The 288358-nt window shown below is 39.8% G+C and overlaps 9 protein-coding genes across 16 annotated transcripts in view; 7 read left to right on the plus strand and 2 right to left on the minus strand.

Annotated features, from left to right (window-relative positions):
* Positions 1–8515: 8515 nt before the first annotated feature.
* LOC116698194 (multidrug resistance-associated protein 4) lies at positions 8516–47090 on the minus strand. Of its 3 annotated transcripts, XM_032529993.1 has the most exons (31): positions 46817–47089; positions 46029–46139; positions 42371–42491; positions 42062–42286; positions 41884–41973; positions 41600–41763; positions 41357–41482; positions 40919–41168; positions 40728–40832; positions 40464–40553; positions 39575–39766; positions 39343–39437; positions 39176–39262; positions 38932–39028; positions 37380–37610; positions 37034–37165; positions 36848–36885; positions 36448–36542; positions 35867–36013; positions 30223–30302; positions 23920–24070; positions 22624–22743; positions 22360–22470; positions 22137–22237; positions 20645–20836; positions 17629–17784; positions 14731–14820; positions 14100–14272; positions 13348–13453; positions 10785–10919; positions 8516–9411 (listed from the first exon to the last, which is right to left on the minus strand). In XM_032529993.1, the coding sequence occupies exons 1-31, from the start codon at positions 46888–46890 to the stop codon at positions 9334–9336; spliced, it is 3963 nt and encodes a 1320-aa protein (XP_032385884.1). In that variant the 5' UTR covers positions 46891–47089; the 3' UTR covers positions 8516–9333. The 3 variants fall into 3 exon arrangements, with proteins under 3 accessions (XP_032385884.1, XP_032385885.1, XP_032385886.1); XM_032529994.1 differs by lacking the exons at positions 42371–42491; positions 46029–46139; positions 46817–47089 and having other exon boundaries at positions 41884–41956; positions 42062–42116; XM_032529995.1 differs by lacking the exons at positions 8516–9411; positions 10785–10919; positions 13348–13453; ... (1 more) ...; positions 14731–14820; positions 17629–17784 and adding an exon at positions 19305–19436 and having other exon boundaries at positions 46817–47090.
* A 5492-nt stretch (positions 47091–52582) lies between these two features.
* LOC116697912 (claudin-10) lies at positions 52583–54628 on the plus strand. Of its 2 annotated transcripts, XM_032529534.1 has the most exons (5): positions 52583–53093; positions 53805–53966; positions 54051–54132; positions 54226–54330; positions 54452–54628. In XM_032529534.1, exons 1-5 carry the CDS (start codon positions 52874–52876, stop codon positions 54606–54608), a joined length of 726 nt encoding a protein of 241 aa, XP_032385425.1. In that variant the 5' UTR covers positions 52583–52873; the 3' UTR covers positions 54609–54628. The 2 variants fall into 2 exon arrangements, with proteins under 2 accessions (XP_032385425.1, XP_032385426.1); XM_032529535.1 differs by lacking the exon at positions 53805–53966.
* A 989-nt stretch (positions 54629–55617) lies between these two features.
* cldn10l2 (claudin 10-like 2) lies at positions 55618–57483 on the plus strand. Its single transcript, XM_032529533.1, has 5 exons — positions 55618–55996; positions 56516–56677; positions 56771–56858; positions 56976–57083; positions 57173–57483. The coding sequence occupies exons 1-5, from the start codon at positions 55765–55767 to the stop codon at positions 57363–57365; spliced, it is 783 nt and encodes a 260-aa protein (XP_032385424.1). The 5' UTR covers positions 55618–55764; the 3' UTR covers positions 57366–57483.
* Positions 57484–66217: 8734 nt separating this feature from the next.
* On the plus strand, positions 66218–78227 carry dnajc3a (DnaJ (Hsp40) homolog, subfamily C, member 3a). The gene is made up of 12 exons (XM_032529536.1): positions 66218–66487; positions 66954–67064; positions 67186–67310; positions 67579–67653; positions 69737–69889; positions 70031–70212; positions 71132–71255; positions 71600–71704; positions 71803–71923; positions 76202–76334; positions 76783–76931; positions 77672–78227. Exons 1-12 carry the CDS (start codon positions 66406–66408, stop codon positions 77824–77826), a joined length of 1515 nt encoding a protein of 504 aa, XP_032385427.1. The 5' UTR covers positions 66218–66405; the 3' UTR covers positions 77827–78227.
* Positions 78228–78517: 290 nt separating this feature from the next.
* uggt2 (UDP-glucose glycoprotein glucosyltransferase 2) lies at positions 78518–120773 on the minus strand. Its single transcript, XM_032530328.1, is given in 42 exon segments — positions 78518–80639; positions 80805–80967; positions 81972–82088; positions 82178–82292; positions 87617–87777; positions 88331–88513; positions 90668–90752; positions 90862–90966; positions 95374–95397; positions 95712–95794; positions 95951–96035; positions 101167–101252; positions 101440–101598; positions 101726–101915; positions 103349–103428; positions 104175–104277; positions 104483–104578; positions 104993–105123; positions 105751–105882; positions 108168–108292; positions 108295–108373; positions 109271–109365; positions 109963–110061; positions 110843–111017; positions 111139–111270; positions 111537–111672; positions 111804–111889; positions 112216–112335; positions 113913–114063; positions 114190–114281; positions 114564–114624; positions 115018–115117; positions 115378–115478; positions 115634–115706; positions 115788–115884; positions 117487–117664; positions 117861–117973; positions 118948–119078; positions 119184–119266; positions 119670–119821; positions 120437–120567; positions 120688–120773. Coding segments are annotated over 40 exon segments (4476 nt in total). The 5' UTR covers positions 119795–119821; positions 120437–120567; positions 120688–120773; the 3' UTR covers positions 78518–80613.
* Positions 120774–123305: 2532 nt separating this feature from the next.
* Positions 123306–190993, plus strand: hs6st3b (heparan sulfate 6-O-sulfotransferase 3b). Its single transcript, XM_032530177.1, has 2 exons — positions 123306–124651; positions 185711–190993. Exons 1-2 carry the CDS (start codon positions 124107–124109, stop codon positions 186477–186479), a joined length of 1314 nt encoding a protein of 437 aa, XP_032386068.1. The 5' UTR covers positions 123306–124106; the 3' UTR covers positions 186480–190993.
* Positions 190994–199867: 8874 nt separating this feature from the next.
* LOC116698317 (muscleblind-like protein 2a) lies at positions 199868–217440 on the plus strand. Of its 5 annotated transcripts, XM_032530181.1 has the most exons (10): positions 199868–200127; positions 201613–202250; positions 207604–207768; positions 207859–208080; positions 208205–208453; positions 210753–210806; positions 211165–211315; positions 211628–211663; positions 212389–212483; positions 214078–217440. In XM_032530181.1, the coding sequence occupies exons 2-10, from the start codon at positions 202077–202079 to the stop codon at positions 214090–214092; spliced, it is 1161 nt and encodes a 386-aa protein (XP_032386072.1). In that variant the 5' UTR covers positions 199868–200127; positions 201613–202076; the 3' UTR covers positions 214093–217440. The 5 variants fall into 5 exon arrangements, with proteins under 5 accessions (XP_032386072.1, XP_032386071.1, XP_032386075.1 ...); XM_032530180.1 differs by lacking the exon at positions 212389–212483; XM_032530184.1 differs by lacking the exon at positions 210753–210806.
* A 1146-nt stretch (positions 217441–218586) lies between these two features.
* On the plus strand, positions 218587–230025 carry rap2aa (RAP2A, member of RAS oncogene family a). The gene is made up of 2 exons (XM_032530185.1): positions 218587–219558; positions 228330–230025. Exons 1-2 carry the CDS (start codon positions 219245–219247, stop codon positions 228565–228567), a joined length of 552 nt encoding a protein of 183 aa, XP_032386076.1. The 5' UTR covers positions 218587–219244; the 3' UTR covers positions 228568–230025.
* A 7955-nt stretch (positions 230026–237980) lies between these two features.
* The window catches only part of LOC116698316 (FERM, ARHGEF and pleckstrin domain-containing protein 1), a 53753-nt gene continuing 3375 nt past the window's right edge, over positions 237981–288358 (plus strand). Inside the window, 25 exon segments of the mRNA XM_032530179.1 lie at positions 237981–238247; positions 241851–242062; positions 267106–267210; positions 267325–267367; positions 267742–267820; positions 268711–268808; positions 269345–269459; positions 271189–271336; positions 271493–271588; positions 271666–271829; positions 271967–272035; positions 272123–272198; positions 273355–273568; positions 279262–279303; positions 279306–279448; positions 279736–279825; positions 281302–281435; positions 282344–282425; positions 282512–282749; positions 282854–282984; positions 283093–283161; positions 283593–283682; positions 283985–284067; positions 285102–285214; positions 285457–285620. Of these exon segments, the coding sequence (XP_032386070.1) occupies positions 241883–242062; positions 267106–267210; positions 267325–267367; positions 267742–267820; positions 268711–268808; positions 269345–269459; positions 271189–271336; positions 271493–271588; positions 271666–271829; positions 271967–272035; positions 272123–272198; positions 273355–273568; positions 279262–279303; positions 279306–279448; positions 279736–279825; positions 281302–281435; positions 282344–282425; positions 282512–282749; positions 282854–282984; positions 283093–283161; positions 283593–283682; positions 283985–284067; positions 285102–285214; positions 285457–285620 (2766 nt within the window). The 5' untranslated portion in view covers positions 237981–238247; positions 241851–241882.

Raw genomic sequence — 288358 nt, forward strand, 5'->3', positions numbered from 1 at the left:
ATCTAATGAATATAAAGAGAGGAGAAGGGAGGGCGGGAGAAAGGGATGGAGGCGAATACATTTCAACCACGCTGTGTTGCTTTTACTTGACGATTTGTGACCCTCAACAATGGGACAATGGCGAGTGTTTTTGTACCCTTAATTTGCCTTTGTGTTTCAGCTTCATCTCTTTCACCGCCAAGCATTGAAAGTCGTCAGTTGAAGAATAACTGCTGACTCCAAAGTCTGTCAGACAAAGGGGAGGTTTTAAGAAGAATCCCTAACTATCAGCCAGCCAGAGGAGCAGAAAGGGAAAGGGGCTCAAAGACAACAACAGACAAGTTAAAAGTTAGAATTAACCGGGAGCCCCAAACAGCCCTGAAGCACTTCCTCTCTCTTCCAACACGACCCAAAAACAGCGTTTCCACCTCCTAAAAGCTGCTGAACATTTGTATTCGCCTTCAGAGAGGTGTTTGGCACATGAATTAAAGTGGCTCATCTGATAAGGCAAAGGCTAGTGAAGGTAGAAGCCCAGTGGAGCTGTGGCGGTGCTGTTAAAGCTGGCATGTTTCTGATTTCACAGGCCCCTCAGGTGGCAGGATCATATTAACAGTCTTGTTGTTCTCAACTCCAACCCACACTCAGGTCAGGACAAGTTGGAGGGACTTTTACAAATGTTCCCTAACACTTGGATCTGTTCAACAAGCAAATATAAAGAAAATAAAAACACAAATAAAGAATCAAATATAGTGCAAAATGACCACAACTCAACTAATGCCATACTAAACATTTCAGCACATGAACTTTAAGTGCTGTAGTGAACACCAGTTAGATGATAAAAAAGTTCTGTGTCACTGGTCCATGTCGGTATGCTCCCTAGTCCCTGTAATGATTTCTATTCATAAACATGCAGTGTGCTATCCTCCACCTGGCAGCTGCCTCTGTGCATATGAGATTACTATTATGCATCTTCCAATCCCAAGGATAAACATCTCTCCACTTTTGAAGTTTGCAAGCATGAGGCATATTTTAGTGCCATACGACTTAAGCATCCCTTCAGGTATCACTTGCAATCTATTCTCATTCTATATACATTGTTCAACTTTAATGGGTATCTAATTTGTGTTATCAGCTAACAGGGCAGTAAGTAATAATTTGCATGGCTGCCCTAAGCAAATATGCTTCCATAAGCATCCCATAGTATAGACACTAGAATGGATTAACCTCCATATTGGCTATGCCCCGATGGTCAATGCTTTTTTAGAAATAAGTAAAACAGATAGTTTGGTGGCAATTGTGCAGATTGCCACCAAACTAACAATTAGATATGATTTTCCACAAAACCCTTCTACCTTCAGATGTCATGTTGGATATAATCCTTGAACCCATGACAATGGTGAAATGACATCCATGGATTGACATTTCCAGCAAAGTCAAGGATGGTTAAGACCCCTTACTGGAACAAACACATACTATGGGTTTGTACTTGAATTATTTTATCTCCTCTGGTGACATACGGAGTGTACTGTCATAAGTGGGCCCTTTTTTCCTCTTGTAAATCTAGTTGGCCTCTAACCTGACACAAAATAAGAATGACTGAATGTCGTATGCCTGGCCTTTCTTTGCTACTATCTATGAGTCTTTGTAGGTATTCAGGCATTTTCAAGCTATTTTGTTCTTGCCCAAGCAGTGATAACAAGCTTGAGCAGTGTGAAGGTCATAACTATGTTAGCATATTCGCTGTACACAGTTTCATTCACTACTAACAGTCCTTAAAACATAAAAAAGCTCAGATAAGCCCTATTGAATTAGTCTGACAGGCTCTTTTTCCCGTGACAAGGTCTCACTAGTCCCTGACGCAACAGCTCTCTATCCCTAGTGAATTTCAAATGCCAGTAGCACTCCCAAAGTAAACCCGGTATCGATACTGGCGAGAGTAAAGATCCTCAGAAAGGCAACTTAATCAACATCTGAAATTAGCCTGCACATATGTACTGCTTGTTCACAGCAGCACCACAGGGTAAACGGGGATACATCTAGGAGCTTGATATTCTACTGGCTTGCATCAGGCATGTGTGTTACGCTTGTTAGCTTAGTAGACAGTTAATTGCCATGGTGGGTGGTTAGAGTGCTAGGAGCCTGATTTTAGGAATATGTCATATTTGTTAATCGGACATGCAGATGCAAATAATGTGTGACAGACTGTGACCAACACTACCGGAACATAAATACTGTTAACTTCAGAAATGTTCTTGGCTCAGAAATATCACTGCATAAAGGCTATAAAGACAACCCACTGTTTATCTATTTATTTATTTTGTTTAGCTATATCTGGTCATGGGCCAATGTGACAAAAGAAGTGTGAGGACAAAAAAAAATCCTACTGGAATAGTAGAGTGCCAGATTATGCTTTGTTGTGGGCTCTGTGTACTACAATCCCACGCTTGTTGGGAATTGTTGGCCTGATTACATTAGCTGGGGCTAAGAATTCTTGTAAAGTGAAATCTGAACTGTGTGTGCCATGAATGGAAGGAACACTTGGAGTTGCACAACCTAATTCATATTCGTAGGATTTGTAATTTGCAAAACGTATCAGACATCTGACAGGAGGGCACAGCCTCTTTAAAACTATGCTATTCAAACTTATACAGTTTGAAAAGCTCGTCCATAAAGATTGATTAAAGTTGTAAAGATTTTGCATCAAAAGGGGTACTGATTAAAGCGCTCTGCCACTGAGCGCTTTAATCTGATGCTACTCTTTTGCATCAGCCCCGTTATCTCTCTTACTTGGTGAAATTGTTGTTAATGCAGAAATAATATCAATGCAAACTATATTAATAACCATGGTGTGAGAAGCTGAAGCAATGTCACTTAATCAATGAAAACAAATCATGTACACCTTGCTATGATTATTTGGAGGAGTGTGAATATTAATGTCTTGGTCTGAATCAATGTTGGGGTTGCATATATTGCCTCCTGTGTTTACTCATGGTTAAGACATTTCTTTCTTTTATATTTCTGCTTGGTCCCTGAGAGTGATCAATGAAATACTAAATAGTGATATGATACCAGCTATTACAGTAATTCAACAACAGCAACAAAACACTAGCAATTGGATTATTGTAAACTATAAAGATGGGATGTTCAAATTTCAATTAACATAGGTTTGTATTTGCTGATATTAATTAAGAGGGCTTGTGGAAGGACACAAAAGAGACAGGTTTATTGTCTCAGATTATTCTCATGAAAGCAGCATAAGTATGTAGCACAACGCTACCTAATTAACTGGCATGGGAGGCAAGACATTACACTGGAAACCTTTTGATTTGTGGGAGGTAATAGCATTGGGCAAGAAACAGATTCTTTATTTCATTATTTGATAAGAGGGCCTTTAATGAAAATATCAGCCCAGGAGCAACGCAAGTCAACATCACTACTTTGGTGTGAGAGAGGAAAAAAAAAACTTGCTTCATGGATATTGTTGCAGGCAATGATTTACCTCATGACTACAGTTCATTAAATAAAATGTGAAACACACCTGGTGGGCTAATGGAGGTCAAATGCATAAGCAGCCGCATGAGCATATGAGGGGATGTAGCAATCAGAGACAAAAGCAACATCTAGCCTCTCTCCGACAGGTTAATGAAACATCTGCTGCTAAGTGTTGTTGTAGTCAGACTAGTCTCAGTCACAGTGAAGGCTCTCCTGTATCTGGAGTCAGAGATGTGGCAATGTTGTATCAGTGTTACTGAGAGCAATCATAACATTCCTTTCCTCCGAGTCCAAAGGTTGTTTTAAATTCCCATGGCAGCAGAATGCTTTAGGGGGTCAAACACACCAAATCTCCTAACAATAATGGGCCAACTATCAGTTACATCACTCACCTGTAATCATTGGCCAACATTAAAAGCATCTTTTTTTCTGTTCTGCATACTTGACTGTGAATGCTTTTGAAATGAGAATAATGTAATCTGTGCCGCAGATATCTTCTGCTTTTGTGCATCTATCCAAGAAGTGAATGGTTAGGCCTATCAGTTACTCTCTGGAGGTGATGTATACGCTTTCTAGAACAATGCCACAAACAGATGAAGGCTATAATATGCTGCCCATTCCTGCTCTCTCAATTTTCAGGGTTATTTTGTTTTCTTTTGGAAAAACATTTTAGGTGTCGCCAACTTTTTTTTTTCCTTCTAGGGAAAAAGCTTGTTTTTTTGTGTTTTAAAAAAAAATCAAACTTAACTTCTTTTATTTCCGAAGTTCTCTGGCAGCAACCTCAAGCTAACTGAACAGTTAGGATGTAGAACAGGAACTACTAAAACAGATGAGCCACAAACTATAGCCCTAGGCTATAGTGGGCCAGAAAATATAGCTATCCTAGCATGAAGCCAAATGTACATAAATTGAACCAAATGCACAATGTGGTTTGCTTCTTATCTTTTTTCCAAATAAGCTTAATCAAATAAAGTTGTGATACAAACACACAGAAATCCATCTTAAAGTAACTGAACAGAGTCACAAAACAGAAAATTCCCATTACAAGACATATCGTTTTGACATTATCTTTCAGATTTAAAAGTTTTTATTCTTTGACTGTGATGTGTGTCAGATTATCCACCTGGCTGTCTATCTGTATTACCCTTTCATTTTCACACTGATAGTTTGAAGAATAAAGACACAGGGTTTAAATACATCTCCCCACATTCTTCACCAGATGTGCAACAGATAGTGTCAGTCTAATCTTTCAAAGCAACTGTATCAACTTTACTATGTATTTATTACAAAAAAAAGAAGAATAATCCTCAATTCGGATTATGATTTAAAATCAGCTTTAAGGTTAAATTTGACCTTTTTCCAAACTTTCTTTTGAATTATTACATTTCAGAGGGTGGGAAAGACAAAAAATGCCTTTAAATCCTGAAAATTAAATTAGAGAGGTGTGACCTTTTCAGACAGAACAACAAATTTGAAAGCCGATATTTACTCAGCAGAGGAAGAAGCCATTTGAGTAATTATAGAGGGACATTTAGTATACTCTTTCCCAGTTTATCAGGCATCTTTAGCATTGTCCATAGGGAGATAACTTTTAGACTGTTTACTGGCTGAAAGGCCAGGCATGCATCTGAAGCCACACAGGCAAGATAATGTATCCCAGGCTACAAAAGCAGGCAAATCACTGTGCATTAAGACTGGGCACACAATAGACAACAATGGCTTGCATAAACACTATTTAGAACTATTCACATGGCATTGAAGAGATGGGCGTCGACTCACTATTGCTGCAAAGCCGGCGCATTGTGCGGAGGTGAAAAGAAGTCTAATGAACAGGAAGCCTTATTTGAGAGAGCTGACAGTAACCATACAACAGCCGCATTGTGCGCTTGCCACCAACCCTGTGGGTCTCTACATTAGGAGAAATGATGAGAAAGTAACTCGAAAAGACACAGTGGGCCCTTGGACCCACGTAAATGCAACCAGACAATAATGGGGGACACAAGCTGTCCCCACCTTTACCCAAAGCTGCACGTTTACATGCACAGAACATCAACCGCTCTCATGGCCAAGGATAAAAGCCCCCTGGCCAGATGGAACTTTGAAGTACATTTGGGTTAGTTTACCTCCAAAGACGGCAATTTTAGTGCAGCAGCAGTTAAAATATGTCATACATTTTAAATCAAACTGCAGGGGAAAGTTACAAACTCTCGAGTGTGGTGCACTAGGCCTCCTCCTCCACACTTATGCACATTCACACTCACATTATGTCCCCTGCTTCAAGCTTCATCAATCTTCCACAAAGGGATGACATCACCAATAAGCATAGCCTTTTATAGCTTTAAGCAATAAGCCTTATTTACTGATGAGAAAAGCCCTCTGCTATTGTCTCGCCATCCACTTTGCTGCTTTCTCTCACAGTTAAGAATCAAACAGCACTTTTGGAAGGTGACAGAGCATGCCCAGGATTTAAGGTAAATCTTTGTTTGGTTTCTCTTAATTTTCTTTTCCATTAAGGTTACTCTTTATGCTTTAAAATATAATTAGAATCACTCTTGTGTTTTGTGCACAAACTGTGTACTCCACACAGCTTGAAATAAACCACAGCCTGGGGAGTTTACAAAGCACAATCATCCATTACACATGTGACCTATAATTACAGTTTGTAGCAGTATTAGTCAGCCGGTCCGGTGTGGTCACTAAACTGCTGAGGCACCGTGATACAGTGGGGCTAATTAAACCTCACGTGAGCATGCGCGGAAGAACTACTTGCAGTTAGTTCTAGTTGCATGTTCGCAACGTTTTTTTAGTTTTGCATGATCAAACACAAAATGCTAGTTTTAAGCCCTCTAATAAGTTGAAAATCAACATGGTAGTTTCTACTTTCACAAAGTCTGCCATGGTAGAAACTAGGTCTAACTAGGTTGCTGCCACAATCTAAAAAATATGGCATCAACTGATTCCGAATTGAGAACCTATTTTTAATAAGATAAAAAGCCACTTTCTAACACAGTGCATCCAGTGTCACCACATGTATCTTAAAAAACGTGCCATTTGTTGTTTGTTTTTCTTAGCTCCACACAGAGTCATGTCAGGCCTTGGGAACTTGTCAGATATTCAGTTTGTAGTCACTTTAGAAAGGCTGAGCGCAGTCTCTGGGGAATTGCTCCAGTCTCCCCATCTCCCCCACCCCATGTCACCAGCCAGGAACAAAGCCGCCATAGTCAATTCTCCTAATTTCACTGCAGCCTGTCGAAATCCTGTTCTCCTTTTCTCCTTCTCTTCAACAAGTACTTTATGCTGGGATCAGTCAGGTCTGAGTCGCCCACAAAAACCTGAGGCTCTTGCTTCATCGTCTTTCAGCACTGAGTTTGACACTCCCCAACTCCCTGCCATTCAGGCGCTTGCACCATGCAATTTGTTTCCATTTGTCAAACAGCAGTATCTATCACAAAAGAAAATGCTGGCACAACAAAATTTGTGAAAAACATTGTCTCCTCAACCCAAAATGGCCTTGAGACTACTTATTTATTGGCCTGTAACAAAACAACCTTTAACAATTTACACCACTTCCGTGGAAGATACTAGTTATATTATTTTTCTCTCAACTGACAGTGAAACAGCTTTAACTGAATAGGATGTTATCTCATCCTCAAATCAGCACCAACGTATCACTCCTCTCTTAACGTGTGGATGGGCTAAATGCTATGGTGTGAATGCACCATTTCATTCACTACCTCTACATTGTGCTGACTCTTATTTAGCGTTTTATTTCATTGGCATTAAACGTCATTGTGTGGACAGGAAGGTTTCTCAGACATTTATTTATTAAAGCTACATCAGCACTATGTTGACGGCATTGCTATTTGCACACCTATTCAGATATGTCTTAAAATGGATCCATTATTGGGCAACATAGGAATGTATCTGGTTAATAATACTTATTGTGCAAACTTTTTTGTCGCCATTCTTGTGTTGGCTGTTATCGAGGGGAGAGCAGAGAGGATATATGCTGACTGATGTAGATAGTGCCATGAGTATTCCTATTGTGGCAGTTGCCGTGTGGTGCAGTCCCTGATAGGGTTTCGAATGCTGTCAATGATGTGTCAGGTGCATTAGCACCTTGGAGACCCCTCCAGCTGCTGTGTGCCTGTGTCTCTCTGGGCCCTGGCCGCCAGCCTGACACCCGACACAAAGTAATCACAGATCACAGCGTTTAATCACTGAAACAAGCACTCCAGAGGACCTCTCTGTCAATATCCAACTCTCTCATTATCTGTTTGGATTGCACATCCACACTGTCAGATAAACAGAGTGGAAAATTAAGATTAAAAATATGGTAATTTCATTTCAGGCAGCAGGCTCCTCTCACTGGCCCATTATGCTATTGATTACCTCTGAATTCAATTTCTCTTTTCAATGTAAACTTTAATCTATTTGCAGGCCAACAATTCAACTCCCAAGGGGCTATTTGAGAGTAAGTAACCATTTAATATGATGCTGGCTGAAGATTCACTGGCTTTAATGAATTGTGTAAATCACTCAGCTTTTAAAGGAACTGATGTCCTGCAGTTCACAACCCAAATCTGTGCCTGGTTAAATACAGCCTTTTATAGCAAGCTAAATGTTTGGTGACAGACATCTCTCAATGTGTAATCACCAGCTTTTCTCTTTTCTGTATGAAGGCGAATTAGAGTTATTTTCTAATTGAGCTGGTGATGACACAATTACATTTTAAATGGGACTTAATCATCAATATTGCACTATGAGAATGCCAAAATGAGAGTAAATAGCTACACCACATGACTACTCCACCATGAAAATGAATTTAAAAATCACTTGACTCAACAAGATAATCACTAGGTTGTTCTCCTTAACCACATACTAATTTGTAGCATCTTGGTCAAGACCAGTTGTGACCACTGCCCTAAAGCAAACACACCATTCAAACATCTGATGAGCAACAGCGGGAGGAATTGGTTAGTGAGTCAATGTAATATCAGACAAGACAGTGTTTTAAACGCAAAATGAAGACAGTACTGAAACATTCAAGAAATACTGTTTTATTATATATAGTAATTAGAATTTTTACTTCATCTACATTATAAGTGATCATTTGTCTTACTTATTTATGACTAAACAACTACAAAGTGCATCTCCCTAAAATATTACCTATAAAAAAAACTACACAAAGATTTAGACAATGTAAATAAATATAGAGCTATTACAAGTCATCCAAATTGCATGTCAGTTCTGCTTTTAAAGCCACAACAACCCATTTATCAAAAATAAAGAGAGAATGTTGATATTACTGGGAATCATTTTTCAGAAGCAATACATGTTTCTTGGTGTTTGTCATTATCATTGCCAGTACATGACATGTTACCTTTAAACTTTACTGTTCTTTCCAGACAAGAGCTGAGGTAGACATAAAACCACTATCGTCAAAGTGCTAGGAGACTACTTAATTAAAACAGTGCAATTACAAAAAAACATCAATAGTCTGATTAAGGCACAATAATTATTGAAAACATCGCTCCCTGTCTCCTGTGGTTCTCCTTGTCTTTTCAAGCATTTTCCAAATAATGAAAAGATCTTAGTCCAACCAAACAATGTTTGCTTTAAAGGAATATTTTAAGCCACCAATAATTCCTTGCACCAGGATAAACACATCCAATATCTGCAGTTTTTTTTAGTACTAGTGCAAACTGAAGCTACCCAAGAGGCCAGAACATGCATACATAAACATAACACGATGTAATCAATTAACAGCCATGCAGTAATATGATGTCAATAAAGGCACACCCTGGTGAAAGATTTGGTCAGTGATGATGAACGTGACGGCCACAGCAAATTTCCAAACTGTCAAAGAGACGTCTCAAAGACAGCACAGATGTCCTTGGCACAGTGCATGTCTGTCACTCGCTTTTTGTTCATGTAAACCTGGAAGTGCATCAGGGAAACAGTGTCACAGAACACAAGCACACAGTACAATCTAAGCAACAATCTGTTAAGGTGTGATTCATGACAGATCCAGTCAGAGCTGGGTGAAGGGATTTGTCACTTGCTGAAGCATGCAAAAGTGGCTTATTTAGCTCTGTGAAATTCACAGGAAAAATATTGGAGATAGTGATTGAAATGACTTGTTTCAATTGAATTTATTTTTACCTGTGTGTTTACTTAAACACTACAATACAGTGTCTTCAAAATACTTGATTTCTTAACACAAAGAGGCTTGACAGACTATTTCAATAACAGTAAGTTTGAGAAAGAGGCAAAACAGGTGAAAACAAGTTGGCCTCAGCCAGAAATATACCTCTACTCTGGAATTCTCTTTCAACATGGACAAAGGTACCAGAGGTTGATATCAGATTATTGAATGTATTTAAACCTTGACTGACAACTATAGAAACCTGACACACAACATGTGGACCATCTCAGTATTTAATAAGTGGTGCTAGACAGTTATGGATGCTGCAGTAATCTGATCTAAGGAGAGCATCCTACAATAAAGAAAGGAAAATGTAAGGGCTTGAACAATGTCACTACCAATCCGCCAGTGTGCAGGGTAAGACGATACCAAATAATACCACAGTGTGCTGAGTCTTTGAAATCAGTATTTTACTCATTTCACTCCTCTGGCTGAGGAGATACAGTTCTGCTGATAAATTTGTGCGAGGGACAGAGAGAAAATAAAATGATGCCCACTTTTTCTTATTTCACAAAGACCTGTTTGAAGTTGCAATATGGTATCTGTAGTCCCAGACAGATGCACATAAAATGGAATTGAACAATGAATAGCCGGCTCTTATCTGTTCAGTGTCTGAAGGGGAAATACATCACAAATGAATTTCACAGGGGAAAAATATGGACATTCTCTATTACAGTAATCCCCATAGAAAGTTTATCCCAAATCACGATGAAGTTAAACCCAATATTTCCAAATAGATATAGCGCAAAGAAAGCTGCTTTTCTAGAATCATCTCTAAAATGATCTCAACATTACATTATGAGAAAAAAGATTATATGGAGAGTTTTTTTTGATAAAATCAGTGGATGTAAATCTATCAAAGGGGACAATTTCTCTCTTAAAATTAATGTTATGGTGTTGCAATGCTCAAAGTAAGCACTTTAGATTAAAATGGTAATCAAGTGTCTTTGCATTGTCAGGGTAATGCACATCTTCTTTTGCTTAAGTGTATCATTTTAGGGGTGAGCAATGAAGTCTGGAGTTAAAGGGAGAGTCTGGGATTAGTGTGCCACGGCTGGACTCTATTTAGTGATAGCCCCTTACTAGGACAAAGATGGGTGTTTACCTGTTTGGCTGCATACAGCAGTGAGGTGGCCTCGGCTCTGCCTGTCTGTTGGACCATCTGGTAAAAGAGCCCTTCCTGGTTCTGGAGCAGCACATATGGCTCGTCGTATTCCTGGATCCTGCCAGCATCCAAAACCTGCAATCACACATACAATGCTGGGTGTGTGTGTGTGTCAGCGCCTGTATACTTTACTTTAGGGAAAACTGACATTTCAGCTGTTTCGCTGCTGAGTGATGCATGCAGACAGTGCAGTATGAATGGAGAAACAGTAGTTCTCTGCACATAGGAACCATCCATTTATTGTGACTCATGCAACAGCAAACACTGGTGTTTGTTTGTGCTCGACAGGGCCATGGACAATGAGCGTAGCCTGTTAGCAGTGTGACAGTCTAGCGCGCTGACTCTGACAGACTGAAGATCAGTGATTTATCCATGTATTTATCCTGGCATTTCAGCGGCTTAAGGGTGGTCCTCAGTAAAATCCAACAATCACACCATTAAGACATTTTAGAAAATTACCATCATTTCTGTGTCATCACATGCCATAGAAACCACACAAAGAACAGTGCCAATTCAAGCAGTTTGGAAAAGACAAAAATTATATCACAGACAAATTTTAACAAGCTCAGTCCCCTTGCAGGTGTAATTAGCAGTTTGTTATGGCTAAAGGCCACTTTCAGCGATGGTTTAGTAGGAAAGGGAGACTTCTGCTGTTGCTGTCATAATCGACAAGATACTAGGAGATGGAGTTTGTATGAAAAATAGTCTGCATCTCAATATGGCACAGCTTAATATTTTGAAGAGACAATTCAGGTGGGCCAAAATCTAGTTCCCTTTGAGTGTGCAACAATCTGGGGGCTTTTAACACAAGTGTAGGTGTGAAACAGTCCCCGCTGTGTGATTTTTGGCTTTTCTCAGCAACCCTCTCAGTGTCTGGGCAGCCACCAGGTCATGCCCTGTCCTCCATAGACGCTTAACAAATGCTGCCACAAATGGCACTAATTGGCACCTCTGCAGGCAGTAGCAAGAAAGGGCCAAAGATCAAGTGGCCCGGGTGCAAGCTCAATGAGAAAGAATGCTGTGAGGGAGAAATCAGGCCAGCTGTTGCAAAATCAAGCGAGTGAATAAAAACTGTAAAGATTGTGAAGCAGGCTCACTGCAAAGAATGAAAGAGGTGTTCGTAAGCTTTGAACCTCAGGTGTGTTTGACGCACCACAGCAGAAGTGAATATGAGATGCATGTTTCTGCGGGTTGTGGGAAGCAAAGTTTTTCGATTTAAGTATTCAATATTTAGATTTGGGAGCAGTGATCACTGGCCTATCTGCACCCAGCGCAACACGTGCAAAGCCCGACGCATGTGCCTTGCTATTTTAAGACCGTCCAGCGCCCACGTTGTTTAAATAGCAAATGCACCTGCGCCATGGCCGTGATGGTCTTACGTGGAGGTGTGTTCAGTGAATCTTGCGTATTGTTATCTGAGGTAGCGAGAAGAGATTGCGCCATTGACCAACAAAACCTGGTCTAAAGTCAATAGTGCAGCATTCCGCTGTTATTTTAACAGTGCATCATTAAAATAGTTCTAAACTCGTGGACAGCGCAACCCTAGGTGCACACACAGCAGCATACAAACATGCAAAAAAAATAAAAATAGAAATAAAATGACATTTTGAAATAGTATTATCATATGATCTGCCTGTGCGCACTCTCCTTACGCACAAGCAGATCAGTCTCTTCTCTCCTTCCGGCTCAGCAAATCCGCCATCATAATAGCAATGCGTCAAGATACAAACGAGCCTGACTTTTAAAGGGAATGTGAGATGACACTCTGATTGGTTTATTGCATGTTACGCCCAAAACACACCTATGATTAATTAAGCCAAAAAGTACGATCCTTTTGAACCACGCGGCCAGACCTATTTTTTTCCCGCCATCAAAATAGCAAAAGTGGATTTGGACACGCCCTAAACGCACTTAGATCGTTAAATAGGGTCCTCTGTGCGTGAATTGGTCAAATTAGAGTCTGTTGACCATCACCCATCAAGAGTCCATCACCAAAAAGACTCTTGTCCTGAAGGATTGCAGAAGTATGTTAACGTTAAAAGGACAATAGCTCTCAGGGCTCAGGTACTGTATGTGGTTAATGTCTGACTGAATCACCTCTATCATGAGGTCAGGTACTACCGACTACTACTCTGCAAAATCAGAGAACACCAGTCCAGGTCTTCCCTCCAAGCTACACGAAGTAATGAAATTTGATTCATCACAACATCTACTATGTAATTGTTAAGAGAACTAGATACATTTCTATGGCAGGGTTACTTCACGGTATACTACATATTCTGTACACAATGGAAGCTCAGTTTATTATTGTTGATAAGAAAGAACAAGCTTGTGAAGGAATATCACAAAATGTTAAGACTAAAAGCACCAAACATCTTGCTGGTTATTTGTAGTTTAACCCCATTCTTCTCTCTGTAACTAATAACTGATTACAGAAGGATAGGGGTCTCATTTCAAATACTGACTAAAGTGCTGGGCAATGTAAATTTACTGCATTACTTACCAGTATTCTGTCACTGTCAATGATGGTGTTGAGCCTGTGAGCAATGGTGAGGACGGTACACTCTTGAAACTTGTCCCGGATAGTCTTCTGGATGAGGCTGTCAGTTCTAAAAAGAAGCAGGGAACACAACACCTCAGCACCACAAAAAACCTCTTCCTTTAGACCCTTGGGCAGGGATTTTTACCAGTGAACAATGGCTCATCAGCAGCAAGGTATGTGCAGCAAGGCATAAGGCATAAAAAGGGATAGCAGAGCTCTTTAAGATAACAAAGACAAGTATTATTTGCATTTAAAAGTCATGCTAAAGGTGTCATTCTTACACCGTATTATTAGTTAATATTTTTATGTTAATAGTTTTTTATATTCATTGGCTGTTTACTGCAGTGAGGCTCTGATCAATCCACTCCTGTGAATAGTAGACTAATGATAAGCAGACTGCAATAGGTCTGCTCTAATGCACCCCCCTACAGTGTGCAGTATAGACGACAAGTGTAAAAACTGTGCATCTTTTCATGAGGCTTCACTTACACATACGCGCTATTGATTTATTTGCAAAATGGCTTGAACAGAAGTATTGTTTAAGGAATGATTTCAGTTTGTATAACAATTGTGGTGCTACAATTTCATTAAACCTAGCTTAAAGATACCCATCTAAAAGGAACACTTGTTCACAGTTAACGCACTACATGTGGAAAGGACTGTTCAAACATTGTTGTAAAATCTTTTACTTGTAGACTTGAGTGTCCCCTGACCTTGGGTCCACATTGGCTGTGGCTTCATCAATGATCAGGATGTGGTTTTTCCGAAGGATGGCCCTGGCCAGACACACCAGCTGCCTCTGGCCCACACTGAAGTTAGAGCCGGACTCAGTCAGCATAGTCTCCAGCTTATTGGGCAGGTCCTCCACCACGGCCTTCATCTGCACCTGCAGAGAGGGAGAGCAGAGTCCAACCCTTCATTACCCCTTCATAAAGCCTTCCTGCAGGGATGCCTTTAAAGAGCTATCCAAACACACCCATTAACCGCCTGGCACAATGCAGGGCCAGGTCCACTGATGACCTTGGCCAGTGCTCTCTTGTGGCCAGCCTCTAGCTTTAATCCAGGCCACCAAACCCATTCAGAGGCAGGACCAGGAGCTGAAGCCCTTCACTGTGGGGGGAGCCTTCATCCTGGTTGGCCTGACTGTCCAAACACATCTCCCCCAGCACTTTCAATGGTTCCCAGTTACAAGCCGCACATTGAGCTGGGCCCCATGGCCCTAATGGGATTTCCCCCCATGACTTGTGGCGAGCAGGGAGGCTGAATGGCAGCATTGTACAGAGGGACAGAGGGATCCCCCCCTGGGTTGGCGAGGGGGAATCATTCAGAGCCACGCTGGAGTACCTCTTGGAGTGCATTCCACAGGTCCTCATCTGTGTGCTGCCTGAAAGGGTCCAGATTCTTCCTCATGGTGCCAGTGAAGAGAACTGGGTCCTGTGGATAGATGGATATAGAAAGAGAAGGCCGTGGCCAGTTAAGATAATGACAAAGGGAAGATGTATGAAAGGGTTAAGACAAGCTTTATAAAGCGCCGTTAGGCAATGTTTGAGGGGAAGATGTTCACAAAGGGCTTGCTCCACTCAGAATCACTATTCAATGCTCTGGCCAGCTATGCTTCAATAACTTGATCTTTTTACTTTGAAAACCAGAGCTTGTGCGCTGGTAATGGTGGATAATAACTGTATGACATTGTCTGAATATATAATATGGCACAAAAACATCTAGTCACTGTTACCATCCAAGACTTTTAATACAGTAGCTGTATTAGAAATGATAATCCATAAATGTAAGTAACAGCTTTCCTCTGTCAAACGCACAGGCATCTGTCATGAGGGGTTATCGCATCAGTTGACTACCCTCATGAAAAGGACAGCCTCAGATCTCAGACAGCTAGTATGTCCAAGAGATATGTATTTATGGTGAGCCACACACCTGGATATAGGTTCAGCCGCACAGCCATCTTTAAGAGAGTAAATAAAGCTCTTTATAATAATGCCAATGTACGAGCCAACAAGTCCACAGGCACTGTTCCAACATGCCACTCAGTTTGTGGTAAACCTAATAAACAGGAGAAAGCCGCCATCTCATCGTGTCAGGTCAGATATGTATTCATAAATTCTGCTCCAATGTTGAAGTGATTTACTGAACACTTGCTAGGACTCTCCCAGGTTGCCATACAGAGACTGTACAGAGCTGCTGTAGATAAGCATTTTATATGGCTTTTTTTCTATACCAGTGAACAAATACAGCTGTGCTTTCCTTTGAAACATAACACTGAATTTAAGACACTTAAAACTATCACAGCAACAGAGGTGACGCAGAGCAGCAAGCAACTGCCCAAAACAAAAACTGATAGACTTTATCTGTATCCTCATCACAGTCCAAGCAATTTCATAAATCTAGTTTACTCAAGATATGAATCTAATCCAAATCGAGATAGGAATTGTTCACCTGGCAAATGTAAGATTAGACCAGGAGCAAGAGTAAAGTACACAATGGGCTTAAAAGGCTAAGTGTCCTGCATTAAGGTTACAGTACTTTGTGTATGTGACTCACTGTCCACGCCTTCATCTTTGCTCACTTACAGGTCAGCTTCACAGTGATGGAACAGCATGCACTCAGGTATGTAAGCACAGAGATGTGTGCAGTGTACACACATACAACACATACTCCTGAAATACAAAATTATGTCTCAACAAACCTCCATCTAGGTCAGAAGGCTCAGGACTAACTGCTCAATTTTCATCCAGAAGAAATAGAGCTTTCAGGACTTCATCCCTGCTGCTACCTGTTTCTTAGAAAATGTTCCATCTCTTTATTTCCAATGAGCTTTTCCTTCTGTCACCAAAAATCCCGCCTTGTCATTAAGCCAGCTGAAGTCCCAATTCAAACTAGTTTTGTGACACACTTTAATTGAGGATTCAATGTTAGGTCGGAAAAACTGCTTTCAAGCACAGCTTTCCATAGACCGATTATGTGCTCCACCAATTCTAAGCCCTCTGTTTGCTACAGAAATCATTTTTTTACTAAGTAATTCCTGAGAATTCAATAGAAACAGAAATGGATCCTTTTTTTAATGCCATATGCTAATAAAAGCTTATCATAATCAAATCGGGGGGGGGCAATAATGAAACTCCTCACTGGCAATGTATAGTATACATATCAAACTCAAAATTACACATGAAAAAAAATGGCAACTAGCAATTTTTCCATGTGAAAGGCTGACTTTATCACTGTATCTCTTACGTCTAGCAGGAGAATAAAAAGGCTTTCAGATGGATTTGTGTAAATCCAAGATTCACTCTATATACGATTGTAAAACTAAGAGAATGCCACAGAAACTCTACTGGTAAGACATTATAAAAATGCCATCCAGTATGTGACACAGATGGGCGCGCAGTTAAAGTTCTAACTCGTAACCTGCCACTTTGTGCAAGTCTCTCCCTCTAGGAGAGAAAGAGTAAACAAAATCACATCAAACACACATCACATCCATCTTAAACTAGTTTGGATGAGGGAGTAAAACTTTATCTAAAGTAGTAGCAATGCCAGAAACCTATCAAATCCACAGAAAAGCATTAATGAAACTGTTTTTGGGCATCTTGGCTGCACCCTAGAAATGTTTGAGTCTTGGGCTAAGTGACGGTGTACAAGGGGACTCTGACTGTGAGGATGGGGGAAGACTTCTTCTAAGCAGCTTTCCCATGTTTGGGGGGTAGAGGGCTAATCCTCTGTCAGGGATGGGGAACTGCTCTCTTCACAGTACAGGCCGTGGGAGTCTTCTCCCCTCCCTCCACTCTGCTGACACTCACCCGCAGGCTGGCATTTTCTTAATGCCGTATCAGTTTCAACAAGCGGAAATAAAGTTAAACTGTCTCAAGGCATCTGTTTGTCTCACTTTCAGAAATCCCCTGAGAGACGACTGTAAATTTCCTGACTTGTTTTAGTTTTTTAAAAGCTAGTATTTTTTTAAAAGCACCAAGGTGTCTGTTATCAATGTTCATCTACCATTTCTCATTATTGAGAAATCAAAAGAAGTACAGAAGAAGTCAAAGCAAAAGTTCAGCAGTTTTAGAAAAGGACAACATCATTACCCACAACATCCTGTAATATGTTGAAACTTGAGTGCTGTTCTAATTTATGATGATACCTAATATTTTAATTAGATTTACACATTAGTTACTGTATGCAGTTTTAGGTAGAGAGACAACAGCTGAGACTTAGGACAATTTAAAAGGGCACCTGTGGGATGATGGACATTTTCTGACGCAGGGTGTGCAGACCGATCTCAGAAGTCAGAAATCCATCAATCGTTATTCGTCCCTCAGGTTCTGCCAGTCGGAACAAGGCAGAGATCAGCGAGCTTTTACCAGCACCAGTGCGTCCAACAATGCCAACCTACAGTTGAGAAATGAGAACTATTTTAAGATGTGTAAAGATAATATATTTCCATGCTCCTTCAGGCTATTATTAATTCCTGTGCCTATCGTGTCATGTTATCAAGGGAACGTAAGTACAGTGTATTGTGTGGCGACAAAAAGAGATTGACGTCAAACGTTATATTCTACAACAAGCAGGTATAACAAATCTCTTTTTTGACAGTAATCACATGGTTTTGGCAGATAGTGGAGAAAATACCGGATTATTAAAGAATGTTTAAACGTTTTAATGTTTGAAGCCTCTGTTGAACATTTATTAGTCACATTTCAAATTAAACCTGTATCTTGGATGTATAATTATATAAGCTTATTCACATGGCATCGGGGGAACTCATCTTGTTGCCCTCACCTGCATAATTTTGTGTTGGACCTTATGCTTGTTTAGGATTCATGACAGCTATTTTAAAGTGTGCTATATTCTATAAAAGTGATCATTTCATAGTCCGACAGTTACACGCATTGCATATGCCAACATCACCTTTACGCATTTGCTACATAGTCAAGGAGGACACGGAGGATTAAAAAAAAACATGATGGATGCTTCAGAAAAGGTAATTATCTTCACTCAAGGTTCTGCGCACGAAAGTCGCCGAACAACAACAATATCTAAACACAGCCATGCTGAGAAATACAGTGTTTGTTAAACTGATAGTCTTAAGCTTTATATCAACTAATTTGGCAATGGCTTGAATGTAAGGGATGTTAATTAATATACAAAAGTTATGCACTAAAGCTTTAACTACCCATCTTTTTGTATTTGTGTATTATATGTACTGTACAAGCCACCAAATAAGGATGTTAGAGTACAAAGGCTGCTTTCAGACTGACAGTAGCTACAGCTACAGCTTACCTTCCCAGTTGTATAATGTTTTGAGTATTATAAACCACCACCTGTGTTGCTTTGGGCAGCTGCCTTCAAATTAACAGATCTGTTACTCAAACAGGTCTCCAAGATGGTATTGAATGTCTCACTAATAGCCTACTTTAATTACAAAACTACAATTACAACATTTACAGACTGATGTTTATAGGTTATAATGTTTACCTTTTTACCCTAAACTGTCTTATTTTAGCATGTTAGCATGCTAATATTTGCTCATTTGCGCTAAACACAAAGTACATCTGTGGCTGATGGGAATATCAATAGTGTTGCAGGTATTTGGTTATAAACTAAATCTTGGACGTATATGACCTGAAAATGGTACTAGATGTAGATGAACTACTAAACTTCATCCTCTGTGTCTAGTCGAAAAGCGGGGTCACCTACTTGCAGGTAGATAGCCAAATGCTGCTAATGGAATTAATTTTAAAGTACTTAAATGCTGACAGCAGTGTGCTCTGCATCAGCAGATTGAGCAGGTTGAGGACCTTTTGCTTATCCCTTTGTTAGTAATATGCAACTTGTATTTTTTTGTCTACAGTATATTTGCATAACATCTTTTCATACATTCTGTGCAATGTCTCCACACCCAAAAACTACAAACAATATGTATTCCAGATAAACGAAGACTTTCATTTCATGATCCCTTTCCATTATGCTGCCTTGTTCTTCAATAGTAATGATCCATACTCATATTAGCGATAGACCCATTTCATGGCAGACATCTTGACCTGTCAATTCAGAAATAGCACAGGTTTAAATAACATGATGGCTCCATTCCATTTAGTGGCCCTATAGCCATGTCAGTGAGGGAGCATGCACAATATTGGAGCCCTGGAGCTGGCTCCCCTAAATGGGTCAATATGAAAGGATGTTGACTGCTATTACGTCACTATACGAACCCAGAGATTTAACTGTCCATCCACCTTCTTTGCATTATAAGAACACCACACTAGCTACTTCCTGATTGGCAGTAAATGGAAACAAAAAGGTAATTTTAAGCTATTGAAACTAATGACCAAAAATGTCTGTTTTTCTTGAATGCATTTGAAACAGCGTTTAGTATGGATCAGTCAGACTTTCCTTGACTTTCCTTAAAAAAAGCTGTCACATTACCTTTCCATCTTATTTCAGACAAAAGATTGTCAACGTTAATTTTAGAAACCATCATGTGCAGTTGGTATTTAGCATAATTAAATGTAAAAGTGAGGACTGTGCATCATTGATTTTGTCTTGTAGACGAGTAATATGCTCTTACTAAGCTATTTCTCTCTAGACAATGGGTGTTATTCTTGTAGTGAGTTGTAAGTGATTATATGTTTATGTACAGTATGTGACTGTAGTGAAGGCCAGAGTGAAAGGACTGTGTACTGTAGGTGGTTGGTGTCCTTGTGAAAGGGTGTCAGGGGAACTGTCAGGATGCACAAAGCCTTTCCCCCCCCATGGCATGTGGCAGAAATCCCTCCCATGGGCTGTCAGAGCCAGGGCCTCCACACTTATCAACCCATCCATTGTGAAATCAGCCGCCCTGGCCAACCATAGCCATGCAAAATACACCCCCTGCATTAAACACAATTTCAATCATCCTCAACCATCTTCCTCTGCTTCCCTCACTCACCTCCCTCACCCCTCTCACTCGGCCTCTCCTCTCTCTTATAGCGAATAAACAGTTGTTACCGTCAGGTAGCTCAAAATGCAAATTGGGAACAAATGGATCCACTTGAACAGTCTTAATTACATGATATGTATTCCATGAATCACAAATGGTATAGTCCTGAAGATTCAGCAGTACAATATGGTGTCCCTTTAATAATTGATTTGAAAATAATGCCACATAAAAAAAGAATCACATCACGCCTTCTACACTAGCTGCATATCAACCTAAGTCACAGGCTGTGCACACCAGTAAGCATGCACAGGTGGGAATGAAGACAAGAACCTTTTCTCTGGATGTGAAGCCGACAGTCAGATTCTTTAGGACCAAGCGCTCACTGGCACTGTAAGAGAAGTTGACTCTGTCAAAAGTGATGGAGCCTGCCTCGGGCCAATCATGCGGAGGCTGTTTGTCCGTCTCCCAGGGTGCTTCACTCTCCAGCTCGGCATACTCAACCACTCTCTCCACTGATGTCATCTACAGGCAGTGTTTTCCGCAGAACATGTAAAAGTACAGAATACTAATGCTGTGACAGATTTCAGATTTATACATTTTGCTCTTTTGATCACTTTTGAACACATTTGAAAATGACATAACTTCAGCTTTAGTAAACCTAAAGTTATTTTGAACATAAAACAGCAAACATGACACGTCCTACTAGTATTTCTAATTTGACCATCGCAAACAATAATCTAACCAGTGAATTAACAGTCAATTTGTGTTTTAACCACTATACATTACACCCCCAACCGGCGCGTCAGACACCGCCTACCAAGAGCCTGGGTCTGTCCAAGGTTTCTTCCTAAAAGGGAGTTTTTCCTTGCCACTGTTGCACCAAATACTTGCCTCTTGCGGAAATTAATAGAATTGTTGGGTCCTTGTAAATTATATTGTTTTCTATACCTACTCTATCTGTAAAGTGTCTTAAGATAACTCTAGTTATGAATTGATACTATAAATAAAATTGAATTGAACTTCCATAAAGTTGGCGGACCACAGACAGCACGTAAAAACAAAGCAGCGGATGCAGAAATGTCCACTTTTAGTCTAAAGAATGAGTCAAAAAACACTGGATCTTAAATTTCCCACAATGCAACTCAATAGTGTCTTTCATTAGACCCTCGGTGACGGTCGCACATGCTGCCACACAATTGATTTCAATGTCAGTAATTCTCTTGCACGCACCTTAGTGTTCCAAGTTGACACATACGTTAATTTTCTCCTCACTGAGTTTGTTGACCTTACGCACATATATCAGCAAACAGATAAATAATGACACATAGATTTTGTTTATTACATAATAGTATTGTTGGCAGTAAATTCATTTCTATGTGTAATGCACGCATTTAGTTAACTTCTGTACAGTCACACTTTAGTTTGACTTTAAATAACATGCCCTTGAGTCATTCTAATTTCTGTTTCTATTTCTTTCAGCTACCAGTGCTGAGGTGGCGTGCTGCTGCTGGTTATTGGAACATCTCGACAGGCCTGGGAAAAAGATGTGCCCACCAATGCAGAGTTATTAAATACAGGAAGTGGCCAATCAGATTGTACCCACCACATCATGGGGCTATGGGATTTCTAGTTTTAGAGATTTTGTTTATTTTTTTATAAGACTCTATTAGTGTGTTGATGCTGAGTTAAGTTCTGTTAGTTGACCTATTTTATGTGCACAGAACTTTGTTAAATATTTTGTGAATTGTTTGTTTCATTTTTGGTAAATAAAAGCCTCTTTCATGAATAGGTTTAGTAAGTGTTCAAATGTAAATGTTCTCACCATGTTCTCGATCTCTGCACTCTGTCGGACTCCCCACTGGAACATGCCTGTCAGTGTCATTGAATAAGATAAAGCCAGACCCACTGCCCCTGGTTCCAGTCCTGTAATATCAGAAAAAAGTAAACATACGGTGACGCAGTCATGAGTTTATTGCATGGTTTCACTAATAAAGTCTTTGATGTCAATAATGTGTCACATGTTTTATCCAAATCCCATACAGTACCATCCCCCAGGTAAAGGCAGCCAAAAGCAGTGATGGTGACAAAAATCGAGCAGATTCCATCAAGACGTACAGCAAACCAGCGAGAAGTAGTCAGGAATAGGAACCAAGCCTCTGTTAACAAACACACAGATACGATAACACATGTAATCTCTACTGTCTAAATATAACTAATATTAACAAGATAACATTAGTCTAAATGGCTTTGAATGTGAGTGATATAAAGTTAATATCTGTAACTAAAAAAAAAATCTTTTTAAAGCTCACCTGAGTGAAGATCTTGATATCCATCAAACATTTGCTGAAACCTCTGCTGAACCTTGAAGGCACGGATGGTGCTCAAGCCTTGGAGAGAGGAAGAAAGGTGGGAGAAAACGGGACTCCGAGCTAAACGAAAAAAAATGCACCACATCTATTAGCAAACGTGCATCTGTAAAATCAGCTATCCATACATTCAACAATGACATTTTTCAACACAAATGCATTCCTTATAGTATACTTTGGACAGTTTTGAAAAGTTTTTACCCCAACATGTTTGCTTTTATGTATAATACTGTTTTAAGGCCGTGACACACTCACCCGATAACCGGCCGTCAGACAGTCTGGCGAGATCAGTGACACCCGTCTGTTTGCCGTGTTCCGTGTTGTCATCCGTCGGAGGGGCTGGCGGCCCTCATTTTGGCTGACCTGACATGCTCGGTCGGAAGGCAGCCACTGCCGGCAGTCGGACTAAAATGACCAATGGGATTGGTGGAGTGCTAACCCGGAAATGACGAGCGGGATGTGCGTGAATAGAGCCTCTCAAATTCTGACAAAAATCTTTTAAACTGACCTTTTTCGATCTGAAATGAAGACAGATTCAGCAACTGCATGGCCTATTTCTCGCTTTAAATGTTTTCAGAAACATGTTTCGGTGAACTATTCTAGTAAAATATGACATCATATTTGGAAAAGCCGCCATGACAGTCTGGCTTTAAATTTTCTGGAATTTCCGGAGAAACCAGACCCACGTAACACGTTCGTTCAATCAGCTGTCGTTGGCAGTCGGCATCGCTTCGGTGTGTTCTGAGGCATTTTTTGGGCCAACAATCAGCCATCGGGTTAGTGTGTCAGGGCCCTTAAACTTTTAGATTATATATTTTTAAATACACTTTTTTTAAGTAAGTCATAATCTACTTGACTATTTGTTAGGCTTACAAAACCAGAGACAAAACCTAAATGTTTCCTCTGGCCTTTTTACTACAACATTTGTTCTTTAAGATGATGGAACCTGTTCAATGTGCATTTGGGCGCTCAGCCCAGAATAAAAAAAAAAAGAGGAACTAAAGCCTTCAGTGGCCTAGTCAGGCCCACTTGGCATTTTTCCCCATTGTATGTGATGTCATGAACTCCCGTCTTGTAAGGAAACTGCGTGTGGCCGAGCAATAGGCCACGGCCACCTTTAGCCTTTATGATTATGACCATGGCTTTTTTCAATCGTCTATTAGCATTTCTGTGGTCTGCTTTTGTCTCTCACCACAAATGGACATGCCCACCCCACCACCCAAATAAAATAAAAATTACTGGTAGACTCCAGGCGTTTTATGTCTCTGGAGGTCTGCAGGAAGTAGCATCGCAGAAACAGGAAGACAGCAAGAAGTGGAGCAACAGGAATAAGGATCCAGGGGATGATGACGGCAGCTACTGCAATCACTCCAATGACTTGGAGAAATACCTGGGACAGAAAGAGAAATAGAAAGGGGCACAATATTAAGCAAACAGCAACATAGTTGAAAGCTTCACTGCTACTGTGTGGGCTACCACCAGGGCAGTGAGGCCTATTTCTTGAGGCTAAACAAGAGGAACTATTTCAGCTGTATTTGTGTGAGACCATTACAGACCTACAGAAAGGTAACAGCAGGTTGTGGGACTTAGGTTATGTGACTCACAGTGTGAAAGGAAACCGACCACAGTGCTAATTCTCACTTAGTAGCAGGTGAGAATTTACCACTTGGCCACTGCAGCTCATATCCCTGGCTCCCCTGGGCTTTCCCTTCAACACTTCTGGCCGGTAAGCTGCCCTGGCAGAGCAGCCAGCCAACAGGCATAGCCACAGTGACTGGCAGAGGGCTCTGGGAACCACACTGTGGGTTTATGATACATCACACTCAGACCACACAACCCTCAACAACACTGTGACTCATCACCCGTGTTAATGGCTCTGTGACACATCTAGACCAGGATACCAGAGCTGCCTAAACAGGATTGGAGGCAATGAGTCTGACGACACCAACGCACCCACCACAGTGTTTAGAATCTGGTAGAGTATCATTGTGGTTAAATAAAATGCTTTCACCATTTCACATCTGTGGTAGTTGTTATGTATTCATATTATGCATTTTATACTTCTCCACTGCCTTCGATTTTTAAATTTTTTTATTTCTACTTTTATTTAAATAGAGTGCAGTGGTACAATTTTACATTTTATGTTGAACTTTTTACGTTGAACGTTTTATACTGCTTTATACTTCTACTTTACTAGAATTCAGAGGGAACAATTGTACTTTTTTAATTCCACAACATTTGACAGTTACTTTTCAGACAAACTTTATTAAAAAAACATATGGACAACTTTATTAGATACAATACATTGCTAAAGACTAAAGCAGTGGTTCCAAACTTAGTTTGTAACTCCTGACAAAAAAGCAGTTGAAATGTTTCAGATGTCTATGAGGAGACACATGTCCCTCCCAACATTTTGAGTGCTTTCATTTAAATAACTGCTTGGGGTTCACAGAAAAGTCACAAAAAAAAGAATTAAAATGCATGCAGCAGATCTTAGTTTTTTCTTCTTTCCTACACCTGTTATCTCATGATCCCTAAGCTAACTTTTAATGGAGTGTGCGGCAAAATATTGATACTTTCAATCAAGTAAATAGTGTGAATACTTCTTCCACCACTGAATCCTGTTTCTTCTTCTGAAAGGTATACTGTGTTACATATTTCATATTTGATTGATAGATGATAAAACTGAAATCTTAAACCCTGAAATTAGACACATCCTAAGAAATGATTCCTATGACGTGGAGATTAGGATCGTACTGTTACCTTCAGTGGTCTCAGACTAGCCCAGAGAGATGAAAATTTAATTTAGCACCTTAATTACGGATGTTATCTGCCACTTAAGCACACATTTAAGCATGATCACTTTTAGTGTAGTTTCATGATGAAAAGCTACACAATTCCATTTGCAGTTCAGATAAGAGGGTATTACTAGTCTAACCATTGCTGTAGTGGAGCCCACGCAATCAAACAGTGAGTGGAAGCTACTGAGCACAACTGATCCCAAGAATTTCACAGTACATAAGTTTCAATCTTAGCCTTGATGGAAGGCTACCAGACTGCAAAGTGAGATGGTGGCACACAAGCCATTACTGCATGTTATCCAGCCTTCCCCTAAGGGGATCAAGCTTTAACTGAACAAATGTCTTATCAAATATACTGTTTTTCTTTCACCCTCCTGCTGCTGATTGGAGACACAGCGACAACGCTCATTCATGTCTGCCGATTGGTTTATTTAAATTCTAATTGGGCCCATTTTAGTCAGGGGCCACGAAGGTCCAGGACAGACTTATCTGACAGTGGGGTCATCAGAAGCAACAGAGGAGGAACAGGAACAATTAGATAGGAGTCTTGCCTCCTCCTGCTCCCTAGGGCCCGCTGTCGCCAAGGCAATGTTTGATGTGATCCATTTGCGTGGTCTGGCGCTTATCATGTCAGCATCAGGAACACCGTGGCCCCCCACCCACACTACACACAGATGACTCAGATAAGTGATCCTACAAGCACACACCTCACCCCCTCGGACCACATCCATATCTCCTATGAAACCACACAGGAACAGAAAACTCCCAAAGCCACATCCCGCTGCACATAAAAGTGGATAAAAGGATGAAAGGTTTTGTAAACAAACAGTTTAAATAAAGAATTACCGCTAATTGCTCTTTAGCAAGAAAAGAAAGCTACCGCACGCATGTGATTCAGTCATTCAGGCAAACTGGGCGCACTGCTGTGTCCAAAGACCATTGAGATCTCTGCTGACCCTTATTGCTTTATTTTCTCAATGATTCTATCAGCTCTTTGATGTCTAAATAAATGCAGAAAATTGAAGTTAATTGCTGTATTTGTGCTCAGCAATGATAGTGACTGTTGTTCCGCAGCAGAATATAAACACTTGCCTTTAATTAAATATCCCTCCGGACATAAGGAATCAGTATGCTTTTTACAACCCCCTTTTCATCCTCCCTTTATTTACTGACAGTGTGCAATATTTGCCACTGGGAAAAAAAGTGCAAACAAAACAGGAAATGAGTGGAAAGCATGGCAAACAAATTTCCTCAAAAGAAGTCCTCTGTCATTGCTGGAATTTTTTTTCACTCCACACTTTTCCTTGACAGAGGGCCACAATAAGTTGCAAGGGTCAGTGGTACTGAAACAAAACAGGGCTGTTCCACTCAGGATCTGGAACAATAGAAGTGACCCAATCCATTCTACTCTGTCTTTGGATTTATTTTAGCATTAAATGCCCAGATGCTATGGCCTTTCTTTGGGAGAAATGACTATGGACACCTCTTTCACATTTTCCCTTTCGGGGCCATTTTCACTTCATAAAGCTGCAGTCAATGTGTTTTGTGTGTGGTGAGGAGGGTCTGACACATACTATGGTGGTCTCAGTCACTGTCTACATTGGAGGCTCAAGTAGTCCTAGGATTAGGCCTTTGTGTGTTGTGAAAAGGTAAAAGAAGTCACTTATTTGGGCTCAGTCAAGCTGCAGATTTCCAAGCCCATTTTGGAAATAAGAGAAAGGCTTTGAAATGCGGTCTCGCTCACTCACTCTCTCTCTCCCTCTCTCTCTCTACTATAAATCACTTGTGTCCAGCAAATTCATTCACTCAGTCATTGCTTCTTTCACTTTCACTTGAAAACAATACAAAACATTTTCAAATGTGTAAGAAAACAGCAATTCACAAATACAAAAGTAACTCACAGAAAGCACAAGAATGCATTATCTTTCGTCATATTGACTCTTTGTTATGTAAGTTCCCAGACTCAAAGGACCCCGGGCCTGGCTTGTATGTCTGAGTCAGAGCAGCTAAGGTGCTGGACCGCATCATCATGGGAGACCACACATACACACACTGAAATAAAAGCTTTTGCTGGCCAATGCTCGCCATCGAATGACTATGTGTGGTATTGCTAAGTGGCCAGTTAGGCACACCAATAAGCACACACACAATGCTGTTTTCTGGTTTATTTATAAATTCATCTGACAAACCTTTAGGCACTTTACTGTGTCACTGGTATTTTTTTTTCAACTTGTGCAAGAAGACAATGGCACTGTCATAAAACAATGCTCAAGAGGGATTTATGGCGCAGCCTTAATATTTCCACACAGGACCATCTCTTGTATTTCTCAGTATAACCTGTGGAACGCCTGGAGCCAGTGCATTCTTCACTTCTTCTGTCACCAGTGTGGTAAAGAAGGAGAGAAAGCCGGTGAAATCCCATCCTTTAGCACTCACGGTTACGTCAGCAGTTCTTATATACCACAAAGCCACTGAGAGGCCTGACACACAATGTGCCACAATATACAGACTCCCAAAACGATCCACCCTCCAGTGTTTTTAGACAATAGCCATCTTTGCTATGTGTTTGTATGTGTATTCTGTGCTGGGTTTCTGTATGCTTACCACACACATGCACCCTTTTCTCACACCCATGCACCCTTTTATCACACTGACTCCAAACTACTTTCTCTCCCTCCATGTTTTACTGCCGTAATCTACAATTCATGAGCCAGTGTTTATGCGTGTTTATATGCCATTACAATTGGTGAGACCAGGCTAAGACACCTATGAATGAGACCTATGAATGTAGCTATGGACCCGACAGTTAGTGGTGTGATTTGGTCAAGAGCCTTCACACAAAATCTTCCACTGAAAGACCCCTGTACTCACCCCTCATTGTCTTGCCCTCCTCCTCTGCCCCCTCTGTGAAAATAGAGGCAACCCAGGATTTAAAGGTCAAGTCTACACAAAAGCAGACAGTCACCGAAGCCTGAGGTGTTTTTAATTGACATTTCTGTCTTTGTCCCCTGACCATAAAGAGAGAAGAGAAAGAGCCTTTTCCCAAATACACTAAATTACTACTTGATGAGACCTGCAAAGAAAAATAGGGGTCTGGGGTATAACCAGGTTTCCCCAGCTTGAGGGAATCCCCTTGTTAGGTGGGTATGGGGGCAGTGCAGAGGGGCTGTGAAGTGCTTACTCCACCATAAAGGCAGAGGCTCTGGTGCAAATCCCCGCACAGAAGCGGCCTCTCCCCATAGAAAGAGATAAACCAGTTAGGGCATTGTTTATGAAGTTTCACTTTATTCCCTACTGACAACCATTTAAACAATGACTATGGGGAAATGTCCCTCCACGAATGAACAACAATAGTCAGGATCAGCAGCTTTTCTGCATGGCTAATACTTTCATAAAAAGAGTGAAAAACGTCCTTCCTGAAAGCATTAAAGACTGCTTCATGAATGACACCTGCAAACAAGAGCAGAAAGTAGCACAAACAAAAGTGTTCTGTCCAAAGGATGCCACCTTTGTCCACTATCACAATCACATCCCACTTTCTCCTGCAGCGAACAACCATCAGAAATCATGTGCACATAATACAGCCAGTCTATGCTATAGCTAGTCTTATTTTGACAGTTTGCTCTTGAGTTATTAAAAGATATTGTTCACTACAATACAGACACATGGTTTAAATAGTATTGTTTCTTGTATTCCATGATAGTACAGGTAATAACTAATATGGTGGAATAAATAAGTCATACATCGAGTATATATGTGCAATATAAGACTGTTGTTAGTTATGACCTCCACTTTCACTGGTTTCAGTTGGACCTATGTGCCTTCTACAAACTTATTATTTTACTCCAGCCATTATTCACCTTATTATCAAAATGAGGGAAACTATGGCAGACAAAAAGGCTTTGTGCATATGATCCTTTGTGCTTTCAGCATTTAAGATGGCTTTTGTCTACTGTGAGATGGGTATCTGCCACAAACATCACTCAGGCATTGTGGAGGGGGGATTCGTTTTCAGCATGGCTTTGTTCCATTCTTTAACCCTAACCAAAGAGCCACGCCTGCTCCTCTACCTCAAATTGTGCAGTGAACATTCCCTTCTTTGTGGTGCTAGGTGCATGAGCTGGCTCATCTCTGCAGGCTTTCGTGGGAGATGGCTGTCATGGTGGCATGGTGGCATTTGGTAACCTAACCTGGTTATGCACCAGGGTGGCCCTTGGCTACCAGGCCTAAGACTGTAAAGCATTAGGTGAATCACCTTAAGAGGGGCAAATCCCGCTCTGGATCTGTTCCAACTGACCTGTCCCCTTTTCCTCTCTACCACGCTTCCGGCTCCACTTCTTTAACACATCGTACGCATGCTGCTCACACTTCTTCTCTTTGCCACTCAGCAAATTGTCCTCGTCACCCCCTCCTCGCCTCCCTACTGTTTTCCTCCAAATCATCCCCATCATCCTGTGGCCTTTATTTCCTCTTTGGTACCTTTCTCTCTTTCCCAATCACTTGTTACAAACACATTCTCTGAAGATGCCGCTTCTGTTGTGTCACACAGAGGGAGCCACGCCCTCAGCCTATGTGCACACTTTTATTAAATCTCTGCAGGCGCTGGGCCGCGCTGGCGGGTAATCCTACAGTAATTGTTTCCAGATTAAGGGACCCGGACCACAAAGCAGGTTTAGCCAGGCATGAAATGGCCTTCCCATGCTGCAGCGCCAGCAACCAAACCTGCCGAGGTGAGACTCACCTGGATAAAGTCCACAAACGTCCATGGGAGCAGAGAGTCCAGGTAACCTATGTCCTTCGAAAACCTGTTGAGGATTCTTCCTGGGAAACAACAACAAAAGAAAATATTAGATTAAATTAGAGTCGATATACTGTATCATGCTAGAATCACGCAATTGAAAGCAAAATGTATTCTTATTGGTTAGAAAGGTGTCAAGTGTATTATTTGTCCGATCAAAAGTAATATAGTAAAATTAAAGGAAACAAGATTATATAATGTGTAATTGTATAGTGCAAGAGAACACCTGGAGTATTAATATGTATATGCAATACATATTCTTTATCCATTAGCTAATCTGAATCCATAAAATCAATATTTAGTTTGTTTCAATTTCCTTCAGTCTCGCTAGACTATTGAGCAACTGTTACCAAAGTCCCCTCCAATTAAATAGAAAAGAACTTATACACTGTCTGATGCAAAACACAGGCTTATCTAGATTAAACAATGAATCATTATTTGTCTAGCATTTCATAAAGACTGCCCTACTCTTGTCTGAATACATGAGGGAAGCTTTTGTTTGGAAACAAAAGGGCAACAGAAGCTGCGTACCTGCCTTTATGCTCTGACTGGCAGTGTCAGTGACGTTAATTGAGTTGCCTCCAATCTGCTCAGGTGTTCATTATTTTTGGCTGATGCTCTGCGCAGGTGATGTGGCAGTCCTTTTATGTGATTCTTTAGTAACTTTGCTCCCCTATTCTGATCCCACAACACATAAGATTACACTCCAGCTGCTTTCACACATGGTTTACTGCAGGGTCAGTGATAGCAAATTCCCACACTTCACTACCTAAAGGCAGACAAGACAGAAAGGATTTCTCTATTTCTATCCTTGAATGAAACCCTCTGACTCTCAGAGGCAGACAAAAAAGTACCAGAGCAGTGCCAGCATTGCCAATACATGAACTGGGCTCAAGTCAAAAGACACAAACAAGCTGTAGTGTAGATCTTTTGTGAGTAGTCTATAGTGTATATTCCCTGTCAAAGCGTCTCCAAATTGGTGTCATAGTATTTAATACTGTACTTAAGCAACCCATTGTCTCTCACGGTGACACTAAGCGAAAAATAATATCTGTCAGAGGCGAATGTAAATAAAGCAGCACACACAGTATTTAGGGTGCAACACCTGATAGAGTGAAACTAACCTTGCAAGCATGCAGATGAGTTCATTTGAGCTCATAGAACAGGCCATAAATAAGGGTGGGACTTGGTACGGGATTGAGAGGAAACAGCTGAGCGGCACATTAGCAGAATGTGGCAGTATGGCACTCAGAGGCGTGGCGGAGCCATGGCACTGACCTAAAAGTTGCCTCCCAGTCAGTCCTACGGAGGTGGGCCCTGTAATCACCTCTCCACGGCAATAAGCAGCTTACAGCTTTATCCAAAATGCCGCTTGCGCCTAAAACATGCATGCAGACGAGGCCGGGCTCCCCATAACAGCCATTGCATAAACCCAGCCAGAGCATTATTCCCCGCAACAATCCAGCAATGCTCCAAATCAGTACTGATTCAAAGTCAAGTGGCGTAAGCATGTTGTACACTTGGAGGCAGACTAATCTTATTCACAGTGTGAGTGCCCCTTTAGCATACAGACATCCCGAGGGGAGGGTTCATGCAAGGGGGTAGAGCTGCTACTATACTAGTGTAGAATATAGCTGCTTGAGTCTGGGAATGGGGGGAGTTCTTGTCAAACTGTGTTTGCAGAAGATCCAATAATATTTTATGTAATTTTACTGTCTAAGCCATAGATGACCTAAATTCATGCATATCTGACAAACAATGCCAATGAGAAAAGGGTAGGTTTCTCTTGGTTACATCATACCATGGTTAGAGGGTGTTAGAGCAGAGAACATCAGCCAGATATCAGCTGTTTGACAAGCAGCTCAGTCAACAGAGAGTTTCAGAGGGGATGAAGTAAAGACCCTTCGCGATCCTGCGCAGACTATAGAGGGGATACATTACAGTGGAGCAGTTACACAAAGACATTCACTGCATGGAAATGCCTATGAGGTAAGATCGGCATGGGACAATGACTTCAATCACTATGGGTGGTTGTCAACAATATCACCTATTGTGTAGAGAGGGGTATAGACATTTCAGGATATCAGCAGCATTAGTATCAAACAATTTCTCATGGATTAAGACTCCAGGGGTGATTTGCACTATTTTTAAGGCTCAGGAAATATCAAGCCCTTCCAACTAAGGTGGCCCCTTAGGTGGAGATATAAGTTGAGCAAGCCCCCCAATCACACTTAAAGAAGTGGAACAGTGGGGTCCGGCTAGAGCAGGGCGTGTGGCAAATCGCTGTTCCCTGTAAACATCAAGATAAGGGGACGACTCAGAGACGCTCCATGTGTGGGCCCCAGTGCAGTTGGAGGGGCCTTTCAGTCAGGGAAGTGAGATAATGAAGGAATATTGGGGAGGGGGCTGCCAAGGCTGGAGGTGGCACAGCTCACCTGCACTTCCATGAAGGGCCTCGGGGCCTGGGGCAGCCTCCCACCGCTGGCGCCTTGCTGCCAATACTAATACATTCTAAATCCATTCTCTTCGCTCACACCGACAGGCTCCTGCAATCTCCTCTGCTTCCCTTTCATGCAATTAAATAGTGGAAGTGCCGAGCGAGGGGGAGCCCTATCAGTCATACTGCACACACACACACGGCTCCATCTCCACATTCAATTTACACACCTCGATATCATCATCCTCTCTGCAGTATTTCCTCCACTTTGCTCTTAACACTCTTGCATCCCAGACCTGAAATACAGACATTCAAAACATTGCCTCTGTAGACACAATTAGAATCTCACATCACTGACTACAGAAGATCCAATGTTCCCTGCGTCAACAGCAACTGAGTGACACCTAGCACTGAGATGGCCCACTATGCCGATGTAAAAGGAGGAAGGTAGAAGTGTGTGTGTGTGGGTGTGTGTTGTGTGTGTGTTTTGACTGAAACTCCACTTCTTGACTGTGCTGATGAGCTGAAGCCCTGGCCTGCAGTCTCTGAGGGGATTAGCCCACTCAATGACACTAAATTACAGGGATCAACATCAGCTCAACACATCCACTGCTGTCTGTGCTGCTCTAACTGGATCACATTTGGATGAACAGCTGTAATAAGACTGTACATACTGCTGAAATTGAGCAATATGAATATATTAAGTTATATAAATAAATTTATTTAAGGAAATAGCAGTCTGTAGTGTTATCAACATCATCTGTATTTCTTCTTATCAAATAGTATTGTTACAAAATATAAAAGGTTTTCATCACCAAAAGCCCCAACTTGGAAATCAACTATTTCCACACAGCACAAAAGATAACACAGGCACATGATACAAATGGCACATTCAGTGACTGATACAGAAGAGTAACAATGCCTCTCCATCAAAAATAATTCACCACTGCTGACTCAATTGTTATAAACCACATTCACAGAATAACAAATAGGACCTTTGTGCGGTGACGCTTGAAATGGTAACCTTTAACTCCGTGGACAGCTATCAAACACTTGGGCCGGTTCAGCAGCAGCGTACCTATCACTTACACATGTAAACACTTGTCAAATCCTTAACAACACATCAGCACACAGTTACAAATTACTCACACTTATTGCATGAGAGTAGTGGATGTGTGGAAGCAGTTGTGGTGAAAGTGGCAGTTATTGTATAAAGGGGAGGGGGGGGGAGCAAAACATTAAGAAAGAGAAGAGTGTAAGACAAAACCAACAGAGCTGACAGCAGTTTTTGTCCTGGTCTTTTCTGTTTGGTTTCACTCAAGTGAATGAATCAATAAAATACAGACCAGCTGAAGAAAATTTGAAAAAAATGTAAATGGGTGAAACTTATTTTTATTGTTAAAAAATGTCATGGTCATGCTTAATTTACTGTTGACTGGACTAAGAACAAAAAAAACTCACTCTATGGGACAGTTGTCTGTAAATCCAGTCAGAAACACTGTTGTTTGCCAGCCTAAATGCCAAGCTGCAATGACTGGACTGGTCCTACAATCGTTACTGATAGCAGCACAACAGCAATCAGATAGCAGTGTCTGTTAAGCCTCTCCTTTGCTGCGCTATTAAACAGATTATTACATTATTCAAAGTGTTTGTCCTCCTCCCCTGTGTAGATTACCAAGCAAGGCACACCCAGATAAGCTGTCAGGTAGTCCAATACGTAACAGCAGCAGTAGAAACAAAAGACAAAGATTAAGACCTGTGGTGTTTGCTCCAAACACAGCTTTGCAAAGGAAAAGCTTTGTCGCTGCACCCACTTCTAATACCAGACGAAACCGCAAGCTCCTAAACACCCTCAAATCATATTTAGACTTGTGTTATTAGCTTATTATGACTCATTATACAGATACAAGTTTCCTTCTTAGTGAGAATTCCCACCCGAGCTGATTGTGCTGTACATGCGTGTCACTATGAAGAGATTAGGCTGAGTAATTCTCTGCTGACAGGTGAACAATTAAAGTTATCAAAGTGGGCCACTCGACTGTTGACTTTGGATATAAATGAAACATTTTAGTGACATTATTTCACCTAATTAAAAAAGGTTTTTGAATGAATACCACAAAGTCATAGAGATAAAATAACAAGAAGAGCAAAACATTTTGCAAATGATTTAAACAAATATTTAAATACTAAAATATTAATAGTAAAAGGTGGTGCAAAACACGCATAAAGAAAAAACCAGCAGCCCTCCCTGAGTAAAGTCAAACGAATTTGGAGTGTTTGCACACTTTTTTTTTTAAAATCGTGTCCATCTGCCCACTCCATTGACCCATGAGATACACCCTATAAAGCTAATGAAATAATCAAAAATTTCTGATACAGCGCACAAGATAAATATGTCTGTATTTACAAAGCTCTATAGTCCAAACAACACTGTCCAAGATCTAGTGCAAACAACATTTATTCAATATGATTGTTTGCTTTTTGTTCAAACTCACAATAAAAAAGATAGGACTCTCTTTACTAATTTTTTAAATACATCATGGCTAAATGTTAAGCCATATCACAAGGCTTTTTGACTGAATTGGCCTCTTGGTTACACAGGCTTTACTTCCCAGCAGCGACTTTTGTGATCAGATATTAGACCCAATACAGCCCACAAAAAGAAAACCATCTTTGATTTTGTATGACTGAAAGTACAGTTTTTTACATTACAATAAATATTAGATCTTCTGGTTTATTAATTATCAATTCTATTTGAGAAATTACATAAACATTTCCATTATATGATTATAATATGAAATCCTTGAATACAAATATTTACAGTTTTATATGAAAAACGGTAGCATTTGAAAATATAAGTTATTATAAATGCTTATATTTTATATAACTTACTAACTAATAACTGACTGATGGAGTTTAAAGGCAAGCATTTGGCTGTTTGTAAAGTGGCTTGAAACATGACTAAGTAAGTAACAGTCTGCTCTCTAGTGGTGAGATATTGCATCTCACCCACTAGAGCTTCTACAGCCGGTCCCACTGGATGTTAACATCTCAAAATCCCCATTCATCATTCTTTTACCACCTCGGTCATGTTATGAATACATTAGTAGTTATCTAAATGAGAATTTGAGAAGGAGGTGAGCCACTTACCAATTGGATTGATATTGAAAAAGTGTACAGGGGTCCGGAGGATGGCATCAAACATGCTGTTGTGTAGAGTTTGGGCTGAGCTCACCAGGACATTGAAGAAGACCAAGCTGCGAAGGAAGCCAAACACTACTGAAGATGCTGTTAAACCTGACCAAAGCAGATAGAAAAAAAATCAATCAGCACAATACAATGCTATCCTTGTAGTCAGCTATGCATTTAAGGTTTCAATATTAAGCATGCTGAATGTCACAAAAAAGCAGATGTGTTCTACTTATGTTTTTCCTTTAATTATGATTTTTTTTTTGTCTTGAATGCTGATCTATCACTGTGAATACAAAAGCCTGAAAGAGGAAAGAGGCTGGGAGTCACCGGGAGAGAGCAATCAGAGCAATCCAACAGCAGAGAACAAGAAAGGCACTGCTATCTCCCTGTACAGCTGAGGCCCTTGTACACATACAGTACACTGGGCCTTGAAGGCCTTGGGCCACAGCCAGAGAACTGTGGATCTGTTCATTGAATGGCTGGCGTATTCAGAGCCTCAACAGTACACAAAAAAGCAATGTGCGCGTAGTGAGCTTCACCTGCGTAAACACCTAGGTACAGGTCAAGGTCCAGCTGCCGAGGGAAGCTGCCATTGAGGTGCTCTGTCACATTGATGTGCTTCTGTTCAGAGGCCCTGCAAGTCAGTGACAAAAGAACCAAAAATCCACAAGGACAAATAAACACAACAAAGAAAGAACGCTGCAACACAAAGGCACTACACAGAACACAATCTTCCTTTCCTGAAACACAAGGTCAGTTTCAACAAGTGACAGATAATGCCAAAAAAAACAGTTTGGTTCAGTCGTCTTCTATTAAATAATCAACCATTTCCTCTCTCAGAAAATTAGTCAGTCTGGCTTATAACACTTGCTATTCGCTATATAATTTTTTGCAAGCATTCATGCTTTTTTACAGGAAATGAGAGAAGCAAAATCTTACCAGCAAGCAAGCCACCAGTCTTGTAGAACAAAGGTGATCTAAACAAGCAAACACACAAACAAATTAAATATAAACAAGTCAATTCATTACATCTTTCAATTTTGTCTCAAATTCACTTGAGATGAATATTTTGTATTTTTCCAAAATTGAAAGAAAACACACACCATATTAATTAAGGTGACTCACATGTGCTAGGGCATTGAGTAAAATGAGGACCAAGAGGACCAGGAAGTTGGCGCCTGCCTTGAAATATTTCACATACAAACGCAGGCCCACGTTTCCTACTGAGCGGCTTTCCTCCTCCATTGGTTGCACTGCCTACAAATAGACACTAGTGTCAATGCCAGCCAGCCACCAACACTTCAGATCAGGCAGAAAGAGCAGCAGGGAAAATCTGAGTACCTTCTGCCCTCTAGTGGCTTGTAGAATAAACACAAGCCTTTCCCCACGCACATATGCTTAAAGCTGGATGAAAACCACTTTTTCCAATTATAGCCAAGTTGTAGTAATTTGATGTTTGAAATATACCTACCATTGTAAGTGGCTCTGCTCCATCAGTCAAAGAGTACAGAGAAGAGGACAGGGAGGACATAGAGGACATTGCGTTGTCAGAGTGTGTATGAGGGAAGTGGGAGACAGTCCCAGGGAAGGGGGTCGCGCCCTGCCTCTCGCCCTCCTGGCCCTCCTCCTCCTTAAGCAGGGTGGTGAAGTCAAGTCCAGAGCTCTGCAACTCACTGTAGGTCCCCCGTGCCATCATCTGACCCTGGCAATGACAGCAAAGAGATGCAGTTAAGAGCACAAGAAGTCACACACAGTCCTGGAAATTTCAGCATTGTAAATGAAATGATGTATGAGCCCCTGTTAATATTACTAATACAAAACAAACATGTACTGTAAGTTTGCCTATGAATGTAACTTTTAAACTCTTACAGAAAGGAACGCACACCCAGATTCCTCAAATGTGTTACCACTGCACAATATAACGGTATGCATATTTATTTTGTTGTTACTGATTGAAGCCGTGGCAAAAGTTGCTAATCAATAATATTATTCTATTTTATATTAACATTGATTTAAATAACTATGTGGAGTTTGGAAGCGATTGATTGTAATGACAAATCCACAGAGAATATTTCTGTGGAACATCATCATTGTTTTCATTTTACAACCCAAACATATTGTATGGTTGAGAAGCTGTTCTCATCAAGCCCGTTTGTACGTTATTTTTTTTGTAAACAAGCTGTAAAAACAACAGACAAAGTTAGTGACCAGCAGGTGCAGAAATGCAAACATCTAGAGAGACAAAAATGCCAATGTTTTCCTCAAGAGTCAAAAAAGACCAAACCAGAGCTAAAATTAACTTTAATCATCAAGCAGTTAGACACTCTGTTCCAACGGGATGATAATGAGCCAAGAGTTTAAGCACTGTATGCATTAGCAATACCACCCAATTGTCAGCTTGTTCTTTAATTATTCTGCCACCTATTGGCCACAAATCAGTTAGTGAGGCTTCATTGCTAATCTGGTTGGGGACTGCTCTGTCATTGCCATGGTCCTAAGTCACTTAGTGCTGTTAAGCATGACTCCGCATGTCCTATACAAAACAGTCTGATCAATAAAAGGAGCAGGAGACAGGCACGGTTTTCTTTTGGCCATGAAAATGAGTTGTCGTTGGAATTTACTTAAATCGCTGTGAATCCAAGCTGACGGCTGACGTCCTCAGGTAACTAAAAACTTTTTAAAGCAACCTTGAAGTCTACAGGGGGTGACTGTTTGATACTAAAAAGATACATTTTGGGTGTAGTGTCCCTCAAAGTTACTGAGCTGAGAAACACAATGAAATTAGACATAGACCTAAGTGATACTATAGGACAGCAAATGCCATTTTTACACCATATAACGCATGTGATCATAATTAAAACTTTTTGAATAGCAAATACACATATATTACATGGATGTCATGGATCATCATAAACAGTAAGAGCTCTTGGGTTGGCTTATTTGATGCACTTACATTCTGTTTAATTAACACCTGAGGAGTTTTCTTTATATGTAAACTAACACACAAAGACATAAACACACACCTGTTTTAAGACAACAATTTGATCTGCAGCCTTCAGATATTGGATTTGATGAGTAACCAGGATACGAGGCTTCTTCCTCAAAAGTCCACAAATACACCTGAAGGAAACACTTTTTTTTTAAATACAGAAATAAAACTTCTAACATGTTTTCACCACCTGATCATAACACCTGATTAACTGATATGTACTTTCCTCTGGGGTTCTCCATTGACAAAAATGGGGATATGTTAGTAACAAAACTTACTCTTCAAAGAGGTGCCTTCCCACCTCGGCATCCACAGCACTGAGAGGGTCATCCAGCAAGTAGATATCTGCATCCTGATACACTGCTCTAAAAGATACAAAAATATGGAGGTTATCTTGGTCACTGACACCAAAAGAAATGTGCATTGATGTAGTTATCTATCACACCTTGCTAAGCTGACCCTTGCCTTCTGTCCTCCACTGAGGTTGGCCCCTTTGTCCCCAACTATTGCCAAGTCACCACCTTGCAATAGGTCCATGTCCTGAATAGGGTCCAAATGCAACCCTTACCAATCATTCACATTTAAACTAGACTCACTACAGGCTAAACATTTCTAATACCTAGACTACATAAAATGTAAATGCAGAGGGGCATGTCATAATCAATAGTGATTCTCACTCTCTTGAGGGCGCAGGCTCTCAGAACTCTATCATACTTTTGGGGGTTGAGCTCTTTGCCAAAAAGGATGTTGCTCCGAATGGTACCAGGTAAAATCCAGGGCAGCTGAGAAGCATATGTCAGCTGTCCTTTGACCTTGACCACACCACTTTCCTGACTCAGTTCTCCCAGGATGGCACTGAGGAGCGAGGACTGGCATGCACAAACACAGGACAAAAACAAGATTTATAGAACAAATTTGGCATTGTTGGAGGCTTAAAATCACTTTCTTGTCAAGTTAGACCACTGGAACTGGAGGTAGCCTTATTAGCTAGCATAAAGTTCATCACAAAGAGATATTAACGGGCTAGCACATAACTCCCAGTAAAACGCACATTGTCATTTCTGTTTGTGAATGAATTAAAAAAAGAACTTAATTAGGAAGCTTTGGAGGCGCTAGTAAGGTGTATTTTTGAATGTATGAGAGCCAGGGTAGCTGTTTCCCCCTGCTTCCAGTCTTTATGCTAAGCTAAGATAGACTAAGCTAATTGTCTCCCAACTCTAGCTCCATACCTATCAGACAACCAAGAAAGAGATATTTATCTTCTTACCTAACTCTTGGTAAGAAAGTATTTAAGTATATTTTCCAAAAGACAATAAGTAATGGCATTTCAGCTAACTATTTTAAAATAACAGTGTAATACAATACTGTATAGCAAAAATAAGCAATCTTTGTAAAACCAGTGACTTTTCATATGGCATTCAAAACTAAAAACTCAGGACAAACTTAACACTTTACTGCTAATACAATTGATGATATTATATTATTATTTTTGAGTTACATAACATGTCCCAAGTTTATCATTGTGTGTGCATGACTATAAATCCAAGACTTCAAAATAGACCTGACCTTTCCAGCCCCAACAGGTCCAATTACTACCAGGAGCTGCTCTGGCCTCACTGTAAAAGACACGTTCTGTAAAGTTGGAGCCTCTAGCATCTGTAAGACAAAGTAAATGAACTGAAACCCTGTCATGTAGTAACTATTCAGAAAGTCTGTTCATGTCCTCTTTACTTAAATAGCTCAAAATCAAATGTTTGTCCACGAGGCTTCACAATCTCTATAGCGACATGCTCTATAAGGAGAAAGACAATGTCCACAAATAATTCTCACCTTATCCCAGTAGCATATTAAGTCCTGAATTTTCACCATACAGTCCTTCTCCGCCACAGGAAGCCCCAAATGCTGAGGAGCAACTTCATCCAGCAAAAGAAAATTCTTAGAAGGAGAATTACATTCAGAGTTTTAATTTCCAGAGACAGTAATCAACACACACAAATATGGCCTGCCTGTGGGGTATTTACTTGAATCCTTCTAATGCTGATGAGAGACTCAGAGATCTTCTCTATGGCAAAGGGAAAGAAGAGTGTGATGGTGAGTCTGACCGCCCCATAGAGGGAAACAGCCATAAACACTCGGCTAGCGGACAACTGGTTTCCTGTCAGCACATAGACACAGACGGTGATGAAGACGATAATCTTGTTGGCCACAAAAAATGATGCCATGTTCAGACCACGCAGGAAGGAGCTTTTCATGATCTTGGAGATTTCCATTCTGTACAATAACAAGACATGTTGTCAGTAAACACTGTAGGCTTACGTGTACATTATTCTCATATGTATTGCAGCAAACAGGGGCATTTGTTTTTTACATGCTTGTTAATTAAGAGGACATGACACAAATGTGTTAATAGATTTCAACAAAATTTGGTAAAAGTAAAGGTAGGTTAGTCATTGGTGTACCTTCTGACCTCATCCACCAATGCAGCAAAGGGCTTTTCCCACCCATACATCTTTATAACGCGGATCCCAGAAATGACGTCATTCATTGTGCGTATCCTGTCATCTGTTAAGACTGCTGTTTCAGCCCTACAACAACAGGCACACATTGAAGCAATGGCCTGGCACCAGTGCAACACACAAAATAAACTTAGAGTAAAGAAAATTGTTTTCTATATTTGATCAATCTGGCAAATGACTACAAACCTGAGACTAGAGAACAGCTGTCCAAACATAGTCTGTACTGGCATCAGGATGAAGAAGATAGCCATTCCCGCAAGGCATGATGGGCCAATCGCATACATCAACAAAAATATTACAATTGCTGCTTGTAGAGGACCAATCCACAAAAAGTGCAAGTATAAGGTTACCTGTTACAAAACAATGAAGAGGAAAGAATTACTGAGGTATGGTCTGTATTATTGAATGAGTGAGTCACATGCGATATAAGAATTTAAAGATACACACATGAAATACTTTCATATGATTACCTCATCAAATTTGTTGACATCATTGGATAAGAGGTTCACAATTTGTCCTGTAGTTGTTTTGGCAAATGCTTTGCTGTTAAGACAAAGAGCCTTTGCAGAACCAAGATGTTAAATGAAGACATACAAACATACAGACATTTATACATAGATATTTATAACCCATGTAGTAATGACTGACCTTCTGATAAATCATGTGGCACATGGCCACGCGAATCTTCATGCCTGCCCGCTGGACGTGGTAGAAATAGAGATGATGAAGGACAGCCAGAACAACGGTTAACAAGGAGAAACCTCCAGCATAGCTGTAGGCCTCATAGACTGCAGCTGTGTTGGTGGGGTCAGAACTCTCAAAGTACTCAATTATCTTCCCAAGTAGCAACGGCTGAATGACTTTGATAACTTCCTGATAAAAAAAATGAAAATATGAATTGTTAATACAGCATTGTTGTCTGTAGACATTTGGTTTCGCTGTGAGATTGCACTGTACCTCTATAAAGATGTATATTCCAATGAGTGCGTATGATCTCCAATAGCACTGAACAAGAACTTTGGCAAGTCTGGGTGGGCACAGATCTTTTTCCGCCTGTTGAACCTCCCTGTTCCAGTACCTTTGAAAAGCGAAAAGAAAAGCAATGGTTAATCCCAGTCAGTAATGTATAATAATGCACTGTTACACTAATCACAACAATGAACTGTTGCACTGCAGAATGTTTCTTGAAAGAAGTCACAAGAAATTCAGCTCCACATATTTCAAGCAAAATCATTCACTATTGTTATAATAATGTGTTGCTTGTGTGGCTGTTAACTGACTGAGTGTAATTCTTACCTTTCTACAAATTTTAGTGTGTAGCTGTCTACATAAACATTTCTACATGATATAATATTTTAGAAGAAAAATAGTCTGGAGTGTTCAGAAGATCAAACAAATCATGAACGTGCTCTTTGGAAGGGGAACACAAATGCTCAAAAGATGGGAAAAAAAGAAAAGAAAAGAAAGTTTCAAGGCACACTTCTTCCAAAAAAATTAAAAAGCCAGGCCACAACTTATCCAGGACTCATGGAAGACATTGATCACAGTCCTTTTTGTAGTTCTCATTTATATGGTCTGATGCTTTTGCAAAAAAGTACTTTATTCATATTTCTTTTTGTTTTCTTTTTTTCTGTTTTGCACATCCATGTAGTTTCTACTTTTATTTTTTTGCTTCCTTGTATATATTTTGTGGAGCCATCTGGTGGTTAAACTTTACATTTGTAACCTTTAATATCACTGGCTGTTTGCTCAGGTGTCTACAATTATCAGGTGTTAATAAATCCGACGTACATCTCATTTTGCTTAAATTTCATCCCTGACTCCTCCACTTGCCTCCCTTCCTCGTGTCTTACTCCGTCCCACCAAGGAAGCACAAGAGAGACGCGAGGACAGTATAGGAGGAGAGAGGAAACAAGGAAATGTGTTTTAGAGGGATGAGAAGTCCTTTCCTCTGAAGCGTCACATGAATGTGTCAGCTGTATGGGGGAAGTTAGCAACCCTATGAGCTGCACCACTTCTGGGAAGGCTGCTCTGGTGTATCCTCGCTCATAGATCCTCACTGATCCCTCCTCGATGCTCACTCCTTTTAGTCAGGGCAGGAATAAGAGCTTTGAGATGGCTTTCAGGAAGGAGGGACAGAACAACTTCCGGCTCAGCAGAGGAGTGAGGAGCTATCAAATAGGGAACTGAGATGCTCCTATGGTATCTACTAAAGAGAAAATTGTGTTGAGGGCTACACCCCAATTTTAACAATTTCTGTCACTAGGTGTGGGTTTCCGGACAGTTCTATTATTTAATATACTGAGATTATGATATGAAATAGGCATTTAAAGAAAGTTTTTTTTTTAAATTGTTTGCAAGAAGAATGCCTTGGACCTTTTTTTCCTCTTATGATAGAATATTTACCGAGGTACTATAGTCAATTATTTGTAGCACTGCATCGCAATGAGAAAATAATAACAAGACTATCTATATTGGGCTTTTGCATTGGATTGAATTTTAACTGGATCTGAATTATAAAGAGCTTTGCTTTGTTGCTTAGCACTTCACTGCCACAATTGAATACAAACCCCTCATTACTGCAGCTGCTGTATCTAACTATTGGTATGGGTCATCATCATTCATCAATAGCCTTAGCTGTGAAGAACTACTTGCATTATGCTCTTCCATTTTGACCATTGATCATGCCTCAACTGGATGGCACAAGCCACTTCTTTTTAGGTCTCTCCCACCCTGGCCTTATGCGGGGGTGGTATTGACATTTTGACCACCAAACACATAGCTGGAAATGACTCCAGTACGTACTGTAACGGCGATAATTATTCAGTAAGCTCTCATGCGACAGTTTGAGAAGTACTGTCTATATAAAGGTGGGCTCTCCTCCAAGCACATGTGGGTAGTGGGTAGTCTGTCCCCTATGAAGAAGGCTGACAGGTGCCAGGCAGTGGTGGGGACATCCCTGAGTCTCTGGCTGGCTACTAAAAACACTAAACAGTGGAGAAGGGGGTATGTCCAATATGTCTGTTGCTTAGTATGTGAATAAAGCTCTAATTGTTGTTTGAATATAGTAGTTTTAAGTAGTATGCTTTTGCTGTAGTGGTGGACTGGGTCTTGGACAATGCCCCAATCTACCATTTACTATTTCTCTTCAGGGGGATTTCAATGTCATTGACTATACACCTTAAAGTCACAATGATGTCAAGAACAAGAATCTGATCTAAACCTGAGCAGTGTGTTAGTGGACATCTGTGGTAGACAATGGATAGCCAATAAGAAATTGTATAAATTAATATAAGGAGATTCACAGGTGTGCATAGTACCAGACCCCCTCACAGTAATGGTTGATGTTCAGCTGTGTTTCAGCGGTTCAGATGCCACATAATCTGGACGCTAATGAAGAGAAATGGAGGTGTCAACTAATATATGATGAGAATTGGATTCCTGTGCCTCAAAAACGATTGGGTAGAGGGTAGACACTTTTCAAAATTGCTATCATAGAAACTGATGCAAGGAGTTGTGATCAGAAGGTGGTGTGTGTCTTTCCTCTAAAGGCAAGGCAGCTTTATTTGTAGTACATTTCAGTAACAAGGCAGTTTATAGTGTTTTACATGAAAAACATCAAAGAGCAGTTAAAACAACTGAAAACATTTGTTAGAGATAATATAAAAACAGCTAAAATAGAATAAGACAGGTATGAAAATACAAGAATAAAAGTTACAGTGCAGTGTAAGAAATTACCAGGCTAAAACCTCTACAACGGAAAAGGGGGGGCTAATCAATCAAGCTAAAGAGGTCTTTGTGGCATTCTACCCGGTTTCCTACAATCTAAGCCTATTTATAGGTTTAGCTACTTGGGAGAATTAAATAGAAATAAGTGAAACCTGTGACATTTGGCTTGGAAAAAAGGAACAAAATGCAGGTAGGCAGGAGAGAGCAAGACAAATTTATTGTGCAACAAAAAAAATCCAAACGGGTCTAGAGTGAAAAAAGACAGCAAGCAAAGACAGGGAAAACTCACAGGGAATAAAGGCCGCAGGAACGGGAACACACAGCAGGACGATGTAATGACAGGCAGGCGACTAAGAGCAATCTGACAACAGGCTAGGGAAGCACAGACAGTAAATACACAAGATAACGAGAGACAGACGACAAGAGGGCAGGGAAGCAGGTGGAAAACATCAGGTAATCACAAGAATGGAAGGACACAGGAAGTAAAACTCAACACAGGACGAGACAAAAACCAGACTTTCAAATAAAACAGGAAACATTACCTACAAACACTCAGGGGAACACAAGACCGGGGAGGAACAAGGAGAAGGTAAAGAAAACAGGATTTAAAAAAAAAAACAGAACAGAAACCAACACAATGGTAGAGGGAAATGAACATTAATTCCTCCTTTTCATTTACCTTTTTTCTTGTATTTCATACCCGTGTTTGTATAGACAATTTTTTTTTTTTTTTTTACTCACTGTTATTTTTCTATTTGACCCTTCCCCCCGTAACAAATACTGTTTAACACCATTTACCGTAAAATGCTCTGAATACCACCAACACAATGATAGAGGGAAAGGACTAATGAACTTAATTACTAAAATACTTTATTCATTGTCTTACCATTGTAACTCCTCTCCAAGTTTATCTGATGCATCTTCTGGGAGAACTTTATACATGTCATCTTCCTCCAACTTCCTCTTGTACCCGATACTGAACAAGGGATTCAGCCAACTAGAGAGAAGGTACATCAAAAGTATGTTCAGTAGTTGAAAATAGTTATTAGTGTTAGTGTAGAAATTATGAAAACCTAGTTTGGCTTAATGAGAAAGCATAAAAATAAAATGAGATTACAAGGCTTTCACCAGAAGACATGAATATTACTGTATAGAAGTAGGCCTCATACAGGCATGTAAAGTATACTTAAAGTGAAATGGTCCATTCTTCAGAATAATATGTCCATTTACACTACTGTAGCACACTTCCAAAACTTGTGTACTTTATAATTCATAAGTTTAGGCCTATTACTGTCTTGTTTTTTACTTTAGCACTTTGTCTTTCTAACTGCTAAGAAAAGTGCCACACAAATTAAGTTATTATAGTGCGTTTACTCCACTATAAACAGCCCACTTTTTCATGCTCCATGTTACTCTAGAATTCCTCTGCATGAAGGTCTGTTGAGATTTCAGAGTGCGGGAATAAACGTTAAACTTCCGAGGAGCCTGAGCTCTCTCCTCCGTATGGGAACAGTGTTGTTTATGTTGAAGCATAGGCGGATGCTCAGCAGCTATACCTGCTATCACATCAAGGGGGACACCCTGTCTTTTGAGTGGCCACAAACTGTCACACAGTAGGAGCTCTCCATTCAATCAATGTCAAACACGGCTGTCACTATGGGCCGCTTTTCTTACCAGAAGAAAATCTTGGAGAGAAGATTAGCTGAAGCCGACGGATTATCCTTCGCCTTCTTCCACAGTGGATCCATGCCCCCCTAACAGTAAAAGCAACCTGAGGACTTTTCTCTGCAGTCTATGTGGCAGGGGGCTATCGACAAAAGGCTCAATGGAGGAAAACTCTGAGAGCACAGCTGCTGTGAAGTCCAATGTCTGTCAATATCACAACTACCGTACAGACATTGAGGACAGGATTACTACAGGACGCACAGCCGGTTTGGCTGTCAGGTGAGCGGGGCGCTTCTTAACCCCGCCCACCCCCACCACCTGGGGATTGGCTGACGGTGGACTCAATCACTTCTTAGTTCTTAGTTCCGTTCATTCACATACAAATATGTATATGTGTGCAGTATGTAAAAATAAAGTGAAACGTGTATAAATCTCTCTCTCTCTCTCTCTATACATATATATATGTACACTGTGTGCAGTATTTAAAAATAAAGTGAAATGTATACATAATTGGGCTTTACATGTGTAAATGTACATAGTTACATTTACATCATGTGGCAAAGTGGGTGATGCGCTCACTACTTGTTTCTTGTGCTTATGTACATTTGTCCATTTCTATTTTACACATTGCTCTAGTTATTGTATATAGTATTCATTTTAAACACAACCACTGTAGCCTCAGTTGGATTTATTAAGTTGCAGGTTTGAACAGTTAATTGTTGTTTCTTCTAACTCATCTCTTCTTTGTCCCTATGTTTAGTCCAGCATGCAGAACAGTTTGGAGAGGAGCCTCCCAGCAGCATGGTGTATTTATGTATTAATGGTAATGATGATGTCATCACTGACATCATTAGACAGAACCAAGTCATGGGGGTTTTCTTCCTGTAATTAATTGTCATGTGTTTGGTTAATTTGAGGGGTAATTGATATGAGTTACATCCTTCATACAGTTTTCTCTATTGTGTAAATGAGTGCAAACTGTGTCTAGCTTTGTCCAGATTTTGGAAAAGTCAGATATGTTTGGCATAGTCACCGCTGAAAGATAGTGGTGCAGTCCAGGGCTGATTGAGAGTCCTAATAGAATAGAATAGAATGCCTTTATTGTCATTATACAGAAGTACACGGTACTTGTGCAACGAGATTAAAGCAATCCCTTTGCAGTGTTGACACAAAAAAATATAAGAATATATATATATATATATATAATATATATATATATATATATATATATATAAGGCAGTAGCCATTCACTCCTCAGGGAGAGGGAAGCTGCATTGATACTAGCCTGTGCTTGAATTACTTTTTGTTATAACTTATATAGACAAGAAGTTGTGTTGTCACAAACGCATGCTTTGTCTCATTTTGTCAAGCAGGTTTGTGATTTCTTTTGTCAGTTTCAAGTTTTGTATTTTTTTTATTTATATCTGTTTGACATTCTGCAAATAAACTTGCACTGTTTTGAATTCAAGAACTCTGTTTCTTGTGTGGCTATGCTACACAACACATCACTTTGGAAAAATGTATTATTTGGATTTATAGAATAGGAGTTCTTGCTCTCAATTTTACCCAATCAATTCAATTATTAGTAATACATTAGTTATTTTAGTTAGTATAAATCAAAATGTTCCAAACCTTTCTGATATACTGATTACTGTATCCATTTCAAACCACTAGTTATAAGATATAGTTTAATCTATAATTGAATAAGCTAATGGGAAGTTGTTTACACTTCACATTTCATTGACCTTTCTTCTTGTATTTTATACCTGTGTTTGTGTAGAAACATTGATTTATTATAGTTATATTTATATTTGACCTTTTCCCCTGTAAGAAACACTGCTTAACATCATTTTATATAAATGCTCTGAATTCCACTTCTGCTTGATTTTCTATCAAGATATTGTAAAAAATGTTCATGCATATTTATTCTAAAAAGATTCCACATACTCCAAATCCAGCCCTAACACGTTTGAACATCTTCTGTGTTACGCAAACACATTTTTTTGGTTTGGTTTTCCCATTCTGTAACAGAAAAGAAATATTTCTTTAATATTTAAAAATAATACTAACAAGTCAACTATTGCAAGATTTGTAATCTTTCTGACAAGGTCTTAGTTTTCCTAATGATTTCCTATGTAACTTATTGTGGTTCACATTACAGCTGATGAAGTTCTGATGCTGCCTTCTCTTTTGTAGTTTTAGATGAAAATTGTTATACTCTTCAAACTCTCTTACAAGTGTGAATGTTAAAAAGCAACATATGTGTTCACACACGAGCTGACAGTCATTCAGTTGCTGATGATGTGTCCTAGATGGACCAGTAACTGGACATTGTCACTTTGTCATTCTTCTTATTTTGAGATTTACTGAGTACTCTGTATTTATTAGTTTATGTTAATATGGTACTTGAACTTGTTTGTATAGACCCAAACGTGCATTTTGAATACTGTTGCCAAATTTGTAAAATTTGTGAAACGTTAGATTAGATTAGATTAGATTCATCTTTACTGTCATTACACAGGTACAGGTACAAGGCAACGAAATGCAGTTTAGGTTTAACCAGAAGTGCAACAGCAGTAGGTGCAGGATACACAATGGTTTCATAAGTGCAGGACATGGATATGTACTGAATAATTATAGAAATAAATGCTATTAGAAACAGAATTTTACAGATATGTTTGTCCTATGAATATAATATATAGATAACAAGTATTGTGAGCAAGATTTAAAGCTGGATATGTATTGAATATAATATGCAGGTGGATATTACTGTAAATAGAATTTTTACAGATATGTGTCCACAGTGGAATTTGCCCGCCTTGGGTCTTGTTATTATTTCTCATTTTCTTGAATCTGCTAAAAGACAGTATCTTAAAACTCAAAATAGTCATGCTTGCAGAATCTTTCTCAGCGGCCTGGCAGGGCCGGGTGCCACTATTGGTGCCACAGTGTCCAATGAATGGAGGGCCACCAGCCGGGCACCCCTGGTCATGTCAGCCACTACGTTCCAGGGTCTGTGGAACAACTGGGCTGGTAATGCCCTTGGAGTTCTATCCTTCAGCTGGAAGGTTAGCTAAAAGGATCTGAGTTTCACAGTGACCACATAACAATATCCGTCTGTTCTTACACTGCTGCATATTGCATTTGTCTCTCGTAGTTGGAAACACATCTAGTTTGTGAAGACCTAAGACCAGCATGGTATTGTATGTAGATACTGTGGATGTGCTTTATGAAATATTTCTAACGTGTAATACAGTGTAACCTAAATATTCTTCACCACAGCTTTCTGCGGTGAATCAATAACTTTTAAGATGTTGTCAAACCTCTATCAAAACCGAAACAAAACATTCAGTGCACATTTTTGCATTGGGTTTAATGTTGAGTAGATACTCAGACAGTTGTTCCTAGAGGGCCATTACCACTCATGCAATTAAGTTGTCATTGGAATTGCTATTGAAGGTTATTGGGAAGTAAAATGTCATGAAAGATGTAATTTTTCAATGATTTGTTTTGCAAAGAAATCTTTATTTTAGGTTTGTCGTTAAGTATCTCTGGTAGAGGATACAGTCTGACAGTGTGCTGTCAATTTGTCAGTGAAAGAGTCAGATTATCTTTGTTTCAAAATTGACCCACATTTTCGTCTTGAATTTCAGATTGTCTTACTTTTCATCTATTTTTCTTTTCAAATAAAAACTCTTAAAGGTTCCCTGCCACCCATATTTCATTACTTTGAGGTAGGCCTGATGTTTGAAGTTCTACCATGGACACATTTTGTGGAAAAATGCCTTGGTTACCATGTTCTAAGCTATTCTAGCACGGTATGGAAGCCTGCAGGAAGACTCAGCTCGATTTGTGCAGTTCTCATTAATATTCAACGAGCTAAGCTGCTTGACTCTGATTGGCTAACAGCTATCCAATGAGAGCCTGGCTGTCAGCATCCTTTACCCAGCGCAACTGGGCAAGCTCAAATAGCAATGAGCTCAGGCAACATGACGTCAGACTGACTAGCTTTTTCAATTGGCCCGATTACTCCGCTTATTTTTTTTCAGCGGCCAGAGCTGACAGAGGAGGTAGCAGTTCATTTTCACATTCATTTACACATCACATTCACGACATAACACAAACACATATGGACCTAACATATTTAAAAAAACGCAAGTAAAAACAGCTTTATGTGGCAGGGCACCTTTAAGTTATACCTGTTTCCATAATGAAATGTTGCAGATAATACTTTACTATGATCATTGCTGCTATAATCACAAATGACTTGTTACCTTAATATTAGTTTCAGATTTATAGCAGAAATGAAACACCAAAAATCAGAAACCATTCAATTCAAAGCCTTAAGATTTTGTCAACCAATTAACCCATTTTTTATGTATTGTATTGCATTAATCACTTGATATTGAAGGAGTTTTGCTGTTATTGTCCAAAATTAGAGATTATTGGATATGCACAATGTTGTCCAGTGTTACTCTTTTATCAATGTGTATTATGTGTTGACAAGTTACTATATACATGGCTAGTTGTCTGGTAGAAATAAATTGTGTCTTCCATTAACTCTTGTTATTTTGTTTCGTCTTCTAGTCATTTTTTTCATTTGCTAAACATATTTCAGCTTACCATAGTCTTTATAACAGAACGGGAAGATGTAATCCAATTCATTTAATTTTTTTTATAAACGTACACAATCCAGGAACATGTAGTTATATACTGTATAAACAATTTTCTTTTTAGAACAATTGTAGAGTGGTTTGAGATTCCCAGCTCCATCTGTTGGTGGCAAGTGTGTTTGCAGTAACAGTAGTAGTTATGTCCACCAGATGGGGCTCTATTTCAAATTATGAAAGCTTCATGAAATATTTATATGGGTGATTTTTCCCTTATTGTTGTTTGCTTTTTATATGTCTCACTTATATTTTTAGTTGTCCTTTTCTAAGTGTATCAACACATTTCTCTGCAATGTAATAGCACTTTTTTTCCGTCCCATGCTGTTAGATCAAAGTGACAAGCTGTTAATAAGTTATCTAAATCCTGCTATTTTAGGTCTTTGAGGAAGTTACTGCACTCTTGTTAGTGCAAGGTGAAAGGTAGAAGGTGACATATTCACTGCACTTTCCTCTCTTAAATGCGTATGTGGTTTCTCAAGGCTGCTTTTTAACTCATAAATAAATCCAAAGATGTGATTTAAATGTTCTGTGTAAAGGCAGTGAGAAAAAATAATGAGACATGTAGAATAAAAGAGACTTTTGTGAAGCTCAATGTTGTTTTTGTTGAGGCTGTCAGAAAGGTGCTGGTTCCCCTTACACATAGTTTATGGTGTGAATGGACAAATTAACAGGTACCCCTTACAATTTGTCATTGGCTAATGCTGTACATCCATTAAATAATGTATGAAGCATTGTTAGTTTAACCCTACCGTGAAGTAGGAATGGTTTGACCACTGACAACATTTTACAAGTTAATACATTAAATATGTAACACACCTCAAAAAGAATACTATGTGTTTGATGCCTATGTGCATTTACTTTTACTTCAGTAAACATTTTACTGTAAACATTCTGTTTTTAACAAAGTATTTTTCCGTAATAGTATCAATACTTTTATTTTTGAGTAAATCAATACTTTTGAGTATTGGACTGCATGCCAGTCACAGTGATAGGCCCACTCAAAATATGTCCACACATAGCAAAGAATTCATTTTGCAAGCCTACATTTCTTTTTATTTTAAACTACGTTACTGATGTCATCATGATACTACAACCGAAACTTTCAATCCCCATGATCTATGACAGTGAGTCACAGTGACGTGTACTAGATGAGGGGTTGGAAGGAGCAATAATAGACCATTGGCCCCTTGTTGATATTTAGGGACAAACTCCTCCCTTCAAAATAAACCAATCCAGAACACATTAACTATCAATCACAGCCTATCCATTGAACTTAGGACAGTGCAGAACATAGCTACATTTTCAACAAGCCTTACTAGCAAGGGAATCATTATCAATTCCAGGTCTCACAAACGTATTTGCCCGTCACACAGTGTGGAGGAGTCCTCTTTGCAGAATGAGCAGCATGTCTCAGGAGATCTTGGCCTTTTTACTAAGCACTTCGGGATGGGTGCTGGTGTCTTCCACCTTGCCGATGGAATATTGGGAGGTATCTTCAAATGATGGATCAGTAATCACCACAGCTACATTCTATTCCAACCTTTGGAAGACCTGCGTCATCGATTCAACTGGAGTCTCTAACTGCAAAGACTTTCCCTCGTTGCTGGCACTGAATGGTCAGCTTGTTATTCCCTTCTCATTGAATGCTAGGTTTTTCTTTTTTGGTCAATCATGTTGGATTCATGGGGTTTTCTGTGTGTTTTTTCCGTTAAAGAGTGTATGTTAATGCCTCAAATGCTTGTTGTAATTTTTCTAATGTTTTTCGAGTCTAATTTTCTAATTTTTCTAGTGTGTTCATTCTCAGTTACCAATTGCCATATAAGTGCTCCACCTTAGCTCTTTCTCTGTCTAATTTTTCTTTTCAATTATTTTTTTTTAGAAAATTCAAGATGATATTTAGGATTAATAGAAATCCTAACGCCTAAGTCTTAAAGAACCAACTCATTTACCTCCAAATATGTCAATGTTTAGCCTTTCTTCTCTGAGCTTGAAAGCTATAAAGGAAATTTACTGGGAACCTCGGGCGGTTTCTCCCATGGCTGACTAGTTTCACAGGTTAACTTCCAAGGTAATATTTGCCTCGAAATCACATCTGAATAGGACGTTTCATACTAAGTCACGCTCCGCATTACCACAAAGTGGCTGAAAACAATTAGGGAAATTCATGACAAATTGTATTTGTTGCTTAATGTGCAAGTTAGTCCCTTGCCCAATGACCTTGCAATGTGCAGATGTGAGTACAGGGAATGCAAAACCATAGAATGGAGCCCTCAAAGTAACACTCTTTTGATTTCAAATACTGTAAGTTGACTTCTATCTGTTTGCAGGCTACATCCAAGCATGCAGGGGATTGATGATTGCAGCCGTCTGTCTGGGTTTTTTTGCTTCTATATTTGCCCTTGTTGGAATGAAATGCACCAAACTTGGAGGAACTGACAACAAAAAAGCTAGTATTGCCTGCTTGGCAGGTGTAATTTTCCTTCTAAGTGGTAAGTATAGTGAAATTGCCTGGATGATATCTGTAAATATCTGTGTGGTCTAATACAATTCCCTGTTTTTCTTGTTCTTCTCAGGCCTCTGCTCACTTTCAGCGTGCTCCCTCTATGCACACCGGATAACAACAGAGTTTTTTGACCCAATGTTTTATGACCAGAAGTGAGAACCATCTGACTGTACAGCCAGTGTTTGAATGCAACCTCAACCAATTAAGAAAAATATCATTAAATAGGCTATTGGGTTTGTCTGTAGGTATGAACTGGGAGCTGCGCTTTTTATTGGCTGGGCAGGTTCAATCCTCTGTATCCTCGGAGGCAGCATCTTCTGCTTCTCCATAACAGGATCTTTTAACACAAGGTTGGTTTGAGTAACATATACTAGGTTTACATTATACAGAGGATACATGGATGAATCAATTATGTTGAGCCATATATCTGTTTGATTAATGAAGATGAGACTGTGTTCTGTTTCTTTACAGCCATAGTCGAGCAAACTATGTCTACAAAGGTGCTGTCTCACGTTCTCATATCTCCTCCCACCCAAGAGGGCGGGCACAGTCCGTGAACCAGAGGCCGCCTCCTGACTGCAGCAACTCCTCCAGGATTCAGCACTTTGATAAGAATGTGTATGTGTGAGGTATGTAAATATAAAACATGTTTAGCCAACGACACTGGTGAGTCTTAAAAGTTACAGCACACTGTATGAAAGTTGGTGGTTCTGTCTAACAGCAGCAGAATATCCTGATATTAATCTGTGGCTCACCAAGAATTAAATTTGGAATACTTTAATTTTTTTTTTTCCTGGGGTTTGAATTTAAAGTTGTGTAATGCAATTTACTCTCTAATTACTGGGGACTTTTATTTGCAGACAACTTCTGTATTTGGCATTTCTACATATTACTGTGCACTGAATTATTATGTATTATGATTAAAAAGCTCTATTAAAAACATGTCCAAACTGGGCTCTTCTGATCCAATTTTTCCATAATTTCCCTTTTTTTATGTAAGTGGCAATTAAGTGTGTAATATTTTGTAAGACATTTCCTTTGTTGATTGAATCTTTAACTGTAAGCAACCGGTACATGTTGTTAATCTTTGATGACAATATTTCAAAATTTCATAAATAGAATCTCTTGTTTTCCGTGGCATAACCAGTAATTATGACTTTGTAGTAAGCAATTTCAAGAAGATTAGAAAGGACTGCATCTTATCATTGTCTGATTGACATGTGTGGTAAATGATAAGAAGGCTCTGTTTTTTAGTTTAAGAGTGTATGGTATGAGTAGAAATAAATAATGGTTAAAAATGGTTCCAGCTGAATATAAAGTGTTTTTTGTTTGTCACATCTGCTCGTCAGTGATTGCTGCAGGTCTGAACAGGGCAGCAGTTTTGCACGTTGTGCTTTGTTCTTCAAGAAGATTAGTGTCAGTAAACCATTTTATCCTTATATTATCTGGCCCACAAGCGTGGGCTTTTACAATGTAAATGCATATTAAATGTATTAATGCTAAATGCCAGGGGCTGCAAAAAGATGTGCAGTTGAAAAAGTAGCTAGCATTGGTTTGAATGCTTTCAAGTGGGTGGCACACTCCAGAAAGTTTACAGTAAACATCTCACACAATTATACATAGCCCTCATCAACACTAATGACATATGGCACATGCACAATGTCATTCTGTTCTGACACAGGAAAGAACTCATGATCCTGTTTACCACCGAGTAGACTTGTAATGTGTGTGTGCTTCTACCCAACCGAGTGGACACTACCTGGTTTAATTTAGTGATTTCAGAAATGAGGAAACGTCTCATCCAAATATTTGGCTTCTTACTTTCATCACTGGGATGGCTGTTTGTGCTGTGCACCATTGGAATGAACTTTTGGAAGATATCTCCAATAGGAGGACAAGGAGGCTCATTTGTCATCAAAGTGGCCTGGTATTCTTCCAGCCTGTGGAAGGATTGTTACACAGATTCCACGTCTGTCATGACCTGTAGAGACTTCCCTGTGCTCTGGGATTTCACACGTAAGTGCTTCACATTTTGCATATGCCTCAGTAGTAATGTTTCCAATGTTTCCAATTACCAGTCTTTTACTTTGAATGAATAGACCAATTTGCAGACCAGTAATTCAACAAGTGTTCACAGTGGCACTGAGTTTACACAAGTGCTATGTCAGACTGTGTGACCTTTGAAAAAAGAAATAGCATACTTCTTGACTTAGAAATGAAAAGTTGAATACATAAACAATAAAATCCCACTTTGTTATTTTGCCACTGTCTCTTTATTGGTCTGGTACGACCAGTAGGTTTGGTTGCTAATTTTGTCGAAACTTTAGTTATTGCTACTGTATGCATATTAACATCACTGGGTCAGGCAACTGGCTTCATGGTTCTTCTCTATGTGTCTACTAACTGTAGTGAATATAAAGAGCTTTTGATGTTCTCCCAAGAGTTTTTTTTAAAACGCAAATCAGCTTCTTTTTTTTTGGTTTTGGAATTGAACGCTGTTTTAAAAATGTAACTTTTTCTTTTTGTTTCTCCCAGCTTTTATACACGGAGTACAAGGATTGCTGATGTGCGGGTTAGTTGTTGGACTAATTGCTGTAGTACTTTGCTTTGTTGGGATGGAGTGCACTTATATTGGTGGAGCTGATAATACCAAGGACAAACTGCTTTTTGCCGGAGCAGTGTTTCATATTGTTGGAGGTGAGTACAAAACATGCACATGTTTGTCTCTGTAAATGACAGAAGTGTTTTGCCCTCATCATTTCTTAATATCAACAAAACCTCTGCATGCAGGTGTGTCAGATGTTTCTGCCTACTGCTTATACATCAACAGGATTGCCAGAAAACCCTATGCTGCCAACATTGCGTCCGGAGACATGAAGTACACTAATTTACATTACCATGTTGTTAATAGTAAAATATTAACAAAATGTGATGTAGAATATTTACAGTATGTACAATGTAACATTACTTTTTTCTTACATTCATCTTAATCCAGGTTTGACCTAGGAATTCCCATATTTCTAGGATTGGTGGGATGTTTGTTTATCCTTTTAGGGGCTGTGGTATACGCTGTTACAGTCTACCGAGTACTTTGCCCTGAAAGGTATTTAAATTTATCTTTCTTTAGCCTTTTTCCAGTGACTGTTGAGTTCATACCACATTATTAACTTCAACAATGTTTTGATATTACAGTAAAGTGGATTATGCCTATGGAGGAGGAGAGTACATGGCCCCCCGCTCCAGAGAAAGAACCCTGTACACCGGATACTACAAATCCAGGCAGAATGGATCTTATATGGGCTCAGGGCCATCCACCAGCTCCAAAATCTCAAAACTCTCTCAGACAAGACCCACAAAAATTTCAGAAAGAGATGCATTTGTGTAGTAACTTAAACTCTTTTTTTCACATGTAGTTTTGTTTTAACAAAAACTGACAAATACAATTTGATAAAGTAGCTCCAAGTCTGATTAACTATTAATTGGCATATACTGTAGATAGGATGAAAAAAACCTTCACTGCTTCAGTGCACCATGTACAATTATAATTTGTTTTTGTTGTTGTGGTTTCCATGCTCTTGTCATGTTTATTTGTTTGTTGGTAAAACAGGTCATAAAATACATGTCTACATGTCTTGCATTTTCTCATTAACTTTGTCACTGGAATATCTATTTGATATATGATGAAATACACTTTATACCTTATTGTGTCGATCCAATTATTCATCCAACCATTAATACATTTCAGGTCTTACAAACTTCATTGACCTCTCTGCAGCATGAGCAGAATGTTTCTGGAGATCTTGGCCTTTATTTTTACTTATTTGAGGTGGGTGCTAGTGTCTACCACCTTGCCGACAGACTAAAAGATATCTACATTTAATGGAAAAGTCATCACCATTCCAATCTTTAAAAGATCTGTGTCACTGATTTTATTGGAGTCTCTGATGGCAAAGACTTTCCCTCGATGCTGGCACTGGTTGCTCAGCTCTTTTTTTCTTACCTTTTTTAAAAAGTCAAGTTGAAGTTCATTGCCACTAATGCTATGGCCTAATGCAAGTCTTGAAAGAACAACTTATTTACCTCCAAATATGTCAATGTTTAGCCTTTGTTCTTGAAACTTGCACAGCTACAAAGGACATTTAGTGGGCCTCAGGCGGTTTCTCCCGCAGTTGACTAGTTCCAGGGAAAAACTTTTAAGGTTTTTTTTGGTAGATTATTTTTCTGGGCATTTTGGGTCTGTATTTAATAGGACAGCTGAAGACATGTAAGGGGAGAGAGATGGGTATAACATTCAAAAAAGGGGTGCAGGTCAGAATCAAACCTTGGCTAATGCGGCAAGGACAGAAACTCTGAACATGGAAAATAGCTTTGAATGTAATGTTTACATACATGGAATGGCATGACGTAATGAGGATACAAAAACAGAAACTGTAGTTCATTAAAAGTGCAGGAAAAAAATGTAATCAAATAAACAATACTTTTAGTAAAAATGGGGATTATTAGCACGATTAAAGGATACATCTAAGCATGCAGAAGACTGATGATTGCAGTTGTCTTTCCGGGTTTGTATGGTTTTGCATTTTCACTTGTTGGAAGGAAATACACCATAATTGGGGGAAATGAGCGTTAAAACCCTTTAACAGACACCTACTTAGTAGCTTGGGGAAACTGTGTGTTCACCTACAGTATCTAAATTGACGCATCTCTGATTACAATATATTGCAACACGTTAACAAGCTAAGATCTCCCTTACAACACTGAGAGAAGAGAAATGGGAGGTGAAAAAGGGGTTTGTGGGTTTTAAAATATATAATGTATTACATCTTGACAGTCTTTGACATTTTGCACCAGCATATTTTCAGTTCAAACTATTTACATAAATACCTATGAGTGTATTTTTCTTCTGTCAACATCATCAATGTGTAACAAAATCGTCATAATTTAGAAATATTTCAATTCAAGTGTTTCTTGTGTGTGCAAATGCCTTGTTCACCTTTTTAGAGTTTGACCCTGTAGTAAGAGCAATATGGTACATGAAACTGACACCATGCTTGTACAAAGTAGTTTCCATGTAAATATTACCAACACATTACCAAATTGACCATCATAAAACAGTGGAGTGTCAATTCACGGCAAAACGTAATGGTTTGTGATGTATACAAACTTGTGTGTGCTTAAGTGTGTGTTTTTGGCATAACACACGACACAAGTGCCCTGCAGTTTGTGTTCAGAAGCTGTTGTGCCATTGCTTGGATTTGCCTTTCTCTGTCTAGAGGCTCAACTTCCACGCAAGCATGAGTTACAGGACTGTGGTGATGTACATGGAGATCGGCTGCTTTGTTGCCTGTGTGTCTGGATGGATCCTGGTGTGTTCCACAATGCCCACAGATATCTGGACATGGTCTCAGATAGACAGCCGAGTATTGACTACTTCACACTACTTCTCCAACCTGTGGAAGGATTGTATATCTGATTCAACTGGAGTTATTGACTGCAAGAACATTCCATCACTGCTTGCACTGAATTGTAAGTAAAATGTATTTTAGCACAAGGCATGATGATGAATAAAAAGGAGACCCGCCGTCTTTGTTAACCCAATGTTTGTATAACATTGTGTTGCTGTTCTTGGACAGGGACATTCTGGCCGGCCTCCCATTCATCTTATTTTGGGCTTTCTTTGGTCAGTTTGGGTTTTAGGGAAAAAAGGGGTACTAAGTTTGGAGGATCGGAGTTTGAATGAAAAAACAAACCCCTTTGTGGGGGAATGAATACCTTATTGGAGGTAAAAAAATAAAACTTTTTAAAAAGAAGTCACTTTGCAAAAAACTACTGATTCTCTTTAATAAATATGGCCTTTTCAGGACTCGGGTTTCTAGGCCTTTCTCCTTTTAGGAAACAAATTTAGAGCAAAATTTTCGGCCCCTACCTAAAAAGTAAAAGAAATGACAGGGATAAAAACACTCAACTCTCTTTTTTTCATGAACAACATTTCATAAAGGGAAAAATTTTAAATTACTATTATTTTTTTTATTGCAGATTTGAATAGGCGTTGGTGTCTTTATCGGGGGGAGGCCCCTTATTTGTTTTTGGGGCCTTTATTTACGTATTTTTGGGGAAAAGGGGAAGGGTTCCACTAAAGGTAAAAATGCCCTCTGATATTTTGTTATCTCCACCCTTTGTATTCTTTTCTTTTTTATTTTTTTATTTTTTTTTGTTTTAAAATTTTATTAAGAAAAACTTTTTAATCTGAACCTCACAACAAAAAAATTCCAACTACTTTCCCTGATCCTAAGAGTTTTCCCCAAAAAAAAAAAAGGAATTCCTTTTTTGGTTACAGAGATAGTGGAAGCAAAAAACCCGGACCACCAGTAGCAGCAAAAGGGCGCAGTTCTAGGACAAACCACCCCAAATGCCGCTATAAATCAAGGGGCCTTTCCCAAAGGGGAAAATATTTGTCTTTGTCCTTCTGAATATGTGTCTGTCTTTTCCCAAAATTTTTTTAAAATCTAAGCCATATTTGATTTTTAAAATATTGTTTTTAGAATGGGTTTATTTACAAAAGACATTTAGCTTAAAAGGTTCTCAAGTGCCCCAAAACTTTTTTTAAAATTTATGATTTTTGGGTTGTTGGCCTAAAAAAGTTTAATAGTAAGGAATAAAACAGATATTCAAAAAGAAAAAAGAAAATTAAACTGGATTAAATGTTGAATGTATGCTACCCTTCAGATTCTTTTTTAAATGGTGGTCAAAACTATTTCAAAAACATTGTTTCCCCAGGATAAACAATGGCCAACTTAAAAAAAATGTAGCCCCACCCCTTTTAAAAAAAATAACTTGTAAAAAAAACCAAACATGGTCTAATCCCCAGATGAAAAGGGTTAAGAAAGTTCAATTTTTTTTTTTTTAAATTAAAAAAAACCAAAATTTGAATGTTTAATATGCTAACATGTGGATTGAGTTGTAGATTTTGAAAATTTGCAATAAAAAAAATGTTAAAAGGATATAGAAATTACCCCAATTTCCCCCCAATCATCAGGATTAAAATGTGTTTTTGGCAGGGGGGAAAGTAATAAGTTTTTAAAAATCAAGCACTGTACGTACAAAGTTTTGAATCTTGCACTTTACTTTTTTCTTTCCATTTTAATACTTTATTACTTTTACTTTACAAAATTTTAGAAAAAAAAAAAAGTTTCTACCTCTTCAATACATTTATTGACATTTTTAAAAAACCATACTTTCAGATTAGTTGCACATACAAACTTGATAAGGGGTATGGTTTTAATAAAATATGTAAACAGGGAAAGAGCTCACCCGATAAAACATTAATTCTGCTTTTTTGTTAAGCATCAATAACGTCTTCTTCTGGGGTGGGTTTGGGTTGGGGAGGTTAGGGGGTTTTTGGGTTAGGGGGTTAGGGTTAGGGTTAGGGGTTTGGTTAGGGTTAGGGGTTAGGTTGGGTTTGGGGTTTGGTTAGGGTTAGGGGGGAGGGTTAGGGGGTTAGGGGTAGGGTTAGGGTTGGATAGGGGTAAACACCCAAGTCTTGAGAAAAAAATTGAATAACAAAAACGAAAGGAGAAAAGGGGGGGAAACCAAGCTCCGCCCCCATTTTGGGGGGGCCCTTTCACGCCAAAAAGTGTCCGCAAAAGTCTCCCCAACGACTTCGGTTCTCGAGATATTAAAAAATTTTCAAATTTGACAAAAAGAAAAGTTCATAGTCCCTTTGGAAAGTCCAGCAGTCAACTTGGGGTTTTTTAACCTCTTTCCCCCAACCGGAGTCTAGACACCCCCCAAAGGCCTACTTTTCGTGACTTTTTTTTTTTTATTTTGTTTTTGGGGTTGGGGGTTTGGGTTTGGGGTTAGGGTTGGGTTGGGTTTGGGGGAGGGTTAGGGGGGTTGGGTTAGGGGTAGGGTTAGGGGTTAGGTTGGGTGGGGGTATTGGGTTAGGGGGTTGGGTAGGGGGTTTGGGGGTTGGGTTTTGGGTTAAGGGGAGGGTTTGGGTTGGGGTTAGGGTTGGGTTTGGGGGGGGTAGGGTGGATAGGGGGGAAACACCACGTTTACGAAAAAAAAATTGAATAACAAAAAACGGAAAGGAGATAGAGGGGTAAACCAAGGGCCCCCCCCCCTTTTGGGGGTTCTGGACCGCCGAAGTGCCGCAGTCTACACTTACGGTTTTGGTTGAAAAAATTGTCAAAAATTTACAAAAAGAAAGTTCAAAACCCTTTTGGAAAGGCGCAGCCTAAGCTGGTTTTGTAACCTTCCTCAAGCCGGAGTCAGAACCCCAAAATGGCCTATTTTTGTGATTTTTTTTTTCATTTTTTTTAGGGAGGGTGGGGGTTTTGGGGGGTTGGGTTGGGGTAGGGTTGGGGGCTAGGGTTAGGGGTTTTGGTTAGGGTTAGGGGTTAGGGGTTAGGGTTAGGGGTTAGGTTAGGGTTAGGGTTAGGGTTAGGGTAGGGTTAGGGTTAGGGGGTTAGGGTTAGGGTTAGGGGGTTAGGGTTAGGGTTAGGATAGGGGTAAACACCACGTCTTGACGAAAAAAATTGAATAGACAAAAAACGAAAGGAGATAGAGGGATGAAACCAAGCTCCGCCTCCCCATTTTGGGGGTCTCTGGACACGCCAGAAGTGTCCGCATGTCTCTACGACTTACGGTTCTCGAGATATGAAAAAATTGTCAAAATTTGACAAAAAGAAAGTTCATAAGTCCTTGTAGGAAGGTCGCAGCCAGCTCAAGCTTGGTTCTTTGTAATCCTCTCCTCAAGCCGGAGTCTTAGACACCCAACATGGCCTACTTTCGTGACTTTTTTTTTTTCATTTTGTCTAGGGTTAGGGTTAGGGTAGGGTTAGGGTTAGGGTTAGGGTTAGGGTTAGGGGTTAGGGTTAGGGGCTAGGGTTAGGGTTAGGGGGTTAGGGTTAGGGTTAGGGGTTAGGGTTGGGTTAGGGGTTAGGGTTAGGGTTAGGGTTAGGGGGTTTGGGTTAGGGGTTAGGGTAGGGTTAGGGTTGGGTTAGGGTTAGGGGGTTAGGGTTAGGGTTAGGGGGTTAGGGTTAGGGTTAGGATAGGGGGTAAACACCACGTCTTGACGAAAAAAATTGAATAGACAAAAAACGAAAGGAGATAGAGGGATGAAACCAAGCTCCGCCTCCCCATTTTGGGGGTCTCTGGACACGCCAGAAGTGTCCGCATGTCTCTACGCTTACGGTTCTCGAGATATGAAAAATTGTCAAAAATTTGACAAAAGAAAGTTCATAAGTCCTTGTAGGAAGGTCGCAGCCAGCTCAAGCTTGGTTCTTTTATCTACTCTCAAGCCGGAGTCTTAGACACCAACATGGCCTACTTTCGTGACTTTTTTTTTTTCATTTTGCTAGGGTTAGGGTTAGGGTTGTAGGGTTAGGGTTAGGGGTTGGGTTAGGGTTAGGGGTAGGGGTTAGGGTTAGGGGTTAGGGTTAGGGTTAGGGTTAGGGTTTAGGTTAGGGTTAGGTTAGGGTTAGGTGTAGGGGGTTAGGTTAGGTTAGGGGGTTAGAGTTAGGGTTAGGGGTTAGGGTTGGGTTAGGGTTAGGTTAGGTTAGGGTTAGGGTTTGGATAGGGGTAAAACCAAGTCTTGGGGAAAAAATTGAATAGACAAAAAACGACAGGAGATAGAGGGAAAGAAACCAAGCTCCGCCTCCCCAATTTTTGGGGTCTTGGCACGCCAGAAGTGTCCCCATGTCTCTACGACTTACGGTTCCGAGATATGAAAAATTGTCAAAATTTGACAAAAGAAAGTTCATAAGTCCTTGTAGGAAGGTCGCAGCCAGCTCAAACTTGGTTCTTTGTAATCCTCTCCTCAAGCGGAGTCTTAGACACCAAAATGGCCTACTTTTGTGACTTTTTTTTTCATTTTTTTTGGGTTTGGGGTTTGGGTTAGGGGGGTTAGGTTAGGGTTAGGGGGTTTGGGGGGGTAGGAATGGGGGTTTGGGGTTTGGGTTAGGTAGGTTATGGGGGTTTGGGTTTTGGGTTTTGGGTTTGGGTTTTGGGGGTTAGGGTTTGGGTTTGGAGGGGGAAATTACTCGAGATCCCCCCCTTCGTCCCGATGGCATTGAAGGGGCAAAGGTAATCAGGTCGGGCACGCGTAAGGGGTTTGGGTTAGGGGGAGGGGGTTGGGTTGGGGTTGGATTTGTTCCAAATTGTCAGGACTTGCTCTGAGTCCCCGCACCCGGCAAAGTAATCTCACGGGGGCAAAGGGGGGCCGCAGTTCTGGACCAGGCACGATTTTCTTTTTCCCCAATGAAAAAAACCCGCGACCCAACATCTGGGAAAGGGCTGGCCTCTCCTATGGTTAAATCAATCAAAAATGAGACATTTTTATAAACTTTTTATTGTTTTTTAATAAGGGGTTTTAAAAGCTTTTGTCTATTTAAAGTCCATTCTGTACGACATGGTGGGAGAAACCTTAAAATCGAAAGACAAATCCTTCAAACACGACCATTACGTCTGTTAATTTTTTCAACCACGCAGAAGCTTTTGAAGACTCTTCATAATTAAACAACTAAAAATGCGTCAAACTTATGTGGGTTATAACCTTTCTGAAAACTGATCCCCCACGGTGTTTTCGTCATTTCCTGTTCACCCGCTCTGCCTGTCTCCCACTTTCGGGAAGGTTTCAGTTCATCCAAAAAGGGCCCACTCCAAAAAAAGAAAAAGAAAAAAACAACTCATATATATATAATATAATAATACAAAAACGCAAACCCACATAAAAAAAACTGGGTGGTATTTCCTCCTCTCAACACGTCGAAATCTAGGAGTTTTTTTATCGGTATTCTTGAACCCCTCAAAACAAACCTCAAGAACAGCCTTTTTTCATCTTCGTAACATTGCCAAAATTAGGAACATCCTTTCTCAAAATGATGCTGAAAAAATGGTCCATGCATTTACTTCCAGGCTGGACCACTGTAATTCTTATCAGGATGCTCAAATAAGTCCCTTAAGACTCTCCAGCTGATCCAGAATGCCGCAGCTCGTGTTTTGACAAGAACTAAAAAAAGTTTCTCCTGTATTAGCTTATCTGCACTGGCTTCCTGTAAAATCCAGGATTGAATTTAAAATTCTTCTCCTGACCTGCAAAGCTCTAAATCTTATCTTGAAGAGCTCTTAGTGCCTTATTGTCCCATTAGAGCACTACGTTTAGAGTTACTTGTGGTTCCTAGAGTCTCTAAAAGTAGAATAGGAGCCAGAGCCTTCAGCTATCAGGCTCCTCTACTTAGGAATCCGCTTCAGTCTGGGTTTGGGGGGCAGACACCATCACCACATTTCTTAAAACTCTCTTTGATAAAGCTTATAGTTAGGAAGTGATGAATTGCAGCCACCTGCTTCTCGTCATAGTCGTCAGATTCATCTACCATATAATCAATAATATAAAACTAGACTGAGGCAGGGCAGTACAACCCGACCAGGCTCCTCGCTTTACCCTGTCTCTCTTAGTCATGCTGTAATAGTTTTAGACTGCCGGGGGACTTCCTTTGACACACTGAGCTCCTCTCTCCTTTATCTTTCCATTTGTGTGCATCCATATTCGAGAAATGCTTGTTAGTCCTTATGTTCCTTTCCCCCAGCATTCCTTGGATCAGGGAGGCTCAAAGATCATGGTTGCAGCTGTCACCGTTGTCCTGCTACACATCCTGCGATGCCCTGTTACATCCTGCTACGCCCTGTTGTGCCTTGTAATGCCGTGCAGTGCCCTGCTATGCCAAGAACTACTACAAACTATATGTAGTCACTGTTCCATTATCTTTTACTGTGACTATTATTGCCACTATTCATGTCAACCCCAACCGGCCCGTCAGACATCACCTACCTAGAGCCTGGGCCTGTCCGAGGTTTCTTTCTAAAAGGGAGTTTTTCCTCTCCACTGTTGCTTACTCTGGAGGGAACTACTAGAACTGTTGGCTCCTTGTAAATTAGAGAGTGTGGTCTAGACCTACTCTATCGGTAAAGTGTCTTATGAATTTATACTGTGAACAAAATTGAATTGAATTGTAATGTTGTACATAACTAGAGGAAGTAAATACTCTCTCCAACACACACACACACACACACACACACACGCACACGCACACGCACACGCACGCACACACACACACACACACACACACACACACACACACACACACACACACACACACACACACACAACACATACATAGCGTGTACACAGATGACAGGTCTTGTGCTGCCGTGGCTATTCTCTGTTGAACCAAGAGAAGTGGGCGGTGTTTTCCAAAGAATCCAGCCAATCACAGTCACCCACGACCGGTCGCTTGGGTTCGCTGTGACTGGGGAAAGAGAAGCTATGCTGAACACATGGGACTGTTGAGAATTAGGCGAAACATAGTTAGAATAACATCGGCCGGGACATAACGAGATTGGACCTGTCTGATGCAAATCTAATCATGGTTTCCATCGACCATGTCGCTAGCAAAATACTGACTTACATCCCATATGTTCTTGTGTTGATTGATATGAGATATGAAGGTAAGAACCTGACTATACTTTACTTAAATTTGTGACAAGCTAACGCTAGTAGCTAAGTAGCTGCTGAACGTCACCATAACTAGCATACAACTTTGACCACGGTTCAGACAGCCTACCTGTAGTCAAAGTAACGTGGTATGGCTAATGTCAGTTATGGATAGCTGTTTGCTAACATAAACGTTAATCATTTATGGTAATTTATATCAAAGCAAACAGATGTTGGCTTAGTTAAAGGAACCAGTTAGAGCCTCCATGTGTAACGAACGTATGACAGCTAACGTTAATGTTAGCTGACCTAACGTTACGTGTCAAAGTAAATCTCTCTCATATTCAACGTTACTGACTTGATTAGCCAGCTATGCTACCGCATGTGAATGCATTAATATTGGAGATACTGTGACGTTACTGTAGTTTGTGGCCACTCCGTATTGTGGTGCAGGATGTCATTATTGTGCATGTTTTTCAGGAGTGAAATGTGGCAGGGACGGGAGTGTGGACAATCATATGGAGATGGGGAAGAAACTGCTAGCCGCTGGCCAGCTAGCCGATGCCCTCTCTCATTTCCATGCTGCTGTGGGTAAGTGACAGAAGCATGACAAGTTTTATATATATATACATATACATGTTTAACTTAATTTTTACACCAGGAAATATAATCCAAAACTAATACAGTCATGTTTACTTTGTCCTTTTGTCAGATGGAGATCCCAAGAACTACATGGCCTACTACAGGAGAGCTACAGTCTTTTTGGCAATGGGGAAGTCAAAGTCTGCACTGCCAGATTTGAGCAAAGTTATTGAACTAAAACCAGACTTCACATCTGTGAGTTTCTGTTTTTACATCAGTTTGTCTGAAGTCATTTGTTTCACGTAGTTGTGCACAGTTTGTCATACTGCAGGCTTACATTGCAGGTCTGACAGAACTGTGTGAGAAACACATCTATTGTGCATAAATAATTGGTACATTTGTATATGTAATGTATGTTCAAGTTTTATATTAGCCCCAGGCACAACTACTGTATGTTGAGAAACTGGTCAGCTGTGTTGATAGGTCTGCAGTCTTATGCAAAAGACGTCCTCTCTTCATACAGGCACGCCTTCAGAGAGGAAATCTCCTTCTGAAGCAGGGGAGACTAGATGAAGCAGAGAGTGACTTTAAGAAAGTGGTAAGTAAAGTAACATCCAGTTTAAACTCCATGTTAACAAGACTTAGAAGTCACTATTTGGTTCAATTAGCAGATAACACCAGGAGTTGTCAGAAGGCTGCACGACCATGGTCAAAATGATAATCACGATTATTTTGATCAAAATTTAGATCACAAATAATTATCACGATTTGTTGATTTTAACCAAAACAAGTTTTATTGTCACATAGTTTATTTATAACTGCTTTGACATCTATATTGTGCTACATTTCTCTTATGTTGAAGGTGTATGTTGTACAAACATTCAGCTGCAACACATGTAAATGAAAATTATCTAAAATTAATAGCCTAGGATATATATAAAAAAAGAAAGAAGTTATGTATGTAAAAATACAGGTTTGCCTCTCATGCTTAACAATATACAGCTGTGTTAATAACAATTAAAACTGTGGCCATATGTCAGAAGTGTGGACCGGCGCTGTGCCTCTCTGTGTTGCTGGGAGCAGTGTGTGAGTGAATGGGGGCGGGGCTGCGAGGAGAGGAGTAGAGGAGAGAGTACTAACACAGGCACAGCTTTACAGATGAAATGGGTCATGTAACGCAAAATTAAACCATATTGTTTTAACAACATTGCTTCGTTTGTGGAGAGGCAACAGATGCGAGGACATTAGGTGCACCGGTGCGACCTAGAGGAAAGATGTTAGTCGCACCCTAGAGCCCTGTGAGTTAAAAGACACTAACTAGCACGGGTCACTGCTGTTGTCTTAAAAAAACAAAACACAGATGGGGCAAAATGTTGCGTTTACTGGTAAACCTTGTGAGGTATAACCGACTGCTATCTGAATTTTCCTCACGTTACTCTTTCCTCTGTGATTGTCTACATCTAGAAACTAAGCTGCGCGGTGCAGGGAACAACTCTGACTATTTTGCTATTCTGTTCAGTTATACTATAAGGTTGACAACATGAGAGGTTTTGTTGTTCTTTCTTATCTTTGAAACCAAGTAGCAAAGAAGTTAAAAATGAATGACCTAGGCCACATAAGACCTAAGTGAAAAGGTATACCATGCATCCATAAGCCATCTTAAAAGATGTAGATAATAATTAAATTAGCAGTGAACTCTAATTAGGGCTTTCAGGGAACCTTTTTTAATGAACTCGTTAAGGATTACAACTGGAGGTTGCTAATGTATTTTCCGTCAGAATTAACAATTACTATTTTAAAGAGAAGTTACACAACACTCCCCAAAGACATACATGCCCTTGTTATATCTACTATTAATTCTTAGATTCCATTTAAAGCTGCTGTATTCTCAGGTGAGGTAATCATGCAGGCAACAATTTAGTCCCCTTCCTAAGTGGGAATAGGATGTGAATGCGGCAGACCTGCAGCCTTATAAACCGGTTCTGTTTTGTTTCTTGCCATTACGTTTCCTAATATTAAACACAGAGAAAGCCAGTCAACTTTTGATGAACTTTATTATATGTAGTTTGAAGCTCAGTGGTTAGTCATGTATTCCTGTGTCACTTTCTGGGAGTGTAATATTGTATGTAATAGAAACTATATAATAATTGCAATCAAGTGTGATGCCTCCTCCTTCATGCAAGCTAGGAGCCCTCCTTACTCTGCAGAGGCCAACAAGCATCTGGGCTTATACAGTTCTAAGTAGGCAACATTTTGCTGGTATAATGTCAAGAGATCTGGCCAGAATTGCATGCTGTCTACATTGTTGGCCAAGCTTAATGCATCCCATTTATGCATTATGCTTTTTCCTAAGCTGAGCTAGCAGGAAACATGTTCAAGGTACCCAGGTCTGTTTGTAAAGGATGTGTTGTTAGCTGAGATTGTGAATATGACCTCTATGATGAGGATGATTATATTGTAATTGGTTTAGGGAATGGTAAGCACTGCAAATGCTGTGATAGGCAATGCTTTGAAGAGGCAAAGTTGACACAAAGAACCTCTTCAGAATTAGGAGAGCTCTTGGAATGTGTTGGTGAAGGACTGAATACAATTTTCTTAAGTCACTCTAACTTTTTCCAGTTACATTACTTTTATCATGACCATAAGCATGCAATGTAATGTATTGCCTTGCAATGTTCCAGCTGAAGTCCAACCCTAGTGACAAAGAGGAGAGTGAAGCCCAGAGTCTGCTGACAAAGTCGGATGAAATTCAGCGGCTGGTGGCTCAGGCACGCAGCAGCTTCGACAGGCAGGATTATGTGACAGCTGCTGTCCAGCTTGACACTATCATTGAGGTAAGACACCTACCTTGTCAGCATTGCCTACTTTTCCTGCAAGCATGATGTTGCTCATGTTATCTTTACCGCAGAGTCTACAGAGCATTTGTATAGTAACTAGTACTGCAGTTTGTAAGAGATAATGTCTGCCTGTTACAGACTTGCGTTTGGGATGTGACCTCTCGTGAGATTCGAGCTGAGTGTTTTATTCAAATGGGAGAAAATGGAAAGGCCATCAGTGACCTCAAAGCTGCATCCAAGTTAAAGAGTGACAATACCCAAGCTTTTTACAAACTCAGCACCATCTACTATAATCTTGGAGACCATGAGATGTCCCTCACGTAAGACCCACTTGCAGACTGCTTTCTTGAGGAAGCTACCACACAGTATCAGTATCAGACATTGTGACCAGGTACCAGAATTGTCACTATGAGACAACTTCCTAATTACTAAGGTGTTTCTCTCAGAATTAAATATGGCACAATCATATCTCTAAAAATTATTTTGTACTTTGACATTATCTGTCAAAAGATACTTTTGTGCTGTACTGGGCTACTAGCAAGTGACATTTATGAATAAGTATTTCTTGCATTTGTTTTTATGTGATAGGTAGGTAGTAAAAATAAGTTATCTCACAATAAAATGCAGTTGCCGTGCAGTAAATGGCTCATAACGTGTGTTCATAGTTGAGATTTTTCTCTAACCTTGATGGTCATTTGTGTGATAATGACACCTTAAAGTGTAAATATAATTCTATCATGAAAATTTCCACTTTATTATTGTGAATATTTGCACAAACATACATACATGCACAAACAGTGCCTAGCTTTCCATTTTGTACCTCTGTAAGTTGTCTCATTTTGCCTTAAAGTAAAATGAAAATGATTATTTTCAGATTTGTAATAGCTGGCACATACCATTAATTGGTATTGATCTTTTAAATACTGTCCAACAAAAGGTCTAGAGGACACATGCTTAATACAGAAAAACTACAGTACATAAACACATGAGGAGCAATGATCACAAGTAGACGCACAGCAACAATTACTTACACTGTAAGACTCATAATGGGATATGTGTTTAATCACAATGCAAACTATAGTGTAAAAATTACCACATAGTCTCTTACCACAAATCTCTTGTGCTGTTTTAAAGTGTTCCTGTTATTTTCTCCACCATCCTATAAATTGGTAATATAGCATGTCCATCGGGTAAAAAAATGTGCTTGTTCTGACCTTCCTCCTCTCGTTTGATTTGCAGTGAGGTGCGTGAGTGCCTGAAGCTTGATCCTGATCACAAACAGTGTTACAGCCATTACAAGCAGGTCAGGAAGCTCAACAAACAGATCCAGTCTGCAGAGGAACTCATCCAAGAGCAGAGGTGTGTGTGTGTGTGTGTGTGTGTGGTGTGTGTGTGGTGTGTGTGTGTGTGTGTGTGTGTGTGTGTGTGTGTGTGTGTGTGTGTGTGTGTGTGTGTGTGTGGTGTGTGTGTGTGTGTAGTGTGGTGTGTGTGTGTGTGTGTGTGTGTGTGTGTGTGTGTGTGTGTGTGTGTGTGTGTGGTGTGTGTGTGTGTGTGGGTGTGTGGTGTGTGTTGGTGTGTGTAGGGTGTGTAGGTGTGTAGGTGTGTGTGGTGGTGTAGTGGGTGGGTGTGTGGGTGTGTGTGGGTGTGTAGGTTGTGGGGTGGTGGTTGGTGTGTGAGGGTGTGTGAAAACCCACTGCCTGCTCTTAGGTAGAAGAGGCAGTGGGCAAATATGAGGCAGTGATGAAGACCGAGCCCAACGTGCTCCATTTCTCTCTCCTTGCCAAAGAGCGGATGTGCCATGCGTTGGCACAGGTAAGACCCCTTACTGCTCCCATGAGATGCATTAACTCGCTCTTTAACTTAATTAAACAATATATCTACCCAACATGCCTTCCTTGCAATATGAGCAGGGCCAGCAGGCTAGCAGAGCCATCTCAGTGTGTGGCGAAGTCCTCCAGTCGGACCCAGAGAACGTTAACGTGCTGAAGGACAGAGCTGAGGCCTATGTCCAAGAGGAAGAGTATGAGGAAGGTAAGCCTGTCAGATGTAGCTGCATTTAGTTACAATCTATTTATTTAATGGAGTCGGTCCGTTAGATTTCCAGTTGTTTATATAGATTTATTTACATTACATTTGATTCTTTCTTCTAAATAGCTCTATTCTTCTCACAGCATTTTACCTGTTTTCATTACTCACGTTTTGGTTTGATTAAGTTGCTGAAATCTACACTTGGTTTCCAGTTTATTAGGTACACCTAGCTAAAATGAATGCTATCTAAATACAACAGTCCTGCAATGAATCCTACTTTTATAAAGGTTTTAGCTGGGTGTACCTGGGGAAAAAAACTGGCAACCAAGTGTATGTTGTAATAATCCTAACTGTACCACACAATGCACACTACTGTCATGGCAGAAGTCTAACACAGGGGGTCATTGTAACACTACTAAATATACACAGGGAGATGAATTTAATATATCAATGACACATCATTTAAGCATCTTCCCAGCTGATCATTTTATTTTTTGTAATTTGGGTGTTTACAGAAAAGTAATGGGATTTTATTATAAAACACCCACATTAAATCTATAGTCATCTGAAACCCAGAAAGGACAAACGTCATCTGTTAGTTTATTTTCACACAGTATAATTCAAATTAGATGTGAAGCCTAGTGGGTTAGGAGTAAGCGTAGTCTGTAAGATATAGAGCTGCCTTGCACTGTTGGCTAAAATTTAGCAGAATGTCTTGCTAATCAAGCCAAAAGCCACTCTTCAGTAGCAGTGCCAAAACACACACACACATCACACACACACACACACACACACACACACACACACACACGTAAAAAGTCCAGTGATGGCAGATGGTGAAATCACCAGAAATAGTTTGTGTCCTAGGCATCATTGCATGTTGCCTGATGTTCCAATACCGTTGTGCAAACAACCAATGGATATTGTTGTCATAATCCCTGCCTATATTTTGTGTTTATCTGTCAGTTAAGTTTAAAATGTAAAATGCCATCCCACCCATCTTAGTGTCTTTGTGCACAGATGCCAATGCCATGTCCAAACCCCGGTTCCCATACAATCATTTTCCACCCAGCTGCTCCTCACTAATGACATTCAGTCTGAAACCAGCCAAAAACATGGATCAAGTATTGGAAACATGGATCAAGTATTGGAAATAAGTTATAGAAAATATATATATATATATATATATATATATATATATATATATATATATATATATATATATATATATATATATATATATATATATATAAGGTGAGCAAGGCGGTTGTTATAGCGAATATAAACCGCCTCGCTCTACATTATCCCTCACATATATACCCTGAAACATCTAGTAATGGTATGTAGCAGGTGAGGGAGAGCAGCTACCTGCCAGACAAAAAAAGCAAAGGTTTTCTGTAGCATGTCTAAAACAACTGTTGAACGTGCATTTTCCACCAAAAGAAGTTCCTTCCCGAGGCTATTTTGCAGAGGCATTGCCAATGTGCCAGACCTTCCTTAACAGCGCTGTGGAGGAGGGTCTGGAAATGCAAGACTACTGGAATACTAGTATTTAACATGTATACTGGTATATGAATAACCGTATTTCTTCGTCTTGCTTGTAAACTTCATATCCTGGATATAATCCAAACCGGGATAAGCCCCATAACAAGGATACTCATTTCCATGTGAACACACTAAATTTTTTACTTCACTTTTTTTTTTTACTGTTTCCAATGTGTCAGGCTCCAACACTCTAATCGATTTGTACTACATGTTCTACAGTAAAAGACTCTGGTGATAAGTAATGACTCCTAACCAACCAGTGTGTTGCACACAAGAGTAGATATTTTCTGTAGTTGTTTTACAACAGCTAGTTTAAGCTTGAAATTGATGTAAATACAGTGGATCTGTTGTGTGTCAGTCATCCAAATTAGTGCAGAAAAACATTTGTCCCTAATACCTGAGACTGTCATATGGCTGTGTTGGCAGTTAACAAAGGCATACAGTCCTTGTAAGAGTCAAACAGTATTTTTACTCATTGTTGCCATAATAAGCAGACATTACTTTTGATAGTAGCTAGTAAAGCGATTAAATCAATGATGGGAGAAAGGGATGGCGCCTTGACTGGATTTGAACATATGAAGGGGAGAGAGAGGGTGAAGACATACAGGAAATCCTCACAGGTCGGAATCAAACCCTGGATCTGTCGAGGCATAAGCCTCAAAGTATATATGCACCTGCTCTACCCACTGAGCCAGCCCGGCCACTACATGGGCCATCTTAACATCCCGCGAAACGATTTTTATTTCTTTTGGTGAAGCAAATTTTGTCTTAATAGTTACACAGTGCATAATAAAGTGAAACAGGCAGGCAATAAACATGAAAAAAAAGACATTTGTGAGATTTTGGAAACAATTATGTGCACGTGCCTCAACTAATTACAGTGACAAACATCATAGAACACAGGAATATAATCACCAGAAGAGCAAACTGGTACAAGCGAGGAAAGAACCTCAATGTGCATCAAGAAACGCCACTTTGCCAGCGCAGAGCTACGCTTTGGGCAAGCTCTGACAGTGAAGCCGTCGGGCTCACTTGTCACTTGTATAGTGTTTGGAAAAGCAACATTTTTAATCCCAAGTTGATCGATTTCTAGAAATGGAAATATATAATGCATTCATTTACTACATCATCAAAAGCTAACACGTGGTGCATTACAGGCACAAGCTGAAATGTTTTTTTGTTCGTATCCACTTGAGGTTAGTGTGACACAGTGATGTTTTATTTACCTTGTATCTCAGTGCGTTCAATGTAAAAGTGAACATGCACGCAAAGAAAATAGCAGCAATATTTAAAAAAAAAAAAGATAAAGGAGACGGATTAAAGCTCCCCCTTTTCATTTAGTTCAGCAATCGGCCAACTGTTTTCACTTTTTCCATAATGCTTCATGGTGTACATCCCAAAATATAATTTTAGCTTTTGTTTTAAGTGAGAGGACAAAACAAGTCCCTAACATGTCATATTTGATTTTAAAAAAGTATACACTTAGTCAAATTAGACCCACAATTATCACCATCCCTTCAGGGAAGCCCGCCTCAGATTAATAACTTGCCAAGGCTGTGTAAATTGTCATTAATGTGCAATGAACACATCAGCAGGTGGGAATCCCAGTCCTCATGTGGGCTTTTAAACTGTCAGGACCCATGGGTGTTAAATTCACCTCAGTACGCCTCACAGGGTAAACAAGCCTCAAAGCACCAAAACGTGCGCACACAAACAGCCCGGAGCTGCTGCAACATGATCTCAAGGTGATGCTGAATAAAGTGGTTTATATAACTGCATGAGATCAATCTTTTTCAGAGATGTGATTACTAAGGACTGAGGACCAGTGTTGGAAGTAATGAGTTACAAAAGTAATGCAATTACAGTAACGTGTTGCTATTTGCTGTAACAAAGTAATAAAAGGCATTAGTATATTTCGGTCATATTATACCCGTTACAACAGTTGATTAATCAATGTTCTTTCAGTGAAATACTTAAGTGCAATTATTTGTTTTTTTTAACACTATCATTAGGTTAAAATTTACATTAGATATTTTATTCTGTTTTACAAAGTCAAGAAGGAAAATTAAGTCCTGTAATCTCTCCGCAGTGTCATCTGCCATGTCATTTTGTAAATTCAGATGGATTTTGATTGGCTGTCAGTTTTTCTATTGTTAATTGAATCGCTCTGAAAGTGATCCCAACAATGTTGTTTGCGACTGTTTTTGAAACTATATATTTATTGTTCTAGGTGTGGACATTCTTTTTAGTTTTTTTGTGGGATGCTCACACAACAGCTCTCCTGTGTTGAATTCACTTTAGATCAGGCTTTTAGTGAGTCATCATAGGGTTTCAATGTTACTGTAAGTCATAGATGCAACATCATTTGTATAACGGACCGGATGTAGACTTGTGCTACAGTAATGTTTGTGTCACAATCGCTAAATTGAGGAAATTAAGCCACAAATTGAAAAATAATGCAATTATTCTCCGCTGATCCATGTACATTGTCTTTTGTTTGGTTCATCATCTTATTAGAGGCTCAGACACATACAGTAACAATACCTCGTGACTAAGAAGGATTCTGTGCCTTGCTCAAAGACACTAACGTTTTAGGTGGATGCTTGCGACAACAAGGTCTTAAGATCCTGTTTCCCTCCGTTGAAGAAATGTCTTTAAATAATGTACTTCACTTCCCATTAGCTGCTTTGGATTAGTAAGCAATACTGATTTTGTCCTCTTTTTTTTCCCTTCCAGCTATTAAGGACTATGAGACTGCTGCGAAACACAGCGAGAATGACCGCCAGATAAAAGAAGGTCTAGAGAAAGCTCAACGACTTCTCAAACAGTCTCAGAAGAGGGATTATTATAAGATCCTGGGAGTGAAGAGGTGGGCACGGATCGCTGGAGTTTGGGATATTTCTTACCATCCTTATAGGTGTCTTCCAGATGGGATTTTTATCAGGAAAGTTGAGAATTGGGGTATTATTTTGACAAATGGGTTACAAAATGCATCAGAAAGTAATTTGTTTCTGTTTTTAGACTGCCTTTAACAACCACTGCTCTACAAAGGAGGCATGCTACACTGGAAACCACATCATTTATTGGAACAATTTTGTGTTCAAAAGCACTTTGACAAGATTGATTACATTTTAAGGCAATGAAAGAACTCTTGGGGAGGGGGGAGGGAGGGGGAGAAGAAGTAATGATTTACATGAGAGCCAGTGCGGTAACCCTGACTCTTGGACTATTAGGTCTGGCTTGTGTAGAAAAGAAGGAAAGGGAAGCTGTTTTAATCTTTAATAAATGTGCTGATAATGCGCTCCCCACTGTCACAGAACTGCCCAGAAAAAGGAGATTATCAAAGCCTACAGGAAACTGGCACAACAGTGGCATCCAGACAACTTCCAGGATCCAGAGGAAAAGAAGAAGGCTGAGAAGAAGTTTATAGACATTGCTCAGGCTAAAGAGGTTCTCACTGACCCAGGTAAATGGTTTTGTGGTCAGGGGAAAGTTGTCTCCCAGCAAAAGCCAGACCTCCCAGGGGCTGCTGTGAACAGCTTACTACTTGCTATTTTAAGCAGCTTGAGACCTTCATTATTTTACTGGGCATTATCTTTATTTCAGCAAAATCACAGATTTCAATGATTAAAAAAACATTATCCAAGTAGTGCATTACTTCTCTGAGCTTGCAGTTTTGCAACAATAACTGCTGAAATCAGGCCAAACTGAAGAATTCTCACAATCCTCACATTTTCCACCACAAATTCAGTTGTCTGTTAAGGAGCCCCGGTTAAAAAAAAAAGGTCAAATCTTATGATCCAACTACACTAGATGTCCTTGGAGACTTCCACAAGAGTTTCTTATTAAGCATCGCTGATTCTCTAGCTCCAACATTTCAAATCTCAGCAAACCTCTTCTAAATTCTACTTCTATTGAACCACCTGCAACCTAATAGCTTAAACTAAATGTTTTATTTAAAGTATAGAGCTCATTGGTCATCAGCTGATCTAAAATGTTGGAAGATTATTTAACTCTTACTTATTACAGAATGGTTGTCAGTTATTTAAAATTTGTTAGCCTTACTGAAAAATAAATAGTAAGATTTACATAATATATTTTAATAAGAAGAAAACATTACTGGAAGAATTGATTTCTAATTAAAAAGCTATTGAGTATGTTTTATTTTCTGTACTGACATGTTTTTTATTTATTATTATTATATAGAGATGAGAACCAAGTTCGACCAAGGAGATGACCCCATGGATCCGGAGAGCCAGCAGGGTCGTCATCATCAGCACTTCCACGGAGGCTACCAGGGCTTCCAGGGTTTCAATCCATTTGGCTCTGGACCCTTTAACTTTAAATTCAACTTCAACTAAGAAAACTCATGTCCAGCACAGCTGGAGCGGATTTTCGTCTTTTCCTCCCTATTTAAAAGGGAGATCACTGGCATAAGGAATGTCATCAGTCACACAAAATGTGGAGCAAATTGTGACTTTGAATTCAGTGACCTTAAATTAAATATGCATCTTTGTTGTTGTTGATGATACAACTTTGAATTTCATTTGGGGAAGGTCTGTTGCTATGCTAACAAATATGTTCCGTGTGTGAACCAGCTTTTATCTTTAAGTATAAGTGGTTAATTCTGACACTCGCATCTTTTCCACATCTTTACACTTCACATCCATTCTTAAGAGTCAATTTGCACAGGTACAGTACTATTTTTATATGAATGGAGTTTTTCAGAACTGTAAATAAAGACCTATTTATGTACCTTAAATTGAACTGAGGCACAAGGGTATTGCTGTATGGAAAGTTTAGAGAATTACTTTGCTACATTCATGGTCTGGAGCTACAGTTTCAGAAATGGTACTTAGCAGTGTCACTTCATCAATACATCTAACTTCTTCCTAATTCCAAGTATCTTAAATGCTTTCTTCCCCATAAATAGATTTTCACATGGTGTAATGGTTTATGAGGAACAAATGTGTAAGAAACTCCCTTCACTGTAGACCTTGCAGAGCAGGAATCGCATCACATCCACTGACCACACAAGGGGACAAAAGAATGCACAAATAGATTTTGTAATGGTGGTTTTGTAGCAAAGACTTTTTTTTCATCTTCCACAAGACAATATAAACATTTCTATTTGACACAGCACAGTAAAATATGGGTGTACTAAGACCAAATATCCTGCACCCACTTTTTTTTTTTAAACTTTTAAGACCGAAAAAAAAGACTTGTCTTCGGTTGAGCAGCAACACCCATGTTATTCCTGAGACAAAAACACTGGTTCTTTGTGAAATTAAAATATTGAAAAATTATTTCTTAAAATGCAATGCTGAATGTAGTAAGATGTAAACACTAGTTAAAATCTTATATCCTACCCCTAAACCAGGGCTTTTAGTGTGCAAATGAGGATTCTTTGATCCACAACTTGGCAATGATTGCCTGGTGTCATCTAATATAACGTCACATGACTTTACGGGGATGGACAGATGACTGCTGCTAACCCCCTGAGTTACTAAGGTGGCCACACTACAGTTGGTTAGCAAATAGTAAATTGCCTGTGCTAACTTCTGTTCTAAGGGTAGGATAATTGGGGTAGGAACATGGATGTATCTTTAGCATTTTATAAAAAGGTGAGAAACTCCCCAGCTTATTTATATTTTCATTGGACCCACCACTTGACATTGTAAAAACAAATGTTATACCCTCCCCCCCAAGATATGAAAACATTGATGGCAAGCAAAGATGAGAAAATACAGCCACCATTATTCAGCTGCCAAATTTGCAAACCATGAAGTGCTTGAACTGCAATAATTTCACCCCAACCAATAGCCTAACGTAAATATGAATATTTTAGCCTGTATGAGATCAGATTTAAAAAGAACAGTAATTATCTTATAGCAGGGATTCTGCTGATTGGTGTAACCGAGGGATAGTTGTACATCTCCTACCTTATGGGGGCCACAAAATCAGCACCATGGACAGTGATCATGACAATGTGCACAATGTTATTAACCCTTGTGTTGTCTTCCCGTCAAAATTGAAAATTAGTACTTTTGACACTTTTTAATCAATGTTTTTAACTTTTTACCGTCAATAAACTGCATTTTTAGGAAATCATACCTAATGTTTGAGTTAGAAAAGCAGAAATTAGGAATTATTTAGACTAAAATTAAAGGAAAGTATGTTGATGGATAATCACAGACTGCAATATGTCAACTTTTACTCAATACTATTTCACAAACACTTTTTATGCTATAAAATTGAAGAAGACGCCCCAAAATTAATGAAAGCAGAGATTTGTGCTAGCCAAAGAACAGTTGTGTGGAATCAATCATGTTATTTTGGGTAATTAAAAAGAACATTGATATAGGAAAACATATCAATTTGACCCGAGGACAACATGAGGGTTAAAGGTACACCTGTAAAGCAGGAGTCAAAACTGTAAATAAGAACTTTCTCATAAATAAAATAGACTTGGAGTAAGAAAAACCAAGGTACGAAAAATACCCTTTCCGACCCTCACAAAAAAAGTCAGACTACCCTCCCTTTAGCAAAACTAAAAAAATTACACCCATTATTGTACGGCCCCCAAGTTCTAATGTAACAACTTTGCAGTAAGGTATCGCCTTTGAAAACAGATCAGCTTCATGTCAGCCACAGCTTTGGTTTGGGCATTAGCTTTTTGAAACAGTTTTCCATATTAATATCAATAATAATACACTTTGAAATCAGATTCATAAAGATGTGCCTTCTCTATTTGATTCTTTGCATACATTATCAGTGCAATATACGCCAACTAATTATTCTCAAACACACACATGCATATAATAGAGTGCTTTGACTGATCTCACCCCATTATTCTTACTGTGTACCTACCCTTCATTCTCCGGTAACAACATACTAACTAAGACCTGATGCAGTGCTATTAGCACTCTACAAGTTCACAGTTGGCAGTTAACACTTACATCACATGTTCAGTTTGTACAGCATATTTGACTGCAGTAGCAGATATGGTATCTCTGAAAATATCACATCTTTCTCTGGCTGAGGATGCATGGCTATGTTTAGATGGAATTGTCTGTCTTCAAGCTTCACAGGTGGCCTGTTAGAAAAAGGTGCTGCCTTCTTCCTCTTCAGCATGGTGCTGGCAGGCACTAAAGTTCATCACGCTGGTTGTCTACTGTGCAGAGGGTGGGGTGGAGGTTGGAAATAAATAAGGAAAATGAGCACAGTGGTGACAGAGACAACGATCTGACCAAGAAAAAGCTTCATTCATCATTCATCATTCATCATTCAAGAGTAGAATAGATAATTTGTCTTATAAATAGTGTTCTCATTTTCTAACCTTTTTTATGTTGTGAGGGAAAGGGAGTCTGTTTCTGCGTTGCTGTGTCCTGTTCCTGGACCCGACTCAGTAGCTGTTTTATCTCACTGTCATATTCAACCCACTCAGGCACAATCCTCGCTGCAGCCGTTAGCTTGGGCTCCTTGGTTTTTGGGTTATTGCACTGCAGCAGATAAAGCAGACAAAACATCACTCACGCCACCAGTGCCACTTTTTCCCAACAAGTCATATTGTCATTCCCAGCACTGTCTGTGGCAGGCATTTGAACCTAATTTGATTTCCAATTCTGTTAAAAGGACATTAGCCAATGTCTTGTGTCTGAATTACCAAGTGGTGCCCTAAACCACAATGAGACAATGCATCCTTTTCCAGTCGACTGGAGCCCCGCCAGTAATTCTCTAAATTAGTTTAGGAGACTACAGGATTGCTCCTCAGTTTTCTCCTAAATGCCAAGTGCCTCATGGACATTAGTGGCTGGGGAAAATGCTTCTGCCTTTCAGTGTTGCAGCAGCTGCAGTTCACTGTAACTAAAAAAACTGCAACAATGCTGTATAAAAAGGAGCAAATACTTTTTCAATCATCAGCATGTTTTAACACAAAAGAAGGAATGAAATGACAAAGTTGATTTCAATATCTAAATAAAAAGAACGATGATAAAATTGATGATGAATTATGTAGTATGTTCCTGGTATGCCAGTTAGCTTTTGCCACATTACTAATTAGTGTAGATCGATTTGCTCTGGGACTAGTCTTGCTTTGGCAGACCTTCATCCACAGCACAGCGGAGGAGGGTCTGGCTAATCCACGGAGCACTCCAGGATGGGAGAAAAAACTTGCTCTGGTTTATTGGCATTTCTTTGAACCAATCACAAAGCCCCGGTGATGCAGCAAAAAAGCTTCGGGAAGGAAACATGTACATTCAAAAGTTGTTTTAGTCGTGCAACAGAAAACTCAAATTGGACAGATAGTCTACCTAGCTGTCTCGATTTACCCCGCAGAGAACTGAGCAGTAGTTAACCATAGTCCTCATAAATCAATTAGAGTTTAAAATTCCAACACAAACAAAACGGAAAGCAATGGGCATCCGGCTGAAAAGAGTGAAATCCAACGGCAAAGGAGCAATCCCGGAAGTAGAACGTCGTGTATATAGACTAATCTGAGACTCACCAGGTCTATAGTCTTAGCTGTGACTTTAGAAGTGTCATCACACCAGGTCTCACACCACAACCACTCTTGTGGAAGAGACTTGATGGATACTTGGTGGATCATGTTGTTAGGAAGGTCCTAAAGAGATCAGAAAACAAATATTAAGGTGCATTATAACAATCATTAATGTATAGTAGGTGCAATGATGTCATCTGTGAGTTACATACCTGGTCCAGGTTGGACAGACTGTTGGGGTCTTGGCTCAGGGCTTGATACTGGCCTCGTAATCTGTCCCCAGCTGCAATCTTCCTAAACTTCTTTAAATCCACTACATACAGAGCGCTGGTTGAATAAAGTAGGAGAGAAAGCAATGTGTGAGAAAACTTATTTCCTGAAAGGGAATGCCCAAGCAAAATAATGACTCAATCAAGTTAAATACCCCAAGCGCATTGAGATAATTGTGGCCAACATGGTACATTAATAAATCCAACAGTGTAGCCTATGTAGTTTCACTCATCACTTATTAGATGTACGTCAGCCAAAGGACATTTACTGCCTTGTGTTCCCCCTCGCTGCTTTTGTCGTGCCCCATAGAGCTAAGCAGCACTGTTTTATTTCATACCAAGTGCTTGATTTGATATGTACCTTGGCTGTAAACAAAAGTCTGATACTAAAATATAGTCACAAGAACTGCAACTATAGTATTGGGTGGGGCCTAATCACTATTGAAAATGGATGAACACAATACTGTAGTGTAGCCACAATTTCTCTTTTATAAAAGAAATAAAATAAAATAATTTGGAATATATACACAAACACACACATATATATGTACTGCTCATATAATTAGAATATCAGGAAAAGTTGATTTATGTCAGTAATTCCATTCAAAAATTGAAATGTGCACATTATATTCATTCATTACACACAGAGTGATATAGTTAAAATGTTCATTTCTTTTAATTGTGATGATCATAACTGACAACTAATGAAAATCCCAAATTCAGTATATCCGAAAATTAAAATATTACTTAACACCATACAAAAAAAAAAAAAAAAAAAAAAAAAAAAAAAAAACTCGCGCTGGGACTGCACGGCGTATGAGGCGCGTCCCCCCAGGTGGCGGATGGGGGGGTTTCACCGTATGGTGTCGTGGACCAACGCAGTCTAAGGGAAGGACACCCTGACAGAAAACCACTGGCCCTCCAAGCTTGGGGGTTGGGCAGAAGGCTAACAACCTACTCCCGGAAAACAACATTGTTACAGAAACAACGGACATCATATTGCAAGACAACCAGGGTGGAGCGGGGATCGCCGACATCGGCAGTATGACGGCGATGGGTCAAAGCCTTAGGGAAGCCCAGCGCCCGACGAGATCTCTAGTGACACCCAAAAACATTTTCACCATCGGACATTGGAATGTGAGAACTATGTATAGAGGAGGAGCAGCAGCACAGATCGCGAGAGAGATAGGAAGGTACCAACTGGACGTACTTGGGATCAGCGAGTGCAGATGGACAGGAGCCGGCAGGATGAAGATGGCTACGGGACAGACTCTGATTTATAGTGGGGATGAAGAACTGCATGAGGGTGGTGTTGCCATCCTGATAAGACAGCAAACAGAAAAGTCACTCATGGAATGGACCCCCATTAACAAGCGGATAATAACAGCAAGATTCTACTCGAGATACAGGAAAGTGACTGTTATTCAAGTGTACGCCCCTCACAATGAGAAGGAAGAAGAGGAGAAAGAACAATTCTACCAGCAGCTACAGGAAACATTGGATGGATGTAACAAGAACGACATCGTCATCATCATGGGGGACCTCAATGCTAAAGTTGGAAGTGACAACAGCGGGTACGAGAGGACAATGGGAGTGCACGGGTTAGGGACACAGAATGATAACGGAGAAAGACTGTGCGAGTTCTGCCAGCTGAATGGACTTGTGATAACAGGAACATTATTTCCCCAAAAGGACATCCACAAGGCAACATGGGTATCAGCCGATGGAAAAGTGAAGAATCAGATCGACCATCTTCTGATCAGAGGACAGTGGAGATCTTCTGTCATGGACTCCCGAGTACAAAGAGGAGCTGATGCAAACAGCGACCACTACCTGGTGAGGACGCGCATCAAACTACGTCTTAGTACCCACAGAAACAGCAACAAGGTCAAGCCGAGGATAGACGTGGAACGACTGAGAGATGAAGATACGAGGAAGAATACTGCGAGGCAGTCATGAGCAAGTTGGAAAAGACCAGGAACGAGAGTGAAGACGTAGAAGAGGTATGGGAACAGCAGAGAAACGCCTACGTCAAGTCAGGCAGAAGAGGTGCTCGGCTTCAGAAGAGGAAGAACAAACCGTGGATCAGCAATCACCTGGAGACTGATCGACGAAAGAAAAGCCACCAAGATAGGATTGAAAGTACCCGCTCAGAAAGAATTAAAAACCAAAATCAGAGAAGAGTACAGGGACAAGGACGGGAAGTGAAAAAGAGCGTGAGAGAAGACAAGAGGAGGTGGATGTCAGAGAAAGCAGAGAGAGCACAGAAAGCAGCGGAAAAACGGAAGACAGAAAGAATATACAGTATTGTGAACAGTTGACAGGACAGAGTACCAGACAACAGCAGCAGTGAAGAGTAAGAACGGGGAGCTGCTGAAGAGCAAAGAGGCCAGGACTAGTGAGGTGGAAGGAACATTTCCAGGAAGTTCTCAACAGGGAAGCACCCGAAGAACCACCACAGGAGGAAGAGGAGGGAAAGGAGGAGATAGATATTCCAATCGAGGCGCCAGATGTTGAAGAAATCAAGATCGCACTGAAGGCCCTCAAGAAAGGAAAGGCCCTGGAGTAGACCAATCTCAGCCGAAATGCTTAAAGTGACACAAACAGACCAGCTTAGAACTAAAACGGATTTTTGGCCTCATTTGGGACCAAGAGACAGTTCCAGCGCAATGGACCAAAGGACTCATTTGCAAAATTCCAAAGCGAGGAAACCTTCAGAGTTGTGGAAACTGGAGGGGGGTTACTTTGTTGCCTCTGGCCAGCAAGGTGCTCAGCAAGATACTCATTAACAGGGTACAAACTGGAGTAGATTCATCGCTCCGGAAAGAACAAACCGGCTTCAGGACAGGCAGAGGAACTGTCGACCAGAATTCATCCTTAGGAATATCCTGGAACAAGTCAACGAATGGAATGCTACACTGTACGTCCACTTCGTCGACTTTGAAAAAGCGTTCGATTCCATACACCGAGACAGCCTTTGGACCATCATGCGTCAGTATGGAATCCCTCGGAAGCTGATCCAGATGGTAAAGACCCTTTATGAAGACTTTCAATGCTCCGTTATGGACGAGAACGACACAACAGACTGGTTCCCAGTGACGACAGGAGTGAAGCAGGGGTGCTGCATGTCAGGATTTTTGTTCCTCCTGGTAATCGACTGGGTAATGCGGAGAACTGTGGAGGGTGAAAGAACTGGAATCCGATGGGACTTCACTACCATGCTGGAAGACCTTGACTTTGCAGATGACCTTGCCCTTCTATCTTCAACAATGGATCACCTTCAGCACAAAACAACAAGATTAGAGGACAATGCAGCCAAGGTTGGCCTAAAACTGAACGACAAGAAGTGCAAGATAATGAAGGCCAACAGCAAGAGCGACAGAAAGCTGAAGGTTGGAGAAAGCGAGATAGAGGAGGTAGGGAGCTTCACGTACCTGGGTGCAAACGTCACTAAGGATGGTGGAGGCACAGCGGATGTCAAGAAAAGAGTGGCACTGGCAAGCGCACAGTTCAAAAGGCTATCAAACATATGGCAAGCCAGCAATATCAGCAGGAAGACCAAAACCTCCCTTTTCAAGAGCTTGGTCCTTTCGGTTCTGCTTTATGGATGCGAGACCTGGAAACTAACCAAGGGAGAAGAGAAGAAGATAGACATCTTCCAGACCAAATGCTTAAGGAAGATTTTCAAGATTCAATGGCAACAACACGTCTCCAACAAGTCAGTTCTTGAGATGGCAGAAACAAAGAAAATCAGTGAGGAGGTAAGGAGACGGAGATGGAACTGGATCGGCCATGTGCTGAGGAAGGACAGAACGGACGACTGTGCTGTGGCCCTCGGGTGGATACCTGAAGGAAGAAGGAAAAGAGGCCGCCCAAAAACAACTTGGCGGCGAATGGTGGAACTGGAACGTAACGGTGCAGGCTGGAACACGTGGAATACAGCACGACGTGCAGCTGCAAACCGAACCCAGTGGAGGAGTGATGTCCAAGCCTTGTGTGCCTCCTGGCACGGAGAGAAATGATGAATACAAAAAAAAAGGATTTTTCAAAATGTTGGTCAACTGAAAAGTATGAACATGAAAAGTATGAACATGTACCGCACTCAATACTTAGTTAGGGCTTCTTTTGCCTAAATTAGTGCATGCTGCATGACATGGAGTTCCAATCTGTGGCACTGCTCAGGTGTTAGGAGAAAGATTTTCTATAGGGTTAACGTCAGGCAAGTTTGCTGGCCAATTAAGAACAGGGTTACCACGGTCCTTAAACCAGGTACTGGTAGCTTTGGCACTGTGTGGTCAGCAGCAGGAACAATGAAGTGCTCTAAAACATTCTGGTAGAGTGCTGCTTTGACCCTGGACCTCAGAAAACACAGAGGACCAACACCAGCAGATAACATGGCACCCCACACTATCACTGACTGTGGAAACTTTACACTGGACTTCAAGCGACGTGGATTATGTGCCTCTCCTCTCGTCCTCCAGACTCTGGGACCTTGATTTCCAAAGGAAATGCAAGATTTACTTTTATCAGAGAACATAACTTTGGACCACTCAGCAGCAGTCCAGTCCTTTTTGTCTTTAGCCCAGGCGAGATGCTTCCGACGCTGTGTCTTGTTCAAGAGTGGCTTGACACAAGGAACGCGACAGCTGAAGCCCATGTCTTGCATGTCTGTGCGTGGTGGTTCTTGAAGCACTGACTCCAGCTGCATCCACTCTTTGTGAATCTCCGACACATTTTTGAATGGGTTTTGTTTCACAATCCTCTCCAGGTTGTAGTTATCCCTATTACTTATACATATATATTTGCCTCTCTATTAATGTGCTTGGACACAGAGCTCTATGAACAGCAAGCCTTTTTAGCAGTGACCTTTTGTGTCTTGCCCTCCTTGTGGAAGGTGTCAATGGTCGTCTTTTGGACAGCTGTCAAGTCAGCAGTCTTCCCCATGATTGTGTATCCTGGAGAACTAGACTGAGAGACCATTTAAAGGCCTTTGCAGGTGTTTTGAGTTAATTAGCTGATTAGAGTGTGGCACCAGGTGTCTTCAATATTGAACCTTGTCACAATATTCTATTTTTCTGAGATACTGAATTTGGGGTTTTCATTCGTTAGTCAGTTATTAGTTAGTCAGTTATAATCACCACAATTAAAAGAAATTAACATTTGAAATGTATTACTCTGTGTGTGATGAATGAATATAATATACAAATTCCACTTTTTGAATGGAATTACTGACATAAATCAACTTTTTCACGATATTCTAATTATTTGACCAGTGTGTGTGTGTGTGTGTGTGTGTGTGTGTGTGTGTGTGTGTGTGTGTGTGTGTGTGTGTGTGTATACTGTATATTCCATTTGATAGCTTTTTAAGTAAGTCCAGTATACCTGATGTGGTATCTCCTGCTCCCTAGATGCGAGGCCCAGTAGCCGGTTTTCCAGAAGCGATAGCCTTCCATCTCTCTGCGGCTATCACAAAACGGAGTGTAGCCATAAGGAGCACCCTCCAGTTCAAAATCCCTCAAATCCTTCAGATCAGCACGAACTATCTGAGAGAAAGTAAGAACATTAGTAAGTACAAAGAGGACTGACGCCACAGCAGTTTTGCCATCCAATCTTTACACCGGCGCCAGGAGTGATATTTAGATGAGTCTAGGGCTGGGCAATATACCAATGTTGTATCAATATCGTGATATGTGACTAGATATCATCTTAGACTTTGGATATACTGTAATAACGTAATATGGTAAGTGTTGTCTTTACCTGGTTTTACAGGCTGCATTACAGTAAAGTGATGCCATTTTCTAAACTTACAAGACTGTTCTAGCTGTTTTATTATGTATTATATAACTTTACCCACAAAGTCATTAAAATAATTTCTGGAGAATATTTATCAAAAATCTCATTGTGTAAATAACATTTTGTGAAAGCACCATTAGCCAACCATACAATATCGTCGCAATGTCAACATTGAGGTATTTGGTCAAGAATATTATAGGATATCTGATTTTCTCTATATTGCCCAGCCCTAGATGAGTCTCTCACTTTCAAACACACACTTACACATAGCTCTTTCCTATGTGACTTCAATTTGCTACTTACCTGATCGGCGTCCACAAAGATGATCTTGTCCACAGCCAGGGGGAAGAGAACATCCAGGAAGAGGATCTTGTATCCCCAGATAATGCGCTGCTTCTCAGTCTGTTGGTGGAGCCAACGGGGCCACTTGTACTGTACCAATTCAAACTGAAAGCCATACGAGTCTGCCATGTGAGAGATGGTCTCCTAACCACACCAAAAAAAACACCAGGGGTTAAATAAATCAGATAGAACAGAACATTTTTGAAGTAACTAAACATTTAAGAACTATGAAAAGTTCAATTAACCGTACGTTTGGGAGCCTCAAATACATCAATAAGAAGAGAGAGTACAACACTGTGGAATATTAGCAGCGGTGTGCTGTGATCATAGGCACAAGGTTTCATTACAGACACTTATCGATAGCTTTTGAGGCAACTACATTATCTCACAAACCAAATTAGTGTAAGGGTATATTTGGATTCTGTGAAAAAAATAATTCTGTAGAACATGTACAGTGGGGCTCAAAAGTTTGGGCACCCCAGGTAAAAAAGTTTTATTAATGTGCATAAAGAAGCCAAGAAAAGATGGAAAAATCTCCAAAAGGCATCAAATGACATATCAGACGTTCATATAATTAATAATAATAGTTAGATTTTGTTTCCATCATTTACACTTTCAAAATAACAGAAAACAAAAAAATTGCGTCTGCAAAAGTTTGGGCACCCTGCAGAGTTTCTAGCATGCACCGCCCCCTTTGGAAAGCTGAGTCCTGACAGCGTCATGGATTGTTCTCAATCATCGTCTGGAAAGACCAGGTGATGTCCATCTTAAGGTTTTAAATGCCCAGACTCATTTGACCTTGCCCCAACAATCAGCACCATGGGTTCTTCTAAGCAGTTGTCTAGAAAACTGAAACTGAAAATAGTTGACGCTCACAAAGCAGGAGAAGGCTAGAAGAAGATAGCAAAGCGTTTTCAGATGCCAATATCCTCTGTTCGGAATGTAATTAAGAAAAGGCAGTCATCAGGAACAGTGGAAGTTAAAGCAAGATCTGGAAGACCAAGAAAACTATCAGACAGAACAGCTCGCAGGATTGTGAGAAAAGCAAGTCAAAACCCACGTTTGACTGCACAATCCGTCCAGAAAGACCTGGAGACACTGGAGTTGTGGTACACCATTCCACTATAAAGAGATGCTTGTACAAACGTGGTCTTCATGGAAGAGTCATCAGAAGAAAACCTCTTCTACATCCTCACCCAAAAATCTGCGTTTGAAGTTTGCAAATGAATATATAGACAAGCCTGATGCATTGATTAAATAAAATTTTAGCACATTTTGGACACTAACTTGATGCCATGAAGTTAAAGAGAGGATGGCTTCTACAAATGGATAATGATCCTAAACACACCTCAAAATCCACGGTGGATTACACCAAGAGGCCTAAACTGAAGGTTTTGCCATGGCCTTCACAATCTCCTGACCTCAACATAATGGAAAATCTATGTATAGACCTTAAAAAGAGCCGTGCGTGACAGAAATCTCAAAGAACTGGAAGACTTGTGTAAGGACGAATGGGTAAAGATACCTCAAACAAGATTTGAAAGACTCTTGGCTGGCTACAAGAAGCATTTACAAGCTGTAATACTTGCCAAAGGGGGAAGTGCAAGGTATTAACTCTGCAGGGTGCCCAAACTTTTGCAGACACCATTTTTTGGTTTTCTGTTATTTTGAAAGTGTAAATGATGGAAATAAAAAACTTTTTGTGACATACACGAATGTCTAATCTGTCATGTGATGCCTTTTGGAGATATTTCCATCTTTTCTTGGCTTCTTTATGCACATTAATACAAATTTTTACCCGGGGTACCCAAACCTTCGAGCCCCACTGTATATTCCATAAAGTGACAGATAAAATATTGCCTAGTAGAAAACAGATAATGCTGGTTAGTTTGTGTGGTCTTGCTGAGGGCCAGCCATTGATAAGTGGCTGTGTTACAAGCACAAAAAAGCAGATAAGGCAGAGTAATTTCATTAGAGATGCAGTTTTCAGAGACATTGGCACTCTTGGCATAAAAAAGCCACATCATAATGCAGGGCTGAAATTCATAGTGCAAGACATCTGAACATGCTATATAAATAACTGTTTTTGCAACTCAACATGTGTCACAGAGGACACTGAATGTAGATCATCCTCTATAGAAAATATAAGATTAAACACAGACCATTACAAAGAAGAGAACAACCCACATATACCGCTTTTGCTTTGTATCAGTAAAGCTCTAAAGAACTGTGATCCAGTTATTTTGAACAAGCAGGTAAAAAGAATGCTCTCATGGAGTCATGAAGTGAGGGAAGTACCTTGAAAGATGGGGAGAGGTAATTCTTGAGGAACCAGAACTTGACAGGTGTTTTTGTATGCCGAAGGACAGATAGCATCATTATTCTGAAGTAGACAAAAAGAGTGAAGGATCAGTTAAAAGATCAAGGCTAAAAGGAATGTAACATGTAGGGCCTAAACAAGTAAGTGTGTGAGTGAACTGAAAGTGACCCACCTCAGAAAGCGCTCATACAGATGGCCTGAGGCCACAGAAAATACGTTTAGAACATCCTCTTTCTTCTTCTCTCCATCATCTTTCTTGGAGCCACCACCTGTGATGCTGTAAATAAGACCATAATTCATAATTTCGTTCCTTCGTTCGTCCGTCCGTCCATTCGTGTTTATTGTCCCCATGGGGAAATTATGTTGCAGCAGAAATCACATCACATGACATTTTAAACAATATTAGGACAGACAAGACAAAGAAAACCATAACATGTAGAAATTGCAACTTAAAACATAGACCAGAGCACTCAGGCATATGGGGGGATAGCTGGAAAAAAATAAAAAAATAAAAAATAAAATTATATAAAATTCATATATTATATAGAGTCTCTTGTTTTTTTTCATATAGTGACAATCAATTGGAACTAAGCCTATAGCCACCATGCTTTCGTTTTGAACCAATAACAATTATAACATCCAGCAGAAAACATCTTTATACAAACCATGCAATCCTGTGTGTTTTCTTTAAATGAAACAATGATAAAGGAAAGCCATGATTGTGACGTGATTTGAACAGCAGTTCAGTTCTCCTGCTGGAACTCCTCTAGAAAACTTACATAATGAATGACTTGGAACAGCCATTTTTAACCACTTGTTATTCTTAAATTCCCACATAGTTTATAGAGAGCCCATAATATAAAGAAAACAATCTAAAATGATTTATTTGTATCAAATCACTTCAAAGCTGACTAGAGATGCACTGTTAAGCTTTAAGAGGGAGCCTTATATTGTGGACATCTAAGCTTCTGGTAACAGTAGAGGTCAAATCATTATCAGAAACACATCAAGCAACATTTTGTGAATCAAGCTGCAGAGCTCAAGTGCAGTCAAATGCACAAGACTGTGTAACTTTGCCATATACTTTTCATTAGCTGAATGTATGTGCTGCACCAGGAGTACATATGGTTGCAAAATGCACTGCTATATAATAGAGTTAATTGTGTTAAGGGTTGGTACCAATCATGCCCAATCACAATAGCTTCTCTCATCCCCTTTGAAAACAGTGCTCCTCCAACCATGGCATATGTTTGGATAATTATTTTCTTTGTTTAAGTAATTTATCAAGCTAAAATGCCAAGTTGCTACCTCCTTTTTCTCAAATGGGCAGACAGGCAAGGAAAACATTTAAAAAACCTTAGTGGAAAAATAGCCAAAAGCATAACTTTACACAACGTGCCTGCTAAAAGACAGCGCCCATCAAATCAGTCCATTAACTCCAGACAGAATTAAACTATCGCTGACATTTAGGTAAGTAAGTGTTAGCAACAATTTAATCAACATTAGAAAATTTAGTTCACCAAACTAGAGTCATTAAAATGTTTTATGTTAAGATACCAGCACAGATGACACTAACATCTAAAGGACACGCTTTACACCCTGATCGCTATTGAAGAGCAGTGGCACATGAAGCAAGGCAGATAGAAATCTGGACCTGGGCTGGAGGGTTAGATGTGTCTGCAGTCAAGCTGTGTGTCCTTGTCTGTAACAGACTGCTGACGAGGGAAGAAGTGTCTCTCACACACTCAATCACAACTGCAGCTTCAGCCCAGAGGCCACAGGAAGACACCAGTGAGTGAGACAGAGGTGGGAAGAGAGATGAGAGAGCATACTGTTTGTCTCTACACGTCCTCCAAAACCAACTTTGACACACGTACAAGCGACAGGCTGTCATGTAAGTCACATCCATATAACACAAACTCAATGATGGCCAAGGATGCTGCGCACATATTTTTGTGTTTTTTATCATGATCATTTGTGGAAGGTGTTTTAAGCCCCCAACGCCTCCTTCCAGGCAGTACGGCAACTGCTGACTTTAAGGCACCTAGCCCTAACCTTAACCTGAACCCTAACCCTAACTATTGCCTAATCCTAGTGACATTGGGGGGTTAAAACACTGATAAACCCTCTGGGGGATCCACAATGCTATGGGTAAATCCTGAGCAGTGGACAACACTAACGGGACAAAACGCTACTTCTGTTTTTTCTCCAACTCCGTAGATTGAGCAGTTGATCATTCTCCAACATCTGTGTCGAGATCATTCAAAGACATAAACAGGATGTGTGCCAATGAACTGACAAAAAGACAGTTGATGTAATGTATAGTACACAAATGTACTGTAAAGCATAACTCTAATTTGTATTTTAGTTTTCCTGTTCATGTTCTTTAGTATTTATAGGGCTATCTGCTTGCTGTTTACCTGGGTGTGGGTCCCTCACAGACAAAATCAAATCACAAACCATTCAAAACCATAACAAAGCAAAAAAAGACTACCATAGTAAACACAAAGTCTGGGTACTGTACTGGTCATGGCATCCAGTCTACAGTGTTAAGATGTAAAAAACAAAAACAAATTTGAGTCATAAAGACAGGTCATAAATAGTTAGGTTATACAGGGTTCGAGATATTGTTGATTAATATTTTGCCAAGAAAGCAAAAGGGAAACATGTCCACGAAGATAAACAGCTACACTGCATGTACCTAAAAAACAAGCTCAACCCTTTTTACCTTTCCCACACGGTAACCACCAACACAATTACATGCCTTACATTTTACCCACACGGCACACCATGACAGACAAAACCACTACCAGATTCTCTAACATGGAAAGCATTCTCATTACAACTATCTTCTACTCTACAATTCAGTTCATCTTCTGAGCTACAGTATATGGTCTGTAACACATTTTGCTTTTGACAAAAAGCCACAGAAAGAACCTTTCTATCTTTTCTCAAATCTCAAACAGCAAATACATGTTACAGAAAAACCCTGCCTGGATTCAGGCGGGAAAAACAATGACCAAGGCCTCATCTAACACTCTCCAAGGTCTTGTGACTACTGGGGAAGAGGTGGCTTTTACAGCACCATCCACCTAAAACCTGAATAAGCCATTGATGCTCTCTCACACCCTGTGTGTCCCTGAAGTTATTGATCTCTAAGAGCAGCATGAAGGACATTAAAGCTCCCCAGGCTCAGAGTAGCGGAAGGGAAAAACTTTCACTTTTCTTCTTCCCAGCCATAGACAATAAAGAGAGCAAGAGAGGAATCACAAAAGAAAAAGAAAGAAAAAGAAAGAAAAAAAATCACAAAACTAGGATGGAAAGCATGTTAGACAGAAAGCAAGGAAACCTAAAAATGTATTTTGACTCAGGCTCAATATTACTCTACAGAGATAACATTCTCTTTAAAGATGAGAGAATTTGTAACAACTCTGTTATTTATACTTATTGGTGCATGGGTCCACCTCCCTAATACTTCAGATGTGTTAGATCAATACATGGCCTTCAGTCCCGCCCTTACAACAAATCCCTAAAAGCATACTGTAGATACAAATGAAGTAATGGGTATAAAGACATATTTACTCTGGAACCAACACTATTTTGTGAGATCACTGGTATACACAATGTTAAATATTTAGACACTTTTACTCTTGCAAACCTGGCGTTGTGATTATGTTGTGCAGTCATCTTAAAATGTCCTTTTTTTGAAACTATAATTACGAGTCTTATGAAAAACCCATCTATCAATGAGAAAACCATTATTTTCTTGTCTGGGGTTTAGCTGACAAACAAGCAAATATCTTTTCAACATTTTGCATCATCTCTTACTCAGACTAAATTGTATTTGCTGGTTTTTAGTCTTTTATTTTTGTCTGTCTTTTAATAGCAATCATTTCCAACATTCACTGGATGTAAGAATGGAGTGGGAACTTTATTGTTCTGTAAGTTGGACACTATATTTAAGGACATGGTGGGATGTACTGTATGGTTAGACTTTTTTTTTTAATCTGCCATTATAAAATGCTGATATCAATAGTTCTGAAAATATCGGGATAATATTGGCCCGCCAATATATTGGTCGGGCTCTACTGGGGAGTCGTGTCCTGCGTTGACACAAGCATAAATGTAGCTAATACGTATTGTTTTCTGCTTTAGTTCCGGCTCCTTTCCCATAACACAGGTGACAATCTACGTTCTATGAACCAGTTTTTGTAGCCAGCGAAACGCACACTAAGGCCCCCCTTTGTTACCTGTTGCCTTCAGTAACACATCGCGGCTGACGATAAATTCAAGAGCACAGTTCTTTGAGAAATATGAATTTAAAAAATGTGTCTGTATTTTCATGTGTACAGTACACCATGTTTGTGTACATAGTTTTATGCACTTATGCATGCCATGGACACATACATGTATGCAGGCTACAACACTAACTGTAGTGTTAATATTCAAAAAATGACTACATAAATGTATGAATATATGCAAAAGAAAATATGAAAATGTAAAAATATGTAAACACAGCTCTACAATATTACCATATCCTGTGAGAATATCTCTTTAAGTCATTCTCATTCATTTCAAACTTAGGAGAGTAGTGCAGCATTTAAAAAGCAACAATTAACCACTGCATGCTTATAAATATGAAGTATTAGGTGTTAAAATAATGGGTTGCAGCAGTACTGCCTACCTTTTCTCAAAAGTGCTCCAAACACTTCACACAGCAAGCATTAAGTGAGAAGACAGGATCACACAGTTAAGAAGTGTTGGGGGAAACACGCAAACGCATGTGCGTGCACGTGCACACGCACAAACACACACATACCTACAGAAGCACATATTTTTTCCAAGACTAGATCTTACAGCATAATATTGCAGTCTTGGTCGAGGGGAGGAATAATATTTCCTGAAACCACAATGTATAATTGACAAACACATCAGCAAACCCACCAATCAAAAAGTTGTTACTGCCCATCAGCTGGGTGAGGGTTTAAAAGTTTTAACTATATGTGAGAATAGATTACACACCTTGCTATGGAGTCCCATAAGCCTTTGCTTTCACTATTTTCACTTAAAAGATCTTCATTAATCTTCTCTGCCTTTTTCTGCACCTATGACCAGAAAGGAAACACAACACAATAATTTTATCAGTGAATTCATTATAAACTGTGTAAAATTATTCCAGCAGCTTCACTGTAAGCTGAATAATGCCCAGTGCCATGACAAATCTTATATAATTCACACAATTTTCAAAGAAATACACTCACTCTGACTTTGATGATCTTACTGTGGAAACTGTTCAGCACAACAATGACATCACCAGCATCTGCAGGGGAATCAGTTCCATCATGCCTGAAAACATGGACAAAGAGTAAGAAAGTGCTTACTGTCACCGAGAGTGGAAATCAATAATTGTGAAATCTGAACAATGGATCTGCAGCCAGTTAGTCTAACAATAGTCTTGCTTGCTAGAACTATCTCCACGCGCTGCAAAGTAAGGTCTAGCCTCTCTACACATACACTTCTGGATAGGAGAAATTTCATTCTAATTTCTTCAAATCCATAATAACCGTCTTGGGTGGTGCAAAGCTTTGGTCGCAGGAACAGTGTATCTGCAAATTGGTCTAGGGAAGAAACTTGTTTTGGTGGAAAGCAAAAGAAAATGCCACAAAAAATATTAAAGTTAACTGTTCACAGAATACAGTAACGTGAGCTATTATGTTGTAAACATATTCTTTGTCAATTTTAACAATCATCCCCTGAAAGACCAAGCAGGCCTGCCTCGTTGCACAATCCAAATTTTCTTTGAAAATTTCCATTTTCAGCGAATAGCTTGCTAGCTTGAAGTTTGTTGAGGTTTGCCAAAACCAACGGAGTTTTTCATGGCAAGGGACATGCAGCGGAAGGTCAGGCGGCATGGATGTTCAGGCAAGTCAAGATCAAGACTAGTCTGACACAGGTGAAGCCGCATTTGAAGACTGAAACTTATCCACAGACTAGAAAATAAAATGTACAAATTTGCATCAAAATTGCATAATTTTAAAATTATCGCAATTCAACTTCAATGGGATTCTCCAAAACATGCAATACAGTTTACACTGATCATCTTTAATCCCTCACTGATCATGACCATTTTCAGCATTCTACACATTTTAATACTGCCTTGATGATTCAGCCTTATTAATATGTAAGATAGACACAAAGATAGGTACCAATTAGCCCATAGTCTTCATACCCAATCCAAATATAAAGGTTAAGCCACAGACATGATTTATATGAGACAAAATAATTTCTAGTTCTTGAAGAATCTTTACAAATCAATAGTAGATTAAATCAAGCAAATTAACTGGCCATGGATAGGTCAAAAAAAAGGTCAACTGACTGTACTATCAAACATCATATAACTTTAAGTTTTATTGGTTAGTCAAAAAGTGTTTTGTAATGGATTATCTTAAAGTCCAACTGTAACCACAAGTTATCAAATTTTGTAGTAGATTAGTATTGTCAACTTGATTTTCAAATTTACAAGTAATATTTTCTATTAATAATAAAAAAAAAAAAAGAATCTTTGGAAATCATGAATGACTCGGTAATGACTTCACATGCCAAGGGCAGACAACGTTTAACAGTGGTAGTAAAGAGTAAGGATCAGGTTCTAAAAACAACCAATCCTGATATGTTTTTGACATTTCAATGTGACTACCTAACAGCAGTATTCACTGCTGTATTTACATTGATCATTGTTTGTTTCTGCAAATAATTATATTACCACTTTTAGTATGAATGTTTCTAAATATATACAGGGTGGTACAGGTATTAACAAGTTAAATTTAAGACTTTTTAAGACTTTTTAATACCAATTCTAAATGAAATTTAAGACCAAATTTACGATGGAAAAACAAAGTGGAAATATACAGTAATCTTTCCAAGTAAACACAAAATTAACAGTTGGTAAAATGACAATAATCGGTTGAGTTAAGAACATTGACTTAATGTGTGTAATTTGAAAGCATAACACAAACATGTAATTTGCTGTCCTAATTTATATTATTACAATATTTCAGAACATTTGGGGCCCTTGAACAAATGGTTATAACATCAAGTGAAATAAAAAGTGAATTTTAAAAAAAAACACTGTTCCTTTGAACAAAAAAATAATTAAATGCCAATTCCAGCTGCTTTTAAAATGCAAACTCTTATATGATTTGTGCCTAACAGACACAGAGAGAGAGAGAGAGAGAGAGAGACTCAGATGAATGGGTTGCAGTTTGTGGAGTACTCATCATGGACAGAGAGTAGACAGCAGTGTGTAAGAGTGTTTTGCGGTGTAGGAATGTGTGTGGTGTGTGTGTGTGTGTGTGTGTGGTGTGTGTGTGTGTTGTGTGTGTGTGTGTGGTGTGTGTTTTCAGGTCTCCAAGTGACCAATTTTGTTCAAGTTTTGATGTCTGCTCATGAGCTTTTGTGAATATACTTGGAAAACAATTCATATTCTATAATAAACAAAACAGTGACTTGGCACTAGAGAAAGCCTTCCCAAAAGAGTGACCTTACCAATTTATAACGATACACGTACATGCAAGTCCAGCTGTTTGCTTTCTGGTTGTCTGGTTCGTCGAACATAATTACAAACGCACCGCATTTCTGGACTTCTGTGATGAGGTCTTTTTTGATATATGGCGCCAATCCAAATTTAGCCACGTATCTGGTCTTGTCTTTCCCACAGGTAAATGACTGTACAAGCCTTGAATCTGGAAGCATTGCTTGGAACACTTCAGTCCCGTCATTTGACCTGTATGAATTGTGTCTTGTCACGGTCCTCAGCCCCCCCCCGTCCCCTCTGCTCCGAGTGTTGGCGTAGAGCCACAAACTGCTCGTAGGTCAGCTGGCATCGTTGGCTGTAGATTTCCCATCGTAACATCTAGCGTTGTAGCGTTGACATCGTTGCTAGCGGTGGAGCAGAAACTAGCGATGGCGGGTTGCTGGCGTACCTTTACGTAGTCTCTGTGTTTTTTGCTTTATACGTGTTATTCCACCGCTCTGATCCCCATTGGCCCAAGTTTGAAAATCTTCCGCCACATAACGCAGTTCGCTTCATAAGCATTTTCAGGCACCGACCTTAACCAAGGATACTCGTTGTTTTCAAGCCATTTGTCACTGACCTTGCATTTCCCCATGTTTCTAGACGGCTATCAACAATTACTGTATTACCTGCATGCTGCTATATTACGACTCCCGCAAAATTACAAATCTCACTGACTACGGCCACGCCAACACCCGCCCACGAAGCAGCATGATTGGTCGGAGTGGTTAAGGTTAGGATAGCCGATTGGTCAGGGGATAGGACCTGTACAAATGGGCTTATGTTACCGAGACAACGCAGCGCAAAGCCTAACGGGAAAATATATTCGACAACAGATTGCCTGCATTTTCGCCGTGACATGACACAAACATATTTAAGACCTACTCAATCTGAATTTAAGACAATTTAATTCTTTTTAAGGCCTTAATTTTAGGAAACGTGATTTAAGACTTTTTAAGACTTTTTAAGGACCCGCGGCCACCCTGTATATAGGTACTTACAGTAGTACTTTACCAATCAGTCGGTCTTAGATTAATAGTGTACTTGAGTGAAAGACATTTTTTGTGTCATTGACTGAGGTTGGTTCAAATGTTTTAGCCATGGCAGCACTAAAGTAAAACATATACAGTAAAAAAAATACAGTAAAGGCTCCTCTCATGAAGGAGACAACTGCAGCTAATGGACAAACCACTGATGGACATTAAGAGCATGCACTTAAAAGTGGATTCTGAGAGAGCTGCCAGGGTCACACTCTGATCACATTCATTACCCTCCATCATCATTAAGAATCACCATACCATTATTTTATCCACCACTACTTACCAGTCAAGCTGTATGTATATACTGGTAGACTTAATGAGAAAGTCTGTACAGTATTGATTGCGTAACACTGGCCTTTCACTGTAATTGTTTTAGGACTGATTTGCCCAGTGGACAATGTGTTTTGGCAGGCAGGATCTGCAGGGTCTCATGGAAAACCCCAGAGAAAAAACTTCAGAAAGAGATGAGCAATAGGCTATGATGCACAGCAAGCCATTATGACCCCAGTGCTTACTAAAGGCAACAAAACTAACCTTATCACTATGATAAATGCTCCCTCCTCATTGGGCCCAAAGTGCTGCTTGTGTTTTGCCCCCTCTTCTGTCACTGATGCAACTCAGCCTGTAGGGCTTGTGCTAGAAAGCACCAGAGATCAATCTGTATCCCTGCTCTGAGGAGAGGAGAGCTGGCCATCTCATTCATCGCTGTCAGGCCGAGACGCAGTGGCAGCACAGGGTGGAAGAGGAAACTGCAGGCTCTGGGAATGGAGAACGCAGACACTCCCACTAGACTCTGATCGGCCACCTAACCAGAGCAGAGTGCCGCTAACCACAAGAATAATGACACTGCCAAGGTGAAAAATGACATCACCTCTTAGCTTCACCTGGAGGATTGGGAAATAAATCTTGGTTGTCTGATATGATTCCAGAGGAACCGAGGGCTGTATGTGTCCTAAATATTATGTGAGGATAGCCAGAGAGGACAATATCTGTGATTATAGGGACATCTAGCATAATGCACTACAGCTGACTGTGCAGATTCCAAGGTTATAATCGTTAATGAAAACAAACGAAATAACTAGGTGGGAAAAAACATTGTCGTAAACTGAAAAAAAAATAAAAATGAGGCATTACAAAAAACGATAACTAACTAAAACTGTAAACTGTCTGTTTGCAAAACTAACTAAATAAAAAACTAAAATGATCGAGTAAATGTCCTTAGTTTTCGTCTTTGTAAATGTCTTGAGCAATTAACGGTAGATCTTTCACTGAAAAATGAGATTTTGGTTTGTTTTACATCAAAGGAGGAAGTAAAACAGTATATTTTAATTAAAGTAAATAAAAAAAAGTATTTTGTTCAAAATTGCATCAAAGCACAATACTGTTCTATCCGTCCGAGAAAATTAGACAACGCCAACGCACTGTCTAGCATATGTACCCTTTGACACCTACGCCGTCCTAACTAGAACACATTCTGCTGGAGATAGTTTGCTGTCTGAGGTAGATGGCATGGCAGGTGACCAGCTGAATCATCCCTCCACTCTGTCTTCTCTTTAATAGAACTTCTCTCCTCCTATTTGTCTCTCTTCCCTCTGTAGTGAGCAGAATTCCCTGCACTCATCAAAACCTTGAGCTGCTACAGTGTCAGCAGCTCTCTATGTTACCATAGTGATAGGTTTCAAGCTACCGGTATGAAATGGAGAGGTAGCTAAAATAAACCTTCATGCTGAGCTACTGATGAAGCTGCCTAATTAACATCATTAACTAACTTTTTTTTTTTACAAAATACATTAATGTCTGTAAGGAATGACATGGGAAAAACAACAATAATAAAAATAGCCCGAAGACACTGGTGAATGCTCACGTGAGAATCTGATAGATATCCTCAGATCTCCCTTTACGTAACCTCAGGATCCAGGCACCAGGATTGGCTTTCAACTGGAAATATCCCTGTAGTGGTTGAAGCAGCAGAGTATTTATTGTAAGCATTAAATTCACACTTGTTATCAAAGTTTCTGTTCCAAACTTACTACAGTAGTTAACTACTATGTTATCCATGTCATAATGTACAGTATATCTAAGAGCAAGAAAACTGTCTTAGTAATTCTAGTAGGGTTGAGTAGAGAAGGCTACTAACCAGGTTTGCCATGACAATAGTGTCATACATCAGCGGGTGCCGACTCATGCCCAGGGTAAACTGCAGTCCGCGGGGAGGCTGGCCGGTTGACAGGTCAAAGCAGTGGCCCTCCAGCAAGAGGTGCTCCAGCTCATATTCTGCTGTCACAACCGCGCTCACCTGAAGTGAAACCACACATTAAAGAAGACAAAAAATAATGGGGAAATGATTAATAAAATGCACCATGGCTCTAATTGGGAAAGAGGTGAGCATGATTGCTGGTTGCAATGACTAAGGAGCAGGATACCTCCTGCAGGTGGATGTTATCCAAGTCATGGGGGCTGCGGACAGCTTGCACCATCCAGCTCTCTGGTGTGATCATATTAAGGGTGAGAAGGGGAGATTCTGGGAGCTCCATGAAGCGGGCAACTGGTCCTGGGGACACTGTGTCGTTGGCCAAGAAATTCACATCAAACTCCAAGACAAAGCGATAGAAGCTGTAAAGACAGACAAACAGAGATGATCAAAATGTAAGTGCTTGACCTGCACATAACTGCAATTAACATCATATCTAACAATATAGTAGAGAATTGAAAGCCTTAAAAAGGTGGATATCCTGCAGGACGTTTAACCACCGGACTGAGTAAACAATTCCATCCAACCAACGCACTGTCCTCTTCAGCAAGCACTAAAATTATGACAAGCAATAGCCTCCTTTCTAGGATGGGAGAGGTGGGCTCTGTTGTGACAGCTGGGTATATACAATCTCCTCCTGAGGAATCTAAGACTATTACTGCCATTGTCCCTGCTTTGCCAATAACAGTAATATGTGCGGTAGTCTGTGCACCAGAAATGTTTCCTTTCTTCGGTATTACTCTTAGAATTGCCACAGAGTCTATCGCCAAGCTAAGCTTTATGCTATTTGCTTTTCTCCATTGCGCCCTTTGACACGGAAGAGTCAGAATCAGTGAGTGTAGATAAGATGGCAGATGATAAACACTACCAATGCTAATTAATTTTTATTTTGAATGTCTTATGTCTCTTATTTCCAAAAGTAGATTATCACATTTTTTATTTACAGGGAGATTTGTTAAAAAGTGAATTGCCGCCACAGCAGCCATGTTTCTGTGGACCAGGACAGAGCAGTTACAGAGGGGCTCCTGACACCAGGGTGAGATGGGAGCTGCTAGCACAGCATAGGAAAAGTGTGGAGGGAAAGGTTGTAGTAGGAGAAACCCAGTACACCTGGGAAAAACACAGTATTCACTGAACTGCTTCCAATTTGTGAAATGACCAATTTTCCACAAAAGGGAAAGACGAGCAGTCTCTGCAGCAGTTTTACCTCTATGAGAAGTATACCAGCAAACAAAATGAACCCACTGACGTATGTATGTACATATTACAGGCAATTGTCCCTCAGTAGGACAGGAAGTGTAATGGGTGGGGGGGAGACTTGTGAGTGAATTGTGTGGTCTCTGACAAAAAAGCTAAACTTCCTGGAAATATTCTTTATTTTGGTATTAAAAAACAACAACATTAGAGGTATTTCAGTATACTACGACTACAAATGACTCAACCCATTATAGAACTAATTAAAAAAGAAACACCCCAGATTACATAATGACTAGCATTCACTCAGCAGTGTGAATGTTAATGTAGGCAATTTAAACCTTTCAATTGTTTGTTTTTTTATCATTGTGCGGTTTTTTACTGCATATCTTGAACCGCAACAGTTCAAGCTGTAAGCAATTTGCCCAGAGATGCAAGGGGAGGCCCAAAGCAATAAGGTGGTGTTATTAAGCAGATTGCATCTGTCAGTGTAATCTTACAAAGGGAAGAAGCGAGGCAGAGATGCTAAGTCTGCAGTGGTCAGAGGATACACAAACACGTCAAACAGGAAAATGTAATTACTGTTAGAGCTGGAGTTTACCTCTTGAGGGGCATCTCGGACAACTTGGCCCTGCAATTCATAAACACCTGCAGTCTGACATTGACCACTTGACTGAGCACCTGCAAGAGTCACAGAAGACCCAGTTATGAAAAACAGGAGCAAGGTAGAGCCCAGCCCAGCAGAGAGGTACAAGACACACTTCATAAAACAAAAGGGCTGAAGGCCACTACTTTTACTACACTCATTTTTTAAGAGGTTCTCAAATGACAAGGCACATATATCCTTAAATAAGATATTTCTTGGCATACCAGTGGTAAAAAAATAGTGATTATTCCTTAAAGTCAGCTAAGATTATCATAAGCATGAGAAATTAGCATCATTTCTACTGCCTACTGCAGTACACTACTGCAGGGTGTGCACTGCCAACAACAGCTACTGAAGGTGGCTGTCTGACTGGCTGCCTGTGAAGGCATGGTGAGTCATATTTTCATATTCACCCATTCACCAATCAAATTTTTCACCACAGCAAGGCTCTGGCAAAATGCAGCAGACAGCTAACAGGCTTCAGTGAAACTAAGCCCCCTAAGGAAACTGTTTCTAAACAACCCTGTACAGATAAGCATACCTCTTTTAGCTTAAGAATGGGACTTTTTTCAATCTATTTTACTGACTATAACCATGAAAAGTGTTCATAGTATCATGTGAGGATAGAAGAAAGAAAAACTATATCTGAAATGTTGCACCTTGGCAATCCTTGTGTTTCTGGACCCTTGCTTTCAGTGAGAGGAATTTTAACGTGTCCCTGCTGTATTAGGAATCGATGGGGGAAAAAAGAAGAAGAATACAAGAGAAGTATACCACTTACAATCAGTAGAGAAGACATCTTCTGTGCCTCCCTAGTGAGGGGGTCAACAATGGCCACAACATCATAGAACACCTCATTTTCACGTGGGGAGAGATGGAGCACACTGAGGAGGAGAACACAACACCAAAGCGGATTCAGCAACACAAGGTTATACAATTCAGCAGAACTGCAAATCAAAACATTTGCCTTTCTGCACTGCTTGAAATGACGGTGTTGCAATTTTCAGGTCCATTATAACAAAAGGAGAGTAAACACTTTTCTGAGACTGCAGTGCAATAAGACAGTAAATAGAGGAAAATGTTGCCTACCTGTAGCTGTCTTTGATAAAATCGACATCCCTCCTGACTTCTCCTTTGGGGGCTGCAGTTAAGAGGGCATCAACTTTCATGACTAAGTCACTGGCGCTAAGGAAAAGGAGGTGTAACAGGGTCAGTCCATCATTTATTAATGCTACGTTTTAGGAGAGATGTCAAACAGAGCTCACATAATGTGATGTCAAGGCGTTAACAACTATCCTCATAAATCAATTAAGGGTACTTTTTCCTTAGAGTGAGAAACTGATATTTTGTGCATTCCAGAACTTTTTTATAGCTGAAGATTAATGATTTTTTTCAGAGGAAGATATGAGTACTGTTTCTTTATAGAACCTTTCAGACAAGACTAAAATGGCACAAAGAGAAAAGTGCTAAAAGTATTTCACATTATAACAACTATTGCCATTATCCTCTAATGATGGGATGGTTCACATGTTTATCAAAGGCAGTTAAAGAAATAGGCTGTTTCTCTCACAAACCAAGACAGAAAAGTATAAAACATACTGTTTTGGCTTCATCCCCATCAGTTTAACTTTGGCTTTGACTTTCTCTGCAGAACTGCTCAGTGTAATCTTCTCCAGCAAGTGGAAATCGTCTACAGTGAATTCTTCCTGCTCTTCAAATGGACCGAGGATCTAACAAAGACAGTAATGCAGTCAGAACACGACTTTTCCAATTCTTATCTCAGCATGTATTATTTACTACGAGCCAAGGGGGTGTTAACTGTAATGTGATGTTGTGTTGTGTGCCTGCCGTGTGAAGTCATGGTATTCAGTGACTGCTGGTGCCTGTGTTTTCCTCCTTTCTATTTCAGGAGTCTTGCCACTGCAGCAGAGGAATGTAAAATGATATTAATTGTTACTGCCATCTCATTGGCTGGCGTCTTCATCCATGGCTGTCATCATCACTGCTGCTGAGACATCAATCATCAGCTCTGTACATACAAATAGTCAGCACATACAGACACTCACACAGACACATGCACAGTGCAGTTTGTGCCACCTGTGACCTTTGAGAAACATCCATGCTGATATTAACAGTACTAAGGAAGCACTCTGAAAACACAAGAGGGAAAATCCTCCAAAGTGCAGCGGCTTAGTTTCCTACTCCATTGTTACCAAACAACAGCAGCAACATTTACACAATGTTTTACTGTACAACAACTAATGTAGTCTAATCAACTTTTTATGCAGAAATTGATGGATTCATATTCTGAAAAAAGTGAGAAGATGCTAATTAAGCTGGGGTTAAAGTCCACTCACTCTGCCGTTGCTGATCACTGCCTGATGTCCAGGGCTCAGTTTCAGGACGTCTCGACAAAACAGCTGCTGACTACGAATAAAATCCACTTCCAGTGTGTTGAACTTTTTCTCAAAGGAATCTCTGTCCATGCCCTAGAGCAGAATAACAAATGTTAGTTCAGTATGTTAGATAAATTGATTGTATGTTTGGCTCACATTTGAATTTGCTATGTACTGCAAGATCGAATAGACTAGCTTAAGGACCTTTTTCCCTTTACAGCCTGTCCAAAACAAAATCTGAGTGATGCATTGGTGTGAGGAAAAATGTATGCGAGGCAAATTCAAAAAGATAATTCATCAGCACAATCACTACAGTTTTCAAACATGAAATATTTCAGCCAGAGGACCGAGCTGTCAGAAATGCATACATGAAAATGAGATTAATCAATTTGTAATTAATATAACAAACTCTTAATTAAGCCTCTGCAATTTCTGTCTGTAACAAATTAGATGTGGGAGTGTGGAGGTTTTGTGGATTCAGGTTATTAGTTTCTCCAACATCTCTCCTCAGGAGAACAGGTAAAATACCAATAATGTCAGTACAATGCAGTCAGCAAGTCTGTCTGGCAGCCAATAATAAACTTATATCCCTTGACTCTGGGTCTCAACTCACACAGCCACTTCCTACCCATCTTTCCATTGCTATTTACAGCCCATCCTCTCCCCATTGTTTAAGGCTGGTATAATTGAAGGGCAGTTTGTTATGATTGGTCCCAAATGTAACCTGTGCTGTCTGACTTATTCCTGGTGGGAGCTCTCTTGTCAGTTGAGTTGTTGATAAGTGCCTGAGAATTTGTTTTCTTGTATGCGATGCTGTGTGGGTGGATATTGCACACACTACAGCATAGAAAACACTAGTGGCTATAGACTGCTTACAGCAGCAGAGTGATGGTTAGGCTTGGCTGAACACATGTGGCTCACACAACCGTGAACAGTGAGCACAAGCTTGGCTATTCATCAGGTACTGGAGACCAGGTATCCACTAGCACTTTAAAGCTAAAAGATTCAGCATGTGGGTCCCACCTTGTGCTAGCTTCTGTGACAGATCAAGTGGAACTGACAGTGAGTAGGCCGCTTGCCTTGGCATCCACAGGCTGTGGAGCATCATGCGTGCTCTAAATGTATTTTGTTAGCTGGTGTTCAGGAGGGGAATGAGAAGATGGGCTCATCAATCACCATTTTCCTTGACTGTGCACTTGAATCAGTAGCAGACAAATCTTTATAAGTGATTTATTTATAAGTGATCCAAACCTTTGTTTTTGTCATTTTTGCCATTGTGCTCATCAAATCTGGCAAAAAATGTTATCAATTATATCAGTGTTAAATAACATCCCTCCCGTTTTTCACACATACACCCTTCACTGACACAATCAAGGAGAGCAACCTAAAATCTCCAAATCCAACATTCAAACCCAAACTACTTAAATTCTTACTTTTAACACAGTAACACTTGCACTGTAGTCCTGCACATCTTTTAGGGTTAGATGATATGACCCTATATCATGACACAATATAAATGTATCAGCTGTTAGAGATTTTATGATACTGTTTAGATTTAGGTAACTATCCCTTTTATACCTCTGGTTGTATTAGTCCATGGCAGGCAGTGTTGCAAATCAGTGAGCAGGACAGTTTTATGACAGCATTAGATTTATAGGATTTTGCAGCAATGTGATGTACAGTACCTCAGATCTTGTACTTCTTACACTGGCTTAGCCTAAAACAGACATTTCCATTTGGTTATTTTATGTCTAAATAGCTTATAGCGGGGCAGCATATCTGACCTGTGTCCTTATAGATTTAAGACAGCATTAGGGAAAGGAACCTTTGCCTATATAGGGGCAGTTCAGTGGAACAAGTTAGATCGGCAATTTAAAGTAATTTCCTCAAAAAGACAGTCAAGGCCTGGTTATTAGATAGGGTTCCAGAATAGAACAAAAGGCCAATTACCGTTTTTATTTTTATTTATTAAGTAAAATGTTATATCTTGTCAATGTTTATTACGCATTTTGTAACTGTCTTGTCTTGCCCTGATGTTATGAGTTGAGGACCACAAGGGAAATAAGTCCTGGACTTTATTGTGTTTTTATCCTCAATTGTATTGGATGCATTTTCCTGTGTAAGGAATTATTAAAGCAATTAATAAATCAAATTGAATCAAAAATCGATTAAATTTACAGAAAATTAACTACATCACCATATATATCGATATTGTAATAAAGAATGTCACATACCATGAAAGAAGTGTTTATCCATCACCCACCCCTAACATTAATAAATAACTATATTGGCAATGAGAAAAAGTAAATCCCTGGTTTGAAATCTGATTATCTCTAATCTGACAAAACAAAAAAACAGAACTAAATCCCCTTTATTACCTGAATTAGTAAGTCTTTCATCTTGGTCCCTTGTTGGAGGAGCTGGCTGCTCTCTTCTTTCAGGAGTTTTTGTACAAACTCTGCGGCAGCCTTATTCTTCTGAGTGAGGAGAGAGGCCCAGATAGCCTGTACAGCACAGTGTTATCTTCACTGGGCTTTCCACTGGGGTTATCTATCACCCCCACACGCACTCCAGGGCTGGCTTTCTGCACACGCACGCACACACACACACACACACACCACACACACACACACACACACACACACACACACACACACACACACACACACACACACACACACACACACACACACACACACACACACACACACACACACACACACACACACACACACACACACACACACACACACACACACACACTATTTCACACAAATATCCCACTCTGTCATATTTCCACAGTCTGCAGGTCTCACTGAGAGAGAGCACTGGGAGAAGAGAATGTTGATAGCTTAAAGTAACAGTAAAGGTTTGTACTATTCTGGTTATTATACCAGCAAGGAATCTTTTTTTCATAAACAAAATGCCTGCTTGCTGTATCACACTCAACTCATCTGTAGTGCATCAACAGTGAATATTTCATTTTAGAGGCATCTGTACTGATGATTTTTTGGAGGGCACACAAGCAGATGCATTTATATTTTCAGAGTAAACTTACTTAATTTTAGGTCATGCAGGCCTGCCCTTACTTTTTAGTCTATGGACCTGCCTTAATAATCAGTAAGAAGGTATCTCAATGTACTTCTCATCTCTTCTGCTTCATAATGAGGTAGAGATTTAGTTTCGTAGATACAGGAACACCAGCTGCACAATTAGTGTCAAAGACAGGCCAATGTAAAAAAGATGTATTGACTGAGTCAACATTCATTACTTCTAAGAATTGAAGGCTTGTGATATATTGTCAACAATACATTCTAGATGAATTTTACTAAAATAAAATCAGCATTTATGCTTTTAACGCATAATAAACAACACACATAAACCCATGATCATTCTTTTCTAATTCTTTACATATAGAAAGTTAATGATGGGATAAAAGAATGAAGAGAGGTGAACACGACAGAGAGTAGATGGTACGCACCATATGTTTCAGAGCATTGAACAACAGTTTTCTTCCTGAGACCTTCTCAAAATCTCCAGCTACCCATATGGTCACAGCACTCATCCCATCCTCATCTAAGGTAGAAGAGCAACATACACACTGTATCACAAGGCCTTTCAATGTAAGCATTATTTTAAAATACATTACATTATTTTAAACTGACCAGTTCGCCCTCCCATCCACTGCAATTACCTGACGTTTGTTCAATAAACTGGTATATAGATAGTAACTCAGTCACTTAGTCAGTCAGAAAAGCAGGCAGTCAGCTGGTCAGCTAGTTCACAAAGGGAGGATGGCAATCAGCCTCCTCAACCTCACTGAGACAACTACTCTCCAGGCCTGAGCAGAGAAATGCAGCTCTGACAACCATTTAAACTGTTGGCCGAAAGCCAGTCAGCAGACCCAGCAATTATCTTGCTTTAGGCAAAGCCTGTCTTCTTTAACAAAGGTCAATTTCACACTTTCATACATCAGTAAAGCAGTGCAGGATTCATTTTGTTCCAATACTGCTCATTTTACATAAGTAAATGTAGTTGTTCCACAAGATGGGGATGCTTGAATAAGGGATTTATATTGCAAGTCATTGTGTTATTGAACATGAAATGGTGTGTATTCATCTGAAATCGTGTTAATTAGGAAACCAAGGAATAAAATAAAAAGTGACTTCTTACCACTGTTTGTAAAGTACTTCATTCTCTTAGCCATCACAGCTGTTTTGTCTCTGGAGTCATAGTATAAAAACATAGTTGCATCCTCCCAGTCATCTACAACTGCAAAGCAAGAAAGAAAAAATTTAAAAAATTGAGGAATATAGACAGTAACTTTGTTTCCATGCACACAATTTTACACATGTCTTAAAAAGAGTTGTCTCGCAGCGGTGCCGGAGAAAAGAAAAAAAAGGCAAGTTGCAGCTGCATCATCATAGCAATATGTAGCTATCAGCTGGCACATAAGCACTACAACTTGTGCAATATTGATAATGTGTTGGTAGACGGCGCGATCCATTTTGTCTAGAAAAACTTTGTTCGCAAAGTTTTCTTGAATGTAGTGCATTCAGTGCAAAAATGAATGGAAACCAACATGTCCTAAATCAATTCGATATGCCCAATCTGATCGCGTACTTAGCAAGGACAGACATACGCACAGGTTTAGTGGATGGAAATGACTGTGTATGATATGTGATGTTAAAGATGAGTATGCAAGGTTAACATGGCATCAGTGAAGCAGGTACTTCCGGTCAGATTGCAAATAAAAGGGTTACACCCTGGAAGCAATTGGCGCTATCCATAGATAGTCACCTGCATCTAATACTCAGTTCACTGACCCTAGCTAGAACAACACGATGACTGGTCTCCTGAAATACAAGAACTACATCAGTATGTTTAATAACTGTTGTAGCAAAAGTGGTCTAATACTTGAGCAATTTCAGGGTTCCTTGACAATACTTCAATTCACTCATATATGTGTATTTGTATATTAATCTAAACGTTCTATTCCTGGCCCAAAAAAGAGGTAGGTTTGGCAGGTTGAATATGAAGCATGAGTACAGACAATGTCGTACCATAAAGACAGCTCTCTGGAAGGCGGTGGTGGTGTCCATTATGCGCTGCAGGATGATGGTTTCCAGCTCGTCTGGGTCCATCTCATCAGGGCTCAGAGGGACTCCATTAAATAAAGCCAGTGGTAGTGCACCTAGGCCACTCTTTTTATAGAAGAGGGCACCGTGCTGGAACAAACAAGACATGGATTGAATCCTTGCTCCTACTTAATTAATTAAAATAATGTATTTATTATTCTTACTTCCAATAAACGGAAAGAAACAGGAGAGAGTTATTTTATCTCCTTACCTTTCTTTTGTCGTCATACTCGGATTCTATACCAAGAATCCTTTCAGCATTGGCTTTAGGGAATTTTCTCTTCAGGTAAGCAGAAATTGTATCAGCAGACAGTATCTTCCCGGCATCTACTTTGTTGTACAACTGCAAGAGAGTGGCAAGTCAGATCCGATTTGATCACTGCCTTCAGATCTCGGCAACTGTCAATTCCCAACTCTATGTGAAGAAATAATACCAGAGGCAAAATCCCACTGACTTATCTAGTCCAATAATGTCTTAAACCATGGGAACATACGACACAATAAAACAACTGACTTCAGAGGCACGAAGAGATGAGCTGGCGAGAAGTGTACTTTAGTTCAAGAAATGCTTGCTAAAACAACAGAGATTTATACAAGTGACATACTTACTGAGACCATGGACAACAGAGCCTGGGATACATCGTACTCGTCTGCAATGTAATTCAGCACTCTGTAAAATCCAACCCCTGGATCTGAGAAGCCATCAATCTCATCCTTGGTGTTGACAACAAACACAAATCCAATTCTAAAGAAAGGGGGCAAAAATAAGTATTGAATTTGCAAGTAAAATGAGAATCACTACGTGGTTAAGATTATAAATGCCAAGAGTGGACCATATAAACAGCCTACGGAGGCGAGAGAAATAACAGCACCAACCTCAGGGGGATCTTGTGCTTGTAGAAAAGCTCTGCTAGTTTCATAAGCTCAACACTTTCTTCCTGTATTGGATCTAGGAACAGCACCTAACGACAAAGGTATCAGCATCAAATCTGAATCATAATATATTTACAAATACACATTATCTGACTTGGATCATGGATATATCAGAGTTTAGCAGATACAACAATACACCCAGTCCCAGACTGTTCTGATGATCATTGAGGCTCTCTTTTGTAACAGTGTGTCTGACTGTACTAACTGAAATGCTTTGAACAGCCCACAATTTGACACAAAACTATTTAATGTAGTCCAGCAGAAAAGAGAATTTAAAGTTTCACTGAAATTACAACCTTTTTCAATTTCATTCTCTTTATCACCACTACCCTGCATCATCCTTCAGGAGACTCACCAGGTTGAAGAAATTGCGTCGGATCTGCCGGATGACTCCAGGAAAAGTGGCTCTGAGGAGCTCCTGTACCCCTGTTGGCCAGCTGCGGTATACTGGGTCATTCTCTATGTCATTTATCCACTGGAAAGTGCATGACAAAAGATGGCAAGAAGTTGAACATCAACAACTTCTCAGTCCCTCCACACACCACACACCACACAACACACACACACACACCCACACACACACACACACACATATGCCACACACACACACACGTGACATACAACAACACAACACGACATATACACACCAACGATATGTGGCATGCAAGGATTGATACGCATGGCCCGATGGAGTCTGAACAAGACAAGATTTTGCAAATTGCACTACAGGCTGTAGATGCTTTATTTTTAAATTACCTGCTTTATGTAGTTCTACTCAGACATGGGGTCAGGAAATATGACAGAAGACTTATAAAATGTCTTACCTACTGCATCTTTAAGTACAATTAACAAAACAGCAACCACACCACACAAATACAAATTTGGGTATCCAATGCTAGAATCACTTAATTTCCAACAGCAACTACACCTTGTACTTGACATGAATGAGTATGGTGATAAGTGCATCCTGTTATTTATCAAAAGCACTAAGACATTGCAGTTGCGGTGTATCCACCCTTAAAAATCTATTAAAAATCAGAATCAGACGTACCTGTTTACACAGGCGTCGGTTGAACGATTCACGCTTTAATAATATTGTGTTATACCTACTGATTGTGATTCATTTTCTCACTCTGTATTTTTGCCCCTTTAAAGCACTTTATGACCTATGTCTGTGGAAAGTGCTTTATAAATACATTTTATTAGTAAGAGTGTTACATTAAGTAACTTTAAATTACAATTTTTTTTCCTGTTAACTGCCCTCCTTTATCCCTGAAATATTTAATCACAAGGTGTAAAATGAATATAAAGTAAACTTAAACGGCTTTAACTAGAGTAATCTAACCAATAAACAGATAATTACATGCATGTAAATGATTAAAGCTGTTGCACAGAACATTAACATGAACTCTTCTGTGTACAGAAATATGCTGGATCTGATCTACATAACATTTAATATGTATACTTGTCATAAAGCTTAACTGCCCATCATCAGTAAGCTGTAAGATATGACTTTTTATGATTAATGACCATAATCATTGTTGCAAAACTATAAATTGAGAAATCATTGCTGGCCTATCTGGCCCCAACTTTGGTCTTTCTCTTTCTCACGGTTCAAGCCTCCCCACAGCGCAAACCTTCCCCTTTGCTGCCACAATATCATTATCTGTGTGTGTGTGTGTGTGTGTGTGTGTGTGTGTGTGTGTGTGTGTCTGACACACATACTGCACATACTCTCTGTATCTAGAAGGGGAGAGGCAAGCTGAAATGACAGATCTCTTGTTGAATGTGGAAAGGCTTAAATTCTTCATTTTTTGGCATTTTTATAGAACCTAGAATATTAAAATGGCCAGAGGGGCCAAAATGAAAACTTTGTTAATTTGATAGCTATTCTTGGCTGAATTCCCAATTACTGCCTGGAATCTTCTGGCAGGCTCATGACTGTTGCAATCGCCTGATGACTGATTCACTAATTCAAATCCGGGTACACAAACAAGAAAAACACCTGCAGCGTTGATCTGGGCCAGATTAATGCTTTTGGACAGGACTCACCATTATTGCTGGATGTCTGATATCTAAGGCATAGCTGTCCTCCACAGCATTCACAGGCAACTTCAGCAGCTTCCCCTGATGTTCTCCTTTTATGCCTAGGTTATGAAGCCCCTCTAAGACCCTGGCCTCTCCTCTGAGGATTTCTAAAATGCTGTAAATACAAAATCACAGGCTAGTTTTTCATACACATTAGCTGTTTGGCAGTGGTTTTGCAGTGCACCAACATCCCTGTGGAGAGCCACTGGCAGACCACTGCTCCTTCCTGATGGGTTCCTACCTGAAAGGGTTGTGAATGTCCAGATCAATGTGCAGGCCGTTGATGAAGAGCTCCCCGTCTCCTGGGTGAAGACCAATGGTCTCACTGAGACGCTGAAAGAACAAGCTCAAAGTGTTAGCTGAATGCCGAAACCCCTAAATGAGCAGTTCTACCTTTTTTTGATGTGAACAGAGCCTACAACATCAAGTAGAAAGGATAAAGAGTGCACAGAGAACAGAAGGAAATAAAGTGTCACATTTGAGGCTGTTCTGGAAAATATTTCAAATACAGATAAGAAACTCATTGTCTAAAATAAAACCTGTGCATTGACTAAGTATGTTATCAAAGAAAACCTCCAGCACTATCATGTGGAAACGCTGCTCATTATATCGCACCTTTTGGTTCTCCTCAATTTCTTTTCTCATTTCCTGCTTTACAGCCACTCTTGTCAGTGATCTGTGGGAACAGTAAATCATGTACATACACCATCAGCTTTCAACACATCCCAAACCGGCAATAAAATGCCACTTTTAATCCCCAAAAACCTGCGGGCCATCAAGATTGTAAGTTCAGTCAATTCCCTATAATCACTGACTCTTACTCGGCACTTTCTGGTGACATTACAAGTTGCTTGAGCCAAAATAAGCAAACAACAAAAAATCTGATTAGATCTCTGTATTAAAGTTGTATTTATTGTGGATAATGCACAAACTAATGCATTTATAAAAGATATTTCATGTGCACTTTACACATTGCCACACAGAGTAGGTCTTCTAAAATATAGATTTTGAAATGGACTCAAATATGTTAGCCAGTCGGTCAGATAATAATAAAATGTAATTTTCTGACCTGGCTTTGCTAGGAAAGTTCTGACTGAGGTCTTGCATGAGCTTCAAGCCATCAAACTTTGGCACGGACATGATTTTGGCAGCTGCCTGGACACTAAGATCTGTGGAGATCAAATCATCAACATTTATCTATCTAGACAAATTAAATACATGTAAAGCAATCACAGGAGATTAGATTCAGAATGCTGTGTTAAGATTATTAACTGTTAGCCAAAGACAACGATACAGAAAAACAGCATCTCCATAAATGGTATATTACTTGAAAGCTAAAACAACAAAAATCCACATTGCAGTAATTGTACATTCCTATATTGACTTTTTTTCTAGTAGTCATTGAACAACTGAAATAGAACGTCAATACCTTGCACTTCCCACACTTTGAGAGGGACCATGTCATCGGTACTCTCCAGGAGATGTTTGCGAAACTCGACAAGTTCCTCTTGGAGTTCAGAGTGAGATTTCCTTAAGAGAAGTAAAAGAAAAAGAGGAAGATACAAATACAATCCAAAGACTTATCAGGTCACACAAAGCCTAGGATGTCCGCAGCAATAACAGAAAATACAATAGAGACAAAAAAATTCTAAATGACAATATTAAGTTACATTTAATCTACTTACTTTAATGTTCCAAAAATGAACCCTTGGACTTCATCATTGTTATCATCCTCAGCATTTATAACGGTCTTTGAATCTAAAGAACACAAGATTTGTGTTTTATTGCTGTGGACACAGCGTAGTCCAGCATAGAATGTTTAATAAGTCACAAACTGACCTTTTACTTTGGTGTCATCCACAGCTTTGTATTCTGTGCTTTTGATAGCCAGCTCAACACCGTAGCCAGATAAAAGCATCTTTTGAGGCTTTGGATTCTGCAAGCAGCCAGAAGCAGAGTAATGGCTTAAATAAAAAACAGTGTTTACATGTATATTTCTGTTAACAGCACTGTGACAATAGTCATCAAGACTGCAGATCCATTCCATGGGGGATGCTTTCTGCCAAAACCTATACACAATCTATGGCCACTTGGCCAATTAGGGTGGACATGCGTTGAAACTGGTAGATTTAGCTGCCTTAGCCACACTTATTGCTAGCAGGCAAATAAAATCAAGCATGCAAACATTCCATTGTAATCTCCATTCACATACATTGGAAGTAAAGTGGGTGACAAGAGATGTTCAACAAGGTACTGGGATAGGATGCCATCTTTCCAATAAATTAATCAGATTTCTGGGCTGCTAGATATTGCCAGAGTATGCTGTAAGTGCTGTTATTGTAAAACGGAACCGCCTGGGAGCAACAACAGCTTAGTTGTACAGCAGTAGGCTGAATGCTGACTCCCGGGAGATTGTCTTCACTTGCAAGTTGCAGCAGTCACTACTTAGTACCAAAATGCCTCAGGAAGCGACGTCAGCACATGATCTACTGTATGTTTTTGGAACTTCATGATATGGGTCTCTGTGACTGAACACAAACCACACACATGCAAAACATCACCATGTGCAAAGCCAAGAGTAGGCTAAAGTGGTGTAAAACACATATACATTTTGACTCTGAAGCAAAGGAAATGTATTGGTCTGAACAATACCACCAGCACAACTTGGTAGAGAGGAGTGGTCTGGGCTTGCTTTTCATTGTTTGGGCTTGGTTCCTTCCAATTAAGAAAAGCGTTAACACCTGACTGACTTGCAGAGAGTCCTGACCTGAACCCCATCAAGCACTTTTGGTTAAGTCAGAATTCCGTTTGCATTTCAGACATTTTTAGCCAACTTTAGTGCCACAGTGTCCGCATTCTTTGCACCATGTTGTCCAACTGGTTGATGTGTACATCCCTTGTTTACAAGAAGGGATTTTTCAATACTAGACAGTCAGTGAAAGTTATGATCTAAGAAGAATAAGCACATACGGCAGCCGATTCACTGACATTCAACCTTGACACTCATGTCACTCAGATTCAAAGCACTGCCTTGTGCTTTCACAGGCACAATTGGAAGTCTTTTACACCCACACTCTCATTTTCTTCAACACACACACCCTAAAGAAAATCACCTTTTGGTCTATCAAAGACATCTGTATCATGGTTAGTTTTAGAATTTTCAAATACAAAATATGTCATTGTTTTATCAATGCAATAGTACCATCATCTAAAGTAAAGATGAAGCAATAGAGGCCCATTGCACAGAGGAATAAAATTATATATATTAGGCTTTACCAGCACAGGCAATACTTGTTTAGTTTAATGTTGGTTCTGATCTTTTTATGGAGTTTGTTGAAAATAAGAAAAAATGTGAATAGCACAAGCCTTATCATTTAAAATCTAACATAGTTCTTCTGTGTAAAAACCAAAAGATAAAAGCACAAGTTAGATAACTAGATAACTTTTCACTGAGACTAACAGGAAACCACATTATTTATTAAAACATTTAATCAGTGGAACATCACTTTAAAATGGCTGCAAGAGCATTGCTACTCACCGCTACAAAATGCCGCAGCACATATATAAGTGTGCCCTCTCCAGCCTTCTCTGACAGCACCTTATGAAACAAGGTGAACTCCTTGGTTCCAATCTCAGCATAGAGGATCACAACTGGCACATCTGTTTTATTGACCCCTGGATATGTGTGATCATTCCTAAATAAATATGGTTTGGGCCTGAAAACAGTTAGAGATGTTATTAAAGAGATTTCTGAAATCCAATGATTTGTGTCAAAAACATTTCTATGTTGATTACAGGCAAAATGTAGTCAGCAAAAGCAACATTTCAATGAAAACAATACTGTAAACCTATCAGGTTGTTCTGCTGTACAGATTGAATTTCTTCACAGAAGACGGTGCTATTCTGTGTTACCTGCCTGCAGCTGCTTTCAGGAGTTTCTTGATGTCCTTGGTACTGCAGCTATGTTGACCATGGATGGACACAAAGGCAGGGCAAGCCTCAGGTGGAGGCTCATCACTGGCTATCTGTTAAATGCATAGAGGAGTGAAAGAATGTTCTATACAACTCTGGTCACAACACTATGCTATCACTGCCAGGATCTAGTGAAGAACCATCACTTTTTAACATAGGCCTAAATTGATTATAGATAATTTAGTTACGTGAGTGTTTTTTTCTTAGTATTCTCCAGCAATCACAACAATTTATACTGTGCAGCAAAACACTTCATTTCAGCTGCAAAAGTCCATTATTCATTTTAATGTTTAACACATTAAAAAATTAGAGAACTTCATCAATGGTGTATCACTGTCACCAAAATGTAATTCCTCCTTATCATATCAAAGATTTGTGTACACAGAGTGCACTGACTTTGCACAGTATTAAAGTTAAATTTAGTTCAAAGCCAACTGTAGTATCCATTTATAATTCATGTCATGTGAAACATTTTTTATTGAAACTGGGGTTCATACGTCTCTCAGTTGATGGTCTCGCATTGCCAGACCTTCCTCCACAGCGCCGCGAAGGAGGGTCTGCTGGTCCACATATCCTTACAAAATCTTAACCAGTGAAACTCACTTACTGCACATGCAGCCAAATTAGCTTGTTCTCAAGCATATAAGAACATGCACAATGTGCATATTGATAAATGCATCAGAGTTATATAAAAAGCAGTCTTATTGATTTTAATAACCAACGCCAACTCTGTCACTGGATCAATTACAGCTCATTAACCTTACACATTTGAATTCTGTGAGAAACCACAGAGAAAAAATACTGTTGTGAAATATTTGTTTTATTGATTGTGTAGTATTTTACAGTTTGAGAATAATTGAAATTGAAAAAGAAATGTAAGAAAGGCCTGCAGAGCAACTTGAGTCAAGAATAGGGTGAACAAAAACCTGTAATAGGAAATGGGCTGGCTGTCTTGCATTCTGTACTATTCCAACATTGATCTTGAGAGGATTTTTTAAATAGTTATACTATTTTGACCACAACATACCTGCTGGGATGCATGAACAGCTGGTGAGTACGAGCGTAGGGCCAGAGCAAATTTGAGGAGATTAACTTGAAGATCTGTGAGGAACTGGCCAGCCTTCTTCAAGATCAAGTTGTAGTACGAGCGCACAGACTCTGTGAGACACATCAACATTAGTAATAACAAGGTTTCTTTGAAGAGAAGCACACCTGTTAAGGTGCAAAAGTATTTCAAACGTATTTTGGATTCAAACAACATACCTCCTTGCTTGTATACAGTGAGCTCTTTCACAGTGTCAACAAACTGCCAGAATCTCTCATTCCCATCTTCTCCAATAAACTCACTGCACAAGAGAAAATGAAAGTATTAGTCAGCATCAGTCAGTTCCCACAGGACCCAAGCAACCTTTTTCTTAATGCCCAACAGTTAAAGCTACAGTCCACCAAATAATTTTATATTTTCTGGTAACGAGATTCATAAGTCCATTATGTATGATTACTAAAGTTATGATCCACTAAAGGGCACATATTTGCAGAATTGTTATGACTTGAGGATCAAATCTGTCAATTTAAGAATCATTTCCCTCAATGAATATACAATCTTGACAGTCTTCAGTTGTTCCCAGACACTTCAATATGAGGCAACTAACAAGAAACCATTATGTTCAAACACTCTGAACGTCTGTATTGACAATTGGGGGCTGGACTAATGACCTCGACATTAATATCCAGGGGTGATATGGTTACCTTGTCTCAAGGAGGAAAGGCGTCATGCTCCACTTTGCTTTCAGACTGGCAGTGACGCCTTTGGGTGCCGATATGACATGATGTATGTTTAGCAGCAGCAGTGACAGCACAATAACGTTCCTCATTATCTCCGGCAAAACCTAACATGAACCTACAGTGGCAGAGAGCAAACACCGTCAGTAACGTTAGAGTACTGCACCTTTGCTTTATGAGAAGTGCCAGTCAGTGCCACGTAGCTAGCTAGCTATACTCTAACGCTAACCTATTAGCTAACTAAACCACAACGGTGGTGCAAACCTCATAAATTTAGAGTAACGACACCGTTGCAGGAGATGCTAGCTAACGTTACATGAAGAAACCACGTTGACCTGTTTAGCTAGACCTCAGAATCAGAAGATTTTATATTGTACAAAAATGAACAACGAACTTCTTAACAGCCGTTCAGCCAGTAAACATAAACCTAAATCTAAAAAGACAAGAAATAGTAGGCTACAACAATAGCCTACAATCATAAATAGAAAGAAATATACACACTAAAGGTAGCTACTATTGTACTTTTGCACATGGTGCCTAACGTTAGGAATAAAAATAACTAGCTAACGTTTAAACGGGTCAGACAGAAATTAACTTAGCTGTAGCATAAAGGTAAACAGCCCAGAATTAAAACGGTACACTAGCTTGAATTAGCGTTAACGAACGAACAAGTAACAGTGTAGCGTTACATTATGAATAACGTTACATTGATCACTGTGTTGCCAATATTACATCCGTTAGTGATGCTGACCGCTTCCATACAAAGCAAAGGGTTTCTTCGGGTAGGTATTTTGGGCAACTAGCGTAAAAGCAAGTTGCCGGGGTAGCCACGTATTGTGGTGAATCGCGCTGACCGTTATCGTGTCTGAAACAACCGTTAAATAAAAAATAAATCATGGCGTATTAGTTATGTTTTTGGGCACAATTTGTAACATTCTTCGCATGGACACACATTAGTGACAGTGAGTGTAAAGTTTAAACAAACCTGGTGGTAAAGTTGTAATTTAATCTGGCACGGCGGTAGACAGCTAAAAAGGCAGCGGCTGGAGCTCAAACACTTGTCCCACCAAACACTGGAGCATGTTGCAGCTACAGCACTGTGTAGGCCCACTGAGCATTGACTGTTAATATGCAGTCTATGGTACTGAGCTATGGTAATGAGTGAGTAACGTTATGTGTGTCAGTGTGAAACTGTGTAGCCAAACAGTTGCAGCTGTATAAGAGGCTACAAGACATATCAAGGAATATTTAATAATTACAAAGTTACATTATGTTTATGGTGAGCTACGATATAGCATATAACTTATCTATTTTAAAGGCTAATATGCAACATTAATTATACTTATTGATAGGTAAAACAATTTGTAAGGTATATCAATCTATCAGTCAATCAACAGAATATTAAAGGGGTTGTGTAGCATTGTATTACCTGACTTCCATAAAGTTAACATAGCCTATTTGTGAGAGATAGCGGGAACAAAAATGTAGTGTTATCATACAACTGTTCTCGCAGGCTATGGTGCTTAGTGATTCCCATGATCAGTAAACCAGGGATCTTCAAGGTAGGGTCGGGGACCCTTAGGGGGTCCTCAGAGTCGATGAAGGGGGCCCTCCAAATTATTGTCCTAACATGAATCAAATTAATTATTCGCAAATATAAATCCCCACTGATGATCAAAGAAAGTAAAAATTAATGGACAAAGTGACACTGTTTATTTCCATGGAGACGACTGAAGTCTATTAAGCACTTTTCTGGTAAATGCTGAGCATTAGGCTACTGCGCAGCCTCCTACTGAGCTTTACGACGTATAGATGTGACGTAAGAAACCTGTCGAAAAGTTGTAAGTCTTCTGCTAGCTGTGCCAAGAGAAATCTCCGTCATTCCGATTCTTACGCAGATGGAGAGCGTAGTTATAGCGTAAATAGCATAGCATATATGTAAGGATAGGCACAAGCTAATTATTGCTAGCTAAAATGCTATAACATTAGTAAATAAACTTAAACAGCTAATATAACTCGAAACTGCCTGCAAGCTTCTCCTGCCTGTATGGTAATTTGTCTACTATGCGACAGAAAGTCGTGTGGTTATGACACAATCGTTAGCCTTTTTTTTTTTTTACCAAAACGCCCGCTACAGAGCCATAATGTGAGATAAAAAGTAATGGAGCCTTTTATACATTGTTGTGTTTCTTTAGAAATAAACAGTGGACAAATAGAGTCTTTAAACCCTTCAGGTGTAAAGTCCCTCACTGTCAAAGTGACACCAAAATAAATGGCCATCAATGGAATGCTAACAGGGTGATGCCTTGATAGCATCAAAAAGGCTCATAGGAGGTAGCCTACGCTTTGTGGAGGCTTGCTACCCCCTTGCTGATGATAGGCTTACTGGCCTGTAGCCTAGGTAAAGTACAGTAACTAAGATATCCATCCACAGACAAAGATAAGGATTTAATGTGCCACATTTATGTTTAACAATAAAACATGATTTATAAAATCATGCCAAAAATGAGTTGGCTATATTTTAATAGCTCAGTATACTATGTTACACGTTATCAGAATCAGAATCCGAATCAGCTTTATTTGCCAGGTATGAGGACACATATGAGGAATTTTTCTCACACTTTTCTTCACTCTTACACACGAAACAACCAAAACAAAAATATACACACAATATATACATACTCTAAACAGAACAATATAGACCCATGAGTTAACAAAGAGTGCAATAAAAATTATTTAAATATGGAGCATAGTGCAAAGATACTGGGATAAATAGTATTATGTTATTATATTACAATATGAACAGTAGGAACATTATGGACAGTTCTGAAATAGAAAATGAGAATGATGAATGAATAACAAATAAGAGAGATGTGAGAATGGGAATGATGAGTAAATAGTAAATAATAACTAATAAGTGAGATATGAGAATGATGAGTAAATAGTAAATAATAACTAATAAGTGAGATATGAGAATGAGAATGATGTTAATACTAAATAAGTGGAATAATAAGTGGAACCAGTGAACAGGTGCTGTAGAGACAGTGATTACTGGGTTATTGACCAGAATTCAACCTGACACTGACGGTAAGAAGTCAGCAAGAAGTCAGCTGTTTATCAGGCCCAAGTGCAAAAGGAAACTTAATTTCTACAATATAGCCTTTGTTGTAGGGGGTGCCAGCTCCGTCTCTCTTTCAGTTTAGAGGCCACTTGCTTTAAAAAAAAAAAAAAAAAAAACTGCAGTAAACTGATCCGTAGCCTATGTGTAAAATGGGTGGAGTAGCCTACTCCTTAAAACTCAATTTTGGTATCACTTTGTATGTTAAAGCTTTGTCAATTTTGAAACTGTGGGCACTAGTGACAAAATGACTGATCAGTTAATCAAAAAAATAGCCTAACTGAACTCATAAAAAAGTATTGTGACTAACGTTTGCTCTTAATTAATCAAAACCATTTCATCACGGCACAACTCAACTCTATAAATGCCTCGCATTTCGGTGCCATTGCCTATTTATGTGTGACTGTAACCATTATTATAGAAACTCGCGGTGGCTCTAACAAGAACCTACTGTCTTTGAGCAAATGTTAGACGTTATTTTGGCGTCATATGGTTACCCTTACACTGCAACTAGAGATAGTGCCATATCTTGTATCATCAAAGGTCACACTCGGATGAATGCGCTTCATAAAGTTACAGCGGATTTAGTATTTAGCCTGTGTGTGCTTGAATCTCCGTGTTGTCAGTGACCGTGTGGGCTTCTGGCTTTTGCAGTTTTTAACACGATTATGGGATGGACAGGAATGGGATAGAGCGCTCCCAGCCCAACCACAACGAGAGCATAACGCAATATTTGTCGGCTCGGATGCAGCAGCATCCTCTCAAAACACTGCTTCAGCACAGTCATTCAGACCGCCCAACCCGTCGAGGATGCTGCCGGAGGACCCAGCCCGGCAGTCCAAGCCGTGATTCGTTTCTGCTGAAGTAAGTCCATCGCCAAATCGAAACACACTGCGATTTAGACTGGGGCCAGGACGACTAAAAACATAAAGAAGGGGGAGAACTATAAAGCCACATCAGCTGCCTAATTTGTAACTTGATACCGGAATATGGGAGTCGTCGGCGCGGATGCCGCTCTACACCGGCTTTAGAAGTTGGACAGACAGAAATGACATGACTCTTGACTTTGGCCAATATTTCCAGCGCAGTGCAGACGGCAGTATTACAGAATCCAAAAGGTGGACTTCTTTTGTCCAGATTACCGGAGGGTGTTGTCTGATCAACATGTGGCACCTAAATAATAGGCACCTTTAGTCTTTTCTGAGGCATGGAGCATTAGGCTACTGAACCCATCAAGGTGCTACTTATTATTCAAAGTAATGGAATGAAGACAATATCTTGATATAATGGATGATAGGTCCAGTAAGCTCATCTTGGTTCCTATTTTAGCGGTCCTTTTTGTTATGATAGGTTATCAGTACATATGTCCCGCAGGCAGCAATTCGTGCCACTTTAAGACTGGGGAGAAATTAAGAGGGGTAAGCCTACTTTCCACCCCGTACCAGGACAGCGATGATTTCTACAGAGATCAAGACCTGGAGGATGACAGCCCTCCTAAACTACCGTCAAAATTCAACTTTACCGAAAGAGACCTTGACAGACACGTGGAGTTCAACATCAAAGGGGACGACGTGATAGTGTTTCTGCACATCCAGAAGACCGGGGGAACTACTTTCGGGAGACATTTGGTGAGGAATATTCGCTTGGAGCAGCCGTGCGACTGCAAGCCCGGACAGAAGAAATGCACATGTCACCGACCAGGGAAAGAGGAGTCCTGGCTCTTCTCCCGGTTCTCTACTGGCTGGAGCTGCGGACTTCATGCAGACTGGACCGAGCTCTCGAACTGTGTACCTGTAATTATGGATAAGAAGGAGGCCCAGAGAAATAAAAGGTATGCTTAATTCACCTTGTGTGTGTGTGTGTGTGTGCACGTGTGCGTGTGTGTGTGTTTCTTGTGTTGATGAGCAGGTATGCTAAAACAAGCTATATGACCCCCAAACCACATGACACATGCACTGGAGCCCCATGATTAACTCACAGGTTTACATTTTTTCCTGGTGTTCATTTGCATGTAGTCTTTTGTCATGGACGGTCAAGTGAGCAGTGATGGATGGAACCGAACAGTATGTAAAAACACAAATAATTGCAATCAATCACCCAGCAATCAGGTCACTTATAATAGGTTGTGTACCCACAAGTGTGTTATACTGAAGATAATGTAGTATAAACAGCTATAACAAAATTTGTTTTTTTTTATTCGCTTGACCTTCAGACATATACATTGTCTGTGTTTGTCCTTTTTGTTCACATCAGCCTCTCACAATTAACTTTTTCCTGCCCAGCTGTGCCAACGCTGTTATTTTGCCAATTTGTGCCATTAACCAATTGTTATGAAGCATTTCTAGAACTCCCTTTCACTGCATTAACGGTGTTTGTGAGCCTGCAGTCCAAATGTTCTGGCACACATCAAAGCTCCAATTGCACCTACTGAAAACTGACTGACGGGTGTATGAAAGCATACACTCTGAATCCATAAAGATATGGTAAAGGGTCAGTGACAGTTTTTCTTCCCTCTGACTGAGGGTATCATCTATGTCAATTAAGTTGTCCAAAGTTGAGACGTGACATAATTATACCTGACCCCCATACACCATTACACTTCCCCTGCTTGGCCTCACCGTCTTTTGTAATAAGTCCCTTCCAGGTGTTCTCGTTGGCTTACAGAACAGGTGCACTACTGTTATATTACATAAAATCTTTTGCATTTGATGCCATCTTATCTCAGGACTGAGTTCAAATTATACCAAGATGCTTGGTTTATGAAGCCCAGTTATCTGAGATAAACAGCAGAGTAGAACTTGACATGCATTATCTCTACAATATTTTCTGTTGTATTATTAGTGGAAAAGACATTTGCAATTGCTTGTACAAATGTGAGATGCAGTACAATTACTAAAGGGGGCCGCATTGGAATGAACTAGTCACAGCAGTGTGTGTGTGTGTGTGTGTGTGCGTGTGTTTTCACTCAGCAGAGTGGATGTGTGTATTTTGCAATTCAGTTAGTTTTTCTGGAGTCACTGATTCTTTAAATTGCACTACAGTTTAGGTATTAGTTATGTTAAAAGTCTATAACTCAGTTATAGGATATTTTCAAATATACTTTTGCATGTAGAAACAGCACTGACCAAATGTGGTGTCACACAAGCACACGAGAATTCCCTTCTCTGTTTGGAAAAATACAGTCTTACATTTTAGTACATGAGCACATGATTTATTTCTGCTGTGCAGAAGTGCAAGTGTTTCCTTTACTCAGGAAAGTGCTCACTGGATGTGACAGCTCTTCATTTCACAGCTGCAGCGTCTATTCTGCACTTACTGGTCCTCCCATCCCTTGTTCTTTAGCGGGCTCCCGCAGCATCTATTCTGAGATCATTCAGCTTCGACCAAGACTGATGGCAGACACATTATGTTAGACCCCCTCACTAACCACCCACTACACACAACACATATACTAAGTAAGATAACTAATAGTATTATTATACTACTATTTTATATATATATATATATATATATATATATATATATATATATAATATACTGTATATATTATGCAAATTCACCTTCATAAATTGTTTTGTGTGTAATGCCTTAATTGAAATATATAAATGGTATTGGGTCAAAGTAAAAAAGCGCACTTGTACAATAATACGCAATTAGTTAGCAATATTTAATGCACTTGTTACAAAAATCTTAACTCCACCTAAGGGTGCAATGGGAAATACCAATCATACATCAAATTCAGTTGGCATACCCTTGTTTTGTGGTTGAAAGCCTCTCAGATTGAGTGTCTATCTTTCCCGGTGTCCCAGGCATTGACCTTGCCAGCTCTTGAGATGGCAGTAAGGGAGGGGGGTGGGGGGGAGGGGGGGGGCATAGGAGGCCATGGCACTGCCTGCGTGGCATTGTTTGGCCTTTTCAGCTGGGCAGGGCGCCCTTGCACAGTGAGCCGGCCGTGCAGCCCAGGAAAGGTCAGGCGTGTCAGACTGGATCAGTCTGCGTGTCCTGTGGCGGGGCTCCTCTGGAGTGGGCTGTCAGTCAGAGGAGAAGTGGAGCGGGCAAGCCTGCCTTTCTTCAGGGGCTTTTTGGAGAAACATACCTCTAAGTGCTGTCCTCCTAAGTTGCTCTGTGGAGAGCGTCATACATTGTCTTGTCTGCTGCATGAAGATGGCTTGTTGAGAAGGTTGTTTCCTTCTCAGGTGAGAGAGGCCTTGCACTGAGAACAGCTGTTAGAATTATTTCTGATTGCTGCATGTTTATTAGCTAACTGTTTGGTCTGGAGTTACTCGGGTAGATATATTCGATATGACTAAACAAGGGACTAATTTTCAAAATGTACATGCATAAAGAATGGACTGTGTCTTCAGAATTGTTTTGCATGTGTAGTATAAGGCCGTAGGTCAGTATCAGAGACATATTTGATTTTGCTTTCCATTGAAATAAAAATGAGCTCATGCAATTTCTCGCTGTAATATTAGATTCCATCCATGTGGCAGTGATAATCTCTGTCACTACTGAGATTAATAAAACAACAACACAGCTTTATTGTGATGGCTACAGGTTAAGGTGAGGAAATTTGATTATTAAACATACAGCCAGATGTCCCTACAGCGAAGCATACATTATACTTCTTGAATAAAGCAGCAGTGGTAGACTTAATGCTGAAAATCTATGAAAATGGATCTTAATTGCAAACCCAAGCGTATACTTCATACATGTTGGTGGTTGACATGCATTGAAACATTGACTTTGAAACTGAATGTTTTGCTGATATATTAAATGAATAAAAGTAATCAGTTATTCTTTTTATAATGGGGTGCTGCTGTTGACAAGATCAGCATCTCCTTCAATATCGGTCGATGGAGTTTGTTTCAATTTCAAATTTACTGTAATTTGTGACATTTAATGGCCAGCCTTTAAATTAGGGTTGAAATGATTTTAATTTAATTTATGTCTCTGCTTGTTCTTTCACGGATTTCTCTGATGTCTCATATTGTTGGAACATCTGTTATACAGATTTGTTGAGTTCAAGAATGATCCAGAGCCAGCCCGTTTTTATTCACTTCAGAATATATTCAGTTCTATAAAGTCTATATATATACAGTATACTGTATATGTGTATACAACTTTCTTAACCCTGAAAGCAATTGTACACAGGATATACAGCTATAATAAGCACATACTGTATCTACAGTGGCCGACAGGGGCAAACGCCCTGCAACTTAAAGGACAATTCTGGTCGATTTCAACATGTTGCTCTGTTTTCTTTTAAATTTGTAGTGCTGTCAGTAGCGAGACAAATAAAAAAAACTGGTGCTGTCTACACCGAGTTATCCTCCTGCTAGATTTTCCACCCAACAATCTTAAACAGGCTTAAAGGAGAATTCCTGCCAAATTTTATGTTAACCTTGATCGCTATAAATATGCAAGTACTTTTGATTGAAAAAACCCAGACCTGAATCGGTGCAGGCAACACGGAGTGGCTGCAGCTACGTGTACAAGCTTCCACTGAGCTAAAACGGCAGTTAACGGGGCAAGTTTTAGAGTGCCTTTGTGCCTCTTAACAGACACACAATGCAATTAATATGTCTTTACAGCATTAACAGGGCCCTTATTAGGGCTGTAACGATATGGAAAATAAAACCAAAATCACTCAGCTCCACGAACCTGTGTCATAGTGGGAGAAGGCCAAATCTTATTCCTGTTTTGTCTGGTAAATTTAGCTAACTGTACAGATGGCTAAAAGCAAAAGAGGGGCACAGGTTACGCTAACAGGATGGTTGCTAGCTTGCTGGGGGGCTGACTGTGGATGTGTCTGCGGTTCGGGGCTGTTGTCAGCTCTCATGCAGACTGAAGCCTCGCAGCGCTGGGAGACTGAGGCAGAAGACAGGGGTGTGTTAGCTAGCTAAATTACCATTAGATGAGTCGTCTGTCTATATAGTTAACATTACTGATGCATTTGTGGGTTAGCTAGCCCAGAGTTGTTAACCGTGGTCAAAACAATTCTACTAAAATTAAGGACTGTGTTGAACGTTGTCGTCAACTTATGTTACCTACCAAGAATAGCATTAGCATTAGCTACTTTTCAATCAGTACCTTTACAGTAGGCACCAAAGCACTTTTCCTCTTTGTTCCCCCTACAGCTTGGGAGCGGAATTGTTACCATTATTTTTATGTCTCATTTAAAGGAGTTAGTGAACCACTGAAACAATTTTGGAAACATTATTTTAAGGTACAATAGAATCTTTGGTGTTGGATCGGGATTGTGTGCTTTTCTTCTTGCATCGTTTCTATATTTGCAGCATGTTTAAGTATTTGGTTGTGTTGTGTGTATTTGCAGCGCGTTTGCTGAATGCTGCACATGTGTTGTCAAATTAATGAAGATGTCTTCTTAATTTGCTTGTGTTTTGTCTATTTGCAAGTAGGGCTGCATAATTAATCAAATTTTAATCACAATCACAATTTTGGCTTCCCACGATCAAATTTGCGTAATCGAGCGATATTTTAAATGCGTCATTCCGTTCATAGAATGCTCCGAGTTTTTTTTGTAAGGCCCATCTACTCTAAAATAGCCCACCATTATCACATACCCTTCACCATACATAGAGATTGGCATGGTTTTATTTCAGTTAGCTTTGCATTGAGAGATGATTTTATGGAAAGTATCCCATCTCTATGTATGGTTAAGGGTATGTGATGATATGGGCCTATTTTCATTCCAAAGGCCAAGGGAACTTTATTAGGATGCATAGTAGCCTAGATCCATGAAATAACTGGCCTTTAACGATTAAAATCTGCCTACCTCTATGGGAATTTAACATAGGGGTAGGTATACTTATGCCCACTGTATTTTAGGGAAGGACATTTACGTATTTACAATACATTATTAATTCACAAAGAAAATTGGTGTCCTTAAAAGGTTGGATTTTTTTTTAATTAAGGCATTAGATCTATTTATAAAGATGATTTTTTATTCCTCTTTTTAGTCAACTTTATTACGGGATCCTAAACTGGTGAGCAGCACTGTACAATTGTAAAGCTTTGATGTATAGTATGTATAGCTTTTTTCCTGTCCATTTCATGTTAGTTATTCCACTTTTAACTGTGGCCTCATGGTAATTTTATGCATGCTGATGTTGCAGTTTTTATCAATTTATGAAATCTTCATTAGCAGCTTTCTTGTTGCTTATGCATAATGAATGCTCAGTTCAGAAGTACAAAGAGACCAAAGCCAAAACATAAGTATAGTACGGACGCTCCTCGATATTCTCCTTTGATGAAGCACAGAGAGAGAAAGAGAGAGATGTGCTTATGTAGCAATGGCAGAGGATGTCCTCTGCTGATTCTGGATAATAATGTTTAGATCATTGTGTCCTCAAGGTTTGTATATTATGTGTGCTGAAAAGCTGTCTTGAAAGTTTTGAACAAAAATTGGCATCTACTGTATTTTGATTTTTACTGATTACGTTTTTGGTAAATTCTTTGCTTTCTTAATGATATTGCTAACTGGTGGATGTTTATTTTAACAGTTTTTACACTCTTAAAGTTGCTTAGTTGCTGTACATTTGATTTAAATGCTACTTTATAGTGATCATATACCTACAGTAATTGCTGTCAGTCTTCTGAAAGGTGAAGGACAAGTCCTGTGTGCATTATGGCCTGAGGTGGTTGTTTTTCAGTGTGTTGTAGGTTACCAGTCTTACCATTAATGGTTACCCAATGGAGGGCGGGTACTGCAAAACCAAATAAAGCTCTCACCTACAGTATGTTTTTTCCACCAGTCATAAAAATTACATATTCATATAGAGTACATATCCCTTTGTTTTTACAACAATCCTACAGGAGCACTAATATACTGTTATTACTTACATGCCAATGACATGCCTTAAGTCTTTGCTGAATAACACCCCACGTCATATTTTATTCATAATAAGTGATGCGGACAGAGCAGCAATTAATGCGGGGTTGTTACCACTTACAGCTCACATCATTGAATTGTGCATGTCTCACTCTATCTACTACCTGCGCATGACAATGTTGGGCATCTCCGTGTTTCAGCATGTGGGAGGGAGTCATTACCAGCCCAACCTTAATGAACTTAAACCTGCAGACATCACTGGTATTTTTCCATTTTGGCATTACTGATTAAATTCATTTTATTACACAATAGGCTATGTGGGCACTTTCTCAGTTTGATTATTATGTTGTTTTTAGTCTATCATAGTTCATCAGATAAAGTAAGCCCAGTTGTCATAAAAATTCTAGAAATATCAATTGATTCTGAGCACTTAAAAGCAACTAATCAAAATCTTTTATAATGACAATGAATCAAATGAGTGTGTAACATGAGAGGCGTAGCTTGTAGTGATAAAGAGGATTGTTACCTTGACTTTACAGAGCTTTATAGTGACGTTAAGCTTATTGTTTAGCTTTACTGTTTTGGTACCCTCTCACTGCTCTTATAGCGTTGTTCTTGGGTGCAGCAGGCAGCAGTTTTCAGTGCTAATGCTCTAAAAAAACTACTGTACACTACCTGCTCAGCGCCAAACGTAGTAACCAGTGGAGCATTTAGAAGCTAAAGAACCATATATTTATCTTAGTAGTAGGTAGAGACCAAAAACAGAGCTAAAAGAGAGGCAATATATGACTTAGATTCATCAGGTGGACACAAACACAACTCCATATGCATGAAAATGTTGCTGCTGGATGTGCAACTGTTCGCTAACACTAACACAACATCAACTTAAAAGGCGATGCCATGTCAATGTTTACCAGTTGTTTATATCGCCCCAGGTGGCCAAAAAGATTATTGCAGATTTAAGAATCATATTAAAGTATTACTTTTTGATGATATCTAATATTCTATTGAACAAAGACTATGTAGCGGCAATGTTGTCCCCATTAGGTAATCCACATTAAAACTGTTGTTACAGTATGTGTTTTTGCAAAGCTTGACGCAAAATGAATCTTTAGATGCAGTAACTTAATTTTGAAAGTTTACTCTAAATAAAATCACAAGAATTCACTCTGTTTTTGCTCAACTTGGCACACCATATATCAGGAAATATTACAGACTCTAAAGACATTTGGAACTGGAGTCATACCAGTAAATTGATACATTATTTTGCTGCACTTGATGGACTTTTCTTCTGTGTTCTCTGAAGCCTCTCACGTAGTGAAAAAGAGAAAGCACAGGCTCTCCATGAGACACAGTAAAGTAGCAGGGTAATGGATGCCCTCCAGACACAGATGAACTCAAAGGAGGAAAGTTGAGCAGATTTACCGTTCTGGTCATATCTTTAGATGTAGGAGGCAAAGTGCTCATCCCAATGATGGGATGTTTATTATGTTAGGAGGTGTGGGTGCCCTTGCAGGTCTTGGACTTCCAGGGTGCGGAGATTTGCTTTTCATGTGTCATTAATTCAAGTCGTCATTGCTGGCAGGCCTGAGCAGTAATCGAGTCGGTTTGATAATTAAGTGTTACCTCTACAGTGAGTGCAACAGCATATGTCATGCACTTGTTCACCGTCATGACATAAAAAAAAAATGAGAGCAATCGAGGAAGTCATTAACTGTGGTTCATAGTCAACTATGCAGAATAAAATGTGGAGTTTTTTTTTTAATTTTTCAATAGAAACAAAAAATAGCATGAGAACATTTGGGGGGGTATTTTAGACAAAAACAGAGCTCAAAAAGAGTGAATGTTGGTCCTACATTCATCAGATGGCCAGCAACACAACTCAAATACAACAAATAAATGTGGCTCCATATGTGTAACTGTTTGCTATCACACTAACCATCTTAAATAAAAAGTTATAAAATGTTTAAGTAATAAAGCAGCGAGTAATGCGGAAAGTTGATTGGAGAAGGTAAACAAATAACATGGGTTCTCTCTGCATACTCAGTAAAATGTGGAAAACATTAAATTAAGATTATGTGACAAACAGACCCTGAGTTCAAATAAGCTTTGCCATGGACTACAATCTCTAGGGTCTTCTCTGTAATTCTCATTTTTTCACACAATGTTTATCCTAGTAAAGATGTGTTCCAATTTGTGTGTGTACCAAGTTTTTAAATGTTTTTAATCACTTTTAGTAAGATTATACTTTGGTTTGCCGTGTGATGTCTCTTGTGTTGGAAAGGGGATTAGTGTCCCAGTTCTATCTTGAAATCTGCTGCTTGATACATGATTCACTAAACAGGGAGACCCGAATTGTCTTTGCACATTATTGTTCAGTGCACATTGATTAAATAACTGAGCCCTTACAGTACATTGCTGTATTAGCATTTGGAGAAAATGTAAAGCTTTGCATGTGTTTGGGTTGTTATGGATATTTGTCATTGTCCAATTGGCTTGGAACTGTTCGAGATGTAGAGTGGATAGAGCTTACCGTCTTTCTCTGAAAGCCACTCTAGGTAATGAAAGCCATGCAGCTTGCCAGAGCAGGCTTGCAGCTCCTCTGATGCCGTTGTCAAACACTTGCTGGTTCGGCAAATATGAACCCCAATTGTCTGATTCAGCTCGTATAGTGTAATTAAAGGGTGGCATTTGGTTGAGTGACTGGCCGGACCCTCGTGTCACAGTTTTCTTGAATCCGATAAGACTAGACTTGGATCATCCTGTGGTAAGAAATGTTGAATCACTGCAAAGTAGCACATTTTTGCTTTATTTGTATGGAATCATATCCTCACTAAAGCAATGGCACTGTGAAGATTCTGCTGTTAAAATGTAAATTTGAGCCGTGCCATCACATGTGCTAAATACCTTGCTCCAACTCTGAATCGCCTGCCTTTATGAACTCTCAGATCCCAGACGTACTGTCGAGAAGCGGAACTTCTACTTCTCAGTCAACTTTTGGTCAGCGTGAGATCACGCCCTAGACTGAAGTAAAAAAGAAGAGAAGCAAAGCGCTTCACAACTGATTTAGTTAAATGTAGTCAGTGTGATAAAAATGAGTTAGCTGGTGCAGTGATTCTGAGATTTGGTGTTAAATGTCCCCAAGAAGCTTGTTTGGTAGCTGAGCTGCTCAAATGCTTCTATTATCAGAGGGACTATTAACTTTGGCTCTGTTTTCCCTTCAATTGAGAAAAGGGCATGCTAGTTCTTTACTACAAACATTCCATAAAAAAAGTAATTGTGCAAAACTTAAAGATTTTTACCATAAATTCTTTAGTGTTTGCTGATCAAGAGCTGCCTGATCAGCAAGTTTGTGAATATTGCTTTGAAGACACTGGATGTTGGCCTTATACTGCAGCTACAGCTTTTTGTGCTGTGTTGCAAAAATATTAGGCTGGCTCTTTTTACCAATTTAGCTTTACATGTTACCCCATTCTTACTTTGTGTATTTGGACGAATCACTCAAAGAGAACATAAAAATACTGAAAAGAAAAATGTTCAACAAGCATATAAACAAGGCAGACCAAGTTAGCCTCCTTGTTAATTAATAAGGGAACTTCCTTGCCTGTGTTTGTGCATGTGTTTTGTTGATACTCGTGTACTTGAGAGATTGACATATCAAACCGTAACGTGGAAAATGCCAGCAGAGGTGCCTGGTTTTATTTCTCAATTGATGCAGACCGTGCCAGGAATAACCGCCTCTGGAGTTGATTTATTATAACAACCTGGAGAAAGGTCATCTGTCCTTATCTGGGGCGAACTAGTGACAGGTAAGCTATACTGTGGGGAGGCTAGCTAAGGCTGCCTGCCTCACACTGCTCCTCAATTTGGATTCAGGGGTTGACTGAGCACCTGGCACACATTAAGTGTAAGCACAGGTAAAGTCACCTTCACACGGACTAATCTCCGCTTGCAAGCGCTTGCAACGTTGTTTGATGGGATGAAGCTCTCAATGATTGGATGTTGTTGTGGGCTGTGTCTGCTGGTGATGTGGTGAAAAATTTCAAAATTAAACACTTTAGAATGGCTTCACTACAGTGAGAAGGTACATTGAGTTAAAGAAATACCAAATCGGTGGTCAAGTGGGTTCAGCGGTAGAGCAGGCGCACATGTACTTTGAGGTTTATGCCTCGATGCAGGGGTCCAGGGTTTGAATCCTTTCTCACCTAGCTGTCCTGTCAAAAATTAAAGGCGGCAAAGCCCAAAAAATAATCTTAAAAAAAAAAAAATAATAATAAGATATACCAATTCAGTCACGGAATGTATGTATATAGTAAAACGGTTGTACATTAATCATATTAAATCAACAAATCTTTACTGATGGTGTTGTCTGCTTCTTCCCTGTGCTGCGGCATCAGTCAGACGTGATATGAGAGAGATTTGAATAATCTCACAGACTGCATTTATGCATTTATAAATAGGTGCTTGGTCTTGTTTTATTTTGAAAATATTTATATAAATATATATATATATATATATATGTATATATATCATCAGCAGTGCACATGATTAAAAGTATAAACTTGTTTTCATTAATAGTCAATATATAATTTAATTTAAAACAATTTTGTGAAACAACATTAATCACACAACAAAACATCTCTCTAGATTTAAGGAATTCCATCTTTAATCTTTAATTATGCCTGACTTGACTATTATGTTATACATTTTGCATCCTCTATATTCTTTGATTACGATAAAGGCAGAGAACATCAGATATGATGTGTTTTGTTGTATATTATGCTGACTGAACAATGTTTTATTTCCCACTGGAAAAGGATTTCCCTCTTTAGATCAATTTATGTTCAGCCACCTACAATATCGCAGTATAAATTGGGTCCCAGGCCACAGTGTAATAATAAGTATGGATTGGAACTCTGTCCTAACAACAGCACAGCACTAGAGAGTAGAATAACATCTTATGGCATCACAGAGTGCTGGTGTGGAACAAATAGCTTTATGTCCCTGCTCAACCTCATCATATGAATCTTATGTCCCTCAATGGGAGTGAGTCCTCTTGAGGTGCCAGACGAATGGCTACCAAACAGAGCTTTAAATCCAACTTGCAGATCCAGAGATCACTTTATTTCTCATCAGTCCCCTTTCTGGTATGGATACTGGACTTTGCTTCATTCATTATTCTGTGTAAGCCTCCAATCTCATGTTTGGAATCTGAGCTGGGAATTTGTTTATGCTTTCACTTCGAGGGTAGTTGTCCCAACACTGGAGGCATTTGTTTCACTTGTAATGCAAGGCATGTCTGTGTATCATAACAAGTTACAGAGGGAGGAAGAATGTGTGTTCTTTGAGTGCTTTCTTTTGAACAGTACGTATAAATTATCAGCAAATGGCTCTCTTGCTGCCTTTGTTAAATATTTCAAGATGGAGTGTAAATGCAAATTAATGACATATGAAATAAATTAGCATTGATTTCAAGTTTTTACACATCTATAAAAGCCAGTGTGTTGCAAATGCCAATTTGGGTGTGTTGAGAGCTTTTAGCAACAGTGTGCAGAGAAGTTGCAGGGTCGTTTCAGGCCTGGGAATGCAATGCATGGTGCCAACATGACTAATGGGCCTAACCTGGATCCTCTATCGACTTGCACAGAAATACTCGGGGACTGATTTGACTGCTTATGCCACTGCCATAATCTAATATGGTTTCACGGCTATTTGTAAAACTGCTGGCACAGCCCTTTTTTTATGTTGGTCGTAATATCAAATCTGATCAAGTCAGCTGCGCCATGTGTCAAGTTACGCTTTTATATGCAACCTGCCTTGTCACCTCAGCGTTACGGATGTATTTGTTCTGTGGGCGTTTTGCAAGTGGGTTTAGTGATTTAACAAACTACAAAATATGCACATAAAATAATATATGATGATTACTGAGGATGCCGCATTATTTTATTTTTCAAGGTCTTACTGTACCTATTTGACCACACTCTTAAAGTAAAGAAGCATCATTACAAAAGATTGAAAATGAAGACAAGCAAAAACATTAAGGCCAAGATAAAACATACGCAATTTTCCAAGTTGTCAAAGTCCTTCTGGGATATCTTTTAGCATTTTTTCTTTCCTCATAAATATCAGTGGTTAGGTTACTTCAGTTTTTCATGGAACTTCATTACCACTCAGAATATGAAATAAAATAAAAAGGGGTTACCACCAATCTTTTGAAGTAGAACTGCAACAAGTAAGACTCACCTCAACATTTTTAATTTGTTATTAGATTGAACATGTTTTTGCGTACCTGCTTAATAACATAGGCGTCAGCAGGTATGCTTCATCTATTTGTATTCACTGTGTTTCAAAGTGAGTCCTACAGCCATCTCTGCTCTCCTGAAGTACGAAAGGAGAGAGCTGAGCTCCAAGCAGCTGTTCCAGCACAAGACTCTGGCCTTTCCATATAGATGATTGATTCAGGTGCGGTGAGGACGGAGAGGAGGGATCAGGCTTTGGGCTGTGTCCGTTAATCACACTGTATTACCACACAGGAGGCATTTATCACCAAACACCAAAGGCTTCAGTCCACGGGGAACACTGAAACCAATCTCATCGCTTACATGCAATCCATCCAAGTCTATGAAAAGCCTTGTTGAGCGCTACCACATCCATTTTCTCTGTAAGAGGGGGATGTTCCAAAGAAAAAGTAGGAGGCAAAGAACAGAGAGGAAAAGAGGGTTTGAAGAGACTTTGGGATAAGTCCTTGGGAAGCCCTTTTTGTGTGTGTGTGTGTTTTTTTATCCTCCTCCAATGTCACAGCCTTGTGTGTTGATGGTGTCACGTCATGGACTGCAAGCATAGCCTCTAAAACAGCCCTGTGTTAAGACAAGTGGTGGGGGGGGGCTTGTTGTTTTAGGCACAGATGAGACAACAACATACTTTTCATTTCATATTGTGTTGCACCAAAGTCTAACAGTAGAAATACAATGTTCACGTTGCAAATTATTCTACCAGAAACTTTTGTCCATAACGTTCATAAATCATAGTTGAACTACATAGCAACACTGGACTGAATGACTAAAGGTTTCTCTAGTATTTACCTGCATTTATCTTATATTCACTGATTCTGTGTAGCTACATCATCTTACTTGGGTTGTTGACAGGTAATGTTATGAATCAGGAGATTTTTTTTCTACCCATCTGTCTGGCAGGTAAAGGATTTGTTTAGTTTTCTAGTGTGGGTACATTGTTTCAAGACATAAACAAGATGGGATGAAAATGTAAAATAGTTGTGTTGAAATTAGAGCTGTCAAAGCTAACGCAATAACGAGTTAACGCAAATTCCTTTTTTTTTCATGTTGGACTACATTTCCCTATGCATTTGTGTCTTATAGACTGATGTGACCAAAAAAATATTTAAAATTGGTCCAGTATTGAGCAAGAACCCAGTGAGGGCTGACGTTGACCGAGCTCTAATGTAACCAAATGGGGAAATTGTGCACCCTGGATTTTTGTCCACTAAAAATTAATGTTTTTCCCACTGTCAGGCTCAGATTGTAATTGTCTGAAAACATCATCAATCTCATGAGGTGTCTTCTTGTCCAAAGACAGAAGTGTGGGAATGGCATGCAAGTTGGAAAAAAGGTGTTTTGGTAGCTTGTTGTTATGGAGTGACAGCAATAGCTAAATGGGTGACTACAGCTTGCAGGTCGATAAACATTGTAGAGGACAAGGGTCTGTTTGAAATAATTTGCATTGCATCCAACAACTTCACATATGAATTGCCTTTGTGTGCCACCACTGTATCCAAGCAAGCATACTTGTCTGCTCCCATGTTGATAAGAATATAAAAGCTTGAAAAATATCCCTTTTAAAGTACATTTAGAGCAGATAGAAAATTTGCGATTAATTTGCGATTAATCACTTAACTATGGACAATTATGCGAATAGTCTCTCTTCAATATTTGAATCACCTGACAGCCTAGTTGATACCGTTAAATAAAATGTAATGAAATCCTCTTTAAATCATATTCCATGGGTGATGACATTGAGGGTTGCACAAGCAGTGGGTGCTGCTAAAGTTTCTTCTTGGCCATGATCATGAATCCCTATCCTCCTCACCTCTCTAGAAAGCACCTTGAATCTACCTGTGTGTATGAAATATGCTTTATAAATAAAACTGCTTTGCCTTGCCTATTCCTAGTAAACTAAAAGCATTTTTTCCACACTGTACACAGGGTTTTTAGTCTTCCCCCACAGCTCTGCATAACATTTTAGCTGGTAACTGGCCACCAGGATCCACATGTACAGGCTGCACTCACACCCTCTAACTACTGACATTAGCCATGATCGGTGTTCCCAGTAGGGGGTTGTGTTTAAAGGCTGTGATATAATGTGCATTTGTGCAGCAGGCTCTCCTTTTGTCCTAAATGAATGCTAAAGTAAAAGCTTTTATGCACACTAAAAGCTACAATTGTTAAAGAGATGTTAAGCCTTCAATTGGGATGCATGTTCACATTTTTTGGGAAAATGGTCAGCAGCATTTGAGATTTGTTTATTTGTAGGTGCCTTTGAGGTTGTATAAGTTTCTGTTAAATCACAGCTTCATCGTTGATCAGTTTGTGTGAGATGGTGGTGGGTCTGCTGGTTCCTCTCGGATGAAGCCATACCATGAACCATTAACTTCACTTCATGCCTGGTGTTCTCTTTGCTAGTGTTTTGTTGCATTTGTTGTGTGTGGTATAAACCAAACAAGAAAAACTGCACTATAGACAACAAGTTTGTCCACAGGGAGTCTTTGCACAAGATGTATCAGTCCGACGTTTACATTGAAATGGAAAGTGTGACCAATTGAGGTTGCATGTCTGACTCCTGGTGTAATTGTTTAAAAGTAAAGGCACAGAACCACTCTCCCTCAGGACCGTAGTGCTGATGCTTGATAAGTTAGAGCAAACAGACGCCTGTTTATACACGGCTTTGATGAGCGGCTGTGATTTGTCACGTTAAGAAGACAAACAACGTCTAAGCGAGGGTAACCACAGCCATTTTTAATTAACGCACCCCACTTGCAATCACAGCAATAAATGTGTCTGCTTTGTTGTCTGGTGAAAGTAGATCAATGTCAAAGCTGTGCCAGCAGTTTGAATTTGAGTTGAGCCTTTTGCTGTTTTTTTCTTACGTGAGACCTACAGGGAAATATACAGTGTAGCTCTTTTAATGTCACCCAACATTTGGAGGCCTCCGCTCAGTAGGACAGTAGCAGAATTAAATTCCCCTTGTGTTGACAAGTGTGGCAGGTCGTCCAGAAATTTGTATTCACGGCTGCAAATGGAAATGGGGGTCTCCTGCAGTGCCAGGGCCAATTATCGCTGTGCAGTGGAGGGGAGAGAGTGACATTTAGGATGAGCAGTCTCAAACCATCCTGGATACTCTGCGTTAGATGACCTGGCACATATAGAATCAGGCTGTGGTATACTGTAGCTTGTCTTTACAGGGAACTGAGGGGAGCTGAGAGGAATGGGCCTCAGAGCTGAGGGAATCATTTCAGCTAGCCTTCGCCTTGCCGCAGTCAGGGGAGATAAACAGGAAAATCAATACTCACACTCAGGACAGTTCACTACAAGGGCCTTTCCTCAATGCAGCAATCTGTCAGTGTCAGTCCCTCAAGCAGGATGGGATGGGAACTGCTGACAAGGAAGGTGTCAGAGCACACTGATCACACTGTTAGAGAGCGACTAAAGTCTTGTTTAGCACCATGGACTGCTCCAGACAGACAGACTTAGGGCTCAGGCAAAATGTTGGCCCTAGGCATAGACCGTATAAAAGAAGTAGATGTAGCCACCATAACATCACCCATTAGTTTTTGAATTTGGGTATTTTGGTAATTGCCATGTTTTGTTTGGGTTTTGTAATAAGAAATTACCATATTTGGATGAGATGGTGAGCTGGGGGAGGAGTGCTAAGATAAATGCAAAGTTACAAGTTAGCGCTAGCTAACTAGCTTGGTTAGTAAATTGCAGCTGAAATTTACCTCAAAATGTTAATTAGGATGCTTATTTTTTTTGGGGGGGGGGGGTTATCCCTTTTATTAGATAGATAGATAGAAATAGTGAACTAGATATAGTGAACAGATGTGATAGGGGAGCGAGAGAGCTGGATGATGACACTCAGCAAAGATGGATTTGAACCTAGGCCGTTGTAGGACTTAGCCAACATGGGGCGAGCACACTTACTGATTGAACTAAAGGCCGCCGCTAGGATTATAATTTTGATTAGTAAAAAAAGAGGCTTGAAACCAAAGTCCACTTTGTACACTTGAATGCTGAACAAGACATTTTCAGTTGACAAAAATCTTTTATAAACTGAAAACACACTGTGAAAGGGTCAAAGTTCTAAAGCAAAAACACAGACTAGTCTAGTGTACTCTAACGAAACCATAGTTTACCAAACATCTTGCTATATTGAAGAAGACTATATATATAACTACCCTAGAAAATGTTTACTGGTGTAATAAATCAAGTGTCTGATCCCAACTAACATTAAAAACTTTAAAGCTCAAAATCACAGACTAAACCTGATGGGAGATAGAGCAACGGGCATCTGAGCACACAATTTGCCGTGCTCTTTTTTGATGTATCCATACCCGTAAAAGTCCTGTAATGGGTGGGAGACAGACCAAGAGGCACCGTTTATCCTAAGTCTTTTTCTGTGTGTGTGTGTGCCTGTGTCTGTGTGTCTGTGTGTGTGTGTGTGTGTGTGTGTGTGTGTGTGTGTGTGTGTGGTGTGTGATTGTGCGCGTGCGTGCGTGCGTGCGCGTGGAGAATGAGGGGGGAGTGCTGCCAATGGTAATGAAGCAACCACTATAAATGGGCTAGTCATTCATGATTAACTGGCGTGTCATGCCTGAAGTAATTGCCTTAATTAGCTATTGAACAGGTTTCAGGGTTAATGGGACAACAGGTTGGCAGTGAACCTGATTTACTGTTGGAAGTTAATGATTTTACTCTCATCTTCCCCTCATTCCTCGAAATGATTTGATTAACAGCATGGGAGAAACAGATCCCCTTGTTTGTTAATACAAAATCAATTTCATGGCTGGCTGAGCTATCTCTGACAGTGTTTTTGTTGGGCGAGCAAGGTCTTCAGTCAGCCACTGGAGACAGGGCAAACACAGAGGCCTGTAGAAGAGCACAGACAGTAAATCTGCTTCTCTGACTGCACTGCATGTTTGGAAGCTGGCAGTTCCCCCACCCTGCCCGCAAATTTACCTACACTAATCTTTTCTGTCATGACTAGCGGCCAATCCGGTGTGTTTTTCCTGAGACGGTGTCAGAGGAGTAAGCTTATGCAAGTAATTGGGAAGCAGGTACCATAAAGTCTCCCCTGTGAGGCAAGATCAATGTGCTTGGAAGTGTGTTCCATGTGAAATGCCAGAGGGGAGAAAGTGTAAAGATGTTATCACCAAATCCTCATTTGCCACTTAACTGGCAAAACTTTGGTCCATTATTAAATAGAAGTCAAAATATAACAGCCTTTTAACTGTTAACCTCCATGTTTTACTAAAAACTGTTTAGACAAACAATTTGGCTCTGCTTCTTGTGGCATATTGTGCCTGTGGCATGGTTTGGGTATTTTGGCAGAGCTGGCACACTGGTTGCAGAAATAGCACAGCCTTTGATTTTCTTTAATTTCTGTGTAATAGATTACTTTAGTTTAGCGTGATTAGAATAGGTTGGTAGCCTTAGTATACATCCTTGCCAGCTGTGGTTTAACAGTGATGCAGCAAATCAGCTCACTTTGTCTTACTACTATACAGTTCACATTGAAGACATGAAGTGCAAGGAAACACTGCCATTTGTTCCAGCTGTATACACTCCTAATTTCTCCTGTGCCATGAAATTATTTTTAGTTAGGGCTGTGTTCTTTAAACACTTTAAGTTGCTCAACTTTTTATGTTATGTGTTATAGGGCTAATAATTAACATTTTCATTTAGAGCTGCGACGGTTACTTGATTAATCAATTACTCCATTACTCACTTAAAAATTTGATTATGTCAATTAATTACTCAACTTCTTCTGGCTTCTCAAAGGATGATGATTTGTTTCATTTCTGTGTTTCATATTATAGTGACTTGAATCTTTGGGGTTTGGACTGTTGGTCTGACAAAACAAACTGTTTAATGACATTGTCTTGGGCCTAAAGTAATTGTGACAGAATTCTTTTTTTCCGGTTAATCGATCAAGAAAACAATTGTCAGATTAATAAATTATAAAAAATAAGCCCATTTCTAAAAAAATGTTTGGTTTTTACAGTGTCAGAATAAAATGTTGTATAATGTGAAGTCTGTTATATCTGATAATAATTAAAATACTGTCCTTTAGTCCAGGAAACTCAATATTAATTGTACGATGATATAAAAGAGAAAAAGCGCCAAGTCGTCATGTTACAAAAACTGAAACTGAAGTGTTTCTTTGAAAAATCACACAGATTGATTAGCCAAATAGTTGCCAATTACGTTTTGCTGATAAAACCCTGGTACCTATGGATTGAAGGCCTACAGTGGGACAGTAAAATGCAGACGTTTCTGCTGAGCTGCAAAAAAACAACGTTGCACTGCCATATAAGAGTCATAAAAGTGCTGCCACAGTAGATTAAAGGAAGTGTGAGTATATTCCATAGCTTTACTCGGGTTGGAGAGGAACAAGGGAGGAATAGGGAGGACAAGGAGTCATTTCTGTTTTGTGTTTCATCATGTGCGGTGTCACAAGAACAGCAACAAAGATTGTTTCATGCCCCCTTCAGAGTATTATATCTATCAGCCCGGCTGTTTGTTCAGCACTCCTGAACTGTTACGACTCTGCACACATCAGACTTTGAGCAGTTTTTGCTTCACAAGAACTAAGCGAGAGCTTTGTAGAGGTGATGTGCAGTATAATTGAGACAGCAATGTGACAGAGGGGATGGTTTTCCTCACTGGGGAATGGCAATAACCAAAGTGTCAGTGTTCCCCAGTTGCTTCGAAGATGGCAAGCCCTGCATTACTTGTTGTAGATAATAAAGTTCCATCATCTGCAGAGCAACAGCAAGAGGATCAGACACAAGTGAGCAACAAAGATATTATACAGACATGTCAGTCTCCTTCTTTCGCTCTCTCACTCTTTTTTCTGTCTTTGTTTCTTTCTCTGTGTCCCTTCCCGTCTTATTGTCCCCGCAGCCCTGTGATCAGCTTGCCAGCACTGCTGACACCTTTGTTCACTGCGCAAGTCGTTCAGCTCAGATTGTCAATGAAACTTTGTGTCTGTGAGCTAATCACTCAAAGTCCCACTCATCTGTCAGACACAGCAGTTACACTCTGCCTTCATGATAGGAAGGCTAGCAGCTGTGAGCTCTTTTCAACTATTCATGAGTAATTCATTGTGAAATAATTGATGTGTGTTGAGCAGGTAGAGCAGTACAAATATTTGGGCATAAGTTTTGACCTGAACTTTAATTGAACCAGCCATGTTGGTAATATATGCCCATGAATCAAAGTCTCCCTTGTTATTGAGCAGAAAACACAACGGGGGTTTGTTTATTAACTGGTATTCATGAAGTTTGCAGCACAACTGAAATAGCAGTATTAAGGAGTAGGACATTAAATTGCAGTTGTGGCCTGTGCTTACATGCAATACTGAAATACGAATCTTTTACTGATCAGTGTTAAAGTGTTCTCAAAGGTGGCAAACAAAGCAGGGAGTTTTTGTGAGGCTTCGGGTTTTATGAAGCTGGGTGAAATAGTGTTAAATGCTGTTGTAACAGTACTAGTAATTTCTGTAAGGCTTTGTTATTTCTGATTTTGTATATATTTTTGAGTATGCTTGTGTTTTTTATACAGGGTAGAGTAGCTATGTGTTTGTTAGGTTCCCCACTTTTATGGAGTTAGATTTGTTTCTTTATGACATGCAAGAAAATAAATAATCTGAGAGAAGAAAAAAAATGTTTGAGAGAAAAAGTTTTCATACCAATAGCGAAAAATAATATTTGAGAATAAAAAAAGTTTAAATATAAATTTGAAGTTTTAAAAAATTATTTCTGAGGGAAAAAAATCTCTCTCAAAATACTTTTTTAATCTCTCAAATATATATTTTTTGCTATCAGTGTGAAAAAAATGTCTCTCAAAAAAAATGTGTTTCTCTCAAAACTTTTTTCTTCTCGCTCGCAAAACTTAAGTCTTTGCTCTCAAAGCAATGTCTTGCTCTTGTTTTAGGATTTTTCTCTCACTGTGAAAATAATGTCATGGGCGGAGCCACGTTCCTACTGGCCGGTCTGGCGAGCACCGTGTTGTTATGTGAATCATTACACCATTGTCATATAGATGCGCTGCATTAGTTGAGCACGGAAGCTAGCTTTAGCTAACTCGCAGCCAGCCAGCTTCTAAATAAATACCTTTTAGTTATCTAAACACTTTTTAACAGTCAAACTGAAACACTGGTTCAGCTCCAGGTCCTGCAGCCGCAGACGGACCGTCAGTGGGGATCGGCCAGCGTGGAAACATTGCTAGAAAGCTTCGCTGCCGACCTCGACCTGATCTGATGGGAGCTCCAGCGGGACACGGAGAGCCCCACACCCAGACCAACCAAGGACATTGTGACGGTTTAAATAGACTAAGATTAAGATTTACATTTAACTGCCTCAACTAGTGGCCCTCCATGCTATCCTCTTTTTACCCATACAGTAGGTCAGGTTACATGTCTGTGATGGTCTTTGAAGCTCCCCCTGTTATCAGAGCTGATCGGCCAGCAACAAAAGCCGAAGGAACTGTGGGGCTGTCAGCCCATGGCCTGGCTGCTGTCTCCTTCTAGACTGTATTATAGCACCATGACACAAAGAAGATAAATTATGGATGTTATCAGGTCAAGATCCGGGGCCACGCTGGTGCTCCTTTGCTCTCTAGGTGATCAGGGAAGTTGAACAGCCCTGCGCCTAAGAGATGCCCTAAGCTGATAGCTATAAACGCTACAGGGCACTACGCAAAATCAGCTATCAAATGCCCCAACGCAAGACTGAAACCTGGCTACATTTGTCTGATAATGATGGTCAGAAACTCCTATCTCTCCCGTGGTTCTCGGCAGATGTCAAATATCCACGGCAGAGCAGGAGGCAGGGTGGGGGATCTAATACCGGCATAACTCCCTAGTACTAAGAGCTATGAGAGAGAGATTCGCTTAACCCTGTCAGAGCCCTAAACATACTACACAGCTTCACTACACTAACAAGCATCTGAAGCATAGCCATCAAAACAAAATCACATCCATGTGTGGCTGTTGTGTGCTATGCTGGAGGTGTCAGACATCTGCTGGGCATCACAGCACGCTCTGCCTCTTTCAGTTTTATTTGTCGTATGTGAGTTGACAACGAATCTGTGATTTACAGGCAAATAGAAATCTAATTCAGGGATTTGGACGGAAAGCTATGATGGACTGAAGCATGACATGCTGGCTACCGACTGAGCCGATCTGAACGTCGCTGTGTCCATCTGTGAGTCCATCTGGTGTGACGGAGAATGAAAGCACAGCTAAGAGCAGCCGTCTAATTGAGGACGCAGAATCCCAACATCAAGATTATACGACATGACCTAACATGAGTTGAACACAGAAAAGCACACAATAGAATAACTAAGCTGGAAGTATGACAGATTTAATTTCAACACAGTTAGGAGAGCAGATATGTGGTTGAAGTCTATCTTTTGGGATTATGCTCTGAATTTGTTTGTGGTTGAAAGTGTGTTTTCTTATGTGTAAATGTTAAATGTCTGGCTAACTAGCTACAGTGCAGAAGCCAAATGTTTCTCAACTTAATTTTTGTGAATAAAATGACAGTATTGATTGAGAACAGTTGAGATGGTATGACCTTTCTTATAATGTTGCATGATAAGATTGATTATAGCTCTACACATTATATCAATGAAGAACCCCGTGTATTTTTCTCCCTTGGTATTGATCTTTTATCATTTCAAGACAACATAGTGAAATAAAACAGTATGAGGATTTTGATCTGTGAGACATTACGTGGGTCGATAAAGAGCAACTTATAATATTATATTTCATCTTTACCCAGACATTTCAGAATACCTTTTTGTTTATAATTTTTTTTTTATGAAATGGCAACATAGCAGTTCCCAGAAGAACATTTTTGTTTGCCTCAGTTGATAACAGCAAAAAGTGCCAATTAGAACAGTCCCTGGGAGTCGTAGGGAAAGGTCATTTTGACAGTCTCATATTTTTACCTCACACAGAGTAGAGCGCAAGCTGGAGACCCAATGTTCTCACAGCAAGGGCAAAACATGATGGCATTTTAGTTCAGTCCGAGGGCATTGATAGTTGTCAGTATCAGACATACCTGCACTGTTAACAACACAAGCTGTTAGGCAGCAGATAATATTGGTTAGATTTGTTTATGAACATGCACAAAAGTAACAACAACAACAAAGCAAGACAGCCGGTGCCCAACAAGCAGATGTGTGATGAATTACACCTTTTTATACAAAGGTACAAAACACTCAGGCTGATCTATTGGCCAGCATTAGCATATTGTGACTTAATTGTATAGGTGTATATGATGCGAGGGAACATACCATTTCAGCACAAACGTGCCAAAGATGTTTAAAAATAGTTTTAAAACAATGATGCTATTGCAAAATGATTCCACCACGGAACTTTTTTTGTTAATTGTTATTCAGCCAAAAAGACCCAATAGCTCATCAGTTGAGCTTTTTCACATGACTCATTATATATGTCTGAGTCATGCTACCGACTCTGTGAGGCTCTACTTCCAGAAGACTGATTGGATCACCAACATTAGAAGGATTTATCCTCTGGGGATCATGAATATGCATAGCAATCCATCTAATAGTTTTTAAGTTGTTAAGAGCAAAATGCTGGACCGACATTGTGACTGGCATTCCTAGAGCCACATAGCTGAAAATTATGCACAAATACTAACAAGAACATTTTATTTTCCTCCGACTTTTCACCTCAATAACTTTCCATGTGTATTTAAGGTTGTTCCTGAAAACTTAAGCATGAGAAATGAACCTGACAGTCTCATAATCTATCACTTTGCTGAAAATGTGACTTTTATATGTGATGGCAGGAACTCTTTTTACTTGTATAGAATTAACTACGCTCTGCCCAGAGGAAATTATTTTTCCATTAAACAGTTTTTCATTTCCCTTCTTTTATTTCATGTAATGTTCTCCCTTTGTGTTTTCACTGAGCTTTTGTATTCATTCAACTCATGGTGAAAAAGATCTAATTTGCATAAATGTTGATAAACAGAAAATTGCAGACACAAAGAAGCACCAGTTTCAACCCAGATCAAAACCGGCATAAAAACCTGCTCTTACTTTAAAATGTCAAAACACACCTAACAGAAAATAGAGACATTTTACAATATTTTTAACATACTTACTGCATACACTGTAGTTCAAAGTTTCTTTGAACTGAAATGGTTTTAACTGGACACCAATGATCAATGAAGAAACCTCCAGTGAGTATGATTGATTTGAAAATCAATTATTTATCAAGTTCCGAAGAGTGAAAGTAACACTTTCAGTAGTTGAATGATGTTGTATCATAAAAGTCATCAAGTATAATACTTTAGATAGTTAAGTACCAGAGTTGCCCCTCACTCCACCCATGTAGTAGAAAAGGTCATAAGGTTTTATTTAAGTACAGGTGCTTTCTTTTGCTGTGATGAAGGGAAAATGTGCTTGCTGTAAAATATCTATGGCAGCTCATTGACTGCTGAAGTAAGGGTCTATTCATATAGTACATTGAATGACTGTAGAGCTCTGACTGTACTGTACCACCATTATTCTGTCAAATAGTCCTAAATTCTAAAGCAGACAATAAGTAGCTATAAATATGTTTGTATTAGAGCAGAAACTAATGGTTCTTTTCATTTAAAAGGTCAGACAATAGGGAAAAATGTCCCTCACTTTAATCGTTTCTTGTTTTGTCCAGCAAACAGTCCAAACCCCAAAGGTGACTGACTATCACGAGACGTGAAGTAACGCAACACATCTTCACAACTGAGAAGCTGGGACCAAAGAATGGTTTGCCTTTTCTCTGAAAAAATACTTTAAATGAATTGATTATCAAAATACAATAGTTACTTTCAAATTAGTTTTTTAATAACATACTGTTTCAGCTCTTGTTCATATCACACAAAAATGATAGAATAAAATATAAATCTAGGACAAGAAAAAAACAGCACCTTGAACCTTTTCTGACTCCGTCTCCCCCCTAATAATAAACATACAGTCCCTTGTATGTTGCCAAAAAAGAATCCTCAACTGATATGATTGTTTTCAATGTAAATTTTGCAGCTCAGTGGTGCTTTGATGACAATGTGAATTGGAGCTGCTGCATCTTATAAGGACAGAGATGAGACGCTGAAGCCCAGCTGCTGTTCACAGCTTTGAGAAAAGTTCAGTACTGGGTAGAAATTGTTGAGTCAGAAAAATACAAACACAAATAGGGACAAATCTCTGCGTTGTGATTATCCTGGCCATTAATCTGCCTTTTGTTTGTATTGTATGCTGGTGCTTTGCACTGTGGCTCACTCTGTTCCCATGCAGTGTATTAAGCTCTGTAGAGAGAACAGTGGACCACACCCTGTGTATTGAACACAGGCGGGGGGAGCCCAAAAAACCAGGACATTTTGGGTTAGTTCAGTCAATATGTAATACAAATGCCATTGCATAGAAATATTGAACACACAAAGCCGCAGACTTGCAGCATCAGTGAATATTCCACTATAATACATAAAGATCTCTTTGTTCTGCATTTAGTGCGTGTGTATTATTTTGCTCAGATCCCCAGCTCTGCGGCCCAGTTTTTAATGCACTGTGCTGCTGAGCTTGTAGGCCAAACTGGTGAAATCCTCCACACAGAGCTCTCCCCAGGCTCAATCAGCACTGGTCTTCTCTGCGTTAGTGGGGGTTCATGGCAGTAGCATATCAGTGATGGGCATTTGATATCGCCTCTGCAGAACAGTGTCACATAATCCAGTTTGTGGCCAGAAAAAGGATAAAAATGTTAATTCAACTGCGGCCGAATAATCCCCTGAAATAACAAGCTTAAAAGCTAAAACCCTCCATAATTTTATCTGGAATCTTCCATCCACTGACACCACAATGACATCAAAGCAGGACAGGAAATGCATGGCTAACAAATCAATAGACAGAAGAGTCGCATTAAGGCTTAATTCGTGGCAAAGTGGAGCTTTAGGAAAGCTGTGGGGTTCAGTTTGGCCTGAGTAGGATACAGAGAGAGGCTGAATCAGAGATACAGTGGGGCTCAAAAGTTTGGGCACCCCAGGTAAAAATTTGTATTAATGTGCATAAAGAAGCCAAGAAAAGATGGAAAAATCTCCAAAAGGTATTAAATGACAGAGTAGAATACCGACAGATTATAATATGTCACAAAAAGTTAGATTTTAATTACACTTTCAAAATAACAGAAAACAAAAAAATGGCGTCTGTAAAAGTTTTGGCACCCAGCAGAGTTTATAGCATGCACCGCCCCCTTTGGAAAGCTGAGACCGGACAGTGTCATGGATTGTTCTCAATCATCATCTGGAAAGACCAGGTGATGTCAATATTAAGGTTTTAAATGCCCCGACTCATCTGACCTTGCCCCAACAATCAGCACCATGGGTTCTTCTAAGCAGTTGTCTAGAAAACTGAAACTGAAAATAGTTGACGGTCACAAAGCAGGAGAAGGCTATAAGAAGATAGCAAAGCGTTTTCAGATGCCAATATCCTCTGTTCGGAATGTAATTAAGAAAAGGCAGTCATCAGGAACAGTGGAAGTTATAGCAAGATCTGGAAACCAAGAAAAATATCAGACAGAACAGCTCGCAGGAGTGTGAGAAAAGCAAGTCAAAACCCACGTTTGACTGCACGATCCATCCAGAAAGACCTGGAGACACTGGAGTTGTGGTACACCATTCCACTATAAAGAGATACTTGTAGAAACATGGTGTTCATGGAATAATCATCAGAAGAAAACCTTTTTCTACGTCCTCAACACAAAAACCAACGTTTGAAGTTTGCAAATGAACATATAGACAAGCCTGATGCATTGTGGAAACAAGTTCTTTGGACCGATGAGGTTAAAATAGAACTTTTTGGCTGCAATGATCAAAGGTACGTTTGGAAAAGAAAGGGCACAGAATTTAATGAAAAGAACCTCTGTCCAATGTTAAGCATGGGGGTGGATCAATCATGCTTTGGTGGTTATATTGCAGCCAGTGGCACAAGGAACATTTCACGAGTAGAAGGGAAAATGGATTCAATAAAATTTCAGCAAATTTTGGACACTAACTTGATGCCATTTGTGAAAAAGCTGAAGTTAAAGAGAGGATGGCTTCTACAAATCGATAATGATCCTAAACACACCTCAAAATCCACGGTGGATTACATCAAGAGGCGGAAACTGAAAGTTTTGCCATGGCCTTCACAATCTCCTGACCTCAACATAATTGAAAATCTATGGATAGACCTTAAAAGAGCAGTGCGTGACAGACAGCCCAGAAATCTCAAAGAACTGGAAGACTTTTGGAAGGAAGAATGAGCAAAGATACCTCAAACAAGAATTGAAAGACTCTTGGCTGGCTACAACAAGCATTTACAAGCTGTGATCCTTGCCAAAGGGGGCAGTACAAGGTATTAACTCTGCAGGGTGCCCGAACTTTTCTCAAAACATAAGCCATTACAACAGAAAAGACGTTTTCAGACAAAACAGCCACATGATATAAAAATAAGAGCAGTTTAATTAGCATTATTCTTTCTTGCAAATACAACTGTATATTCCTCTTCATATACTCTTATAAATATTACACTAAATATATAAGCAATGAATGTAGAAAAGTTAAATCCTACAACATCTTTGTATACAGAAACAACTTATTTCCTGGGTTATTGATTATTGTTGGGTTATTGCTTTTTCTTACGACACTGGTATTTTAACCTTTTGAATGTGCCAGTGTTTGTGTTGATATCCCAGCATGTTACAAAGAGAAGTGTCAAACCAAGCAGCCTGTGGTAATTGGTGACGGAGGTCTATAACCCTGCCTAACTCAAGGACACAGCTCTCACAGTAATGACAGCTCTCTCTTTACCTCTTTACAAACGGCTCCTTTGCTCTGACTGAATGCTGTCTGGGGGACATTGTTGTGAAATGGAGCTTCAGTCTCTGATTTCTATCTAAATGCTACATTAGTCCATATTGGATCTGTCTCCATGTAGGCACTGCAGCACAGAGGAAATGACCGATACATTACTGTATAGATCATTTCATCCTTCACCACAACCCACCTTATATCCGTTTTTCTTTATATACATATTCAAAGCACATGCTGAATTGGCTTTTGAGGCTGCAAATAGAAAAACGCAGCGAGATAGTATAAGATTAATGTGAACAAATGCATGCATTCTCATGAATACAGCGACAACTTCTCTCTCCAGGAAGGATATGGTGTGATACAGCGTGCAGCACATACATCAAAAAAACAATCCATCTGAGTATTTCCTCATTTTGCATCTGGTCCATGGAGGATTGCTCTAATATGACTGAGCATTGGGCTCTTTGAGCTCCATATAGTCTGAGGAAAAGATGAGGCATGATGAGATAGATTAGATTAGATGTTCAGCTTCACAAAAAAAGTCATCCTGAGCCACGGCTGACAGGGACCTCCCTTCCTCCCAGAGATTGCAGTGGTACAAAGTACAAGTACTAATTAGCTGAGTGGTCACAGATGCTGGATGGGTCGGGCGGGCTGAGGTGAAAAGGTGGTAATCAGTTAATACCTCATTCCTAGGAAGTTAACATGTACAAAGAGGCAAAGAGAATCAGCATTGTTTAATTTTCAAAAAACACCTTATATATATATATATATATATATATATATAAGGTGTTTTTTGTATGTATTATATATGTATATTTTTTTATAATTTATAATGTTTATTGATTCCCAGTGTGGAAATTACAATTTACACTCTGTTTTGTTAGAATTACTACACACAGGCTTGAAATACACACACATGCTCAGGACCTATTCATGCACAAATGGAGAGATGTCAGAGGGAGTGGGCTGCCAGCACTGTACCAACGCCCTGAGTAGTTGGGGGGGTTCGGTGCCTTGCTTAAGAGCACCTGGCAGGGCCCAGGAGATAGTGCCCAGCTATCAATCCACACTCCACAGTTTGGTCCGTATGGGTAATTGGACCAACACCGTATGGACTGAGCTACTGCCACCCCCTTCCCCTACCATTTCTGCAGCTCCTCTTTTCACCCAGTTTGTTGAGCTCTCTGTTTTAGCTACAGAGTGAGGCATCATATTTCTGTTCCATCTTTGTTGGGAGTCGCACATGCGCAGTAGCTAGGTAAGCACTGCAAACCAGTCAGAAGCAAAGTATGAGGGTGTGTCACGCTAGCAGCTAGGTGAGCATTATAACGTGTGTTACACAGTGACACATGTTTGTCACGGAAGTAAAGGCTGGACTACAATAGAGCTGTTCAATATATGTAACACAATAAAGCAAAAGGAATAAGCCAGAAAGCATTATTTGAGCACTTTTAATATATCCTTGCTCAGTATGCCTCAGATTCAAAGTGTCATGTTGTTGAATATATTTTGCCGAACAAAAATTCAGGTTTTTCTCACAGATGTTGAATTTAACGTGATTGTTTGGATGTATTTTGTGAGAAACAGAAGACCCACTTTTGTGGAACAATTGATATAAAGGTCTTAACTGCGTTCAAGTTTGTAAATGCTTTCTCCAATTTAAGTTGTGTTCTCAAACCTCTTCATACAATCAACAAAAATGACATGGTGTAAATGGCGTAACAAAAACTCCTTTCTGAATCAATCAATCAATCAATCAAAATGTAGTTATATAGCACTTTACAGCAACCAGCAGGTATCCAAAGTGCCTAACATCAGAAACCAAGGGTAAAAAAACTTTTTTCAGAGCCTCTGGGCAGCCACTGCAAAAGCCTGATCACCCCACCGTTTATACCTGGACTTTGGGACTTCTAAAACTCACTGATTTGAAGACTGCAATGACCGGCTGTGCTCCCGCAAACTTAAAATTTCAGATAAATACTCTGGGGTCAGACCATTTAAAGCCTTAAAAACAAACAATAAAATCTTAAAATCTATTCTAAAAAGCACTGGGAGCCAATGCAGGGTGTAGAGAACGGGAGTGATATGTCCACGTCTAGATGTATTTGTTAAAAAGCGAGCAGCAGCATTGTGCACAAGTTGAAGACGTGAGCTGGACGTCTGATTCAGACCAATATAGAGAGCATTACAGTAGTCCAACCATAAACTAATAAAAGCATGAATGACCTTTTCTAGTTCGTGCCTGCTTATCTTTTAATCTTCATTTAAATTAAAACAAAGTTTTCTGAAAGCCACAACCTAATATCAGTGATACAACTAAGCGGGGAGTTTAGTGCGACATTGTCATTTGCTTTCATAGGCAAATAGATTTAAAAGACAGGTTGTGCTTTCCTATAATAGCCCCTAAAGGCAGCATATATAAAGAAGTCAGAATGGGGCCAAGAATGGCTCCCTGGTGTACCTCATAAGAGAGAAGAGCAACTGACAAGGAGAGGTCACCAATCATAACAAAAAAGCTCCTATTTGCCAAATAGGAGCTAAACCATTTGAGTGCTGATATCTACACAATGCTCAAGGCAAGAGACTGCATGATCCACTGTGTCAAATGCCGCTGTGAGTTTCAAAAGGACTAAAGCAGTAGGAGAAGCAGGTAAAAAACACCTTAAAATTAGCATGGGTGATTTTCCTGACTGATGCTACTTTATCAATAAAATAACAGAGAAATTTCTCACATTGATGATTGACACATCTGTTGGAGCAGAGGTCCATGGATTTATGACAGTTAATAGTATTAAATGACACTCTAGGTTCATGGCAACAGCTAGCTATGACAGAAGAGAGATGGTGCACCTTCGCCACCTTTACAGCATTCTGGTATGTGGCTAGACTGTCCCTTAATACACCCAGTGACACATGGAAATTGTAATTCTTCCATCTTCGTTCAGCTGGTCTGCGGTGTTGCCTAAGGGCCCTTTTGGTGTCATTTAGCCAGGGGTCCGCCTTAGGTTTAATAGCTTTAATCCAATGAGGGGCAATAGAGTTTAGGATATCAGTTCATGTGGAATGTGGAGACCAGACCATTCTTTACATAAAACTGTGAGCCCCCGCAGAGGCAAACTGTAGAAGCTGAGGAGACAGGCTTAATAGCGGGTGGTGGAACACTGATCTAAACCTGATGGGGAAGAGATCTGAGCTACCAGTTTCAGTTATGTGAAGCTGAAAGCCCATAGGAGATGATGAGATCCAAGGTGTGGCCTAGATGGTGTGTTGGCCCTTCCACACACTGGTTAAGACCAAAATAGTTCAAAAGTGTTTTAAAATCATGAGCAAGTGGGTTTGAGGGCAGTATTTAAACCAGTATTTAGGAAAAACATCAGCTAAAAACTTCTAACACAACACAGGAGAATCCAGGTCAACAACAAACAGCTGAAGTTCGAAACTATTATAACTAAGTGCAGATACCTGCACTTAGTTATAATAGTCTCTGAAGGCTTGTCTCTGAAGAGAGTGGCCAGCCCACCACCTCGACATGACACCCTGGGGGCTTTGAGGAAAGAACAGCTGGGAGGGAGGAGCTCCAAGAATTTGCTGTCATCACATGGTTTCAGCCATGTTTCCGTCATTCAATATAAAAGTCTCATTTGTGAGTGATCTAGTGTTGATCAGCGCCATGCAAATCGGGCGCCTTTCAGTCTGTTAGGAAGCACGACTGAGCTGGCGGAGATTCCCATGCATGCAGCTTGCTTGAAGCGCTTCCTGTTCCAGCAGCGGGGAAACGGGCACTCGAAGTCCGTTGCAGTCGGCTGGTGCCACCGGTAACTGTATACCGGAGAACGCCGCAGATTGCTGTAAATGAATTTTAAAAATTTGCAATTTTTCTGATGATTAAGGTGACCGATTCAAAAGGGTACATTAAAAAACAGAAATATTTCCCCTCTAGCTACATAAGATACAGGTGGAAAACTTTGTAAGAAATTTGCATTCAGCCTTCATAAGAAAAAATGACAGGGCTCCACAATTAATTATTCCACTTATGCATTACTTACATCAATCCCATGTTGTGTGATGTAAAATAACTAAACAGGACACATTTTAAAAAGATAAATCCAGCAACAACATAAAGACGGGGGGCACTATATAAGTCAATACCAGAAGCATTTATTGACTGATCTCAAAGTATTGGCTTACAAATGCAAAATAAGTTATCACAGTAAAAATAATCAAGGGTGTTCTTTCACATTCCTCAACACTGCATAAATATTATGCATTTCCATAAACAAATTAAATCTCAGCTGAAAATACAGAATCTTGCAGGATCAGAGATTTTACCACATTTACAACATGTTAAAGGTAGTGCAGCCTAATAATCTTTTAGAGTAAAGGGAATTGCACACTTTTAACAATAAATAGTAACAACATGGCTTAACAAGTAGACAAATTGTAGAGAGAAGGGGATCTTTAGAACTACATTTTCTGGAATGTAGGATACCACCAAAGTGCTGCTTAATAAAAGCAAAGTAATGTTGTTCCAAATAAGTGTATGAACAAGTGAGGCTTGAGATGGTCTGTGCATCTTGGCTTTACACATTGAAGACCAAACCAGAATGATGAGGTTCTGCCAAGTTTAACTAAAGAATTCTGACATACACATTACTTACTTCAAGAAGGGCTCATGGTTGAATTGGAATTATATGCACCACAGCATAAATCACAACAAGTGAGCAGCATGTTTTGATAGAGGCTACTGAAAACATTGACGCAAGTTATTGGAAAAACCTTTGATGACTTCCTTTCCCCCCGTTTTAAAAATTTTTTGGAAAAAATGAATGATGACTTTGGCCTGAAAACGCTTTACAAATTTTTTTTTTTAAAAAGGGTAAACACCAAATTGAAGATTTGAAAAAATGAACAAAACGTTTTTTTTTTTATTTTTTTGAAAATAAAATCTTTTTAAAAAAACATCAACCGACTTTTTGTGCGCATGTTTTTTGGTGCACGCCCTCACTTTATGGTTCTACGTGACTGCCCCCACAACACCTGCTGGTCTTGAAAAAACGCCGTGGTCTTGTCATTTGGGATGGCTACCAAGTTTGCCGCTTCCCCCCCCCACAATTTTTTCCCCTCCACCGCAAACGTATTTTATATCCTAGCTCATTTAATCGCCCTTTGATTGGCCTTAAAAAACTTTACTTCAACTTTTAAAGAGGGTCATCAACACCTCATTTAACTGTCCACAAATTTACCATCCCCAAAAAAAAAAAGGGTTGGTAGGCCCTTAATTTCTCTTTGCCTCGCAAAACTACCCCCAAAACTGCAAAAATTCACACCCCGGGTTACTTGAGGATGTGGGGTTCTTGCTAAACCCTCGTTTTTGGGACGGCGCTAGCCTGTATCCCCATCCTTTGGGGCAATGTCCTCTCCCAAATTTGACAACTCAAACGCTATCCTTGGGTTTACGTTCTGGTTTTTTTTCTTTTCGAAGGTGGTGCTGTCCGTCACCCATCCGTCCGCGGTGCTGTCTGCCGTGCCGCCTTTAGGTGAAAAATAACGGGAGCAAAGACGCCTTCACTTGAGCCCTACCAATTTTTATCTAACCATTTTTGGAAAAACCTCAGGGTTAGAAATGTCCCCCCTATAAACCTGGGGTTTTTTTATTTCCAATTTTTCTTTATTTGTTTTTCCCTAAATGGGCTTCTTTCAAGAGACGTCGGTTCCTAACCTACCTTTTTACGTAGACGTAATTGATTTTACGCCTACCCCTCTTTTTTTAGTTTACTTCAGGTTTTTTTTATTTTTAAATGGAGTCTACGAGAGACTCCTGGGCTTTTCACCTGATGAAAACCCCAAAAAGGGGGCCCGGGGCCCTTTTAACCAACTTGACCGATTAGAAAAACTAGTGGGGGGCTTGGCTCTGTGGAAGCGTTTTCCTCCAACTGAAAGGGGTTGGGCAAATCCGGGGCCCCGCACCCCCTTCAAAATGTCCTTGGGGAAAACCCGAAACCCCAAATCGTCCCTTGCTGCCCATCGGGGTAAAGTGCGTGAGTGTTTTTTTTATGAGCAGTCCCCTTGTACGGGAAAATTGGCCACAGTGTGGAAGGGATGTGTGTGAATGGTTGCTGTATGATGTAAAAGCGCTTTGAGTAGTTGTTAAGACTAGAAAAGCGCTATATAAATACAGCACCACTTACATTACAGACCTCCAGATTGGAACACTGATAATGACTGTTGCTGCAATAGAATTAGTTAGAAAAAAAATCCCTTCCTTTTCCCGTTTGGCAGAGTCTCACCCATATCGCCCTATTGAACACACCGCCCCTGACAGGTACGCTCCGAGCCTGACACATACTTCTCCTCTCTTGCCGCGTCTGACACCGTAGGTAGGCAGGAGTGGACGCCAGGAAGGGCGGCGGCGGACCTGACTGACCGTCAGAGTCGTAGATTGGAACCTTCGCCGCAGACTTACATATACAAGAGTCAGGCGGTCATACACCAGCAGCGGTGACACATTTCAAGTGACAAGCAGTTGAAACAGGCAAATTAATAATAATCCCAGCAGAGGTAAGCGGCAAGACACACACAGCGGTGCCATCTTGAAAACATGCATTCCGCCATTAGACACACAGTACCTCCAGTTATTGGGTGGATTTACTGGCGAAGGTGACTAAATAGACAACGAGTTAAGATTATTTTTTCAAGCTACTATATCCAAGGTCAAGAATAAACTTTTTACCGTAAGCTCAATTTGGAGATAGGTCCAAACATAAGTTTTTCAGATGCGCTTATGCCAACTGTTGTCTGACTCTGCAAAAAAGTAAAACTTCAAATGTTCTCACTTGGCGTCTAAAGATTTGTGGTTTTCCACAGTGAAAGCACTGCAGTTTTCACCCAAAAGTCTTCTGCTCACAGTGTTCACAATCTTGTACAATAACAATAAACTTTATTTCTCTAGCACTTTTCTACATATATCTCTTTATATTTGACTGTAGTCTAGTTTATCACCAGTAAGTAACAGTGGTTAGCACTGTTGCCTCACTGTAATGTAAATGTGCTGTATTTATATAGCGCTTTTCTAGTCTTAACGACTACTCAAAGTGCTTTTACATCATACAGGATACATTCACCATTCACACACTGTGGCCGAGGCTGCCGTACAAGGTGCCACCTGCTCATCAGATAAACACTCACACACATTCACACTCCGATGCCCAAGGACACTTCGACATGGGACTGCAGGGCTGGAGATCGGACCACCAACCTTCCGATTGGCAGACAACCGCTCTACCACTGAGCTACCGCCGCCCCTGTACTGCTGACTACCGGCCTTTCATGTTCTTACTGTGTTCACGTGGGTTTCCTTTGGGTGCTCCCGTTTCCTTCAATCACCACCAAAAAAGCAGAAAGAACTGGAATTGGTCCCCGGGCTGAGGACAAGTTAAGTTTCTCAGTCTATGCTTAGAAATGACAAAAAGCCCCCTTTATTCCAACTCCTACAGAAAGAGAAAACAATAAAATGTAGTTAGTTTACACAATCGATTAATGCTGTGACCACAAGGCACAGATAACTACTGTTTGCGAAATGCTATCACATACACTACTAAACAATTAAACTCTCGGGGGAAGATGTGAAATGAAACAAAGAAAGATTTGCCTGTTTATATTTTATAACAACAACTACAGTGGGACTGTAGGGAGACATTCCACTGCCGCCTATATATATATTGTCTGTCAAGTATATAAAGATATTGATTTTCCTGATCAATGTTACAGTATTCTATCTGGTCAGACACCTGCAGTAATTGGATGAAGCATTTTAACACAATGTTACAAAGAGAGTCTTGGCATTACCATTGATATTCCAAAACCCATTGCACAGGTAACCAACCTGGTACATGTGTGTGTCTTGGCATGTGACTTCATACTGTTTATGGAGTCAAGCATTTTGTGCCTGTGCATATTTTCACACAGCAAACGAGCTGACACAGCAGGGCAGATTTCTCATCATTGTGAAGAGAATATTAAGTGTCTGCACTTGTGGTAAATGTGTCACAGACTGTGACTTTCTTTGTAATCGTTCTGTGAAAAGAATAAAGGGAACTGTGTGAAAATAATCAGAAAGTTAAGTGAATGTGTCTGAAGCTTTAATATTGCGTTTGCAGGATTAGGTCAAAGCTGAAAATAAATCAAGGATATGTGGCTTTCTACAAATAAGTATTCAACAACACGATCAGAGCACAGTGTCCCTCGCAGTGCAATGCCCCTGAAACAACATGCCTTGCGCTAGGGTACTTTGGCATTCATGGTGATGGCTAAGTAATACTACCCAGTAAACAAGTTTGCAGCATGATTAATGCCTCCTGTTGAGTTTCAGGATTAAGAAAACAGCTATGTCATTGGTAAGCCTCACTAGTTCCTCCCTAAACTAGAGGGAGATAATTTAGCAAGCCTTGAATAACCCAAAAAGCATATATTAATCCACCCATAATAAATCTGTTTTTTATGTTGTTATGTATTCCATAGCACTCAGCAGAGGAGCCATTATCCTTGAACACAATTTAAGGTAAAGAGCAGAAAGATAAAAAAACAAAAACATTAAATGCAGACATTAAATAAGCATTCTGTCATGCATGCAAGCTCCTTAGTCTCATTGCAATGAAATAAAGACAGACCAACCTTCATTTCACCATGATGAGCCTAAATAATGAAAACAGTCATCATTTGTATTAATCTGGCCTCTACTACTCAATTTAAGTCTAGGAAGTGTGCTGTGACAGATAGCTCACATCTCTTATTAACCGGTAGCATGGCAGAGCTATAACTCTAACATCAATAATACAGCTAGAAACAGGCCTTCAAAGGTTTATTGCACTCATTACCTCTGATATATTGGGATGTAATGGAATATTGCGTTCCAAGGTTGCTGTCATTCTTATTTTCCCATACCTGCAAATATATTAAGAAACAGCAATGCTCATTTCCAAAGCTTAAAAGTTATTTGATGATCATTTTTATGCAGATTGAGTAGTGACAGGATATTTTTTCTTTCTGTCAGTCAAACTGAGCTTTAGATGGCATCCAGTCTTTTGAGTTGAGTCAATATACTATTATAATCTCGTTATGAAACTACTCTGCCCCTCTACATGGGCTGAAGGTAGCACCTCTAATAGTTTTTGTAAGTGCATCCACTCAGACATACAGTGCACCAGCGGTGCAGTCTACGTGATACACAAGGATACACAGAAAACCCACCAAGAAAGCTCCAGGATTTCTATACACCCACTTAAAAATGTGCAATGATACAACATACTTTTCCATTATTTGATATTTTTAATTGTCATCTGTGTTTTTCTTTGCATAGGCTAAATAATAGGTCCGCCGTAAATTGGTGCATTAAAGTGTATCCAAATGCAGGAAATTAAGTCTTTGACGCTCAAAACTTCCCTGGGGGAGGACACCCAGATGCCCCACTTTGATATGTCCATTATGGTCCATATATTAATATAGTACAGTGTACCCCAAAAAATACATTAGACTACACCACTGCAGTAGACTACATCAAGACCAGTGTGTCAATACTCAGCAGTTTGATAGGCTTTCCACTCTCGTGGCTTTTGATCGTGCTGCGGCCATGTTCCCCTGCACCCTGACCTGAAGCTGACAGCCCTGGAAAAAAACAAGAAAAAACAACAGGACCCAGAGGTTGCAACTTTGGCTTTGTTTTGTTGTTGTGACGGCAGAGTCAGCCCAGTGATGGAGATCAGCCCAACAGAGGGTTTATAGCCTAAAACTAAGAACAACTCCTCCAACAAAATTAACAAGTAGCTATTGAGTGTTTACTGGTGATTTTGCTTCATATAATGAAACAGAGAAAGTGGTTATTTAGAAGAAATTCTGTAATCATAAAATGAACAGACACGTCATACACTAGAACTGCTACTGTTGTATGCTAAGCTAACTTCCAAGCATATATTGGTGTACTGTAATACATATATTTCTTAGTTATGAACCCTGTCTGACTTTCTGCAGTGTTAATGAGGAACAATGAGCATTAAAACCTCTAACTTTTTATGATCAACCTATCAAGGTTTTTTATGCACACACACACACAACACACACACACACACACACACACACGCATGCACACACACACACACACACACACCACACACACACACACACACACACACACACACACACTAACAGGTTATGCATGAAAACAGTGTCAAATACTGTACACATTCTATATTTACTTCATCTCATCTTAAAGAGTCAGAGTTAAAGAGTCAGTTCAGCTAAACACACTCACTTCTCACTTACTGTAACTTCAGTGGTGTCTTGTGCCATGCAGATAGTTTTGGCAGTATTTTTTATTTGAGATATGTTTTTTTTCTGTTTCCACCTCGACATAATGGGGCACAGCATTGTAAAATAACATTTAGAAAAACTCATTATTATTGGAACTACTTTCGACTGAAGAGACAGTTGATATGAAAACTGTTGACAGCCCATTCTGTTTATAATGGGAGCAAAGTATTTGGAAAGACACAATTTTAAGTGAGAAAATTGTATTTCTCTCATTTCAGGTTGAAATCATTCCCTTGTGTCTTTATTATTCTCCTAAATGTATTGGAATTGAAAGTCCATATTTGCAAATTTGAAATAGAAGAAATGTGTGAGCACTGATAAAGTTTCTGTCTTAGGCAACATTTAATGACAGACTGAGATTAATTCTTCTCATTTACTCTCATTTGACCATGGGCGCACATATCTGAAGAGATCTTGTGTGTTAATTGTGAGTTGAACACTACAGTTTGCTCCTGAATTTGTTGATGAAGGCATTTTCCCGGTATTGACTCCTAATAATACCTAGGATCTTGATGATAATGAGTAAAAATTGACTGTGGCACATATTGATTTCACAGGCTTCATTTCACAATTGCAGAGTCTTGAAAAAGCTGTGAGGCAGAGGAACAAAAAGAGAAGCCATTTAAAGCCCTGATAACACTTTTCTTAGAATCAATAGAATTCCATTTGCAAAACAAGAGATTGGTGCCATAGTTAATTTCTTTATGAAAATACCATCTTCAGTTATCAATCAATGTGACAAAATCAGCCTACAGTGTTTGGTAATAATACCCTTAAGAGAATACCTGCACATTACAAACAGGATTGCATGCACATTCACTACCTCAATTATTCCTCAATCATGTATCTGTGCACCATAGAAGTAGAATGAAAGATGAATGGACATTCTCATTTAAATCAACATTGCACAATGGTCAGAGTGGCAACTGTTTTTATGTCTACCATTGCCATTGCAAAAAACAGTGACCTTTAATCCACTATGCCTGTTGTCCTGCTGTCAAAAGAGGAATTAATCCTTAATTCCTCTTTTGACAGCAGGACAACAGGCTGGATGTATTAATTGCTTCATATTCCCATTGGTAAGTCATTACATATGAAATACAGTGGTGGAATGTAACTAAGTACATTAACTCAAGTGCTGTACTTAAGTACAAATTTGTGGTTCTTATATTTTACTTGATAATTTCCTTGTTATGCTACTTTATACTGTTACTCCACTAGATTTCAGAAGTAAATATTGTACTTTTTTGTCTGACAGTTTTAGTTACTTATCAGATGACAGTTTTTCATCCCCTTTCTGTCCAGTGAAAACCATGAACCTCCAGATGTGTTGATTTTGAATGTTTGTGATAAACTGAAGGATGAAGTGTTTCTTTATGTGTTAGGAAAATGTCCTTATTTTAAAGCTGAATAAACTCTTTAAAAAACTGTCTTAGGTCGCTGGAATCATCTTGGATCAGCTGAAAAATGCATCGTCACAAAGCTGAAAACAGGGCTGTTTTTCTGAGCAGGACAGCTAACATATGGTGATCTTATAGAATTTGATGCATTGCTGTAGCTTAAACTACCCAACCATATGTAAAAGAGTTAAATAAGCAGAAACATCTACAGCGGTAAAATGTAATATACACATTAATGCAGCAGTAACATTAATCCAAAGCATCATATTTAAATAGTGAAACACTGGCAGAGAACACTTTACTGCACAATCACTGCTCACTTTAAGTTCTTCAACTACATTTTGTTGATAATACTTACTTATCATAATTCTTCCCCCAAGCTGTCACCAATCTGAACCAAGCTACCCGCTGATCTTTACTTAGAACTCTTGTTACTACTATGGCCGTTCATGTTGCATGCGACAAACTGCTTCCCTTTTTGAGCATCTCTCTTCCAGGAAAGACTTGTAGGCCTCCAGAGAGTCCCTGCGGCAGTTTTTAAGTGCTGCGCGCCAGTTGGCTCTGTCACTTGCAAGTGCCTCCCAGTTGTCCAGGTTGATAGAGAAGACCTTAGGATCCCTCCTGATGACGTCTTTAAAATGTAGGCGGGGGCATCCATGTTTGCGGGGGCCATTTTCCAGAGTATAACAAGATATTAGGGAGGCAAGAATCATTCATTCAATAAACATGCCCAGCCCATCGGTGATGACGTTCACAAAGGATGGTGTACAGGTCACTGTAGCCAGTCTTCTCAAGTGTGACAGAGTTTGGCACATGGGCCTTCTAGCACACACCCAGTATGGAATGAAGGCAGCAAAAATGGAAGGCGTTGAGGCAATGTTGTGTGCCTGCGGTATGTTGTCCATTTCTCACTTGCATATAGTAAGGTGCTAAGTACACATGGTACACATGGACTTTGAGGATCAAGGAGAGGTTCTTGTTGTGCCAAACATGCTTGCTCAATTTGCCAAATATTGATGATGCCTCCCCAATGTGCATGTCAAGCTCTGCAACAAGGTTATCGGTGTTTGAGACTTTGGACCCATAGGTAGATAAATTTGTCCACCGAAGATAGAAATATGTTGTCAATGGATACAGCAGGGTTCAAGGTTGCAAGTTGGGCAAGGACAACTGTCTTTTTTTAGACTAATCTGCAAGCGAAACTCTAGACAAGCAGAGGCAAAGGATGAGCAGAGCAGTTGTAGATCTGCCTCTGAGTGGGCGGCAAAGGCAACATCATCACCATAAAGCAGCTCACGTCCCAGAACATGGCGTACTTTGGTCTTTGCCCGTAGTCTGACCAGATTGAACAGTTTTCCTGAGCTGCGGGTGTGTAGAAGGATACCAGAGTTATCAGGGAAGACACGGCGTAGTAGGGCAGAGAAAAATATTCCAAAGAGGGCAGGAGCAATTACACATCCTTGCTTTAAACCACACCTTATCTGGAACTTGTCAGAGCGAGTGCCTTCATACTGTACAGTTGCCTTCATGCCGTCATGAAACTCAGTGATCACCTTCAGTTACTTAGGTGGGCAGCCAAGTCTTTGCAGGATGAGGAAGAGTTCATTACACTTGTCCTTTAGTTGATGGACACAGAACACCATGTCTGTTGTAGAGTGGCCAGCACAAAACCCACACTGGCTCAGGGAGGAAACGATAAGCAAGCATTTGTAAACGTGGTAGAATAGTGCAACCAATTATCTTGCAAGACTAAGCAGAGATTTTCCCCTGAAGTTTTACAGTCTGCCTGGTCCCCCTTGTTTTTATAGATGGTGATGATGTTGGCATCTCTGAGGACATCTGGTAGCTATCCAATGTTCCAGCATTACACAACCAGGTGATGTAGGACAGAGGCAAGACCATCACCGCCTGCCTTGTAAGCCTGATGGGAGAGGCCTTCAGCTTCAGGAGACTTGTTATTTTTAAGTGCTTTAATTGCAGAATTGACTTCCTTGATGGTAATGCCTGTATCCAGGTCAGTTATAAGGAGGAGCTCAGGGACAGCAGCAGTTATTGCCAGTGTGTTGGCTGTGACACGCTGAGCATAGAGAGGGCTGTACTGCTCAGCCCATCACACCAGTTGAGATTCCAAACCGCTCAAAAGTTTACCTGATGGGGTACTGAGTGGAGAGGATTTTTTGGAGGAGGAGGTGGAGAGGAGGTTTTTTTCAGGCCTTTAAAGACACCGTGGATGTACTTGACTCAATATGGTCACATAGTGTGTTCCAGTAAGTCTGCATTGTTGTGCGAGTGGCCCATTGAACATTGCGGCATGCCTACTTCAATGCTGCCTTTTTTGAGCATGTGTTATGCTGTAGGCAGGACAATTGAGCTGGGTGCTTAGAGTCAATCGTGGGTAGGAACAGGCTGGTATCTGCTGCAAAGTTCCAGTAGTCGTTAACCATTATCATTCATGTTGCCATATCCATGGCTTCCAAGTATGTCAAGCCCTGCACTAAAGTTAGAACCCACTCGGGCATTAAAGTCACCAAGGATTATTAAATGTTCCAGAACAATGTGTTGTTTTTGTTTCTGTGCTTTAATATATACTATGCCATTTGCATTCACAAAAAAAGTACATTCATCAAATTTGTAAATATATTACATGTTTATAGTATAATTCACAATAATTCTGAACCTGTAAATAATGTTAACGTTAATAATGTGTCTTTTTCCATCTACTGTGTATGTGTTTGTTGGAAAGCAATGACCTACATTCCGTTACATATGTGCATGCACATAGTGTCACTGAAAGTAAAATAGAACTGAATTGAATACTTACTTCTTATGAGTATTTTCACAGTATTGTATAAGACCTTTTTTTTGGCCATTTTAGGCCTTTAGTTTTGTAGGACAGATGGAGACATGAAAGAGGAGAGAAAAGGGTAATGATATGCAGCAGACGGCTGCCGTTCGGAGGCGAACCCATGGCCGCTTAGACGAGGAGTAAAGCTCTATATATGGGCGCGTGCTCTACCAGGCACCCTGTACTTCTACTAAGTAAATTATCTGAATACCTTTTCCACCACTGATTAAATGAAGAGCGTGACGCACTTGACAACCCCGTTGACGTGTGTTGTCATGACAACTAACAACAATTGCTATTTGTTCTTGAACTACTCAAATGACCATGGCAAACAGTTCAATGTCTTTCTCTTATTCTGTTTCTATGGTAATGAATATTAATGTAATATTAATTAGAAACCAAAACCTGCAAACATAAAGCAGGCAGAATATATTTTCAAATGCTGAACCATTAGTGTGTGGTACAAAGTCCCATTACTGATTACGGTTAGCAGTAAACTAACAGTTATTTAATTTGAAATAAAAAGGAAATAAATAGAAGCAGTTTTAACTGTTCATTTAATTTCTATTGATACACTCTTCCCACTTTGAATGAAACAAGCAGGGCACGAGACTCATTAAAGATACAGAAATGTCTGCCGGTGTTTTTCTCCAATGCAAAGCTTTTGTACAAGTACAAACCAACAACAGCATCATTATTGGAACGGCGAGAGTTAGTGAAAATACTTTTTTCTTGGTTATTGTATGTTGAGTTTTCAGTTAACCTTTAGCAGCCTTAACCCTAAGTACTCTCTTTTGTGTGTTCGACAAATACACAGGGCTACTCAAAATCTACTGAAAGGTACCTCTTTGGCATTTTCTGTGAAAATTTCAGAGTTGGTCTAAATGATACTGAACCATATTTACAAAGGCACAAATATTCTAAATAATGCCCCCCCCCCCCCAAACACCATACACACACAAACACATTTAAAACAGAGACTACAGTCATGCTAAAATGCCCACAATGTTACAATGCTAACATGCTGATGGTAAGCATGCATAATGTTCAACATCGTTGTTATCGTATTAGCATGCTACATTTGTGAATTAGTACTAAACACACGCAAAGTACAGGAAATCTTCATTTCGACTTGATGACGCGCTGATGGAAAAGTCAGATCATAATTTAAGCAACAATAACGTGTCATCCTGAGGAGGACGCGACAATTTTTAAAGAAAAGCTAGATCCATCAATCAATCAAACTTTATTTATAGAGCACTTTAAAACAACCAAAGTTGGCATAACATACAGTACCTATTTCACACAGCCAAAGCATAGAAATAAAACAAAAGGGCTTAAAAAGTGGCGCCGTTTTCTACCTGTGAGCTGGGTTGACAGTCGGGTGGTGCAACTTGAAGCGAGATGTAGTCTATCAATCCAATCACAAAAAAGGCCCTTTTTTTAAGAGGAATACAAAAATAAAAAATTAAAGTAAAATACAAAAAGAGTAGCCTGTATTTGCTTTTTAACAATAGTAGGGTAAAATAATTTTAAAAAGTTCTTGTTTACCATCAAAGCTCTTCTCCCTTTAATCTTAAAATAAAAAAGTGCAATTTTAGCAACATGTGAAATCAGATTTATCAAATAAATCCAAAAATAAAACAAATTAACGTTTCAAGTCACTTTCAGGAAGAAAACACCAATGAAATAACGTGAAAATAAAAAAATGTAGAAAATGTGAAATTTTTCTATCTCCTTTCTATGGGAATTATGAGCCCAAGCCCGATTAAACCTGACTATTTTTTTATATGTGGGCCGTTATGACCAAGGGGGCAAGCCAACATCCACTAAGCTTCCACCATTTTTATGCTACCTAGCACTCACCCGCCGTTAGCATTCCTTTGACCGCCATTCACTTTGCCGTCACTTTGACAGCAAATAACTTTACATCTGAAGCGTTTAAAGACTATTTGTCCATTGTTTAATTCTTAAGGAACACAACAATGTAAGAAATACCCCATTATCTGGTATCTCACATCATGGCTCCGTGGAAGGCATTTTTGTAAAAATAGGTTGTGTAACGACTTACTGTCGCATAGTAAAGGAATTATGGTATAGTACAGGAGAAGCTTGCAGGCAGTTTGGACTTACGTTAGGTGTTTAAGTTTAATTACTAATGTTAACTAGCATTTTAGTTAGCAATAATTAGCCTGTGCCTATGTTATCTCCTTACATATACCTACTCTCTCCATCTCTCTAAAATTCGGAAGGATTGAGATTTCTTTTGGCACAGCTACCAGAAGACTTACAACTTTCCGACAGGTTGCTCATGTCACATCTACGTCTTCATGCTCAGTTGGAGGCTGCGCAGTAACGCCTAGCCATCACCGGAAATGTGCTTCTATTGGTCTTCACTGGGCTCCGCCCAGAGCTGGAGATCTGTTGGTCCATTTCTGTCTATGGTTATAACTGACGTTATAAAGGACTCGTGAGATATCTGAAACAATCTGGCCTGGTTGCGCAATTATCAAAGACAGTGCTACAGATGGGGGAGACACAACAAAGTTTACCTCACACTCAAGTCAGTGCAGGATATGCTGTGTATGCGTGAGCTACGGGAGAAGCTGGAGAGACATAGGTGAGCAGAACTTATGGTTTTGCTGCTGTTATCCTGACTTGGATAACTTTACAAAGTCTACAGGCTACCACGTTATTGTTGTTGTTGTTGTTGTTGGAATTAAGAATAAAATACTCCCTTACTTTAGAAGACACAAATTATTTATGTTGACGCATTTCATAATCACTGATGTTGACTACGTTGACGAATCATCCCAGCCCTTGTGGTGAACTTGTGAACCTATCGATCCATTGAAGCTCAGTGTTTTTTTGGCTGATGGAGTCATTGGAGCAAAGAGGAGCGTTGAGTTTGCCCGGCCGTCAGTCTGACATCACACATCAAAGTTTGAATAATTGCCTAATGTGGCAGAACCACACTATTAAAAAACATGACAAGATCATGGTATACTGACTTACTGACATTTAATAGTTAACAAATCACCTAGCAGAAACAGTCAAAACAGTACTTTTCCTACACCAATACAGAGTTCTTTTTCTCAGCAAATAATGCTGACGTGGTTATTATTTTACACAAAGTCAGAGGCCAACTGTATCAAACATTTCATTGTAGTTTGGCCTATTTGAAGCTAATGTGCTTGCACTTGATTTTTTCTTTCTGGGGTTTTTACCTTCATGGTTGAAAGCACTTAATTGTAAGTTGATTTGGATAAAAGCGTCAGCTAAATGACATGTAATGTAAAGATGAACCTGTCTCTAAAATAAATCAGTATTTCATTAGATAACAGATAGTTATTTCCACTTGAGATCCTCGTGCTTTTTCATTTCACTCAGTACTTTGCATGTTGCAACCATCGAGTAGCCTTAACAGCCTTAATATTCTCTCAGGTTCTCAGGTTGCTCTATAAGCCCTGATGTGTCTTTTGGCTTTCAGAAATATTGAATAAACAAGGTTAAGATTTTAGTCAAAGCCAAAACATTGAGGGGGTTATGTGTGTTACAATAAATGAATAACTACCAATGTATTAGAACTGTGATTGTCAGCCAGAAAGCTCACAAAATGCCCCTTGCCCTGGTACAAATTCTTCTCTTATCTAGTTGAGCCAAACACACTTGGAGCGGCTGGAACCTCTTCTGCTGATAACTCAAGAGGGTTCTGGTGGGAATTATGTGTATAATGTATGATGATTGAAATTATGTATACACCTCCCCCCCCTTCAAAAAAGAGAGATCCTATTTTCCCTTTACACACACACACACACACACACACACACACACACCATTCATCACCTTAATCTACAACACTACCAGCTCTCTCCAGTCTGTCACTGTCACTGTTGGGACTAATTTATTTCTGTTGTTTGATTAACCCGCTGATCTGACGGACTGAAGAGGATTTCTCTGTCTGGTGTCTGTAAATTTCAACCTGAAGTAGTTGCTTTGCACAAAGCAGGAGTCTCAGCGCGCACATTTTGCCTACTCAGTGCCAGAAAGAACTAATGAATCCCTGGTGTTGTTTTTAGAAAGGTTGTTAGGCTGCAGAAGTTAAAAGTTTTGAACGTGGATTTACTGCTATTATGGCGGTTGCTAAAACTCACAATTTAAATTACAAATACGTGTGGTGATTGTTTGGCAAACAAATACACAGAACATGTTACAGTAATATGATTGTTTTAGTAAGTTGTAGTAAGTAAGGAATTTGAAATTCAGTAATAGCATTACAATTATTACTGATTCCAATAAATGCTGCTTTGCTGTTACTTTTTATAGAATGGAGGGTTGATAATAGCTTTGTCTCTGAGCTTACCGGTGACAGATGGCTTCTCCCCAACATGTAAGCTTTGGGCCAAGCCTGGAAATGTGGGGAGGAGGTTAGCCTCTACCAAAAGAGGAAAAGTTGGCCTAACTCAAAATGTGTTTAAATGTTGTGTCTCGTTGGCTAGCTTGCTAGTAGCCCCATTCAGGAATCCCCTGTTTTTTGTTAGAAGTTAAAAGGTTCATAAACTCTGCAGCTTCACTGTGAAAGTGGGACATCTAACTACTGCAGTGCTAAGCAACACCGTAGACCAATGTCTCCCTTTCTTTTTCCACACACACATAAGATGTGACATCTTCTGAGATGTCAACACACCTTTGATTACATCATATACTTCATATAATATATATATATATATATATATATATATATATATATATATATATATTATATATATAGTAACTAATTACTTTTGCCAAAAAATAAATTAATAGTGAAGTAATTACTTTTTAATGAGTATTTTATATTTTCAAGTAAGTTACCCAATACAGTTGTAGACATATCTTGTTTGTTTGAATTTACCCTCTGAACATTTTTTTAAAGAGAATTCAATGGAATGATTTACAGATGCAGTAATGGACACAAACACTACCTAACTAGGTTAGGGCATTTTCATTGAGAACACTGAAACAATCTGATATTCAATTGTTTTTATTTGCTTCTTTTGCATACAGTTAGGAAGAGGTGTCAAAATAAATGATGAAAAGCTTTAGCGTTCTAACAATTTGTGTTATTGTCTTCCATGAGCATATTTTTGAATAGAAATCAGATTTTGCTCCACCCTGAATTGTAGTAAAGGAGGACCCACACTTATCTCATCTGCACACAGAGTCCACAGTGAAACCTATCTCATTACTATTTCACATGTTCATGTCACAAAAAGACCAGGCTTTGAGAGGGTGTCTTACTGCACATAGCAAATGTGTTTACGTGAAGGTCCTTTGATCATTCCTTCCGAAAGGATTTAGGCTTGATGATTTAATGATTTACATAGTTGGCTGACAGATATCATCACTTTTTGATTATATCTATGGTTCTTTAAACAGAGAGCAGCCATTTGTGAATTATTTACTCTGCAGTTATCACATTAGTGATAAAAGCAAAGCATGATCTGAACCATGAGGCTGAATCCTGAGTCTGTGCTTGAATTGCACAGACACGGTATACTCACTATATCAGAAAACACAGTGCTCAGTAGACCAAAAAGTATCTATCTATCTATCTATCTATCCATCTATCTATCTATCTGGTAGCAACAAAAAATTATTTTCACTATCAATTAATAAGTGCAGTAACACTTTATTCAATGTCCACCTATTTAGCATTAATATGTAGTATACAAACATCTAATAAATGATTTATAACACACTAAAATTTAGTTGTGCATTACATTTTATTAATGTATTTTTTATTGTGTTTTGCTATATGGTGATTATTATTATTATAACAGTCTTATACACCAGCCTCCACTTACTGGTACCACTGCAAGACTTCTGGACACTGAATATTGGCTAACAACTACATTATACTCTGTTACATAACATTTATTAATTATGTATATAATACTTACAAATGCTAAATAGGGGGGCCTCAAAGTAAAGTGTTTCAAATTAATCGGTCAAGTATTTTCTACAACTGGTGTGTCAGAAAGTGGGGATGTCATAGTGTCCCGGAAAGGTTATGTCTTCAAATTGCTTATTTCCAAACAATGGTCCAAATTTTGAAAATGATCAGTTTACAATTACAGACAAAGAAAAGCTGCACATTTGAAAAGTTGGATCCAAAGAATGTTGTGCTTTTTTGAGTTTTGTGTATTTAAATAATAATAATAATAATAATAATAACAATAATAATACATTTTATTTATAATGCCCTTTACATTTCAAATGAAATCTCAAAGTGCTAAAGTAGCAAGGAGTTAAAAACTGTTCCCAGAATATAACAAAATCAACAAATAGCAATAAAACACCAAGGGCCGGGTGGAAACTAGCTTAGGCTGTGGATGTTGTGGTATGTGGCGTTGGTTCATGTGATATACTGGTTCCTATAAGACGAAACATTAAATCAATGGAATTAATAAAATAAAAAATTGTTACTTTTAAAAAGACTTAATCTGTTAGACTATTCTCAAAATAGTTAATAAAAATTAATAATAATGCCTTACATTTATACAGCGCTTTATTATCTTTTTTTTTTTTGTGTAGCAACCACGATGCACGGCAGTCTTGCGATACTAGAAGCTTACCACACGTAGTTGTCGTTCATTTTCTGTGGATCAACTTATTGAATTGTCAACTAATTGTTTTAGCTCTAAATCTGTTTTCTCTATCCTCTCTATTCTATATCTTATTTTCCCTTCTTTTTTTCTACCCAACCTTTCCTCTCTAGCCCTCTTTTTTTCTCAATCTCGCATTTATTTACACACAAACACACACACACAAACACACACACACACACACACACCACACACACACACACACACACACACACACACCCACACACACACACACACACACACACACTCTACCCTAAATCCAGTCTCTCAGCAGGGCAGGGATTATAGCCATGGTTAAAACCTTTCCAGTGCTGCTGGCTTGATCCTCTGTGCCAAGCAGAGACTAAAATGAGCTTCAGAAAGTTAGATAATCGGCCTCATCTACATGACTATCTCTCAGCTAATGTTTACAGTAAGAGGTACTCACTAAATTACAGTGTTAAACTTCAAGACCCACCTGCCTAGATGTTTGGGGAGATTAAATCTTGAAGACAATAACACATTCTGAAAACACTGAAAATCAATATCAAGTCCAGTGTCTGAAGTAACTGGAAGAATCGAGCAAAAGGAGCCAATCTCAAATCAGGCCTCATTAGTGCTGGGGAAACGTTTCCACATCCATTTTCCTTTATTTGCTCACCACGGCCAACAGCTAAATTGACAGAGGAGTCTGTCCATTAGAAATGTACATTAAATGAAATTAAAACTTTTATGTATCATGATTACAGCCACTCTATAATTTGGAAGAACCACAAGAAAGTAATTATGGGAGGTTTTATTGATCGTAGCATTATGGTATTTGCGAGAATAACATGAAAATATTTATTAGTCGCATTACAGTCTCCTCCTCATAGAGGTTAAAAGCTCTCGCCCGGTGCAGCTCAAATAAAGCAGACCACTCAGTAATAATATGGTCATGAAGTCAATGCCAGCTCAATTGATCTTAATTAAAAGTATTCATTATAGCTTAGTCTGGCTCAATAAGCAGGAACACTAAAAGCACTTCAGATTGTAGAAGTTACTTTGCAAGTATTTTGACCTGAAGGCACTACAAGAAAAGTCAAGAGATCATCAAAGTTATTAGAATCCATGCTGAGTAGGACATGAATGCCTGCACCAAATTCCATTGGCAATGCATCCCGTAGTTATTGTGACCTTTTACTAAAAAAAAAAAAAAAAATGTCAACATAATGGTGACACTTGAGGAAAAGCCAGGGATCACCAAAGTCATGAACCAAATTTGATGGCAATCCATCCGATAGTTGTCGAGATATTAAAAGACAGACTGAGATTTCACATCCTTAAGCCATGCCTAACAACTGGGAAGGGATAGGAGCTAAAAGTAAGTAGTATTACTGGATAGTATTTGTATGTCAGAGCTTGTGAATAGCTGCTGGTATCATTAATAATTCCCCCATGCTTCTTTTCCTTCACCCAGAGAGAGAGAGAGAGAGAGAGAGAGAGAGAGAGAGAGAGAGCTACCTCAGCAATTATTGTATTGCTCCAATAATGATGATGATGAAGGTGATGATGATGATGATAATGAGATTCCATAATGAGGATAAAAACTATTATGGCTGAAATTAAAATACATTTTGGGGCATTAAATGACTGGACCGAGAGGATGGAAAGCTGAAGCTGAGTGTATATGTGCGTGTGCGTGTGCGTGTGCGTGTGCGTGTGCGTGTGTGTGTGTGTTGAAGTGACGAAAGACTCATAGCAGCTTGCAAAGCTCTCAGTGTCTCCAGCGCTGTGTTATGTGATGTGACATGTACTGTGGTTTCCACTGCCAGCCTGTGTACTTGTGTCACTTCTCTAGCTGTATTATTAATTCAAAGACCATGCGAGTACACGCCTTGTCTCCTCCTCCGCTGTCTTGTGGAGAGATCTTTGAAAGCGAAAGATTAAAAGTAGGGCATAATTAGACAGAAGGATATTCACTATAATGGTAATTGAAGCTGTGCTGTCATATTACAATGTCTAATTGATCTCAAATTACAGAAAAGCAATTACAACAGCAGAGAGTCGCTTACCATTGTAAAAAGATATTTAGATTTCATGTCTAACCTATACGTCTTGTCCAGTTATTGTGCAGTCATTTTCTCTGTAGAGACACTTGAATCCAAACACCCCACTTAGAAGTGGCAGTAAATATAGTTGCATTTGTGCATTTCAACTATACTGTACCATTAGGAGGTAGCATATGACATCTACTATTATTGTTACACAGTTATGGAGCTGCATCAACACTGCGTAAGTGCCACTTAAATCTTTGTTCTCTGCTGCCTGAGAAGCAGAGGAGGTCAAACAGGTGCCGTCCCAGGAGCTGAAATGAGATGACAGATCTCATTAAAGATACACAGCCATTTAGATTTGAATAAAGATTGGGGCTATCTCTGGGATCCTGGCTCGCTCAGTTGGTAGAGTGGGAGCCCATACATAGAGGTTTACTCCTTGATGCAGCGTCCCTGGGTTTGACTCTGACCTGCGGCCCTTTGCTGCATGTCATTCCCCCTTTTCATGTCTTCCGCTGTCCTGTTAAATAAAGGCCTAAAAATGCCAAAAAATAATCTTTCAAAAAGATGGTGCCATCCCAGAGCTGTATCCCCAGCTGATTCATCTAGAGGTGCATTCAGCTTGTATTCATGCTGCTGATCATTGCGGCAAGGCTACTTTTTTTGTGATTTAGATGTTTGTGTCAGACTGAGGGGTGCACTGACATTACAAAGAACATAAAAGGCAGTGAGGCCTTCGATGACCCGGCTTGCAATGTATTTCATATCCAAACAGTGTGTGCTGATATCAACTCTAACATCATTTTATTCGGATAAAGCAGTAGGTTATCTGAGACTTCCCTCCACACTCACTGTGTTCAGGCGGTACATGGTTCTGTTTCTCATCGCTGCCTGCCATACATGAAGGGGCTTCTTGTGTCTCAGCTCAGGAAGATTTTTCTGTGAGTTGCTGTGTTGTTGATTTTAGCATCAGGAAGTCCCAAAGTCGCAGAATTAGGTAATTGAATATTATTGTGCTTTTGTATACAATACCACACGTTGTTCATCTTTGCCAAAACTTGGCACCTACATTACACACAATGCAACAGTTCAGTCAGAATCAGAAGGTGATTAGTAGTTGGCTTGTTAGTTTCATGGATGGATCACTAAACAGACTTACAGGCCCAGATACCAGAACGTCTGTATGAAGTGACTGTTAACATTTATTTGTAGTATAAAAAAATACACAAAGAGACTCAAAATGTGGAAAAACAAAGCCGTCTAATCATTTTGGGCTTCTTGCGTCCAGCAAGCAATTTTCTTATAATCCATCCATGGCTTTATGCTTTTTGGAGTCAAAAGGTATCAGCTATTTATTCAAGTTATTTTATTTTAGAATATATATTTTTTTTTTTATTTGGCAGCCATTTATTGCAGTAAATAAACAATGTAACTAGTAATAATAATAATGTACAGTTTAGTGTTGCCAGGAAATAGAGCTTATAAAAACTTATTCATTTTACAAATGTGCCCCCCTTCTTCAAGCATGTGCCCCAGCCTAGTCCCCCTATTCAAAAGTTTCTCATCTTGCCCCTGTCCTCAAGCAGAGATGTGGTCTGTTAAGCTATGTATTTTCCCCAGAGTGTTTTTTTTTCAAACTTGTAGTCTTCAGCTGATGTGACTTGACTTTGCGTAGATCCCACTGGAGCAACAAAAAGCTTCATACAACTGCTTTCCACGTGCTGTATTCAGCAGTACTCCCCCAAACCTGTGAACAGACTCTGATGTGCAAAATCAGCACATTTCCCCCTTAAATATTGTTGAAGGGTCTTTAATGATTATTGGTGTGAGAAATGAGCCATTAAATCTTCCTTTGGATTTGTGACATTTTCCTTTTATCCTGTTTAACTTATATAAAAGAAAGACTGAAACGTTTGCCATTTGAAGGGCAATTGCTTCCCTTGTTATCTGCCACTCCCGGTACAAGTATTCTCCGTATGCACATCATGTCAAGTGCTAGCAATGCCAGCTTCCTGACAAGTAAATGAAAGGTCCCATCGTTCTTCTTGTTTCTTCCCAGGTGACACCCACTGTCCCCATTCCGTCACCATCAAAAGCAGAACAAGATGCAGAGAACCTCAAAAACGGTCCATTATGGGCTGCCAGGGGGAGCGCAGACACCATTAAGGAATGGTATCGGTTACAAATAATGCATGTCTCCGGTCTCAATCTCATCTTGTCTGTGAGAAACGGGACAGCGCAGAGATGTACAGATGCTCCACAGAGACCTTGCATGCTGAATAACACCCTCGCTCTTACAGACCAAGGACATCTGCTCACCAGAGAGATGGTGAAGACAGGATTCAGGCAAGAGCTGGACACATTATCCCACTCTAAAGTCATTAAAAAACGGTATGATAAGCTGGAACAGACCTACTGCATTTGCGTTCAAAGCACACCAGACTTGTATGCCCCGTTTATTGCAGCACATTGTGATTGTCTTTATTGTTCTGCTTTTGGAATGTTACAGTTCATAAAGTGGAATGATAAAGAGGAGTATGAGTCTCAATCACCTTACGGCTGGTAATATCAATGTCTCTTTTATTTACTGCTGAAATTAAAGACCACAGGGATGGAGGAAGTCATTAGCTAGAGAAGTGATTTCTCTTTAAACATCTTATCACATGGTGTATGGTGCAGAACTCAAGGTTGTCTCACAAAGTTAAGCACATAGCACTTATTGTAACCTCTCTAAAGGGGTAAAAGATGCACTAATCAAGATTAATTAAAATCAAATGCATTTCTTTATGTAACACTGTGAGAAGCCAACCTGTTCAGAAAATCCTTCCCCCCGAGCTTGCACTACACTGCATTATCTTCCTGTTGTAGATTTTTATAATGAAAGATGCAGATAACAAAATGTAACATGCTGGATTGTTGTTGATTAAGATCACAATCATTGAAACGGGTTCAACTCCTATCTCTTTTACATTATATCTGTGCAGACACAATTAAAAGTAAAAAGTCATTGTTGCAAAGTGCAAGCTTTTACCAAGCACCTCACACAATGTCTACAGAAGTTCACAGATAAAAGGCTGGATGACAGCAAGCTTGTATTGTTGGCCTTTTTTATTCAAACGGCGATGAAAGTCGATGCTGAACCGATACCAGCTCCTCCGCTTTCATGCCCGTGACAATCTCAAGATGTAAAAAATTTTAAAGGCTCACTCTTTTATTATGAGATGCCATTAAGTTCTGAGGCGTTTATGTCTTTTTAATGAGAGAGCTAAATTGCCTTCATACGAAGTGATTTTTGTGCAAATGAAAGCCTTGCAGACTATGAATGTCAAGTAGACGACTAAATGTTCTCCGGCACATTGTGGGGCCACGGGTTGCAGCATCAGGATTCACACTGACGACCACGTGACAAAGAGTACTGCTGGCAAATATTTAAATTGTAATGAACAAGTTACAGAAGTCGACTAGCACGCAACGTTGTCATTGTAGTGCGTGTCACAAGAATGATGTAAGATATGAATATGTGCGTCAGTGCAACAGTCAGACTCTACCAAATATTAATTCGGCTGTATCCTTTTCACCAGGAATGACAAGACACTGCTGAGTTATATCAGAAATGTCTTCACAAAGCCAGGATTTGATACAGCAGAGGGTTTCAGTCATGTAATACTTTTTTTATCTACTGTACATGCAGCATATCTGCATACATGGGTTTACACCTTGTGGTAAACAGCTAACTATGGTGTCATCCTGTACGTCTCATCTCTGTTTTTTCCTGCATCTACCATGTGTGTTTGTGTGTGTGCGCGTGTCAGTCGCGGGGGGGACTGAGGAGCGGCCCTGCCCACTGCAGAGAGCCAACAGGATTGAAATGGCAGCAACTTTCAGTGACTTTAGAGTGAAGAAATTTCATAAATATATAAATATATACAGGTTGCCAGGACGGTCTGAAATTCTTTTGCATAGTTTTTTGCTGTACATTTTGTTGGTAAATGTGAGATTTTTGAGTCACACACGTCTCTTCTTCATAGCAGAAACAAGGAAATTAATTTGGCGACGTATGTGTGATGTCATTGGTCATTGGCTCCCATACCCATATTCCTGTCCTGTCCTGCCGGTGGCAGCTAAAACTGACACTGACCAGATCATGTTTTTAAGATTGTTTTAGGCCTTTCTTACAAAGGACAGCTGAAGATGTGAAAGGGGAGAGAAAAAGGCAATGAACATGCATCTGCAGCGACAAGGACTGAGCCTTTGTACATGGGGTGCACGCTCTACCAGGTGAGCTATCCAAGGCTCCCCTGCACAGATTATGTTTGAGGGCTATGGGGTAACAACTTCCCATTAAAGATTGTGGTGACAAATCTAATAGCTGCATGAATTACGTTCACAGATAACTTTTGATTGAATGAACTACATTTATTTACCACACCACAGTAGTAAAGAGGTGGTCAGGTTTAGACAACAAAAGCACTTTGGTTAAGGTAATTGAGATTGTGGCTTTGTTAAAAGAAATAGTTTACCCAAAAACGATATCAATTGTATATAGTACTCACCCCCCTGGACTCTCTATAGTCCCAGAAAACGTTTCTACGTAGCATAGCACCCCAACAAATGAAAGCAAATCGTCTTTGATGGAGACCGAACAAAAGACAACAAAAAGGTCATAAAACATCTGAAAAATGTTCTGAAAATTCCTGTGCGGAATTATTCAAGTGTCCATTCATGGGTTTATGGAAATCCAAATCGGGTATTCAGTGTTGGTTTTCAGCGTTTCCGCTTACGTGCAGAGATTAATCCAGATTTTCTGGATTGTTTGATGATATGATGGACTGTGGATGATGAAATCTCTAAATTCCTTCAATTGTACTTTCCTAAATGTTGTACTTAAACTTGAACTGTCAACTCCAGCCCTACCACTACACACATGTGATTGAAACAAAATAATGCCTTGTAATAGGCCAAACCCTGCACATCATCACTGGTCAACATGTCTCTTTATGTTGTTATCAAGTGAGAATAATGAAATACAAGTTATTTGTTTAACCCTTTATACTATTGCATTTAACTGACCAGTACATACAAGCAGGTTTTTTTAAACAATTGTACTCCTTACAATGTTAAACGACTACATTATATTTTCAGGGGCACTACATGTGTAAACATACTTTCTTAGAGGAAGGGTTGATAACATTATATAAACTGTGTTTGTGCTCTCAGTAGCCCTGTTTTCTAATATGCTTCATGTTACCATGGTTTTCAATGAAATAAACTGATTTCATACCACAGGAGCAGCTTGCACCATGTTCCACTCTTTAATTTCACATCTTAAAATACGAAACTGTTAAAGCCCGGAATTGATTATTGAGAGACAACAGACATCACCATGTTGCTTTCCTCTCTCATAAACCTTCATCATTACCATGATTTACCTGAATGAGGAGTCTCTTGGAAAAGGCCATAAAAATAAAGAGTGAAGAAGGAGAGTAATGGTTGTTTATATTTAGTGCCTCAAGTGGAGGCCAGTGAGGTGAGATAAACACAGGAGATACAGAGAAAGATTGACAAGTGGAATCAGCAGAGTGATTAATGTAACAACCTTTAAGAAAAGGTTATGGATATGGAGGAAACACTAATGTCTAACACAAATTTAGAACATGGAGAAGAAGCCAAGTGGAAAAAAGGGCAGGAGTCAAGTGAGGTGCAAAATCACAGGAATCCCCCATTCTCATGGCGTACTGTACTCCATGCTCCTGGATATTTTGCCTTCTTGGTGATGATATTGAATGTTGAATGTATGAACTATAATAATTTTAAATAAGTTATAGTAGGTTATGACCAATGTGACATAGCTTTCTTGCTATTTTAACGTCTGTGTAGCTGTACTAAGTTTTGTTAGACATCATTAACAGTAAAGTGGCCCTGGTAATGTTAAGTAAATTACCGATAGCAGCATATTACAGTTATATTTGTCAAGGTGGATTTGTTTACTACACAAGAGTTTTTCTCATTAAAGGATCTCTAAAAAAGAAGAAAAAATGTATAATTGAATGTATAATGTTGAGTGTCTCAGAGTGCCATTGTGGGAATAATCAACACAGTGTACTGTAGGGAAAGCAGTATATATAGATATAGAATATCTATTATTAGTATACATAGAATCAAAATGGGATTTCAGTTGTTTAGCAGCATACCATGATGTAACTGTGATGTTAGATGTTATTCACAGTAATACCTGTCTCTCTCGACTGTGACTATTTTACTGTCTATGGGCAACGGCAGTAAAAAGGTGTTTAAAAATGTTTGGGTTGCTCTTGGGTTGCAGAGGAGTAATGGAAATAGATTAATGTGGATACATTGTGAGAACAATCAGAGAAGTCAGTAGACTTTAAACAGGTAGAACACACTCGCACACGCACACACACACACACACATACACAGTGTCTTCCACTGCCATCCTAACATCAGTCAGTCCAATTGTACTGGGACACAGTCTGTCTTCAGTAATTTACTGCTTACTGTGTTAGCCTTTGCTCTTTACAACTTTCTGCCCGGCTCACAGAAATATATTGTTTTGCTTTTCCCTATTGTCTAGCCCACCCTCAAGCACCTGCAACGATATCAACTCCCACACATGAATCCTGATGAGTGAATTCAGCACCATGCACTCAGGCTGATAGTACAATGTCCCTTTTAGCAGCCTGCAATCAGGGAGATGCAGTGGGCTAAAATTGTGTCATCAAGGCTAATTACGGTCAATTAAAAGTTGCCTGTCACTCTGACATTGGCTAAAACCGTTCCTTTTGTGGGTTTAGGGTCTGTTTAAGTGGCGATATGTACAGGGAGACGGCTGTTTTTTTAGCCATACAAGTTGTATTGCACTACAAAGTCAGTCTTCCTGTTGTGCAATACATTAGAAGGATTGCCACACACTTTGGCACACACATTCATGTGCCACTCAGGATGGTTTGTAACTTATACAAGTATTATAACTTGATTCTCTGACTTTTCCACAAGCGCCATCATCAGATCCAATTTTTATTTGTCCAATCCTTTTGTTCCAAATACCTGCACAATTTATGAAATTAAATTAAATTGCTAAACTAAAACGTTGAACATGGTAAACATTATACTTGTTGGGCTGCTGCTGGTTTAGAGATGAGTATTCTAGTGTGGAATGAGTTGCAATATGGCTTCTATCCAGTATTGATTGACAGAGAGATTAAGAAGAGTTCAACAGGGATCTTGATTCCAACTAAGTGCGTAATTGCCGAGGGGGGTGGGGGGTCCAAGTCCCCCTCAGTGTAGAAATATGCAAATGTTTGTTTTACTGATCCATAGTCATAGTGTGTTCACTTTTACAAAACATGCTTCTCCTTTTTTTCAACCAGGTTGAAAAAATGTCAACCCCTCCAATGTCAACACACTATAATATTCTGGGAAATATTGGGATGTGGCTCTGTCACACTGTTGCCATACAAGATAATATATTTTTACAACGTCTAATTCTAGCTGCTTCCTACAGTATGTGCTGTGCTTTTATAACAAGTATCTGCTGGAAAGCAGCATCACAGTCTAAACTTTTCTACAACTCTTGAAAGGGAGTGTCAATTGAGTCTAAGAGTGGATAATGCAGGCCAGAGGTAAGAAAAGCCTGATAACTCACCCTTGTCAGCCATCTGTATCACTCAGGGAAAGCCTCCTGGAGACAGCTCTGCAGACCCGCTGATCCTGATGCATTTTGACACTGATGGTGCACACACCTGACCTTTGGGCTGTCGAGTACACTCAAACAACACTTGCTGCATGTGTTTGTGTCCCAGAGACAGGCTAATGAGGATGTATCTGCAACTGTTGGTATCTGCAGCCCGCCAACTCCCGGAACAAGTGCCAGGATGCAGCTGCTGCCACCAGGGCTGTAATCACAGCTTCTTGTCTGACTCATATTGGGTAACTGTCAGCGGTAAAATTTTAGGACCAATCTTCCTTAGATAAACTCGAGACATATTATTGGCTTGTGGTTTGTTCATTCAAGTAATGTTGGAAACTTGAATACACTCAAACATTTTCTTTGATAGCTCATACCATTACTACAGCCTTGCTTTGCTCTCCTACGTACTTCAGCTCAATTTTCATTTTCCTTCATTAATATGTTTGGGTTTTTGGTATATTCTTGAGTTTTCTCTGGTAAAATCTTTGCTAGTCCAATCAGCAAACAGAGGGGGCAGCTGAGAATGATGACATTGAGGTTGTGCGCTTGTTTGAGTTGTAGTTCTGTAATGGTGGGCGAGAGTGATCCGAGCAAATCTATTCGGTCCGTTGTCTGGAAGTTAAAGCCAGAGTAGAAAAAAAATCTTTGCTGAGTTTTGTTGGTGTCCATGATGTTGTGGCCCTCTTCTCCATGGGGTTCTGGAAAAGTTTTATTTTCCACATTGCTCCAACAACTATTAGCAATGCTAAGCCAACATCAGGACCAAATGTTAGCGATTGGTTATGGCAGATCCAGAGTGGCTCTAGGCAGATCCAATAGTTTTAAACTTTGAGTACCCGCCTTCAAGTAAGTTAACACTTGTCAATGGAGAGTGCCCAGACTCTCTGTACAAATGAAATGTACCCAAGTCTGGTAGGACCAAGGGGATAAGCCTCTCCTCTCTAAGCGTAGCTCCTATGGCGCCATTTTAATGCTACAAAGTCACTTTCACAGCAAATAACTTTATATCTGATGCGTTTAAAGACTCTATTTGTCCATTGTTTATTTCAAATAAAACACAACAATGTATAAAAGGCTTCATTACCCTGTTTCTCACGTTGTGGTGACGTTTTTGTGAAAGACTGTGTCATAACCAAGCAACTTGCTGTCGCACAGTCGACAAGTCACTGACAGTTTTGACTTACGTTAGCTGTTAAGGTTTAATTACTAATGTTAACTAGCATTTTAGTTAGCAGTAATTAGCCTGTGTCTATGTTATCTCCGTCTCTTCAAGATTGGGAATGATTGAGATTTATCTTGGCATAGCTACTTACAACTTTCAGACAGGTTGCTCACGTCACATCTGTGTCGTCAAGTTCAGTTGGAGGCTGCGCAGTAACACTCAGCACTCACCGGAAAAGTGCTTCTATTTTCCTTCACTGGTCTCCGTCAAGAGCAACGGGATCGGTTGGTCCATTTCTTTAACTCTTTATGGGCCAAGGCTACCATTTCTATGCCCTGGCAGAATATTATTCTCTCAGTGTACAAAACCCTTGTCATGTTCTGGGTTTGAAAAAGAAAGATTAATCCGTTATCAAACCCAACCAATAAATTAAGTTTAATTGTTTCAGCTCCTTGAGACAGGCCCCTACATCTTCATCAGTAAAGCAGACTCAGATTCTGATAATGGCCGTGATGTTATCTTACTGGTAAAGCTGATTTAACAGAACTGGTCAGGACAAAAATGGAACAAGTAGTTGTTAAAAAAGAAATACAAAAGTCCAAGAAACAGTATACCCTCCCTTAAAAACGACCTGTATGAAGTTTGGACAAAGTACTCCAGTGTGAATCCAACCCTGAAGGACAAGAACAACAGGATACTGTATACATAGTTTTTTTTATTTCCACTCCTGGGTGAGACTGTGTGGATGTTTGTTTGTGTGTTGAAAGAAGTGAAGCAGCACCGAGAACAGCGTTGGAGTCAGTGTGAAACCTCAGAGCCGCACTCCACTTTATCTGCCCTGACTGTTCCCTGGGGAGGGGTGACATCATTAAATATTCACATGGCACTCACAAGACATCACTGTAGGAAAGGTTTACCTGGCCAACACCTGTCCAATCTTTGTTTTCCATCAGAGTGCGCTTTGACATACCTATGGTTCAGCAGAGTAGATCTCCTTGGAGGCCTCCTGTGTGTGGGCTGTCACTCTGGTTCTGATTTGAACCAGTTATATTTGACATTTTTACTTTTTTTAAGAAACTGGCTGTTTTGCTTCCTTGACCAAAAAGCTTGAATTTCCCTTGGTTGACATTGCTGAAAACTGCTGAATCTATACAGGTATTAACCTTCCACGTTCACTAGCCATCATTTTGCAATGATTGGGGACATAGTCTACTCACTCCCTAGGGTTGTATAAAAAATAATAGCACTCATTTAACAGTTTTTCACTACCAACATGCCAGCCAAATGTTAAATGGCGTGCTGTTATTTGGTGACAACAAATGATACCCAGTAGGTAGAAAGAATACCCAGTTAAAAGTGCAACAGATGTGAGGCACCAAAACTGAAACCTCATTATTTTCTAACAGTGACATGTTTGGGATTTAGTTGGGTCCCGGGTCTGTGTCTCATGGATAACCATTATGTCTTGATTCCCAATTATTCTCCATGATGGCAGTTGGGAGAAAGCAATGGAAACGATTTTAGCTCAATTTTGTAAAATCATTACTCTGATGCAATTTGCAAGGGCAATATATGAAGACTCTGTAATAATCTCATTAGTGAGACTTCCAGTTTGCCAATTAGCATACAACCTTGAAGTTTTATACACAGACAAAAGTCACCATCTGTCAGCACAATGGTGGGCAGCCCTCTGTGAAGATGATGTGCTCACAGCTCTCTAACTGTGTTTGTTTTGGCTTCAGGAACTTCTACTACATCACCATGCTGCGAGACCCAGTCTCCCGCTACCTGAGTGAGTGGAAGCACGTCCAGCGCGGAGCCACGTGGAAGACCGCTCTCCATATGTGTGATGGACGCTCGCCCACCCAGGACGAGCTGCCCACCTGCTATAGTGGGGATGACTGGTCCGGTGTCACCCTGACTGAGTTCATGAACTGCCCGTCCAACCTGGCCAATAATCGGCAGGTCCGCATGCTGGCTGACCTGAGCTTGGTGGGCTGCTACAACTTATCCTCTATGAACGAGAGCCAGCGTAACCACATCCTTTTGAGCAGCGCCATGAGCAACCTGAAGAACATGGCTTTCTACGGCCTGACTGAGTTTCAACGCAAGACGCAGTACCTGTTTGAGCGGACGTTCAGCCTGCGCTTCATATCCGCTTTCATGCAGATCAACAGCACGCGAGCTGCCAACGTGGACCTGAGCGAGCCTGTGCGCAGGCGCATCGAGGAGCTCAACTACTTGGACGTGCAGTTGTACGAGTACGCAAAGGACCTGTTCCTCCAGCGTTTCCAGTTCACCCGCCAGAGGGAGCACCAGGAGGTGCGCTTGAAGAGGCGTGAGGAGAGGCGTTGGCTGAGGGAGCAAAGAGAGCAGGGCAGGCCATGGCCAGCCAAACACAGAGAGGGAGGAAATGGAGGCGGAAGAATGGAAGGAGGGTTGGAGAAAGGGACTGACGTGGACTTCCAAACCACCACTGAGGACTACACAAGCCAAGTGGTCCGTTGGTGAGGCTCTGATCGAAAGAGAGAGGAGCAAGAGAGAGATTCCTTACAGACTTGTTTAAACTTTGACTCTCTCTCTCACACATCCTTAGACTCTCTCTTTCTTTCTCACCATTAATTTGTCTCCTGCATCTGTCTGTTTCTCAGCTTCAGTGGGATCCAAGTGCTCTGCTGTTTCTTTATGAAGGCTGCCAAGTCTGTGAGTCTCACAGTAGATCTGCCTTGGAGTGCCCTTTGGTGTCTTAAATCTTGAAATGCTGTTTATACATTTTTTTAATACACTCATGTCATTACATTCTTTTGATTTTTGCCTTGGTTATTTATGTGTTTTATGATAAGACAGTAAACTAAGGTGTAAGAAGAAGAAAAAAACAATCAAAAAAGCTGCCATAGACTGCATTGCTTATATAAATGATTTTGACATTCAAAGCAACTTTGATGAATGTTATTATAGTCTTTGTTGCAACGGGTACAAAAACCATTTGAAAGGTGTAGTTGTAGAAGAACTGATGGTTGCATGTCACACATCCACACTATACTGACAATTGAGGAGAGTGATTTCCAAAAGGTATGCAGTACTGGAAGCCAAAGTTTATAAAAACACAATGTATTTATTGTATTTTTATTTAATGACAATGAAACCCTCTCTAACTACCATGTTGTATGCATGCTATCCCCATGTTTTTAACCAAATTTTAGAAGACTATTACTGATGCTTATATTTTGGTTACAGTTCAATAGATATTATTTTCTCAAGTGATACCTTGCAGACATTAACACGTCTCCATCCCAAGATAACATGCACACACAAAGCTAAAATTACACAGTCAAAAAGAGGGAATCTTGCTGAGCAAAATAACTATGTTGTTCCCCGTACAGTGAGTAGAACATTTTGCTTTTTACGTGAGAAAAGGAAAGTTATTTGTGATGAGAAAGGCATATTTTGTGAGTAATTCATTTTTGAAGTAGTGGGTTGCAGAAATAAAAAAGTTGGTAAATAGTACAGGTGATGAAATGTGTCAGTGTGGCTGTGTGTGGCCGGACTGTGAATTAGATGATCAGCATTCAGCTCTCACGGCCCTCCCCGTCACACTGGCTGCTTTTACATGTTTGTAGAGCTGAGGGCAACTGCACTGTGGGCAGCAAAAACACTTCAATGCCAGCAGAGTGCCAGCCTACAAAGACCAGCTTGAAAGCAGGTAGTCGAGAACTAAAACATGTCTGTCTATTCCTCTGCCCGATATTTTCCATTCCCTCAAATCCAATCAGCGTAGCAATATGTGAAGATTAAAGAGAGAGCTTGTTTTTATCTGCTTAAATAGGCTTGAGTGATGCATTTTATGCCTCTTATCTCATATTTACTAAAATCCCTACTTGTTAAATTAAATGTTAACTAAATGTCAACATTGAAATGGTAGAGCTGCTGCTATTTTAACAGTCACTTCCCATGTTTCTTCTCTGATTGCAGTTACTTATTATTACGTCAGATGGCACAGTTTTGTTTATTTTAAGGAATCACCTGTGTTTTGTCTTGAGTGATTCATTCAGCTCGTGCAGTGAACGTGTTGAATGATTACAGGTTTGAGCTGTCAGGAGTTGTATGGGTGCCCTTGTCTGTACGGATGCACTTAGTCTGAGTTCAGTGAGTGTATGGATGGATGGAAAAGAACAAAGACTAGGTGTATAGCACATTGATAACACTTGAGTTACAGCTCTGAATATTTAATCACTGTGTAGAATTTATAGCCGAATTCATGAAGTTTGAGTCGTAGCAGTGACCTAGATTGGTGACAAAAGTTTATTTCATGTCAAATGATTGTGAAAGTTTATTTGGGATATTTTTACTCTCCATTTTAAACTCCATACATTTCAAAGGCATTTTGAACTAAAGCTATAGTTTTGCCAACTTCACATGCAACATGAAAATGTTGCTCATATATTGTAACAAATGTTTAGTTCTGCTATTTAACATTACATATTTCTGATTAAATAAACAAAATCAGAGTTTGGGGAAAACAACATTTTTGTTTATAATTAATTCACTATTAATTTTCCCCTCAGAAACTCTGTGTGGGTGTGGTTTGATCAGACTTTAGTGCCAAAATGTCAATGTAAAAATACTCCACGCAAGTAACTCCCTTACATTCAAAATCCTACTAAAAAGTAAGTAGTAAAAATAAGACCCCATCGCTCAAAATAATAAGCTGATTGAGAAAATATGTTTAAGCGGTCTTTTTAGTAAAACGTGAATGCAGGATAACTACTTGTAATAGGGTATTCTATGGACATGCGAGCATTTTGGCATGTCATAGTAGGTAAAGCACATGTGTAAATAATAAAATGAATGATGACTGAATTCCATTTGAATTCCACTTCATCAGTGTCAGGATTCTGGTATTAATATTGCTTTGTTAATGTTATTAGTGACACCTGTATTTTTTCTGTGGCAGGTCAAAATGTCTGCTCCTGAAAAGGCCTATTGTGATATTGTTATTATTAATATTTTTCTTAGGTAAAGAATCTAAAGAGTATCTGAATATCTATTCAACCACAGACAGAATGTGTGCATTAACTGCTAAATCTATAGCTAAGTGCAAAATAGCTGATAAAACACATGATGATAATGAAACACTAATGAAACATAATGTTGTAAATGTGCTATATACCTAAGTTATTTGTGTGTGTGTTTGTGTGTGCGTTCACGCGTGCGTGCGTACATGCGTGCGTGCGTGTGTGCGAGCATGCGTGTGAGTCTGTGTGTCATTGAAATATTGTAAACTAGAGAAGCTGCTGTTGAACAGCTGGCAAAAAAATGCTGATGCCTGAGGTGCGTCTAAATGTGTCAAATATCACATGTCTGTGTGTTATTGTAATCAGTAACACCTGTTTTGTGCTGCCTTAAAGCCTTCTGTGAGATACAAGATACAAACTGATCACTTACTACAGATTTACTTGAGAAGCAGAGAGCATGAAAGGAAATCAAATAGTAAAAAAAATAGGAAAATGTAAATAACACCTGTGTTGATGTGTAATGAAGCTGCTGTGACACCACAAAGATCATAGAAGAGATCTAATTAGTACATCTCAATCAGCTGTGTTCCCACCTGCAATTAATGGTTGCCATGGCGATGGTGCTGTTCAAGTGACTCCTGGGTCAGACAGTTATTTAAAGATACAGTATGTAATATTACCACATTAAAATGTCTAAGAGCCACCATACCTATGTTATATTTTTTGTTTGGCTGTGTACTTACATTATCCTAAATGTTTCCAACAATGTTCAAACCCAGAGACGTCTATAATTTTAATCAATGACGCGGAGCGGGCCATTTAGTTGCTTGTCAGTGGTGTCATATAATCTTTGCCAGCGACTGCAGTCCCCCACCCAACACTCTGTGTTTATTGCGTCAAAAATGTGGGAAGTAGAGTGAGCTAAAAAAGGTCCCTTCTTCTTGAATTTTAGGTCTCAGTTAACATGGCAATCAATAGGGCAGCTCAATGGCTCTCCTGTCACTTTGAGTCTCATAGTGCAAAATGTGTAAGTATTTTTGCATTGTTTGAAACATTTTTTTTCTACTGCTTCCCATTCATTTGAGTGGCCGAAGAATTCAAGAAAAAACATTAAATAATTCAGACCCTTTTGGGGCTCCGTAAGATTAAAACACTAAAAGTACTTCCGATAATGTTTTTTTAGAAGATGAGCTGAACAACTTGAACATGAAAATGAAAAATAGGGACGTTTTTACTTAGGAGCTGATGGTAATTAGGTGTCAAAAACAAGGAAGTACATTGCTGTCAACAATCCCACCAATTGAATTAAAGTTATGTGTGCATCCATTTCCTTAGCTTTATCAACAACATATGTCGATATGAGAGAGATCAGAGTTTATTTCTTTCTCAGTCACAGTTGCCACTCTGTATTATGATTATCTACGGCAGCTCTTCCCTGAGCACGGAAAATGTATAAGATTTATAATTTCTGAATAATTATAAATAAAACAAGAGTACATTGTTTAATTTTAGGTGTATTATTTCTTTGACTTCTTATATTATTACTATTATATTTATTATATTTATTCCACTAAATGATGTCATTAAGACTTTACACCAATTTTGAAGTTGGAAAAGTGAAAACTCTCAGACTATGGTGGAAATAAGCCAACACAGATTTGATTCTACATTTAACTGATATCGCCAATAAAGGACATGTTGCTTTGCTAAAGGAACATTAAACGTGTACTGCCACTTCATAGCTCTGAGAAGCAGATGTATCCCTGTTTATTTGTTTATTTAATATTTCTAATTTCAACTGTTGCTAAAGAATGGCTTTGCCTGATGGAAAATATCATTACTACCAACACCTCAGTGATAATGGAAGAGAGCTTTCTTAGTGTAAGCATTTCTGTACATGTTAAAAGTATTGTGATGAAATGAACAGTCTCAAAGCCTTTTGGCTTGTAATATTTAATCTGCCATTTTTCCTGTCAGACCTGAAAAAATGAAATAAATGCATTGAATGGCCATGACATGCTGATGTGTGTTGCTTATATATTGTCTATCTAGGTATTTATCACTAATGCCTATATGTTTGTGTTTTGCAAGAGCTTCTCTCCTCCCACACATGCTCAAATTTGATTCCAAAAAGTTGCTTTGTGAACCATCTCAAAGCTACTTTAAGGAATATATACTGAGAAGTGATTCTGATATAACAGTTTAGCCCATGTGCAACAGACAGATTTATTCCTTAACTCTGTTGACTGTAATTGACTCAGCGTCTGTCATCCAATTGAAAGAAAGATGTAGACCATTGTAGAACAAACTGCAAGACTGCTGTTTTTACGCAGAATGTATGTTCAGACTCAGAAATATCATATTATATTAAATAGCAGTGACTCTTTCTGCCTTCATTGACCAGTATGGCTATGCTGACCCCTGCAGGATCTTACACCCCACTACCAGACAATACTCCTTTTTCACATTCTCATGTATAGATTGCCTTTAGTAAACAGGGCATTTATCCCATTTTCCTCCGTCCAGTTTTCACCGATTATGGTATCAGACCACTGAACAATTATAGGCCAAAGGGATTAAAATTTTGGTCCCTGGATTCTCTTTTGTTAGCTGAGGGGGACTTTACCAGAGACTGTTCCTAGACACTAATCAAAACATAGGACTTCACCTTCTCTTCTTTGGGAAACCCTTAAGGCTTTTGTTAGAGGCAAAATCACATCATTCACATCTCATGCATATGGAGCCCATAAGGCTCGGCGAGTAGAAATGGAAAAAGCCATCGCGGACGTGGACAACTCCCTCTCAACTAATCAAGCACCTGACTTACACAAAGAGAGGATGGTACTTCATACTGACCTCCACCTCCTCTTGACAATGGAAGCTGAACAAAACCTCCTTCATGCACATGGGTATATGAATGAGCGTGGGTATAAAGCCAGTTGCCTGCTGGCCCACCAACTGAAGGCCGAGATGACCTCAAATCAACTTGCACAAACAAAAGACGCGTCAGGCTCCTTTACATCTGATCCAGAAACAATTATGGTAATTTCCAGAAGTTCTACTCCCAGTAATATAAGTCAGAATGTTCTTATGATGAAGCTTGGTTGTCTCAGTTTTTTGAAAAATTTGCCATGCCCAAAATATCTGATAGTGACCGTGAGATAATAAAGTCTCCTCTGCAGCTTTCAGAAATCAAAATGGCAATACAGCTGATGAACAACGGCAAATCTCTGGGACCCAATTGGTACCTGGTGGAATTTTATGAGACATTCTCAGACCAACTGGCCCCATTTTTGTTAGATATGTTCAATCAGTCATGTTGCCTGGACTGCCTGCAACCCACCCTCACACAGGCTTTGATTTCTCTGATTTTTAAGACAGACAAAGCCCCCCTGAATTGTATATCACACCGCCCAATCTCGAACCTATCCGTAGATGTTAAAATACTTGCATAGGCCCTGGCCCACCCAATGGAATCGGTCATGCCCTCAGTTATATCAGAGGACCAGATGGGATTTATAAGGGCGAAATTTATATATTTATCTTTATATATTTATTTATAAGGGGGAAATTCAATTAAAATAGCCCCATATCATTGCATACCCTTAGATAGACCCATACATAGAGATTGGTATGGGATACTTTCCGTAAAATCATCTCTCAATGCAAATCAAAACAGCTATTGGTTTAACTGAAATAAAACCATGCCAATCTCTATGTATGGTGTAGGTGATGATGTGGGGCTATTTTAATTCCAAAGGCCAAAGAAACTTTATCAGGATGCATAGTATCCTGATCCATGAAATAACTGACCTTTAATGATAAAAAATCTGCTTGCCTCTATGGGAATTTAACATAGGGGTATGTATACTTATGCCCCCTCTATTTTAAGGAAGAACATTTATTTATTTACAATACATTATTCATCCACAAAGAAAATTGGTGTCCTTAAAAGTTGGATTTTACCTATTTTTTTTAATTAAGGCATTAAGATAAATTTCCAAAACATGATTTTTTTTATTCCTCGTTATAGTCAACTTAAGCATGGGCATGTAAACTCATGAGCACCACTTTATACTTTCTAGGTACCTGTATTTTTTCCAATGTCTGCCCATCCCGGCTTGCAGTAGCCTTCCTTTTTCCCTGTCGCTTTACACAGCTAATCCTATAGTGAGTGGTACTCTGAAAATCTGGGCAAAAATTAGGGCAAATCACCCTTCCTTAGACAACTCCTATTTGCAATAACCATTTATTCCTCCCTGCTAAAATTGATCCTAGATTCACGTTTTTGGCTAGGAGTGGCCTCCGATATTTCAAAGTATGTCAGCGGCTGTTTTGCTAGCTTTGAGCAATTGCGCACAACTTTTAACTTGCTGATTACCTAAAATACTTCAAGCTATGGGATTTTGCCAGGACTCACTCCTCTCTATTCCCTCAAATCCCAACTCAAAGTGGCATAGATCTAATTCTTGAGGCTGAGACTCTAGCCAAGGGCCATATATCTTACTTCTATCACATACTTTCGCCATCTTCTGATTCTGTTGTCAACAAAATTAGGACCAGCTGGGGGAAAGAACTGCAGACCTCTCTGTCTGATGACTTTTGGGAAAAAGCCCTGCGAGCAGTAGCTGTGCTAGGCTTAGCCTCATTCAATTCAAAGTGGTACATAGGATTCACTTTAGCAAGGCCAGGCTTGCCAAGATCTGGCTTGGACGAAGGATGCAATAGATGTTCTCAGACCCCTTGTGATTTAACTCGTATGTTCTGGTCATGCCCCAAACTTTGGCAGCTACATTTTGACGCAGTCTCAAAGGTTTTGGCAATGAGGATCTGTCCCTCCCCCCATTTGGCAGACCCCCGGACGGACACAAACTGACAACAACCCAAGTAAATGTTATTGCTTTTACCTCTCTAATTGCTCGTTGGAAGATTCTGACCCAATGGAAATCATAATGCCTGGTTGTGCAACACATTGTCTTTCTTAAAACTTGAGAAGATAAACTTTACTCTCAGAGGCTCTAATGCTACATTTTATTCTCATTGGAAACCATTGATTAACTATGTGAACCAGCTTCCCTTTGGGGAAATCTCACTGTAGTGGCATATCCAGTAATCGTCTGTATAGGTTCCCACCTCGCTAAACCGGCTGCCTGCCACACAATCAGCTGCATTATGTAGGCTATGATGGGAAATTGAGCCATAGCCCTCATGACTGTTGGTGGTCCATGAACCCCAGTAACCTGGCACTGCACCCTGGGTGTTGGTAACCACTACTCTTCTTTACACTTCACTCTGTCCTCTTAACTCACTCATTTATTTGTTGATTTGTTTCCTAATTTCGTGCTCTAGAGCTGTATGTGTGTTATGTACTGCACTTGTTTGGTTTTATGTCTTTTTTACTTGTTCTTTTTTGTGGTTAACAGGCTATACCGTGGGGTTGGGGGGTAGATACAGGACCCCATTGACATTTGTTTTGAAAAATTGTTCGTTCTGAAACACAAAATGGAGACTTATTTTGTATGTTGGAAATACTTTTTGAACACTGTGTCCAATAAAATATATTTAAAAAAATATAAAAAAACTATTATATTAAATTTATTTAAATGTTTTCATTTCAGGTAAGCTTACCTGAAATGAAAACATTTAAATAAATATAACTGAAGGTACCTCGTGCTTTTATAGGATCTAATGAAAGATAAGCCCATCCAGTGCTTTTCTTAGGATCTGGCAAGGTATTTTCTCTGATTTCAATTCAAACAAGCAAGACATTTACATTCCTTTTAGGCCAGATAACTATTTCTTATATTGAGATTATATCTGCAGATATATATTGCAACATAACACATGTATTGTGTATTATAGCAAAGCAAATTTTGTGTTATTAAAATAGGGTGTGGTTTTGAAAAATGGCACCCTGAAAACCAACATGAAGTGTAATAAATTGATAATTTTATTGTTATTAGATCACTGATTTGGTGTTAATAAGCGCAATAATATTGCCAGAAAAAGACATTTCCCTTCACATTAAAAATAAAGTGCCTCAGTGCTTGCAGTATATTGAGTTAACTTGGTGTTTCCCAAGACACACTTCACATTATGACTCTGTATCTACTGACTTACAAAAACTTTTGCTTCGCCTCAGGTTGTACAGTATGGAGGGCTGGCTCAGCATTTCAACAGTGACTGCAGCAAGTCATTTCCGCCCAGATGGTACGACTGTATTATTTTAGATGTTGAACTGTAGGAAGTGTGTAATACTTTAAAAAATGCAACATTGCTTGAAGACAGATACTCTATTTTCTTTTATTGTCAGCACAAAATCGGATGCATGACACTGATACGCTGGTAATTAAAACATTTAGATTGAACATCATTATCAACAGCGAATTTCCATTCAACACTTTTTTCACACTGGTAACAAAACAAGAACATTGCTGTACTGTTCAATAACATAACAAAACGAATTAAAACAGGTAAAAATGATCACAAGATCAGATCTACTGTAAAATTAGCATGGAATCACAATTATGTTAGCACAAATGATATTGCCTTAAAAGTTGAAAATATAGCCTTGGTATGAAACAAAATAATGTTTTGTCCCAAAAATCTGTTATTTGGTATGATTTTGTTTCTATTAAAGTTCATATTTACATTCATTTAGTCCATCTGAACCAGAGCTGAGCTGGACAGTTGGAATTAAAACAGAGATGGTCAGATCAGAGAGCAGTATAAGCAAGACTCTGAAAATTAAAGTATATTGAGCCTTATTTCAACATAAAGGTCATCCATTTACCCACCGTGCACACCCTCACAAAGTACAGATTATGACATAGCTTGCATTACAAAACTAATACCTCACAGTTGGCTTTCGAACCAGCCGGGTTCCCCGTGATGCCTCTGCGTTTGTCAATTTGTGATAATATATTTTAGTGAAGACTGACATCTACAGGCCAAATATAGAGTTGCTGCTTATCTTGTGTCTCCTGATCTATGGACTGTAAATTCCTATAAACACTCAAGAAACCTCCAGTTTTCCTTATGACATTTTTACAGCAACAACAATGAACGTAAGAGGAAATGAGCCTGTCTTAAATTCAAAAAGGTCTGTTTTGCAAACACAAGCATTAGTTCTGCTTACCACAAGATGGGAGTGTTGCTCTCAACAATTAAATGCATTTCAAGTATACTGTGTACACTACAACAAATACTTTACATTTTCATTTTCATTCAATGTTCTTAAAATGTCAGAAAACTGAGTTTATATCAGTGATTAAAGTTATTTTGAAAGAGACTTTTATCTGGATATGACTGAGAAAAACTAGTTTAACCGACAATGCATAGTTTAGTTTCCAGTAACTGAAGTTTCATGAAAGTGTATGTGACATGAAAGAAACTCAGAATGTGACAATTATCAAAGCAATAGTCATTCCAAGCCATATTAAATGGAGTGTAAATAAATAAATTATGTGAACAACAAACAGGGTTAAGGTCAAAGAATCATGGATTTCTGCATTGTCTTTGTTCTTATCTCTGACTTACTCTGACATTTTCCTCAAAGGGGCCAATAACACAGCTCTGGTTTGTTGAAGTGATCTGTCAGGATGACAGGACAGATAAATCCCAGCTGTTGCCTTAAGAAGGAAAAATATGAAAGGATGGTAATCAATCAGTCATAACTCCATTTTGTGTGTGTGTTGTGTGTGTGTGTGTGTGTGTGTGTGTGTGTGTGTGTGTGTGTGTGTGTGTGTGTGTGTGGTGTGTGTGTGTGTGTTTCGTGTATTAATTGTTACATTTGCCACTATAATTTAAATTAGTTTTTTTTGTTTTAATAATTTTGATTTAATGCCAGGTGCTGAACACAAAGGTCATAACATAATTGAATTACTAAATCTATATTCTAAATGACTGATTTTTTTGGGCTTTGAAATGCAATGAACAATGAACATTGACATGCCACTCAAAGCATTCAGCAAAGCAAACTCCTTTCCTCTGATGTTTTCACATTCCTCTGGCACACAGCAACGCGAGGCACTCCTAACATCATCCTCATCAAACAGAGATTTAGGTGGAGCATGATAATGAATTTATAGGCAGTTGTCCTTTTTCTATGTGCTGATGTGTTCAGACAAATTCTATTCTATATATCTTCTATACCACTTTACATCTACTGGAACAAGGACGAGGTGCTCTCTATAAATACTTTCCTAAGACATCAAACACATGTGTTGTGAATGTGAATGGCAAGAAAACATAGCACGCCATACAACCAAGGTGCATTGTCCTATTTGTAATGTCCAGCACAAACCAGAGAGCAGAATGTCTCCATGTAAGTGGCACTGACAGGAAGTTATTTTTGTCCTTTATTGCAGAAATATCTTGTTAAACATAATAGCAAAATCTTCCTCCCTTCTCTGTCTCCCTCCCTCTCGCCCTCCCTGACTGATCGTATCTAGGTTAGCATCCATCTTATTTGCCCTTGAGTAGACCTAAAAGGCAGGGCTACTGCTCTGCCTCTTATTCTGATTGTAGGGCAAGTCAAAGGTTGTTCAATATAACTCTTAAAAATCCTTTCATTACCATTATTTCCTATACAAATATAGATATGATACACAACTACCGGTATTTGGGACACATGGGCTATTTTATTACTAATTTAAAAAAAAAGAAAGAAAAAATAAAGAAGCTAATTATTGGGCAGAATTTTTAGCTCACACTATTTTTGTCAACTTCATATAATATACCTTGTAAATTGTAAGTTCATATTTGTGAGTGAAAGCGTGTTTTCATTAAACTAATCCAGCAAAACTCACATGGTTTTATTGTTGTTCCCTTGGTAACAAGCAAACCCTTGCCCTTAGCCTACTGGCATTCGTGTGGATCGTACCACTTTGTGGTCGTAGGGGGGAATCATCGGAGATGTAAATTATAGAATTACTTCTTTTTGCCAAACACGTATTACGTTAAAATCAACGTAATGCATCTAAAGTTGTGACATAACATGTAGTTTGTGACTCTTTATTTGAAACGTTGTATATTAAATTATCGATCGCTTTAAGGCTTCTCAGCGAACCATGGAAAACCCCGTCATCACATTAAACTGACGATCGTACAGTAAGCTGTCAAAAGCTTGTTGCTTAAATCTGTGCAGCGCTATAGTAGAGTAGCATTGAAGTCGAAATAACGAGCTGTAAGTCTACGAACAGAGCAATAATTAAATGGGTTGTTAAACAGACATTTTGGGAGCACTTGACATCTTGTTTTCGATAACGGTAGTTTACTTGGACTGCAGTGTCGTCTGTCCTAGCTGGTGCGTGATTGCTTTCCTTCTGGGAAGCGGTTCATCCGTGATGATATGAGGTAAGCAGGTCTACTTCTTAGCTAACAGTGTGGCTAACGAAGGCTAATAAACGTTAATGTTAGTGTTCTTTATACCGCTAGCCCAATGACAGCGGTGTCTTTAGCTTGCTAGCTAAATATTCGTGATTAACGTTAGCTAGCTAAAGTAGCCGAGGATGAGAATGCAAATTTAACTACGTGAACCATGCTAACGTTAGCTCCCACTCGAAGTACCAATCTGTACAAATAAGACGATAGTGTCAGTCAACGTTAACGTCAGTTGACAGATATTGTAAAGTGGTATTGTAACATTAGCCTATTTTCTGCTGCTTGCTATTTGAGAGACAGCTGCGTATATCGTTACAGTAACGTGGTGGGCGGGACATCCATATTCAGATCAACGAAATTCCCATTTCACCTTCCATGAAATATGGACCATATTATCAAAGTAATTTCTAACGGCTTTAAACAGAATAACAATCGCGCAAGATGCTTTTCGCTGTGTTTTAATCTGCCTCCAAGTGGTGCAAATATCAGGGGTGCATCTTCTAATTTTTAATCAACTGAATACGGCAGCATCTCTCAGCAATAACGATTTACCTACTGTTGAAACTGGAAGAAATGTTTCACCAAGAATAATGCCATTCATAATATACAATGTAAGCTATGCAACAGGAGTCTGCTTAATGTAGACAAATACCAAAAATAATGTTTAAATATCAGTACTAAAAAGTAGTGATGTGGCAGAGTTTTAAATGAACTGCTCTGGCTAAAAAGCTCACCATCATGTCATGAACTCAATATTTTACTGTAAAAATACTCTCTATTATACACAGCTACAATTGTGGTCAATTTTGAGAGTTTATCTTGTCAATCTTGGAATTTATCATGCTCAAGTTCACATGAAACTCTTTTTGAGTGAGAAGTTGCATATCAGATATCCGTATGCATGGGAAATGAATTCAATTTTAAATTAGGTTTATTGAGTGGGTTTGAACATTTAATGTGCGTGACGTTGCTACCCAAAAGTGTATTATTATTATTATCATTATTATTATTATTATTATTATTATTATTATTATTATTATGGTGGGTAAGTTACATTGCATGATACTTTACATTTTACACTCTATTTCACACATTTTAGAAGTGGAATGACAACTGTAAATATGATGGTGAAGGACTATCTATATACTTTATACAAAAGCTCTGATGTTCTCTGGTATCAATATTAAAACCTGACTTATTAAGAATTTGTAAATACACAATTGAAATGTCCAAATAATGCAATTGAGTTAGGCCTGTTACAGAAATTGTACTTTGTAAAGTATGTTCAGGACACATGTTCCATAATGGTCTAATTTGGGTAAAATGTTTGTTCAGTGTTAGTAGATATACCATGTATTGTGTTTACACTATAAGTGTTGAACTCAGTCACTTCTAAATAATAAAATTGTATTCATAGATAAAAGATAAATGGTCAAGTGCCCATAGTGTCTTGCTCCAAGCTGTGCACAAACTGTGCATCAGCTCCTGGTTTTCTATTGGCCAATATCTGACTGGGAGGATCTTCCTGGGGGCTGGCACACAGGCAGGAAGGGGGGTGGCTGAAAATGCTTCAGCCAGAGTTGGACAGACAATTTTTACTGTTCTGAAGAGAAAATCTTTGGTCACTGAATCCGTAGGACAAAGAGGGGGTTAAAATTGTTTGTTGCTGTCGTTATTATCAAGTTACCTGCTCAAAAGTTGGTCTCTAACCAAGATTTTGGTTTGGGACAGAGTTCTTGGTGCTACATGAAGTGAGAGAGGTAGGTTTCCGTGCTCTGTTTCCTGACTTGCGCTCAGAGGAATTTGCTGCAGTAGGCTGTGGGATAGCATGCAGTGAAGCTGAGCGGCTGTTATAGCAGAATATCTGGGTTAACAACACCAGAGTTTAGTCTAAATCTGTGCCTTTTGTGTCTTTGTACATCTGTAGACAATGTAGCTTGCTCTCAGTGGAGAAACCTCCCAACTCTGGTAAATATTTATACAGCTCTCAAGTTAACCACCTTTTCTGCCTGCTCAGCAACTTCCTGTGTGTTTTACCAGTTAATGGGCTGGTCTGGCTATACCTTCCTGTTTTTGACTCCCAATATGGCGTGTGTTTAAGCTTTGTCTTGCTTTCCTTTTATTCTGTATGTGCTTTGGTGGGCCAAGAGTCAGCATATCTGACGGTAGCAATTTGGCACCAAGTGGTCCACAGTATTAACAAGTAGAGCGTAACAGCGCAATGAAAAATAGGTTATAGTGGGCAGAGAGAGTGTACAGAATATGTGTAATAGAAGAAAATTAGTATGTGTGGAAGATTAAATCTAGTTTTAATTGGCAGTCTTTTGTAGTCAACAAAATGTATTTCATATGTAGCATAACATCCATCTTATGGTTCTATGGATTCAAGCTTTGGAAATGTTCATGTAGGCCTACCAATATTGATTGATTTCCATGACACCATCCAGCTACACAGCCTGGACACAGACTAGCACAACTGGCTCTGTGTTTGTAACTAGCTTACATTTTGAAGAGGCACGGCCTTGAGAAATAAATTGTGAAATGTGCAGACATATTGCATCAACAACAACCATCACACAACATTTCGTAAGTTTAGAAGGGTCCGTCAAAATAATGAGCATCTTTATATCATACTATCTGTTAATTAGCTACCATTAGCAATGTTAGGCTGGCAAAAGATACATCTAGATGTTTATCTTGAGATGTGTATGCACTTTACAGACACAGGCCAGAAAGAAAGCAAAATGACAGAGAGATCAACATGATGTAGAATTATTGTAGAGTAAACCTCTATAGCACAAAAAAAAAATAGTGGAAATGGTTCAGATTACCAAGAGGGAAACATGAATTCCCCTACAGAGTACATGCATAGTTTTATTGATCTAGTGATCTGGTCAGATCACTAGTTTTGGTAGCAACAAACTATTATACTACATGTTTTGTTTTGTGCATTACAAAAGCCCAAATAGTTTACAGTGTCATAAGAGACAAAAGCAGTGAATGCTCACATTTGAGAAGTTGGAACCAGAGAATGCCTGGAGCTGTGTTTAAGAAATGAATCAAACGATTAGTTTCTGCTAAAGAACAGATAACTCAATAAAGGGTCTCTAGTGAATAGAAATAAGTACATGAGATGTCATCAGTATTTGTGGTCGCTCTAAATAGGCCAATTGCAGAGTAATGGCACATATTTGTAATACTTATTTGGATACAAATTCTGTAATATACATGTTTTTGTCTTTCAGATCCCCAGCTTGAAGTTGGTTCGTCTACATTGCTGGCCTTTGCTTTTTTCAAGGCCAGACTCAATTAAGCAGCCACACAGGATACCTCAGCTGCAAGTCCTCTGCTACCACTTTGCACAACGTCAGCACCTAAAAATGCTTAAATAGAGCCATAATATAAGAGAACAGAGTTAATGACCTGAGAATGAATGATAATTAAATTTCCCTCACTTGTCTGATCTTTATGGCCACCATTTGTGGAATATACACTTGAATGTGTCACAACATACATCTGCAGTTGTTGTTTTTTGATGGGGGATTTCTCAGTGATTGACCAGCCATCTGATCTTTCTACTCCAGTTGATGGAGGACTCACCAGGTTGTTTTTAAAAGAGGACTTTGCACATAGAGCCAACCTACAGCTTTCGTTGTATTAGGCACAATAAGATTGACCTAAATTAATTCATGATTATAACCTTTTGGACATGGCGTTGAACATGTCATCAGTAAGAGACACAAAATGGCTAACTCTGGAAGTCTGTCGACAGTTTCAGCGAGGAAACTGTTCACGTAGTGATGAGGAATGCAAATTTGCTCATCCACCGAAGAGCTGCCAAGTTGACAATGGGAGAGTTGTTGCCTGCTTTGACTCCCTGAAGGTAAGAAATACTGCACATCCTCATAGAAAGGTTAATGTTTCATGAAATTAAACATTTACTTGTTACCCGTGTCCCTGGGTTAATGGTTTCTTATATATTATTATACCAAACAAAATATATATATATATATATATATATATATATATATATATATATATATATATATATATATATATATATATATAGGGATTGCTCAAAGTGTTCTTGGGGATGCGGGTTCCATCTTGTGTCCTATCAAATACAGTTTAACATGCAGGTCTACCAAGCTAAACAGTGAACATGAGAAGAGCTGTGAGTTTGGAAAGCATTCCTGATATCATTCATAGTTGTCTACACTGCAGTGTTCAAACATGTACTGTATAGTATAGTATCTTCTTTCCTCTTCCTCCCCTTTAAGTGTTAATAATAGAGGGAGGAAATGATGCTTGATTACTACTGTCAGTTTAAAGTCTTAACCCCACCCAATGGTGAAATCGCCCCCTCCCCCCATATTAAGATGCCCCAACATCTGGTTTCAAGTAGAAAGATGTTAAAACTATAGGTAATATGACACCTCCAAAAATAGAGCACCTCATCACTTATCTAATCTAGACTATGAAAATATTTCTGGCAGCCGGTTGGATTACAGCCAGTTTATTCTCCTGCCCTGAATGAGACACCAAGGCTGCCTTAATCCACTCTCACACATTCACTATCACCACACAATACAGCCTTGCCCCCAGGATTATTCTCATGTTGACTCATCGTCTTATCTCCTTACTGTAGGCAGTTTATACACAGCTAGCCTGGACAGGGCCTTCTCTGAGCCCCAGGGGTCAAGGTCTTGAACCAAAGGCTTACACATAGTAGCTACCGTATTCCTTTTATCTTAAAACAACATTTATGGATTTGACCTAAAACAATTTTGCTGACCAAATATTAACATCAAGACATCACCACTTGGAAATATACATATTCAACTTTATAATGAAAGATACTACAATTTACGCTTAGGGCCAAACTAAATTGTGAACTTAATTTTGGTGCATTTTTATAAATAAACAGCAAATAATAGAACAATTATACACATTAGAGATGTTAAATTCCTATTGGGACTAAGTGAGTAAATTAAAATAAATATCAAGCTTAGTTTTATTTTAGAATTACAATACTTTAGAAACCTAGAATTACAGTTTGCGTCATCTAGCAGTTGTTGCAGCCATGTGATGATGTCGCAGCTCCTTTTCATGAATAGATATATTGTCTAAGGAGTCATCGAATGTCTGTTACTGACATGGCTTCTGGCATACTGCCAACTGGTACTAACTCAATAGCTGGTACTCACCCTCAGCCTTTATTTATGGGGGGAAAAAAATAGAGCTAGCTGCCCAAATTGTGCTTCCCAAACAAATTGTTTTCCTCCTAGTTGTCCACTGATGGAATTTTAATGACATATGATTTGTGAATCAGTAGAATAGATCAATTGCTTCTGACAAGGTTAACTTTATTACAGAGAAGAATGTGCACATGCTTTGCTATTGTAACTAGTATCTCATGACATCCATTAAAACAGTTGAATGTCTTGTTATTACACAAACTTGAGCTGTTTCCTGTGGCTAGCTCCTCTCACACAGCTGAGAAGGGAGCATACCCATGGATCACTTAATGCAACTTCAGCTAGATGCTGTCAAGCCAGAGGAGCCTCAGCTTCCTCGTCTTTGACCTCAGTTTAACCCTCCCTGGCTGTGGCGCATGAGTCTCTATGGCACTGTATTATGGAAGGCACTTTCATTTCATGCTTTCAAGCTGTCCACTAGGCCTGGACGATTAATCATTATAAAATTGTGATCTTGATTCACCCTGTTCTTGATTTAATTTTTAAATAGCTTTGATTTTCTTTTCTTTCTTTTTTATTACTTTGATTCTCATTTGATTTTACGAGCCAATTGCATCACAAATGCTACTACTAAGTAGATTTTAAAGTGCTCCCAAGCGCTGCAGTGCTGTCCCTTCTTTTCATTGAAGCCTCTATGTTTACAGGCTTGGAGTTATGGGACAATGTTCCCATCCCTGGGGAAAAAAGTACTTGAAAAAACTGCTGTTTTGAAGGTTTTCCTACTTCAAAGCATCTAGGGGGTCTGTAATTTTTTTCATAGGGACCTTTAAATGTAAGAAAGAATCAATACAGATTTGACTTTATTGAAATTGATTTTTAAATATTAATTTGGGAATTTTTTTTTGCATGAAAAATAGTATTTTTACATCTACCAAACCGTAAGAATTCCGGGTCTCACAGCCAAAAAGTTTTTCTTTTAAAAACCCTCCGGGGGTCTACTTAATATGGCTGCACAAATTTAAACGATTTTTAATCACCCTCACAAATTTTTTGGGTTCCTATTATCAGATTTTTCGTACGAGCGATATTTTAAATGTGTCATTCCATTCCCCCGAATGCCCCCGGGGTTTTTTTTCAAAGTCAAACACCGCTCCGTAAACACGTCGATCATTTGCCAGTTAGAGTTGTTCCCTCACCGTGCCCCTTAGTTTCTAATGTATCAGTCACAGAGGCCCGGGGAAACCCCGCCCCCTTTTACTCCAAAAAAAAAACGGGTCCACCAAAACGGAAAACACCGCGGGCAAACCCCCCGGCCCAACTTTTGGGCAGGTTTTTTCACCAAACGTATTCCCAGGCAAACTTTTATTTGTACCAAATGTTTTCCGGGTGGTAATCCTGTTTTGCGGTGGGCCCTGGCGAAAAACACAGGAGTTTTTTGATGCAACAAATTTCCCGTTTTTAAGTAAAAACGTGTGAGACGGACCTCTGGCCCTGGGGGAGAGAGTCCCCAGGCCAGAACTCTTACTCATAAAAGCGCGCATGCGATACAGACATTTCATAACTCTGCTGACCCTTCATTCGCCCGTGCTGGCCCTTCTAATGACCACCCGTCACTCTTTGAGTAGCATCACATGTATTCCCCGCTGTTTTTTCAGTCGGGAAAAAACCCTTTTTTTGCATTTAATTTTCCGTTTAATCAAAGATTTGAAAAGGGGCTTTGCCCTTTAAACCCCCTTTTTTGTAAAAAAAAAAAAAAATTAATAATATATTATATTTTAATATATTATATATATATATATAAATTTTAAAATTTTGGGGATCTGATTGCCTTAGCTGAAAAATCAGAGATAGATAATTTTTTGGTCCGGGACTAAAGATCTCTAAAAAATTGGAGCACAATAGGGATGTGAAAGAAGCAGTTATAATTTTTATAATGCCTAAGGAAAGTAAAAACTGCTTTTTTGACAATAAAATTTTGTTATGGTTAAAATCAAAAATCGGAAAATTTAATTGTGTCTCAATTTTAAATCAAAAATCGTGTTATTTTTTTGGCCTTCGTGCAGCCCTCACTCATTACTTATTAACTGCACCGGTTTGACTTTTTACCTGTATAAAAGACACCGTCTGTGTCACCATCAAAAAAACAACCCCAAATTCTTCCAAAGGCCCCGACCAGAGGCGTGTAAGACATCAGGGGAAAAATTGTAGACCCCCGGCGGGATGGGCCCCCGGCAATAGGGAAGCCTGGTGAGAAACAAAAACTTTTTGCCAAATTTTGGAAAAAAGGGAAAAAGTTTAAGAGACGATCAATCTCCTCGGTCTGGGGCCCATGAAGATCTCACCTTGTGGGGCATCAAAAGGGAAGGTGAGGGATCAGCCCAGAATTAAAAAACGCGGGCCTTGTCAATGACCGAGGAAACTGGGGGCCCCCCCCTCAAAGAAAACCCTTAAACACACTACCCGCATGGATTAAAAACCCGCAGGACACAAGGTCCCCCTGCTCAACCAGGGGTCCCCCGGGCCCCCCGAAGTTTGTGATGATCCCGAGGAGGGAAAGGGAGAGGGCATGTGGGCTGATGAGACAAAAATAGAGCTTTTTGGTCTAAACTGCCGTGTTTGGAGGAAGAAGAAGGATGAGTACAACCCCAAGAACACCATCCCAACCATGAAGCATGGAGGTGGAAACATCATTCTTTGGGGATGCTTTTCTGCAAAGGGGACGGGGCAACTGAACTGTATTTAGGGGAGGATAGATAGGGCAATGTATTGCGAGATCTTGGCCAACAACCTCCTTCCCTGGGTCGTGGCTGGGTCTTCCAGCATGACAACAACCCGAAACACACAGCCAGGGCAACTAAGGAGTGGCTTCATAAGAAGCCTGGCCTAGCCAGTCTCCAGACCTAAACCCAACAGAAAATCTTTGGAGGGAGCTGAAAGTCCGTATTGCCCAGCGACCAAAACCAGAAGGATCTGGAGAAGGTCTGTATGGAGGAGTGGGCCAAAATCCATCCTGCAATGTGTGCAAACTTCATCAACAACTACAGAAATTGTATGATCTCTGGAATTGCAAACAAAGGTTTCTGTACCAAATTTTAAGTTCTGCTTTTCTGTTGTATCACATACTTATGTCATGCAATAAAATGCAAATTAATTATTTGAAAGTCAAACAATGTGATTTTCTGGATTTTTGTTTTAGATTCCTTCTCTCACAGTTAAAGCGTACCTATGATAAAAAATTACCGACCTCTACATGCTTTGTAAGTAGGAAAACCTGAAAAAACAGTAGTGTATCAAATAGTTGTTCTCCCCACTGTAGTTGCCAAAACAATCTATGTTTGTTACTGCCAATTTGTTGTGTTTTGTCAGTCAAAAAAAATTGTTATTCATATTTTTCCCCTAATCGTGCAGGCCTAGTTTCAACTGTAAACTAGAAAGTTGTATCACAATTAAACATTAGATATTAAAAATAATGCTTTCCAATAATACTGCATTTTCTCAGAGCTATATCCAAACTAATGACACATTGATGACCATTAAACCTACATGGACATTCACAACAAATAATGTAAATCTCTTGGGAGAAATGCAAATGATGTGAAATTACCTCACTTGATTTGAATATGAAGGGCAGAAGAAGCTAACCTCTCATTAGAGAAATACAGATGCTTGATTGACAGAACTTGTGTTGGTAGGTTCAATTTCAAGTCCAAGAGAAAAAAGTAATACGTCAGCTTAATAACAAGACTGTTGAAATATAAAGCAAATCACCATTTCTTTCCTTTGGACCATCGTGCTCCTTACAGCCCTGTCTGTTACATTTATATTGTCACATCATCTACATCCAAATCTAACATTCAATGCCAATTTTTGGAAATGGTGTTTCCTTTATGTAGCAAGGAAGTACAGTTGTGTAGATTTAGATTGAGACCAGTAGCCTAATTAAAGCATGTAAAATTGTATGATGAGGAACACTAACAAAATTTATAGGAATATGAGATCTGTTTCTTTATGCTTTTTTTCTATTTTCTCTGAAAACAGGGACGATGCTCAAGAGAAAATTGCAAGTATCTTCATCCACCTTCACACTTAAAAACCCAGTTAGAGATAAATGGGCGCAACAACCTCATCCAACAAAAGACAGCAGCAGCTGTGCTTGCCCAACAGATGCAGCTCATGATCCCAGGACACAGCATGCAGCCTGTGGTAAGGGCCTCACTCAGTAGTTATTAAGAATAAACTTCAATGTGTTATGATGCTTGTCTGATTTGTAATATGTAACATTTTCCCTCATAGCCAACATTTCATGTTACACAGGGACTGGGCACAAATACTGGTCTTAGTTATGGTTCATACATGACACCTTTGAGCCATGGAATGAGCCTCATCCCAACAGACAACCTCTCCAGCACCCAGGTTCTTGTTTCAGGGAGCCCACCCGTCACGGTCCAGAGCTCCTCCTCTTCTTCTTCTTCTTCCTCTCCCTCACAGAAACTGCAGCGTTCGGACAAACTAGAGGTATTCATGCATCACAAGGAGTGATTTAACATGAAAAACTACATTAGTTCTGTGGGTTGACATAATCTGGCTACATGTTGAGATGCAGAATTCTTGTGACTGTCTTTATAATTGCTCCTCTCAGGTGTGTCGCGAGTTTCAGCGGGGAAACTGTGCAAGAGGGGAGACAGATTGCCGCTTCGCTCACCCCAGTGACAGCCCAATGATTGACACCACAGATAACACTGTCACTGTTTGCATGGACTACATCAAGAGCCGCTGCTCCAGGGAGAAGTGCAAGTATTTTCACCCGCCTGCACAATTGCAGGCCAAAATCAAATCCAGTCAACAGCAAGTCAATCACACAGCCGTCGCAGCCCAGGCTGCAGCCATGGTAAGAGAGAGTCTTATCCTTCTAACCAATAAAATGTGTTTTAGTTTGCACAAAAACACATTATCCTGACAATAATATGGTGCTTTGTAGTGTAATTGTGTTTGCCATAACATCACTGAATGTGGAGCGCTATACATTTACAGTATATACTATCATTTGTAATGGCATATTTAATGTAGTGGCATTAGTATATGCCCTTAAAATTGAACGGATGTCTATGTTTTAAAGAAAGCAGGAAAACAGCAATTAGATTCATTGTTAAACCCCCATTCAGTTAAAACTGTAAGCTAAAGGTGAGAATAGGGATTTCTATGATCAGGTGTTTTCAAAATCTGACCCAGCCCCCTCAGACAAAATCAAGACAATGCGCACCACCCACCACCCCACTGCTTGTAAACAGGAAGTACTACTCACCGTTAAAAGTATGCTGAATTAGCTATTAGTGGCTGTGTACCCATATACAGACGACGTTTACTGGATTACTTTGTGCTGAAGAAAACTTAAAAAGTGATGATTTTCAGGCAATTTTCTTGAGTTATAATAAGCATCTTTTTTCTATGTTGTTGATCAAGTCATGAATCAGGCAAGGAATGCCATTTTTGTGTCAAATTGTGAGCAAAATCAGCAGGCCAAACAATAACTTATTGCCTGTTGCCTATAGAACACAGTATCTTTGCCTCACATCTCGCACTTTACACACACAGACACACACACACACACACACACACACACCCTCCCCCAAAACCCCCCAACCCCTAACTCTCCCACGCACCCCTGGGGCGGCACACATCCGAGTTTGAAAACTTTTGTCTTAGACTTGTAATTTAAATTAAAGGGATTTTTAGTCATGAATAGAAAATCTGCTCTTTGTCTGTGTCTTTTCTGATAATTAAACACATATGCCTGTTTTTAATGTTGTTTACAAACACCACAGATATAAACAGATCTGTCATGACATCAGAAAACATTCTAAAGAAGGATGAGATTAGATTCATGGTAGTTGTTGTCTAGGGTTAGTCCTTGAATTTAAATCTGTCAATCAAATTGAGAACAATAGCAGGTTCCATCTTGCATTTTTTTAGAATAGAACTATGCTTTTTGCTGACATTTTAAGGCTTGTGCCTTTTAAACGGACCCAATCAAAAGATGTATATTTTCTATGTTAGCACATGCACCAGACACCCCATAGACAGAACCGGTGCTAAACTGCCGTTAACGGAGAAATGGCATTTTAAACCGTTTTTATTATGTGCTATACAGCATGAGTCATTGTAATGACTAAGCTTTGTAATAACTGCCTGCATGGGAAAGTGCACAAAGGAGAAAAGTCCTCTGTTATGTACTCTGGACCAACTTGACAGTCCTGCTTCATAATTTCTGCCATTTCCTTTCCCAATTCTTGCATCTAAAAAACTTTTTTGGGTTTAGTTTCGGTTCTAACATTTAACTTACTTTACTGAAGTTTATTTTAACATAATGCATGTTCCGTTCTTTCACTTGCCAAAGCCTGTGCCACCTGGCTTCAGTAAAATGTGCTTCCTTACCCTCCATAGACCATCTACGTCACTTTTCATTTACATTATTTTTTATGGTTACTTACATTTACATAATAATTTGTTTAATAAAATGTAGGTTGTATTTTAAGCTCACAGAAGCAATTATGTTTTGCTGTGTACAGTACAAGTAGAGGAGGCAACTGCCATTCCACCAAAAGCGGGTGTGAATGTAGTTAATAGAGCTCCACATTCTGTGTTTTATGACTTTGCATACATAGTTATTTCAGCTGTTTATTTGGGTTATTGCCTTTTGCTTAAATAAAACCAAGTCGTTTTTCATTTAACAATAAAATGTTCAGTGCTTGATGTACATAACATTGTTATCCCTTCCTAAGACCAGTGTGTATAGTACCACTGATTGCATCATGGTAGTGTTTTGAATACAATTAACAAACTCGGATCGAGTAATGTTGTAGTGATCAATATACAGTGTAAGAAATACAAGATTGTGGCCTATCATTGTAAATCTTTGTTGCCAAAGCTATTGATTGACTACATGTTGACCTACTAATGAAGGAGTCTTTAGTTAGTGTGTCTTTTAATCAATTATTTTGGTTACTGTGCATGCATATTGTGTTTTATGTGGTATACTACATTCAGATTATTTTGTTTTTGTTTTCCCCTTCTCACCTTTCCACAATGCTGTCCCCCATGACGCACCTCTGCTTGCTGTTACCTGTATGTTAAACGCTTGAATCCCATTGGCCCACTGCCATCATGTGCTCGCTGCCTGCTATTAAAAGACTCAGTCGACTGCCAAAGCAATGAAGCGATCCCTCGAGGCAACTGTAGACCTGGTATTTTCACCTTTTGCTTGGGTTGTAGCTATTAATTGTACTGTATCTTTTCATTTTTGTCATTGTGGTTTAAAGCTTCTTCAAGTCTCACATAGTTTCTGTGTACACAGTCATCATCAGTAGCTTTAAGTGCTTAATTTGAAAGATGTTTTAAACATTTTGGTTATTCCATTCATATTTGAATCCTAAAACATGCTTGATTTTTCCACTATGTGAAAACAGTCACCTTTATTGTGTAGTCATGTTTGCCGTTTTTCCATATTTTTCTAAACAAATACTAAATATTAAGTGTTGAAAGCGTAGCTGAACAGAGAAGAAGGAGTTTCGGTGTGTCATGTCTCTTCTTGTTTCCTTTCAGGGTTATCCCTACAGTGTACCCCTACCAAAGAGACCAGCTTTTGAGAAGAGCAACTGGGCCAGCTCTCTCCTCAGCCCTAGTTTTTTGCACTACCAACAGGCTCTAGCCAACTCACAGCTGCAGCAGCCCACTGCCGCATTTTATCCCACAGGTGAGCTTCTAAACGAGATGTGGATTTAAAGCTAAAGGGGGGAATTTCATGGACTTTTCATTTTCACGTGTGTCTTACTTGTTTTGTTCCTGGGTTTGTATTCTGCTCATAAATATACACACTTTTGTTGTCACTTGACTTAAGAACTAAGATGCAGTATTTTACTTTACTTTACTTCAATCTACATATCTGTTAAATTGTTACTTTCTGAAGTCCAAGGGTCTTATTTGTGTATGCCTACTACACTAAAGATGTCTCATGTGGGCTCATGCCATTGTTGAACATTTCTCTTTCCATTTTATAATCACACAGGTTCTTTCTTCTGCATGACTCCCACGAACGGCATTGGTAGGTCCCTTCCTTATTCTTTTATAAACTATGTGTCATATCAATGGTGAACAAAAGTGAAGCTTTCATCTGTTTTTTTGTTTTGTTATTCCAGCATAGGAAAGCAAACCGTTGAGTCTTAATCAATCAGGCCCCACATTAAAACCACATCATAAAATGATCAGAAAGGATAATTGTATTATATTTTTCTGTACATCATTGAGCTTTTCATGTATATTTGTGTTTGTTTTGATAATCAAGTCTTGTAATGTATAAATAATCCTTTCATTTACAAATAACAAATTATTCCGGTAGTCAAACAGAATATACTAATTTAAGCAATTTGAGGGATTTTTTCTGTAGAAGTACCACACACCTTGGATTAGGAAATTTGATCAGCATCCCTTTGATTCACTTGTTTTTTTTTATACTCTTAAATGTTTTACATTATTAAAACTCATATCTTTAAAAAACTGATGGCATTACTGTACATCTTGTACCTCTTTAGGGATGTTAAATTATGAACAGATTTCCTAATTGTACCTCTTATCAGCTCTCCTTTTATGTTCTCCCCTGCTGTCTCGCTTTGCTGTGTGATCACATGCCATCTGCTGGTCTAACCCAATGATGGCTTGCTGCTAATGTCATATTGTATTTGCCTGGCGAGAGATAGGAAAACATTGCTATGGTTACCATAATGCTCCACCTCCCTTTTCATTGCTTTCATGGTTCCCTTCCTGAAAAAGTCCCCATGATGTACAGTGCTACGCCTGCTACTGTCTCTGCAGCAACTACTCCCGCCACAAGTGTCCCCTACGCAGCAACAGCACCAGCCAATCAGGTTTGCTCCTTTTTAAAGCTTTCTGTCATAAATCCTTGAGCTCTGAATAAGTGCTTCGTCTTTATATCAGGGGAGTTGCTTCATCAGCATAGCATTGCCCTGCTTGCATTGCCTGTCATTAAGCTTTATCTACCTGTAGACCTTTAGTTGAACTCGGCCGCATCTCACTCCTTTTCCTGATGACAGACATTATTTATTTAAAGGTCTTCCATTTGCAAATAGTGGTGTTGCATATATTCTTTATTGCATGCTTTTTGCTTTGTTCCATGTCAGTGTCTATTTCACTACTCAATACGAAGTTTAAAATGTTAATAATAGCATAGGTACTTGCCACACTGGTTGTAATATGTTAATAATTGCATTAATTGTATTATTATCATCTGTGAAAAATCCTTTTAACCCCCCTATTTGGGGGTTAATTTTTATGTGTGGAACTGTGATGAGACAGCTTTCATGAGTAAAGATGTTAACCTGTGTGAATATGTGTAGCTGTACTGAAGTGGACACTGCCAAAACTTTCTGGGTAAAACTTATGCTTCAGAATTTCTGTTCTTGTGTGCGAGTAGTAGACAATAATAGACTATTGTAACAGGTTTTGGTCACAGTGCATACTGAACCAATGTTGCATACAAACCGGACGTCCTGTAACAAATACATGTACCAATACAGCCATACTAACCTTCTGCCTTAAACTCTCTCTGAATGACTTGCTCTGATCAGTCTCAAATCGCCAAAATAAAATCACTTTCACTTACGGTAGAGAATTCATATTTAAACCCTTCATGAGAAGCAAAGACAAATGTGTGCATTTACCACTGCAAAAATATATCATATTTAAGGATAAGATCATAGTACATCATATTAAAGCATGACACAAGTATTAACTTCTTTAAAACAACATGTTACCCCTTTATTTTGAAGCCATCTTTAATCAAATTCTAGTTGTAGGCTTTAATTTCTGGCAACTTGTCGCCATTTCCTCAAGACTCAAGTTGCCCCGCTATGTACGTGTACAATCTGTCATTTTTGATTTTGAGATTTATTTTATTTATATTTTGGTAATTTTAGGCTCGCAGACTAAAACATTTGACATTTTAATGGCTGGAGATTGTAGAGGAGTCAATGTCAAATATTTGAAAAAAGCAACATTAATTACTTTGTTAACCTTTCTTAGTTCAGACATTTCTTCCATATATGTAGTGTCATATGCACAAATATAAAATATTTTTACAAATGGTATCCAAAAGTTTTTCAGTGTTACACATAGGCAGAGCTCTGGGGAAATGTGTATAAAAGGATGTGTAATGTACTTGTGTGCAATATATTCAATTTGATGTAATGGTACAGCTATGAAAACTGTCATAAGTTGTGGCAAGTTTTTTTTTTATAAAGTTAAAGACGTAAGGGGAAATTATATCCAATACCAATATTTTAACGGGTTTAAGGTAGTTGTTTCATTTCATTTTATCAATTGTATGTCCATCACAATGATCATTCTTGATGAGCACTTTTGTCATGTAACAAAAACACATTTGGACAAAGTATTTTTTATTATCTGCAACCACTAAGTGACTGTCTCTTCCCCCTGAAACAGATCATCCTCAAGTAACCACCAGAAATAGAAGTCAGTGCCGTGTTGCTGCTGTTAAAGACGCCAAACAGCTGCTCTGTAAATATTCTGTTAACACTGCACACAACCTACAACAAGCTGCATGCTGATAACATCACTCAAGAAAAGGTTGTAGACATTACTTTCATCTCACGTAATAAATTACATAGCTCAATTACTAGGATTACACTGTTAGGTAAGTGTCACAGAAGATTATTGTATGCACGCACCTTTGCACCTGCATTAACATGCATCCTCAGTAGTGTGCATAATATCCTGGTTTCTATTTCCTAATCCAATTCTGACAGAGGTCAGAGGTGCATTTAGCCTCTTAATCAGCTGAAATGTAATGTAATGTGTCTCCTGTTCACGAATAAGAGCCTGAAAAGGAAAGAAAATAATTTTTCTGAACAAATCCAACCAAGTAACACATGGATATCAAACAAAAACAGGCAGTGCAGGTACAGTAGTAACACCGAATATTAACTGATATTGAAACAAGCTGAAATGTTGTTCACTGACAGTTTTAAATTATGTAAATAGTACAGGAGGAAGGGATGAGCATGACAGATCTAATCTGAAAACAATACACGTTAAGACCAGGTGTAAAGGGGTCCTATATTGTTTGAATTGTATCCTCAACATATTGAGCAACACATTATTTTTCCTTTCTTGAATGTGTTATGTACACTAAAATGTTTTTCACATTAATGATTGTTTATCTAGTGCCAGCTTTAATTATTTTAAACAAATTAGCAAAACACACTTTTAACTTTGAATTTTACATTGTAAAAATGACGAAAGTTTCCTTTAAGTGTTCTGAGGGTAGATCATCTATATTGTATAACCTATCATCCCAGAGAACAGGATCAGTGCTCCACCTCCTGGTGTGCCTTTGCATTGCATATACAGAATGTATTGCTGCAGATACTTTTTTCTTTAAGGCATTGAAGCATCAATGATGTAAACATTGTTGCTTCACTGCCCCCCCCCCTCCACCCCCCTCCTGCTGGTATATCTGGAAGTGGTTTTCAATGGAGCCAGTTTCACAAAGATATACTTTGATTAGGGCTTAGGTCAAACTAATAAGTCCAATTTCATATGTCTGAATTAATATGCTGCACAAAGATGTCTAGTTTCTTAAGGAACCAGGGAACCACAGCAATCCGCTTAGCAGAAAATGGTTTGATTGGAGACACTGGTCAGCAGGAGTCACTGATTGTTACCATGGAAACACTTGTCGACAGGTGTCCCTTATAGTTACTATGGAATTATCTTAGTTCTAAATTTGGCTGGTGGTAGGGTCACTCACGTTTTAGGCTTAACATAAATCTCTCTGTTATTTTTGTGAGACTGTCTAACTTGCATCAAAGAAATCTGCAAAATTAAAATGGGCCTTACATTACAAACAAAGTCTCAAATATCTTTGTGAAACCACCTCCTGGTTCAACATGAACATTTAGCAAACCATGTTTTTAATAAGAGCCTCCACAGCCATTGACTGGCTGTTAGAATTACTACCACTCAAATTCAAACTAAAGTCCCTGTAATCACATCAGGGATACATTGAGTAGTGTGTGAACTGTCAGTCTTAATGTTACAGCCAGTTGTCAGTACTGTATTAATTGAATGTTACAAGTGCCTGAAGAATTGTGCAGATGAGAATATCCCTGCATATTTAAAAGGCTTTGTGTGAAAAATCACTTGATTAAATCTACTCTAATTAAGCCACATTTAGAGAGAAATGTTTTGCAATGCTACGTCAGTGCATTAAGTCTTTCAGTTAATTTTCACAGAGGAAATTTGAATGAGTGTACTGTGTATGAGCTTAATTTCATAAGTTTCTTATGTTTCTCATTTTTAGATGATTAATGTATGACAATTGTTCCCAAATCAGTTTCACACACAGTACAAAACTTCGAAGGAGGTAGATGTTTGGTGAAGTTTAGTTTACCCGTCTTTGTTTGAAACTGACAGCAGACAGAGTGGGTATTGTGTGTGGTTCAGTGAAAAACAAAACCGCTTTCACTCCTATATGTAACATTCTCTTGAATATTTTTTCATGTAAGTTTTAGTTCCCTGTTTTGCAAACAGCTTGTGCAAGTATCAACTTTTCCTTTAATGTTTATTATGTCTTTTCAAGTGACTGATCTAAGTTTTTGATTTTTATGAAAATGTGTGTACGTACAGTTGTGTGTGATTAACTCTGACAATCCACCACGAGAGATTTCATTTGTTCACTTTTTTTTTTTTCTTTCATTTGTTATGAAAAGTTTGACACATTTTTGTTTGGAATATAAGAAGTATACTTGCATATTTTACTAGTTTAACATTAGAAAAGAAGGCTTTTAAAATGTATTCTCTTCTCTTTTATGATGAATGTAATTTATTAAATGGACTTTAGCTCTGCTGGAGGTTCCTCAAAGGGCCTTGATCTGTTGTATTAGCCTACGATAAGCCGTCTTGTGTCAAGGGTTTAAATGTTGGAGCAAAACAAAAGCTTAAAACATTTCATCCCTGTCACTGCCTTGTCACCTGTGAGGGACAACAAACCTTTGCATGAGCAAGGCAATAGAATTGCTTTTAATGTACAAAAGTGCAGTGTACAGGCCACATTTTATGAAAAGTAACTTTCATAATAGTGTATTAATAGTTTGTCATTTAATTGTTTTGATGTGTTGCTGAGGCAATCTGAAGTTGCAGTGATTAAAAACTGTATTTTTGTAGGGGATGCTTTTGTTTTTTCTCCTCACAATAACACATTAGATTGTACCGTCAGATATTTTACTTTGTTATGCCATGGTGAAACACTGTAAGTGATCCAGTGCATGAGGATTTATTTTGGAACGTCAACCTTTTGCTTTATATGGTTTTCACTGCATGTTAACATCTTGCAGCAAACATGTACTCCACCCTCAGAGAATCTGCAGTCGGGGGGGGGGGGGTCAGCAGTTGATGGTTCAGCTGCTGTTTGAACCTTCGTTTTCTTTTTAAAATATGTTTGCTTTTTAAGTTTAGGTTGTTATTAGATTTATGACGTGTTCCCTTATTTATTTTACCTGCAAATAAAAGGCATATAGCCAAATGTTTGTTTCACACCTTTTGGCAAAAAGCTTGAATGTCATGGATATGCCCACACATGGAGGTTGTTTGAGATTTGGGTCACCCAGTCAAAACGATGTGGACTGTAAGAATGTTTGGTCTGACTGACTATAGCACTTTCTCAAACGTCAGACTGAGAGGACATGCTTTTTGTAAACTTTGCCTTATCTTAAATCTATTCCTAAGTTTGTATTTGTTCATTAACTAAGAATTTCCTTTTGTCTAATAAATAAAAAGCATTTCACTAAATTGTTTGTTGACATTTTTGCTACATGAGTTTTGAGTTTGAAGCCAAAATGACAGTTTGTAAAATAAACCCAAACACCATTCTGATAGGACTGGCTAAATTGCTTATTAAATTATATCACAGATCAAAATATGTGAATGCCATTTGATTCCATCCTGGCCTGAATATAAACTGTCCATCCTTTTTTTTTTTTAAACTTACTTGTGAACATTATTTTATTTGTGCATAATTAAACATTTCATGTGGCTAGTTTTGTTTCTGTAAATTCAAAATTGTGTAAAATCTAATATTGCAAATAAACAAGTGTAAAGTAAATGCCATGCTGTGAGCTGTTTCATTTTGCACTGTACATTTATTTTTACATAATTTTAATGCCAGTCATATAAAGACCCTAACATTAAAGGTTTTATGATTCTTTTTTATAGTGGATAGACAATTAAAATGTATTTATATCTAGTAGAGAAAACCATAAATAGAAAATCAGCAATATGTTGTTAATACATGTTCCATAAAGTGGAAGTTTTATGTATTTCTAAGTGACTGTCTCCTGAAATTGAAGTTGGGGCAAGGCTTCTTAATGTGTGTGGAGCACATTTTAAACACAGGTCATTCAAAGTGATATAAAAACAGAATAAAATAAATTAGGATAAACTGAAATGAGATTTAATGAAATAAAATGACAAATTATACCAGAAATACAGTTACAGAGCAGCTACATTTTTTTCCATTCAGCAAATAGTTGTAATGTCTTGGTAATGCAGCCTACACTGGTACAGATCACTCAATAATAACTGATTCAATCTCTTGACTTTATGGTTAGGCAGCTTTTATACTTTCTTAAATTTGGACAGCAGCAACGAAATGCAGCGTTACCATAGCAACAGCATTCAGTGCATTTGTATCCTCCTGGATACACATCCTCGAGCCGCCCTTGTGATTGGTCGAGCTCTCTTTGGATGTCACTGGGGCAACCGAATGATGGGAAATTTAACACATGAACGGAAATGAAACGGCTGAATGTGACTGGCTCCCTCCGAGCGGCTCCCATTCAGGCACAAGTGAGGTTTCCAGAGAGCGGAGGCTAGCCGTTGGACCGCTTGCACATCCGTCTGAGGAAGGAGGGTCCGTGAGTATTTTTTTTTTTTTTTTTTTCCTGCCTCGGTACGGGAGCCGAGCGGGGACCAGCTAGTTACGCAGCGGCCGTGGGTCTCCACCCGAGAGTATGGCGGCTGGGGTTGCACAGGAAAGCGAGGGTGAAGCGGAGACATGCCGGAGATGGTGAAAAAGAAACAAAGAGACGCAAGTTCTTTAATTACGTGTGGAAATAGTTTTAGTTGGTGCTGTTTTCTTGATGCGGCATCCGACTTGAAAAACTGCGTCTGCAGTTCATTGTAGGGGCTAAGCCAGCGTTTTACCACTGTCCTCGATGGAGCAAGTTTGTTTTTTTTCTGATGCAGAGTGAGGGGTGAGCTAAGCAGATGAAAACCCGCAGGCTCCACATCATCGGGCGATATTTTCTTCTTCTTCCCAGGGCACATTTTTGGACAATTGCAGTCACCGGATGCCCGTATATCTGTCAGTGTCTGGCCTGCATGGGGGAATTTCTACAATGAAATCCATCTTGGGGCACCGAGTCTTTGTGCTCTGCCATAGCTGAGCAGCAGCGAGCAAGACTGTGTTATTGACAACCCGTTCAAAATGGGACACGAATGGTGAATGTAATTCGTACGGGAACATTTTGAGTTCATGTCAATGACGCGCGGAGATTTGATAACGTTACCGTACGACTTGATTTAATCCACGATGCGCGAGTATAAAGTGGTGGTCCTGGGCAGCGGTGGAGTCGGGAAATCCGCCCTCACTGTGCAGTTTGTAACCGGGACGTTCATTGAGAAGTACGACCCCACTATTGAGGATTTTTACCGCAAGGAGATCGAGGTGGACTCCTCACCCTCGGTTCTGGAGATCCTTGACACCGCTGGTACCGAGCAGTTCGCTTCCATGCGGGACCTTTACATCAAAAACGGTCAAGGATTCATTCTGGTCTATAGCCTCGTCAACCAGCAAAGCTTCCAGGACATCAAGCCGATGAGGGATCAGATCATAAGAGTGAAAAGGTGGGTGAAATGATGCGCAGGAAAATACTAATGTCCAGATTGTTAATATTGTATAGTAGGAGAATATAGGATAGTACACATAGGGCCGGCCTATCAGGCCCTGTAGTTTCAGGGTGGGCCTAGGCCTGGTCTGAGAACTGTGCTTGAATGGAGATGCTGTGCATCTTCAGGGCAGACAGCAGAGCACTACAACATGCCTGTTCTATTTTGGTACTTGTAGGTAGGCAAATGCCCTTGCACTGCAGACCCAGCAGCTCTAAAAGTAATCATTTGTGATCTCTAAGAATAGCCTCATCTCCTTAGTGTTTATGCAGACTTTGCAATGTCTCCATACATTTGCATCCTAGGAATGACAGTAACTAGCAGGGAAACAGTGCTGATCCACTGAATCCATCAGCACTGTGAAGACCAGCCAGTCCTCCAGTCGTAACATGCTAGACACTGTCTGTGATCTGCCAAGCTGCTGCCCACTGTGCCGGATGCTGCAACCACTGTGAAACACCCAACCGGGGATACCCAGGATTCAGTGCAACAGAGGCTCTGCAGCGAGCTTCAAGAAAGCACCGCTCCAAAAATTGTGTATGGGTTGGGGTAAACACACTACCGTGCAGAGGAGAAGAAGCCCTGTTTTTAATTAACAAGCTGCACAAGCTCTTTACGAAGAGCGACACAATTGAAAGCATGAAATCGCCTGATGTCTGAGCGCTGTTACACAGATGATCCAGATATATGAGGTCACCGGAGTAAGCTGATTGATACACAGAAGAGGTTAGCTGAAGCTGTGGTGCGGTTATCATGTCATTGGTGTTTCTTAACTCAACTCATTGTGAAGACCCACAGTGCTGTACATTTACCTGGTGACATGACATGATGTTAAAGATTTCAGAGAGAGCCCGATTAGACTATGGCATAGATGCTGCTGGGAAAATCATTGGTGGCAGTACTCACTGGGCTGTGACTGTGTGCGGTTCATCAGTCATTGCAGGTGTCAGTGGATGTGTTACAGTCAATGTAGCGAGTCCAATGGGCTCCAGAGAAAGGAGTCTGTTCTAATGAAGATGCATATTTAACCCTCCCGTTGTCCTCGGGTCAAATTTGACCCCTTAAAAATGTCTATATCAGAAACATTCTTTTTAACCAATTAAAGGAGGGATTCCATGCAACTCTCTTTGCAAATACAATCACTTTCATTGAATTTTGGGTGTAAATTGAAATGGTTTCAATAAGAGCATTCTGACCAAACTCGTCCACTCAACATACATTCCCCTATTCGTAACTGTTAGTCAAAATAATTCATAATTTCTGCTTTTATTATCTCAAATATTAGGTATAATTCTATACAAATGAGGGTTATTGACCATGGGTTCCAAATAGTAGTGTAAAACTAGTGGTAGTAAGGTGGTGTTGGTGAAATTCAAAAAATAATAATAATAATGTGTTAAATGTCAAAAAGTGATACAGCTAATTACTTATGATAATGCACGGATCCCAACCATGGACAATGCAGTCATAAGTTTCCTTTAGTCTTTGTCACATTATTGGATTTACTTTTTTAAATGCACCTTATAAACAATCCCATACATCTGTGCTCTGGATGAAAAAATGAGGTCAACATGTTTTACCCATATGAGTTGAGAATGTGGAGAGGTATGTCCAGTCTACTTGTGTGTGCGTGTTCACACAGCAGATGTAGCCGGGCCGTTATGTGATTTCACACTTAACATCGAGTCTAGTGCTGCTCTCTAATGTCACAGAAGAATTTAGTTTCTGTAGCGAAAACATCACACACATTCACACTTCACAAGCTACGCCTAGTTCACTCCCAGTTCATTTCAGGGTCTCATGCTTCATGTGGGCTTAGACAGTTAAAAGTTTAGATTGCGTTTGAAACAGTGGAGTCAAAAATGTCAGGTCATGGTTAGTTTAATTGGCTACTTTAATTCAATATCATGTATGCAGTTCTCCAGAGTTTGTTCTGAATGAAAGTGTGCATATTTTCTTTGGTTATTCACAAAATGTTTCTTCGTTTGTTAAAAAGAAGAGATGAATCAAAGGATTTCTCCGACTTGTGGTTTGGAGACCTCAGCATCTTCCTTCAAGCATTGCAACAACTACGAAATCCATTTCATAGAAAGATGATGTTTAAGATCACAAAAGGTTTGCACAACTCAGCTGGGTGTTCTAGATGAGGTCTAAACACACCAAAGCTGTTTGCTTGCAGCTTTTTCTGTTGACAGCAGTTATATAAGGTGACTTGTGCTCTTGAGGTTGTAAATGTATCTGGTAAACTTAACACATATCTGCAACAATGCAAACAAAGATGTTGCATTTCATTTCAAGTGATTGAAAATTTGGCACATATGTATGGCAGCATAGCTCCGATACCCATCACAGATAAATACATAAAAAACATAATGTATTCATTTTTAGCACATTTGACAACCCGTAAACAAAACAGTCGTCGTCATTGTTGTCAGTGTCATTGTTTGTCTTGATGCGGAAGGTAAGAATGCTAACAAATAAATAACAAATGATCGTGTGATTATATGTGCAAATTGAACTCTTAACCATTGTGAAACATTGTTAGACATTTGCAGAGCTTCTAGACAATCCAGACAGTAGCTTATAATGCAACGCAGTATCACAATGCAACAAATTCAGGCATGTTTCGTAAGATTGGTTGAAGGGCATTGTGGGAAATGTAGCACACCAGTAAATGCAATAGGAGAGGACTAGACATGTTGAAACATCAAAAAGAAGATAAAGGAGAGAAAATAGAGACTTAAAAAGGTTCACTGAGAGAAAATCATGAGGGTGGGATTTCTCAAGCTGATTTGTTAACTAAACGATTAGTAGATCTACAGAAAAATAATCCACAAATATTTTGAGAATCGATAAATAATTTCAATCATATATAACGCATAAATAGTTTTTAAAAAACACTATCATTCTTTTAGGTTCCAACTTCTCATACGGGAGGATTAGCTGCTTCACTATTAGACTGATCAATTAATCAATGAAACATTCAGTACATGAATCCGTAGTTGGTAATCTAGCAGCCCTAGCATTTTCTTTATACATTGAGTGAGAGATTGGTGAAATGTAGCAAGTAGAACTTGGACCACAGTTGTGGCAGTAACAGGTGTCTCTGTCATATTTTGGTAAACAATTGGATTTAGGAAATACTTTATGCTAACCTCAGCTTTTAAAATTGTTCCTGCCCATACACTGTTGTCACTGGTGACCCATCACGATCATGTTGCCGTTCGCTCAGGTCAGAGGTGCTCCTTTGCGTCGCGCTTACTCTGAACCCTGTCAGCATCTATCAGTGCTTAGAGTGGCACAGACGCCATGGGTGCACATGAATACACTGAGGCCTACTTGCATTCGCTGGGGACCTCATCACTCCTCACTTCAGCTGCAGTTAACTACTTGGCTTTCAAAAGTGTCTATTGAAGTTAATACACAGTGGGGTTTTTGTGTAAAATATCCAACAAGTTGTTTCTGCTCTGTTTTGGGACTCACCACTTCAGAGAGGGTGGCACTAGTTAGAGCACGTGATCGATATAGGGAGAGAACCCCACATTAACTTACCCCAACAAAGAGCTGGTAACATTTTTAGCCAGTCTAGTAGCATAGCTTTAGGGTTGGTTAGTCCACCACTTTGCTCCAGACAGAAACATCTCAGCAACTGGCTGTAACCAATGTTGCTCACCTGATACGATTCATTTTGGGAATAAAATACACTGCTTCTCTGTCAGTGAAAGGTTAAGCCGTAGCCCAACTCAAATGACTCCAAGTTATAATAGCAATCTAGGTGAAATGAACGGCTGGGAAGCATCCCCAGTAAACATAAAATAAGGTTCTTTTGCTCAGAGCGGCCACAGTAGCGCACCTCACAGGCAGTTGGTGCTAAGCAGGAGATGAACATGCTGACAGATTCTCTAGCACACTGACTGTATTATACTATACAGAGCCATTATGTTTCATTTTCATTTCATTTATGTTTCAAGTGAGAAAGCAGTTGCAAGTCGAGCAAAGCAACAGTAAAGATAACGTAGCAACCCTGTCTTTTTTCACTGTATTAGATTGTCATTATAAAGGGATACACCAGCCATTTGATATTGTTCTGTCATAAAGAGACATTTAAAAAAGAAGGGTCAACGTTTAAATAGTACATACCCTGAATTTTAGCCCCTAGAATGGGTAATGCCCCAAAAACCCTGGGTCCTACACTGCTGTTTTAACATGCTGAATGGTTGAATGCCCCTTCAACTAACCAGTGTCTTTAAATATACAAAACATATGTATGCTCACGGCATACATCTCACTGATTCTACAAACTAGAACATTCTAGAACATTTATCTCATTTATATCAAGTACAGTCCTTTACCACAAAGCTTCGCACAAAGGGTAAGGAGGATGTCAAACTGTGCACTGCACTTTAACAGCGATAGCTCATTAGTGACAAAATGCCACTGAACTATTCTTTTAGAAGCCTATTAAAAATTGAATTGTTGTGTGTTTGTACTACAAGCCATTATGAAACAGCCAGCCAACAAGCTGTCAAGGCAAGACTGGTCTATAGCATTACGTTGTTAAAGGTCCCATGGCATGAAATGACACTTTATGAGGTTTTTTAACGTTAATATGCATTCCCTCAGCCTGCCTATGGTCCCCCAGTGGCTAGAAATGGCGATAGGTGTAAAGCGAGCCCTGGGTATTCTGCTCTGCCTTTGAGAAAATGAAAGCTCAGATGGGCCGATCTGGAGTATTGCCCCTTATGAGTTCATAAGGGACAATACTCCAGATCGGCCCATCTGAGCTTTCATTTTCTAAGGTTACCTCCCCTTTGTCAGCTTTGCCTGCCCAGAGAATTTGGCCCACCCATTAGAGAGAGACATCATGGCTTTCAAACAAGCAAAGTGGCAGTTGGTCAAGGCCACACCCCCAGCCTCCACCTTGCCCCCCCCCTCTCCTTCTTCAAAGCTACAGACTCAGAAATGGTAGGTCCTAAGGAAAGCTTATTGTGGGACTGGCTCTAGTGGCTGTAATCCTCCTCTATGTGCTGAAGTAAGTTGTCCATCAGCAAGTATTAACAACAAACTGACACATTGTGCTGTAAATTAGTGTGATTTCTAAAGCGGCACGTAGAGATCTTCCCGACATTATGCTGAAAGTGTCAACACTGGATAATATCCCCAGTGTAATGTATAATTTTCAGACTTATAACTGAGTCACTAAACTATTCAAAGTGTATTTCTCTCCTTTCTTACCAGTATTTTATGGAAATACAATACAAAAAAGGAAATTTCTGAAGCGGGGTCACTTTGCTTTTCAGATTGTGTGTCTTGTACCTTGTACAGTGAGAGGAGGAGGAATGTGTCTCAGACAGTATAATTACCGCAGGGAGATAGCACTGTTTGTATTATTGCTGTGATACATCAGATCCAAGGATGAGTAGCCTGTACAGTCTGTCAAACACACCAGTCGTTTATCGTTCCCAATTTGACATCTTTGCCAGTTTGTCCATCATCAGTGAATTGCATTAACTTATTGAAGGAAAGTGGAAGCAGAGAATTTGTTTTCACAACCTTGGGAGAATCCAAAAGAGACTTTAAGAATGAATTATTTTTTATTATTTTTTCCATGCAAAATGAATGGGCTTGTTATGGTGTGTTTACCAAAGATTCTTCAGATATATATATACAGTATTCCCGAAGAAATCTGTCTTTGGCCTAATGCTGTGCCTGGAGAAAGGAGCATACTGCTGCTATCTGACTCAGCTGCTGTCTACTGACTAAACTGATCCTCCACAAAAGGGCCATTCGGAGGAGGCACCCTGTTTCCTCTCTCATTCTGGCGGTGTTGGCCGGAGTCAAACGCCGAGACTCTCGGGCCCCTGGGTTTCACCGTCCGTCAGCGAGCCCTATATGAGTTGATGCATCGTGCATTATAGATAAGGTGTGTCTGGGGGAGCTCGAATGGGTGTCTGCAGTCAGACAGCTCCAGTGCAGGGCGCCGTCAAGCTCACAAGCTGAAGGCTAAAGCATGACATGCTGTTTGTGCTGTTTGTGTCACAGCACAAACAGCACAAACAACAAGCAGCTATTCATTTGTCTTTTGAGGCTTGTGTCTAAACCATGTAAACAACTCTGTATGTGTTTCGTGTTACGGACAAGCCTTGCTTCCTTGGCCGACACCCTTCATGTTAAGGCCCTAGGAGCCACGGTATCCATGGCAGCCACTGCCTCACACCTCCTGGGACTGCGGATTTCCTCTGTTATTATGACTATATATAGACTTTGTCTGCACTTGTGTTATGATGAGGCCTAAATAAGCTACATAGATTGCATAGGGCTGACCAAGTTAAGTCCTCCATTAGAGAAAAAAACAGCACACTGAACCCTGTTTGATATGACCTAGTTGGACTGACTCTACTTGGATTCCCCCTGCTGTTTGGGACATCCATAATAAGGTTTCTTTCATTTGATTTCTGACATGCAAGCAGCTCTGACAAGAGACTCACAGCTTTATGTAAGTTGATTGAAAATCTCTATCCACTGATCTGGGTAGTACACGAAAAAAAAGAAAAAACCTTTTCATAGTGATGGTAATAATTACTGTTACATTTAAGGAGCTTGAATCCATACACAGAGTTCAGGTACTAAACATACTAAACATATTTTTAGGGAGCAAGTAACATTTGGGTCAGGAAAGTGAGAGCTGCAATGAAACAGCATGTAATGGTAGATAATATATAAGATAGTTGGCTTTCCATTGGCTTCCATGAGAGATTTTACAGCAGGAGATTTGAAACAAACCCACAGCCTGGGGCAGAGCAGAGACACCCAAATGGCACCATTACCCCAACTATACTGAGCCCCCCCCAACCCCCTTGGCTCCTCCTAAATGAGTACAGCTATAAAAGTGTGGGTGACTGCTCACCCACAACTATGTTTAGGATTTTTCCGTGAAGGTGGGAATTTAAAGTTCTAGGCAAGAGCTGCCTACTGTACCACCATTCAAATGTGGGCCGAAATAATTCTGAGGAAAATAATGGCCTTGGTTGTTTTTATTGACACCAGGAATGCAGTGAATGAGACCTATGCACTGCACGTTAAAGTTGAGAAACATCATCTGTAGTTTCTCATTTAAGTTACCTCCGAGCTCATAGAACACTGTCACGCTCTTGGTTACACATCGACCGATCTCTAAGATCGTCTCTTAAATCCTGGTAGATCCTCTTGGCGGCTGAGCCAATCCTGGAACCAAAACAGGATAGTTGAGATTAAAGTTCACTCTGGTTGAAGTATTAATGAGTAGATCAAAGTCGGCTCTGTGTTCTCTGAAAGTTTAAGCGTATTTAATGCTGAAACCTGCGGCCCCTGGCCTCTGAGAGTTTCTCAGGCTGCTCGGGTTGGGACATTATTACAGTTGCTTCTTCTACAGTCTCTCCATCTCTCCAGCATTAGTCAATTCCTTGTACACCTGTTACCATAGCAATCAAGGATGTTTTTTTCTCCTATGAATAATTTAGAAGCATGTATATTTCATAGCGCAAGGACAGCATTTGAAACCCTTAATGATGGTTGATAGGTGTTTGGATGCATGACTCCGTTAGATTTTACGATGTAGTTCAGTGTCCTCGATAGAGACATTTTAAACTGGGTTCAAAAGATGGGTCCAACAGCTGGAAAGCGCTCCCTTGCCAGCCTCACACAGAGATAAGGATGAAAGAAATAACAGTCTGTTGTTTACAAGTGGATGAGGATACGCATGATCTGCTATCTCTCTGATGTTTTTGATCTTTATCTCTTTTAATGGGTACGAGCCGCCTTAGAGGCCCACCATGTTTCCCAATATCAAAAACCAATGGAGTGATTATATTGGTAAAACTGTGTCAGAGGTGTTCATTCTAATAATTATAGTGCAGTAGCCTATTTAATTTTAACTGACCGTCTCTTCTGGCTGTCCACTAAGTAGTCCAGTTCCACAGTGGCATGCTGTGCTCTGGCAACATGACAGAGAGTTCAGAGCTCAAAGGATTATGCCCACTTCCTACCCTCAGAGGTCAGAACTCTACTCCTCATTTCCTGTTCTCTTCTGGGTCAGGCTTTAGACTTTGTGTTTACATGAGACAGGGTGGGTGCCATGGAGGTTCAGTGGTTAGCTTCTCAAATCAAGAAGGGGCTGCCCAAGCTCTTTATGTAAAGCGTCCTCCCACAGTCAAAGACCATGTGCACACCAAAGTAGAAACCCTTTAAACATATCATTTTCTTTCCATTTCAATGTTGCTTGTTTTGCACTCAACTGAGCTTTTTTAAAAATACTTTACCAAGCTGGTGATTTTTAAAATGCCAGGCTTTTTTTGTCATGTGGAGAGAGGCAACAGGGAGACTGATGAATGTTGCACTTTCCCTTTAACATGGTGAAACAGGTTGAAAAAATGAATAGGTGAGGCTAGGTAGTCATTGTTGCCATTGAAAGACTGTTGTAACAGGTCATGTTCCAATAGGTTGTTATACAAAGTGAAATTAATGGATTATGGATAATTAAACCGTGTATTTTTATGTGCTAAGTGTAGAGGCTTTACTCAGGTTATACATTTTGGAGCAATCAAAACCTTTTGAAGCATTAAGTATGTGCTAATACCAAGTTCTCAAAGCGTAATTTCCTTTCTATGTAAACTGTAAATTCTCTATCAACTTTGGCTGAGTATATCCCATGTCTGTCTCACAACCCAATGTTGGTCTGTGTCTGTCTCCAGGTACGAGAAGGTTCCTGTGATCCTGGTGGGGAACAAAGTGGACCTGGAAAGCGAGAGGGAGGTATCGTCCAGCGAAGGTCAGGCCTTGGCCGAGGAGTGGGGCTGCCCGTTCATGGAGACCTCGGCCAAGAGCAAAACCATGGTAGACGAACTGTTCGCTGAGATCGTTCGGCAGATGGACTACGCCGCCCAGCCGGACAAGGATGACCCCTGCTGCTCCTCTTGCAATATACAATAGCCCTGGGGGCCTCGAGGAACAGGCCAGGCAAAAAGTCTACTTAGATGAAGCTACTTCGACCCGCAGCAGAGAGACACACACACTTAGACACACACGCGCCAATTAAACAGAAGAAAAATTCATGGTTGAACGCAATGGATTTTACTCCACAGAGCATAAAATCAGCAGTGACATGAATATTAATAACGACATGTTAGTAATGAATACATTTTGAATGAGGAATGCTTGGAATTTGCCACAAGAGAAATTGACAAATGACAAAAAAGGAACATGCCCTCGCCTTATGTTACTCCCTTCTGTTGTTTGGGTTTGTTTTGATCTTTTTAAGTATGGGGGGAAATCATCAGCAAACCGTCCCAGATCAGGATCTTTACTCTTTAGGTTGTTCTACAATCTGTTATAAATAAGTCAAATGTTTGTATTACAGGAGACCCATTTTTTTGTTGTTGCCATGACTTGGTTGCAAGTAGCTACTGTGCACAAATCCAAAACAGATTTCTGGGATCCAGTTGTTTTGAATATTGAGGAGTATTTGATTTATAGTATGTACAATTTTTCTCCCAGCTTATTTTGTGCAGAGGTTGGTGGGATGTTTTCTACTCATCACAGGGCTGAACCAAAGAGGTGACTTGAAAGCGCCTCCATTTTCTTATTTTTTTATTTCACCAGTCGTTAAAAAAGCAAGGGTGAGAACATATTGGACAAGTCAGTGTCTTTCTTGAAACATTGGCACAGTCATCTCTTTCCTACTTTCTCACTTTGAGATACAATACTAGTCTTTTACATATCGTGGGATATTTTGTTTTCCTCTCTAGGAGACTCTGAGAGCAGATTGCCGAGTAGTAATGTAACTAATTGCGTCATCCTGATGGGACAAAAAGTTCTTATCTTTTCAGTGTTTGAATATCAACAGATGATCTCTCTTTTCAGGAGTGGGTGACATTTAAAGTGAAGATGCCAACATGTGTCCTACTTTACATTTTCTTTTTCTCCTCCGATCAATATGAAATGAGGTGCTCAAGAGTTTCAACATCCTGATCTCATTCTGTATGTGCTCAGAGTATTCAAATCCATAGTAACGACAAAGGCGATGATGATAATAAGAATAATAAATGGTAGTGTAAATATTTTGTATTGAAAGTGCCAGCTCCTGTTAAGACACTGACTCAAAACGTGGAATTGTCAACTGTATGCATGGCTAGTTAACAAAAAAGGACTCTTATTGTTTGAGATAAATATAGGCTGTGGAATTGTGCAAACCAAACACATACACGTCTGGATCTGGACACTGGCTCAACTGTACATCTGTGTTGCCACGGGAACCAGACTTTCCCCGTGTAACCATTTTCATTGTTAATTTTATATTTTTTTATGTGACCATTTACTCTTTATTCCCTCTCTGAATAATGACACTGTTACATTTGACACCTAAACAATAAAAGTGCGTTCAACACTCGACTGGGGCGTCCAAGCTTAAGTGACATGAAGTGAGTGGACTGACGTGCTCTTTGTTGCACTCTGAGGTTTGTTCAATAACCAAATTGCTTATTTTCTTCTGTGCATTTCCGACTGGTAAGTCTACATTTTGCTAGGCTTTTTTATATTTTTATATTGAACCACTCTCTGATACATCAGCACATGCAAGCCAAAAATATATTGATAGTGCAAGTCTTACATTGATTTAAGTGATATTTATTCCCTGTAGTTTGAAAACTGCAGTTTTCGCAATTTGGGGCCTTTTGAGAATTTGAGGTCATACTTTTCTGAAACAAGTTACAATGTGCTTTGCAGAGTAACATACAATAAAACATTCTACAAGAAATAGGATAACCTAATGCACATTAATAAAATAAAGTGTATTTAGAAAATTTATTTTTTGATAAAGCCTTCAGTTTTAGGTAGGCTAACACGGATTTGGAGTTAATCCCTTGTGTCAGCGAGGAACCCAAAAAATATTTTAAACAAATGGTTTTAAGAGATGATTAAAAAAAGACTAGTCTCTCTATGTTTTTAGTTCTCCTTCCTCCTTGGTTTGTCTCCCCACTCATTTTAGAGATTGTGTTGAATCCCCGATGAAGAGTGGAAGTGGCCCATTGGGAGAATCTGCAGTTAATGGATCGGGGAAAAGTGTGCGCCAGCATCTTTAGCTAGATGTAAGTGGAGTTAGTAAAGTGTGAGCTTGTGTGTTTGTGCTGTCTTAAATGCAGAGGTGCTTTATTCACCCTGATGAGACAGGCTAGAGGGCTGAAGGGCCTGATGGTTAGAGGTCTCAGAGGGGTTCATTAGGACCCAGAATCCCTCTGGCATCACTTAATTTTCAGCAGCAGCATCATTTGTGTTTGTGGTAACATATAGTCAAATACAGTTTAATGTCCTTGTCCAGTGAAAGGGGTTTAATGAGAATGGATTACCAATTGCTTTGCATGAAACAGCCTAATAGTTGTGTGTCTCTTGGATTTCTTTTTAAATATCATTGTGTACTCCACTTCACCTTTTCCTTTTCCTGTCCTTGCAATGCTAAAGCAAGAGTGACTTTCAAGGAATGAAAGGTATAGCATCATGAGGTGTTGAATTCTCAGTTGGGAACAGACTGAAGAAAAAAAAATGTAATCTGGTTGAAAACAACCTCCTGAGTTTCACAGCGTAGGTGTTTGAATTAAATAGGCGCTGAGTCATTGTTACCTGTTGTCGGCTCTGTAAGCCAGTGAGAGAGGCACAGACATTGCAGCTGTGACACAGCACACCGTGTTTGTTCCAGCTGAGATCCTCCGTATCAGTATGTCAAATGTCAAGATAAAAGAGGGGGGAGCTGCTTGAGTCACGCCATCCCCCCAACGCTCTCAGACTGCAGCACAGTCCCTTGGGTTTCTGTGTGGGATATAGCAGTCCATGATAAAAAGGCCATGTCTGCCCTGTGCACTTTTAATCTAGGGTACATGAGTTCATGCAGCTCTTATCCTGAGGAGTAGAGGAACACCCTGCCAGCCTAGCAGTTTTAAGGATGAAGGAGATTCCAATGCACAGACTGAACAACGGAGCCTTTAAATCGCTTTAATCGTCTCATTGATCAGTGGAGCATTAAAGTCTCAATATGGTCCAGACGGGGGCTGAAATGTGTGAAAAAGTAGGCTGTGCAGCACAGAGGGTTGTGGGAATCTATCGGGTGAGATGTAAAAGGGAGAAATAATACATTTAGAGGTAGTTTGAACAGCACATTGTTGGTTTCACTAATGGCAATGCATGGTTTTTCTGGAACACTGCTGACTGAACATGGTGACAGATTATATATTGCTTGTGCCGTACCTTAGTTGGAAGTCACCGCCTAGCTGTTCAGCCCACACTCACACCCACTAACACCCCCCTCTGATGTTCCGTGCCTTTTTATATCGGAAACAGTGTTAATGTGCAGGAGGGGGAAGATGGAACAAACAAGCCGAGCTAGGACCGTCAGAAGGCCTAATAACTAGGTGTCATGGCAACCAGATGGCAACACATGAGTTGTCAATTTCACAGTCTAATTTGCAGCTGTAACGGAGGAATGTGTGTGGGGGATGATCTGTGCAAACAGCAAGGACAAATTCCTCTACTGGACACATGTGTTTGTGTCAAAATAGGAGATAGCAGATAGGAACTATTTCTTCAGTATAAAGACACTTTCATGTCTCTAATGGAGTTCAGCATAAATTCCGGTAGGAAGACTTCTAAACTTAGTCACTTTTCTCTAGTCTTCTAAAACAGAACAGCCGTAGAGGCATTTACTTTTACTTTAACCAATCAGAAGTGGCCTTAAATTTCACGAGCCAATCACAGCATGACATCCCGGTTTTAAACCTGTCTCTCTATGCTGCTCGGTTGTAATTTCATGCCCAGAGCACAACCCTCCTCCTCCCCTTGCTCCTCTGGTCTTCATTCTGAACGGCTCCTGGTTCCTCCTCCGGCAAGACTGCCATCGGCTCCTTGGTTCAGTATTCGGATTCCTCACACCACCATCAGTGTCTAGACTCCATCGGGGGATCAACTTGTGGCTTTCTAACCCCCTAATATAAATATCATTTCATAATGATGGAGTCTAATCTCCAAAGACTGTACATGGCATATCATGCATTCGTACAATAAATCTTTGCACATCCGCAATAAAGTCTCTCCTGATTGAAATATTTTGAAATGTCAAACATTCTACAACAAGTAGAATTCTGATTATAGAGTATATTTATAGAGTGATATAGATACTTTTACTTAATCTGAATACTTCCACTGCAAAACCTGGAAATGAAAATACCCTTCAATATAATTTGGAAGAACTGAATATAAGAATTATAAAGGTTATGTGGCCACTTCCAAAAAAAAGCTTTAGAATTGTAATAATCCCCTCTCTGCTCAGTACATTGCAGCATGTTCCATAAATTATCAAATTATAATGCATTCTAATGAAAACCTTGCAATCAACCTGATCAGTAAGACATATTGTAAAGCGTTGTTTTGTTCCCCACTCCTAACAATAACACAACAAAAGTATTCATTGAATACCTTTTACAGATTTCACAGTTATTGTCATTTCTTGCACGTCTCACATATGATCTGACCAAGTCTGTCTGTAAGGCATACGTTATTATCTGCAATTATGAATGACTCGTGGTGTGCTTAATTGTGTTTTTCACGTTTAATTGAGCACTAATGCACATACAGTATAATGTTGTTATGTAAAGAGATTCCTTGAAAGCAGCCTACAGTCCCTGGAGCAGTGATTCACTGAAGGAATCAATGCAGCCTCCTGCATCCTTTGTGCATTTTGTATAATGTTGTGAGTTTTCAAAGTTTCAAAGATATTTTCATAGATAGATAGTTTAAAAATATTTACTTCTCTATGTGCTTATTGGAAGATATAGTTGTGCCAGAAACCTTCTAGGTTTCCTTCCCAGTTTCTTAGTTTTCCTTCCTGATCAGCTGAAAAGACAAAAACACATTTTACAAGCAACCCTTCATGGATGGAGTAACGCTGATAGTGAGCAACTCACAGTTTAATGCAGAATTGCTCTGAGGGATATTTCTGTTTTTGTCGCACTTACTTCCAGACGGTTGTAGTTAAATTGTCTTCACAGATTCCAGAACCTAAATCTATGCCATCTGTCACTATTATGTACTGTAGTCCTCTAAAATTTGAAATTGAAGTACTGATTGCATGGATTTATACAACAGCTGAAGGATTTGGTGTATTCCTACATGTGAGACAAGACAAAATACTCCCAGACTTTTTTTTTTTGCATGTTAACAACACACACAGTAGAAAAACACATGGCTACATGGCAAGGCAGTGTGGCTCCACTAATGATAGTTTTTATCTGACTGAGACATTAACACAATAAAATGAAAGATACATAGTATTTAATGAACACTACCAAAATATGTACAGTACATCTGACAAATCTGAATACAGTCAAGCAGAGAATCTCTACAGGAAATAATTTCTGATCTAACTTATTTAAATAGAAACGTGGTAATAAAATCAGTGTAATCCCGCTGCCTTTACACATTCAGTATTATAGAACATGTGATGAGGCTCCCCCCTGCTGGTTTCCTTCTCTTGTGGAGGTGGAGGACTCTGCAGGAGATCCGCCATGCTCATCTCCAAGGGGAGGAAGCCTCCTTCTTGAGCCTTGGATGGTGGTTTTTTACAAAACAGATTCCCTCCCTCTGCTTGATCAGCTGTAAAAACTCCCCACCTCTCCCACCTGCTGGAAGATTTCAGGGATGTTAAAGTTGCCTCTGTTGCCAAACACTGGAAAGATGTCAAATGTCTTAAGACAGGCATTATCATACCAGCCTGCAGACGATAATGATTGACTCTCTAATTAGTGAAGAAATGTTTGAGGCTGATAGGATTTGATGCTCTATTTAAAGGAATTGGGGGGAAGGTGACAGGGGAGGAGATGCAGCTGCTGCAGAGATTAAAATAGAAATGGCATCTCATTTCCATCTTCCATTCCTTCTTGAGGTGAATACCTCAGGGAAGGATGTTGTGTGGAAAAGTTGAAAAATGTTTTTCAGGTGGCTGTCAGGTTGAATAGACCGCTGGAGGATTCACTTTTTAAAAGTTAGCAACAGAATATAATAATCAAATGTAGGTTATATACTATATAAATTGCAATATATACTGTGTATATTCATTACATATCTTGTGATAAAAACAAAGAATTCCAACAGGTAAATTGTTAATTCTTAACTGTGACAACAAATTAAAACTACAAAACTATATCATTTCCAAGGTCAAGGAATTAACTTGTTTAATGTTTAATCTTTAAGCCAATGATGTGGATGAAAAAGTGCCATGGATAAATACCTAACAGCTACGGAGCATGTATGTCAACAGACCAAGACATCAGTGGTGGAAGAAGTACTCAAATCTACTCAAAACAATTATACATAAAAGTTTACTTGTGTGTATATAATGAGGACCTGTGACTATGAAACGGCTCCCTGCCAACCTAAACTACCATAACACCCCCCTATTCAAGACCTTTATTTTTTAAAGTTCTGTGCTTACATGTTGCAAATTCCCAAATTGATGTGGTTAATCAAATTACCACCGAGCGAATCTGTGGGGCAGTAGTATTCCAAATAGAAAGATATTGCACAGACAGTGGGAAGAAGTGTGGGTTAACAGGGGCCGTGGGGCCCAATTTGAACCCCTTAACCTCGAGTAAATAGTTTTGATATATATATATATATGTATATACAGTTTTTGAAAATGTTTAATTCTTGCTGATATGAATTCATGAGCTCTGGAGTTTATATATACATATAAATGCACAGTGATTTGAATGGAAATCATATAATATAGTATAAATGAATAGTACTCTATGACTATACTAATTATATGTGTACAAGTGTTCCTTTGTTCTTCTTTGGTGATCAGTGTGAAGTTGACTTGTGATTTTATTTACCATTGCATAACTGAGATCATTGAGAACATGGCACAACATTTTAATTGCTTACATAACTAATCCAAAACAGCATTGTATCTCGCCTGTTTTCTCTTTTTGGCTGGAACTCTCACCCATTTTCACGCTCTTGCTGAAATGTTCATCTTTGCCTCAGTTCCAAATCAGGGCTTCAAGGGGTCCTCTAATGCTGCCAAGACACTGAGTGTGATTTCTCCATCTTCAGTCCCACACCAGCAAGGCGTAGGAGACTTCTCTTCCTGCCAGTGAGAAGGTGGGCGAGCATCAGACATGAAATATAGACAAGAAAGAAAAAATCCCAGTTTGAGCTTTCCATAGCTCTGCTTGTCTTTTATCCTTGTCCCTGAACACAGCTACATACATGTAGGAGTGGGCGATGTGGAGGCACCGGCCCCCGCCAAAGCCCCAGGCCACTATATGTAAAAGAGAGCAGGAGAAGCACACTTAGCAATAAGGGGACAAAGGCCCTACATCTTGATAATGATATAATGTGTACAATAGTCTGTTCAAAGATTGATTCATTCATCCAGGGCTGGGGATAGCTAGTTGGCTTGTAAGTATCATGGATGGATTACTGAACTGGGCCTACTGGGTAGAGACCTATGGCCCCTGGACCAGAATCTCCATGAAGTGTCTCCAAAACTACGACAAATAAAACACTAAATGACCACAAAGAGAGATAAAACTATACAAAGACACACAAAACAACCACAAAGTGCAAGGTCTGGGGTGGTTTTATAGGTCACAAACGTTGTCTGCTAACACATAGTATTAAAAGAAAAAAGAGTAAAAGAAAAGAGTGTCTTTCAGCTGTTTTGCAAAAGTTTTCCAAAAGCAAAACATAGAAGACTAGAAGACTCTGTGTGCCATCCTTTCCATGTTTCATGCCAAATTTCATGCATCAGTGCCTAGAGTACAAATAGGCACTATCAGACCAGTGTAATGTCAACATGTTTTGTTTGCAAGTCTGGCAGCTCCAGTGGATGCTGTGGCGTGGCTGACCCTTTCTTACTATACTGACAATGAACAGACCACACATACAGTACACACAACCAGGAGGGGACAGACTATAGAGGTTTACTCCTTCACACAGCGTGCCTGGGTTCAACTCTGACCTGTGGCCCTTTGCTGCATGTAATTCCCCCCCTGTATCTCCCCTTTCATGTCTTCATCTGTCCTGTCAAATAAAGACCTACAATGCCCAAAAAATAATCTTTAAAAATGGTACAGCTTAAAATAAATAAATAAAGGATGTGAATATGTCACTCAGTGTATAAACATCATACAGCTTTGATTAAAGACTGGGACAATATATATATATATATATATATATATATATATATATATATATATATATATATATACATGGTCATGCAGTGTGGAATCTCAAAAGCTGCATGTTATGGGGTTTAATTCTAATTTTGCAACACTATGGTTAAAGGTTTTGTCACTCACTCAGTATAGGCTGTCGTATGAATAGGCTAGAAACTCTATATGTTATTTACATTTTTTTTTCATTTTATTACATTTAATATGCCAGAAATTTTGAACAGTATAAATCAAAATTGCCTAAAAGTCAATATAATTAACTATTGGGTGAAATGCTTATAGTTTTTTAACAGTGGTTCCCAACCTGGGGGTGGATTCCTATCTGGTTCCAAACTAAAGCTGAGAGGGTCACAAGATGATTTATGGGATGAGAAACTACATTTCCCCTTTTCATTTCTGTTGGCACGGGTCACTTTCTATTAAACAGAAAAATCGCACGCAAGGTATCGTGAAGCTGTGCAGCAAAATTGCGGGCACAACCTTAGATGACATTCATGACCCGTAAAAGGCCGGATCCTTAAAGAAGGCCAGGGCCATCCTGGCTGAGCCGAGTCATCCCTTGTGGGATGAATTCATGCTGCTCCCCTTCGGGAGTCTGCCGCGATGAACAAATAGATTCCAAAGGTCATTCATCCCGGCTGTTATCCCAATTGTTAACAATATCCTCTAAATTCAAATTTAATTCATGTTGTAGTCCTATTGTGGTTGTGTTTATTTGTTGTCATTTGGTGTATATGTTGTTACTCCTGGTTGTAATCCAAATTGCCCCTAGGGGAAAATACCTTGACCTTGACCTTGATTTTGATTAATTATGTCTTAAATTTTCTATCAATATGCCCCATCGGACGCTATACTTTTTTGAATTGCCGTATTGTGTTGATACATATAAAATATTACAAATTAAACAATCTGAGAGGGAAAATGTTATTTTGAACTGCTCATAACTCACGTCCTTACATTGAGCCCATAACCTGTCAGCTGGGATCAAAAGCAGACCTTGTTTCATTTTTAAGGGGTCACAAGCCAAACAGCTCGTTTAATAACTGAATGTGGTCGTTCCAATTGACACCGCTAGATGGTGCTGTCGTTCTTCTGTGTCACGGTGCTGCTAGAAGGTGGAGGTGCTGCACCTCCCTCATTGTCTGAGTGGAAGGCATCGGGAGTGGATCCGCCGCTCGGTTCAGTGTAATCCCGTCTTTGCCCGGCTCACTCACTCAGTCGTCCGCCATGGCGACAGCAGAAAGCCTCTACTCCGGTCCGAGCAACATCTAAAAACTTAACCGGGCGTCTTTTTTTTTTTTTGTTAGTCACTACCGCTGGACGTGGATGCAATAGCCTATCTCATTAGGAAATACATACGTGTGTGAAAAAGCCTGCATTTCAAGAGAAGGGGTAAGAATCGTGCAGCCCAAGTCCTCACCCTGTGTGCTCTTAAAGGAAGTGATTCAACTTGTTTGAGGAGATTAGGGTTAAATCCTGGGAGTATCTTTGCCGTGTTGTTTTATGATCCTGTGGATTTCAAAGGAAGGCAAATAAGTATCACTGTGCGGGGAAAAAAAAAGAAAAAATCTGCATGCAGCCTGTAACTGTCCTATTTGTCCTCCAGTGTGGGTTGCATTGCACAGATAGGACCCTCCTTAGATGTATGGATGTGTGCAGACGCCGCGGTCTTTCGTACTCTGTAGCCTGCTAATGCTTCATGCCTCTGTGTGGCATTTAAATGATCAGGAGATGTGCAATTTTTTTTTTTTTTTTTACTGTCACTTAGTTTCAAGAAGGTGTCTAGGTGAGTCCAGGCAGTGTATTAATGTCACATCTACTGTGCAGGCTGATAATGTCCTGAGGATTACGACAGCTTGCTCTATTAACCTACATTGATGGTGTGAAGACACTACCAGACTGTGTTGGGGAAAACCTAACTCCCTGTTGGACTTTACCGTGTTATGCACTTTGGTCTCAATTACAATTTAGGCTGTTTTAAGAGAGGCTTAAATGGCAGCTGAGCTCTGGTTACAACATGTATCCGGCAGTTGGTTGTCATTCTTTTCACTTAACTAACACATGTAACCTTGCCAATAATGCAGTGGGAAATTAATTGTGATGCATGCAAATACCAGCCACACCCAGGTATCGGTGAGTGTTGCAGAACACAGAGTAAATTGAGCTCTTTTTGTTGTTGTGGAGCTTCCCTCAGGTAGACAGCTGGCTGTATCTTTCCCGGCCTCTGGCCATTCAGCTGTCACGAAAGGGTTCCAGCTGTGCAGTGTTGGACTGCACTGAGGACCCCAGTGTGCCCCTGCACACAGAGGAGCCACTGTTATAACCCTGGGGACTCTATGTGCCAGCAGTCACAGCTCCATGTTACACACTTGTGGGGAATTTCAAGCAAACAAGTTCAAAGGCAACACTCAGGGGACTGTACATGTCCCTCCCTCTGGCACTGTATACTGGGCGTCTACTATGCTTTATGTCCCACTGTGGCAAGGTGCCAGCTGTACAAGTGGTGACTGTTTTGTGTGTTTGTTTGGACCTGAGTTACCCATTCAGAGGAACATTCAAACCTAGACTCATGGCTGGTTGATAAATGATCCCTGGTGCAGGGGAGGGTACGTGTTGGCTGAAATAATCACTGTCTACTCTTTCACTCTCTTCTGTTTCACTGGTGCTTTGTTTGAGGAGTGTCTGGTTACGTGGCATGCATGTGCAGGTCATCTAAGACATGAATTTACAGACTCAGCATGACACACTTGCTAACAATCAAGGCAAGGGCCGCTGAGCAATGACGGTGTGAGGATTAAATGTCATAAATAACTGGGGTCTAATTGAAAAAAAATACATACCAGTTCAGCCAAGAAGCAAGAATCTATCAAATAAGGAAAGTGAGAAGCGTCCCATATCATTCAAATGTGTAAAGGTTAGATAGATTACATATTTGATGTTTAGTTTAACAATTAATTGTTCCTTACTAATATAAAAAGCAAGTGCAGATCAGGACTTGACAGGAGATTGGTTAGCGTTGGATATCTTGGAACCAGCTATCACAACACAAGTTAGGTAAGTAGGGCTCAAGAAGTATTTGGATCCTTTACTCAAGTAAAAGTACTAATACCCCACTGTAAAAATACTCTTAATAGTAAAAATCCTGCATTGAAAATGTTACTTAAGTAAAAGCATGTAAGTTTCATCAGGAAAATGTACTTCAAGTATTTAAAGTCAAATAATCCTCACATTTTAGACACTGGAAATGATCAAAACAGTTCTGTCAATCAACTAAGTGTTTAATTATCTAATCATTTCATTGTATTTTATAAACAACTAATATGTTTTGTGTGCAACAATCTTAATTTGTAAAGTAACCAGTAACTAAAGCTGTCTGATTAATGTAGTGGAGTAATAAGTAGCTACAATATTTAATAAAATTTAGTAAAAAATATAATATTTACCGAAACATAGTGGAGTAGAAGTAGAAGTACCTCAAATTTGTACTTAAGTACAGTACTGGAGTAAAGTACTTATCTGCATTCCACCACTGGTAGTGCTGCAATGATCAATCAATTTATTGATTAGTTGACTGACAGAAAATTGATTGCTTGATTGTTGATTGATGTTGATAATCAGAGATGAAGATTTTCTGCTTTCCCTGTTTTATTTTACTGAAAGTGGAATATCTTTGTGTCAGACAAAACAAGCAATTTAAAGACATCTGCTGGGGCTTTGGGAATTTGTGATGGACATTTCTCACAATTGATAGTTAAAGACTAGATTAATCTGTCAATTACAAAAGTAAATGACAATTTAAACAATAATTAAAATGAAAACAATCATTAGTTGCAGCCCATACTTGTCAGCCTTGTGGCATCTTACTTTATTCATTAAATCCATTCCAACTACAGTCTGCAGTGTTTTAATGGAAACTTCTTATATGGTTCTCCGAAGCATCAGGCAGACCATCGTCAGACAGAATTTAGTGTATCCACTGTCCTTGGCCTATTTTTTCCAGTGCACTCTGCTGGATTACATTATCCCCTCCTTTTGAAATGCCTTATTCAGCTTTTAACTTAAACTTGGCAGCAGTCATTCACCTCCGCGGCGGCTGAACAGCTGCCCAATGGCCTCTGTATTCTGTTGAAGCACTTGGTGAGGTCTCAGGATGATATCAGCCTGCTGGAATGTGCAATGAAGAGAAAATTAAGCAGGACAGCAGGCCCTCTGGGATCTGGCTGTGGATACATGAGTGGTGGATAGCAACCTGCTCAAGTGTCGACCCAGAGTGAATTAGTCCACGACTTTGTCCAAACACAACCCTTCACCTGGGATGTACACAGTCACATAGCACGTTATTCCAGTTTGGAAGTTTACTTCCACTTTGATTTGAATATCAGACGGGACCCTCCATTGCTGGATGTGGCAGGGTAGTGGTTCTCTTCTATTGTTTTTTTTACCCTCAGATGATTTTAAATTAGCTGCTCATTCAGTTTACGTCTCCTACAGCGTCCTCACGTATTTGCCTTGATGCCCTTGAGACCAATTAAAATCCAACTAACTATATGTCTGTCTGTCGTTGGCCTAAATGCCTTGCTTTTACGACTTCCCCAATCAATTGTCAGTCTATTGACTTTTTGGTTTTACACTGTAGCCTCGTGATGCGTTTGTCACATCAGATTAGGGCTGCTTGATTTGTGCTTTGAAATCTAGAACATGCTTGGATCTTTCTTTTTTTTTTTTTTACAGTAATTTGTTCTCCCACAGGCAACAATTATCAGCCATTAGTGGCGAGTGCAAATACTGCATTTGCAATTACTGTGTTAGTGTGACACTGAAGGTTGTGCAGCCTCTTCTCTGGGCTCTGATGCTTTCATTGCATTGTACCTCTTGCACTACTTATGCTTCTCACAACTCCGATAAAAACATTGCATTATTTTATGTTAATACTTTATGGAATACAGCTGTAGGTGACTGACAACAAGTTTTTGACTGACTTTTCTCTCTGTGCAGGCTGTTGGTGACAGTGAGCATTACAGTGCATCATGGCAGAGCCAGACCCCGAGCCAATGGCCTCTGGAGCAGCGCAGCGTCTTGGAGCCCCGGAGACTCTTGGCATCAGTACGCTGGACCCCGGCCACAAACCCCCGACCATGCCCCCTGGACGACATGTCACCATCAGGGTCCGCATGTTGGATGACACAGAGGAGCTCTTTGACATCTCGGTGAGTTGTTAAAGCCTTTTTGCTCAGGCGTATTTCTTGATGGAAATACTAATGTCGGATTGGGACCCCTAATTATTGCACAGTAGCCAAGAAGCATTTCCCGTTTTCATCATGGCAGTAGCAGTCTGTAAACAGGCTGGCATGGAAACTGCATGATGTTAAGTTGTTGAATGCATGGAAGAAACTGGAGGGATCCTTTTATAATGTCAGGGTTCTTCCAATTTATTTTGGTGGTATTTCCTCACTTTCTAATCTCCCAAACTGCCTCAAACCTCCTCTACAGCTGTCATCTATTACTACACATGTTCCCTCCACTGTGTCCTCTTGACAATCTCTCAGGACATTCTTTAGAAACCATTATATTTCACAGTTCTGTCCCACATGTCTGCATTGAGGACGTGTGAGAATCCTCATGCTTTCTTTAGTTAATGTGATTAAAAGCAGGCAGGTGCACAAAAGAGGCGACAGTACTTTTTATGTCTTTGAATGAGAAGAGCTGCCATTTGAATTCCATTCATGATTAGCTTTCTCTTCACAAAGATCTGCTTTTAGACATTCAAGTCTAAGCCATTTGCACAGATTTTGTAGTTGTAGTTGAGCTAAAATTACATACTAATTGTGAATGTCTCATCATAAGCTATAATGCTTTCAATGCAAAATATGTATGTATAGACATGTAGCAGATCCTTTGCAGATACTGCAACTTGAAACTTCAATCAAAATTATTGAATTTTATTTTTTACATTGTTAAAGTGTAAAGCTGTCGATGTTCTGTATATTTCTCATTGTCCACAAATCAAATGGAAATATCAAAACCAGCAGTGAATGTTAACAAGTAGTTATTTCATTTTATCTGTATAACATATTCCTCTGAGCTCCATTGTTATCCGAAGTGTATTAAAACAAAATGATTAGCCACATAAATGAGCCAAGCAATTGCACTGATTTATATTTTTCTTTATTGTGATGAACATAGGTGCTGTAGTTTATTTTGAGTCAGTCACACACACATTCAACGTCTTGCTGCTGTAAACACTCCAAATGTGTATAAATCCATGGTTAAAATTGTCCAACACAGAATTTACTCCTGTTGATGTAACATTTGCTAAAAACTACAGTGCCCAGCTGTTTAAGAAAAATACTGAGCCTTATGTTTTAAAATTAAATTATATGTTTGTAACCCATGTTAAAAAAGATGTATCTTCATTAGGAACCAATGGACTTGGGCTGCCATAGTTTGGTATGTCAGAACATATTGACAGACAGACTAGTGTTGGTTTTGGTGTTTTTGTCGACAGAAAGAAAAATAGAGAATAACGCCAGCATTATCCTTGAAGGCGATGAAAAGATGATGACACACGCACTCTTTTGCCCAGCGTTCCTCTAAACTTGTGTTGTTTTGGAAAGGTGTCCTCGGACCTTGATTAAATGGCAGAAGCATAGGGTGGAGGAAGTGAAAAGGCTGTTATTTTTCTTAGAATAAAAGCCCACATTCTGTGACCACAGTCGTTCCTGCCTGGAAGAGAAGAATGAGATGAATAGATAGAGGGAAGTGAAAAGTGGTGATGGAGGGAATCAGAGACACTAGCAGCAGCAGCCACAAAGGACCCGTTTAATGTCTATGAACAGGCTTGGCACTACAGCTGCTGATCTTTACTGACAGTTTGTGATGTGCAGGGTAGATGTGTCCTTCTGGCAGTCTCCCAAGGCAGTATGGGTAAATGTGGCTCCTAAAGCGGGCGGCGGAGCTCCCTGTGCATGACTGCTAATCTTTCAAGTAGTATCATGTGTTGTACTTAATACTTAGGCTCACTTGATTCTCAGAGTGAGGTCCCGTTCGGTTGTCCTCATTTAACCCACATTTTGTTTTGTGTATTTTTGGTTAACCATTAAAACAGTTAGTTTTTGTTTTGCGAGACGAGATTCTTGATGTTTTAACTAGTATACTATTTTAAAATGGTAAGTGAATGTAATACATCCGCTTTGTCTTTCCTCAGATTAGAACAATCAGTTTGCCAATAGTGGTCTTCAGAATTAAATAACAACCAGCCCGTAATGCCAACATCTAATACAAGGGAGAGCTGGTGAGGAAGGGCTTTGATTCAGCCTGCTTCAAGGCTTGTAATCTGTACAACTTGCAGTAAAACTCTGCTCTCTAAGGAGATATAAACCTCAGAGTTTTGTTAGCATACAGTAGATATTTATGGAGTTTTGGTGTCCCAAGTCGGACTGTTAAAGATTGCTCCACCTTCCAAAGACTAGGCCTACACAAACTGATGCTTTTTTTCTTTTTTTTTGACATGATACATGTCAGATTTGTATATACAGCAGCTTTGGTTTAATCTGTCTTATTCTCTGTCTGTATCATCTTGTTTCCACTTGCTGTCAGGTTTTATACAGTTTCAATACAGAGATGAAGAAACAACTGCACTCTCCCCAGAATAATAAAAAAAAGCGGTACATGCGTTTTCACACCGACAGCCTTTAGTTCGGTTGAATCAAACTAGAGTTTGGTTTTCCCCGCTAGTGCAGTTGCGGCAATCGCACTCGGGTGCGCACCAAACAAGCGTAGTGAGACATGCTTGAAGAAGTTGTCTTGGTACAATTTAGCTTTGCTAGGTTTTAAGTATATCTTTGTCCCATAGTTATATTACATATAAGAGGAGCCACATTGTAAAGTAAATGTATCTGAAGTTACCAAGTAAATTGTCTGTAACGTTAGCTTGCCTCTTAGCTATGGTAAAACATGCTAACGTTTATTTTCCGCAAATCAAAGTTAACGTTTTCCTAATTTAAACGTAGTGTCAGCAAAATTCAAAACAGGGATTGTCAATGCTTATCATTATCTAATGCTAACTATTAGCACATGTATAACCAAGTTACTTATAATGTTTGGTTAACTGTGATAACCATATCACATGTTTTTTACCGTCAGTCTATAGTTGGTTCATTTAGCCTTAACATGCTGTTAAGAGCTAACGTTAGCAGAAATAAGCTAATTTAACTAAGTTACGGTTACAATACTGTTGTTGATTCATGTGTATTCTCCTAGATAATTAATGAAGTACAGTTACATACAGAAGTGTGAATTAACAGGTTTATTTAAAGTACTCAAGTATGAAGTCTAGGTTTTCGAGGGGAAAAAGCACGTCCAGGTTTCTAGGGTAAACGGGTCCGGTGGTTTCCAGGAAGAAGCAAGTAAGCCAGCTAGTGGTGGGCTGTGGATAAGCTTTGCTAACACTCTGTCATGATTGACAGGCTGAGAACTGTCAATCACATCATAGCCACATCATAGATATATCTATATATATATATATCTATATATATATATTATATATATATATATATATATATATATATATAGATGCATTGCAGTATATGTGCAGAACACAGGACCTTGTTCTTGTATTTACTCTCTTGCTCCCGCCCCCAGAAACATCGGGCCAATAACAGGAGTGGATATTCTTGCGTGATTTGTAATGGTGCGTTCCGGTACACTTGGATTTTTCCAGGTGTGACACTAAACGGAACCTTACCGACCGAGGGCAAATTGCTCCAAGTTTACAAACTCACCAACTGATTCGGACCAAAGCAAACGAACTACAGGTGTGAAAACGCCCTGAGATACCTGTTGTGTGTTTGGACAAAGGCTGCATAGCAGTGGTAATGCATAGTTGGCCTTCTTGTGTGGACGAGGCCGCCGATGATGGTGTAGTTGAGCTGTAGTGATGGTGAGCTAGAAACAGCTTTTGTCACTGCAGCAGACATGCCGGGCAGAAACAAGCTGAAGATGCTGCTGAGAAGACGGTTACAAAATGCCCCCGCTAACAGAAAGCCTTATTCATGCTCAATTTAACATGCATTATGTCCTTTATCTCAAGTCAGCACTAGAGATAAAAATCTCAGTGGGCTTGATAATGTGTTTGCCTAGAGGTGTGCAAGAAGTTCCTTTTTTCAGTCATCAGCTCACTTTCAGGGTGGAAAGATTAGTTATCTTTAAAAAAATTTAAAAAACGATGCACAACTGGTTTTCGGTTTGAAAGGTTTTCACATCTAGTTCAGTGTTGCTTCTAATAACTGAAGGGGTTCATTATATGTGTCAGGTAAATAAAGCTAAGTCCGCTTTCTGCGCATAGGTGCCTCTTAATAATTTAACATGGTAAGGATGTTTGTATGCTCGGAGTGAGTTGCTTAACTTTAGCAACAGCTACGTCCCAAAAATCCCATCTTTTTTTTAAGTCCCACTAAGATGGAGGACACCGAAGACATATGTACTTATAAAGAAGACAGATACTGCTGATATTAATCTTTCCCCTGCAGCAATGAAGTGAGATAACTGCATGGTCTAGAAACCACATTTGTCAAGCAATTATCTAGTCCTTTATTTTGCAGCAGGAACATACAATTCGAGAAGAGGCAGTTCATGTTAAGTGATTTTGTAGTCGGAGTATCTTTTTCTCTTTTAGAAAACAAAACGTCTAACTTTACCATGGAACTGATACCAAAGGCATCAGTTCCTGCTCCTCTGGTTCAGAGGGTAAGTTTCCACCTCAGCGGGCAGAATATCAGATGGTTGAGAAACAAAAAGGGGCCATCGAGCCATCTCGCGAGTCACATACCATGCTGTGGCCTACTTAGCACTCTGGCTGTGAACACACTTGGGATGATTCTGATGATGTTTGGCTGAACAAACCTTGACAGCCGACTGGCAGTGATTAATAAGAACACTTGAACCAAAATAGTGGTTCAAAAAAAAAAAAATTCTAATTAAAATGGGCATCTTGCCTCAGTCCATTTTGCTCGTGCAGAGTTCATTAGAGCAGGAAATCCAGACTGTAGCCCTCAGTCTGTTTTGCAGTCCTCAGGCTAACATACGCTGATTCTGTCTGTGCTAATGTTGTGACGCTTATGTTTGCTGATGGCTGGTAGAGGCTCTGCAGAAGTTGCCTGTGTGATTGTTGCATTGATTTAAGGGTTAGGAGGTGGGGGATGGGATGATGAAGACAGAGCGGGGAAAAGAGAGTCATGCTCATTCCTATGAATGAAGAAAACAGTCAGGCTCCATTAGACCGACCTCACTGCTATGCTAGAATACCAACGAATACAACCTTACATGGAATGTTCCACTTCCAATTCAATACTGACGTTAGCAACACAGCACCATATGAAATTTGGGAACAACTCCTTCTCTCTCATGTTGCACCACTACCTGTTCTTCCACTCTAACTATAATGACCCACTGAGGACTGCAGTCTGTCCTCTCTAGCCATCCCTTTGTTGAGTACAGTCATGGTACAGCCCCTTTTTAGAGGCTAGTGTGCAGAGAGAATTCATTAATTACAGACCGCTTCATCTCTTGCCATTTTCATTTGCTTTCCATATGAGATTTTTTACCCAGCACAGCCTCATTAAACTACAATATAGAACTTTTGCTTTCCTAATTACCTTTAAAGTCTACAGCAAATTAATACACAAGCACAAGTAAAAAAACATTTTTAGCCACACGCAGCTTGTCCACCACTTCAGTCCTAACTAAGAAATCTCTGCAACTGTTTGGTTCATGGTTCCCTGAGGATGGATTTGAATGACTTTCGTGATCCCCTGACTTTTCCTCTCGCTCCACTATGAGGTTGACATTATTAGTTTTAAGTAAAATTCAACAACTGTTGATTTAATTGTCATGGTCCAGATTGGTCCAGACATTCACGCCCCCTCAGGATGAATAATAATAATAATAATAACTTTGGTGATCATCTATTTTTCATCTAGTGCCATCATCGGATCAGATTATTAATTTGTCCATTGCTTGCACATATCATAGCATGCACATGACCCCCATTGTTGCTTTGTGTTTAGTGCACACATTAGGCTGAACATTGGTAGATATTATACCTACTAAAATTCAGTATGCATTAGAATGGTCCCTGTGAACATTTTACCATGCTGTTAGCTTTTAGCCCAAAGTTCCACTGTACCAGTGAGTGCATCCTCGCAGAGCTGCTAGCATGGCTGTAGACTCTGTCTTGTTTCATAGCATGTAGTAGGTGTGGAGGATCAGAATTGTATGTGGGGTGTTGATACTCTCAGCATCAGCTTTTGATCAGTTCAGATTACAAATTGGGGGATAAAGATGTTTTTTGATGTGACTCCTAGCTGTGTTTGTACTCCGTTAATGTCGCCCTCTGACAATAACACTGATTTGTCTACAGATACTAGAAAACGTTGAAGCCAATGCTCCTCTTTAGGAGCTTCTTAAATATATCTGCAATGTAAAGCCCTCTCTCCATCCTGGCAGGAAGCATGTCTGAGGTCGACCCAATGAGTCACAATCGTATTAGCTATATAGTTCATGTGACAGGGTGTAATTAATCTCTCAATGAGAAGCTGACCCTGCTGTCCCTGATCTCAATGCATCATCCTCGTGGCTGGATCCATAGTGAATCAAGACCATTTCCAACATTTGTCACAGAAGACCAGATACAGAGGCGTTCACTAAGTGAGATATGAGATTAAATCAACTGTCTGTAACTCGCGATATTCAACCTGTTTTTGGCCACAGACATGACATCTGATGCTTTGGGGGAATTTTCCCCGTTCCCATAACTAAAGCATGTTTACAGCTGGAAACCAGCAGCAGGGACCACCCAGGCTAAAGGGGGCTATGTCACAAATGAAAGGACCTGCAAACTTCAGAGTACGAGACTCTCGCACCAGTCCATAGAGCTTAGCATCATCCCACCCCTCGCCACCCTATCACACATATGCTTTCTCCCATTCATTGTGATGGGAAGCCATTAGAACAACTCCAATGCGCCTTGTTGTCAGCTAAATGGCAATAAGGTCCTGACTTTAATTAGTAAAACCATGATGAAGGGCTTCTTTCAGCTCAGTATGGTTGTTAAATGAAGGAAGGGGAGCTGGGATGTTTCTGCTGTGTTGCCAGCTGTGGATCAATGCCAAGATGCGCACAATGTCAGCTATAAGAGGTGCATTTGTATAATATGTAATACATTTTCAGCACCGATCTGAATAATAATTAATTAGATTGGTAAATGCTCTGCTTACTGAGCGGAGTGCTTATTAAACTTGACATTCATGCTATTGTCATTAGTATACAATACAATGAATTAATGACATTTTCAGTTTTCATTCAGAAAGTATTTGTCTTGTAATAATCTGCATGAACGCTAACTGGCAGCATCCCAATAAATAATGCAATTCAAGCTCAGATGTATGCAAAACAACTCAACTACAAGGATTTTTATCTTCTGAAACATTGCCTCACACAGTGAGACACGTCAGCATTTTTGAAATGAAAGCCACATATAACTTGGGCACTTACAGACCACTGAAGGTTCTCAGTATCTCATGTTCCATGTCGTGTAATTTCAAACACAACATGTTGACTGTAAATGAAGGCAGAGCTCAGAGGGAGGAAGACAGTCTAGTCTTAAATCCTGTTAAACTCTGAGCTGCGGTGGGGACACGGTCTGCTTCCCTAGCCTCACAGTGCTTTAGTGGGGAGAACTGACAGACGTGGTGGTTGAATGATTTGGGTAAATAGGATGATTTGGCACCTATTTCTTGATGAGCTGTCATTGGCAGAATACGAATATAAATGGGATTTGATTGGGCTGTTATATCATTCGGGAGGATGGAACAGCAGCTATGTAGCCCAAAGCAACACATCCAACCTTCCTACCGTTTGCACCATGTCAATGAGTTTCTAAACCAATTACTGTCACTCCCCATTCCCTAATATGAGTCATGCACGAGTAACAGTTAGATCTATTTAGATTGACTGTGCTGTGACTGTACTATAGTATTCCCCTGATGCACATGTTCATTTGTAGGTGTGCCACTGTTGTGGAGAATGCATTTTAAAAAGAGTTTAAGGAGTAAACGGGTAGAAAGATTCAAAGAGATGGTGACCATCTTCCCCTCCTCCCTCTTAGTGTGAGCAGGTCTTTACAGAGAGTTGCAAATGAAAGGATTGTTAGAGACAGTGTACAGATAAATAGCGCCTTTTCTGATTTCATCTCCCATGTCACCTGAGAAAGTGTTTGCAGCCTGACTGTGGAGACTGTCTTAAAAATGCCTTGATACCGCAAGAAGGCCGGGAATTACCAGCATCCACACATCAGATGTTTGTCACTGCTGTCTGTTCCTCTAACATATTACATTAGTTTGCTTTTGGGAGCCTTAAAATAGAAACCTTTTTATAGACTGCTGTCCCAATAGTAATGCTTCAGCCTACTTTAATCTGTTGTTATTCTCTCTGTTATTATCCATGGCCTCCTGCCATGGAAAGGAATTATTAGTAATTTATCATCCCTCCCTCTGTTGCTAGAAAGCACCTTGTCGGGGCAACTGCCACAACCTTTGAGCTGTGTGTGTAAATACTCCCTCTGAAGTGGTAGTTTGGATACCTGGATATATCTCTGTGAATTCCAACACTATACGAGTTGATGTCTTAAAGGCCTCATGGAATCATGCTGGTCCATGTGTGGGTTGCCATGGCTACACATAGAGGTAAATGAGGAGCGTCTGAGCCGGTTGCCATGCTGCAGAGTTCTGTCTTCCCCTGATATATGCCAGGGATGACAGGAGGGAGGGGGGTGTGTGTGGGTGTGGGTGTGGGTGTGTGAAGGGGGTAGGGTGGAGGGGGTAGAGGGTAGAGGGGGTCCATGCAGAACATTAATGTGAGTGTAGTGAGCTAGCATGACGATACGCTGCTGCACACCAATTATGACTAAGATATTCAGGAGACACAGCCTACCTCGTTTAAGGCTGAGGGTATGTGTGGAAGTTGCTTTTTCATATTTAAATCCCTTGACTGACTTAAAATATGACTAACAATAAGTTTTTAGGGATTATTAGCTCGTCTTGGTCTCACTGCTGATTGACCCAGTTTTCCTGAAAGATGGCATTGTGTTAGGGGTGGCGAGGATTTGGGGGTGGGTCATATGCTTGGTGATGCCATAAAAAATATAAATGGAAGATGTGTGTTGTGCTACTGTTGAGGCAGTGCTGTGGTTTTGAAGGCTCACATATGCAGTATAAAGATGAAAGTCTTTTTGCCAGATTTTCCACTGGTGAACAACTCACATTGAAGCTGGAAAATATCAAAAGTGTTCAGTAATGTGACCGTGGCATTCATGTGTCTTGCATCATTCTTGCACTGGCTGAAGATACTCTCAAACGTTTCTCACATGAACTCTGAACCCTTGGCTCCCTTTCTCTCATGAAATTGGATGAGTTAGGGGGAGTGGTTGTTTTCTTTCACATACAGACATCTTCCTCCCAATTCTAAAATGTAATTGGGTCGTGGAGGATAAGCAACACAGGAGAGGAGCAGCACTGGGATTTATGTGGTTGCTGATGGCTATGAATACTAACATGCGAGAGGATGCTGGAAATCATTTTCATTTGAGTCATAAAGAGAAACGGCATTTTCATCAGATCAACTTATTGAAATGTTTCCATTTATACCGAGGGGTACCTAGACCCTTTGAGAGAAAAGAGATAAAATATATAAAGGTACTATTATATAAACCGTACATATTTCTGTTTTAAGAGGTTTAGCACACAAATAGGATTGCAAATTGACGTGATGCTGATCTTTAGTAGCTTTATTATCACAACAACCAATAACCTTGCTGCTATGTTAGGCCAACTGCACAGGATATGCCTCAGTTTCCCATTGACATAAGTCAGGTACACCTGTCAAGTGCAATTGAGACTGCGGGGAAAATAAGTAAGTAATGTTGCAAAAAAATCTAAATGTATACCATTTTCCAACATCCAGCTTCTGCCACTCCAAGTTGCAGGGCACATGCAAACTTGACTGTACCTAATGGAATAAGGACAAGTATTAGCATTATTATTAATATAAATTCTACCTTGAACTTGGAAAAGAGACCAACATCTACAATTGACAAGATAAACTCAGAGACACAAGATAAATCTAGGATCCCTGTGTTTTGTGGTTGTACGTGTGCAGCCACAGACCCGCCACAGCCAGTGTGTTTTCTTGTCGGTCTCATCTGGTAATAATGTGAATGAATGCTTGTCGATCACCAGCCCAGGCTTTCCAAGATTGTGAGGATATTCTTACATCATATTCTTACACCATGCTAAAATTAAAACTAAAATCTGGTGTGATTCCCTCATTACATGATTCATTACCTCGTTACATATTCCCTATGAAAGATACTGCAACTGAAAAAATAACATTGCAGGAATGTTAGCAATTGATCATTCTTCAAATGGTTAACACCTTCATAATATGTCTTCTCTACATTTTCCATTAAGCACAAGCAAACCACAAGCAAGCCATGTTGGAAACACATATTAAGTAATAATAATAATACCTTTATAGAATCTTGCATGGAGAAGGATGCATCATTCATGCTGTTTCCTGGAAGGACAGACCGCACAGAGCTACTGCTGAAAGCTGTCTCTAAAGAAAAGTTGTGTCTGACACCATTATGTTGCACTGCTTTCTATACTGTGGCTGTGCACAGGTGCTTTAACAAAAGTGATGCCTTTATAATAAGTCTTGTTCCTATGGTAACCAAGATGGATGTCTCTTTGTGGAAGATACTCATGTTTGTTTGGTTCAGAAAGCAGTGAAGTCGACTCTATCTACCTGTGTTGTCAATTTACAAAGGAAGGATGAGGCAAATGCAAACATAACCTGTGATCTCTTTGAAGGGTTTTGTGACAGACGCATGAAGGTGAATCCTCTGACTTTTCATGCACATGCATTATTCCATTGAACGTTGCCCTTTGATGACAGCGTGCTGATCCTTTCATTAAGCTCTTGAACATTGGCACTGTATCCCACTGAATTTGTAGTAGCAGGGTCTGTAGACATCAGTGCATGATGGGTGTGGCAGCAGTGCTGCTCCTAGCTAGCCTCCATTCTCTCTCTCTGTGATGTCGTCCTAGTCTCAAATAAAGGGTGCATCCCTCATGGGAACCGGTTTGCCTCAGCTGCTCAGCAGCTTCACAGCAGCACTGACCCTCTTCAATGAATTATGAATGTCTCATTGGGTTCCAGAAGGCTAATTAACATGTCAGACCCGAATAGAAGTGTGATATTGTGGGATTATCCTTGTCTTGTGGTGCTTTATTTTAGTCCAGGTTTTCTGGCTTCACCTTCCCTGCTCTCATCTCATGAAATGTTATTATCTGTTAGAAAGATGTACTGCTGTACCGCATATGCTGCTCTTCTTTCTCGTGTATTTTTCGGGCCCGCTTCCGTGGTGGTTAGTTAAACCGTAATCGTCTGCATCTCCGCTCTGTTTTGGGGTCAGTGCGTAGCTTTGCCCTGCATTAAGACACTCCCATGGTGCATTTGCTTGACATGTTGGTATCAGAATTCCTTCACTTACCTGTGCAGCTGAGTCTGCCCTCCACTGCTGCCTAGCAGTAATTGAATTTGGGGTCTCTTGTTCGAGGAATTGTGGGGGGGAAGATGTGTGTTGGGGTTGGTGGTTGGGTGTGTGTTTGGTGTGTGTGTGTGTGTGGGTGTGGGGGTGGGGTGTGTGTGTTGTGTGTGTGGGTGTGTGGTGGTGTTTTTGTGGTTTTGTGTGTGTGTGTGTGTGTTTTGGGGGTGTGTGTGTGTTGGTGTTTTTGTGTAAAGAATGGCATCTTAAACAGCTCAAATTTTGCCTGCTAGATAAGTATTGGCTTCTCTCCTCTCATTATTAAAGTGGAACTGTTGCATAACTACCATAGAGAATAGCAAACCAGAAGATTTAATCTGACTTGTTTTTGGTTTCCTCCTCTCTTCAGGCATGTTTGGGCTCCTTTGAGGTTTAGCCTGGGCATCCCAACTGTTGAGCTTTTCTCTAGCTGTCCCTTTTTGATAAGTTATGCGCGGAGGTCCAGCGCTAACAGATTCAAAGCTCTGTCAATGGTGGCCAGTGTGGGAATGCCCCTTATTAGATATCAAAGGATGTTTCCCAGGGGACGTCCACTGTCACACAAACAGTGGGGTTGGTCTGTCCTGGGCATTTCAGCTCTCAACTGCAACAAATGACTGCTTCAGAGGGCTTCCAGAATAGCTCCCTACCACAGGGGCTGTTGTCAGAGTCATAATGAATCCTTCCTGTTTTGTGTCCTTGTGAGACGCAGAAGTTAAATACTGTAAGTTTGTCAACCATGTTAAGGGCTGACACATCTTTAGTTCAATTCACATACTGCAACTCACCTCACAGTTCAAGATGATAATATTTGATGCAAAATATGATCATAGCATTATGCTGTGCACAGATTGGATTTCTTACAAATGATCTCATTTGTGTATACATGCGTATTTGACCGATAGGGCCCTATCTTGCACCCGGCGTGGCGCAAAGCCAGACGCAAGTTTCTTTGCTAGTTGAAGACCAACGCAGTTGTCAGTTTCTCATCCAGCGTCCACGTCATTTAAATAGCAAATGCACCTGCACCGATATGTGCACCTATGGGTGTGCTGGCCTTACAGGGAGGTGTGTTCAGGGGCATTATTAGCATATTGCTATCTTGAAGCAGCAGAAAGTGATTGTGCCATTTCATTGTTATTTTAACAGCGCTTTAATAAAATGCGCCCAGGCTCAGCTCGCGCACACTATGTTTGTTATACACACAAGGACGCACAGCAGCACACAGACATGCAAAATATTATTAATACAAATATTACAATGTGAATTAGTATTATGATATGACTTTTGTAGCTTGGCACATTGCTATTATGATGGCAGACATGCTAAGCAAGAAGGAGAGATTTTCAGGAGAAGAAACTGAGCTGTTCGCACGCTTTCATTTCACACACCAGCAGATCAGTTTCTTCTGATGAAAATCTCTCCTTCCCCCGCCTTCATAATAGCACTGCGGCAAGTTACAAACGTGCCTGGCTTTTAAAAGGAATGGGTGATGACCCCGTAATTGGTTGCATGTTATGCCTAAAACACACCTATGTTATAATTAGGACACCAAGTACAAAAAAGTGGATTTGTACATGCCCTAAACACACCTGCGCCAGGCGCTTCACACCATGCGCTTAGATCGTTAAAATAGGGCCCATAGTCTAACTTTTTCAGAGTAGTGGATGGATTGTCTAATCATCTAGTTTTTACATTCAGATGGAGATACGGGTCTTGTGGTTTTAGTGTGACTCACTTGCTTTATTTCATTTAAATCCATCACACAGGAATGTTGTCTGGGAGCTCACTCACATACGCTCAGTTGACCTCCTTTTAAACGGAGAGACAGCATGTAAACATTCAGCCTAATAAAGATATATTTGGTTAGTGAAATTACACCAAAATTATTTAAGTAAAGTGATTACACCGCACAGTCAAATGTGAACCATGTGGTTTAAATCAAATTATTATTATTATTAGTAGAGAATTGTGACTCTGTTAGGCCCTTACTGCTCTTTTGTGCTTTAAATAACACACAACCAATCACATAAAGCATTAACAGATCAATGGCAATGTATATAATATGATAACTTATGATAACTTTCCTGCATAACTTGCAGGGAAATTAGGTTATCACAGCAGCAAACAGCATGCAACTAATATTAGTAGTCAGACTCTGTCACATATAATGTGTGATCCGATCGTCTGAAGTGAACCTTAAGTAGAGCAGGGTAGCCATGCTGCTGCACAATGTAGGTTACCGTGGAGATCTTTTCCTGGTTAAAAGGTGAGCCAGCGTTGTGCGACTTGCTAACCTCAGTTGGTGAGAAAGTCCCCAGGCCTGCATTTAAACCCAAAACACTTTGGGAGAAGTGCTGGTGCCTTAAACCTCTTACTCTCAGAAACACTCATGTTCACTTCTCATCTATTGTTAATGTGTTGTTAAAATAGTCAGTGTGTTGTTTGTGTCTCTGAGAACCCTTAAACCCCAGCACTCTAAAGTCCAGTGCTCACACTTACAGAGCCAGATTTGTGTGTGTGTGTGTGTGGTGTGTGTGGTGTGTGTGTGTGTGTGTGTGTGTGTGTGTGGTGTGTGTGTGTGTGTGTGTGTGTGTGTGTGTGTGTGTGTGTGTGTGTGTGTGTGTGTGTGTGTGTGTGTGTGTGTGTGTGTGTGTGTGTGTGGTGTGTGTGTGTGTGTGTGTGTGTGTGTGTGTGTGTGGTGTGTGTGTGTGTGTGTGTGGCGTGTGTGCGCGTGTGTGTGCGCGTGTGTGCGCGCGTGTGTGCGTTGCTAGTTGGCCACACGAATTTCATAGTAGCTCATACAGATGTTACAGAGTGTGCTATAAAAATATGAACAGGGTGTGCCATTTGCACCCCTATGTATTTTAGCCTCTAAAAAACATTTATGGTCACAGCAACATTATTACATGGAGAAATGGAGCTAAACGTTGTGCCTCTAAAAGTGAAGCACTCATTACTCAGTAGAATGATTAAAATAAAAAGATAATTACTAACTATTTAACCTCAACCGCATGCTTCCTTCAGCTTCAGATGACTCCTCAATATTTTTTTTCTCTCCGAGATTAGGAATCACAATTTCCCTTATGTTGCCATGGTTACTGGTCTTCCAGTGGAGAGAAATTGGTATTCTGTAGTCTCTGAGACCAAAATTCCTGCTGGACCCGGTGGCTTGCAGACATGGAGCAACAGCTGCCTTCACAGAGGCTGTGCATGCTCTCGCATTTGTTTGCCGGCTTGTGTTTGTGCCCGAGTTCTACACCGAACCACCTCAAATGAGATTTCACCTTCAGGACAGCGTCCACAATTTTCACGCTGTGGAGAACGAGCGCTAATGTTCAATGATCTGTCAAAGTAACTTGACTCTTGGACCAAACTGTTCAAGTTAGTGCCTCCGAATGTCTCTGAATCCCAGTTGCATACTTCCCAAAACATGTCTCCTATCCCCAAGCCTATTTTGTTATCAGTGGTACCTGGTCAGTTTTGCTGTCCACACATACTGTACATTTTCAGCATCAACTCAAACAGAGGAAAAAACCTACATCAACAAATATAGACTTTGATGATCCTTCCACTAGCCACTAGCAACGACTACTGGATGGATTGCCGTGTGTGTGTTTTGTGTGTTGTGTGTCATTTAAAATATGTTGCTGTCTCACCCGGCGTGGCCAGAGACACTAATGGCGCTTTCCCATTACATGGTACGTGCTTGACCGCGGTGCCCCATCCTCCTTTTTCCTTTGCAGATTTTAGTACCGCTTCATGCGTGAAGCGCGCGCGGCTTGTCATCATAGCAACGCGGCAGGGAACTGCAGTGACCTAACACGTCACACACACACACAGAACATCAAAGGTGTGTCATTTTTGATTCTCGGCATGTGGCTGTTGCCACAGCCAGAAGACAAATTTAGTTTCAAAATAAACCAAGAAAGAAGCAAAAAAAACAATATTTAAAAACAGTGGATTTGTTCAGGACACCCCCGTCTGTCACTATCAATGATGACGCAGTGATTAGTGGCGATTCTCTCTGACCAGTCAGTAGTCTGCAGGTTTACGCGTCACCTTTTGGTATCGCCTTAGCTTGCATGGAACCTTGACGGAGGTGATGCTAAAAAAAAGTACCTGTTAGTAGGTACCAGAGACTTTTTATTATAATGTAAAACCAAGAAAGTAGAGTAGAGGCAAGTTGAGAAGGTTTCATGTAAAGGAAAAAATACTGCATTTTTCAAACTATAATGACCACCTACTTTGAATTCAATGTGCATGTGTACATCACTGGTGCTTTTTTTCAAACCGAGAGTGCTTTCTTGGTGATTGACCTTAATCCTCGTTCGTAGGAAGTGCAGCCTTGGTCTGAGGCTCTTGTCTCTACATCTGCATGCTCTAAGGTCAACTATACGCTGACAGGGAAATCCCAGCACTCCCTCACACTGGCCAAGTGATAATTAGAGGTTCATTGTGAAAAAGATTAAAATGCTTAAACATGATCTTTGACTTATTGATATGTTGCCTCTGGGTATTCCCAGAGAGGTTTTTTCTGCAGATATTGACTAAATAAAATTAAAGCAAAGGATTTGCCTATGTCGGATCAGTTTTTATTGCTTTTAACCTCTTATATTCTTCAAAATTTGACTCATCGATGCACATTTTAACCCAGTGGATGCCGCAGTTTACAGACTGGGTAGATTAGTTTTAACAATGCCCTGCTCATTGTTATTATATATCAGCAGGAGATAAATACATGTGTGTGTGTGGTGTAAATCATGCTGGTCCATTTGTGTGTTGCCATGGCTACACATCGAGGTGAATGGAGCGTCTGGCGTGCATCTGAGATCGTCTCCTTGGTTGTGTTGTAGGTTCGTGGTGTTGTGTGTGTGTGTGTGTGTGTGTGTGTGTGTGTGTGTGTGTGTGTGTGTGTGTGGTGTGTGTGTGTGTGTGTGTGTGTGTGTGTGTGTGTGTGTGTGTGTGTGTGTGTGTGTGTGTGTGTGTGTGTGTGGTGTGTGTGGTGTGTGTGTGGTGTGTGTGTTGTGTGTGTGTGTTACTAGAATTGTTGGAGCTTTGTAAATTATAGAGTGTGTGTGGTCTAGACCTACTCCATCTGTAAAGTGTCTCGAGATAACTTTTATGATGTGATACTATAAATAAAATGGAATAGAAAAATGTGTCTATATTTGACCAGGCTTTGGATGTAAGGTCACAACAGCTATCATCAGAACAGTAACTTGACTACATCACAGGGCAGAGGGCCTCTGGATTTGCGGCACCAACGGATAAGTAGTTTAAGGCTAATCTTGAGGAGGCCAATTCATTGGCCTCACCAGTAAAGCAGCATGTGCAGCTGTCATTATATATTACTGCTGGAGATTATGGTGAAGGAAACATGCGGCAGGACAATACCAAGAACTGACACATTCCTCCAGAGATCTGGCTGCTCCAGCCCTGGAAAGACTCTTAAACACAAGCTCCCCAAGTCTCATCTTCTTCACATTGTGGCCCACTCATAATAACATCAAGTGGAGGTCTGGAGTGAGGTGTAGAGGCAGGAAGCTGCTCTCTCCACCTTCAAGTGTGTTGATGCCACATTCTGTTGTCTCAGAACAGCAGTTGGATTCCCACAGTGAGAAACCATGAGCAGAGTGATGTCTGTCAAGAAAGATTTCTTTTGCGCAGACGCTATGTATTTATCTTCATTCTGCACATAAATGTCCCATCGTATGTCAGTTAAACCTGTATTGAAACCAACTTGACATGATTTGAGTCAGACTACAAGTTAGACTGTGATAAATCAAAGACATTGAAGGAATAATTGAGAGATTAATAATAAAAAAAGAGAACAATCATAATTTCAACCCAAATTGGGAGTGGGTGGTATGGGTAAAATCATCTTTTGTGGTATTTGTAGTATGTAATGCCAAAACAATTAGTTGACTAATTCATTGCTTGAAAATTAATTGGCAGCTAATTTGATAATTTTTCAAGCAAAGATTACAATGTTTTGTTGGTTCCAGCTAATGAGTGAGCTGGTTTCTTGTCATACATGATAGTAGGTTGAATATCTTATCTAAAAATGTTTTTGAATATGTCACCATGGGCTTCTGGAAATTATAATGGACATTTTGCTGTTATTATTTTTGTTTTATAATTATCTTTATTAGATAGCAGACCGAGATATGGACAGTGTTGGCTATCTTAATAAAAACGATATGGCAAATCTATATTTTTTCATATAACATATCTCCCAAGCTAGCCCTAATCGAACCCAATGTTGAATCACAGTTGCTAGTCGTAACGTTTTAGTATCTAACCTCTTCAGTTTGTTGTAGCTGCTACTTCTGCGTCTTAATGTCTTTGAATTTGGCAAGCCAGGACATATTATTTATGTTCCTATTCATGCCTATGCACTGTGTCTTAATGATATCACATATTATTACAGTTATTTCTAATTATGTCCTCCCCCCCCTTCTCTCTCTCTCTCTCTCTCTCTTTCTCTCCAACACACACACACACACACACACACACACACACACACACAGCAGCACATACAGTGATTATGTAGATCAGTGTCTGCTCCAATATTAGCAAGCTGCTGTTTATACAGGCATGTGGTATGTTAACTTATGCTTAATTAACATACCTTGGATATTAATGTTCCCACAAGAATGTGTCCCATCTGTTTAGTATCTGATGAATATGTGTGGGTTTGAGTTATTGGTAAAGTATACCTGGCCTGTCACTGATCTGTCTGAGACAATGCCCAGATCGCTAACTCAACAGCTGTTCCTCTTCTTCTAAAACATACTCTGACATTAATTTGAGATTTCTGATATTGTCTTACAGTCTCAGCAGTGTCACATACTTTAATTAGGCAACCAAATATTGAAACAGTTGGTTTAGAAACGTGCCCATGCAATTACAGACGCCTACATTTCTGATGACCGTCCCTCAACTGATCTAAAATTAAAATCGTAGGGGAAGTGTCATGCTCAGTGGAGACATAAATGATACTGGTGTGTACTGGCTTGGTTCACTGGGAATAGATGCATGTAACTGGATACCTGCTCGGCTTGTGCTTGACTAGGTGGACTTTGACAGATTGTGGATTGGAGGTGGCTTTTCAGGGTTGCTGCAGTTTTTCCAGCTTGTTATGCAGAAGACTGATGAGGACGTATGTTAGCATTTATGTTTTTCCTCATTTTCTTGATTTTGTGGTCAGTTTAAGATGAATTTAGACTGCTGTTCTCTCAGACTAAGCTCTGCAAGTGTGCAAGTGTCACATGTAATCTTCCGCCTGCTCTACTTCCCTATCTGTATTGTCCACTAGATAATCTCTTTGATTCAGCTCTCTGGTGTATTTTATAATACAACCATCTGTCCCGAGGGTGAAGCAAGGCCTGCGCGGTGTCTGCTGATAGTTTAATCAATCCAAATAATTAACAATAGTAATAATTAATTTGACACATTTTGTAATCAGACTATATATGAACGGCTTGTCTCTTCCTTGGCCTGACCTTATGGGAGTTGTCTCTCACAGTTAGACTTAATTAAGTACTCACTGCTGTCTCTTAGTTCTGCAGGTGGTGGTGGTTCCCTTCACACAAAAATGACACAGACACTATAGTTGCTATTCATTTTCCTTCAATTAATTTGCTACATATTTCAAAATTATATATACTATTTTTAGAAAATAGCAGAAAATATTTTCAAAAAAACAAATGTTTAATTAGAAAATGTCCTTTTCTTGGTATTGCAATATATTTTGTTCTACCTTGGAGATGATCACTGACACAGTGGCTGCAGCCACATGCATGCAAGGCTAATAAAGAGCCAATTTAATGCTCTTAATAATTTTAAAGGGAGCATGCTTAGGAAGCAGACATCCTTGTACAGTTTTTGGACTACTGGATGAGAAAGAATGTGTTTTGCATGCGGATTGAAAACAACTTATCATGAGATAACTTATAACTTAAACTGGAACTATGGAAGTTGAGTATCAATATTTTGTGGTGAATATTTAATTTTAGAACAAAAGTCGTTCAAGTTGTTTCATTTTTGAGTATCTTTCTGTGGTCATATTGTAATTGCCGTTTTTTAATTTTACCATTCAGCTTTTCAGTCTGCTTTTAGCTAGCTAAACCTAAGGTGTTTTTTTCTGCCCAAATGTGAAGTGACATATCCCCCCCCCCCCTCCTCAAGTGACAGTAATCCCAGCTCTGGAAAGTGGGAGGCTGTGGAGAATAACCAGCATGGCTCCAGAATTTAAAGCGCCCCGAAAGGGATTTTGCCAGGCAGATGAAGGAAAAAAAAGGCCAATCTTTTTGGTAATTACAGCTCTCTGAAAACTCACACTTGCCCTCTGCTTATTTTAATGATACTCCATGTTCAGCTCAGACATGATATCATTTTGTAGTGTATGTTTAACATAATACCGTCCATGACTTAATATTTGCAAGCACAGCAAAGTGGGTTGGCATGTTTGGTTGAGTCTGTGCTGCTGCTTGTTTAGTGTCTGCACCAACGATGCAAACCCACTGTTAGATTTGTCTTCTGATTTATGACGCTCTGACCCAACAGCGGGAGGTCCTCGCACAAACGCACAAAGCTTTGCGCTGTTAGGTATTCAGCAGCACAACAGCCACAACAGGGCGCTTAATTATTCTTTATGCAAAATCAATATTTTCCTAGCAGCCCAGACAGGCTCTGACGAGGACAGGCAGGCAAAGTAGGGGAAAATGTCCAAAGAGAGGAGGAGGAGATGGCTGTTGAGGGGAGCTACCTCCATATAAGCCCCTATTGTATCCAGGGGACATTATTTTCATGGTTGTCCTTTCGGGGCCTGAAGGCTGACCTATTGTGACAGAATGATTCTGACAGCTGTGGCAGTCCAATCATCACTTTTCCATTCAATTTTGTTGTTGTAGATATTCTTCATCAGCAGCTTGGAAGAAAGGGGAAAAAAAACTAATGAGGGAAAACATACTTATATTTGATACTTAAATAATGTAATTCCTCAACATTTCTTGGAAACGTAACACTGCTTTGGATGTTCTTTTACTGAGTATGGAACTAGGTTAAATGGTAAAATGATTTACTTCAGGTATAATTACATTAAAGTTGTCCTAATTATGAACACGCTACTGCAAACATATGCATGGTCACACTTCCATATGTGCTTTGAGGGTATGTGGGTAATTTGACAGGATTATCAGCAGGTTTGCCTCCATCCACTGTTCTCTCTTTGTCAGCTTCCCGCTGTAGTCGAGTCACCCTGGGAACCTCTGCAGCACATGGCCTGAATCTCAATTAGCTTTAGCTGCCACTGACCTCTCTGTCCTACCCTTCCCTTACAGTGCACTATATACACCTGCTCAACACCATAGCACATGCAAAGATGCCTACATGTGCTCCAAGGTACTTTAAATGGCCTTTTTTCTTTTTGGCTTTATTGTGACTGAACCCATGGGAGTATAAGACGGACAGTCGTGCAGTCTTTATTTTTGTTTTCAATAACAGCACCAGGAGGATTCAGTGTGGTAATGGATCTGGCTTCTACTGTAAACAGTTGTGTAATCTCAACCCTGCAACTCTGAGCAGTGTCATCAGAAGAACCAAAGTTCACTTAAAAGTATCCAAAATCAATCCCGGAGCTTTCCATTGCTACTACTTCACACGTGCCAAGTAGAGTTGGGCGGTATCCACATTTTTTTACATTCAAACTTCCTCACTATTTTACCGCGGTATACGGTATTACCGTGACTAATTAAAAATGATGACGTAATGCTCAGACGGCATCACCAAACTGTTGGCTTGTGCGTACACTGTTCAGAAACAGGATACCAAACACTAATACCGAAACACCTCTCCCTTCTCATTAGGTCGGAACCCCAAATGCTGCCAAACTGCAGAAGTTGTTTTCTTCTTCGAGACCAGGTCACTCAGGGCACGACTTGCCATCTTCCCCCCCACCGTTTAAATCTGGGCATGCGCGACTCAAATCTGCACTCGACTCAAATCGGGCAGTGACAGAGGCCACCACACCAACTTGGCCAAATACTCAAGACAAGTTTAAATGGAATCCAATTTTTAAATCTCTGCTGATATCCTATCCAACAATGGCTGACCGTTTGACTTTATAAAAAAAAAAAAAGTATAAATCACAAACTCCTCCTCTATTGTACTACAACCAACAAGACCCCCATATTCAACTATTCCCTTTGTTCGCTCTGTCTCTCTGGAGCCTAAAGGCATTGGCAGTCTGTTTACCACCCATGCCACCCACACACCACGCTCCCCCGGGAGGAGTTTGGTGAGCACTGCCCGGCTTGGCTTATTGCAACTGAAGTGGACCATACCATCAACTCCTAGAGGGGAACAGTAGAGAGAACACAAAGCTACTTTACCGCTGACCTTTATGGTTGTTGTTTTTTGTGCTGACATGAGCTTACCCACCAGAGGTGGGGGTTGGGGGTGGGGGGTGTACCCTGGACTACCCTGAAGTGGAAACCCAAGCGGACTTGTGTGTAGACATCACTGTCATCTTTATTTAGCCTTCCTCTGTCAGTCGGAGCATGTGGAGGTCATTGTAGCGACGCAAACATGCCTATGTTCATACCCAATAACCCATTAAACCCTTCCTGGCCTGGGACTGAGAGCACTGAATCAGGTTGCCTTGTTTTACTCGGGTATTGGCTGCTCCTGTGTAAAATAGCTCCAGTGCTTTTATAGATAGGTCATAAACGGGAGATTGGTGACATTTTCTTGGTATTGCATGAGCAAACAAATGTCAGCTGCTGAGCATGATGTCTCTTTAAGACTGTAACGTTTCTTCTGGCGGGGCGGCCGCGTGATATGTATGGAAAGGGATGAGAAATCATGTGTCAGCTGCATGTCAGGGTGATGAAGTCACAGTGTCTGCTTTGTGAGATTGTGCAGTACAGTAGTATTAGAAGGGGAAATAGACAGTTTTGCTGCACGGGATCTTTTAGTAAATAAAAGCGCATGTTTTAATAAAGTAGAATTGACACAGTGAACTATCCTTTACCTTCAAATGTTTGTGAGGTGTTGATTCAACTATCTAAATGAACTTAAATTAGAAGCCAGTTTAAGTTAGAGCTTTATGTTGGTTGGGAGAAGGATGGTGAGGTTTGTTGGTGGGTCGGTTGGACGTTTGTGCAGTCTGAAATAACCCAACAACTATTGGATGGATTGCCATGAAATCTGGGCCAGAATTGATTGTTCCCCACTGGTTGAATTGTAATAACATTCGTGATCCCATAACTTTTCATTTAATGCCATCATCAGGTAAAAACTTAACTATGTCAAATAATTACAGTTGCTTTAATGAATATTTTTATATAAACAATGTGCTAAACTACCACTGAACATTTATTTCAAAGCTCTGCCTCACACATCTTCTAGCTCGGCTGTAGACCCTTAGTATTGTGACATTTGGCTGTTATTACCAGTTATTAATAGTGTACTTTATTGTGTGATTTCCAATGTGTTAAGTTCAATAAAGGCACCCTGACTAGTCATTATGGCTACGTAGAATTGCATTTAGCTGCATCAGTTTAGGGTCTTTCAGGTACATTTTACTGAAATTGTAAGATTTTTCATTTGACAAATCATGTTAGCTTGATATAGTTTAGCTGGCTTACTATTGTGACTTACCTGGACACTTGGATAGAACAGAGCCATCATTAATGTTTTAGTTACACCTGTGCTTTTCCTACAATGACCGGTCAAAATGTCTGCTGGGAAAAAGGCCCATTGATCATATGTAGTACCGATGAAATGATCACTATATACGTACTCCACTGCACTTTTGTGTTCTTTTGATCTTGTGCTGTTTTTAGTTTTTTTGACCAGAGTTCAGTTGTGTAAGATGTTAGAATTGGACTTCAGGGACTTTAGAGTGAGAACTGTTACATAGTGTCCTCTGAGTGGCTGCGTCATGACGGCAGTCAATCTCTGTGACTTGTGCTTCATTAACGACGGCGCTCTTATTGTGTTGGCTGCGGCAGTGGCAAATAGCAGCACCATAACTCTGGTCTGCAACAGCTGCATTTAATCAAGTGCTGGCTCTAATCTGCCTCTGCCTTACCCATCTCTGTTTGGCTAATGGTCATTTTACATTGACAGCAGATTTATAAGGCTGGAGATGAGAGTTCCACAGTGGGACCGAAACACTATTCAGGCTTCACTGTTTTCAGCTCGGTTTCCCCTGCTGTTCTTGCAGCCTCTTCATTTGTCAAAATTGTTGCAGATAACACAACACAGAGAAATCTTACAAAATTCTTGTCTGCTCTGATAGGTGTGTGTGTGTGGTGTGTGTGTGTGTGTGTGTGTGTGTGGTGTGTGTGTGTGGTGTGTGTGTGTTGTGTGTGTGTGGTGTGTGTGTGTGGTGTGTGTGTGTGTGTGTGTGGTGTGTGTGTGTGTGGTGTGTGGTGTGTGTGTGTGTGTGTGTGTGTGTTCCCTTGTACCCTTTACCTCCAGCCTCCTTGTGGCCTCCCTCACCAGCGCCATCACCATATGGAAACAGCTGGTCCTCGGTGTTGGGATGCCCTCTGCACTGCATGAGGCAGCCTGGAGACAGATAGTGGTGTAACACACAGAAAGGACAGACTTTGGGAGAAACTGTGAGGCTGGGACGCTTGTTTAGGGAAGATTATGGATTTGGTTGTGGAAGTGTAAACCCTCTCACTAAGCTGATGGAGCTTAAGTTTGTATTCTCTAAGCATTAAGGAACACAGGATCCCCCCTTTATTTCCAGATGAAAAGCAGATGTGAAGGGAATTCTTGTAAGAGTGTGTGCCTCAGTAACTCACTGTCTTTTTGTGCAAAAGTAGAGGAGAAGCTCCTTGAAACATACTCAGATGCAGCCCTGGATCATTATCCAAGCCTGCTACTATAAACACATTCTGTAGCTGGGATTCGCTCCACACTGGTGCAAACCAGTCACGAGGAAGCAGCCATGCAGAAATACTCTCGTTGTATGCCCCTCAGAGCTCTGTGTCTCATTGGAGCGCCTAAACAGAAGACACGTTTCTGTGGAAATCCCTGACTTTTCTTTGACCTTCCATGGGAACATTCTCGCTCCAAAGTTGTGGTGGCTTTTTGGGGTTTTTGTGTTTGTTAGAAATGTTGGAGGTTAAGTTGGTCTTCAAAGTGTTGAATGTACTGTATGTGGGGTGTGTGAGTCAGTGGTCAGGGAGACTGTTTATTCCATCCTGATTCTGTATCAGCCTCAAAGGCCTGCTGGTTCATCATCCGTGACAGCAATGGCACTGAAAACACAGATCAAAAACATCTTTTTGTGGCCTACTGTGCTATTGTATGCCATGAGGAAGGCTAGGTAAGGAATTATACACACTGAGTTGTTACCTTCCACAGGGTTTGGCAGGTCAACAAAGCAGTTAGATTCTCACTGCTCATTTGTGTCAAAGTGTTATGATTGGGGTTATCCTGAAGTATGGTTGTTCTTCCTTTAAATAACAATATAAAATGTCACTTGAATTGAATCCCTGAGAACGAAAGTTCAGATTAAAAATAGGAATGTTTACTTTACAGGCAAGTGTTGTTTTAACCAGTATTTGTTTTTCCTCTTGTTCACAGCAAAAAGCCTCGGGCAAGGTGCTAGTTGACCTGGTGTGCTCCCACATGAACCTCATCGAGGGCGACTACTTTGGTTTGGAGTTTCAGAACCATCAAAAGATGATGGTGAGTAAGGATGAAAAATGAACGTAAAATGTAGCCTAATCTTATACATCTCAGAATCGCTATTGCTTAAAACCAGCTACTTAGTGACGACTTTTTTAATTTTTTCCCCCACAGGTTTGGTTAGACCATATCAAGCCCATCATCAAGCAGCTCAGACGTAAGTGTTTCTAAATGATTTGCATGATTTTTGACAGTGTCTTTCTACTGTTTTATCTGGAGAAAATTGCCATAAAATCAGTTAAGAGCAACTATACAGTTTTGTATTTTATGCAACCAAGCAAAGTCCAATCAGAGACCTACACTCAGTGGTCAGTTTATTAGGTACATGAAGCTAAAACTAATGCAGTCCTGCAATAAACCTACCTTCAGGAAGTTTAGAATGTTTACTTTTAGTTTGGATCCATTTTAAGAGAGGTGTTGATTTGACTTCATGGTTATTTTGGAGGATGGCTGCATCAGTTTTTATCTAGCTATACCTAATAAACACTGAGTGCATTTTGTGTTATTACAAAATTCATCTATCCCACACAGGACCGAAGCACACAATCCTGAGGTTTGCTGTGAAGTTCTTTCCCCCAGACCATGCCCAGCTACTGGAGGAGCTAACTAGGTGAGCTCCTTTCCACATTATTTAACTCCTTTTATCTCCGCATCATGTCTATCCTTGAGTTTGCATTGAAATGTGCATTTATTTACATTTTGTTTAGCTGTGACTGCGATTGAAACATGTTCTCCAGTTCCCAGAAGATTTATCCCCCCTAGCTTTGCACTTTCGCCATGGCTGCCATGTTTCTGATTTAGCTCTTTGGAGAGGAGATAATGACTTTCTGCTTTTGGTTTCCTCGTTGTGGAGCATGTTTTTACAGAGTCAGAGTGGATAAATAATAGGCGCACAGAAAGTAATGCCCCTCTGATAATTCTGTGTTTGTTTTGTTAAGCTTGGTTAAGACCTCACCTTTTTTATTAAAAAGCATATTTGAGATGGTTTTTCCTGCCAAAGCGGGCTCTACTCCATCAAAAGGTCAGGCCACATAGCAATTAATTAGGTACATTGATGAAAATGGTAACACTATCTACGGACTTCTGACTTTTGGGTGTGCAGTGGTCTATTCATTTGTAATTTTAAAAATTACTTAATGTACATTATTTAACTTATGACTACATATTTTATTAAAACTACATTGGTTTCCACTCTGAATTGCATCCAAAAGAAACCGCACTGTAGTCAGTGAATCTTCGATAAATGACTTCATTTGACTTATTAATTACTGAAAAGTGCACATCGGCCAATTTCTTTTGGAAGACTTTGGGTTAAATTAAAAGAGCCAGGGTATATTATATTTAATCAGAAATGTAGTTATAGCATCTCCTTTGGATGTCCTGTTTGAATTCAGCAGTTTGTGGTGTTTCTAATTGAGTTCCATTTGATCTTGCTCCAGTGCTGGAATTTACCACATCTACTCTATTGAATCTGTGAAAGCTGTTTGTGTTTGTGTCCAGGTACCTGTTTGCCCTCCAGATCAAACAGGATGTGTCCTGTGGACGTCTGACCTGCAACGACACCAGTGCCGCGCTGATGGTCTCCCATATTATCCAGTGTAAGTTCCTCATGGCTGTTTCCTCATTTAGCTCAAAAGACCAAAGAGTCGACTGATCAGATAACTGTCTTTGAAGACACATTTTCCAAACAGAGCTTATCATCAAACATTGTCATATACGTAGCACACTGTGCACCAATGCAAATTGATTATCTGTGTGTTGCTATGGATACCTTTCGGTTGGATGCCTGAACATAATCTTGCAAGACTGCTTTAGAACAACCTCTAAATTTTCATAACCTGACATTTACAGTCTACCAAAAGGGACCAAAGACAACATGCATGATCATGGAGATCAGTGAAACGTTGTGTCTATAAGCACAGTAGATTTGCAAAAGATTATAATCTATATCACAAGAATGTTACAAGTAAAAATGAATTGTGAGAATAGAGATCAGAGAATCTGTGGCAAGGAGCATGTAAGATATTCTGGAGACTTAATGAGATTGTTTTGTTGTTGATTGTTTTTTTTGTCATCTTCATTATATCTATAAAAGCCTTATTTTTTTTTTCTCTTCTCCTCCCCAACTTTTCAGCTGAGATTGGGGACTTTGAGGAGAGCCAGTGCCGGTCACACCTCCTCAACAACAATTACATCCCAGATCAAATGCCCCTGATTGATAAAATCATGGAGTTTCATTCAAAGAATATGTGAGTTTCTAGAACAAGGGTACTGCGCACACATCTAAAATAAGGAATTTCTTTGATCCAGTAATTGTTTATTTTCAGCGCAGTTCTTAAGGTCACTGAAACCATGGCTGAACAGCAATTACTCTCTTCACCCATGAACAGGATCAGTTGTTTCAGAACTTGTGCATGTCCTGCGGGGAACTTTATTATACAGGCGACGCATTCAGGAAACCAACCATGGACTGAATGGATTCTTTCTTAAGAGAGCTCTGTTTAGTTCTGTATTATACATCAACTTAGAAAAGCTAGTCTTTGTGTTTTTACAGCATCTGGCCAGATATGAATATGAGTTTCTCTACTACTCTCTATCAACAAATGGCTGCATTGCTTCTGAAAAAAATACTAAAATCTTCTTTAAACTCACCAAATGACTCACATAGCTAGCGTGAGCTGGGTTAGTAGGTTAAAAACACAGATTTTTAAAGTCTATTCTCACATGTCCAATGCAGAGTGTTTGTGCTGAAGTATCAGCTTCAGTTTTAAGAGTGGTATACTGCTTGGAGTATTACTGGAAACATTCCAGATCTTTTCCCACCGTCCTCCCTCAAAATCAGTGCACATATTTGATTCCAAGCTTTGCCAACACTTGTCTCACCTCTATGTTACAGTGGGCCATGCCAGAGGTGGAGACACAGTGGGTGGCTGCTGCATGAAAGGAGCTCCATTAGATGTGACGGCTCTCTTTCACTTAGCCTTTTTTTCAAAAAAGGCTTTTTCTGTTGATAACTGTAATTGCAGTTTTTTGGCTGGGTGCCATGCTGAGTTAAATCTCTTATTAAGTACCACACAGGAAACGGGAAAGCTTATCCACTGATAAGAATTAAATAAGTTAGTATTTGCAACCCCTCCCCCGACCTTCCACCACCACTCCAAAAACTCAGATAAACATTGGAAACCTGGATCCACTCAGACTTGTTCTTTTCACCTCAATTAGTGAGACGCACAGCAGGACGATAAGCCATAATTTAATTTATTTGTCCAAAAATTTGCTAAAGGATAATTAATGCTACAGTTTGCACTTGTTGTATAACCTGGAAGTAAGATTAGCTCTTTGAATTCCTTTGTCTTTATTGCCCTCCCTACTCTCATCCATTTCTTAAAACATATACTTTTGCATTACTTTTGCAAATACCAACATATAGATTTAAGTATAAGGTCACTGTTATTCTGTAAATTTTTCATAATGTCAAAAATGTATGAAAAGACCAAGACCAATAATGAGCTACTCTCAATACACTCAATACCTCCTAAAATCCCTGACCCAATTATTTCTTTAAAAACCCATCAGAAATATAGTTTCATTATTCATTATTTAAAACAAATATAGTTACTTTTTTAAAGAGACTGATAATTTCTTAAACAGCTGGGCACTGTAGGTTATAGCAAATGTGTCAGAAACAAAATAAAATGATGCATTTGTTAAAAACGATTTTCAGCTACGGATTAATACACATTTAGTGCTATATGGAGTATTTCCAGCAACAGGACGATGTATATAAATAACTCAAATAAACTACAGTGGTTTGTGTGTTTTTAGAAGTTTTTGTACAACCATGAAGGTATATGGCAAAGTTAATAAATAAGAGTAATAAGGATAAGTTATGTCAGGCTGTGGCTGCACAGTCAGCTTTACATAAAATATCCCCAGCCTCATTCTTTAACTCATTACTGTTGTCTTTTGTGTTGCTAGAGGTCAAACACCAGCAGAATCAGACCATCAGTTATTAGAAGTGGCGCGCAGGTTGGAGATGTATGGGATTCGCCTCCACCCTGCCAAAGACCGAGAGGGCATGAGGCTCAGCCTGGCTGTGGCGCACACTGGTGTCCTGGTCTTTCAGGTAAGTCCCACAAGTTTGTAGGTACCCCAAGTTTTTGTGTGTGTGTGAGTGTGTGAGTGTGTGTGTGTGTGTGTGTGTGTGTGTGTATTATTTATTTTAATCTTCTTTTTTTTTTTTTAAAGCTTAAGGTATAAAGTTTATTTCTCATCACTGCAGGGACACACAAAGATTAACGCCTTCAACTGGTCTAAAGTGCGCAAACTGAGCTTCAAGAGGAAACGTTTCCTCATCAAGCTGAGGCCAGATCTAAATGTAAGTGATGTCACTGAATGTATAAAATACAAATCCCATCAGTGTTTGTTGGTGTGCACATTTTATATGTCCCCCAGAGTTCATATCAGGACACTCTTGAGTTTCTGATGGGCAGCCGAGACTGCTGTAAAGTCTTCTGGAAGATCTGTGTCGAATACCACGCCTTCTTCCGCCTCTTTGAGGAACCTAAGCCCAAGCCCAAGCCTGTGATCTTCACACGAGGCTCCTCCTTCAGATTTAGGTGAGTTAGCATCATAAAGCTGCTCTCTGACTCTTGGTAGTGCAGTAACACAGCAGCGTCTCCCCATCACTACTACAGCTGTGCAAGAATAGCTCATTGTTATCTCATTATTATCTCTACCTTATTTGTCTCTGTAGCGGTCGCACACAGAAGCAGGTGATTGATTATGTGAGGGAGTCTGAGTTTAAAAAGATCCCGTTTGAAAGGTAAAGCCTGCAAACACTTTTGACATATTGGTATAGGCAAAGGTGCTCAGAATTTATAATGCTGACCTTCAACATCCTGTCTGACAGGAAACACAGTCGGGTCCAACACAACATCCGCCTGTCACCGTTGCCTTCTCCACGCCCCCATGAAGTGCCAACAGAAGTGAGTTTTTTTCGTGCATTTACAGCAGACAATCATCTCCAGATCACCAGCACAATGCTCTCATTTACACAACAAAAGCCTCAATTTTACCCTGCCAAGGTTTCGTACAAACCAATATTTTTATTGAACTTTTCTCACCAAAAACATAATATTTTTAAAATCATTTTAACATTTTATTATTTTATTTAATCTGTAGTGTTCAATACATTACGCTCCTGACTTTTTTGTAGCCTAATGACATTTTTTATAATCGCATCCTGTACATAATAGTTAATAGTTCTGTCATTCAGAAATAACTTTCTATATTCATTTTATTGTTGCCTATTAGGTTTCAAGTGAATAGTGGAGGACAGTACCCAAACTAGGACATAACCCCCTTAGCTTTGTTTCATTTAATTTTATTCATGAATCCCCCTCTGGTCCTGTTTCTATGTGACTTTTCTTAATGTTTTGTTACCTGTTTGGGCATTATAGTCTTTTTCCTTTACTAATCGCAGTGGCCATCTTTTAGTGTTATAATACTGAGTCAATTTATAAAGGTTGAAACAATACTGCTTAGATTATTGGTTAAGACGTTGTTCTTTACTGCAGAAATATATGTACAGTATGTATGTTCAATATGTAAGTATATAAAAGGAAACATTGTAATGCAAGGTTTGATCAAAACGCAGTGTGCGTTATAGGATAGTGCCTAAGTCTGCCAAGGCATACGAAGAAACTGGTGTTAAACCACCTGTTTCCTATTTGGAGATGGTGTCACAATTCTGGTAATTTCTAGTCACTGCACCTTTAGTCCTTGGACCCCAGTACACCTACTTGCAGGTCTAGTTTACACACAACGTTTACATCAGCTAGGAATCTCCTTTTTTCCTGCCTTTGAGAGGATTGCTAAATTTATTGGCATATTGCCACGACTGTCGATCGGCAAAAGTCAGCAGGAATGTGTATTCTGCCACCCCAAGCACATATGCTTGTACATGTGTATCCTCTGCACAAAAAAAACCTCACGGCCCCACAGGGGGTCAAGAAACTCAACAGGCTACCTTCAAGTCGGACAGAATTAACCATAAGTATTAATAATCAAATCAAACATAGGCATGATTCAAATTATACTCTTCAAATTATTTTATTCTCTGCCTGTGTCTCTTTCTGTCAGAGTGGTGCTCCAGGGGACAGTGTAGACTCTCCTTCTCAGAGTTGTTGGACGGAGTCGGTGTTGGTGAGTGCAGAAGACCACTCCGCCTCGAGGACAGCAAGAGCCAGCCCGTCTCAACAGAGAAACGGCCTCGGGGACAGAACGGGGTCTGTGTCCAGGACCGAGGACACAAGATGTTCAACACGACGAACCCACCCAGAACATCTGAGTACAGGTCCAGCATCTCAGGCTGCTAAAGGCGGCAGCTTTTCCATCCCCTTTATTGACTGCAGTGATGTAGATAGTGAATATAATCAGGCTATAAGGTTGAATCACAGATATAGAGATCAGCTTATGCTCCGTCATGGGTCTGGCTCTGGGAGTGTAAATAGGGATCTGCAGGCCCAGCAGGCCCAGCAGGAGCAGTTTCTTGGTAGGATGCTATACAGGGAGTCCCCTGCCTCCTCTAAGCAATCACTCAACATGAGCCATGAGTTAGACGAGTCTCTCAAGCATTCATACCAAAAGGTTGACCAGAGTCTTGTTCATGGCACTGCGGCAGACCTCAGTGCCCATATCAGAGAGAGGCACAGCAGCAACCCTCTCACAGCCCCACATATGGGTTCATGGAGTGGCGTCACTAGTCCTGCCATGGACAATCATCAATCTAGCTCCCTCAGTTACGTTGAACAGAACGGCTTTGGCTCTGCTCCCCCTCACTTTGAGGAGGGCAGATACTCCTCCTTCCCAAGCCGCTCTCCTAGTTTACATAAACTCCACAAAGTGCGTCACCGCTCTGAGGCAGTCCCCAACCAGGGAACATCATCCTCAGGGCATAAATCACATCCTGTCCTGTCTCGGGCTGAACGTATGGCTGCTCTTGAGCGCCGCATGGTGGCTAATGGTCTCTCAGTAGCAGGCAGGTCCAGCACCAGTCCAGGGCTGAAACGCCTAGGGCACGCTGGTGTCACACATGTGGGACCAGTTCACGTAAATGACTGCTCCACCACCAGTGGTTCAGAGTCCAGTGAGTCAGAGGTGGAGAATAGCGAGGGAAACTGCAGCAGACCCGTGATGGCTGGTACTCCATTGGAGGATAACTCCACTTCCCCTTTACCCCGGAACAAGTTTTCCTTTGGCAGCCTCCAGCTGGACGAGGAGGCAGATGAGGATGGGTGCAATGCCTTCAGTGATGACGAGGGCGGACAGATTTTCAGCTGTTAGTGCACAGAGAGTTTCAAACCACAAGTTTAAACGGTTTAGTTTGGGTCCAGATGGTGTAAGAGAAGCAGGGTTCAGTGAGTGACAGATTTTTTGTCAGAGGACGACTCAAATCTCCACACAGGTTCACAGTAGTCTTCTTAGGAGGCTTTCACACCTGAAAGTCCAAACCAAGGTCTGGACCAAGTTTCCTGTTTTTGCATTTGAATTGGTAAGTTTTTCCAACTGACTGCTGCTCTCCCCTACTGCCGCGGCTCTTGTTTTGTAGCGTTGTTGAGAGGCAAGAAACAGGAACTTTATTGCTGCAGCATTTATTCAGAGAACAACTGAAACCTACTCTGTACATTTAACACCACTTAACAAGTGAACTGCCGATTTATTCTCTTCTCGGATAGCCGACAGCTGTCTGCTCTGAGCGCATTCACCGTCACAATCTCATGTAGGCCTACACACTAAGCCCTGAGCTAGTCCTTCATGGAACTTTCCTGGTCTTATAACACAAAGATAGCCTGCCAGAGATTCCTTTATTGGGTTCAAAAGTCAGAACCATCTAAAAAATGCTTTCACACTAGAAACAAACCGGACCATGGTTCAGCATGATCCGGACCGAGACTACCTCTTTTGGTCGGACCAAATTTGGGCTGTTTGCTCCAGACCGTGGTCTGGGGGAGGTTTCACCCGTTATTTTGGTTCGGATCAAACTGAAAAGTCTGGATCAAACGGGGTAGGTGTGAAAGCAGAACCCACTAGAAGCACTTTTTGAGCCCAGCATCAGTCTCTCTTTCACCGGGAGCTGCTTCCCTTTGCGAGATTTCAAGAAGGAAAGGATCCGTTCTGTGTTTTTCTTGTTTGTTGGCTAGAGATTTTTCAGCCTCCCAGTTTTCCAATTGCATTAGTATGCCCCTTCAGAAATATGCAAGTGCCATGTTAGGATTTAATACTGAATATCTACTAATTATTTAAAAAACTATAGAGACAACAGATAAGTTTTAAATGTAAATGTAAGTTTAAAATGATCAAAAGACAACTTATTGTTGCAGATGCACTTTTTTCTCAAATTCTTTGCATTCATTGGATGTTTAGAACAAAGTTTGCAACAGTGTGAGTCGTTCAGTTTCTATGTCTCAGTTGCCTTATGACTCCCCGTAGAGAAATGCACATATCATTTCATTAATGTCGGGAGGCATTTCTGTTTTCTAATAGATTGATAAAATTCTTAAAATGCACAGCATTCAGCATTACACATTTTGTACTCATTGTATGTCTATTGTGGAGTCTTAAAAGATATGTGGATGTATAATTGTGGCAGTAATTGTTGACTTCATAGACATTTATTGGGAATAACTTTGCTGTCTTGATTGATTTATTGAAACTCTTGATGCTGCATCTGGCTTGTGATTGCTGTGAGAGTAGACAGTTCTGTCTGAAGTGTTTGGTGTCAGAGTGGAAACTAATTAATATGCTGAAAATACCAATTCGAACACTTGACTGGTATTCAGTATTGTTTATGTTTACAGTACCTTCTGCTTTTTACTGACTTGAAACATTACATTTTGTTCACAAAAGTGGTGGGATTTAACAGGAAAAACACCAACAAGAGTAAATATAAGCTCACAATATCTTTGTGAATATTGTACAAAACGTTAGCAAGCAGTGGTTGGTCAGGCTGAGGTGACGGTAAATGTCTGTTACAGTGGTAGTTTAGCCACTTCACAACAGTTTACAGATCTCATGCTCACTATTGACATCCCCCTCCGCACTCGACTCATGCTTGAGTATCTCTGGCAGTAATTTGGTGTCAAGCTAGCCCTCCAACAGCTATGGCGTAGTCAAAATCTTTCAAAGTTCTTTTTAACAAAATGGCACTGCACTTTTATTTTTGTGGTCACCTTTCCAGATTTCTTTTTTGCACTTCTGCCCTCTTTATTTGTGTTGTTTGAGAAAGTGATGATTTTTATATCACATGTCTGTTCTTTCTTTTATTTCTTTGTCCAATGTAAGCACAAAACTTTCATGTCTTTTTTGTTTTTGTTGTTTTTCCCTCAACTGCATGTAAACCTGTTTTGTTACTTGCTACAGTCTGTGTGGTGGAACAAGGCGAGATTACCAGTATCTGGGTTGCCTTCTCTGCAGTGATCCAGCTAACGGATAATTATTCCAGAGCAGATAGAACGTCAGGTTGAGGATGACCAGAGTTTGGGATTGTTCAGTAAAATAGAAACAGGTTCTAGTAACAGTGCATGTGTGTACTGTATGTGAAAGCCAGGGCAACATATCAAAGCACCGAGTCTCTGGGCTCATTCATCACTGTCTACTGCATTTGCTGACATCTTTAGCATGTCATGCAGCATAGTGAGATTTAGTGGTTTTTATTTGTATGTGTGAAGATGGAAATCTATTCTTTATTAGCCTTTTAAATTACAGATGTTTGGATTTCAAAAGTATTTAATATTTCAACATTATCAGTGTTTCATTCCCAATTCTTCAACATGAACATGACAACATTACGACTACAACGGGCACCCCAATTGCCAGCAACAAAAGTTCCCTGTTCGATTCTAGCCGGGGACCTTTGTTGCATGTCGTACACCACTCTTTCTCCCCTTGTTTCCTATGTGTCTCTCCACTATCATCTAATCTAATAACGGCAACAAAAAACAAAAACGTTTTGCTGTCATGTACATGTGCAACATATGAAAAAATTGAAAATGACCCGGCAGTGTGCAGGATTGTTTTTGTTTTGTGCAGATTATCATTTCCCAGCATCTGCAACAACTTGGCTGTGCATGTGCCTCCTGATGTCTACCATTATTAATAGTTTCAAAGTTGTCGTATGGCATAGATTAGTCCAGCATTACGAAAAAGAGCATATGTTTATTTGTGGAAATCACTGGATCACTGCAGTGTGAGTACCCCTCCCTGGTGCACAAAGATCTCCCATAGACCTGGAATGACATTCTGATGCACAAAGACTAATAGAAAATACCAGTCTGTGAATTTGGTCCAAACTGTCAAACATGTTCTGTTGGTGTGTCTTAAAGTCCCGAGTCTGTGGGCGAGACTTGTGTGTGTTTTTCAACCGCTGGTGTCCTTCAGGCTGTGTTTCCAATGCATGCTGCGCTAAACCAGGACTGAAGCATTGTGCATTTCATGCTGTTCTGCCCTGTCTGCTCTCTGCATGTACTCAATGTTTTGTACTATACAGTGCAGGTAGTGCTCTCAGTCACTTCACTGTCATTTTCTAGTTTAGTATAACAGACTGTAATAGGTGATGTTAGAGGAGATTTTAAGACTAGGAAATCATGCAGTATGATTAGGGACTGAAATTTAAAACAGCATCTTACAGTTTGTTTTTGTTTATTTACAGCTCACTGTGTCACTGCTACAAGTAAATTGATGTAAAACTTGTATTCATGGTCTGAATAATGCATGGGTTTCTTCATTACCAACTGACTTTTCAGTACATCAATAACAAAATCATAAAAAGTGTTGGGCTGTGTTGGGCAAAAAGGCTGTTTGTTTTAAACAGTCATGAAGATCTGTTTTATATCTGTTAGGTAAGGTCTAGAGGACTGCATGAATTCACACTTCTTTTACTACACTTACCCTCCATTCTCTCATTTACTCACTCTAGACTCTCACCTGGCTTTAACCTTTTTCTGCTGCTTTTCACAAGATTTATATTAATTTAACAATGTGCATATGTTCTTTTAGAGTTAATAAAGATGACCTTCATGAAGTGAGGTTTTTCTGAATCTTCTTTTTGAGAGCCCAGTTAGTGTCATGTGTATGTCAGTGTATATAATGTAGTTTCTTAGCGCTCTACTTTGTGGCAGTCTTGTAGATGTACACTGTGGTTTCCACTCCTTCCCTCCATAGAGTTCATAGTTAATCCTTCCCAGAGGTGTAGGTGTAAGTGTAGGTGTGTGTGTGTGTGTGTGTGTGTGATCACTGTTGTGTTTGTGTCAACACACCAGAGGACAGCAAAGAGCAACTAAAACATAGTAAGTAAGCTTTGTGAACATGGTCAGTATAGATGACACTAAGTAAGCTGTTCCTCTTAACCATCTTGTGGTATGTGTCTCAGCTCGCATATTGATTGAAGTTGCACGAAGACAGCTGGAGCTGTCTGGAATTTAGTGTGAGTCATGGCTGATATTTTCTGCAGAGGCAGAAGACTTTGATCAAACTGTGATTGTAAATACTTTAGTTAGGTATAGCCTGCATATTCTCCCAATGGGTGGTGAGTCAATATTTAGTCTACAAATGTGTGTAAATAATGAAAAAAGTCAAAGGTGACATGTTCAGTTGTCTTGTTTTGTCCGACGGTCCAACATCCAAAGAAATTCATTTACAATAATGTATATGTAAGAGAAAAATCTGCAAATCCTCACACCTGAGGAGCTGGAACCAGAGGAAGTTTGAAGCTTTTTCTCAACAAATGACGTAAAGAATTTTTTGATTTTCACAAAAGTGGCTCTTTTATGTTCTGTTGATCGATTATACAACAAATTATCTACTTTTCTGTGACTTGTTATGTCCCTGTCTTCATATAAAATCTCAGTGTGCCAAACTCCACCCATCTGAGACTTGAAGTGAAACTAAAAGCTAATAATATATCTGATTTTCCTGTTGTGTTTTCACGTCTGTATTTGAATAACTCACTTTTTATTTTCTTCCCTCACTTTGCTTGCTGACCCCGTGCAGCAGTGGTGTGCAACAGCCCTCACCTGTCTGCATCCTCTGGTCACTCCATGGCATGGTCAATGGTCAGAAGTCACTGGAGCTGTGCAGTCACAATCCCAACGGCCGACAACCTTCCCCCCTCACCAGCCCTCTACTAAACGACGCCGGCAGCATTCGCACCGACGATGAAGACGAAGTTCGGAGGAAGGTTTGTGATTTGGTTCAGCTTCTGTTGATAAAAGCAACAATAAATCACTCTAGTAAGTTGCTTTGTTGTATGTTTTTACTAAACCGGTTCCTTAAAGCCACTGTCACACATTGAAAATAGCAGTGGACCCAGATTACCTCTCCTAAATCACTCCACAGGGACCGAAGCTGAGTAAGTTTTCTCAGAGAAATGGGTTAGCCAGGCAATACACTAGCTGGACTTGCTCATAGTTGGATAGTTAATGTGATCTTCCTCACAGTCTCCTGTCTGTTGGGATGTATTTGCAGAGGTTCCCGACAGATCGGGCCTACTTCATCGCCAAGGAGCTGTTGACCACAGAAAGGACGTATCTGAAGGACCTAGAGGTGGTGACTGTGGTAAGAAAAATAGAAGATCCGCTCGCCAACACGCTGCTGCCCTGTTTGTTTTCTCCTGCCCTGTCCTCTGGGGAGAAAACATTGATTATTTCGGTTAGCTGCTCCATTGCAGAGCATCCGCCAAAACACAGAGTTGGGCAATGACACATGGATATTTTGGCAGATGCAGTTTCATTTTTTTATTCCCCACACCAGTGCTTTGAAATTCATTTATCCATCTCACTCAAGGCTGTGAATACTAAACTGTGTGTTTAAAGAGATAGATGGATTTAGCTGCATGTTCTCTTTGCATGCGACTGCCCATTTCTGTCTGTTCCTGTTAGATTTCATGGCTGGGTACAAGCATGTGGACACCGTTTCATCGGTGCATTGTGCAGTATGTTAAAGAAAAGGCAGCAGACAAGAGGATGTTAAACATGCGGTACAGCTCCTTCAACAGCAAAGGAGGAGGATGTTCTCACGAGGCCGTACTGAAGTACTGCTGTTGTCTGATTCGGCACACGCATATAGAGAAAGTGCATTACTTCTTTTCACTGGTGTTTTTTGAAATCTGCAGCTTTTCCCGTCTTGTAATTTGCAGAGAAGCCTTTTACACATCTCATAAATATTTGGGTTGGCTTGTGTCCTCATTCTTTTTACAGCTGTGCGTTTGTGCTGTCTCTCTTCCCATACACTGGTTGGTGCTGCTGTTTTTGGTGAAGTCATCCACACAACAGCTGGCGCTACTTCTCAAGCCCTTCTAGAACATTCACTTTTCCTGAAACCCACTTCCCTTTCCCATCACGTCAGCTAAATAAAGCTATTTCATGCCCGCTGCGGTCAAACACACAAACATGCAACGCTTGACTTCAATCTGACTAAATGGAATGATAGTGTTAGAACTGATTGGCTATTGATTCCTTTATTCATTCTCAGGTAGTTAAATAATTTAAGGGACGTCACAAGACTCAGGTACAACAGCAGAAACACAGTATCCAGGGAAAGTCTGCATTAACAAATGATCTTGAAGGGTCTTTGCTTATGTGAAACTTTCTCTTTACAAGATTGAGACCAGATAATCAGGACTTGACCTGATGTCATCGAGAGATAACCATTGCAGTGTCTTTTAATACTTTTGTCCACTTTTACATTTGTTGCATCTCTGTTACATCCAAGTGCGCCAAACCTCCCATGCATGTACACAGAGACATTTTTATTTATAAGTAGGAGACATTTAGTTGTTAAACTTTTGAAATGAAAGATATTTGCATATGCATATAAACTGGATTTTTAAGGGAGGGACAAGGAAAGTCATTCTAAGAATTATTGCCTGTGTTATTGAATTTTTTGCAAAAAAAAACCTATATTAGATTAAGGATTTTTCACAGCAGAGTAGCTTTACATGTGTGGAGATGCCTAAATGTAATCTAAATAAAAATAGTATCTTGGTTCATGCCACATTTTCTTTCTTGAACTCGTGTGTATTTATGATCCCAGTCTTTCCAGAATGCTGTAGGCCAAGATGAGGCAACTCCAGAGTCTCTGAAGAACACTGTCCTCTCCACCTTCGAGCCACTGCACAAGTTCCACACAGGATTTCTCAGGGAGGTGGAACAGAGGCTGGCTCTATGGTGAGACTTATTTCACTACAAAAAAAGTGTAACCTGTAGGGTTAAAAACATGTCCAATGATGTGGTGGTTCAATTTAAGCCCTATTTATCACAATTTCTTAATGAGGTGCATTGGCATTTTGTCTAAGAGGGCGACCCAGTCCCTCCAGATGACCCGAGGAGCTATCATCTCCATGGCAACAGTCGTGCTGCACCACGGCCGGCCTTTTCTTGCCTGTGGGTTTCTGCTGTCTGATCTCCTTAATGATGTGTGCTTTATCTAACACACACACACACAGACAGACATGCAGGCAGTCATGCATGAAGCCTGTTAGCTTGTCAGAATTTATGACCATTAAGTGCAGACATAAAATATTTTTTTATTTCAAAGCCTATTTTGGCTAGTCATCGTTATAACTCTGGATTAAAACTGAAAGTGATGTCACAGTCAACCCTGCTGATGCAGACCACACTCAAACTGTGTATGCAAATTATCCAGGACTGCATAAGTCTCTTTTTTAGCTTTGCATACTCCAATATTAGGGTGGACATGTACCTTTGTTGTTGTGACCATGATTAGAAAGCTGTCTTTCATAGATTAGGAAGGATGTTTTTTACCGACTAGATAGATTTCCCTAAACCGATTGCTAAAATGCTGTACCAAAATAATAAATATTCTGTAAGACTCCAGACCATTACTCCTGCACCCTGTGTTGGAAAAGACATGCTCAAGGGAGACACCTGCTGGTAGATCTCAAAGTTTAAATAGCCCTTTCCAACTTGATTGGAATTTTACTTGCATAAACTGAAGTAAATCTGAATAATCTATGAGCTTTAAGCGCTTTGGCATAGTATATTAATTCTCTGTCTGCGAATGGCTCCATAATATTTTAGAGAGAAACCATCTTGCTGATGTTTGTCCGCTTTAGGGAAGGACGCTCAAATGCACACATAAAAGGAGACTACCAGCGCATTGGAGATGTCATGCTGAAGAACCTTCAAGGCTTGAAGGTGAGGTGGCACTCTATCACATATCTGTAATAACAGTAATGAGTTAATACTCATTTATGCGTGCCATGTTCCAACTTTGTCCAAAGCCCCTGACAGCAAACCTGCATAAACAGACTGAAGTCATGTTGGAGCTGGAGAAGGCGTGCAGGGCATCTCGCAGGTTGGAGGGTCTATGCAGGGACTTTGAGCTTCAAAAGGTCTGCTACGTCCCTCTCAATGTCTTCATTCTGCGGCCTCTGCACCGCCTCAGTCACTACAAGCAGATCCTGGAGCGCCTCTGCAAACACTACCCAGCTACTCATGTGGATTTCAGGGACTGCAGAGGTACTACGTTCAGTGTTTAAAGTGGCACATTTAGATCTTCTGCTGCTGTAGAATAATCTTAACAGTCTATGTCCAATAATCTCCTATTTGTGGTTGGTCTGTAGCTGCTCTGGCAGATGTGTCCGAGGTGGCAGAGCAGCTCCAGGGAAGCCTAAGCAAGATGGAGAACTTCCAGAAGCTTCTGGAGCTGAAAAAGGATCTGATTGGTGTCGACAATCTTGTTGTTCCTGGCAGGGTAAGTTTGAAGCTGAAAAAGAATGCACTGGCAAATATTGGTAATTCTCTACAGACATCCTGTATAGTATGAGTCTAATAAATGATTTTGTTTTTTTTACTTTCTCAGGAGTTTATCCGGTTGGGCTGCCTCAGCAAACTGTCTGGAAAAGGCCTACAGCAACGAATGTTTTTCTTGGTAACACCCTCTTTCTTTTTAGATTAGGTCACATCACTAATCAAATTATTTAGGGGAGGGATTGCAGTGGGAAAATAATCATGCTTCTATCCTTTCTAGTTATACATCATTCACATGGTGTTGGCAGATGTAGCGCAGCGCCAAAGGTTTATTTAGGGGAAAATCATACCACGTTTCTCAGAATTTTGGTTTTACACACGTTTGTCTTTGTTGGAAATATCTTTGATAAACAAGGGTTAAAACGATGCAGAAGTGTGCATGTGTGGTGCAGACTTGAATAAATGATATTCAAGCTTTTCTTTGTGGTCGTTATGACAAATTGTTTGTACTTCTTTAGGATTATTTATTGGATTATATACATCCCAAAAACAAATTTGGTTTGAAAGATTGTTCATTTACCACTTTCTCTCTGCCTGCCTCTATGGCGATAGTTCAACGACGTCATTTTGTACACAAGTCGAGGGATGACAGCCACCAATCAGTTCAAAATCCATGGCCAGCTGCCGCTCCATGGCATGACAGTAAGTGCTGTTTCTCTCAATTGAACTCAGTGCTTCAAACGACTGTCACCGATTTGTCAGTACTGCAGATAAGCCGCCTCAAACAGCCGAACTGCAGCTCTTTCCACGTCTTCCCCCATTCCAACACACACACACACACACACAGTCACACACTTTCAGGACAACTACACATGTCCTTCTCTCTCACTTTCCTTTCATCATCCCTCCCTCTGTCTCTCTCTTTATGTCTATTTTGGGTCCTTGCTGTCCTAGATACAGCTGCTCTCTAATGTTTTTTCTGTGTCTCTGCGTTCTTCTTCCAGATCAGAGAGAGTGAAGATGAGTGGGGTGTGCCGCACGCCTTCACATTGGTAGGACAGCACCAGTCGGTGGTGGTGGCAGCAAGGTAAGAACAGCAGTCGTCAGCGCACAGACACCTTGTGCCTGGACCTGAAGTTAACCCAAAGTGGCTGTGTGTGGCGCTGCTTCTTCTAGAGTGTGGAGTGATTTTAGTGTTGAGACATTCAAGCATTGTTACATGAACGCTCATCAGATCCAGTTGAACTTTTTGAAAAAAACAAAGACACACATTATCAGCAATTGCAAAATTTCCACTGAGAATTCATTTTAAAATCCTGTTCTTGTCACCCTCACTTTAGAGCTTCAGTTTAATTTTACTCACTAAAATCTCCAGCTGTCGTCCTCCAGAGGAAAGATAAGGTGGAACTGATAAAAACGTTGATATGCTCATCAAGGTCGCTTCCAAATAATTACCTAGCGATCATAGCAATTAAGCTTCTCTTCACATTTTTCTTTGCATTTTTTGTATCTTCTGTAATAACAGTTTCATTTACAGTAAAAATAAACAAAATTTGTAATTGGGTTTAAGGTAATAATTGAATCTATATATTTAATATTTAAATATTTTCCCAAAAAGAAGCTGAAATTTAGCATCAATAAAAGATAAGGTGGTAATGGAATTACTTAGTGAAGATGAAAAGACAATATGTATCATAAAGTGTGAGAGTGTGATAGAGTGATATTAATATAACAATGTAAACATTATATCTAATGTTCCTTTTTTTAGAGTGTCAGTCAAATCCATCAACCAATTAATAATGTGTTAGCCGCTTATTTGATAGAAAGATATAAACGCAGGAATATAATTTAATAGAACATTGCCAACGTTTTACCTTGATAAAAAAGAAAGAGAGAGAGAACCACTCTCCTTCCAACATTTTGCTGATCCAGTTTCCATGAATGAGCAGATGGTGTCTTAGTGTCTTTTTAAGGGACAATTTGGCAGGAGACCTTGACTAACATGGATCCAACTTGGGACTTTCTTGTTTTCTGGACTATTTCTAACCACCCGGCCTTCCTGCTGTGACTAATGACGGGACATGCTGAGCACTTTATCCATTTGTGTGTTTTTCACTCAAGTTCACTGATGGAGAAGGAGAAGTGGATGGAGGACATACAGGTGGCAATAGAGATGGCAAAAACCAGCAATGGGCCTTCATCTGAACTTCTGACCAGCAATCTGACAGACAGCAGTAAGTTACTCCCTAAACATACAGTCGCATATACAATGAATACTTGAAAAACAAACAGTGGATATACAATAACTGTCAGGCAATACATTTTTAAGTAAAAACCCCATTGGCTGAAATAAAATCCATGATTCACGAGACTACCTTTGATTTGTAAATGATCTGACATTGTCTGTGCTTAAGCACCCTTCTCACCCCCACCTCCCCACTCATTGTCTAGCAGTAACAACCTCCAACTTTCCCAGAATGCCCTGAGGACTCCTCGGCAGAGGCGGAGTCTGAGGACGACATAACAGCATCGCACACCTCGCTGGAAAGGCCTTCCCCTCACCGTGGTAACACCATGGTGCACGTGTGCTGGCATAGGAACACCAGTGTGTCCATGGTGGATTTTAGCATAGCTGTGGAGGTACCGGCCAAACCTCAGCACTCAACCTCAGACCTGCCTCTCCCCTTCTGCTTCACTGTTTTCTTTCTCTGTGTCTGAGTGTGCTGTATCTTAATTCACTTTGATTATCTCTTAGTGGGAACAGTATCCTCCTGCGCTGCACTCCGTCGTCCAATTATTTATTTACTTACATACTCTTGCTATTATGAATCAATGAGCTGAAATTATTTTAAGGCTCATTGTTTTCATTGTTTATTTTTCAACAAAAAAAATTCAAGGTACTGAAATAAGAAATGGGTAAAAGTGGGAAATTAGTGAAAATATAATAGAAAGTCTGGGTAAAAATAGTTTTAAGTTTTGTAATTTTATTTCCACTCAATCTTTATTCAATGAGAAAGACAAGATAATAGATCATCGGTTGCTCAATTGTTTTCTCCATATTTCTGTAACCTGTGCTCAGTGCAAGAGGATTTTCTTTGGTCTTGCAGTAGGAAATCAACTGTTGGGTGGGTAGGAACATAACAGTTAGATGTAAATCTGTTTAAAGGGGCTTAAACACAAACAAAAGTTATGTCTGCATTCAGTGTTACTCACCATAATGCATTGTGTGTGTCGTTAAGGTCTAATGAGTGCATTTCCTCCTGCATTAAACATTTGCAAAGTTAAAAATTGTGCAAACCTTCTATAAGTTGTTTTTTTGGTCACTTTTTTGCAGCGACAACAAGTTTTAAACATAACACGGACATGTCATCACCTTTTAGGTTTATAATTCTCCTTAGCGTCCTCACTACAGGTGACCACTTTCGCATAAATATCCATCGTAGACGTTTATTAAATATTTTCAAACTTGCATTGGTTACATCCATGTTGGCTAGCTAGCAACCTCTTTCCTCTTCACTGCTTTTGTTGGGACACCACCAGCTATGGATTAGTGGAATAGTGTGAAATCAATAGCATGATACGAATTGCGACAACTCTGCGTGCAAATATATGCATGTGTATCCTCATACACTTGCCCTGCACAGACAAAACAAGAACGCACATGTAAAAAACACAAAAAAAAACATGGTACCTTTTTAAACTCATCTGCTCCTGAAAATGATGAGCCTTATGAATTTTTATGAATTTAGTTTGAGCTATTTTTATATCAGATCAATGTTTAAGTTCCTATGTAAGCTGTTTATTTGCTCCATTCGCAATCCCAGTGAGGATGCTGTTCCCCTCTCACTGTTTTGGCTAACAGTATCCTGCGTGAAGCCCTTATCTAAACTCAAAACTGTGGCTTTCCTGTGTGGTTCTGTCTTTTTTCTCCTCCCCTGGCACTTGAAGTCTCTGATCGTCTATAAATAGAGAGAGAGCAGTACCTAGATGTGCTAAACTTCCTCATTTTACACCACCAGAACGGATCCTGTTTTGCCCTGATCTAGTTCTGCTCTTCCTCTCTAGTTGTAATAACGTACTCTTCACAGCTTTGCCTAGACACTGTTGTCGGCCTTCGTGTTTATCCCTGCCACTGCATGCCTGTGTTTCACCTACTCAGCCTCTGTGTTTCTGTCCTTCCCTCCCTGTCTGTTTTTTCTCTCTTTTCCCCATGCATCTGTGCGTTCCTCCATGGTAGAGGACCCTAGTCCAATCAGTGAGACTAAGGCCCCCCTGGTGGGGCCCCCCAGTGGCCAGGGACCAGTGCCTCTGTCTGTTATCTGCTGGTACCGTGTTCAGAGCCTCTCCTTTAGTGAATCCTGCAGGAGTCTAGAGGTAAAGGAGCCAGGCAGACAGGAGAGGCCCTGTGGATGTGTTTACTTGCACTTTGCCATAGAAAGAAAGATCCTGAAGACCTTTTGTAGAAATAACAATAGCATACAAGTTGCTGTACATATCAGTGACACATTAATTGGTTTTACAGGAGCTAAAGATAAAAAATGAAATTCACAATAGAAGCACTATCACATAATGTAACATGAGCCAAAAACTTTTCAACTCAGTGCCTGTTTTATAATTATTTTAAACTATTAAAGATTTTTTTTAAAGTAAAGCAACAGTATATTTATACTTAGTTTGGCATTACAAAATGCGCACAAATGAAGCTGACCATATTCTATATTTTTGTTATTGTCAACAAATGCCATGAAATGACTAAAACCAACGTCTAAGTCCGCCTCTAAATACTTTCTGAATTCCTTACCCTGTCTGCAGGACTCAGACCAAACCACATGGGTTTCTACTGAAGACAATTTTTTTAAATCAGGTCACAAATTTATGATTTAATTTTAATAAAAGATGATGTAATTTCCTAAAACAGCTGGGTACTGTGGTTCTCAGCAAATGTTTCTCAAACAGGAGTACATTTTTGCGTTTTTAGACGACTATTTTCAGCTGTGGATAAACTCACATTTGGTACTCTAGTAAGTATTTACAGCAGCATTAAAATAAATATTAGTACACATGTTCATTGTAATAAAGGAGCATGTCAGCCACTGCAACAGTGTGGCTCATGAATGGGTTTTTTTGTCGTAGTAGTTATTAGACAATAATGAAGCTCTATGACCTAGAGGAATAATCTATCAGGCTTTCGAGGATCAGTCCACTTTGGGTTTTGAGCTTTTTATGGCTATTTGTTGACAATAAGAAAATCAGATATATCACTGACATACCGTATCCTATAATTTTATTAATCCTTCTTTCACATTTATAGTAAAAAATCTGAGTACACTAGTAGTTCTATTATAATGGGTATGAATTCATATAGTTTTAGATGTAAA

Source organism: Etheostoma spectabile, chromosome 11, assembly GCF_008692095.1.
Source record: "Etheostoma spectabile isolate EspeVRDwgs_2016 chromosome 11, UIUC_Espe_1.0, whole genome shotgun sequence".
NCBI lineage: Eukaryota > Metazoa > Chordata > Actinopteri > Perciformes > Percidae > Etheostoma > Etheostoma spectabile.

Bases quoted from the DNA above. Each gene is read 5' to 3' on its own strand.
- LOC116698194 (XM_032529993.1), bottom strand. From the start codon at position 46,890: ATGGATCCACTGTGGAAGAAGGCGAAGGATAATCCGTCGGCTTCAGCT. The intron at 22,744-23,919 runs GTAATTTTTATT...TTTTTCGTTTAG, and splicing joins AAAACGCCTGGAGTCTACCA to CTCGGAGTCCCGTTTTCTCC. The intron at 9,412-10,784 runs GTAAACACCCAT...ATGCACTTCCAG, and splicing joins TGCTGTATGCAGCCAAACAG to GTTTACATGAACAAAAAGCG.
- LOC116698317 (XM_032530180.1), top strand. From the start codon at position 202,077: ATGGCGTTGAACATGTCATCAGTAAGAGACACAAAATGGCTAACTCTG. The intron at 207,769-207,858 runs GTAAGGGCCTCA...TTTCCCTCATAG, and splicing joins GACACAGCATGCAGCCTGTG to CCAACATTTCATGTTACACA. The intron at 208,081-208,204 runs GTATTCATGCAT...TGCTCCTCTCAG, and splicing joins AGCGTTCGGACAAACTAGAG to GTGTGTCGCGAGTTTCAGCG.
- LOC116697912 (XM_032529534.1), top strand. From the start codon at position 52,874: ATGAGCAGCATGTCTCAGGAGATCTTGGCCTTTTTACTAAGCACTTCG. The intron at 53,967-54,050 runs GTAAGTATAGTG...TGTTCTTCTCAG, and splicing joins TGTAATTTTCCTTCTAAGTG to GCCTCTGCTCACTTTCAGCG. The intron at 54,331-54,451 runs GTTGGTTTGAGT...GTTTCTTTACAG, and splicing joins ACAGGATCTTTTAACACAAG to CCATAGTCGAGCAAACTATG.
- rap2aa (XM_032530185.1), top strand. From the start codon at position 219,245: ATGCGCGAGTATAAAGTGGTGGTCCTGGGCAGCGGTGGAGTCGGGAAA. The intron at 219,559-228,329 runs GTGGGTGAAATG...GTCTGTCTCCAG, and splicing joins CAGATCATAAGAGTGAAAAG to GTACGAGAAGGTTCCTGTGA.
- hs6st3b (XM_032530177.1), top strand. From the start codon at position 124,107: ATGGATGATAGGTCCAGTAAGCTCATCTTGGTTCCTATTTTAGCGGTC. The intron at 124,652-185,710 runs GTATGCTTAATT...TTTTGGCTTCAG, and splicing joins GAGGCCCAGAGAAATAAAAG to GAACTTCTACTACATCACCA.
- cldn10l2 (XM_032529533.1), top strand. From the start codon at position 55,765: ATGAGGAAACGTCTCATCCAAATATTTGGCTTCTTACTTTCATCACTG. The intron at 56,859-56,975 runs GTACACTAATTT...ATCTTAATCCAG, and splicing joins ATTGCGTCCGGAGACATGAA to GTTTGACCTAGGAATTCCCA. The intron at 57,084-57,172 runs GTATTTAAATTT...TTGATATTACAG, and splicing joins CGAGTACTTTGCCCTGAAAG to TAAAGTGGATTATGCCTATG.
- dnajc3a (XM_032529536.1), top strand. From the start codon at position 66,406: ATGGTTTCCATCGACCATGTCGCTAGCAAAATACTGACTTACATCCCA. The intron at 67,065-67,185 runs GTAAGTGACAGA...TCCTTTTGTCAG, and splicing joins TCATTTCCATGCTGCTGTGG to ATGGAGATCCCAAGAACTAC. The intron at 67,654-69,736 runs GTAAGTAAAGTA...GCAATGTTCCAG, and splicing joins AGAGTGACTTTAAGAAAGTG to CTGAAGTCCAACCCTAGTGA.